General features: G+C 44.9%; 2 pseudogenes; both read left to right on the top strand.

The window, feature by feature from the left end:
• The first annotated feature begins 11,176 nt into the window (after positions 1-11,176).
• LOC124551623 lies at positions 11,177-11,294 on the top strand (annotated as a pseudogene).
• Positions 11,295-191,375: 180,081 nt separating this feature from the next.
• Positions 191,376-191,493, top strand: LOC124551552 (annotated as a pseudogene).
• Positions 191,494-288,358: the final 96,865 nt, after the last annotated feature.

Here is a 288,358-nt window from a genome sequence, read left to right as displayed (position 1 = left end):
CCGGCCGTTGTGGCCGAGCGGTTCTAGGCGCTTCAGTCTGGAACCGCGCGACCGCTAGGGTCGCAGGTTCGAATCCTGCCTCGGGCATGGATGTGTGTGACGTCCTTAGGTAAGTTAGGTTTGAATAGTTGTTGGTCTAGGGGATGATGACCTCAGATGTTAAGTCCCATAGTGCTCAGAGCCATTTGAACCATTTGAACCTACATTTCTCCTCTCCATTGCGGCACTTGCTTGATGTGCACACTGTAACCCTATTTAAAACTAAGAAGTTTAGATGTGTGAAATATACTTACTGTTTGTAAATCACTTCTTTGTTGCAATCCTTACTTCTGGCGTTAATGGGCTGTGGCAGCAGACGAACGATGCGAGCGCGTTTTCTAACAGCACGACATTGATTGCAGCGTCTCCAGTCAGAAGAGCCCCGATTTGAATTGGTAAGACCTACCGAGCAGACCCCACGAAGCAGTGGACCCAATTTGTCAACAAGGCACTGCGCAAGCTGGCGGCGGCTCCATTACGGTTGGGCTGTGTTTAGATGGAATGGGCTGGGTCCTCTGATCCAAGTGAACAGATCATTGACTGGAAATGGCTGATGTTCAGCTACTTGGAGATCATTTGCAGACATTCACGAACTTCGTGTTCCCAAATGATGATGGAATTTTTATGGATGCCACTGAACCATGTCTCTGGGCTACAGCTGTTGGCTATGGGTTTTAAGAACATTGCGGACAATTCGGGCAAGTTATTTGGCCACACAGATCGTCCGACGTGAATCCCATCGAACATTTATGGGACTTAATCGAGAGGTTATTTCATGCACAAAATCCAGCACTGGCTACAGTTTCGCAGTTGTGGACGGCTATAAAGGAAGCATGGCTCAATATTTCTCCAGGGGACTTCCAAAGACTTTGTACGTCGACTGTTTAGGTTTTTATATTGGTAACGCCACGTAGCGCTCTGTATGAAAATCACTGGCTGTGCTGTGTGCAGTCTGTGGCTGGTTGGCATTGTTGTAATATTGCCTATTGTAGTGTTGGGCAGTTAGATGTGAACCGCGCGTAGCGTTGCGCAGTTCGAGGTGAGCCTCCAGCAGTGGTGGATGTGGGGAGAGAGATGGCGGAGTTTTGAGAGCGGATGATCTGGACGTGTGTCCATCAGAGACAGTAAATTTGTAAGACTGGATGTCATGAACTGATATATACATTATTACTTTTGAACACTATTAAGGTAAATACATTGTTTGTTCTCCATCAAAATCTTTCATTTGCTAACTATGCCTACCAGTAGTTAGTGCCTTCAGTAGTTGGAATCTTTTATTTAGTTGGCAGTATTGGCGCTCGCTGTATTGCAGTAGTTCGAGTAACGAAGATTTTTGTTAGGTAAGTGATTCATGAAAGGTATAGGTTATTGTTAGTCAGGGCCATTCTTTTGTAGGGATTATTGAAAGTCAGATGGCGTTGTGCTAAAAATATTGTGTGTCAGTTTATTGATGATCTGAATAAGTAAAGAGAGAAATGTCTGTTTACGTTCAGTTTTGGTCAGCTGTTTGAAAATCAAATAACGTAAGGGGTTTATCAGCGCAATGAGTCATAAATTTTTCTAAGGGGAGGTTTCAACTTGTTGAGTCCATGCCACGTCGACTTGCTGCACTACGCCGAGTAAAACGAGGTGTCTCATGAGATTAATCACCTTATTGTGTCTGAACTCCAAAACGTGTTTCTTTAATCTCGAAATGAAAACTGTTGCTTATCGAGATGTATTTGTTCTCACTTGATTTCAGACCTTGTTTTGACTCTCGCCGACACACTGTGGTCTGAGACAACTGCAGACTATCGACGTCTGACTCTGTGAGTCGAATATTTGATACTGATATTGTGATGAATTGTTTGTAATCTCAAGACCTTTTTCAGGTCACCACGCTCACAGTTGCAGATTTGCACGTTTAGTTTAGCGCTCTGTCGCGTCAGATTCAGATTCTCCATGCTCATACGTAATTTGCTCGTCAGAGCCGAGAATGTGCTACTTGTCGACTGTCTAGGACAAACTATTTTGCTTAAGGGCCAATGTTGACACTGTTGGGCGATACTTTCAGCCAAAAATGGTTCAAATGGCTCTGAGCACTATGGGCCTTAACATCTGAGGTCATCAGTCCCCTAGAACTTAGAACTACTTAAACCTAACTAACCTAAGGACATCACACACATCCATGCCCAAGGCAGGATCCGAACTTGCGACCGTAGCGGTCGCGCGGTTCCAGACTGAAGCGCCTTGAACCGCTCGGCCACTCCAGCCGGCTACTTTGAGTCACCAAAGAAGGCGGGTGCGAATGGAGGGCCGGGGGCGAGTAGCCACTAAGAAAAGAGAAGTTCAATTTTCACCAAACCATGGTTATTGGCAGAAGATTTATCACTTACACTTTTTAATCTGCTTATTGTAAGATATCACACCAAATAGACATATCAAAAAAAGTTTTTCGTCATCACAGTTCCCAGAACTCCTGAAGATAGACGTTGACTGGATATTGTATCACAAACACAGTCCCATCGACTGTTCAGATATCTAAGTAAACCCGCCCAAATATGTAAACAACCATGCATGAGCAGCGCCTATTAGACAGGGTCCGACAGCCGATCAGTTCCAGTCATTCCATCAGTAAGGAAGTACACGGCCGGTGTTTTATGTAGTTCAACTATGCCTGGGCGGTCAATACCGCGCTTCGATCGTGTCCGCATTGTTACTTTGTGCCAGGAAGGGCCCTCAACAAGGGATGTGTCCAGGCGTCTCGGAGTGAACCAAAGCGATGTTGTTCGGACATGGAGGAGATACAGAGAGACAGGATCTGTCGATGACATGCCTCGCTCAGGTCGCCCAAGGGCTACGACTGTAGTGGATGACCGCTACCTACGGATTATGGCTCGGAGGAACCCTGACAGCAACGCCACCATGTTGAATAATGCTTTTCGTCCAGCCACAGGACGCCGTGTTACGACTCAAACTGTGGACGATGGGCTGCATGATGTGCAACTTCACTCCCGACGTCCATGGCGAGGTCATTCTGTACAACTATGACACCATGCAGCGCGGTACAGATGGGCCCAACAACATGCCCAAAGGACCTCTCAGGATTGGCATCACGTTCTCTTCGCCGATGAGTGTCGCATATGCCTTCAACCAAACAATCGTCGGAGACTTGTCTGGAGGTAAGCCGGTCACGTTGAACTCCTTAGACACTGTCCAGCGAGTGCAGCAAGGTGGAGGGTCCCTGATGTTTTGCGGTGGCATTATCAGGGGCCGACGTACGACTAGAGAGGCCACCATGTTCTCCAGACATGAAGCCTATCGAACATGCCTGGGATGGATTCAAAAGGGCTGTTTATGGACGACGTGACCCACCAACGACTCTGGGGGACCTACGTCGAATCGCCGTTGAGGAGTGGGACAATCTGGACCAGCAGTGCCTTGATGGACTTGTGGATAGTATGCCACGACGAATACAGGCATGCGTGAATGCAAGAGGACGTGCTACTGGGTATTAGACTTACCGGTGTGGACAGCAACCCGGACCACCACCTCGTTGTATGGTGGGCGTAAATAATGTTTATGTTGATCTTATTCCAGTTTTCTGTGCAGGTTCCGGAACCTTCGGAACCGATGGGATGCAAATCTTTTTTTGACGTGTGTATTTTTAAGTGAAAAAGAAAGTAATATATTGGCGCTACAAGCATTTTTATGAAGACTTACACAGTGACGAAGTTGCAATACTTAACCAGGTAATGTGGCCAGCGCAATCGCATCAGAATCCCATGTTTGTCTTCCTGATTTCTGATCGCATCTTTTAGGCATCATAACGCCGTTGTATCTGAAAGAATACCAAGCGGCTGCAGCAGACCGTTCTCAATCGGACTTTTGTACTATGAGAAATATGACAGGAGGAAACGGTTTAAAAAAACTTAACTTAATTAAAAAGTGTCACCTTGAAATGACACATGTCAGCTTTTAGGGCTTATGAATCAGTTTTATATGTTGTGTTATGTGTATTTTTTTCTTTAAAGTATCTAATTCTTGTTGAGTGTACACATGCGCCGCCAATTTACTGTACGGACACTATGGCGGCATTAGTGATCCACAGAAGAAACTATCAAACTGAAATAAATAACAAGGAACTACACTCCTGGAAATTGAAATAAGAACACCGTGAATTCATTGTCCCAGGAAGGGGAAACTTTATTGACACATTCCTGGGGTCAGATACATCACATGATTACACTGACAGAACCACAGGCACATAGACACAGGCAACAGAGCATGCACAATGTCGGCACTAGTACAGTGTATATCCACCTTTCGCAGCAATGCAGGCTGCTATTCTCCCATGGAGACGATCGTAGAGATGCTGGATGTAGTCCTGTGGAACGGCTTGCCATGCCATTTCCACCTGGCACCTCAGTTGGACCAGCGTTCGCGCTGGACGTGCAGACCGCGTGAGACGACGCTTCATCCAGTCCCAAACATGCTCAATGGGGGACAGATCCGGAGATCTTGCTGGCCAGGGTAGTTGACTTACACCTTCTAGAGCACGTTGGGTGGCACGGGATACATGCGGACGTGCATTGTCCTGTTGGAACAGCAAGTTCCCTTGCCGGTCTAGGAATGGTAGAACGATGCGTTCGATGACGGTTTGGATGTACCGTGCACTATTCAGTGTCCCCTCGACGATCACCAGTGGTGTACGGCCAGTTTAGGAGATCGCTCCCCACACCATGATGCCGGGTGTTGGCCCTGTGTGCCTCGGTCGTATGCAGTCCTGATTGTGGCGCTCACCTGCACGGCGCCAAACACGCATACGACCATCATTGGCACCAAGGCAGAAGCGACTCTCATCGCTGAAGACGACACGTCTCCATTCGTCCCTCCATTCACGCCTGTCGCGACACCACTGGAGGCGGGCTGCTCGATGTTGGGGCGTGAGCGGAAGACGGCCTAACGGTGTGCGGGACCGTAGCCCAGCTTCATGGAGACGGTTGCGAATGGTCCTCGCCGATACCCCAGGAGCAACAGTGTCCCTAATTTGCTGGGAAGTGGCGGTGCGGTCCCCTACGGCACTGCGTAGGATCCTACGGTCTTGGCGTGCATCCGTGCGTCGCTGCGGTCCGGTCCCAGGTCGACGGGCACGTGCACCTTCCGCCGACCACTGGCGACAACATCGATGTACTGTGGAGGCCTCACGCCCCACGTGTTGAGCAATTCGGCGGTACGTCCACCCGGCCTCCCGCATGCCCACTATACGCCCTCGCTCAAAGTCCGTCAACTGCACATACGGTTCACGTCCTCGGGGTCGCGGCATGCTACCAGTGTTAAAGACTGCGATGGAGCTCCGTATGCCACGGCAAACTGGCTGACACTGACGGCGGCGGTGCACAAATGCTGCGCAGCTAGCGCCATTCGACGGCCAACACCGCGGTTCCTGGTGTGTCCGCTGTGCCGTGCGTGTGATCATTGCTTGTACAGCCCTCTCTCAGTGTCCGGAGCAAGTATGGTGGGTCTGACACACCGGTGTCAATGTGTTCTTTTTTCCATTTCCAGGAGTGTACTTTCAGAAACGAGTTCCTGACACTTAAATCTATACCTGATGTTAACAAAAGACGATGTTAAAACATTTATATTGTTAAAAATCGTTACTTTTCGTATATGTGAGGGGACAAGAATACTATAAGTGACGTACATTACATCAAAGGACTGGAATACAAAAGACATATTATTAAAAATGACAGAACTACATTCCTGTCAATCTCATTGACAACAACGGCTATGTATATTAGAACTAGTTTGACCACTTCTCAGCAGGCAGCAGCACTGTTCAAAACAAAAAGTATGCAATGGTCACTTTTCTCATCCTGGCCAAATTACCACAATTCCCTTTCGATCTCACTATAAATTTCTAACTCACATAACTTAGTACAGTAGGTGCAGTATGAGACACTATCACAAATGTTTGCTACATGATTTGAATGCCATTTTTCTTTTACTGATCGCGTTCTATTATCCCAGTCTATACTGTTTTCTTAGTAATTGCTACAAACATGTACCATATTAGAAGATGACCGTCCCTATACTACACATTCACGAATCCATGTTGCTTCCGCTTGACGTGTATACCACACCAGCTGGTCGGTCCAAGTTGCGCACGCTCGTGGGTTGTCAGCATTGGAAGACAAACCATAAAATATTCCACCTCTCATTTCTGTATTTCTGTTAATCTTGCAGTGGCCGCGCTACGTACCATTGTGTCCACTGACGTAAACGGCAGACTTTACTTAGCTCAGAGTCGAAGTCAGCAAGCTCAGTTAAAACAAAGCACATCTTAAAACAATGGTAAATTTGTATTTTTCTATGTTACTGAGCAAGAAGAATACAGTCTCGAGAAGCTCGTACTGCCAGCTGACGGCTTTTGGATTTTTCTGTTAGTTGCTAGAAGCATATTATGAAAAAATACGACCGCAGGAGAAGTTGACAGTACTTGCGTGCTATAGAAATGTCTACTAATACTGAGAAAAATGTATGCAGTAATAAACTCAAGCACTCACACTTTGCATTGCAAGTTGATGAACCAGCAGATATTACCAACCAATCGCAACTCTTAGCATTTGCCAGTCTCATTAATCAAGATCAAGCAGTAAATCAGTTTCTTTTTTGCAAACAGTTAAGTGTGTCTGCTATAGGTGAGGACGTTTTCATCATTTTAAATGGTTATCTTAATGAGTGGCAGTTAACATGGAAGTCGCGTGTAGGCATTTTTACAGATGGCGCCCCTGCAGTGGTAGGCTGTGTTAAGGATCTTATTTCTTTTGCAGAAAAACAAAATTAAGATATTATCGTAACTCTCTGCTTTCTTCATAGGGAAACCCTAACAGCAAAGAAATTGGGAGAAAAATTGAAAAAAGTCTTAGAGAAAGTTGTTCAGATGGTAAATTTTATTGAAACAAGACATGTCAAAACCCGTTTATTCGAAAAACTTTGTATCGATACGGAGTCAGAGCACAGATGGTTCCTTTTACACACAGAAGTCAGGTGGTTGTCGAGGGGCAAATTACTTACCGGTGTGGCCGTGCGGTTCTAGGCACTTCAGTTTGGAACCGCGAGACCGCTACGGTCGCAGGTTCGAATCCTGCCTCGGGCATGGATGTGTGTGATGTCCTTAGGTTAGTTAGGTTTAAGTAGTTCTGAGTTCTAGGTGACTGATGACCTCAGATGTTGTCCCATAGTGCTCAGAGCCATTTGAACCAGTTGAGAGTTTCTCTTTCAATCATATATCCCAACATAGAAGAAATCACGAGAACACATCAGACCCATGTTTCTCTTAAACACTAGAAAGAGTAGACGTAAGGTATGCTTCATTTGTATTGCATTATTACTTTTCTCTACAATTTGAATTAATCGTTAGTTTTATTGCATTATTTCATTTCAATACGTTCCACTTCATAGTTCCTCTTGGCAGGGTAGGAGGTTGTATAAAAACTAATTGTTCATGTTGTGATAATGTATTTTTTTATTATTATAAGTTGTATTTTCTGTAGTCGGGACGCCAAATTCAAAATAAAATGACTTAATTGCTATTTTATCACAGTGTTTATTTCCTGTATTGACTGTTGTAAAATATTCCTCAGAAATGTGTATACAGTGCGCCCACAATTACTTGCGGCCTTTTAAATGCGGCCTAAGTTCAAAAAATTTGAGAACCATTGGTCTAGGAAAATGAGTCTGACCAGAAATCCATTAACGCTTGACAAAACTGTGGATTAACTCAATGTTTATTTACTAACTTTAAGAGCGACGCATATGTCGTACCGTTTGGTCATGCAAAGAAGGCACGAGACGAGGTGTGCGAAAATAATTTGCACGGCGCCTGCAGGGCGAGGGCTGGTGAGATAGGGTATGGTTAGGAACATTCCACGACCGTGCTAGTCATCCACGGATGCTTGTGCGCCTGTACCGACCAGCGACTATGATAGTTATATTTTAAAAACAAAAGCAAAAAGGTTTCGCTAAAAGCGCATCATTTCTACCAAAAAATTGTGAAATTAAGGTAAGGCTGTTGTAATGCAGTTCTAGGGAAATGAGTTGAAGAAAATAGCAATTGAGGCACTTATTAATAATGAATCACCGTGAAGCATTATGTTGTAAAAACTTGCAATCCATAGTTGCAGTCTTTGACTGCAAGTTTTTTACAGCAGAGATCAAATAAGTTACTGTGTTGGCCATTAATCACTCCCACCAATATATACTGTTATGATTATAGCTGAGCCTTGCACGGCTCGTGTTTGTAGTGTTGGCAGAAGCGCCAACACTGTGTTGCTAGAGGAGGCCGAAATGCACGCGTTTAATTACACGCAGACTGGCGTGAGGTCTGGAACAGGACAATATCTTGAGAATTGCAAATAAAGTACGTAGTTGACATAATACGTAACTTTAATCCACAATTGTAGAACATCGCTCTTGAAGATACATGCTTCATATAATAAATATCAATTTAATACGGCGCCTTGCTAGGTCGTAGCAAATGTAGCTGAAGGCTATGCTAACTATCGTCTCGGCAAATGAGAGCGTAGTTGTCAGTGAACCATTGCTAAAAACGTCAGCTGTACAACTGGGGTGAGTGCTAGTACGTCTCTCTAGACATGCCGTGTGGTGGCGCTCGGTCTGCTATCACTGACAGTGGCGACACGCGGGTCCGCCGTATACTAACGGACCGCGGCCGATTTAAAGGCTACCACCTAGCAAGTGTGGTGTCTGGCGGTGACACCACAGTGTTCATGCCATTTATTGCTTGTCATCTTCTATTTCGGTACTGCCCCCTCGTTTTCTTATTCCATTTACTGGCGTCACTAACTTCCTGCCTTACTTGCCCGTGAGCAGTAGCAGCAGCGCATATCGATAAGCACACTGTCGTACCATCTCTGGAACGACCAATAGTATTTCCTGGTCGTCGTGTGTCTGGCAGTCAGTAGGAGACGGACCAGCAGTGCAGTCGGGAAGCAGCGGCAGTGAAGTTGGGGACGGAGCGCCGGTGAGGCGCCGACAGCCAGTGCTCGCCGATCACTGGCGACACGCATGAACCGTCCAGCGGAGGAAGATTGGAGTGGGACGACCATTGGTTGGTTGTTCGGTTGGTCGTCTCATCGGCCGACGTATATTTGGTCCTCTCACCGTTTCCGATCCTGGGCAGTTGGTCGGTTGGCATGAAGCAGCGAGGAAATCTATGCGGCGCGTGGTTTGGCCGGGCCTGCTGGCGGCCTCCATGTGGTGTCCGTGTGACTGGTGCTGTTCCCATTGCTACGAGGTTCGTGGCTCACCGATCCTGGACATGAAAGTTGAGTTCTGACTCAATCTACCAGCAAGTCAGGACTCTTCACATTGTGTCGTCTGAAGTTCGTTGTCGGCTGTTGGGACATTCCTGCGAGGAATATATGTTTCTGAAGTTGGCAAATTTTAGCCACCCTCCAGTGGAGTTTAACTATACTTGGTTATTTCAATTGAAGTGCACCAGCAGAGTCTTCTGCATTGTGGCCGTTAACGTTCCGGTTACCTGCCCTGGCCATTGACATAAATTCAGGCAGTGTGTTTTCCTCATCGTGTTGTCGCTGTCCAGAATGCTGTGTAGTTTGACAGCTCAATGTGTAATTGGTTGTGGGCACCAATACCATCTACATTGTTCCATTGAACTCCCTGTTGTCTGCTGGTCAGATGAAGCGGAGGTTATATTGTTAGTGGGTCTGTCAGTTGGGTTGTCGTCGGATCGAGAATGGTTGGGCCGACTGCCTGTCTCACATAAGCGAGCATTATAGTGTTTGAATTCCAGGCCGACCCTCGGAACTTCTGAGTGCCCTTGGGTGTACTGCCTTTTCTTGTTTGTTCTTGCTGTTTGTACTTGTATGGCTTCTAGCCGATTTTTAGATTAAGGTTGTTTTGCCCTTAAGGCATCAGATGGTTTGGGCCTTCAGCCTAATTTAAGAACTGTTTTATGTAAAGCCTTTGGCATTTTTAAAATTAATGTTATTGAGTCTCAAGTATTGGGCCTTCAGCCGATTGTGAATTACAGTTGTTCTGCTCTTAAGCTGTCAGATTCTTTGAGCCTTCTGATTAATTAAGGAACTGTTTTAAGATACGGCTTTGTCTTTTAAATTTCCGATTTTGGTTGAGCTTTACGTTATTGGCTTTCAGCCATTTTAAATTAAGGTGGTCTTGCCCTTAAGGCATGAGATTTTACAGTGCATTCAGCCGCGAATTGATTTCCAAAACTAAAGCTGTGTTTTTTTAAAAAATATTTTCTTGGTCCTTGTAATGTTTGATCAAATAAAAGGTTGTATGTTCGAGTGTAGCTGTCAGCCGCTTATTTTGGCCGCTTTCCACAACTTAAACTACCTATCCTGCCCGGAGGGTTTTGCAGGGCGTCTCAGTAGCAATATGACAATTTTCTGACCATTCTGTTTCTTCAGACCGCAGCATTCTGCCATACGAATAATTATTTTTTTCGCTCCACCGCGGTTACACTTCCCCTTGAATTCCTTACACTTGTCGGTGGCGTAAGGGATGACCCCGATGGGCCAGCAATGGCTTTATCGTCATTAATTATTTTGAAATACCTTTGCCCAGCTCGCAAACAGCCGCTACTGTTAGATTAGCAGCAATGGAAGAGAGAAGACAGTCGGCATGAAACGTTCCGAATACTGTCGACACTCAAGGAGAATAAGCCACCTTACTTCCTTAACCAAACTATTCGGCTCCTTCCGTATTATACCTGTCGTGAAATGGATAGCATTGATTAGCTGTATGTTGTTTCATATTTGGCCATATGTTTTCCTTAAATATTACAGGGCGCATCCGCAAATGTTCTAGGGCGCACCAGAGTGCCGTGGCGCATACTTTGAGAACCACTGCTCTAGGAGCTACAACGCTACGCCGGAACGCCGCTTAAGAGCAGACAGGAAATGTTCGATAGCGCAGGCGGCAGCGCGCGACACGATACGTTGTGACGTGATTGGAGGCACGGGCGTGACCCGCTTCCGTAGCGGGCGCCCGTGTGGCCGTGTTGTGACGTGGGGTGATATCGGGCCTGGCTGCGATGCGGAGGGTGTTTCAGGGCGAACAGCAGCTATTTTAGGAGCAGCTAGTAAAGGCTGGCAACGACCTTGCCGCAGTGGATACACCGGTTCCCGTCAGATCACCGAAGTTAAGCGCTATCGGGCGTGGCCGGCACTTGGATGGGTGACCGTCCAGACCGCCATGCGCTGTTGCCATTTTTCGGGGTGCACTCAGCCTCGTGATGCCAATTGAGTAGCTACTCGACCGAATAGTAGCGGCTCCGGTCAAGGAAAACGATCATAACGACCGGGAGAGTGGTGTGCTGACCACACGCCCCTCCTATCCGCATCCTCAGTGAGGATGACACGGCGGTCGGATGGTCCCGATGGGCCACTTCTGGCCTGAAGACGGAGGCTGATTCCAACAAAGCGTTCTGCGTAATGCGTGTTCGATTTTTATTGATTATGAGATAGAGCTGCTTCCAGAGAGAATTGTTCGTTTCCTGTGTGGTACTCAACTTGCTGTTGGTTTATTTATCGATTGTCATTTTTAAGTCCAAGTTGCGAGGTTGAGCTTGAGCTTACATAATGAATTTTTAGATTATGATTGAGATTTGTTGGCCAGTTCCAATCGTTTAAGCCTTTCGCACGTGTTTACAAACGCTGGGTATGCAGGTATGGTATTTATGTTTAGGTTTCGTAGTGGAGACACAGTGATGTGTATAGAGGTTACGGTAGACAATTTCCTAACCACAGACGGCCAGATTCTAGACTGCTTTACTCGTGTTTTCACAAAAGTGCGTGAGGCTCGTTCAGCGCACACCGTTCATGTCTCATCTGGAGGAGCAGGGGAACACAGTGTGCACTAACGAGCAGTGGTGTTCAATCCGACAGTCCAAATGAACAGAACGTGGGTGAAGTAAAAGTCTTGAGTTGGTAGTTCTTCGACAAGCACACACAGAATTTCTGCCCGTATTGGTGTTGCACATGCAAGAAAATGGTGGACATTACGTGCTCTTGTCATTTGTAGTGCGCTCAACTCCTTCGAGAAGGAAATGAAGGTAGACTTTTGCGATTTTGTCACTGTCTAATTTCAAATCGTCCACTAATCGTAGTAATGAGGTTAGTTGTCCTATTCCGTCCTTGCTCCTAATTTCGTATCCCCATGAAGTTCCGTTTCCACAGTTGATAACTAATATTCAGCTCCAAGCGCGTGCGCCATCTAGTTCGATCATCTTGTTGAGACACTGTCATATGTATGTATAGCACTTTTACAGGGTGTTTCAAAAATGACCGGTATATTTGAAACGGCAATAAAAACTAAACGAGCAGCGATAGAAATACACCGTTTGTTGCAATATGCTTGGGACAACAGTACATTTTCAGGCGGACAAACTTTCGAAATTACAGTAGTTACAATTGTCAACAACAGATGGCGCTGCGGTCTGGGAAACTCTATAGTACGATATTTTCCACATATCCACCATGCGTAGCAATAATATGGCGTAGTCTCTGAATGAAATTACCCGAAACCTTTGACAACGTGTCTGGCGGAATGGCTTCACATACAGATGAGATGTACTGCTTCAGCTGTTCAATTGTTTCTGGATTCTGGCGGTACACCTGGTCTTTCAAGTGTCCCCACAGAAAGAAGTCACAGGGGTTCATGTCTGGCGAATAGGGAGGCCAATCCACGCCGCCTCCTGTATGTTTCGGATAGCCCAAAGCAATCACACGATCATCGAAATATTCATTCAGGAAATTAAAGACGTCGGCCGTGCGATATGGCCGGGCACCATCTAGCATAAACCACGAGGTGTTCGCAGTGTCGTCTAAGGCAGTTTGTACCGCCACAAATTCACGAAGAATGTCCAGATAGCGTGATGCAGTAATCGTTTCGGATCTGAAAAATGGGCCAATGATTCCTTTGGAAGAAATGGCGGCCCAGACCAGTACTTTTTGAGGATGCAGGGACGACGGGACTGCAACATGGGGCTTTTCGGTTCCCCATATGCGCCAGTTCTGTTTATTGACGAAGCCGTCCAGGTAAAAATAAGCTTCGTCAGTAAACCAAATGCTGCCCACATGCATATCGCCGTCATCAATCCTGTGCACTATATCGTTAGCGAATGTCTCTCGTGCAGCAATGGTAGCGGCGCTGAGGGGTTGCCGCGTTTGAATTTTGTATGGATAGAGGTGTAAACTCTGGCGCATGAGACGATACGTGGACGTTGGCGTCATTTGGACCGCAGCTGCAACACGGCGAACGGAAACCCGAGGCCTCTGTTGGATCACCTGCTGCACTAGCTACGCGTTGCCCTCTGTGGTTGCCGTACGCGGTCGCCCTACCTTTCCAGCACGTTCCCAGTCCGTTGAAAATTTTCAAACAGATCCTTTATTGTATCGCTTTTCGGTCCTTTGGTTACATTAAACCTCCGTTGAAAACTTCGTCTTGTTGCAACAACAATGTGTTCTAGGCGGTGGAATTCCAACACCAGAAAAATCCTCTGTTCTAAGGAATAAACCATGTTGTCTACAGCACACTTGCACGTTGTGAACAGCACACGCTTACAGCAGAAAGACGACGTACAGAATGGCGCACTCACAGACTGCGTTGTCTTCTATATCTTTCACATCACTTGCAGCGCCATCTGTTGTTGAAAATTGTAACTACTGTAATTTCGAAAGTGTGTCCGCCTGAAAATGTACTGTTGTCCCAAGCATATTGCAACAAACGGTGTATTTCTATCGCTGCTCGTTTAGTTTTTATTGCCGTTTCAAATATACCGGTCATTTTTGAAACACCCTGTAGCTTCAGTGTAAGAAGGAGGTAATTTTTTATGCTGAGGTGAGTAGTGCAGTTATCAAATTAGCGTCTATCTTTTCCTGAGATGAGGACTGATTTGTGTTCAAATATTGGGCTTATAGCAATCGTGTGTCGTGCCGTTTGTAGCGTGTAATAGTTATACTCAAGTGTTTGGCGTGTGTTACTAAGGCGGCCATTGTAATAAACTTGAGAATCTCTGTAATTTCGTGCCCCCTTGCTGTTCCTGTCTTCGTCTTGGAGAAGTAGTTCGGAACTGTCACCGAATTTTGATTTCATTTGCTATTTCTAGAGATTATTTTATTTTTGTCAGAATAGAAAAGCGCAAGTAGAGAGAAATGGATTCGTTGCATGAAATACTTGGTTTGATGTCACTAAGCATGCCCGTCATCTACACAAACATACAAAGTCGTACGTACCACATCTTTAGGAGACTGAGAGACCTTGAAGACATCGTTCATTCATGGAGTTCAAGCGATTCATAATGGTGAAAGTGCCTGGCAGTGTTAGAATGGAAAAATGCATTTAAATTAATGTCCGCCCCAATATGTACCACCCCCTGACCATCCTAAAAAAAAAAAAAAAAAAAATAGATAGCTGAGTGGTCAGCGTGACGGATTGCTTCCTACGGGCCCGGGTTCGATTCCCGCCAGGGTCGGGGATTTTCTCCACTCAGGGACTGGGCGTTGTGTTGTCTTCATCCCCATCCGGCGCGCAGGTCGCCCAATGTGGCGTCGAATGCAAGAAGACCTGCACCAAGGCGGCCGGACCTGCCCCATAAGGGGCCTCCCGGGCCAATGACGCCAAACGCTCATTTCCATTTACATTAATTGCACTTGTGAAAATTTTTATGGGAGACAAAATTTTGTATTTCCGTGTTTTTTACATTTCTGTTTTTGATGTGTTAATGTTTATGTCGAATACTGACTATAGCATGTTAGAACAATTTAATTGTAACATTCCTGCAGGTGGACAATAAATTCAGGGATATATAAACACCAATTTTGAGCCTTTTTCATCACCGCCACACCTTCACCTGCCCATGTTAGGCAAAATTTTTCTGCCTGACTCATGTAGTACTATCACCGTCAGAGGGTGGTACGGGACCACAAGTCCCACCGCCACACCTCCAAAGTGAATTGCAGTGACGCAGTCACTGCCCTGTGGAAATTTACTGCCTCACCAACACAGTTAGGCCGCAATAGACCGGTGATGCTGTATTGTAACATATCACCCCGGACTACAAGTCCATTAAAAAATTTCATAACCTTTCAGGGCTTTTACAGGCCCTAACGTACTAAGAGGACGTAATCTGAGCACCCTGCCTTGCAGTTCACTGATAAATCCACATCCACTCGTGATCCGCATCGCTCCTCCATGTTTTGTCCATCCCCTGTAGAAGTTTTTCATGTATGGCGCTACAGAAGAATGCTCAAGATCAGATGGTTAAGTCGAATAACTAGAGAGGTACTGAATACAACTGGGGAGAAAGAAATTTGTGGGGCAAGTGGACTAAAAGACGTGATCGCTTGATGGGACACATCCTCAGACACGAAGGCATTGTCAGTATGGTAACGGGCGAAAGAGGGGGTGGTATGTGGGAGACCATGGCATGAATACAGTAAGCAGGTTCAGACGGAAAGTCGCCGTACACCTACATCTACATACACTGCTCGCCACCGTAAATGCAACACCCTGAACGAAGCATCCGAATCAAGTGAAATTTACACCATGGGTTTGCAGCGATGAGATATGCAACTGATTAGAATTTCAGCGCAGACGCACACCACGCGCGCCTGTGGCGCCACCTCATAGCGCCATTTAAGGCTTGGCAATTTCGACGAGTGTACGTTCGGCAAGTGTGTTTACCTTGTGGTTGTTTCACAAGACGATCAGTTATGCCTCGTAGACAACAGCGAACAACTTTTGATCAAGTATCCGAGTTTGACAGAGGAAGGATAGTGGCTTACCGAGATTGTGGATTATCATACAGAGAAATCGCTAGTCGTGTTGGACGAAACCAAACAACTGTAATGCGGATATGTGACCGTTGGATGCAGGAGGGTACGACGGACCGACGTGGTCGATCGCATTCACCTCGGTGCACAACTGCACGTGCTGATAGGCAAATTGTGCGCATGGCAGTGACGGATCGCTCAGTGACATCCCGAACCATAGCACAGCACATTGCGTCTGTAACGCATCATCCGGTGTCTGCGCGTACCATTCGACCCCGTTTACAGCAGAGTGGTCTCTCCGCAAGACGTCCATTGCTTCGTCTACCATTGACACAGAACCACAGACGTCTCCGTCGCCAATGGTGTGATGACAGACGGATGTGGATGGCAGAATGGAATGACGTTGTCTTTACTGACGAGGCACGCTTCTGTCTGCAGCACCACGATGGTCGGATTCGAGTGTGGAGACACCGTGGAGAGAGGATGCTGGACAGCTGCATTATGCACCGCCACACTGGTTTTGCACCGGGTATTATGGTATGGGGCGGTATTGGATATTACTCTCGCACGCCTCTAGTACGCATTGCCGGTACTTTAAATAGCCGGCGCTACATATCCGAGGTGCTGGAGCCAGTTGTCCTTCCTTACCTTCAGGGCTCGGCCACAGCCATATTTCAACAGGATAATGCGCGACCACACGTGGCACGCATTGTCCAAAGGTTCTTAGTCAATAACCAGATTGAATTGCTTCCCTGGCCGGCTCACTCTGCGGATCTTTCGCCGATAGAAAACATGTGGTCCACGGTTGCTCAACCAGTGACCCAGATTACATCCCCAGCTGCCACACCAGATGATCTTTGGCAAGTGTGGAAGCTGCTTGGGCTGCTGTACCCCAGGAACACATCCAACGTCTCTTTGACTCAATGCCGAGACGTGTGGCAGCGGTGATCTCCAACAATGGCGGCTACTCTGGCTACTGATTCTGGCAGGAACCACATGTCACAGACGTCTGTAAACGTAATCATTTGATACTTGGTCAACATGTTATCTACAAAATAAATTTTGTTGTGCTACCTCTTGTCTTTCTTGGTGTTGCATTTACGGTGGCCAGCAGTGTAGAAGCTCTGCAAGGCACCGTACGGTGAGTGGCGGAGGGTACCCTGTACCACTACTAGTAATTTCCTTTAATGTTCCACTCGCAAGCAGAGTGACGGAAAAACGACTGTACGTATGCCTCCGTATGAGCCCCGATTTCCCGAATCTTATCTTCGTGGTCCTTACGCGTAATGTGTGTTGACGGCAGTAGAATCGTCCAGTGGTCAGCTTCAGATGCCAGTTCTCTAAATTTTCAAAAACGTTTCTCGAAAAGAACATCGCTTCCCCTCCAGGAAATCCCATTCGATTTCTCGAAGCATCTCCGTAACACTTGCATGCTGTTCGGACCTACCGGTAACAAATACAGCAGTCCGCCTCTGAAATGCTTCGATGTCTTCATTCAATCCGACCCGGTACTGATCCCAAACACACGAGCAGTACTCAAGAATAGGTCGCATCGGCGCCTTATATGTTGTCTCCCTCACGAGGGAACCACGCTTTCCTAAAATTCTCCCAGTAAACCGAAGTCGACCATTCGCCTTCCCTACCACAGTTCTCAAAGGCTCGTTCCTTTCATATCGCTTTGCAACGCTACGCCCAGATGTTTAACGACTTGACTCTGTCAAGCAGGGTACTAGTAATACTGCATCCGAACATCACACGTTTGTTCTTCCTACTTACCCGCATTAACTTACATTTTCCCACATTTAGAGCTCGCTGCCATTCAGCACACTAACTAGATACACCACTGGCCATTAAAATTGCTATACCAAGAAGAAATGCAGATGATAAACGGGTATTCATTGGACAAATATATTATACTATAACTGACATGTGATTACATTTTCACGCAGTTTTTGTGCATAGATCGTGAGAAAGTAGTGCCCAGATCAACCACCTCTGGCCGTAATAACGGCCTTGATACGCCTGGGCATTGAATCAAACAGAGCTTGGATGGCGTGTACAAGTACAGCTGCCCATGTAGCTTCAACACGATACCACAGTTCATCAAGAGTAGTGACTGGCGTATTCTGACGAGCTAGTTGCTCGGCCACCATTGACCAGACGTTTTCAGGTGGTGAGAGATCTGGAGAATGTGCTGGGCAGGGCAGCAGTCGAACATTTTCTGTATCCAGAAAGGCCCGTACAGGACCTGCAACATGCGGTCGTGCATTATCCTGCTGAAATATAGGGTTTCGAAGGCATCGTATGAAAGGTAGAGCCACGGGTCGTAACACATCTGAAATGTAAAGTTCACTGTTCAAAGTGCAGTCAATGCGAACAAAAGGTGACCGAGGCGTGTAACCAATGGCACCCCATACCATCACGCCAGGTGATACGCCAGTATGGCGATAACGAATACACGCTTCCAATGTGTGTTCACCGCGATGTCGCCAAACACGGATGCGACCATCATGATGCTGTAAACAGAACCTGGATTCATCCGGAAGAATGACGTTTTGCCATTCGTGCACCCAGGTTCGTCGTTGAGTACACCATCGCAGGCGCTCCTGTCTGTCAAGCAGCGTCAAGGGTAATCGCAGCCATGGTCTCCGACCTTATAGTCCATGCTGCTGCAAACGTCGTCGAACTGTTCGTGCAGATGGTTGTTGTCTTGCAAACGTCCCCATCTGTTGACTCAGGGATCGAGACGTGGCTGGACCATCCATTACAGCCATGCGGATATGATGCCTGTCATCTCGACTGCTAGTGATACGAGGCCGTTGGGATGCAGCACAGCGTTCCGAACCTGAACCTACCGATTCCGTATTCTGCTAATAGTCACTGGATCTCGACCAACGCGAGCAGCAATGTCGCGATACGATAAACCGTAATCGCGATAGCCTACAATCCGACCTTTATCAAAGTCGGAAACGTGATCGTACGCATTTCTCCTCCTTAGGCGAGGCATCACAACATCGTTTCACCAGACAACGCCGGTCAACTGCTGTTTGTGTGTGAGAAATCGGTTGGGAACTTTCCTCATGGCATCACGTTGTAGATGTTGCCACCGGCGCCAACCTTGTGTGAATGCTCTGAAAAAGCTAATCATTTGCATATCACAGCATCTTCTTCCTGTCGGTAAAATTTCGCGTCTGTAGCTCGTCATCTTCGTGGTGTAGCAATTTTAATAGCCAGAAGTGTATTTTGTGTCAGTCGTCTTTTATCATCCTACAGTCACTCAAACTTCGACACCTTACTATACAACACAGCATCATGAGCAAACAATCGCAGATTGATGCCCACCCTGTCCGCCAAATCGTTTATGTATACAGGGAATAACTGCGGCCTTGTCACACTTCCCTGAGGCATTCCTGACGACATCCCTGTCTCCGATGAACATTCGCATTCGTGGACAACATACTGGGTTCTATTATTTAGAAGTCTTCGCGGCATTCACACATCTGTGAACCCATTGTATATGCTCGTACCTTCGTTAATAGCCTGCAATGGGACACCGTGTCAAAAGCTTCCCGGAAATCTAGAAATGTGGGATCTGCTCGTTGCACTTCATCCGTAATTCGCAGTTTATCAAGTGAGAAAAGGGCAAGCTGAGTTTCGCACGAGCGATGCTTTCTAAAAGCATACTAATTCGTGGACATAAGCTTCTCAGTCTCAAGAAAGTTTACTGTATTCAGACTGAGAATATGTTCAAGTATTCTGCAGCAAACCGGTTTTAGGGATACCTATCTGTAATTTTGCGCGGTGCCGGGGTGAAGAAGAGTTGGGACCTCTTTAATTCACACCAATTTTGCATCAGAACGAGACATGCACTCAACCCCCTCCTTATCTACCAGCTAATTACTTATGAGCACAACGGTAACGGAAGGAAATGATGATGGACCCTGCTAGTTGGTAAAATAAGGAGTGCAAACTCACAATAATTTAATAAAAATTGTAATCTACTCAAAAAAAGAGAACTTTATCATAATAAACAATAGGAAATGGGATTCTGCCTGTATCTACGAAATGATATGCGGGTTAAATATTACAATGAGATTTATTATACATCAGGTCATAAATGCACATCATTGTCGACACACACGGTAAGTTAAAGGATAGTTTCAAAAATGGTTCAAATGCCTCTGAGCACTATGGGACTAAACGTCTAAGGTCATCAGTCCCCTAGAACCTAGAACTACCTAAACCTAACTAACCTAAGGACATCACACACATCCATGCCCGAGGCAGGATTCGAACGTGCGACCGTAGCGGTCGCGCGGTTCCAGACTGTAGCGCCTAGAACCGCTCGGCCACCCCGGCCGGCTAAAGGATAGGGTATACTGAAATATTATGAGAATAAGAGTTGGCTCGAGAACAAGGGGCTCCTACTCTCTGTGATGCAAACGATTGACGATAATGACTGGACGTCCTAATGAATCAAATATCGATCTCGCAACTACACTCCTGGAAATTGAAATAAGAACACCGTGAATTCATTGTCCCAGGAAGGGGAAACTTTATTGACACATTCCTGGGGTCAGATACATCACATGATCACACTGACAGAACCACAGGCACATAGACACAGGCAACAGAGCATGCACAATGTCGGCACTAGTACAGTGTATATCCACCTTTCGCAGCAATGCAGGCTGCTATTCTCCCACGGAGACGATCGTAGAGATGCTGGATGTAGTCCTGTGGAACGGCTTGCCATGCCATTTCCACCTGGCGCCTCAGTTGGACCAGCGTTCGTGCTGGACGTGCAGACCGCGTGAGACGACGCTTCATCCAGTCCCAAACATGCTCAATGGGGGACAGATCCGGAGATCTTGCTGGCCAGGGTAGTTGACTTACACTTTCTAGAGCACGTTGGGTGGCACGGGATACATGCGGACGTGCATTGTCCTGTTGGAACAGCAAGTTCCCTTGCCGGTCTAGGAATGGTAGAACGATGGGTTCGATGACGGTTTTGATGTACCGTGCACTATTCAGTGTCCCCTCGACGATCACCAGTGGTGTACGGCCAGTGTAGGAGATCGCTCCCCACACCATGATGCCGGGTGTTGGCCCTGTGTGCCTCGGTCGTATGCAGTCCTGATTGTGGCGCTCACCTGCACGGCGCCAAACACGCATACGACCATCATTGGCACCAAGGCAGAAGCGACTCTCATCGCTGAAGACGACACGTCTCCATTCGTCCCTCCATTCACGCCTGTCGCGACACCACTGGAGGCGGGCTGCACGATGTTGGGGCGTCAGCGGAAGACGGCCTAACGGTGTGCGGGACCGTAGCCCAGCTTCATGGAGACGGTTGCGAATGGTCCTCGCCGATACCCCAGGAGCAACAGTGTCCCTAATTTGCTGGGAAGTGGCGGTGCGGTCCCCTACGGCACTGCGTAGGATCCTACGGTCTTGGCGTGCATCCGTGCGTCGCTGCGGTCCGGTCCCAGGTCGACGGGCACGTGCACCTTCCGCCGACCACTGGCGACAACATCGATGTACCGTGGAGACCTCACGCCCCACGTGTTGAGCAATTCGGCGGTACGTCCACCCGGCCTCCCGCATGCCCACTATACGCCCTCGCTCAAAGTCCGTCCACTGCACATACGGTTCACGTCCACGCTGTCGCGGCATGCTACCAGTGTTAAAGACTGCGATGGAGCTCCGTATGCCACGGCAAACTGGCTGACACTGACGGCGGCGGTGCACAAATGCTGCGCAGCTAGCGCCATTCGACGGCCAACACCGCGGTTCCTGGTGTGTCCGCTGTGCCGTGCGTGTGATCATTGCTTGTACAGCCCTCTCGCAGTGTCCGGAGCAAGTATGGTGGGTCTGACACACCGGTGTCAATGTGTTCTTTTTTCCATTTCCAGGAGTGTATATAGCAGTATCGCAATTAGTAGCGAGAGCTCAAATGGGACCACACGGAGAAACAAGCTAGGTGGACTTGTAGTTAAGCGAGCGCGCGTGCTGCTGAGGGATTCAGTATAAAATTGGTAAGGTCCTCCAATGTCGGAGCCGCAAAATACTGTACCAGTACTGAAATCTGGAGCACGTCGTCGGTAGACAGCGTCCTGATGATGTAGGCGCCGACTTCTGCCTTGCAGCAACTCTGTGTCAACCCCTGGCCGTGAAGGCTGTCCGAGAATTCTAAGTTCTTCCGAAAACGAGCGACCAAGTCGCAAGACCGACTCCGAGGAAGATCAGATCCCGAATCCCTTCTGTGATGCGATGCAAGAGCGAAGCCAGCATTGCTCAACTCCCTACTCTCCTCGAAAACTGTGGACCAGCATTCAGTTCTGATTCCAAAATTCCCCCACACTGTCTCAGAACATCAGTCGCGCCAATAGCGACCGTTCCCCCCCAATTTCGAGCAGGGCTTTATGACGTCAACTAGCCTCAGTTTAAGTTGACCAGTCATGTCTCTGCTATTCAGCTGAGGGCACTGAACTTTCCGTTTGACCGGCTACGAAAACAACCTGCCTAGACCACTGACCATCCGGCGCTAGACAGTCGCATCCAGCAGGGCACGGTCCGCAAGTATTCTCAGGATCGAGAGGACAGTGCAGTCAGTCGGTGCCAGGAACCTTCGTTCCGGACTCGCCGGAACAGTAGACACACAAACTGCGGCGACACTCATACGTCTCGCAGGTCGTTTCGCTCTGCATACAATACGCGAAACTCGACCGACGTCAGTCGTTCCGCCAAGCGCTTAAGCCTATCGTACGAACCCCTCTGAATTCAGGGAAGTGCAGCCACCAACCGGAAATGCCGTGTGCCGCGTCCTCCGATGCTTTCCTCGCATGGGCCACCCAGGGAACTAACCCAACATGGTTAGGAATCAAGTGAAAAGTACTTTTTGAGCTCTCAGTAGAAATACTCTCATAAGAATAACCTTATTCGGTCTGGTACTACCGTGCAATGACATGGACGAAAATATAAAATTGACGAAAATGAGAGGAGATGTAAAAGAGGGCATGGAACCACTCAATTTTGCTGCTCCGATCTTTTACCCTTCTTGTACACAGGAGCCACCTATGCTTTTTTCCAGTCGCTTGGGACTTCGTTCTGGGCGAAAGAATATTCGGAGATGGGCTCGCACAGGACGGGAGAGCGGCATCGAACCAGTCTCCGGACTGAGCGCTACAGCAAGACTATAGCGTCCTTTGGTGCTGTCTCGAGACGAGGTCGCTCCAGCCGTGTGTTTCACACCGTTGCCCCGCGTTCAGCGCGCCAGAGACGCCGGTACGTTTGTTCCCTGCTTGCCGTGACGTCAGACTGGGTCGCCACGTACGGGCCTGTGATCAATTCTAATCTCGCTTCAGGGCATTCCGAGCGGAACGGAACACTGGCGAATGCGGGCTTCCTTGTCCGGAACTTTCCATCTACCCAGCGACCCCTGTTCACTTTCCAAGTGACGCTGCAGGCGTCCGTTTCTCGACTCTTATACACAGCCGTCTAAACACGCTGAACTTCTTACGTTAACCCTGGCGGGGGCTGTGGGGAGCGAATGAGGGGGAGTAAAACGAAATTTCGTGAGTGGTATGGAAAAGGGTTGTAACAACGTTGTAACTACGATCGAGCCTCAATAATTCAGAATTCGAAGTGAAACGTCCTCTTTTTGAAGAATTATACAAGACTGTGCTTTAACTGACACACAATATTTTTTTAGCGCAACGCAATCTGACTTTCAATAATCCCTACAAAAGAATGGCCCTGTCTAATATTAACCTATACGTTTCACAACTCACTTACCTCACAAAAATCTTCGTTACTCGAACTACTGCAATACAGCGAGCGCCACTACTGCCAGCTAAATAAAAGATTCAAATTAAGGAAGGCACTAACTACTGATAGGCATAGTTAGCAAATGAAAGATTTTAATAGAGAACAGACAATGTATTTACCTTAATAGTGTTGAAAAATCATAATATACATAGGAGTTCATGACAGCCAGTCTTAAAAATTTCCAAACTCCGCCATTTCTCTCCCTACGTACATCCACCACTGCTGGCGGCTCGCCTCCAACTGCGCAACGCTATGCGCTGTTAACATCCAGCTGCCCAACACTACAATGGCAGACAACAATGCAAACTATCCACAGACTGCACACAGCACAGCCAGTGATTTTCATACAGAGCGCTACGTGGCTTTACCAATAAGAAAACATAAACAGCCTACTTACAGAAGGACCAATAAGAAATTCGAATAACTAATTCAGAGGTCGATTTAACACGAGTTTTATGGATCAAAGTGAAATCAGGGAAAAGTCGAAATAAGCATAAGGAGAAAGGTGGTACGGTAGTTTTAATACCATACGTACTTCTCTACAAATGAAAGGACACACTAACAACTTTAAATAAAAAATATATAGTTTTTACCATTCTTATTTTAATATTTCAAACTAAAGGCACGTACAAATTTCCGAGAATACATAACAAAACACTGATTTTTCTGTGCTCAACAAATTTTGTCAACGCTTTTTCTTCATAGATGGAATGTAACTCATATCAAGAAACACAACGTAAAAGGTTTTTTGATTGATACTACATGAAACAAAAAACGAAAATATGCAGTTAAATACCTTCAAAAGTTTTGTTAGAAAATGTCTTCACTGTGAATTGAAATCTCCTGCCAAATTACGAGGGTTGGAACTTAAATAGTGGCAACGCTGCTCTGGAGACACTATGCAATGGAATCTGCCCCGTTCGATCGATGGGACTGGGAGTACTGTACCATCCACCATACTCCCCAGACTTTAGTCCTTGTCACTTTCATTTGATTCCGAAGATGAAGGAACCACTTCGTGGCATCCGCTTCAGAACTGTTCCAGAGATTCGTCAGGCAATAGACCGCTCGATTCGCACCATCAACAGAACAGGCTCCGCTAACGGTATACTACGCCTTCCATATCGCTGGCAACGGGTTCTACACAACGTTGATGACTACTTTGAAGGACAGTAACAGGTGCAAACATGTAACACTTTTGTATTGGTTGTGACTAAATAGTTGGCACTATTTAAGTTTCAACCCTCGTATGTTAGTGGATAAAATGTAGAATTTGCACAAAAGTTTGTCAGGAATATAACATTCACAACCAAACAGCACTTTGTGTACATGGCCATGTTCGTATATGTAGCCCTCACACATGATTGTTACGACCAAAAAATCACAGTATACAATAAAATGCACAGTAGCATATCTTTTAGCTTGACATATTTCATTGGAATGTACTGTTGGAATGGAATGAAATGGAATAAGTCAAGCTAACAGGTGTGTTACTGTGCATTTCATTATATATTGTGATTTTTATGATGTGACAATCATCTGTGAGCGTTACATACACGGGCATGGACATGTACACAACTTCAGTCTGGAACGGCGCGACCGCTACGGTCGCAGGTTCGAATCCTGCCTCGGGCATGGATGTGTGTGATGTCCGTAGGTTAGTTAGGTTTAAGTAGTTCTAAGTTCTAGTGGACTGATGACCTCAGATGTTAAGTCCTATAGTGCTCAGAGCCCTTTGAACCATGTACACAAGGTGCTGTTAGTTGTGAATATTATATTCCTGACAAACGTCTGTACAAGTTGCTACATTATTTCTCTAACATGAGAACTTGGTGAGAGGTTTGAACTCACTATGAACAAGTTTTATAGCAAGACGTTTGGAAGTATGTCGATGCACAGTTTTCTTCTTCTTTCAATGTAATGGCAAATAAAGAATTTTCTGAATTATTACTTTATAATTCATGATATGAGGTATATTCTGTCTATGTTCACTATGTTGCAGACCTGAAGCGAGGTTGACAGCAAAGTGTCGAAATGAGTTGTTGAAAGTAAAGAAAATTTTGTACGATCTTGGCTGTAGAAACCTTTTTTTACCGAATGAATTAGGGTTGGTTTACGGACACAATCTCCGATCGGTGGGTTTCGTCCTGTATACTGAGTTAGCCATTTCTCAAGAAGCACGACTCACTTGGTCGGGACCTCTTCATCCACTATTACTACTGAGTTTCAGCAATCTTATCTCCCTGCTTCAGGCTTGTCGACAGCGTCGAGTATGGAGTAAGTTTTTGCTACATACTGTTCTTCACTGCACATTTCACTGCCTTAATAAGCGTACTGGATAACTGCTAAATCTCAGACAGTATGTAGAAGATGGCTTTGAAGCTCGGGAGATGACAGGAGTGGCATTTGCCGACTTATCAGCGGCGTATGATACGGCCAATCACCATCTAATACTATTCAAGGTCTACAATCTGAGCAAAGCTGTAGGTCTAACCAGACGCATCGCCTCCCATCTGCAGAATTGCAGGTTCTTGGTCGACTTTCAAGAACAGCGTAGTCGATGGAGACTACAGAGTAATGACCTTCCGCAAGGAAGTTTTTTGGCTCCAATTCGGTTTAATTTGTACACGAACTACCAACCTATAGCCCCAAACACCAGGAGCTTCTTATATGCTGACGACCTCGCTCTAGCCACCCAGAGCACAGATTTTGAATCAGTAGAGAACAACCTCACGAATGCCCTTGTAGGTCTATCCAGAAATTACAACAAAAACTAGCTTAACTAGAAACAAGGAAGCCTCTCGCTAGTTGAAAATAGTATGGTCGGGGGTCGAACTGGACTACTACGAGATTCCAAAATACCTAGGAGTGACATTTGACAGATCACTCAGTTTCAAAAAGCACCGCATTAAATGCATGTCGAAAGTTTCCACCAGGAACAATCTCCTACGGAAACTGACCGGATCATAGTGGGGCAGTCAACATGAAACAATCCGAACGTCTGCAGTGGCTCTATGCTATTCTGCTGCAGAGTAAGCCTGTCCTGTTTGGTATAATTCAACTCATGCCAAACAGGTGGATGTAGCTCTCAACGAAACCTGCAGAATTATAACAGATTGCTTGAAAACCACTCCAGTCGAATGGCTTTACTACGTCGCAGGAATAGCAGCACCACGTGTTCCAAGAGAGGTAGCTGCGAACAAGGAAATAAAGGCAGCGGAACAGGAAATTACGCATCCTCCGCATGGGCATGAACCGCATCCGCAACAACTTAAGTCAAGGAAGAGTTTCCTTAGGACATCAAAGGAACTTAGAACCACTGCTGAAAAAGCTGGGTTACAACTGTGGAGGCCTACGACCTATCTTCCCCCTGGCTGGAAAATACACTCCTGGAAATGGAAAAAAGAACACATTGACACCGGTGTGTCAGACCCACCATACTTGCTCCGGACACTGCGAGAGGGCTGTACAAGCAATGATCACACGCACGGCACAGCGGACACACCAGGAACCGCGGTGTTGGCCGTCGAATGGCGCTAGCTGCGCAGCATTTGTGCACCGCCGCCGTCAGTGTCAGCCGGTTTGCCGTGGCATACGGAGCTCCATCGCAGTCTTTAACACTGGTAGCATGCCGCGACAGCGTGGACGTGAACCGTATGTGCAGTTGACGGACTTTGAGCGAGGGCGTATAGTGGGCATGCGGGAGGCCGGGTGGACGTACCGCCGAATTGCTCAACACGTGGGGCGTGAGGTCTCCACAGTACATCGATGTTGTCGCCAGTGGTCGGCGGAAGGTGCACGTGCCCGTCGACCTGGGACCGGACCGCAGCGACGCACGGATGCACGCCAAGACCGTAGGATCCTACGCAGTGCCGTAGGGGACCGCACCGCCACTTCCCAGCAAATTAGGGACACTGTTGCTCCTGGGGTATCGGCGAGGACCATTCGCAACCGTCTCCATGAAGCTGGGCTACGGTCCCGCACACCGTTAGGCCGCCTTCCGCTCACGCCCCAACATCGTGCAGCCCGCCTCCAGTGGTGTCGTGACAGGCTTGAATGGAGGGACGAATGGAGACGTGTCGTCTTCAGCGATGAGAGTCGCTTCTGCCTTGGTGCCAATGATGGTCGTATGCGTGTTTGGCGCCGTGCAGGTGAGCGCCACAATCAGGACTGCATACGACCGAGGCACACAGGGCCAACACCCGGCATCATGGTGTGGGGAGCGATCTCCTACACTGGCCGTACACCACTGGTGATCGTCGAGGGGACACTGAATAGTGCACGGTACATCCAAACCGTCATCGAACCCATCGTTCTACCATTCCTAGACCGGCAAGGGAACTTGCTGTTCCAACAGGACAATGCACGTCCGCATGTATCCCGTGTCACCCAACGTGCTCTAGAAGGTGTAAGTCAACTACCCTGGCCAGCAAGATCTCCGGATCTGTCCCCCATTGAGCATGTTTGGGACTGGATGAAGCGTCGTCTCACGCGGTCTGCACGTCCAGCACGAACGCTGGTCCAACTGAGGCGCCAGGTGGAAATGGCATGGCAAGCCGTTCCACAGGACTACATCCAGCATCTCTACGATCGTCTCCATGGGAGAATAGCAGCCCGCATTGCTGCGAAAGGTGGATATACACTGTACTAGTGCCGACATTGTGCATGCTCTGTTGCCTGTGTCTATGTGCCTGTGGTTCTGTCAGTGTGATCATGTGATGTATCTGACCCCAGGAATGTGTCAATAAAGTTTCCCCTTCCTGGGACAATGAATTCACGGTGTTCTTATTTCAATTTCCAGGAGTGTAGTTGTTGAAGCTTTACCTCCAGGCCATGGCGGGGAATGGACAACTTGAAAGTACCTTAATAGACTGAGATCCTGAGTTGGAAGACCAGAAGTTAACTTAGCACGATGGGGGTACACTGATGTAAATGATATCCGCTGTGACTGTGGAGAACAACAGACGGTTCGGCACATGCTTCGGTGTCGATTGTGCCTAGTCTCCTCTACAGAAGACAATCTTCAATATGCAACAGAAAATGCATAGGAAGTGGCCAAGCTTTGGTCAAAAGTAATTTAATCATAACTGTGTAAAAGGCATGTACGTGTGTCTGTGTGTTTCTGACACGAGAATAATAATAATAATAACTAGTTTCTGTTCTGCGGAATTCCACAGCGAAGGCGGCCGCGCCTGCTGCCAACATCAAACCTGATACGGTTCTTGGGTCCACAGACATAAGTGGCAAACCATAGGACGAGCAATCTGCCACTAGCATTGTTTTTATTATTGTCATTATTAGTATCATCATTATTACTATTACCATTATTATTAGAGACAGCAGCCGTAGAAGAAGTATTGCCAGTATTAACTTTACAAGTTCATAGCAGTATTTGAGCGCATTCTCTCTATAGCCATTCAAATCATATTAATATTTTTTGTCATATTAGAATTGTTATTTCTTAGGTAACTACGATGTAAAAAGAAGTAATGTACGTGTGAAACCTTGCTCCGATGTAAGGGAGGACCTGATGGCCCCTAATCACATCAGGGTCAATACGAGGGTCACTCCAAAAGAAATGCACACTATTTTTATAGAAATACAGTTTTCATTCTGCAAGTGTGAAGGTTTTACAGTGTGTAGATACATCCTTCCCGCTTGTTTTCAAACTTAGTTCAACCTGTTCCCGTGAGTGGCGCCGTCACAGCATGTTTTCAAGATGGCTGCTACACTTGACGTTCGTCAAAAGCAACGTGCTGTGAAAACGAGACAGTGGGAAACATCCACAAGAGGTTGAACAAGGTGTATGGAGATGCTGCTGTCGATCGCAGTACAGTTAGTAGGTGGGCAAGCAGGTTACGTGATGAAAGCGGGCACGGCAATATTGAGGATTGTCCTCACAGGGGCAGGCCTCTTACTGCACACACTCCAGACAATGTGCAGAGAGTTAACGAACTGATGATTGCTGAGAGACGCATCACAGTGAACGAATTGTCACGCTACGTTGGGATAGAGGAAGGAAGTGTTTGCAGAATACTGAAAGTATTGGCGTTGACAACAAAGGATGGGGCCCCTCCACGCCCGCACCAACGTGGTGACCAACGCAAAAGTTCTACTGTCACCTCCGTATGCATGTTAGTTTTGAATCAGGCGTCACAGGATGCAGGCTGTGATGTTATCCATGCGTCTGGGTAAGACTACTCATTAACATGGTCCATCAGGAGATAGAAGTGGTCGAAAACGATCGAAGGGTAGCGGTTGTAAGAGCAGAGGAAAAAAAGTGCCAAGGCCAGCGCCAAGGGAAAAAAACCTCTGCGACAGTAGGACGGGTAGTAAGGGCATGCAAGGTGTGGTTGTGTTAGTTCGAGGTATCGTGCATCAGTACCTTTGTCGTTGTTGGAGCTTGTTGCGGCGCTTGCTGCAGTTGCTGCGTCCCTGCAACAGTTCAAGGTCGTTGTGGATTAGTGGGCGATCGGTCATAGATCGGCTCACGGACTGTGTAGGGGGGTGTGTGTGGCTGGTTTGCGTGCTGTGTACAGTACGGTTTCCCTGCGGTTGCCTGTTTTTCGGCTAGTCGCACATCTGGGTTTCCAGTAATAACTGTGTTGCAGGGGCTCGCCAGTACTGTCGTGTTAGCGTTCTATAGACCATAGATGTTCAGTTCCTAGCCAGTAATGTCTTTGGTCTGTTATGCTTCCATCTATGGTTGTGGTCGTAGTTACCCAGAGAAAGGATAAACGGGTTGCGCGAGTGTCTCGTGTTATTGTACAGTCGTGTGGAGAGTTTTTGGAATGCCTGCAAGATAGTATCTAGCCGGTATTCCCGGTGAAGGTCCGCGATGCGTGTGTAGCGCGGAGCGTTGCTTATGATTTTGAGTACTTTGTTCTGTATGAGCTGCAGACGGCGCAGGCGAGTTGGCGCAGCGTATCCCCAGACAGGGGCTGCGTACGTCATCAGGTGTCTGATAAGTGTCATGTACATGGACCTAGACACCCTCCTGTTCAGTGTGCTACGCCTGTTAAGCATAGGGTAGAGTTGTTTGAGCCTCGCGTTAGCTTTGTTGGTCACGTGTTGAATGTGGTCCCCCCAGAGTAGTTTCCTGTCCAGCCAGACACCGAGGTATTTGACCTTCTCGCGGAAACGTATTGGGCGTGTGTGTAGTGTTATTGGATTGCAGTGCTGATGTTTGCGCAGTTGCTTCGGTCTTCTAGTGAACAGAACGGCCTCGCACTTGTCGACGTTTACTCTAACACGCCGTTTCACCAGCCAAGGCTCCGCCGTTCTGAGTGCGGTCTGTAGTCGTGAGTTAATGTTAGACGGCTTCCAATCTTGCGCAAGGATGGCAGTGTCATCTGCGTAGATTGCTACCGTCGTGTTATGTGTAGCTGGGAGGTCGTTGATGTAGAGGTTAAACAGTAAGGGCCCTAGGATACTTCCTTGGGGTACTCCTGCCTGGATACCATGTCGTGTCGATTGTTTGCCCTGCACGTCGGTGTTGAAACTCCTGTCCGTGAGATACGAGTGTATGAGACGTACGAGCCCGTCGGGGAACCCTGCGTCGCTGAGTTTGCGTATGAGGCCGTTGTGCCGTAGACGATCGAAAGCCTTTTCGATGTCCAGGAACACCGCCCCAGTTGCCTTGCTTGTGTTGTATCCGTGTGTTATGTATTCAACGACGCGGAGGAGTTGTTGTGTTGTTGCGTGGTGATTCCTGAAACCGAATTGCTCCGGTCTCAGGGTGTCGTTTGTGATGCAGTGCCTGGTGAGTCGTTTTAATATTACCTTCTCAACGATCTTGCTGAGCGCGCTCAGCAGACTGATGGGTCGGTAATTTTGTGGGAGGGAGTGGTCTTTCCCCGGCTTCCTGAACATCAGGACCTTGGCCGTCTTCCAAAAGGCGGGGAAGTGTTGGTGTTTGAGTATGGCATTCGTAATGTGTGCTAGGTAGTCTACAGCTTTGTCCGTGAACTCCTGGAGGACACGGTTTTGAATGCCATCGTGACCAGGGGCCTTCCTAGCGGTGGTATGCATGATGGCCCATTTGATTTCTGCTGTACTGGCTTGTCGGATGTTGTTGCGCGCTGGTTGGGCCAAGATGCGTGTGACCTCCTGGTCCGTATCAAGTGTGAACACTGGATCTGAGGGATCCAGGTTCGGTGTGAATGACGCTGCGAGTGTGAGGGCCATCAGTTCCGCTTTTTCTTCCGCAGAATATGCTGGTCCGTCTGGCCCTTGTAACGTGGGGGTGTACAGTTTCCCCCTGGTGAAGTGTCGGGCCATCTGCCACACACGCCAGGCCGCGTGGTGTCTAGCCCTTCGAGTTTCTGGTCCCACTGTTGTGTCTTGAATGTTTGTATTTTTTCCCGGATTATACCCTGGAGCCTGTTAATGTGCCGTTTGAAGTGCTGGCGCCTGGTACGCTGCCAGTGTCTCCTGAGGCGGTTCCTCATTGAGATTAGGCCCAGGATTTCCTGGGGCAGGGCAGCACTGTGTTGTTGTGGCGTGCGGATTGGTATGGTGTTGGCTATTGCGTCCTGGACGGCGCCGATGAGGGTTTCGACTGCCTCGTCAATTTGGGCTGTCTCGTTAATCGCGTGGGTTGGTGGGATGCGACTGTCAAGCGTTTCCTTGAACTGGGTCCAATTCGCGCGCCTGTAGTCTAACATCCTGCTTTGTTCCATGTTCTGCAGTGTTTCTTCAATGTACAGTATAACGGGTTGGTGATTTGAGGGCAGATCGTTTTCAACGGCAACGTTGAGTGTCGTTGTTATGCCCTTGATGAGGGCCATGTCTAACACGTCTGGCCTGTGTCCCCTCCGGTAGGGAATGTGCGTCGGTTCGGTCGGCGCTAGTGTGATGTAGTTTCGTCCTAGTGCGTGTTCGTATAGTTTCTTGCCGTTGGAGTTTTGTATTCGTGAGTTCCAGTCCGGGTGTTTTGCGTTAAGATCTCCAGCGGCTATTACGCGCGGTGATATGTTGAGTATTGTGCTGATGTCGCGTGTTTTGATGTTTTTAGGGCTGTTGTATACTGACGCCAGTGTAGTGTAGGCTCCGTTGAACACGACCCTGACGGCGGTTGCCTCTAGTTTTTCGAGTTCAGGGAGCACTATGTTTGTGTGTTCTATGTCTTTGTGTATGATGATGGCTGTTCCGCCGTGACGGGAGCCGTCCGGTCGGACGGTACGATAGACGCAGTAGCCGGTGAAGTTTAGTTGGTTGCGTGGTTTGAGCTTAGTTTCGCTCAGCAGTGCGATAAGGATACCCTTACGCTCCATGAACGCGGCGAATTCCGCCCTTTTGTTATTGATCCCGTCTGCATTCCAGAACAGGATCTGTGTCAGTGTCTGGTTGTTTGCGATGGGGGCGGGGTGTGGTGTGTTATCCATGTATGTGTGTAAACAGTGTGGTGAACGCTGTTTGTATGGCAGCCCAGTACTGCCCGGGTTGGGCAGTCGTGAGCTGTGTGAAGAGTGTGGCGACGGCCGCCCAGATCTTGAGAAGGATCTGGGTGGTCGTGTGACGGGGGAATAGTGTTTCCAATAAACCCCCAGATGTTGTGTTGGCGTTGTGTGTGTCGGCCTGTGGCTCAGTTGTGGTGTTGGCGGCCGCTGGTGCGGGTGTTGGCGTTATGGATGGGCTGGCGCTTGTGTTGTTGTTATGTGGAACATTTTGAGGTGCCTGTGTATTAGATGTGGTGGGGGGAGGAGTAGTGTGTGTGCTGGTGTCGCTGGCTTGCTGACTGTGTGTCTGTGTGGCATTGTTTTGTTGTCGCTGGGTATTTTGTTGTGGTGCGCGTGCGTTCCCGCTCCTGTTTCCACGTGTTCGCCTACGCCTTCTCTGGGTTTTTGGTTCTGGGGTTCCCTGTGTTAGTGTGTTTTCTTGTGTGTCATGTGTAGGTTCGCAGGCAGTGGCTGCAGGGGGTGGGGTCGTGTTGTTTCTGGGGGCTGGTGTTGGTACCGGTGTGGGTGCAGTGTCGTGTGTTGGCTGAGACGATTGTGTTGCTGTCGCAGCGGTTGTGATAGGTGTGTGTGCTGGGCGCAGAGGTTCCGCGGCCTGCACTGCTCCTCCAGGGCGTGTAGCCATGGCGAACGAGACTCCGTTCCTGACAGGGTTTGGTGCGGGCCTTGGTCGTGTTATGACGTTGGGTGGCTTCGACTGTTGGTTTTTGCGCCTCTGCGCCTCTCTGTATACGTTGCAGCCCCTGTAGTTGGCCGCATGGGCTTGGCCACAGTTGGCGCAACGGCGTATGTTTTCGTGTATTAGTGTGCATGCGTTGGAAGCGTGTTTGCCAGCGCATCCGCGGCAACGGGGTGCCAGGCCGCAGCGGAGGCCCGAATGACCGAACCGCTGGCAGTTGTTACATTGTTGGGGGACCTGTGGCGGTTCTTAGGTTTCTACCCTTACGTCCATCCGCAGAAGGCTTTTTATCTGCAGAAGGCCGCGGGAGGCGGCCGTGTCGGCCATCTCGACCAGGTAGTGTGGTAGACGGTGGTGGGAGCGGAAGCCTGTCATCCTGGAAGCACTTTTGCAGTCGAATCCAAGGAAGTTAAGCGCCGCTTGTACTGTGTTGTTTGGGGTGTTGGGGTCCACTCCCTTTACCACGTACTGCTGTGTCCGTTCTTCGGCGGTCCTGTACGTATAGTGTTCGATTTCCTTTTCTTTGAGGAAGATAAGGAGATCTTTATATTCACTGTTAGTTGAGACGTACAGTGAGGCCCTATCCCCAGAGTACTTCGTGTGTAGCGTGAAAGGTGAGTGCCTTTCCGCGAATGTTGTGTTGAGGACGCTGAGGTCCCCGTAGTTCTGGATTACGACTGGGGGAAAACCAGTCTTCTGTTGTGCGGGCGTAGCTGCGGTTGGTACTTGTGTGGTGTTGCCGACCGCAGGTCGGGTCGTGTTTGTTATTGTATTGGTGTTCCTAACCGGAAGCGCGGGTTTTGGTGTAGGTAGCAGCGCCTTTCGGCTACCTTGCGAGTGTGGTTGCTCGCTTGTTTGCGTGGTGTTTCTCTGTTTGCGTCGTGGGCCCTCCACCTGCCAGGGCCCAGTGCAGTGTTGTTCTGTGTCCGCATCTGCGGCTGCCGGTTCCGCCGTTGGAGTCGGCTGCCGCAGTGGGACAGTGGTGCATGAGTCATCAGATGCAGGTGAATGTAGTGTTATGTGCAGTGTACTTGTCCGCGTGGGGGACTCACTTGGTCCACAGAGGTCGGTTATCAATCGACGCTGGCTCAGCAGTTCCTGCGCTTGCGCAGCGATCTGCCGGTCCTTGTCGGCCAACACCTCCTCAACGGCGGCAAGCGGGACGCTGACGTCGACGGGAACAGCCGACTCTCGCGCCTCTTTAGCTGCAGCTTTGCTGCGGGTTAGGGCGGGGGAAACACCGGCGGAATCTGCCATCGTGTGTTTGCAGGAGCTTTATTTGGTATGGGTGGGCACGACAATTATGCTTTTTCTGACAAGAAAAGGCTAATAGTAGGTCCTACAGAAGAGGGGGAATGCCCTACGGCCTAGCGTGCGCCGTTGGTGCAGTGGCGCGGCACCTAAAGGAGGTGCGGAGGAAGAGAAGTGGCCTACAGCACGCGGGGTGGTCCGACGTGAACGGAGCCCCTGGCATGCGCCAGGTGGGTTCCCAGGATGTTGACAGTGGCTCACAAAGAAACAAGAAAAACGGTATGCAGCGAACTTTTGGAACAGTACGAGAATGGTGGAGATGAATTTCTTGGAAGAGTTGTGACAGATGATCAAACATGCCTCCATCATTTTTCACCAGGGACGAAGAGGCAATCAATGGAGTGGCATCATGCAAATTCACCCAAGAAAAAAAATTCAAAACCACACCTTCTGCTGGAAAAGTTGTGGCTACGGTGTTATTTGATTCCGAAGCAGTTTTGTTTGTGGACATCGTGCCAAGTGGAACCACCATAAATTCTGATGCATATGTGACGACACTGAAGAAACTTCAAGCTCGACTGAGTCGTGTTCGACCACATCGACAAAAGCAGGATGTTTTGCTGTTGCACGACAATGCACGGCCACATGTCAGTCAAAAAACCATGGAAGCGATCACAAAACTGTAACACCCGCCTTACAGTCCTGATCTGGCTCGACGTGACTATCATCTCTCTGGGAAGCTGAAAGACTCTCTTCGTGGAACAAGGTTTGAAGATGATGACTCCCTTGTGCACGCTGCCAAACAGTGGCTCCGACAGGTTGGTCCAGAATTTTACCGTGTGGGTATACAGGCGCTGGTTCCAAGATGGCGTAATGCAGTTGAGAGGGATGGAAATTATGTGGAGAAATGAAAATATTGTTCCTAAAGGATGTATCTACACACTGTAAAACTTTCAAACATGTATAATAAAAGATGGAATTTTTAAAAAATAGTGTGCATTTCTTTTGGAGTGACCCTCGTAAACAAATAAATAAATAAAATAAGGGAAAACAAGAATGGGAAAGCCAGCCCCCCTCTCCCTTCTAAGGAAAAAAACAACAGAAAGGACCAGTTTCCTCTTCATTCCAGCTGTTCAAATAAAGCATATGTGGTGTGCTGTGTTAAAATGTTTTTTGTAAGATTAATATACTTTCTTGACATAACCTGTGTGCAAATCAACTTTGCCATACATTCTCGTACAGCGAATGTAAGTAGTTAAAGTTTGCTCTTTAAAATTTAACAATTATTTCAAAGTAAGGGCCACATTTGTTTTTAAATACTGATATTTTACTTACGATATTCCGAAAGCATCACAATCACTCAGGTGATTTACCGATAAGTCGATGTATCGATATTTCACAGAATATGGCCACCTCCAGCTGGGCTGATGCCAGTATGTGGGCCTCACTTTCTGCAACTAGTCCGATATTCCTGCGCTGCAAAACACAATAATCTCACTATCTGTGTAACAGCATATTCTTCTCATAATAACATCCAAACAGTACTCGACCATTATGGAGCTTATGCACTGCTTTTCACTGTTTTCGGATCACGTACCTGTTTGAAAACCTTCCTGTACAAACAGCACAGCTCCTCTTGACAGGGAGTTATTTTTCAACACACTCGTCCTAGTGACGAACATATTTCTTCCAACGAGAGACCAGTTTGTTGATACAGTTAGTGTAGAATGTTTGACTTTGTCGACGAAGGCGCAACCTCACCTCTCCTTGCACCGCTTCGTCGCTATCAACGTGAAGTCCTCGAAGGTGTTCCTTAAAGTTCTGGAAACAGGTGAGATTCCAATGGGGCCAAGCCGGGACCGTGTGGAGCATGATGGATGACAGAGAACCCAAAGCTTCGGGTTGTTGCCGTTGTCGCTCGTGTGTGGTCTGGCATTGTGATGCTGAAGGAGAGGATGCTCTGTGTCGACGAACTCTTTGAATTCGAAACTCTATTACAGCACGCTGTTTCCCACGCAGCGACACTGTTATTTACGCACCACCATGTTACACGCTACAGTTCGGATCCCTTTAGCGACACAACCTTGCATCATCGAAGCGGGACAGTCGACCGAGCAATATGCATGACATGTAATGCCTAAGTCGGTAATGAGAAAAGAATAACAAATTCTGAGGTATTACTTTTCAGTGCGCCCTCGTAACCTGTAGGATATGTCGCGTTAGACGTAACACTTATTTTGTGAACATACTGAAACGACGTTTTCGGCAAACGATAGAAGGCATAAGGGCACGTAACTTTGTTGTGTGGTTAATGTTGTTAACACTTCCGTCAGGTGGTAGGTTCAAGCAAGAATATTTTTTTGCTTGCTTTTTTTTCTTTTCTTTTTTTCCAAATGGACCTAGATACTGCATTCTGAAGCACTTGAAACGAGGAGTACAGTGACGTAACGCTTGTTACTTAATATTCACGATATACGTTTTTCTAAAATATCCGAGATATGTGCTATAATTCAAAGCCAAGGCTGCCGGAATCGGCTATTGAGGTGTTCGTCAGTTTACTTATTTTCACAAAAGCTCTTCCCTCAAACATAGTTTCCTAAGCGCCTTCTATGAAGATAGACGTTAACATATAGCTTCCTTTACAACTATCGTATCTCACGTTGTATAGATTATGTGTAGGTTGTTTAGGTTTTTATGTTGGTAACGTCACGTAGCGCTCCGTATGAAAATCACTGACTGTGCTGTGTGCAGTCTGTGGCTCGTTTGCATTGTTGGAACTTGCTATTGTAGTGTTGAGCAGTTGGCTGTTAACAGCGCGTAGCGTTGCGCAGTTGGAGGTGAGCCGTCAGCAGTGCTGGATGTGGGGAGAGAATGGCGGAGTTCTGAGAGCGGATGATCTGGACGTGTGTCCATCAGAGAGAGTAAATTTGTAAGACTGGATGTCATGAACTAATATATGATGACTTTTGAACACTATTAAGGTAAATACATTGTTTCTTCTCTATCAAAACCTTTCTTTTGCTAACTGTGCCTATCAGTAGTTACTGCCTTCAGTAGTTCTAATCTTTTATTTAGCTGGCAGTAGTGGCGCTCGCTGTATTGCAGTAGTTCGAGTAACGAAGATTTTTGTGCGGTAAGTGATTCATGAAAGGTATAGGTTATTGTTAGTCAGGGCCATTCTTTTGTAGGGATTATTGAAAGTCAGATTGCGTCGCGCTAAAAATATTGTGTGTCAGTTTAGTGATGATCAGAATAAGTAAAGAGAGAAATGTCTGAGTACGTTCAGTTTTGCTCAGCTGTTTGAAAACCAAATAACGTAAGGGGTTTACCAGCACAATAATAAACTAATTTTTCCAAGGGGATGTTTCAAGATATCGCAGATAGTATATATGTTTGACAACAGTCAATACGTTTAACTTTACTATATGAATGCGTAGCGAACAGGGACTGTGGATCGGTGGCGCTCTGTGGGAATGTAGATCTGCAGTTGCGGTAACGCAGTGTCCTTCATGGCGCAGTGGTTAACGCACCTGCTTAGTAAGCAGGCGATCACGGGTTCGAATCCCGGTGCGGTACACATTTTAACTCGCCGCCGCTCATTCCGCGTGATGTCCCGATGCAAGCTGACAGCAGTGATCCCTCCCCTCTCCGGCATCGATTTAGATATAACGTTTAATGTTACTGCTCTTGCACTGTACATGTGCGTGGCCTGGCACGACAGGGCGACGGTTCGAAGCCCTGTACCACCACCCCGAGTTAGGATCTCCGTCATTTCTGTAAATTGCACCAGGAAAACTCCAGGATGAGTCCTTTGCAAAAGACGTGTGCAATTTCCTTCGCCATCCTTTGGCAATCACAGCGTGTGCTCTTCCTCTAATGACCTCGCTGCTGACAGGGCGTAACCTTCTAATCTGTCTTCTTCCTGACAGGAGAACTGTATTTGGCATGTTTGCACCGATATAGCTGATTCCAGCGTCCGCGCAATCGAATTTTACCAATTTCCTCGGATACATATGCGAGAATTTTCCAAACCGATATTAACTAACAAGCGCTTTATCACTGTACTCGTCTTTTCCATTGCTTTTCAATGCCTCTAAAAATTAAGTGTCCATTATAAAAACATACTTGCTTCAGCATTTCATTTGATACAAGACTTTAAGAGTATCAGCCGAAGTGTCCTCATACCTGAAGAGTGACTAAAGGCACTTTTAAAAAAATAAAATCTTAAACATGGCTGCGATTCAGCAACATGTTCCCACGGTTGGTATTCCTAAACAAAATGTATTTTGTGATACGGTTTACATTTTATCTGCATAAGTCTCCGTATGTTAAGCAGAAGGTTCTCTCTTTTTTGGGGGGGGGGGGGGGGGTGTTATGATGTAACTTTATCCACTTTCTTTCCTCAACCGTTTTGTAATATAAGTAGTTTTTGCAATAGAGTTCGTATCTCCTGCACGCTATTTACCTCTTTTATCACACTACTACATAAATCTATTACAAATAATTATTACTGTTCTGTTATAAGAGATTGCCATTTTGATTTAACGTAAAATTACGTTGCTTAACACCGGGAAGGCCCAGTGTCTACGCATATGTGTATAGCACCCACTGCACATCAATTTTTACTTATCGCTTAAGCTTCCGCAGTGTTAAGCGGAAGTTACTTTTTTAGTGACATTGTTTTAGCTGGTGTTTGCTCTCGTTTCCCCCCATATTTGTAACAGTTGTCCTTTCTAAATGGAGCTCTTAACTTCTGCACTCTGAATTATACGTACAGTATTACTCTGTCAGCAAATTTATTACAGATTTTATACGTAATGTATACATGTAAATTTATTGCATTATTAGTAATAATAATGTGTAATAATTGAGACTTCGTACGGGCGCTGATGACCGTCAAGTTGAGCCCCTCACAAACCAAACATCATCATCATGTGAAGAAGATATTTTTATGAATATCGAAACCTAAAAAAAAAAAAAAAAGGTTCAAATGGCTCTGAGTACTATGGGACTTAACATCTGAGGTCATCAGTCCCCTAGAACTTAGAACTACTTAAACCTAACTAACCTAAGGACATCACACACATCCATGCCCGAGGCAGGATTCGAACGTGCGACCGTAGCGGTCGCGCGGTTCCAGACTGTAGCGCCTAGAACCGCTCGGCCACCCCGGCCGGCTAAAGGATAGGGTATACTGAAATATTATGAGAATAAGAGTTGGCTCGAGAACAATGAGATTTATTATACATCAGGACATAAATGCACATCATTGTCGACACACAGGGTAAGTTAAAGGATAGGTTCAAAAATGGTTCAAATGGCTCTGAGCACTATGGGACTAAACTTCTAAGGTCATCAGTCCCCTAGAACTTAGAGCTACTTAAACCTAACTAACCTAAAGACATCACACACATCCATGCCCGAGGCAGGATTCGAACCTGCGATCGTAGCAGCCGCGCGGTTCCGGTATGAAGCGCCAGAACCACTTGGCCACCGCGGCCAGCTATCGAAACCTAGGTCAAGGGCTGAATAAACCTTTGGTTTGCAACTGGTTGGCTGATTTTTTTTCAACCTCTTTAAAAATAAATAACTGTTTAGTAGCAAAGCCAAAACTCCGTCATAGTGTCCTCGGATGAATACCCACACAACTACATCCGACAGAACTGTCTCTGCTATGACGTTGTCTGTGATGTGCCTGCGCGACGTGATAGGCGACGGCCTGAAGGCCTGGCAAGTTACTAGGTCCGTGCTGCCGGTGTGTGGCGGCTGACGTGCTGGTGGCGAAGACCAGGACGAAATGGGTCGGACCTGCTGGCGTGGAACGATGAGACGAAACTGCTGGTACTGCCGACTGGTAGCGTCGGTATGAGCTGCTGATGCGGCCGCTCGTCAGTGCTGGTACTGCCGACCTGAGGCGGAGGGTGGAACTGATTTATAAGCACGGTCCAACGATGGCCTAAGTAGTCGGGAGCGGATGGATATCCGCTTGGCGCTGCTGGGTCACATGACTTGGTATAGCAAAATAGTGCCTGGAGGGCAGCGCTCCCTGCTGCGACAGGTATGCTGCCTGTCGGCGAGATTGGCGCGCGCAGATGCTATGGAAGTGGTGTGGTAAACAGCCCAGGCCTTACGAGGAAAATACGAAGGGCGTTTGAAAAGTCCGTGCAAAGTCCGATAGATGGCACCAACGGCGCGTATCGAGGTCATGTTTAGTTAGTAGCATCTTTGGAAAGAACGCACAGCAAGTTTCAGCCACATTGGTCTATTTCTTTGTATTTGGCATTATTGTGAATCAAGGAAGTCGAGTGATTGTCAAAAAGTGGACGAAAAAGAATATCGTGTAGTGATTAAACATTACGTAAGGCAAAACGCCTCCAGGAGACGAAAGAGAAGCTTGATAGACATTATGGTGACTCTGCACCTTCGATTCGGAGTGGCCATATGATGCTGAACGTTCTGGACGCACTGTGGAGGTTGTTGTTGTTGTTGTCGTTGTCGTCTTCAGTCCTGAGACTGGTTTGATGCAGCTCTCCATGCTACTCTATCCTGTGCAAGCTTCTTCATCTCCCAGTACCTACTGCAACCTACATCCTTCTGAATCTGCTTAGTGTATTCATCTCTTGGTCTCCCTCTACGATTTTTACCCTCCACGGTGCCCTCCAATACTAAACTGGTGATTCCTCGATGTCTCAGAACATGTCCTACCAACCGATCCCTTCTTCTAGTCAAGTGGTGCCACAAACTTCTCTTCTCCCCAATCCTCCTCATTACTTACTTGATCTACCCACCTTATCTTCAGCATTCTTCTGTAGCACCACATTTCGAAAGCTTCTATTCTCTTCTTGTCCAAACTACTTATCGTCCATGTTTCACTTCCATACATGGCTACACTCCATACAAATACTTTCAGAAACGACTTCCTCACACTTAAATCTATACCCGATGTTAACAAATTTCTCTTCTTCAGAAACGATTTCCTAGCCATTGCCAGTCTACGTTTTACATCCTCTCTACTTCGACCATCATCAGTTATTTTACTCCCTAAATAGCAAAACTCCTTTACTACTTTAAGTGTCTCATTTCCTAATCTAATTCGCTCGACTCCATAAATCATTGATAAAATCCGTGATACGGTGATGGATGACAGAAGAGTTAAGGTGCTAGTGCTGTGGGCATCTCGAATGACCGGGTACATGATATTTTGTACAAACATTTGGACATGAGAATGCTATCCGCAAGATGGGTTCCGCGATTGCTCACGCTTGACCGAAAACGGAATCGTGTGAAGTGTTGCGAGGATGGTTTGCAGCTGTTCAGGAAGAATCCGTCGGACTTTAAGAGTCATTTCGTCAGTTGTGATGAAACATGGATACATTACTATACTCATGAGACCAAAGAACAATCTAAACAATGGGTTACCAAGGAGAATCTGCACTAAAAAAGGCAAAGACCATTCCTTCGGGCGGAAAGGTTATGGCGACTGTCTATTGGGATTCACAGGCGATAATCCTCATCGACTATCTGGAAAAGGGTAAAACTATTACAGGTGCACATTATTCATCGTTATTAGACCGTTTGAAAACCGAGCTGCAAGAAAAACGCCGGCGATTGGACCGCAAAAAAGTCCTTTTCCATCACGAAAATGCCCCAGCACACACCTCAGCAATTGTGGTCGCAAAATTCATGGAAATACGATTCCAACTCGTTTCACATCCCCTTCCCCTCCCTTATTCTCCAGACGTGGCTCCATCGGACTACTATTTGTTCCCCAATTTGAAGACATGGCTGGCGGGACAAAGATTTTATTCAAACGAGGAGGTGATTGCAGCAACTAATAGCTAATTTGCATCCTTGGACAATTCCTATTATTGGGAAGGGATCAACATATTAGAACAGCATTGGGCGGAGTGTACAAGTCTAAAAGGAGACTATGTCGAAAAATAAAAAAGGTTTACCCCAAACACGAAAGTAGTTTTTATTTTTGCGCGAACTTTTAAAACGCCCCTCGTATTTCTGTTTTGGTGCGCGCCGTTGACGCACGTCGTCCTGGCGGGCCAGCTACCCGCACGGCATGCCTGCTATGCTGAGGAATCGAGTACAAGCGGATACATCAGGCGTGCAACCAACATTTCGTGCTGCTCTGCCCTACTATAACTCACCACATGTCACGCACTTCTCGAGCAGCTGTGCGCCTGTATGACGGCGTATCCAGACATGGCCTTGGGTGTAACGAGTAATGTGATTCATTCCACAGGGTTACACGTTCCCATTGATCCACACTCCAGTCTCACTTGTCCCATTTTTACTTCAAACTATTTGGAAATTTTATGAAATGTATTTTAACCATCAGTCATTCATTTGTACCGTTAGTCATGTACTGGTTTCGGTTATTGGGGTACAGCGGATTACTTCAAAGCATCCCATATTCCTTTGAAGCTGACCGATAGCAAAATTATCCAACAAAATTGTACAAAAACCTGAGATAATTTGTCTTAGAATGTTGTTGTGGTCTTCAGTCCTCAGACTGGTTTGATGCAGTTCTCCATGCTACTCTATCCTGTGCAAGCTTCATCTCCCAGTACCTACTGCAACCTACATCCTTCTGAATCTGCTTAGTGTATTCATCTCTTGGTCTCCCTCTACGATTTTACCCTCCAAGCTGCCCTCCAATAGTAAATTGGTGATCCCTTGATGCCTCAGAACATGTCCTACCAACCGATCCCTTCTTCTAGTCAAGTTGTGCCACAAACTCCTCTTCTCCCAAATTCTATTCAATACCTACTCATTAGTTACGACACTCGTATCAGATGACTGTCTTTATTCTAAAACAAATTAGGTGCTTTTACAATTTCACTGGATAATTCCGACGCTGTTCAGCTTCAAGGGAATATGGGATACTTTGAAGCAATCTGTTGCACCCTACGTCCTGGATGATGGTTAATAACCGAAACGGTAGACGACCAAGGGGACAAACAAACAGTTGATGATTAAAAAGCATTTTATAAAATACTTTACAGCTGTTGCGCAGGGTCAGCCATCGTTAGTTGGATTTGGCATGTTAATGCGTAAAGGGTGGCCAGATGCTATTCCTGCCGCCATCCCGTACCCCCCGGAAGGAAATAGTGTAGCCCCAACTGTCTGCATGGAGTGGAGTCTATGGAACAGTGCGAATGTCTTCAGACATCTGCGAGCCGTCTAACTGAGGCGGAACATGGGGACCAGCCCGGTATTCACCTAGCGGGATGTGGAAAACCGCCTAAAAACCACATCCAGGCTGGCCGGCACATCGGCCCTCGTCGTTAATCCGCCGGCGCGCCTACCCGAGTCCAGGAAGCAGCGCGTTAGCGCTCTCGGCTACCTTGGCGGGTCTTACAGCTGTTGCACCTCACCTTATGGAAACATTACAAATCGTGATGTAATTGACGATGTCGTTAGATCAACATGGGACCAGTGCAACGTGGCGGTTACTATAAGCTCGTCCTACAGAAATCACGTGCAGGCGGGCTGTGACGTCACCATGAACCCTCTCACGCCGCTCTGCGATGGAGCTTACTGGCACACGTGTTTAACACAAACGCAGATATGAATGTATTCGAGATTTCCCAGGTTTTAGTGTATTTGCTGTTACTATTATTAAACTTTAAGTCACTTGGACAACTTTTTGTTAAGACGGTGAAATGCTAGTGTAAGGGCTCCAAAGGATGTCAATCTCTCCCACCACCTCGAAAAGCACTACTTTCTTTCTGGGAGAAGAGACTCACACAGTTTTAGGCCTCACAGACCAGTAGTACGGAGAAACCCCTTATAATGTCATTTTAAACTCTTTAACTCCATTAACTGGTTTTCTTTTCCTATTCTGATAAGTTATACTACAATTTTTTTCTCTTTCTTTGTTCACACTCAGTTCGCTTACTACCTTTGGCTGCTTTTGCCTTGTCGATAGCTCTCAAACTGGTGAAAGTGAGTGACCTTACCAAATACACTACACCAAAGTCCTGACAAAAGATAACGTTTTATAGGCTAGGCAAAGTGCTGTTTGTCCACGATAAGTTGACGCTCCGCGCGGTGGCCGTAGGGAGCGGCCGTTCTCCCGCATCATGGCTGCCGAGGGGAGAGGAGAGGAGAGGAGAGGTGAGAGAAAGGCAGCGTCGACTCTTGCAGCAATGCTGACGCAGCTACCCGCGCTTTGTGCTTAACACGGAATCGGAGGCGGCGCTCGTGGAAATACAGGTATTACCCGCCTAAGGGACACTTCCGTCGGATCGGAAATCACCTAATTTGTTGATATACAGGGTGGCACATTGATAGTGACTGGGCCAAATATCTCACGAAATAAGCGTCAAACGTAAAAACTACAAAGAGCGAAACTCGTCTAGCTTGAGGAAGGAAACCAAATGGCGCTATGGTTGGCCCGCTAGAGGGCGCTGCCATAGGTTAAACGGATATCAACTGCGTTTTGTTTTTTTTTAAAATAGGAACCCCCCATTTTTATTGCATATTCGTGTAGTACATAAAGAAATACGAATGTTTTAGTTGGACCACTTTTTTCGCTTTGTGATAGAAGGCGCTGTAATACTCACAAACGTATAAGTAGGTGGTATCACATAACATTCCTCCAGTGCGGACGGTATTTGCTTCGTGATACATTACCCGTGTTAAAATGGATCGTTTACCAATTGCGGAAAAGGTCGATATCGTGTTGATGTATGGCTATTGTGATCAAAATGCCCAACGGGCGTGTGCTATGTATGCTGCTCGGTATCATAGACGACATCATCCAAGTGTCCGGACCGTTCGCCGGATAGTTACGTTATTTAAGGAAATAGGAAGTGTTCAGCCACGTGTGAAACGTCAACCACGACCTGCAACAAATGATGCTCAAGTAGGTGTTTTAGCTGCTATCGCGGCTAACCCGCACATCAGTAGAAAGACAAATTGTGTGAGAATCGGGAATCTCAAAAACGTCGGTGTTCAGAATGCTACATCAGCATCGATTGCACCCGTACCATATTTCTATGCACCAGTAATTGTATGGCGACGACTTTGAACGTCGTGTACAGTTCTACCACTGGGCGCAAGAGAAATTACGAGACGATGACAGATTTTTTACACAGGTTCTATTTAGCGACAAAGCGTCATTCACCAACAGCTGTAACGTAAACCGGCATAATATGCACTATTGGGCAACTGAAAATCCACAATGGCTGCGACAAGTGGAACATCAGCGACCTTGGTGGGTTAATGTATGGTGTGGCATTAGGGGAGGAAGGATAATTGCTCCCCATTTTATCGTGGCAATCCAAATGGTGCAATGTATATTTATTTCCTACGAAATGTTCTACCGATGTTACTACAAGATGTTTCACTTCACGACAGAATGGCGATATACTTCCAGCATGATGTATGTCTGGCAAATAGCTAGCATGCGGTTGAAGCGGTATTGAATAGCATATTTCATGACAAATGGATTGGTCGTCGAAGCACCATACCATGGCCCGCACGTTCACCGGATCTGACGTCCCCGGATTTCTTTCTGTGGGGAAAGTTGAAGGACATGAGCTATCGTGATCCACCGACAGCGCCTGACAACATGCGTCAGCGCATTGACAATGCATGTGTGAATATTACGGAAGGCGAACTACTCGCTGTTAAGAGGGATGTCGTTACACGTATTGCCAAATGCATTGAAGTTGACTGACATCATTTTGAGCATTTATTGCATTAATGTGGTATTTACTGGTAATCACGCTGTAACAGCATGCGTCCTCAGAAATGATAAGTTCACAAAGGTAAAAGTATCACATTGGAACAACCAAAATAAAATGTTCAAACGTACCTACGTCCTTTACTTTAATTTAGAAAACCGACCTGTTACCAACTGTTAGTCTAAAATTGTGAGCCATATGTTTATAACTATTACTGCGCCATCTATTTCAATGCGAAAAACGTGGTCCAAATAAAACATTATTTCTTTACGCACTACACGAATATGTAATAAAAAATGGGCGTTCCTATTTAAAAAAAAAAAAAACGCAGTTGATATCCGCATGACCTATGTCAGCGCCATCTAGCGGGCCAACCCTAGCGCCATCCGGTTTCTCCAATCAAGCTAGACAAGTTTCGTTCTTTGTAGTTTTTTCGATCAATGGACCACCCTGTATACTCATTCTGTAGTGTTTTACCTACAGCTTATTTATTTACCGACAGTAATGAAAAATTGAAGTAGTTGTTGTTGTTGTGGTCTTCAGTCCTGAGACTGGTTTGATGCGGCTCTCCATGCTACTCTATCCAGTGCAAGCTTCTTCAGCTCCCAGTACCTACTGCAACCTACATCCATCTGAATCTGCTTAGTGTATTCATCTCTTGGTCTCCCTCTACGATTTTTACCCTACACGCTGCCTTCCAATGCTAAATTTGTGATCCCTTGATGCCTCAAAACATGTCCTACCAACCGATCCCTTCTTCTGCTCAAAGTGTGCCACAAACTTCTCTTCTCCCCAATCTTATTCAATCTACCCATCTAATCTTCAGCATTCTTCTGTAGCACCACATTTCGAAAGCTTCTATTCTCTTCTTGTCCAAACTATTTATCGTCCACGTTTCACTGCCATACATGGCTATACAAATACTTTCAGAATCGACTTCCTGACACTTAAATCTATACTCGATGTTAACAAATTTCTCTTCTTCAGAAACGCTTTCCTTGCCATTGCCAGTCTACATTTTATATCCTCTCTACTTCGACCATCATCAGTTACTTTGCTCCCCAAATAGCAAAACTCCTTTACTACTTTAAGTGTCTCATTTCCTAATCTAATTCCCTCAGCATCACCCGATTTAATTCGACTACATTCCATTACCCTCGTTTTGCTTTTGTTGATGTTCATCTTATATCCTCCTTTCAAGACACTGTCCATTCGGTTCAACTGCTCTTCCAATTACAATGTCATCGGCGAACCTCAAAGTTTTTATTTCCTCTCCATGGACTTTAATACCTACTCCGAATTTTTCTTTTGTTTTCTTTACTGCTTGCTCAGTATACAGATTGAATAACATCGGGGAGAGGCTACAACCCTGTCTTACTCCCTTCCCAACAACTGCTTCCCTTTCGTGTCCCTCGACTCTCATAACTGCCATCTGGTTTCTGTACAAATTGTAAATAGCCTTTCGCTCCCTGCATTTTACCCCTGCCACCTTTAGAATTTGAAAGAGAGTATTCCACTCAACATTGTCAAAAGCTTTCTCTAAGTCTACAAATGCTAGAAACGTAGGTTTGCCTTTCCTTAATCTATTTTCTAAGATAAGTCGTAAGGTCAGTATTGCCTCACGTGTTCCAGTATTTCTACGGAATCCAAACTGATCTTCCCCGAGGTCGGCTTCTACTGGTTTTTCCATTCGTCTGTAAAGAATTCGTGTTAGTATTTTGCAGCTGTGGCTTATTAAACTGACTGTTCGGTAATTTTCACATCTGTCATCACCTTCTTTCTTTGGGATTGGAATTACTATATTCTTCTTGAAGTCTGAGGGTATTTCGCCTGTCTTACATATCTTGCTCACCAGATGGTGGAGTTTTGTCAGGACTGGCTCTCCCAAGGCCGTCAGTAGTTCCAATGGAATGTTGTCTACTCCGGGGGCCTTGTTTCGACTCAGGTCTTTCAATGCTCTGTCAAACTCTTCACGCAGTTTCGTATATCCCATTTCATCTTCATCTACATCCTCTTCCATTTTCATAGTATTGTCCTCAAGTACATCGCCCTTGTATAGGCCCTCTATATACTCCTTCCACCTTTCTGCTTTCCCTTCTTTGCTTAGAACTGGGTTTCCATCTGAGCTCTTGATGTTCATACAAGTGGTTCTCTTATCTCCAAAGGTCTCTTTAATTTTCCTGTAGGCAGTATCTATCTTACCCTAGTGAGATAAGCGTCTACATCCTTACATTTGTCCTCTAGCCATCCCTGCTTAGCCATTTTGGACTTCATGTCGATCTCATTTTTGAGACGTTTGTATTCCTTTTCGCCTGCTTCATTTACAGCATTTTTATATTTTCTCCTTTCATCAGTTAAATTCAATATTTCTTCTGTTACCCAAGGATTTCTACTAGCCCTCGTCTTTTTACCTACTTGATCCTCTGCTGCCTTCACTACTTCATCCCTCAAAGCTACCCGTTCTTCTTCTACTGTATTTCTTTCCCGCATTCCTCATCAATTGTTCCCTTATGCTCTCCCTGGAACTCTGTACAACCTCTGGTTCTTCCAGTTTATCCAAGTCCCATCTCCTTAAATTCCCACCTTTTTGCAGTTTCTTCAGTTTTAATCTACAGGTCATAACCAGTAGATTGTGGTCAGAGTCCACATCTGCCCCTGGAAATGTCTTACAATTTAAAACCTGGTTCCTAAATCTCTATCTTACCATTATATAATCTATCTGATACCTTTCAGTATCTGCAGGGTTCTTCCATGTATACAACCTTCTTTCATGATTCTTAAACCAAGTGTTAGCTATGATTAAGTTGTGCTCTGTGCAAAATTCTACCAGGCGGCTTCCTCTTTCATTTCTTTGCCCAAATCCATATTCACCTACCACGTTTCCTTCTCTCACTTTTCCTACTACTGAATTCCAGACACCCATGACTATTAAATTTTCGTCACCCTTCACGATCTGAATAATTTATTTTATCTCATCATACATTTCATCAATTTCTTCGTCATTTGCAGAGCTAGTTGGCATATAAACTTGTACTACTGTAGTAGGTGTGGGCTTCGTATCTATCTTGGCCACAATAACGCGTTCACTATGCTGTTTGTAGTAGCTTACCGGCATTCCTATTTTCCTATTCATTATTAAACCTACTCCTGCATTACCCCTATTTGACTTTGTGTTTATAACCCTGTAGTCACCTGACCAGAAGTCTTGTTCCTCCTGCCACCGAACTTCACTAATTCCCGCTATATCTAACTTTAACCTATCCATTTGCCTTTTTAAATTTTCTAACCTACCTGCCCGATTCAGTGATCTGACATTCCACGCTCCGATCCGTAGAACGCCAGTTTTCTTTCTCCTGATAACGACGTCCTCTTGAGTAGTCCCCGCCCGGAGATCCGAATGGGGGACTATTTTACCTCCGGAATATTTTACCCAAGAGGACGCCATCATCATTTAATCATACAGTAAAGCTGTATGCCCTCGGGAAAAATAACGGCCGTAGTTTCCCCTTGCTTTCAGCCGTTCGCAGTACCAGCACAGCAAGGCCGTTTTAGTTATTGTTGCAAGTCCAGATCAGTCAATCATTCAGACTGTTGCCCTTGCAACTACTGAAAAGGCTGCTGCCCCTCTTCAGGAACCACACGTTTGTCTGGCCTCTCAACAGATACCCCTCCGTTGTGGTTCCACCTACGGTACGGCTATCTGTATCGCTGAGGCACGCAAGCCTCCCCACCAACGGCAAGGTCCATGGTTCATGGGGGGAGGATGGAAGTAGATGAATGTAAAATTTACGATACTGTGCACCGAAAGTCAAAAACTGATTATTCGAATTTATTTTCATATTGTGTTTATTAAACGTAGCACAGCAGTTAACTCTACAATGTGTACTTCACTGCGCCTGAAAGAAATGTCAAAACGATGTTCACTTATGATCACTGTCATTTGTGTTTGATTGAAGATCATTGTTTTGATCGCCCGAGGCCGTGATTTGATAACAACTTCATCGATGACCCCTGAGGCCGTGATTTGATAACAACTTCATTGATGACCGTCTAAATTGGTCCAGCTCGTGTCCAATATTCTTGCTCCAGCTGCTCCACTCCACTGCAGCAGCGTTGCCAGTCCTGTGGGGTAACTGAAAGAATGGCAGCATTAACAAGACTATAATCTTTCTGCTACCTGTCACCAGTGACATTGTTGTTCCCGATTTTGTTTTATTTTGGCCATGCCGATTCTGTCGGATTTAGATCGCAGTTGTAGGGCGATAAATAAACTACTTTGTGGAATCTACTCTTAGTGATTTTATCCGCTACGTACACTTTCAAGGCTGCTTTGTTTTTGATGTGTCGACAGAAGTGCCGACACAGTGTGATGTGAGGGGACCGCAATGCACGCTATAAACACACGAAGGATGGCGTGAGGTCTGAAACAGGATACGTAATGAATGCTATAAAGAAAAGTACGTAGCTGCTGGAATACTTAACTTTAATCCATCCTTGTTGTACATCGCTATTGACGATACAAGCGAGACTCTGTAGATTCAGGCAATAAACTACTAATGGCGCCTTGCTAGGTCGTAGCCATTTACTTAGCTGAAGGCTATTCTAACTACCTGCTCTGCAAATGAGCGAGGCTTCGTCAGTGTGCATCGCTAGCTACGTCGTCCGTACAACTGGGGCGAGTGCTAGTCCGTCTCTCGAGCCCTGCCGTGTGGTGGCGCTCGGTCTGCGATCACTGACAGTGGCGACACGCGGGTCCGACATGTACTAATGGACCGCGGCCGATTTAAAGCTACCACCTAGCAAGTGTGGTGTCTGGTGGTGACACCACAGTTTTTCTATATTTTAGATAACAGTTCAGCCTTTCTATTTGAGTCGTTGCAGTTTATTTGCCTCTCTCGCAACCACTCTAACATCGTAATCTTGAAATCATATTTATCAGGCATTCTGTCGAACTTCCTGCTCTGGTATGGCGCATTACCCACACAATCCCAGAGTTGGGTGGAATACTGGGAACCACCATACCTGCATCCCCTCTCTGCCCCCCTCCCCCCCCCCCCTCCCCCCCGCCCCATCGTACACTTCCTGAAGTTCGTAAGTTAGTGGAATCAGTATCTTGCAGGCCGGGCTTTAAAGTTCGAGTCGCGGTGAGGCACACAGTTTTAATTCTGTGAGGAAGTTTCAAGTTCAAATGGTTCTGATCACTAGGGGACTTTTACATCTGAGGTCATCAGTCCCCTAGAACTTACAACTACTTAAACGTAACTAACATAAGGACATCACACACATCCATGCCTGAGGCAGGATGTGAACCTGCGACCGTAGCGGTCGCGCGGTTCCAGACTGAGGCGCCTAGAACCGCTCGGCCACTGAGGCCGGCTAGTCTCAAGTCGACGCACACTCCGCCGCAGCGTGAAAATTCGTCCTAGTGTCTTGCATCTTCCTGCAAGAACTTGCCGAATTTGTCATTTGGTGGGAGGTTTTCTCGAAGTTATAAAAGTCGTGTGTGTTCAGTAACACTGCGAAAATATCAGTGTCGAAAAGGAGAATTCTACAAAGACAGATGAGCCAAAGCTAATGTACCATTGGAACCCATAAATACCTAATTGTCGCCATCAGTCAAGGAAATGAAAAATGAGTTTACCAACCAATCTGTTTGACTAGAAGAGAAATTAGACTGGCAGCACAAACGCCTTTAAATTTTACCTGAATTTTTAGTGTTACCATAAACATACACTTGTGATAAAGGTGGTAAATACTGCTTGCAAAAATCGAAGAATAATTAAGCAATCTCTTGATGACACACCGTGCATCATTTTCGTTTCCTCCTATTGAATATCTCATTATATGTAAGACAAGAGATGTTCGAAATTTGTATACAACATCCAAAAAATATTTAATCAAAGTGAAGTCCTCTGATTTTAGTTAAACGAATAGTGTTTCATGGTAAGATCAATATGTGATCTCTAAAAAGTTTTCTATCTTTTTATTTTTTTATTTAGTCACGATTTTTGTTCATAATTCAGCAAAAACAATGGCGATTGCTCTGGCTTTTAAGAAATAATCTTGCCCCAGTGACTTGAAGTCAACTTCATCAAGTTCCCTTCCATAGGAATGCGGATGCACTCAACGACTGTGATATGACTTTCAGATGACAGAGCACAGCAATCAGTTGTCGTTTTCTTTCTGTTTCCATTAAGAAAATCCAGATTTCATCTGGTGCCTAGGCATTATCAATGTACTATTTCATAATATCACTGTATATCTGTGTCAGTCCCCTGTAGTTAAAGCTTCTGTCACTGTCTTGAACGAACTGCGACCGAAGGCCGAACAACAGCGGACTGATGTACTAGGATATGCAATGATACTATGAAATATTGCATTAACAATGGCTAGACACTAGCCGAAGTCTAGATTTGCCTAATAAAACCTGAAAGAAAAGTACAACTGATTGCTGTGTTGTATCATTTGGAAGTCAACTTCAGTAAGTTTTTGTTCTAATGTAAACACCTCAGTGAGTGAGTGCTTACAGAACTTACTTGCTAGAGGGCACAGGCCTTCGTAATACTTCGTGTCTAGGGACAGCTTGACGTTCACAGCGCTCGGAAACAAATGAACATCTTTCAAGTAGTACTGATTTTCTCCACTTCTGGCAGCACTAGCGAAATCGTAGAATTATCGTGGCCAAACAGTAAGGTCCCAGCCTTTGCACTATTGTGAGATGATCACTTAGTACACAGTCCTTTCATAACCTCAGGCCATTGACAGAAAAATAGTTGTGAATCAAAATTTGAATCCGTCTTAATTTCCGCAAATCAGCGCTGCATCGAGAGAGACAATCCTCTAAATCTGGGTTCTTTAGCCTAGTCCTATATTTCTGTTTTCATAATTTCTAATTGTTGGCGTAAGAACGCTTTGTCTCATTCGCAGCTTTATTTGTTCTCACGGTTAATGTTTGTCGAATAGTAATTTCTTTAATTGTTTGTTATACAGGGTGTTACAAAAAGGTAGTGCCAAACTTTCAGGAAACTTTCCTCACACACAAAGAAAGAAAATATGTTATGTGGACATGTGTCCGGAAACGCTTACTTTCAATGTTAGAGCTCATTTTATTACTTCTCTTCAAATCACATTAAACATGCAATGGAAACACACAGCAACAGAACGTACCAGCGTGACTTCAAACACTTTGTTACAGGAAATGTTCAAAATGTCCTCCGTTAGCGAGGATACATGCATCCACCCTCCGTCGCATGGAATCCCTGATGCGCTGATGCAGCCCTGGAGAATGGCGTATTGTATCACAGCCGTCCACAATACGAGCACGAAGAGTCTCTACATTTGGTACCGGGGTTGCATAGACAAGAGCTTTCAAATGCCCGCATAAATGAAAGTCAAGAGGGTTGAGGTCAGGAGAGCGTGGAGGCCATGGAATTGGTCCGCCTCTACCAATCCATCGGTCACCGAATCTGTTGTTGAGAAGCGTACGAACACTTCGACTGAAATGTGCAGGAGCTCCATCGTGCCTGAACCACATGTTGTGTCGTACTTGTAAAGGCACATGCTCTAGCAGCACAGGTAGAGTATCCCGTATGAAATCATGATAACGTGCTCCATTGAGCGTAGGTGGAAGAACATGGGGCCCAATCAAGACATCACCAACAATGCCTGGCCAAACGTTCACAGAAAATCTGTGTTGATGACGAGATTGCACAATTGCGTGCGGATTCTCGTCAGCCCACACATGTTGATTGTGAAAATTTACAATTTGATCATCAGAATCGCGAAAGTACAGTACATACTAACGAAACTCTAATGTGCTCTAACATGGAAAATAAGCGCTTCCGGACACATGTCCACATAACATCATCTCTTTATTTGTGTGTGAGGAATGTTTCCTGAAAGTTTGGCCGTACCTTTTTGTAACACCCTGTATATTTAGGTGTAAAATATGTTCTGCTTCTTTGCCGTAGCTTCGTTTATGTGCCCGAATATTTCTCTCGTTATCAGGCTAGTTACACTACTGGCCATTGAAATTGCAACACCACGAAGATGTGACACAGACGCGAAATGTAACCGACAGGAAGAAGATGCTGTGATTTGCAAGTGATTAACTCTTGAGAGCATTCATACAAGGTTGACGCCGATGGCGACACCTACAACGCGCCGACATTAGGAAAGTTTCCAACCGATTTCTCATAAACAAACAGCAGTTGACCTGCATTGCCTAGTGAAACGTTGTTGTGATGCCTCGTGTAAGGAGAAGAAATGCGTGCCATCACGTTTCCGACTTTGATAATGGTCGGATTGTAGCCTATCCGATTGAGGTTTATCGTATCGCGACATTGTTGCTCGCGTTGGTCTACATCCCATGACTGTTAGCAGAATATGGAATCAGTGGGTTCAGGAGGGTAATACGAAACGCCGTGCTGGAACAACCCAACGGCCTCGTATCACTAGCAGTCGTGATGAAAGACATCTTATCCGCATGGCTGAGTCAACAGATTGGAACGTTTGCAAGACAACAACCATCTGCACTTACATGTCGACGACGTTTGCAGCAGCATGGACTATCAGCTCGGAGACCACTGCTGTGGTTACCTTGACGCTGCATTACAGACAGGAGCGCCTGGGTGCACCAATGGCAAAACATCATTTTTTTCGGATGAATCGAGGTTCTGTTTACAGCATCATGATGGTCGCATCGTTGTTTGGCGACATCGCGGTGAACGCACATTGGAAGCGTGTATTCGTCATCGCCATACCGGCATATCACCCGGCGTGATGGTATGGGGTGCCATTGGTTACACGTCTCCGTCACCTCTTGTTCGCATTGACGGCACTTTGAACAGTGGACGTTACATTTCAGATGTGTTACGACCCGTGGCTCTACCCTTCATTCGATCCCTGCGAAACCCTACATTTCAGCAGGATGATGCACGACCGCATGTTGCAGGTCCTGTACAGGGCTTTCTGGATACAGAAAATGTTCGACTGCTGCCCTGGCCAGCACATTCTCCAGATCTCTCACCAACTGAAACCGTCTGCTGAATGTTGGCCGAGCAACTGGCTCGTCACAATACTCCAGTCACTACTCTTGATGAACTGTGATATCGTGTTGATGCTGAATGGGTAGCAGTACCTGTACACGCTATCCAAGCTGTGTTTGACTCAATGCCCAGGCGTATCAAGGCCGTTATTACGGCCAGAGGTGGTTGTTCTGGGTACTGATTTCTCAGGATCTATGCACCAAAATTGCGTGAAAATGTAATCACATGTCAGTTCTAGTATAATATATTTGTCCAGTGAATACCCCTTTATCATCTACATTTCTTCTTGCTGTAACAATTTTAATGGCCAGTAATGTATTTTCTAGCTCATCAGAGAGAAATGCGTGCGCTCGCACACACACACACACACACACACACACACACACACACACACACACACACAGAGAGAGAGAGAGAGAGAGAGAGAGAGAGAGAGAGAGAGAGAGAGAGAGAGAGAGAGAGAGAGAGAGAGAGAGGGAGGGAGAGCGATGGGGGGGGGGGGAGGGGGGAGGGAAAGAAAATACAGTGAGTGCTTTTCACAACTGTCGGTTATCAGACGCAGATCAGAAAAACGACTGCTGTTCAGACTGGTGAGAAGGGCCAGGGTTCGATTCTGTGTCAGGCCGAATATCTGAGTGTGACGCAAGGCAGCCGTGATGTCAGCCAGCACGGCCCGGAGTAGGTTAACGCCATTACCCGCCAAAATCGAGTTCCGGGGTCCCAGGGCGGTGGTGCACCGCAGCCAGCCAGCTAGCCAACGCGCTCGGCCCGGGGCTGGGTTAGGCTGCGGGTTGCAACAGCCAGCCACAGCCACCGGCGAAGCCGAAGCCGCGTGTGTCGAAAGCGCCGGGCAGGTATTAATCCGAGTCCGCCGTGACGTCACACAGCCGCCGTCTGGCCGGCAAACCCACTTACACTCTTACTGCCTCCAGCAGCCGCCGGCTCTGGTTGGCACGCCTGCAGGGTTAGCGGCAGACCTTTGAGCATACTACCCGAATTTTTATTATGGGGATTCCAGTTTAGGTTGAAACGTCCCCTTAGAGAAATTATTGAATTACTGTGCAGATAAATCTCTTACATTATTTGATTTTCAAACAGCTGAGCAGAACTTAACGTACTCAGACATTTCGCTCTTTACCTATTCTGATCAACACTAAACTGACACACAATATTTTTAGATCAACGCAATCTAACTTTCAAAAATCCCTACAAAAGAATGGCCCTGACTAACATTAACCTATACCTTTCACAATTCACTTACCTCACAAAAATCTTCGTTACTCGAACTACTGCAATACAACGAGCGCCACTACTGCCAGCTAAATAAAAGATTCTAACTACTGAAGGCACTAACTGCTGATAGGCATAGTTAGCAAATGAAAGTCCGCAGCTCGTGGTCGTGCGGTAGCGTTCTCGCTTCCCACGCCCGGATTCCCGGATTCGATTCCCGGCGGGGTGAGGGATTTTCTCTGCCTTGTGATGACTGGCTGTTGTGTGATGTCCTTAGGTTAGTTAGGTTGAAGTAGTTCTAAGTTCTAGAAGACTGATGACCATAGATGTTAAGTCCCATAGTGCTCAGAGCCATTTGAACCATTTGATTAGCAAATGAAGGATTTTGATAGAGAACAAACAATGTATTTACCTTAATAGTGTTCAAAAGTCATAATATATATATAGCAGTTCATGACATCCATTCTTACAAATGTACTGTTTCTGATGGACACACGTCCAGATCATCCGCTCTCAAAAATCTGCCATCTCACTTCCCCACATCCACCACTGCTGGCGGCTCACCTCCAACTGCAGAACGCTACGCGCTGTTAACAGCCAACAGCCCAATACTACAATAGCGAATATTACAACAATGCCACCCAGCCACAGACTGCACACTGCACAGCCAGTGATTTTCATACAGAGCGCTACATGGCGTTACCAATAAGAAAACCTATACAGCCTACTTACAAGGTTTTAATTACAACCGAACCAATAGGCCTATCGCAAATTGAGTTACACCAATATTTCTCTTGTTTTATTCTGCCCTCAACTACACAAAAAAGCACTCCGTGTTCAGGCCACGAGTGGCCTACTGGGACCATCCGACCGCCGTGTTATCCTCAGTGGAGGATGCGGTTAGGAGGGGCGTGGGGTCAGCACACTGCTCTCCCGGTCGTTGTGGTGGTTTTCTTGAGCGAAGCCGCTACTATTCGGTCGAGTAGCTCGTCAATTTGCATCACGAGGCTGAGTGCACCCCGAAAAATGGCAACAGCGCGTGGCGGCCTGAATGGTCACCCATCCAACTGCCGGCCACTTCCGACAGCGCTTAACTTCGGTGATCTGATGGGAAATGGTGTTTCCACTGCGGCAAGGCCGTTGCTAGACTTTATGAAGCAATTTTTTATTTCACATTGTAGTAAGGATTGTCCAGTTTTTGGCGTCTTCACTACGAACTGCTCAGCTCAAAACTGTATAGCTTGAAATGAAGTTTTCCTATGCTAACGAAATTTTATTAGGCACATATATTGGTAATAGGAATCTCAAGTTACAGAATCTTTCAATCACGCGATAAAAAGTTCTTACGATTTTTTCTTAAGTAACTTTCTCTCAGCTCAGGGGAAACATGTAACAGAAAGTGAGGGTTTGTTTTGAAGGTCTGTTTTGTGGTTGTAAGGTGCTTCAACCACTGTGATACGGACTTTATGATATTTAGCCAAATATGGGGTTGAAAGGATCTTTAGACTCACTTAGAAGATAAATGAATTTTTAAGAACGGCAAAAGATGCATGGCACTCCCTAGCAACATTTTGGGTATGTAAAATTTCGTGCAGTTGCTGTCCAACTGTATAATGTGTAATGGTTCTTTATTTGCGAAACCATTACCACCCGCCAACCCTATTTTTCGATACTGTAGATTAATGAATATTTTTCTACGTAATGTCTCATATTTTTCACTCTATTAAAATATGGTTTAATTTTTATATGCATGTACGTCGATATTTTGAGATGTTGAAATCGATATAATACCTAGTGTGAATATCTTTGTACTTATTCTTATCTTTGATGCTGGCTTGTGACTTTTTGCGCGGAAGCGTACAGGGTAGTCAAATTTTTGTGTTGATATGAACAGTGTTGACTTTGTGTTGGAAATGAAAAGATGAGTCTGAGTTGTGGACAATGAAAAATGTTGTGAGTTTTATTAAGAGCAGTAACGGCTGCGAAAATGTATGATGAAGCAATGTTTTGAACATACGAAAGTATAAAAAGTTTAATCAATGTGAATTTTTGTGAAAAGTGAGTGTCAAGAATTATTTTCAAGTGGCCATTGTTTAAAAAAGTATGAAGCACATTGCAGTGAAACACACAAATCATCAAATTAATCCTGAAATATTGTCTTCGTAAGTTCTTAAAGTCATCACAATTAACATCCAAGTGCCCTTCGCACTAACAGCGATAGTCATGCTACATAGACAACATTTTTAATTACGAGCCAAAGCCAGAGCGAGAGAGAGATCGTCGTTGGATTGTAAATACAAGATAAGTGATATTATTGTTAATTTTCTTCAGTGACTGTGATCAATTGATGTAGCAATACCTGCCACATTAAAGACCTTTTAGTTGAGCAACAAAAAGATCATACTTTGAGTGCGCGACATGATAATTTTTGAACTATGAGGTGCATTCAAGTTCTAAGGCCTCCGATTTTTTTTTCTCCGGTCTGGAAAGAGATAGAAACATGCGCATTGTTTTAAAATGAGGCTGCATTCATTGTCAATACATCCCAGAGATGGCAGCACCGTACGGCAGATGGAATTTTACCACCAGCGGCGAGAATGAGAACTGTTTTAAATACTTAAACTGGCGACGTTTTCCTTACTTGAACAGCGTGCAATCATTCGTTTTCTGAATTTGCGTGGTGTGAAATCAATTGAAATTCATTGACAGTTGGAGGAGACACGTGGTGATGGAGTTATGGATATGTTGAAAGTGCGTTCATGGGCGCGACAGTTTAATGAAGGCAGAACATCGTGTGACAACAAACCGAAACAACCTCGGGCTCGCACAAGCTGGTCTGACGACGTGATCGAGAAAGTGGAGAGAATTCTTTTGGGGGATCGCCGAATGACTGTTGAACAGATCGCCTCCAGAGTTGGCATTTCTGTGGGTTCTGTGCACACAATCCTGTATGACGACCTGAAAATGCGAAAAGTGTCATCCAGGTGGGTTCCATGAATGCTAACGGACGACCACATGGCTGCCCGTGTGGCATGTTGCCAAGAAATGTTGACGCACAACGACAGCACGAATGGGACTTGCTTTTCGTCGGTTGTGACAATGGATGAGACATGGATGCCATTTTTCAATCCAGAAACAAAGCGCCAGTCAGTTCAATGGAAGCACACAGATTCACTGCCACCAAAAAAATTTCGGGTAACCGCCAGTGCTGAAAAAATGGTGGTGTCCATGTTCTGGGACAGCGAGGGCGTAATCCTTACCCATTGCGTTCCAAAGGGCGCTACGGTAACAGGTGCATCCTACGAAAATGTTTTGAAGAACAAATTCCTTCCTGCACTGCAACAAAAACGTCCGGGAAGGGCTGCGCGTGTGCTGTTTCACCAAGACAACGCACCTGCACATCGAGCTAACGTTATGCAACAGTTTCTTCGTGATAACAACTTTGAAGTGATTCCTCATGCTCCCTACTCACCAAACCTGGCTCCTAGTGACTTTTGGCTTTTTCCAACAATGAAAGACACTCTCCGTGGCCGCACATTCACCAGCCGTGCTGCTATTGCCTCAGCGATTTTCCAGTGGTCAAAACAGACTCCTAAAGAAGCCTTCGCCGCTGCCATGGAATCATGGCGTCAGCGTTGTGAAAAATGTGTACGTCTGCAGGGCGATTACGTCGAGAAGTAACGCCAGTTTCATCGATTTCGGGTGAGTAGTTAATTAGAAAAAAAATCGGAGGCCTTAGAACTTTAATGGACGTCGTAATTAACTGTTAGTGGAGGTATTGTTATAAATGGAGCCATGAAAAGAAGGATCAACACCCGCATGGACGAAGAAAAAGGACCTGTCGTCTGGGACATACGGATAAATCGGCAGTAGCAGAACATGTTTTTCGAGATGGGAACCACGAATTTAAAAGTCAGTGAAACGAGCGTTTAACAAGGACATCGCATTATGAAGCACGCATGTGTAGAGAAGCAATAGAGATTCATAAACACTATAATGATTTTAACAGAAAAGAAGGGACGAGCGGTCTGAGACGCGTTGCCACGGTTTGCGCGTCTACCCCGTCGGGGGTTCGAGTCCTCCCTCGGGCATGGGTGTGTGTTTAGTCCTTAGCGTAAGTCAGTTTCGGTTAGATTAAGTACTGTGTAAGCCCATGGACCGATGACATTAGCAGTTTGATCCCATAGGAGCTTACCACAAATTTCCAAAAAGAAAAGGAGGAGGTCGATAGTTAGATGAAATAGGGATGTCGACTTTGCGCTAACAGAATGACAACCGATTGTTTTTAATCGAGAATGATGACCCATCCAGGGATAATCACATAGTCGGCATCAAGTGACATATGGTGGTCTCTTCTGTGCGCTCTACAAATGAGACAGCCCCTCAAGCCTCAGGGGCAGGAGCAGTTTTTCCTCAGAAGATGTCTCCCGTAGTTGGAGACGAAACGACAGGGAGCAGTTTTATACATCGATCGCGGCCTCTCAGCTTGGAAGTTTTAATTGAAGAAGACGCCGGCCGTGAAAGCCTACTAAATACAAGACGCCGGGCGTGAAAGCCTACCTGCACGATGAAATACATTAATGTACACAAAATGCGTCACAGTTCGAGAACATATCTAAAACTATGTGCACCAATCTTTCGATATATGTGCGCGCATTCATACTCTGAGCACACGGCAGGCACGATTACGAAAAGAAATTCAACAACTGTATGGCTTACAAAACGGTAAATAAACTTGTCTCGCTTTCAAAACAAACACAGACGACTTCAGAAAACATGGCAGCTAAGGTGTGACACCGGAGAAAACGTTGAACTAGCCATGGTCTCCGCCTGTGTTTTCTCCACCTCTCGGCCGTACACTGTGGTCGACACAGACCGCGCGTGACGTTATTTTTATTGAAACCAACGTCTCGCTCAACTGACTGTTCGCGACATCCAATTGGAATACTGACCAGTTTATATTTATCGTCACTGTAATACGTTCAGTAAAGGTTCATTTCTTGCAGTGGTGAAATGTTATTAAACGTCTTGATGGGCCGAAAGTTTTGTGAGACTAAATATCGTTCCATTGGTAAAGTTGTTTTATCAGACAAAAAAATTGTAAACACATTTTTCCAGATTGTCACTGTATTTACAAGCTGAATTAAGGAGTAATATAGTTACCAAGCAGATGTGAATGCTCTTATGTTTGGCAGTGTTATTTATTTGTTTTTAAATATTACGAATTAGGCGTCGTAATACATCTGTCTCGTAAAAATTCGTTGTTCTTCAGATTTTAAACTCGACGACTGATGATTTTGAGACTATAGATTGTTAATACGTATATCAGCGCCTTCTAATATACTACATTTCTAGCCGGCCGCTGTGGCCGAGCGCTTCTAGGCGCGTCAGTCTGGAACCGCGTGACCGCTACGGTCGCAGGTTCGAATCCTGCCCCGGGCGTGGATGTGTGTGTTGTCCTTAGGTTAGTTAGATTTAAGTAGTTCTAGGGGACTGATGACCTTAGATGTTAAGTCCCATAGTGCTCAGAGCTATTTGAACCATTTGAACTACATTTCTTACGTTCATATTGTTTCGGTATCTGTACTGGATACCAAACGTCATGAAACTTGAACGCTTATTTGGTTTTAAAGGTAGACGTTATCGACAGGAATGGATCTTGCTTCGTATATACGTGCAGTAGAACATTTAACAGTTGAAACTTCCTGGCAGATTTAACAGTTGTCGTTGAAGAATCGTCAGCAAACTAAATGCTTCCTGCCAAACTGATCTTGCCTCTTCTACTCCTTTAGAAGCGGTGAACGAAATGCCCTACAGTGCAGCAAAAATAGGAATTTACTGATGAACTGTAAATCTGTCGAAAGAAGTGCCATTACACTGTTTCAAATTTTTTGTTGCTCTTTCAACTGCCAAAAGTAAAAACTTATCGTCGCATTAATATTCGGAATTTCGGAGAAATTACGTAACTGTACTACTACATTTGTAATACTAAAGCAACAAGTTGTTGTTGGTTAAAAGCAGTGCTTGATTTCAGCTATAAATGAGAGAAACTGCAGTCGACAGCATTTGGCAGAGCGCGTAGTAACAGAAGCTGGGACTTTCTGCACTCCGTCTCGTGACTTAGATGTTGTTTCGAAACTCATCGTGGTCTATACACATCTACGATGTAAGATGCGTCCAGATCCAATGAAATGAATTTTTTTTAAGGGTATAAACCAACAGGATCTCCCTGTGGCAAACTCACGAACTATTTTTAAAAGATCATTATTATCATACATGTGAGAACCTAATTATGATTGCAATGACCAATAATTAATTTTTTTAAAATATTTTCATTAATGCGTGACATTACGCAGTCGAGGGTACAACTAGTGAATCGAATGTGTGAATAACATCTTCTCTACATATCTACTCCCTACATATATTGTAAGCAGGCTGTTTAGGTTTACTGTTGGTGACGCCACGTAGCGCGTTTACGTCAAGTTTTTGGCGGAAGATTTTGTTTATACCAGAACTGAGATGTCTAAACTGCTTTTCTGCTGCTAAAATATTACACTTAAAACTTATGAGTTATATTCTTTCGCAGCTTATGCCTCACACATCGGTAAAATATCAGATCACAATCACACTGACACACACTTGCAATTAGAAACCTCGGCTCAAATAAATCAGAAACTATTCATTTAATCGCATGGAAATGAATTTACTTAAGAGCTCGAAGCTGCACACACTTGTTTGTAAGAACAGCATTCCTTCTTTCTAAAGCCGCTATAGTGTTCATCAAAGTAACTTTATCTGTGTCTGAAAAAAAACTGTCATCTGTACATGTGCTCTTATTATGATGTTTCTTATTTGGTGACAGCTTTTCCAGAGTTTCCAGAGATCTCTTATGTAGTTCTTGTTTCTTATACCGTTTGATTCTGTCTTCTGTTGCGGGTGACACATTGACAGTCGCACTACTGCACGGTAAATTGCACGAAGGAACTGCATCTGGCTTGAGCATTCTTTTTCGGGGCAAATTAAGCAATTCAGACTGTAAATCCCTTAAGTAATCTGTTACTGCGAAATGGTGAGAACATATTCCTGCATGCGCAACATTTACACTGTCTTTCCTACAACATTTAGACAACCATAGTTTTTGTAAAGTTTCATTACGCGGGAAACTGTCATACATTACGTCAGTTTTCTTTGTGTTCCGGTTGTAGGAAAAACAGCCCGTAACAGCACAGCCTGGCATTGTAAAAATTAATTTTCTCACTCACTAGTAGATTCTCCAATTAGAATTTCATACGACGAACTATAGAGCTGGCGAACACAATGTTGATCCCGCTGTCCACTATCGCTAACTATTTCATTTCCGAATCAAATATCAATTACAGCAAAAACCGTTAACACCCCCGAATTCCGAATGTTTCCGCTGTTGACTGAGTACCACAGAAGAAAGAACTCAATCAAAATACTCCTTCAAACACAAAACAACACAAGAAAAATAATCACACACAATTCGAACTGTGTACTGTTTGTCACAGCTGCTTCCACCGTGACGTCATGCGCACAACTCAGAAAACACGTTGCTTTATGCGCATCGCTTTCTGCGCCCCCCTGGCGCAGTTGGATGTGCGCCGCCAGCAGTGGTGAATGTGGGGAGAGAGATGCCAGAGTTTTGAGATGTTAATATGAACGGACGATCTGGACGTGTCTGCGTCAGAAAAAAGAAATTTGTCAAAATAGATGGCTCAAATGGTTCAAATTGCTCCGAGCGCTATGGGACTTGACTTCTGAGGTCATCAGTCCCTTAGAACTTCAAACTACAAAAACCTAACTAACCTAAGGCCATCACACACATCCATGCCCGAGGCTGGATGCGAACCTGTCACCGTAGCGGTCGCGCGATTCCAGACTGTAGCGCCTAGAACCGCTCGGCCACCTCGGCCGGCGTCAAAATAGATATATATGACTCTTGAACACAATTAGGTAAATACATTGTTTGTTCTCTATCAAAATCTTTCATTTGATAACTACATGCCTATCAGTAGCTAGTGCCTTCAGTAGTTAGAATCTTTTATTTAGCTAGCAGTATTGGGGCTTGCTGTATTGCAGTAGTTCGAGTAACGAAGATTTTTTGTGAGGTAAGTGATTCACGAGGGGTATAGGTTATTGTTACTTAGGGCTATTCTTTTGTAGGGATTATTAAAAGTCAGCCTGCGTTGCGCCAAAATATTGTGTGTCAGTTTAGAGATCATCAGAATAAGTAAAGAGAGAATTGTCTGAGTACGTTCAGTTTTACTCAGCTGTTTCAGTATCAGATAACCTAAAGTTTACCAGCACAGTCATTCTTTACATTCAAAGGGGAAGTTTCAATATATTAGATCTACAACTTTGCTTCTACCTTTTTTTTTCTAGAAGTCCGAGGCTTTATTGTAAAGAACTATAAAAAAATTATGATTCGAAGTGTTGGCTACAGTCGGCCAGTACTTTCTCCCATCTTTGGAGCAGCATATGAACACCGCAGCGGAAGAACTCAGCGTCTTCTGAGGAGACCCACGAATCGGCCCATTTCCGTACTTATTAATACGACTAGAAGCGCTAGTTAGCCATTGATCGAAAAGGTGGTAGTCAGGGGGAGCAATGTCTGCAGAATACGGCGGGTGGCGTAGCACTACCCATTTCCATGCTTCCAAGTATGTTTTGACGGGTTTTGCGATTATGGGTCGAGCACTGCCATGCTGCAACGTCACCTTTTCATATCTGTCGCTTACTGTGGCCGTTTGTCTTTCGGTGCTTGGCTCAAAGGCATCAACTGCGTTCGGTAACGATCTGCTGCCATTGTTTCCGTCGGTTTCAGTACCTTCAAAAAAACTTCCTCTGTTCCTCCGCTATGTCGGTCTTCGACTTCAAAATCACCGTTCTTGAAGCATTGAGAAGATTCTCTGAGCATTCTTTCACTAACAGGTGCTTCACCATAGATCTTACCCAGCATTGTATGAGCCTCAGCCGAAGATTTCTTCCTGTGAAAGCAGGAAATTAAAAGTTTCCGCAAATGACGAGAAATGGGCTCGTAAGTTGACTTATTCAACCGAGAATAGCTTTATGATGCAACAGCAAGTCGACTAATTTTTCCATGGCGTTATATTAACAAATGCAATCTTTGAGTATGACACATAGGAAATAAGGCCTGCACCACTGCCATCTACAGCAAAACGCTGGAGGCAAAGTTGTAAACTTGAGTGAGACACGTTAAATATCACGAGAAAATTTCTTTTCTACTTTGAACGTAGTTCCTGGAATGGACCAGAAATTGCTTCCTTATTAACTTCGAAATAGATAAACGACTTAATTGACAACACGGCACAACACAGCAGTGAGTACATAATGGCCGGCCCGGGTGGCCGAGCGGTTCTAGGCGCTTCAGTCTGGAACCGCGCGACCGCTACGGTCGCAGGTTCGAATACTGCCTCGGACATGGATGTGTCATGTTCTTATGTTAGTTAGGTTTAAGTATTTCTAAGTTCTAGGGGACTGATGACTTCAGATGTTAAGTCCCATAGTGCTCAGAGCCATTTTCACTACACAATGACGACTATAGTACAGTACAGTACACAGCATGATCATTATTAGCAGCTGTGACGAGACACAAAGCATAAGCAACTTGATGTCTTCCAATTTCTGCCAGTTGAGAAGTAATTAGTGCAGCAGTCAAGTGACTTACGAACAGTAAATATAGTGCACACATTTTAACGCGGTTGATTTTAAAAAAGGACTGCAGGATTCGGATCAAGCAATGCCGCTAGGGAAACGATTGGTGGAGAGAAGTCAAATTCTGTTAACAAGTGTCTACCCTCGCTGCGGACGGTTACCTGTCTGTTCTGGAAAGCAGTTGTATGTAGCGCTCACAATGTACCGGGAAACGCTTCATCATTCATTCTGACGGACACGCGCACGCACGCACGCGCACACACACACACACGCGCACACGCGCGCGCACACACACACACACACACACACACACACACACGCGCGCGCGCGGTTAACCTACAGAGTACTGGAACGCAGCAGCTGATAAAGAATCGTGAGATTGAAGATCTATAGATGTGGAAGTAGAATTTTGACTATGATGACATACACGATGAAAAAAAAAAGTGTTAGAAGTAAGCAGTAACTATTAGTCGGTACAGCTAAATTCGAAACTCGGCAATACGATTACAGTTTTTCTTTCCTTTATTTTTGGCTTTGGGTTTGTAGGACCATACAGTCAACAATGGTTATAAAAGACCATAGAAACAAATTCGCAAAAAAAGCAAAATAGGATAAAATTATGAAGTTGGAATACAAACACATTCTTACAGTAAAATAAAAACGCGATTAGACATACACCAGGCAGCCGGCATGGCATTGGAACAGAATTACAAACATCACTATACAACAACTTTATGACAAACATGCGTGTGCTCTTAAAGTAAAAGACTAAACATGTAAGGGCAAACGCTGTGCATCATACGATAAGTACAATAATAGATGAAGAACAAAACTGTAAATAACATCATACAACAATGTGAGAAGGGTAGCATACAGACAGACTTGCTTGAAGTACAAGAAAATGCCAAAATGGCGCACACAATGCAATCAACGGTACGTAGGACAGTGCCAGTAGAACTGTGACGTAAAACACACAAGAGAGCGATAGTGAAAATTCAATGTACAAATAGAGGTCTGTACGCAAAAAACACAAAATTAGTCACCTGATTACGAACTAGGCTGATTCCATCTGAAAATGAAGACCCCGCAAACCCATAAATTAAATTATGATGCGTGTGACTTTGAAACAGTCTGTTAGCAAGTTGTATTTATTAAAACGGTGGAGTAAAACAGGAACACTCGTGGGGAGGGGGTAACCTATCGCAACGAATTTCTTATACAAGTTGACTGTGGAGTCGTGTACTTGGAACAAGCCAGTACAATGTGGTTAACATCTGCTACTGCCGTTGTGTCCTTATTGCAGTCGCCGGATGCGATAGTCTTCAACCGGGATAGCTGCGAGGGGTAGCACTCGCGTTCTGGACGAATGCGAATAATAGAAGTCGCATGACGTCTACGAAACTGCACGGAGGCGAACCATGGTCTAGAACCGACATTCGCTTGTATGGCCGCCCTTAGAGTGCTGAGAGACGTGCCAACACGATCACAAAAGACACGCGTACAGCGACTGTTGGACTATTGCGCTACAAAAAAAAAAAAAAAAAAAGGTTCAAATGGCTCTGAGCACTATGGGACTTAACATCTGAGGTCATCAGTCCCCTAGAACTTAGAACTACTTAAACCTAACTAACCTAAGGACATCACACACATCCATCCCCGAGGCAGGATTCGAACCTGCGACCGTAGCGGTCGCGCGGTTCCAGACAGAAGCGCCTAGAACCGCCCGGCCATATCGGCGGGCCGCGCAGAGTGGATCAGTAGGTAGTTGACCGTTGATAGGTGCGGTATTTCGATCAGTTTTAGTATAATGTAGCTTCTTTTTAACTCCATCAATAGATATTATCGCGCACGCATTTGTTTTATAAATTAGTGACAGTGTTCTTCTTTCATATTAAAATCTATAAAAGTAAAATATGGCGTGAACTAAGCGTAAGCGTGCGACACTGTCTTCATCGGAGAAACTGAACGTGGTCGAAAGGTTAGGTAAACGTGAGTCCCTTCGAAACTTTGCAAGTGAGATAGGGGTTGACATAACAACTCCTAAAGACTGGAGTAAAAATTTTAAAACTCTCGAAAGTCACACGATGACGACTGATGATGAGAAAGGGTTGAAAATACGCAAGACTCTCAAAAAATCTAAAACTCAAATTCTGGATAACGCTTTGTGGTTTGAGCATGACAGAGGAAAAGGAACCCGTGCTCTGGATGTCATGAAAGAAAGGGCACTGATTGGATGTTTGATTCGTGGGAGGGGACCAAACAGCAAGTTCACTGGTCCCATCGGATTAGCGAAGGATGGGGAAGGATTTCGCAGTGCCCTTTCAAGGGAACCAGCCCGGCATTTGCCTCAGGCGATTTAGAGAAATCACAAAAAACCTAAATCAAGATGGCTGGACGCTGGTTTGAACCATCGTCCTCCCGAATGCGGCACCGGTGTGCTATCCACTGCGCCAGCTCGCTCGGTGAAAAGGCACTGATTTTGTATGAAAAATTAGATGGAAGCAATGACAATGAAAAGTATACAGCGAGTGAAGGCTGAGTACATCAGAGGAAAAAAAAAAACGACATGGCGATCGTAATGTATTTATTTTCGGCGTGAAGTTGTGTGCTGGCGAAACAGCTGCCAATGAATATGTTCCAAAATTCGGGAACTTGGTTAAGGAGCTCTGAACGCTGGTCAAATGTGTAACATTGACGAGTCTGGGTTTAACTACAAAATGCACCCTACAAGAAGTGTTGCTGCGCAAAATGAGTCTGTAACAGGTACAAAATTAAGCAAATATTGAATAACTAGTGCTCTCTGTAGTAACGCCAGTGGCAATTACAGTATAGTTTATTAGTGTCATTTGAGTATTATTCGATTGTACAATAATTTCATATCTTTGCTCTCGAGGTGTTACATGCGAGCGAGTAGCGATGTTGGAAGCTGTGTCGCAGGGTATTTGTTATCATCTTTCGTGTGCGCGTAGGCGCAGTAGCAGATAGTGGTTAGCTGTGTGAAAGAGAAGAAGCAGTTGAAATGTTATGTTTCAAAAGTAAAGTCTCAATTTATCGATGTGTTTAATAAAGACGATTATGTAATGGTAACTGATCTAAGAACGAGGAAGTGTTGGGTTGGGTTGTTTTGGGGAAGGAGACCAGACAGCGAGGTCATCGGTCTCATCAGATTAGGGAAGGACGGGGAAGGAAGCCGGCCGTGCCCTTTGAAAGGAACCATCCCGGCATTTGCCTGGAGCGATTTAGGGAAATCACGGAAAACCTAAATCAGGATGGCCGGACGCGGGATTGAACCGTCGTCCTCCCGAATGCGAGTCCAGTGTTTAACCACTGCGCCACCTCGCTCGGTCGAGGAAGTGTAATGGAATCTTTTATTTACGTGAAGAAGAATTATAATGTAATTTTTTTGAAGTCACTCTTTTATTATTGCAGCGCCATTTTTCATTTACTTTTCTCTTATAGTTTTTAATTGATGATGGTTTTTTCAAAAGTGTGTTCCGAAAATACTTCCATTTGCAACTAACAGAGAACTCATTGCCCCCTGCGAGTGCGTAGATACAGAAGTTTGCAGCTTTAGCATAGCGGCGCGCAAGACACATCAGTACTGCAACGCATTATCCAGATTTGCGCAGAATAAAGGTAAGGACTAAATATTTTGATGCTTTTTTATTCAATCAGGGTCAACTTAAGTCATTCAGAAAGAAATAGATTTTTCTGTGTTGCGTATCGGTTATAGTTCTGGGTTCTAGGATCAGTTTTGCAAAACTAATTATCGTAGGTTTTATGTCAAAGATCTTTATTAAGGCGGTTTATACCGTTCAGAAGTCTTGTAGTCAGATTATTCACTTTCGCCGTGTTAAAGGCTTACCTTCTCATTACGACAGTTCAATTTTCTGTTATGATTCATTATTACTTCTGCACAGCTCTTATTATTCAAAACAGAGTACATCAGTCATATTATTATTATTTAATGAGAACTTCCGTTAGTTTATGGTTACTGATCAATAAAAGCGTTCCTCTCGTAGTCCGACTTCCCTGCGTTCCGACCATGCTCCCGGCACCGTAGGAAAGGGATTAGTGAGGTTCTACTGTAGTTGGAACCGTTTTGTGCTTAACCCTTTGTGGGTCACATTTAGAAAAAAATTGGGGAAAATCTTTTTTTTATTAATATTTACTGTATATGTTGCAAATATGCCATATCCATTGCAAAAGTTCTTTTGAAGCTATTGGTTAATAAATAAAATGATGATTCCAAATGGCATCATTTGAAATTCCATAATTATTGCTCAAAACATGCATACATAACTGTATTGTTAACTTACCGTATTTCTTTCCCTTGACCTTGAGGAACTACGTAAAGTTGGTTCCATAACGAAGAATTTCAGTATGCTGTTGTTGTTGTTGTTGTTGTTGTTGTTGTGGTTGTGGTTGTGGTTGTGGTCTTTAGTCCTGAGACTAGTTTGATGCAGCTCTCCATGCTACTCTATTCTGTGCAAGCTTCTTCATTTCCCAGTACTTACTGCAACCTATATCCTTTTGAATCTGCTTAGTGTATTCATCTCTTGGTCTCCCTCTACGATTTTTACCCTCCACGCTGCCCTCCAATGCTAAAATTGTGATTCCTTGATGCCTCAGAACATATCCTACCAACCGGTCCCTCCCTCCTTGTCGAGTTGTGCCACGAACTCCTCTTCTCCCCAATTCTATTCAGTACCTCCTCATTAGTTACGTGATCTACCCATCTAATCTTCAGCATTCTTCTGTAGCACCACATTTCGAAAGCTTCTATTCTCTTCTTGTCTAAACTATTTATCGTCCATGTTCCACTTCCGTACATGGCTACACTGATACAAATACTTTCAGAAACGACTTCCTGACACTTAAATCTAGATGTTATCAAATTCCTCTTTTTCAGAAACGCTTTCCTTGCCATTGCCAGTCTACATTTTATATCCTCTCTACTTCGACCATCATCAGTTATTTTGCTCCCCAAATAGCAAAACTCCTTTACTACTTTGAGTGTCTCATTTCCTAATCTAATTCCCTCAGCATCACCCGACTCAATTCGACTACATTCCATTATCCTCGTTTTGCTTTTGTTGATGTTCATCTTATATCCTCCTTTCAAGACACTGTCCATTCCGTTCAACTGCTCTTCGAAATCCTTTGCCGTGTCTGACAGAATTACTATGTCATCGGCGAACTTCAAAGTTTTTATTTCTTTTCCATGGATTTTAAAACCTACTCACAATTTTTCTTTTGTTTCCTTTACTGCTTGCTCAATATACAGATTGAATAACATCGGGGAGAGGCTACAACTCCCTTCCCAAACACTGATTCCCTTTCATGTCACTCGACTCTTATAACTGCCATCTGGTTTCTGTACAAATTGTAAATAGCCTTTCGCTGCCTGTATACACAGAATAAAACCAAACATGACAGTTACAGTTCACTCACAAGTGCAGTAGCACAACTCAAGACTCTTCTCTGTTCAGCCGGCCGCGGTGGTCTAGCGGTTCTAGGCGCGCAGTCTGGAACCGCGCGACTGCTACGGTCGCAGGTTCGAATCCTGCCTCGGGCATGGATGTGTGTGATGTCGTTAGGTTAGTTAGGTTTAAGTAGTTCTAAGTTCTAGGGGACTGATGACCACAGATGTTAAGTCCCATAGTGCTCAGAGCCATTTGAACCATCTTCTCTGTTCTGCACTTCAAACAAACGGCGAGTCGTGAAAGCAAACGCCACTGTGATCTGTTGGCCAAACTTGGAACTACGTGCAGCGATGCCAAATGGTACCATTGAAGCATTGGGAAGCTCAAAAAAGCCAGGAATACTTAATGATGCCGTTTGGAATCGCAGACGCAGAAAGGGTTAACAGCGCTCTGATATCTTCCATTATTCAAAGACGGTTTTTTACAGTTTTTTTCGAGTTTCAAATGCTACAAGTATGGAGAAAAACAAAGGTCCCCTGGTGAGTCACGCTAGTTTTCAACTGGCGCTTTGTGCGCTTGATCTCGGTAGCGAACGGCATTGCTTCGGTTTTGGCAGAATTTATTTGTGTCGACAAGGTACAGGTGATGTAAGATATGCTCGTCAGCGGTTTCCGCGAACGGCCGAGAGCCCCGGGCTGCTCGCAGTGCACAGGACGTTGTTTGGCCGCTTCAGCTATTCTACCGGGTTCCGCTACGTTGCGGAAACCCGTCCCCAGCGAGTAGACAGCCGGGTCGTCGAACTGGGAACGCACGCGGCTGGCGCCGGCGTAGACCTCGGGAAGGTCATCTCTGGCTGCAGCACCGGTCGATGGGTCAACATCGCAACAGTATGAACTCCGAACAACACGTGGCGGACACTTCAGAATCTGCAAACAATGTGGTGCGACTGAACGCCCTGACGTGACTGTTGTAAATGGACGCCACCTCTGCGACCTGCGACAACTAACCTACACCAGTAATCCAAACGGGCAAGACGGAGCCACTGTTTAGCGTGGAATCCCAGCCAAGGGTCGTTTCTGGCAATAGGTGAAGGCTAGGTTAGATGGTTACTAACATCTACATGGATACTCTGCAAATCACATTTAAGTGCCTGGCAGAGGGTTCATCGAACCACCTTCACAATTCTCTATTATTCCAATCTCGTATAGCGCGCGGAAAGAATGAACACCTATATCTTTCCGTACGAGCTCTGATTTCCCTTATTTTATCTTGGTGATCGTTCCTCCCTATGTAGGTCGGTGTCAACAAAATATTTTCGTATTCGGAGGAGAAAGTTGGTGATTGGAATTTCGTGAGAAAATTCCGTCGCAACGAAAAACGCCTTTCTTTTAATGATGTCCATCCCAAATTAACGGGTGAATGGTTATTTGGAAAGTGATCTGGAAACAGAAACTTGTGGAAGTTATTCAGTGTGAAACTCTGCTGTCTACTGTAAGTTTGGTGTACCAAAAAATTTTGCTGGATCGCCACCCGGTTTAATTAAAACAGGGAAAGTTTAATATAAGAACTGAATTTATTGCTGAATTGCTGAGCATAACTAATATTAATAAAAAGGGCCAAGTGAATGTATGGAATGAGCTTATGGGAACAACTTAAGTATAAACTTTAAATCAAATAGTACAGAGCAAGCTGGAGCTTAAGCCGCAACAAAAAGAATAAGATAATCAGGCAAAAGTCTATAAATACAAGGCCTGCCTTTAGCGCTTTATAAACACCAGGTAGAATGTTTAAAAAATGTTACAAAATGGGAGGGGGTCTCTGAGAAACAGTCATCACAGTTTAACATAATTTTTAGTCTTATTAACCAGGTTCAACACTCCTAAGAGTGCCTCCATCAGAATTTAAACGTTTAAACTGGTCTGTAACATAATTGCAAATTTATGGGGAAAAGAAATATTTTATATAAAAGTGTAAGTACTAACTAACAATACAAGACAGAGACAGTACTTACATGTCACGTACCAAATAAAGAACAGGCCAGAAGGGCTTTAGTCACAATTCTTTTTTAAAAGAATGCATGAAGGCGAGCCACTATGGACTGCTCATACCTGTACAGCCACAGGTTGCAATGGACCGAGGCGCCTGTCTACACTTGAATGTTAAGCAGCCAAGTTGTACTTGCGGCTACTAGATGGCACTCTCGATCCAATGTAATTATTCACCTGCCCGCACTTGTTAAAGAGGGCGCTTCAGTCCATTGCAACCTATGGCTGTACAGGTATGAGCAGCCCATAGTAGCTCACCTTCATGCAACCTTTTTTAATAAAGACTAAAGCCCTTCCGGCCTGTTATTATTTTACACGTGACACGTAAGTAATGTCTCTGTCTTGTATTATTAGTCACTACTTACACTTTTACACTACTGGCCATTAAAATTGCTACACCAAGAAAATTGCATATAATACACGGGTATTCATTGGACAAATATATTATACTAGAACTGACATGTGATTACATTTTCACGTAATATGGGTGCATAGATCCTGAGGAATCAGTACCCAGAACAACTACCTCTGGCCGTAATAACGGCCTTGATACGCCGTCAAACAGAGCTTGCATGGCGTGTACAGGTACAGCTGCCCATCCAGCTTCAACATGATACCACAGTTCATCAAGAGTAGTGACTGGCGTATTGTGACGAGCCAGTTGCTCGGCCACCATTGGCCAGGCGTTTTCAATTGCTGAGAGACGTGGAGAATGTGCTGGCCAGGGCAGCAGTGGAACATTTTCTGTATCCAGAAAGGCCCGTACAGCACCTGCAACATGTGGTCATGCATTATCCCGCTGAAATGTAGGGTTTCGCAGGGATCAAATGAAGGATAGACCCACGGGTCGTAACACATCTGAGATGTAACGTCCACTGTTCAAAGTTCCGTCAATGCGGTGACCGAGACGAGTAACCAATGGCACACCATACCATCACGTCGGGTGATACGCCAGTATGGCGACGACGAATACACGCTTCCAATGTGTGTTCACCGCGATGTCGCCAAACACGGATGCGACCATCATGATGCTGTACACACAACCTGGATTCATCCGAAAAAAAATGACGTTTTGCCATTCGTGCACCCAGGTTCGTCGTTGAGTACACCATCACATGGGCTCCTGTCTGTGATGCAGCGTCAAGCGTAACCGCAGCCATGGCCTCCGAGCTGATGGTCCATGCTGCTGCAAACGTCGTCGAACTGTCCGTGCAGATGGTTGTTGTCTTGCAAACGTCCCCATTTGTTGACTCAGGGATCGAGACGTGGCTGCACGATCCGTTGCAGCCATGCGGATAATATGCCTGTCATCTCGACTGCAAGTGATACGAGGCTGTTGGGATCCAGCACGGCGTTCCGTATTACCCTCCTGAACCCACCGATTCCATATTCTGCTAACAGTCATTGGATCACGACCACGCGAGCAGCAATGTCGCGATACGATAAACCGCAATCGCGATAGGCTACCATCCGACCTTTATCAGAGTCGGAAACGTGATGGTACGCATTTCTCCTCCTTAGACGAGGCATCACAACAACGTTTCACCAGGCAACGCCGGTCAACTGCTGTTTGTGTATGAGAAATCGGTTGGAAACGTTCCTCATGTCAGCACGTTGCAGGTGTCGCCACCGGCGCCAACCTTGTGTGAATGCTCTGAAAAGATAATCATTTGCATATCACAGCATCTTCTTCCTGTCGGTTAAATTTCGCGTCTGTAGCAGGTCATCTTTGTGGCGTAGCAATTTCAATGGCCAGTAGTGTATGTTACAGGCCACTGTAGACGTTTAAATTGTGATGAAGGCACCCTTAGAAGTGTTGAAACCTGGTTAATAAGACTAAAAAATTGTGACCGAGGGCCCCTTTGTCGCACAATCTGTAGGTAACCTGGCATCGGTCTCTGGAATGGAAAGATGTTTTAAGCAATAATTACTGAAACGGCAATTAAGCCTAGAAGGATGCTGCTTATCCTTCAGACGGCGAATACGTGCGGCCAGTTGCTCATATCACACAGTTTCAGGGTGGAGCTGGAGACCCGCCTCTGATACAACCGCTGAACCTGTGACGGTCAGCGCGTCACTGGCCATGCCTGAGTTCCATTCATGAGCGCAGCCAGTAATAGGGCGCGCCTGCGGCCGGCTGAAGTGCCTTGATTGGTCAAGTGGCCGATGGCGAGCGTCTGAGCTCACGGCCGGCCCCTAACTGTTAGCTGCAAGTTACCGCTCCCTTCATCTCTGCCAGCCCACCGTACCTCTGATCTTGTTTATAATATAGTGCACACTAGCAGTAACGCATTATTCGTCTTATTATGTGTAGGCGGAAGTACACTACTGGCCATTAAAATTGCTACACCACGAAGATGACGTGCTACAGACGCGAAATTTACCCGACAGGAAGAAGATGCTGTGATATGCAAATGATTATCTTTTCAGAGCATTCACACAAGGTTGGCGCCGGTGGCGACACCTGCAACGTGCTGACATGAGGAACGTTTCCAACCGATTTCTCATACACAAACAGCAGTTGACCGGCGTTGCCTGGTGAAACGTTGTTGTGATGCCTCGTCTAAGGAGGAGAAATGCGTACCATCACGTTTCCGACTTTGATAAAGGTCGGATTGTAGGCAATCGCGATTGCGGTTTGTCGTATCGCGACATTGCTGCTCGCGTTGGTCGTGATCCAATGACTGTTAGCAGAATATGGAATCGGTGGGTTCAGGAGGGTAATACGGAACGCCGTGCTGGATCCCAACAGCCTCGTATCAGTAGCAGTCGAGATGACAGGCATATTATCCGCATGGCTGTAACGGATCGTGCAGCCACGTCTCGATCCCTGAATCAACAAATGGGGACGTTTGCAAGACAATAACCATCTGCACGAACAGTTCGGCGACGTTTGCAGCAGCATGGACTATCAGCCTTGAGACCGTGGCTGCGGTTACCCTTGACGCCAGATAACAGATAGGAGTGCCTGCGATGGTGTACTCAACGACGAACGTTGGTGCACTAATGGCAAAACGTATTTTTACGGATGAATCCAGGTTCTGTTTACAGCATCGTGATGGTCGCATCCGTGTTTGGCGACATCGCGGTGAACGCACATGGGAGGCGTGTATTCGTCATCGCCATAATGGCGTATCACCCGGCGTGATGGTATGGGGTGCCATTGGTTATACGTCTCAGTCACCTCAGGATTGACGGCACTTTGAACAGTGGACGTTACATTTCAGATGTGTTACGACCCGTGGCTCTACCCTTCATTCGATCCCTGCAAAACCCTACATTTCCGAAGGATAATGCACGACCGCATGTTGCAAGTCCTGTTCAAATGGTTCAAATGGCTCTGAGCACTATGCGACTTAACATCTGAGGTCATCAGTCCCCTAGAACTTAGGACTACTTAAACCTAACTAACCTAAGGGCATCACACACATCCATGCCCGAGGCAGGATTCGAACCTGCAACCGTAGCGGTCGGTCGGACAGCTGCACAGAGCGTTCGCAATTTGCACGGCTCTAATGTTACTACACTCATGCTCATAAATTAAGGATAATTGCAGAATGTGGTGCCACACAACGTGGCACTACACAAAACTGGCGCTAATTACATAGGCACTTAGGGAACACACACACACACGACACTGATCTGTAAGTCCACAGTATTTTTAATAAGTTCAGAAAATCGTCCCGAAACACATGTTCTACAAAACGCCACCGTTTCCTACGCATGTAACCCGACATCAATATGGGATATGATCAGCATGCACACGTACAAAGGCCGCACAATGGGTTGGTATACTCTGGGTCGGCTGGTCCAGCAGCTGCTGGGGTATAGCCTCTCATTTTTGCACCAGTGCCTGTCGGAGCTCCTGGAGTGTCGTAGGGGTTTGAAGACGTGCAGCGATACGTCGACCGAGAGCATCCCACACGTGCTCGATGGGGTTTAGGTCTCGAGAACAGGCAGGCCACTCCATTCGCATCTTCTGTTTCAAGATACTCCTCAACGATGGCAGGTCGGTGGGGCCGTTCGTTACCATCCATCAGGAGGAAGGTGGGACCCACTGCACCCCTGAAAAGGCGGACATACTGGTGCAAAATGACGTCCCGATACTCCTGACCTGTTACAGTTCCTCTGTCAAAGACATGGAGAGGTGTACGTGCACCAATCATAATCGCACCCCACACCATCAAACCACGACCTCCATACAGGTCCCTTTCAAGGACATTAAGGGGTTGGTATCTGGTTCCTGGTTCACGCCAGATGAAAACCCGGCGAGAATCACTGTTCAGACTATACCTGGACTCGTCCGTGAACATAACCTGGGACCACTCTTCCAATGACCATGTACTGTGTTCTTGACACCAGGCTTTACGGGCTCTCCTGTGACCAGGGGTCAGTGGAATGCACCTGGCAGGTCTACAGGCGAATAAACCATGTCTTTTCAGTCGTCTGTACACTGTGTGTCTGGAGACAACTTTTCCAGTGGCTGCGGTAAGGTCCCGAGCAAGGCTACCTGCAGTACTACGTGGCCGTCTGCGGGCGCTGATGGTGAGATATCGGCCTTCTTGTGGTGTTGTACACTGTGGACATCCCGTACTGTAGTGCCTGAACACGTTTCCTGTCTGCTGGAATCGTTGCCATAATCTTGAGATCACAGTTCGTGGCACACGGAGGGCCTGTGCTACGCCGTCCTGTGTTTGACCAGCCTCCAGTCGCCCTAGTATTCTACCCCTCATAACGTCAATATGTGTTCTATGAGCAATTTTCAACACACAGTAGTCACCATTAGCACGCCTGAAAACATCTGCACACTTACTCGCTGCCCCGTACTCTGACATGCACCAACACACCTCGGCGTATGTGGACTGCTGCCATCGCCACCGTGCGACGACCGCAGGTCAAATGCACCGCATGATCATACTCCGAGATGATTTAAACCCGCAAACCACCCACCAGACCGTTGCTTCACTATGTATCAGCTTTATCCTTAATTTCTGAGCATCAGTGTATTTATCTCCGGTAACCCAAACGACTTACCCATGAACCATGGACCTTGCCGTTAGTGGGGAGGCTTGCGTGCCTCAGCGATACAGATGGCCGTACCGTAGGTGCAACCACAACGGAGGGGTATATGTTGAGAGGCCAGACAAACGTGTGATTCCTGAAGAGGGGCAGCAGCCTTTTCAGTAGTTGCAGGGGCAACAGTCTGTATGATTGACTGATCTGGCTTTGCAACACTAACCAAAACGGCCTTGCTGTGCTGGTACTGCGAACCGCTGAAAGCAAGGGGAAACTACAGCCGTAATTTTTCCCGAGGGCATGCAGCTTTACTGTATGGTTAAATTATGATGGCGTCCTCTTGGGTAAAATATTCCGGAGGTAAAATAGCCCCCCATTCGGATCTCCGGGCGGGGACTACTCAAGAGGACGTCGTTATCAGGAGAAAGGAAACTGGCGTTCTACGGATCGGAGCGTGGAATGTCAAATCCCTTAATCGGGCCGGTATGTTAGAAAATTTAAAAAGGGAAATGGATAGGTTTGAAGTTAGATATAGTGGGAATTAGTGAAGTTCGGTGGCAGGAGGAACAAGACTTTCGGTCAGGTGACTACAGGGTTATAAACACAAAATCAAATAGGGGTAATGCAGGAGTAGGTTTAATAATGAATAGGAAAATAGGAATGCGGGTAAGCTACTACAAACAGCATAGTGAACGCATAATTGTGGCCAAGATAGATACGAAGCCCACACCTACTACAGTAGTACAAGTTTATATGCCAACTAGCTCTGCAGATGATGAAGAAATTGATGAAATGTATGATGAGATAAAAGAAATTATTCAGATCGTGAAGGGGGACGAAAATTTAATAGTCACGGGTGACTCGAATTCAAGAGTACGAAAAGGGAGAGAAGGAAACATAGTAGGTGAATATGGATTGGGGCTAAGAAATGAAAGAGGAAGCCGCCTGCTAGGATTTTGGGCAGAGCATAACTTAATCATAGCTAACACTTGGTTCAAGAATGAAAGAAGGTTGTATACATGGAAGAACCCTGGAGATACTAAAAGGTAACAGATAGATTATATAATGGTAAGACAGAGATTTAGGAACCACGTTTTAAAGTCTAAGACATTTCTAGGGGCAGATGTGGACTCTGACCACAATCTATTGATTATGAACTGTAGATTAAAACTGAAGAAATTGCAAAAAGGTGGGCATTTAAGGAGATGGGACCTGGATAAACTGAAAGAACCAGAGGTTGTACAGAGTTTCAGGGAGAGCATAAGGGAACAATTGACAGGAATGAGGGAAAGAAATACTGTAGAAGAAGAATGGGTAGCTCTGAGGGATGAAGTAGTGAAGGCAGCAGAGGATCAAGTAGGTAAAAGACGAGGGCTAGTAGAAATCCTTGTGTAACAGAAGAAATATTGAATTTAATTGATGAAAGGAGAAAATATAAAAATGCAGTAAATGAAGCAGGCAAAAGGGAATACAAACAACTCACAAATGAGATCGACAGGAAGTGCAAAATGGCTAAGCAGGCATGGCTAGAGGACAAATGTAAGGATTTAGAGGCTTATCTCACTAGGGGTAAGATAGGTATTGCCTACAGAAAAATTAAGAGACCTTTGGAGAAAAGGGAACCACTTGTAAGAATATCAAGAGCTCAAATGGAAACAGAATTCTAAGCAAAGAAGGGAAAGCAGAAAGGTGGAAGGAGTATATAGAGCGTCTATACAAGGGCGATGTACTCGAGGACAATATTATGGAAATGGAAGAGGATGCAGATGAAGATGAAATGGGAGATACGATATTGCGTGAAGAGTTTGACAGAGCACTGAAAGACCTGAGTCGAAACAAGGCCCCCGGAGTAGACAACATTCCATTGGAACTACTGACGGCCTTGGGAGAGCCAGTCCTGACAAAACTCTACCATCTAGTGATCTAGATATGTGAGACAGGCGAAATACTCTGACTTCAAGAAGAATATAATAATTCCAATCCCAAAGAAAGCCGTTGTTGACAGATGTGAAAATTACCGAACTATCAGTTTAATAAGTCACAGCTGCAAAATACTAACGCCAATTCTTTACAGACGAATGGAAAAACTGGTAGAAGCTGACCTCGGGGCAGATCAGTTTGGATTACGCAGAAATGTTGGAACACATGAGGCAATACTGACCCTACGACTTACCTTAGAAAATAGATTAAGGAAAGGCAAACCTACATTTCTGACATTTGTGGACTTAGAAAAAGCTTTTGACAATGTTGACTGGAATACTCTCTTTCAAATTCTAAAGGTCGCAGGGGTAAAATACAGGGAGCGAAAGGCTATTTACAATTTGTACAGAAACCAGATAGCCGTTATAAGAGTAGAGTGACATGAAAGAGAAGCAGTGGTTGGGAAGGGAGTGAGACAGGGTTGTAGGCTATTCCCGATGTTATTCAATCTGTATATTGAGCAAGCAATAAAGGAAACAAAAGAAAAGTTCGGAGTAGGAATTGAAATCCATGGTGAAGAAATAAAAACTTTGAGGTTCGCCAATGACATTGTAGTTCTGTCAGAGACAGCAAAGGACTTGGAAGAGCAGTTGAACGGAATGGACAGTGTCTTGAAAGGAGGATATAAGATGAACATCAACAAAAGCAAAACGATGATGATGGAATGCAGTCGAATTAAGTCGGGTGATGCTGACGGAATTAGATTAGGAAATGAGACACTTAAAGTAGTAAATGAATTTTGCTATTTGGGGAGCAAAATAACTGATGATGGTCTAAGTAGAGAGGATATAAAATGTATAAAATGTAGACAGGCAATGGCAAGGAAAGCGTATCTGAAGAAGATAAATTTGTTAACAGCGAGTATAGATTTAAGTGTCAGGAAGTCGTTTCTGAAAGTATTTGTGTGGAGTGTAGCCATGTATGGAAGTGAAACATGGACGATAAATAGTTTGGACAAGAAGAGAATAGAAGCTTTCGAAATGTGGTGCTACATGAGAATGCTGAAGAGTAGATGGGTAGATCACATATCTGTTGAGGAGGTGTTGAATAGAATTGGAGAGAAGAGGAGTTTGTGGCACAACTTGACAAGAAGAAGGGACTGGTTGGTAGGACATGTTCTGAGGCATCAGGGGGTCACAAATGTAGCATTGGATCGCAGCGTGGGGGTAAAAATCGTAGAGGGAGACCAAGAGATGAATACACTAAGCAGATTCAGAAGGATGTAGGTTGCAGTAAGTACTGGGAGATGAAGAAGCTTGCACAGGATAGAGCAACATGGAGAGCTGCATCAAACCAGTCTCAGGACTGAAGACAAAAACAACAACCCAAACGATACCACTTTTGCCTGCTATCGGCATTGTGTCTCTGATTTCCTACCGCGGAGTGCCCTTGATGCCTCCAGATAGACTCAAGCGTAACAACGTACAAGTCATTATGTCGCCAATACAGGCGCCAGCTGTTCACTTGTCTGTCACGCACGCGTGGTCAGTACTGTACTCTGCTGGCAGCCGCCCGCCACAGCTCCTGCCAACATGCATCGGATCCGTTCCCGTAACGCTTGTTTAGTTTGCTTTGCATCTCTCTCTAGTTCTTTTATTCAGCTCGTTTTTGTGGTGCTTTTCACTACGTTCTGTCTTTTGATCGCGACGACTAATTGAAGAGCCAAAGAAACTGGTACACCTGCCTAATACCGTGATGGGCCCCCGCGAGATGTACTGCACCACGGCGTGACACGGACTCAGACTAATGTCTGAAGTAGTGGTGCAGGGAACTGTCTCCATGAGTCCTGCAGGGCTGCCCATAAATCCGTAAGAGTAAGAAGGGGTGGAGATCTCTTATGAATAGCACGTTGTAAGGTATCCCAGATATGCCCAATAATGTTAATGTCTAGGGAGTTTGGTGGCCAGCGAAAGTGTTTAAACTAGACGAATGTTCCTGAAGGCACTATGTAGCAATTCTCGACGTGTGGGATGTCGCATTGTCCCGCTGGAATTGCCCAAGTCCGTCGGAATGCACAGTGGAAATGAATGGAGGCAGGTGATCAGACAGGATGCTTACGTACGTTTCCCCTGTCAGACTCGTATCTAGACGAATCAGGAGCTTCATATCACTCAAACTGTATACGCCCCACACCAATACAGATCCTTCCCCACTTAGAACAGTTTCCTGCAAGGTTCATGGATTAATGAAGTTGTCTCTCTACCCCTACACGTCCATCCGCTCGATACAATTTTAAACGAGACTCGTCCATGAGACATGTTCCCAGTCATCAACAGTCCAATGTCGATGTTAATGGGCCCAGGTGAGGCGTAAAGCTTTGTGACGTGCAGTCATCAAGGGTACACGAGTGGGCCTTCCGCTCCGAAAGCCCATATCGACTATGTTTCGTTGAATGGTTCGCAAGCTAACATTTTTTGATGGCCCATTACTGAAATCTGCAGCAGTCTGCGGAAGAGTCGCACTTCCGTCACGTTGAAAGATTCTCTTCAGTCATCGTTGGTCCCATTCTTGTAGGATCTTTTTCCGGCCGCAGCGATGTCGGAGATTTGATGTACCTGATATTCACGGTACACCCGTGAAATGGTCGTACGGGAAAATCTCTACTTGATGGTTACCTCAGAGATGCTGTGTCCCATCGCTCGTGCGCCGACTATAGTACTAGGCTCAAATTCACTTAAATCGCTCCGCGTTCTGAGGCGCCTTGTTACAGTCCTCACGGCTCCCTCCGTCGGAGGTTCGAGTCCTCACACGGGCATGGGTGTGTGTTGTCCTTAGCGTAAGTTAGTTTTGAAGTTAGATAAAGTAGTGTAAGCTTAGGGACCGATGATATCAGCAGTTTGCCGCATAAGAACTTACGACAAACTTCCAATTTCCAAACTTAATTCATAATAACCTGCCATTTTTGCAGCAGTAATCGATCTGACAACTACGCCAGACACCTGTTGCCTTATATAGTCGTTGCTGACCGCAGCGCCGTATTCTGGCTCTTTACATATCTCTGTATTTGAATACACATGCCTATACCAGTTTCTTTGGAGCCTCAGTGAACATATACATTTCTGCGTGAACATATGTCACTAACAAGGTGTGCAGCACTTTAGAGCAGTGGTGTGGACTTGGACGTCGAAGTAATGACAGAACTCAAATCCCGTGAACAGCAGGTAAAATTCCCTTCGGTTCACCGAAATAGCCGAAGAATTCGTGGCGACTACGCATTTAGCGGAAGCATTCGTGGCGTCTACGCATTTGCTCGTTCTGTTTCTGTACACAACTTGTCGGTTTCGTTTTGCATGGCTGCTCAGTTAATGCGAGCATTAGTCACGTTTTTGGCGGAGTAAACACTTCACTCGTGGATAGCACGAAAATACACCGGGTGTCCGCGTGCGGGGAGAGAGAGATGGTGTCCTGTTATTTGATCGCCAGAACCCAGGGCATGGGCAAACGCAGAGCTGGCAGACGGGAGATTCCGAAAGATACGAGCCGAGCAAAGAGGAGCTTTCGTGCTGCTTTTGTATTGCCATTTGTCAAACAAAAAAAGTACAAGGATCGCGCTTTCAGCTTACTATATGGCGCTATCGAGGGCACACTGCTCCTATTTTAAACTTCATTTGTTGTTTGTTAAAAAGACAGTAGATCTGGAATTGGCCGACTTGAGTTCTTTATAGTGACCATCTAAAATGATTCAGTGACGTGACAAAGTGAAAGTCTCACGTGAAGATTTTAGTTAGATGATTTTTACAGTTCTCCTAAAGGCGTGGAATCAAGTTATCGAACTCCTAGTAATCAGTCACTCACAGAAAACACTACTGGAGTTCAGAAATTCGTCTGCTTGTGCTTCATCAATGGCTTTTGAAAGGCCCAACCAGTCTCGGTTGTTGTATCAAAAAAATATGTAGGATGTGGAAGACGTGGTTGAAGAGGATTGACATCCGACTTAAAGTGAGACGGCATACACTGTTGATCAACAGTATGCGGACAACCATATACATTGCGGAATTGACCACTGGATGTCAGTAGAGGCGGACGCGCCAGTATAAAAGGAGGTTCAAATGCCTCTAGGCACTATGGGACTTTACATTGGAGGTCATCAGTCCTTAGAACTACTTATACCTAAGGACATCACACACATGCCCGAGGCAGGATTCGAACCTGCAACCGTAGCAGCAGCGCGGTTTCGGACTGAAGCACCTAGAACCGCTCGGCCGCAGCGGCCGGCTATAAAAGGAGGCGGGGATTGTCGTACCGTCAGTGAAGGAGCAGCAACAGCAGTATTGGTCGCCCTGGAGAGCTCAGTGAACGTGAACTATTTATTGGATGTCAACTAAGTAACAAATCCATTTCAAGCCTTCCCAAGTTCCAAAGTTGACTGTTAGTGATGTGATTGTGGAAGGAAACACGGAGGATCAACCGTAGCTAAACCAAGAGCAGGTAGACCTCACGTACTGTTGGACAGGAACCATCGAGCACTGCAGAGAGTGGTTGTAAAAAAAAATCATAATAACTCTGCGGGATGAATCACTGTGGGCAGTATGCCAGATACCACACTGACTCTGTAGCGAGTTAAAAAGAATGCGGTAAGACTGTCGAACAGCCCTTCACAAGCTACACCTCTGTAATCAGTGCCGATTGATGCTTGAAGTGCATTAAAGGGCGACCCCGCTGGACAGTGAATGGCTGGAAAGGAGTGATCTGGAGTGATGGCTTACGCTATACCCCTTGGCAGTCCGATCGAACGGTTTGGGTTTGGAAAATGTCTGGAGAATGTTACTTGTCATCAAGTGTTTGTGTAGTAACGGTGAAATACACAGGAGTTGGTGATACAGTTTGGGGATGTTCTTCGTAGTTATGGCCTGGACACCTTATTGCGCTAAAAAACGAAAAGACGGGAGGTCCAAAAATGGTTCAAATCGCTCTGAGCGCTATGGGACTTAACAGCTGAGGTCATCAGTCCCCTAGAACTTAGAACTACTTAAACCTAACTAACCTAACTACATCACACACATCCATGCTCGAGGCAGGATTCGAACCTGCGACCGGAGCGGTCGCGCGATTCCAGACTGAAGCACCTAGAACCGCTCGGCCACAACGGTCGGCAAAGACGGGAGGAGGTGCACATATTTCACATCATTGTGTACTGAGTGTGGTAGAGGAACAGTTTCGAGACGATGACTGTATTAGCGTAACAACATACCCTATCATAACTGGCAACTGTAAGGGAATGAATTGTGAACAGTAACATGCATTGTGAAATGGACTAGCCTTCTCCCGACATGAGATCAACGGAACACGTTTGAGACGAGTTATAACTTCGATTACCGTCCAGACCTCAGCGTCCCTTCTCTGTTTTTGGGTTTTGGGGAAGCATGGGCTGAAGAAGAGAAATTTGTTAACATAGAGTATAGATTTAAGTGTCAGGAAGTCGTTTCTGAAAGTATTTGTATGGAGTGTAGCCATGTATGGAAGTGAAACATGGACGATAAATAGTTTGGACAAGAAGAGAATAGAAGCTTTCGAAATGTGGTGCTACAGAAGAATGCTGAAGATTAGATGGGTAGATCACATAACTAATGAGGAAGTATTGAATAGAATTGGGGAGAAGAGGAGTTTGTGGCACAACTTGGCTAGAAGAAGAAATCGGTTGGTAGGACATGTTCTGAGACATCAAGGGATCACAAATTTAGCATTGGAGGGCAGCGTGGAGGGTAAAAATCGTAGAGGGAGACCAAGAGATGAATACGCTGAGCAGATTCAGAAGGATGTAGGTTGCAGTAAGTACTGGGAGATGAAGAAGCTTGCACAGGACAGAGTAGCATGGAGAGCTGCATCAAACCAGTCTCAGGACTGAAGACAAAAACAACAACAACATGGGCTGTCATTCCACCAGGTATTCAGTCACCTTAATGAGAGAGTCCCCAGCTGAGACCAGGCCGTCATAACGGCGAATGGTGGGCACAATGCATATTAATTTCCACCACCAGATGTCTGGACCCTTTTGATTAGGTAGTGTATGTCAAACACTACAGTGCACTCGATTTTGCTTCAACAATTATACTGTGTTCATCTTAAGAATTAACCTGACGAAAACATTACTCCATGTATTCTTCCGCGTTTGCCTGAATCTCATTGGATTTCTTTCATGTGGAGCGGAAGCCAAGCTGTGTCCAGTACAGTCGGGTAGGGTCATAATGATACGCTTTATGCTGTGTTAAGCACAAAGCGTTAATGCGGGACAACAGCTTTACTGGCGGATTTAACTTGGACAGCATTGGCCAGCCAACTGGGCGAACTAACCTGCAATGATTAGGCAGTTGTAGTTTTGAAACGTTCCCTTTGAAAAATTATGAATGACAGTGCTGGTAAACTTCTACTTTATTTGATTTTCAAACAGTTGAGCAAAACCTAATGTACTCAGACATTTCTCTCTTTACTTATTCTGATCAACACTAAACTGACACAATATTTTTAGCGCAACGCAATCTGACTTTCAATAATCCCTATAAAAGAATGGCCATGACTAACAATATACCTATACCTTTCAAGAGTCACTTACGTCACAAAAATTTTCGTTACTCGAACTACTGCAATACAGCGAGCGTCAATACTGCCAGCTAAATAAAAGGTTCTCACTATTGAAGGCACTAACTACTCATAGATATAGTTAGTAAATGAAAGATTTAGATAGAGAACAAACAATGTATTTACCTTAATAGCGTTCAAAAGTCGTAATATATATATATATATATATATATATATATATATATATATATATATATATATATTTGTGACATCCAATTAAACAAATTTCCTTTTTCTGACGGACACACGTCCCGATAGTCCGCTCAAAACAACTGCCCAACGTTACGCGCTGTTCACATCCAACATCCCAACACTACACAAGCGAATATTCCAACAACGAGTCCAACCAGCCACAGACTGCACACAGCGCAGTCAACGATTTTCGTACGGAGCACTACGTGGCGTTACCAACATAAAAACCTAAACAGGCTACTTACTGTTTAGACTCAAAAAAGAGACGATTAGAGAAACAATATAGCTTGGAACGTCATTTAATTTTTAAATAGAATGAAATAATATTCGGCAAAACTCCAACACTTTAGCACGCTGCTTAGCTGACGAGCCGGAAAGCGTAAAATGCCCTACTTCTCACCTAACATAGTGTTGTGTAGTATTTTATAGTATTCAGATTGCAAACAAGAGTGGTGAAAATTCCTAACTTGAACACAGGGTAATTTTTCTGAGCGAGCTGTGTGTGTAATGCAAAAACATATTGCAGGGGTTTTACCATATTGTCGAATACTGAAGGCATTGAACGTATTAATTACAGTCACTCGTCTGGTAATCTGTTAGCTCCTTCCTTATCCGAATCCGAGAAATACATTTCAATTCTGGAACTGTCATCTGCTTATGTACGTTTGATAACGAGTGGATCAACAACAGAATCCACGAAATAACCCAGCACCTGCAATTTCTCCTCTTCTTCTATGACGCGCCGTTCTGTATCTCGCCAGCGTTCGTCAGTGAAGTGTGAAAAGTTACGTGAGTTAGCTACAGTCTCCCGACAAATCCCTTCACTTGGCTCCAGATCAGTTCTGTTGGGTTCATATTATAATGGTACTGTGGCAAATGTAGCATGTGTATGGTGTGCTCGATGCTGTGAAAATGATTGTTTTCCGTGTGTCTTCTTCACTTATCACTATGGTTCGTGTGAGACTACATCTGTGGTATAAAACAATGGACATAGTGCAGATAGACTATCTGGTTTTTCATTTTTGTCTAAAAAATTAAATTATGTTTTCTCAATTTAAGCAGCTTTTATAAATGACCTTTCAGAAAATATCGATAGTTGTTGTTTGTTGTGGTCTTCAGTCCAGAGACTGGTTTGATGCAGCTCTCCATGCTACTCTATCCTGTGCAAGCTTCATCTCCCAGTACCTACGGCAACCCACATCTTTCTGCATCTGTTTAATGCATTTATCTCATAGTCTCCCTCTACAATTTTTATCCTCCACACTGCCCTCCAATACTAAATTTGTGATCCCTTGATGCCTCAGAACATGTCCTACCAACCGATCCCTTCTTCTTGTCAAGTTGTGCCACAAACTCCTCTTCTCCCCAATTCTATTCAATACCTCCTCAAAAGTTACGTGATCTACCCATCTAATCTTCAGCATTCTCCTGTAGCACCACATTTCGAAAGCTTCTATTCTCTTCTTGTCCAAACTATTTATCGTCCATGTTTCACTTCTATACATGGTTACAGTCCATACAAATACTTTCAGAAACAACTTCCACACACTTAAATCTATACTCGATGTTAACAAATTTCTCTTCTTCAGAAACTCTTTCCTTGCCATTGCCAGTCTACATTTTATAGCCTCTCTACTTCGACCATCATCAGTTATTTTGCCCACCAAGTAGGAAAATTCCTTTACTACTTTAAATGTCTCATTTCCTAACCTAATTCCCTCAGCATCAGCCGACTTAATTCGACTACATTCCATTATCCTCGTTTTGCTTTTGTTGATGTTCATCTTATATCCTCCTTTCAAGACACTGTCCATTCCGTTCAACTGCTCTTCCAAGTCCTTTGCTGTCTCTGACAGAATTACAATGTCATCGGCGAACCTCAAAGTTTTTATTTCTACTCCATGGATTTTAATTCCTACTCCGAATTTTTATTTTGTTTCCTTTACTGCTTGCTCAATATACAGATTGAATAGCATCGGGGAGTGGCTACAACCCTGTCTTACTCCCTTCCCGACCACTGCTTCCCTTTCATGTCCCTCGACTCTCATAACTGCCATTTGGTTTCTGTACAAATTGTAAATAGCCTTTCGCTCCCTGTATTTTACCCCTGCCACCTTCAAATTTGTAAGAGTATCCCAGTCAACATTCTCAAAAGCTTCTCCAATCCACAAATGCTAGGAACGTAGCTTTGCTTTTCCTTAATCTAGCTTCTAAGATAAGTCGTAGGGTCAGTATTGCCTCACGTGTTCCAATATTTCTATGGAATCCAAACTAATCTTCCTCGAGGGCAGCTTCTACCAGTTTTTCCATTTGTCTGTAAAGAATACGTGTTAGTATTTTGCAGCCGTGTCTTATTAAACTGATTGTTCGGTAATTTTCGTATCTGTCAGCACCTGCTTTCTTTGGGATTGGAATTATTATATTCTTCTTGAAGTCTGAGGGTATTTCGCCTGTCTCACATATCTTGCTCACCAGATGGTGGAGTTTAGTCAGGACTGGCTCTCCCAAGGCCGTCAGTAGTTCCAATGGAATGGGGGCCTTGTTTCGACTCAGGTCTTTCAATGCTCTGTCAAACTCTTCACGCAGTATCGTATCTCCCATTTCATCTTCATCTACATCCTCTTCCATTTCCATAATATTGTCCTCAAGTACATCGCCCTTGTATACACCCTCTATATACTCTTTCCACCTTTCTGCTTTCCCTTCTTTGCTTAGAACTGGGTTTCCCTCTGAGCTCTTGATATTCATAGAAGTGGTTCTCTTTTCTCCAAAGGTCATCGATAGTAAGGAATTTATATTTGATATGAAAACGAGAATTTCGCGTGCAATATATAATTAGAAAGAAGATGATGTGCATTATTCATAAAAAATGATGATGAATTTCACAATTACAAGATGTAGGTATTTCAAATTGAACGAATAAAAGAAACAATACCAAGGTGCGACTTGAACCATGCACTGCACCAGATTATTAACCCACTACGCTAACGATCCCACTATACGTCTAATCTGTACTTGTATCTCAACAGTATGAATTACAGTCCCTCGGAAAACTTCAAAGCCGATTTTTTTCTGTAAATCTGTGAAAAACATTAATAACAGCCTATTTTGCGACAATTTTTAACCGTGTTTCATACGCGTGTTTCACTACTGAGCAGCAATCAACGTCAACCATTTTGATACTGCGAATTAACAGCGCGACAATCAGAGCACAACAGTACAGAGACTGTGACTGTACATGATTTTAGGAATAAAATCTTCACCTAGGTTTCAACAAATTTAAATTTGTCTTCTTCAGAAGGTGGCAATTTTACATTAGTATGGACTGATGTATCATCGCCGTTTTTACAAATGTCTGCATAGATCCATTTGTCCAAATTAAAATATAGCCCTAAAAATAGGGTTTGTCATGTATATGTAAATTAGCACATGCCACCTTCTGAAGAAGACAAATTTAAATTTGTTGAAACCTAGGTAAAGATTTCTTTATCCATTGCAACTGGTCGGCTGTTTATAATTTTATTACGTGGAACCGTTGCTGTTGTGCAGCTATGTTTAAAATAAAAAAATCTTCATAGCTAAGAGTGATTGAGAAAAACGTTGATAGCCATTAATACAATACAATGTCTCTAAGTTTCATTTAACGTAACTTAGTAACAAGATATACATAAGTAGAAGCTACTTCCTAGAGCTTAACAGTGTACGTGTGCTACGGCTTGTGACCAATCATCGCGTTTGTGTTTTTTCTTTTTTTTTACATCAGGTTTATTTTTATGATGAACAGAGTATGGCTGTGTTCGCGATGGATTCCAACAATGTGACAGAACCTCGAAAGCAGGCTTGTTTCAATTGGTGTACGGAAATGTTCAGAAAATTCGACAGGGAAAGGAAAAAGCCACATATAACACCTTAATATAAGACGAATCTTGGTTACATCCGTACGAGGCGGTGCAGCAATCAACTGTCCGAATTTTCCAAGAGTAATCGGTACCAGAAGAAGTAGCAGTTCGTTGCGGAGCACTCCCGAACAACTGATGGCTTGCTTCTTTGGCTCCACTAATATATCGCGATCACTGCTTTACAGGGTGAAGCAACAGATATTGCCGAATGATATACAACAGACTGCTTCGACAAATCATCGATGAAATTACGGAAAACAACTGAAATTACACATCAGTCTTCATCACGGTAATGCAGTTTGTCACATAGAAATCCAAAGAGTTGCTCACTTCACGGAGAAAAATGTCATATCCTCTATTCACCTAATGCATCGCCTAAGGGCTTGTTTTTGCTCCCTGATGGAAACAAAATCAAAAGTGTCTTCGGGCAACTTTGTAGTTCAGAATTCAACCTCACGGGCGCCTTTATGAATTTCCACATTTCCGTTGATGGTTTTTTACACACAACCAGAGCGTGATTTAATATTCTCACAGGGGCAAATAGGCTCAAATGCCACAGACGCTGGAATCAAATGTTTCTTATGGCATCCGTGATTAAATTTTTTATGGTGTTTATGGTGGGAATCGGGATCTGTAGGCTTACATATGATAATTTGAAGTCCAACGCCACGTTTTCTATGTGAATGCTAATCTCAGGAAATACTGTAGAGATTCTGATACGGCTTGTAGAATTCTCAGGTGTTCGGCCGAGTCATGCCGTAATTACTCCACGATATTTCGCCAAAAAGACTTATTGCCATCTTCAGGTGGTCGCTGATGCTCTTTCTTTTTTTTTAAATTGAAGGAGATGGTTCGCTGCTTATGTTATTTTGTAGGTTTTTTAATTGTCTATGGATGGATAATTGAGAGGAAGATGTTATCCATTAAGCTTCATTCGTTCCAGATCCCGACATTTGACTTATAGTTGAAGAAAAAACATCTCGTTTGAAAAAACCCCAGCTGGGATTGTTTGCCCATTGTTCGCCTTATACATCCTCAAATTGACTCAGTGGTTTTAATAACTTTATATTGCGATATTGTAAATTTGTTGATGTAGAAAATTTACGTCTAATTATGTGGAAGACAAAAAACTAGCAAATTTGGTCGATGTATGATGAAAATATTGTCTTTTATGTACAGTATATTTGGCTCAAGTAATTTTGCCTAATAAGTTTTTCTTTCTTTATCAGGCTGCTGCATCACCCCAAATCGTTGTAGGTATTCTTGGTCTATTGACAGTTTCATTGATGTCTTCGTTTTCCAGAGGTTTCTGTTGGACTGAATTCGATAGTGCTCTGTGAATAATGTAGGGAGGAAATGCGTATCTGAATTTCGGAAAATTAAACACTGTACGATCGTGCTGCGTGAATGATTTTGTAAGTCGATTGTTACGTAGTCTGTTGAGACCGAATCTGGTGATTTGTTCTTTTATTCTAGTACGTTCTTGGTTTTGCTGAGAAGTCACTGCGTAGATCTCCAGCTATTCGATGCATCCTCCGGTGAGCAGATACAATTTCTTTTTTTTTTCGTTTGGTTAGATGACATAATCCGTGCCTGAGATAAATGTTCAAGAATGGCTCGGACAAATATTTTGTGTGTTGTTGTTGTTGTGGTCTTCAGTCCTGAGACTGGTTTGATGCAGCTCTCCATGCTACTCTATCCTGTGCGAGCTTCTTCATCTCCCAGTACCTACTGCAACCTACATCCTTCTGAATCTGCTTAGTGTATTCATCTCTTGGTCTCCTTCTACGATTTTTACCCTCCACGCTGCCTTCCAATGCTAAATTTGTGATCCCTTGATGCCTCAAAACATGTCCTACCAACCGATCCCTTCTTCGAGTCAAGTTGTGCCACAAACTTCTCTTCTCCCCAATCCTATTCAATACCTCCTCATTAGTTACGTGATCTACCCACCTTATCTTCAGCATTCTTCTGTAGCGCCACATTTCGAAAGCTTCTATTCTCTTCTTGTCCAAACTGGTTATCGTCCATGTTTCACTTCCATACATGGCTACACTCCATACAAATACTTTTAGAAACGACTTCCTGACACTTACATCTATACTCGATGTTAACAAATTTCTCTTCTTCAGAAACGATTTCCTTGCCATTGCCAGTCTACATTTTATATCCTCTCTACTTCGACCATCATCAGTTACTTTGCTCCCCAAATAGCAAAACTCCTTTACTACTTTGAGTGTCTCATTTCCTAATCTAATCCCCTCAGCATCACCCGATTTAATTTGACTACGTTCCATTATCCTCGTTTTGCTTTTGTTGATGTTCATCTTATATCCTCCTTTCAAGACACTGTCCATTCCTTTCAACTGCTCTTCCAAGTCCTTTGCTGTCTCTGTCAGAATTACAATGTCATCGGCGAACCTCAAAGTTTTTACTTCTTCTCCATGAATTTTAATACCTACTCCGAATTTTTCTTTCGTTTCCTTTACTGCTTGCTCAATATACAGATTGAATAACATCGGGGAGAGGCTACAACCCTGTCTCACTCCTTTCCCAACCACTGCTTCCCTTTCATGCCCCTCGACTCTTATAACTGCCATCTGGTTTCTGTACAAATTGTAAATAGCCTCTCGCTCCCTGTATTTTACCCCTGCGACCTTCAGAATTTGAAAGAGAGTATTCCAATCAACATTGTCAAAAGCTTTTTCTAAGTTACAAATGCTAGAAACGTAGGTTTGCCTTTCCTTAATCTTTCTTCTAAGATAAGTCGTAGGGTCAGTATTGCCTCGCGTGTTCCAACATTTCTACGGAATCCAAACTGATCTTCCCCGAGATCCGCTTCTACCAGTTTTTCCATTCGTCTGTAACGAATTCGCGTTAGTATTTTGCAGCTGTGACTTATTAAACTGATAGTTCGGTAATTTTCACATCTGTCAACACCTGCTTTCTTTGGGATTGGAATTTTGTGTGTAAGAAGGGGAAATGGTTGCTCGACGCCACGTGCTCGGTATTTCATGAGACGTACTAAATAAAGTCGGCTTTCAGCTTGTTTAATCTTTCCAGTCGTGTTTTTCTGCCAAGTTAAGAGTTCATCTGGATAGATTCCAAGATATTTGACGTTTGGTTGTGGAGTAATTTCTTGTCACCAAAATCGAGTGTTGAGTTTGTTGGGGTCCTGTTGCTGGCGAATACTAGGATTCCTATGACTGAATAGGACAGTTTGACTTTTGGTTGGATTAGGTCGGATTCTCCATTTACCGAGCCATGTTTCAAGTTTTCTGATGTAGCTGTAAGCTTGTTCATTGATTGCATTGCAGGTAGGTGTACGATATCAGTAAGCGACAGCATCTGCGTACGGAGCTGTGCCTTCGTTCCACCACCTGAGTCTTGGGATGTCAGCTGTATATATCCTATATACAGGGTGTTTCAAAAATGACCGGTATATTTGAAACGGCAATAAAAACTAAACGAGCAGCGATAGAAATACACCGTTTGTTGCAATATGCTTGGGACAACAGTACATTTTCAGGCAGACAAGCTTTCGAAATTACAGTAGTTACAATTTTCAACAACAGATGGCACTGCGGTCTGGGAAACTCTATAGTACGATATTTTCCACATATCCACCATGCGTAGCAATAATATAGCGTAGTCTCTGAATGAAATTACCCGAAACCTTTGACAACTTGTCTGGCGGAATGGCTTCACATGCAGATGAGATGTACTGCTTCAGCTGTTCAATTGTTTCTGGATTCTGGCGGTACACCTGGTCTTTCAAGTGTCCCCACAGAAAGAAGTCACAGGGGTTCATGTCTGGCGAATAGAGAGGCCAATCCACGCCGCCTCCTGTATGTCTCGGATAGCCCAAAGCAATCACACGATCATCGAAATATTCATTCAGGAAATTAAAGACGTCGGCCGTGCGATGTGGCCGGGCACCATCTTGCATAAACCACGAGGTGTTCGCAGTGTCGTCTAAGGCAGTTTTTACCGCCACAAATTCACGAAGAATGTCCAGATAGCGTGATGCAGTAATCGTTTCGGATCTGAAAAATGGGCCAATGATTCCTTTGGAAGAAATGGCGGCCTAGACCAGTACTTTTTGAGGATGCAGGGACGATGGGACTGCAACATGGGGCTTTTCGGTTCCCCATATGCGCCAGTTCTGTTTATTGACGAAGCCGTCCAGGTAAAAATAAGCTTCGTCAGTAAACCAAATGCTGCCCACATGCATATCGCCGTAATCAATCCTGTGCACTATATCGTTAGCGAATGTCTCTCGTGCAGCAATGGTAGCGGCGCTGAGGGGTTGCCGCGTTTGAATTTTGTATGGATAGAGGTGTAAACTCTGGCGCATGAGACGATACGTGGACGTTGGCGTCATTTGGACCGCAGCTGCAACACGGCGAACGGAAACCCGAGGCCGCTGTCGGATCACCTGCTGCACTAGCTGCGCGTTGCCCTCTGTGGTTGCCGTACGCGGTCACCCTACCTTTCCAGCACGTTCATCCGTCACGTTCCCAGTCCGTTGAAATTTTTCAAACAGATAATTTATTGTATCGCTTTTCGGTCTTTTGGTTACATTAAACCTCCGTTGAAAACTTCGTCTTGTTGCAACAACACTGTGTTCTAGGCGGTGGAATTCCAACACCAGAAAAATCCTCTGTTCTAAGGAATAAACCATGTTGTCTACAGCACACTTGCACGTTGTGAACAGCACACGCTTACAGCAGAAAGACGACGTACAGAATGGCGCACCCACAGACTGTGTTGTCTTCTATATCTTTCACATCACTTGCAGCGCCATCTGTTGTTGAAAATTGTAACTACTGTAATTTCGAAAGTGTGTCCGCCTGAAAATGTACTGTTGTCCCAAGCATATTGCAACAAACGGTGTATTTCTATCGCTGCTCGTTTAGTTTTTATTGCCGTTTCAAATATACTGGTCATTTTTGAAACACCCTGTAAGAATGGGGAGACGACGGTATCGTGAGGGACTCTGACTTCGGGTGTGAAGTAGGGCAGTTTTTGATGCCTAATTCATACTCTTCTGTTTCTAATAAGGTTAGCTATTATTGTACTATTTCTGGTGGAATGTTGTATTTTAACATTTTGTGAAGAAGTCCCGCATGCTATACCTTATGAAACTCGCGTTCTATGTCCAGAAAGAGGGCAGCATTCGCTTCGTTTCAGGTTGCTGCTGCTTTGCTAGAAAGGCTTAACAATGGATCAGCAGTACTGTAAATGGAAATGAGCGCGTGGCATCGTTGGCCGGGCGGCCCCTATTCGGGGAAGTTCGGCCGCCAAATGCGAGTCTTACTTCATTCGACGCTACATTGGGCGACTTGCGCGCCGGTGGTGACTGTTTCTGAAACCATCTTGTTCATGTGGTATCATGCTGTAGCCTTGTGCAAACTGTTGTAGGCTGTTGTTAATTATTGCTTCAAAGATTTTGTCAGTTATTGGAAGTAATGTATGAGTTAGGGTTGTTTTTGAGTTTTTCCAGGTTTCGGAATCATTCTAATATACGCATTTTTCCACTGAGATGGCATAGTTTTTTGAGTTAAGGTTGCATTAAATAAATGTTTTAGCGCCTGAGCAAGTCCCTGCGGTAGAAGTAGTTGAGATGAAGTCGTCCAGTGCCGTCAGTTCCAGGAGTTGCGTTCTTGCGGCTTGATATGGCAAAGGTTATGCCTTATATTCTGGTATTTCTTTTAAAAGTGGATGATGGTGTGGTATTTTTGTATAGAAGTGAAAAAATGTTAAAATGTGTGTGAATTTCTAAGGGGCCACTCTGCTGAGGTCATCACTCCCTAGATTTACTCACTACTCAAACTAACTAACTTATGCTAAGAACAACAAACACACCCATGGAAATGCCGTGTGGCTAGGGGCTCCCGTCGGATAGACCGTTCACCGGGTGCAAGTCTTTCCAGTTGACGCCACTCCAGCGACTTGCTTGTCGATGGGGATGAAATGATGATGATACGGACAACACAACACCCAGTCCCTGAGCGGAGAAAATCTCCGACCCAGCCGGGAATCGATCCCAGACCGTTAGGTATGACATTCTGTCGCGCTGACCACTCAACTACCAGGGGCGGACACACACACACACACACACACACACACACACACACACACACACACACACACACACCCATGCCCGAGGTAGACTCGAATCTCCGGCGGGAGGCAGAATCCGTGACATAGCGCCTCAAACCACGTGGACACTCCGCGCGACGTATAGACGTGATAGAGTTCCCTAATAATAATTTCCTCGTGATTGTCGTCAAATTTGGGGTCTTGTGGATAATAGTGTATTTTTCCGAGTAAATCGCGGAGTATTTCAGACTTCTCCTTTTCGTCTCCCGTGATGTGCTCATCGATTCTTAAAGCCGGTTTTTCGGTGATGGTTTTGGCCGTGATTCTCTCGGATTTATTCCAAAAGAGAGAGGGGTGACGTGGGTCAACTCCTTACGACCAACTTTCTCATCTATTTGCTCTAAATTGGCGAATCTCTGATCTAGTTTGATTATTAAGACAGTTCCATTCCGTTTTTGCTCTTTCATTAGGTTGTCGTTTGATTTGTCTATATAGTTTTCCTTTTTCTTTGCTTAGGTTAACAATAGGTATAGGACGCCTGCCCTTATGTTCTATGATGTTTTTATTTGGAGCACTGTTAGTGCCAGCAGATTGTATCGTTTGTACGATTAATTGGTTATAGTTGCCAAGGTCTTCTGTAGTATTATAGTGCGTTTAAAATTAGTTAAAACTTTTGAAGTTTGCCTGACTGGAGGGGGACGTGACGCCATTGCCCAGGTAACATTAATGGCGAGCGGGTTTCCCTACCACGCCGTCAGCGGTTCGGCTGGTAAAGCTCCCCTGTTGCCAAACCATGAGTAAACAGTACCACGTGACATCTCGCTGTAGATGCATCAACGTTAGTCAGCCCTCGTAGTAAAGTCGTATTTTCTGGGGTTAAAGTGTTCTGCAGTCGTCAGATATTGTGAACAAGTGTTTTGTGTTGGCGTTGCATTAACGACAGCAGTACAGCATGTCTCAGCACGAGATTCGGAATACAAGAGTCGTCCGAGAGCACGTTCACCGGCGGGAAAAATAGCGTTCTGCTGCCAAACATTCCTCCCAATTCGACAATAGTAATGGACAAAACGCGTTACCACTCTGTTGTGATGCATAAAGTTCCAACACTGCAGTGGACGAAAGCTGATATTTTGCTGTGGGTACAAAGAGACGTTCCATGACATAAAGTTTAACCTACCATGTAAAAGGCGAATTAATGGAACTTTTAGTGTTGTACAAGCCAATACTTCACGCTACAATGTCGACGAATTGGCTAACGGTACAGGACATATTTTAATCAGGCTTAATCCGTATCATGCTGATTTAAATCCGACTTCGTACACGGGCCTAGGTGAAAAGTAATGGGGCAGGAAACAGCAAGAAGTATACGCTCACTGAGATTGAAATGCTGATAAAAAAAAAAAAAAAAAAAAAAAAAAAAAAGCCACTGAAAATGTAGCACGACAGGGCTCGTCTGGAGTTTTCAGCCATAGTACCGAGAAGGTTGTTGAGGAGACATTGATTCATGAAGGACTGTGACGAGTTTTGAGGAATACGTAACTTCTCCTGCTGCCACGTAAAAATGGAAATGTCGTGTGACGAAGACCTCCCGTCGGGTAGACCGTTCGCCTGGTGCAAGTCTTTCGATTTGACGCCACTTCGGCGACTTGCGCGTCGATGGGGATGAAATGATGATGATTAAGACAACACAACACCCAGTCCCTGAGCGGAGAAAATCTCCGACCCAGCCGGGAATCGAACCCGGGCCCTTTGGATTGACAGTCTGTCGCGCTGACCACTCCGCTACCGGAGGCGAACAGAAGCTGCCACGTTAAAATATGCTTCTCTTGTTAGAACACAGCAGAGTTTAGAAATATTGTTTCTCAGTAACACTGTAACGCACTTGAAATTGCGACGGAATCCTGAAATAGTGTATTATTAAACTAATAACTGAGTGCAAGTCACGTCAATAGTTTATGAAACAGCAAATTCTCAGTATAAAAGTAAATGTGTAACTCCTTCACTTATATTGCTACAAAACCCACAGCAGTTCGCGTTTCACCATGGCCCTCAATAATTACGTTATTTATTTGAAAAAATCTGTGGTCCCTTGAGTATTGCTGCAGATATAGAAATTCCGCATATTAATCATATGTCAAAACAGTCTCGTAATCATTATCATTTGCCAAAATCTTGTCTCGACATCTAAAAAAATTTATAGGACACGAGGAATTTATGAATATTTCATTCTAGTTTTTTCAGTGACGCACGAGTTCGTGTCGAAGCTCTCAATGTACATTCCATTTTCTCAATATTGGAAACACAGAGATATCCTGGCAAATTTAAAGAGTAATTTAATATATTATTTACATTTAATACACAGCAACATGTTAGGTTTAACACGCATCAAACACACAATCATAGCGACGCCTATTTTTCACTGCAAACTAAAAATTTCTTGGAGTAATTTACCTACTACCGAAATATCACAGTTACTATGAGCATTAACGAAACGGTGGGTGGTTCGTCATGAAGCTGACGTCTTAAACGATAAGATGTGTGACAATGAGAGTTTATTACCGAATAGTGTCCTCAAAATCGTTTGAGAAAGACCACAGATCGACCAGCTTGCTGTTCACGCAGCTAAGCGACCTGCCAGATTCCGCACCGAGAAGGACTGGCGTTATATTGCGGTCATCTGCTGACGCGCCCAGCACACACTGGCAACTACGCTTCAACCCACTCGCTCCGCGCTGAACCGACAAAAGTTGCAACGTATTTTAAACGGAATATAATGGCTGTCGTGTGGGGCGTTTCGCTTAAAAATTCTGTTCTTTCTGTGTTAAGGAGACAATATAAGCTTCCTTATTGTGGCTGTCATTTTTGACGTAATAGCCGTTTTACAATGCTGGGGAGGTGGTCGCTAGGAATGCTATCACCTGTTACCACTTTACTGCAGTGACTGGCAATCTGCGTTGTTCAAATTGTGTGTCCGCCTATGGAGGTTCCAGTGTGGCTCATGAAAGTAGACGAATTATTTTCTAGGTGGATCAGAGTGCTGTTTAGAGCTGCACCGAGGAGATCGTCTTTTTGTTGTTGGTTCTGTCGCCAAGAACAGCGAATCTGGCATTAAGATCTCCTGTGGTGATTGCTAGGCCAAGTTCTGAGATGTAATTGGTAGATCCTCCGTGGAACATCCATATACAGTTGCGAAGAATATCGGTTTCATGTATGTACCTACTATGTTTAGAACAATTACTTGATTGAAGTTCAGTTATTCTGGTAAATCAAGTCTTATAGTGGCCAGTTGCTTTGTATGAAAAATGGCGACTCCGCCTTGTGAACACCTTCCTCTGTTTTGGGTTTGTCTAACCTGTGTCAGACACAATCGAGACGGCTTATGTCTTTGCCGAAGCATTTGGTTTGGGCAGTTCCAATAATTGTAATGCTTTGTTCTCGAACAAATTTTTCTAGAAGCTCTTTTTAGCACAGAAACCATTTGCGTTGACAAAGCATGTAGTTAGTTTTCTGGACATCAATGCGAAAATTCAGGCCATAACCTTTTTTTCTTATCCTCGGCAGACACGGGGTGATTGACCTTGGACAGAGTACACCATACACATCTGTCCCTAGGTCCAGAGAACTAACCGTAGCTCTAGTTTATACTGAGTATCGGGACACCTGGCTGAAAATGACTTTCAAGTTCGTGGCGCCCTCCATCAGTTAGGCTGGAATTCAATATTGTGTTGGCCCACCCTTAGCCGTGATGACAGCTTCCACTCATGCAGGCATACGTTCAGTATGATGCTGGAAGGTTTCTTGGGGAGTGGCAGCCCATTTTTCACGGAGTGCAGTACTGAGGAGAGGTATCGATGTTAGTCGATGAGGCTTTCCAAAACGTCCCAAACGTGTTCTGTTAGATTCAGATCAAGACTCTGTGCAGGCCAGTCCCTTACAGGGATGTTATTGTCGTGTAACCACTCCCCAACAGGCCGAGCATTAAGAGCAGGTGCACGATTCTGTTGAAAGACGCAATCGCCATCCACAAATTGCTCTTCAACAGTGGGGAGCAGAAAGGTGCTTAAAACATCAATGCAGGCCTGTGCTGTGATAGTGCCACGCAAAACAAGAAGGGGTGCAGCCCTCCTCCATGAAAAACACGACCAGACCATCGCACCACCGGCTCGGAATTTTACTGTTGGCATTACACACGCTGACAGATGACGTTCACCGAGCATTTGCACACGCTGCCATCGGATCGATACATTGTGTACCGTGATTCGTCACTCCACACAACTTTTTTCCACTGTTCAATCGTCCAATGTTTACGCTCCTTACACCAAGCTAGGCGTCGTTTGGTATGCACCGATGTGATGTGTGGCTTATGACCAGCCGCTCGACCATGAAATCGAAGTTTCCTCACCTCCCGCGTGACCTGCAGTGGATCCTGATGCAGTTTGGAATTCCTGTGTGATGGTCTGGATAGATGTCTGCCTATTACACATTACGACCCTCTTCAACTGTCGGCGGTCTCTGTCGGTCAACAGACGAGGCCGGCTATACGCTTTTGTGCTGTACATGTCCCTTCACGGTTTCACTTCACTATCACATCGTAAACAGTGGACCTAGGGATGTTTAGGAGTGTGGCAATCTCGCGTGCAGACACAAGTGACATCCAATCACCTGAGCAAGTTCGAAGTCTATGAATTCCGCAGAGCGCCCCATTCTGCTCTCTCACGATGTCTAATGACTACTGAGGTCGCTGATATGGAGTACTTGGCAGTAGGTGGCAGCACAATGCACCTAATACGAAAGCTGTATGTTTTTGGGGATTTCCAGGTACTTTTGATCACATATTTTGCTCCTATCGCTATCCGTGCTGCCGCCGCGGTGGTGGGGGCACTGTACAGGTATGCTTTTGTTTTTCTAGACTCAGTGCAGGGTTCCACGCCTGACTCAGTTGCAGGCCGCATCATTATGAATTAGACCGTCTTGGACACCGATTTGAATCGCCTCCTTAATCAGTAATCACATAATCCCAGAAGCAGAAAACCGGCTAAGTATGGCTCTGAGCCCTATGGGACTTAACATCTGAAGTCATCAGTCCCCTAGAACTTAGAATTACTTAAACCTAACTAACCTAAGGACATCACACACATCCATGCCCGAGGCAGGATTCGAACCTGCGACCGTAGCAGTCGCGCGGTTCCGGCCTGAAGAGCCTAGAACTGCTCGGCCACCGTGGCCGGCTAAGTGTTTTGGTGTTGTAGTCTGTACTATGACCATCTGTTATACTGTCGTCCACGTCTGATTTGGTGGCGTCTGTGTTCACGGCACTCTGCCGCTCTGGCAATGGATTTGGTAGACTCCTGGTTTGCGAAGACCATCATTCTCTGGGCCTAGTAGTGTCGATGTTTTCAGTGGGTGGACGTACTACACATTTAACATTATGTCACTCCAAAGATCCTTCCGATTTTTCTGGATGTATTGCCGACAAACGACCCGTGCACTAGTGATTTGTGCTCTTCTTTTCCTTCCTGATGTTTTCTAGGTACAGCTCGTCTAACGCAAGTCTCATCTACTTGCTGCTGTACCCACTTTTCCGGAATGTCGTCTCGAGGTGCTTCAGGTCACTTGGAAAGCTGTCTTGGTCGCAGATGGATCATGCTCTGTGCACAAGTGTGAGTGAGAAGCCTTCGTACTGGGAGTTGTGGTGCTTACTGGAGGCATGCAGATAACGATCAGTGTGTGTTGGTTTCCTGTGCACAGTGTAACAAGTTGCCATGTGGTTTCGGTTTCAATAGGGCGTCAAAATGGGAGGGCGCCACCCTGTTACGCCTCCGTGGTACACTTTACGTTGTGGCAGCGAATTCAGGTGACTGAGAAATTCACTTAAGTTGTCCCGTGCATGTGGCTGGATGACAAACGTGTCAGCCACTTGACGACAGAAATAAGTTGTTATAATTAAATGTTTCCCTGAGACACTCTTTATTATCTAATGATCGAAGCAGACGAAATGAATTAAAGTTTGTGCTGCGTCCGGGACTCGAACCCGGGTCTTGTTGCTTGCTAGGCAGAAATGCTAACCATTGCACCGCCGCAGGACGATCGTCAACATTGCAGCACGAACTAGCTAAGATGAGTGCCCTCCCCAACACAAACTTCAATTCATTTTTCCCTTACATATTGTCACTGAATGTCAGGGCTCTCCGATGTTAGCAAGCACCCTAGCTTGTCTCAGGTAAACATTTCATTATATGATCTATAAGCTCACCAATGGCACAAGGACGTCCCATTACGTCCAATGCTAGCTAGGGGCTATGGTGCTTGCCAATATCGGAGAGCATTGGCAGTAGTGACAATATGTAAGGGAAACATGAATTTAAGTTTGTGCTGGGGAGGGCACGCAGCTAGTTCGTGCAGCAATGTTGACCAACATCCTGCAGTGGTGTCCGCCGGCACGGTAACTCAGACTGTTCGGCCAGAGGGTTAGCTACCCTCTGTAATAAAAAAAAAACCTGAGAAAACGGGTCAACGAAGAACGGGTGTGATGAGACGTCCCCCCACCCCACCCCCCACCATACCCCCCCCCCCACCCCCGAACATATACAGCGAACAAAAAAAAAAAAAAAGAAAAATGCCGTCACGGTAGCTCAGCATATTCGGTCACAGAGCTGGTTAGCCTCTGTAATAAAAAACTGAGTGGAAGGATCAACAAACGAACTTGACCGGATGTCATGTCGCGTCCGCAACGACCAAACACAACGATCAACAACGAACAAAATGTAAAAAAAAAAGACAAAAAAGGAAAAAAAGTGTAATGGTTAGCATTTCTGCCTAGCAAGCAAGAAGACCCGGGTTCGAGCTCCGGCCGCAGCACAAATTTTAATTCATTTCTTCTACTTTGATCAGTAGTGTAGAAATAAGTTGGCTTTTCAGTTAGTGTTGGTTTTCTGTCTCGAGCTTACTGCAATTTAATTAAGGGCTCCGGAAAGGCTCAAAATCATGAAAAGTTCAATTTTTACTTTTTTGCGTTTTCTGAATCTGCAGACTATTACCTTTTAATAGATATATAATTTATTCAATTCCAAAGACTACAACTATTTTTAAATTTTTTTTGAAATGTGTTCTACATGGGCGTGACCCACTGTGGCGCTGTTAAACTGCTGTCAAATGGTGTTATTATTAACGTCCGTGTTCATCAGGTACATTTTAGTGATGTGAGATAAAGTATGTGTTGTGGCTAACCTGTGATGGTTCAATATATATCGCTGGTGTGATTGTCGATTGTTTCATGTTTATTTACTCTGTCGTTATCTCGAAAATTTTCGTAATTAATTCTGTTTCTTGAGTCTCTGTTTTGTTGAAGTATAATAATGAGTAAAAGTAAAGTTATTAGAAATCCTCTGAAGGCTTTTAAGAAAAGGAGAAATGTTGGAAAGCCAAAGGTATGTGTTATTACTGTAAACAATAAAGACGATAACCAAGTGAGTGAACCTAACCTCTCAAGTACACCTGCCCATAGCAGTCAAAGTGGGAAAGAAAATACTTCACAGAAGAAGCTTGGTTCAATGAGTGAAAACTATGAATGTTTTATGAGCGAATCGGATGTGAATGAAATATTTGATATGTCGGTTCTCAAAGGAATTTTTTCAAACTGTGTAAGATGTATTCATTGTAGTGAAGTTGGTCTGGAACTCACCATAATAAAGCACGTAGGCCTTGCTAGTGAAATACAACTGAAATGTGATAAGTGTTCATACATGACCACCTTTTGGAACAGTGTTGCAGTAACTGCAACTGAAGAAAATGGTAGCAAAATCTACGAACACAACAACGAGCGATGCTTGCTTTAGACAAGGAACGCCTTCGGGCTGCAGACAGGGCTGTAAAGAGTCTAGAAATACAAGCAAGAGTAAACAGGAGGAGGAACAAGAGGAAGCTGGAGGAGGAGTTTGCAGAGGATGAAGATAATCCATCCTATGGACCTGGAATGCACTAAAAAGTTAATCCAATCTTTGTCGCTCGATTCCCAAAACTTTTTATTTTCTCATACTAATTAGATGTTTTCTAAGGATCTTCCAAACATATTTGTTTCAAACTTTCAGTAAATGTTACACAGTACCTTCTGCATAATTTAACACAGCCTTTTTCCAAAAACTGTATATTTTTGAATATATAAATAAAAAATTGCAAAAAAATGTTGTGAATTTTCATTACAATTGAAAAAAAATCATCTTTAATAACTCAACTAAAATTTTGTAAAATCCCTGTGTTAAGTTGTAGCCCATATTCCAATAAATAATCTGTAAAAAGTTCAACTTCCTACCTCAAATACTTTGTGAGGAAAGATGTAATTTATAAGCGTTATTTTAACATTGCAAGTATAGGGCGTTCCGGAGCCCCTTAAAGAGAATTACACCAGATGCATTTCGCTTTTGTTTATAAAGCATCTTCCGAAGTTATGCTGCAAATTGGATACATACGTTTGTACATTTTTGATTGTAGTAGGTTAAAAGCACCGTTTTGTTTATAAAGGTGGTCGCCAAGTTACTTACGGCGTTTCTTTACATATTCTGCTTCTTCCCAGCAGCAGTTCACATCGAACGACTTCGCTTCCCAAATGCTCTTGGCAGTTTCTGCCATTCTGCAGTATTTCTTGGGCTGATTATACACACTTCACTTTTGTAAACTCAACTGAAGTTGTGTGTGTTTCTCACTCTGCACGTAACAGCGTTTATGTCTGTTCGTTTGTTTTCGTTCACGTTGTCAGTGTTGCCAACCTTTGAAGCTGCTTTTTTTTTTAGTTAGTGTAAATCAGTGAAAATGTCTTGTATGTTACGTAGAGATGTGAGAGGAGTGGGGGCTTGATTGCAAGATTTTTTCTGTGGTGGGGGAGGGGGGGGGGCACGAGTGTGGGCCTGGATGGTGATTATATGACAGAACTTGGGAGGAGATGGTAGTGGTAAATGGACCCTGTGGTTATATATTACATTAAGTGGTTGATGGGTTGAAAGAGTGTGTTGTTTGCCAAGTTGGTCTGATCATTTATGAGTTGTTTCTTTTGTGTTACGGTTTCTTGAATGTGGTTGTTTTCTTGTAAGGTGAGGATGTGTTTTTTATTGTTGTTTATCCTTATCATTTCCACTTTCGGGTCTCTGGTGGTAATTTCATATTGGTGTTGATGTAAGTGTTCTGCAAAAGTTGAATGGCTCTGAACACTATGGGACTTAACTTCTGAGGTCATCAGTCCTCTAGAACTTAGGACTACTTAAACCTAACTAACCTAAGGACATCACAAACATCAATGCCCGAGGCAGGATTCGAACCTGCGACCGTTGCGGTCGCGCGGTTCCAGACTGTAGCGCCTAGAACCGCTCAGCCACTCCGGCCGGCCGCAAAAGTTGAATGATTTGTCCTATACTTCCATGCTCTTACGTTGTCTTTGTATCTGGTGTTAAATGTGCTCTTCGATCGACCTACGTATCTTCCAACACATGTGTTGCATTTTACTTGGTATATTCTTGATTTCCGATATAGATCAGTTTGTCCTGTTGTTTTTGGGAAGTATTTCTGAACTGAACAGTTTGTTTAGTCGGCTATTTTTATGCCTCGTTTTTTTAAAATATTGGATATTCTGTATGTGTATTTGCGGTTGTATGTCATTGCGTACCATCTTTTGTTTTCCATTTGTGTGTGATTTTGTCCGGCCGGCCGAAGTGGCCGTGCGGTTAAAGGCGCTGCAGTCCGGAACCGCAAGACCGCTACGGTCGCAGGTTCGAATCCTGCCTCGGGCATGGATGTTTGTGATGTCCTTAGGTTAGTTAGGTTTAACTAGTTCTAAGTTCTAGGGGACTAATGACCTCAGCAGTTGAGTCCCATAGTGCTCAGAGCCATTTAACCCATTTTGATTTTGTCCTTGTGTGCAGCTGCAGAAGATGGTCGTGCAAATAAACGTATTAAGTTGGCTTTTGTTGTACTCGTTTCAGGCCCTTATCCTCGATATCCCCCATCATTAAATACGCCACACCCGGCGACAGGGGCACCCCACGGCGACGCCGTCCGTCTGTTCAAACTAATTTCCATCGAACAGGAAGTACGTTGAAGCGAGCACATACTCGAATAGTTTCGTCCGGATGGTGTCGAATTTCGTTCTTATCAGTTCCGTGGAGTCCTTCAACAGCGGCCTGGTGAAGCGGAACATTACATCGAAACTCACCAATAGACAGGTATACCGATTCGAAGTTCTTGTAGATGTACAAACTGGATGAGTTACGGCACAGAAGAGTAAGGGGTAGAAATTAGAAAAAAATTATTAAAATTTACATTGCCTCAGGGAAATTTAAGTCATGCCAGAGACAGGGGCAGAAGCAAGTGGGTCGCAAGTGAGTCAGGTGGACGACACAGTCTGCCGAGTAAGGAATAAGAATTCAGTAGAAAAGATGACGGGAAACCAGAGGAAGCGAGACAAGCATATTCGTCAGCTCGTAAGGGATGTTGCAAGAAACTGTGTCTATTTCATAAGAGCACTCACTTAACAGCCTGTTAAGCGAATGTAGCATAATGAGGAGGACTCATTTGATCATTACAAACTGAGCTTTCCACTAGAGTCCTGCATGACCGAGAACGCGAGCACAAAATACGAAATGGGGCGAGCACACCCTAACTGGATAGGCTGCCCGCACTAGTTCTAGTGACCGAGCATAGAGGCCGTGACCGAATACGTAGCACGTAACTTCAAACACATTGTGGTGTCACCGCCAGACACCAAACTTGCTAGGTGGTAGCCTTTAAATCGGCCGCGGTCCATTAGTATACGTCGGACCCGCGTGTCGCCACTGTCAGTGATAGCAGACCGAGCGCCACCACACGGCAGGTCTAGAGAGACGTCCTGGCACTCGCCCCAGTTGTACAGCCGACTTTGCTAGCGATGGTTCACTAACTACTACGCTCTCATTTGCCGAGACGATAGTTAGCATAGCCTTCAGCTACATTTGCTACGACCTAGCAAGGCGCCGTATTCAATTGATAATTAATATTGTGAAGCATGTATCATCAAGAGCGATGTTCTACAAATGTGGATTAAAGTTAAATATTCCAGAAGCTACGTACTTTTCTTTATAGCATTCATTACGTATCCTGTTTCAGACCTCACGCCAGCCTGCGTGAGTTTAAGCGCGTGCCTTTCGGCTTCCTCTCATTGTGTCTAGGCTGTCTTGTCTAGACACAACACACATTACACGTGTCATTATCCGTGTGAGACTGCAGCCTGTACGGGCTTCTCATTTGTGGTGTGTCTCTCTCTGTAATCATGCAGCGCGAGGAAGCCACTGAAGTAAGACCTAAGATTGAAACCAATGTTTACACATTGAAGGAACGGGAAGGTCTAAAAAGCCAAGTATGGAGTATATTTCTGTTGGTTGTAGACGAAAACAGTGGGTATGTATCATGCATAAACTGCTCAACATTATTGTGCTTCCAGTCGGGAACCCCTCATTTAAAGGACAGTTGCAGCAAACCTCACAAAGATACAGCTCCTTCAGGGATACCGGCAGTAATAAAAAATAGTATTACAGGAAAATGTGTTGCAATGTCTGCTAAAGATATGAGACCTTTTAATGCTGTTTCCGGTAGAGGTTTCAGAGAACTAGGCCAAGAATTAATACATCTAGGTGCGCATTATGGAGAAGTTAACGTGGCAGATGTCATGCCACATCCCTCTGCTATAAGCTGACATGTCAAAGAACAAGCTAACGCAATGCGAAGCAGCATAATGTCTTCTGTTATTGCGGAAGTTATTAATAAAACAAGTGCTGCGACAGTTGATATGTGGACTGATTCGCATAATCAGGTGCACTATTTGACGCTTACAACACATTACATTAACACGGACTGGTCCCTTGTGAACAATGTCTTATTTACAACAAAATTCCCTGCCGTTAAGAAGACGGGAGTAAATATTATGAAAGAAATTGAAGAGAGGATGGCTGATTGGGACATTTCGCCGCACATGTTGCACAGTTTTGTTTATGTCTCCGACCAGGTTGCCAGTGTAATAAAGGCTTTGGAAAATCACGAAAGGATTCCTTGTGCTGCTCATTGTATAAACACAGCACTTAGCCATACTTTCGATGAAGATAGCTAATTGTTAAATCATGCCCCGAACATCGCACAACAATAAATACTGCAAAAATGCATTGTAAGGTACATTAAGAAAGGTGGCTTCTGCTCGTCTTTGAAATCTTCGTTGAAACAAGAGTCTGCACACGCTGGAACAGCTTGTACGCTATGCTGGAATCACACTCAGGATAACGAAGTTGCTGCTTTGCTGACGGGAAAGGACTCCGCTTACAGACTGCAAGGATATGATAAAGAGCTTGCAGGAAAAATTGCGCATTTCCTGAGACCATTTAAAGAGGCCACAGATGAATTAGAAGGCGAAAAAGAACCGACAATCCAGTTAGTTCTTCTTTGGTTTCACAAACTGCAACAAATTTGCATTGTCAATGACACTGACTGTCAGGTGAGTAATGGTTCAAATGGCTCTGAGCACTATGGGACTTACCAGATGTGGTCATCAGTCCCCTATAACTTAGAACTACTTAAACCTAACTAACCTAAGGACATCACACACATCCATGCCCGAGGCAGGATTCGAACCTGCGACCGTAGCAGTCCCACGGTTCCGGACTGCGCGTCTAGAACCGCGAGACCACCGCGGCCGGCCCGAATTCGATCTCACAATGAACTAAACAATCGTTTTACCTATGTTTAGCAATGAGCAAGACTACTGTGTAAAACTGATCAACAACACATAAAATAATATTGCACACGTTACATTCTAAATACTAAATCTCTTTGTGTTGTCTACTGCCTTTCTACTATTGTTTTGCTACCACAAAATAAATATGGAATTAGAAAAAGGTTAGTTGATTAGTTATGTAACTTGGCACTAAGAGAAATGTCAACAAAATGAAAATCACGTTTCTTGTAGTGGCCATTTTCGCGGCACCTGTATATAAATTGCAGTTGTTTCAAAGAAAATGCCTTTTGCGTGCTGCACATCGAAATTTTTATTTTTATTTATGCACCCAGACGCTTTTCGCCTTTTTTACAAGGCATCTTCAGTGGGTGTCCTGAAATATTACATTATTTGTCCTTTTTACACATAGGTTATGGTTTCACATCTAGGTTATAGATTTAAAAACAATTCCTTTACGTTTTTTTTTTTTTACGAAATGGAGAGGTACTTACAGGTAACTTCTAATTCACTGCATCCAAGCAAACGGCTTATTCTCATCTGGCAACCAGGTGGACATCTTACAGTTCACTTTCAGTCCATTGTTTTCGTTACACATCACTGTAACTGCTATCTTTTTAATACAGAGATTGATTTGTTTTTCTAAGTGTTAGCAACTGTTTTGTGAATGTGTGTGTGTGTGTGTGTGTGTGTGTGTGTGTGTGTGTGTGTGTGTGTATTAGAGAGGAGAGAGATTTTTTTATGTGAGCATGCGAAAGACATTTTCTTCCAAACAACTGCAATTTAAAATGAAAATCAAATAAATCCCTGTTAGGCTAAGGCACCAACAGAGCCAAGAGCTCTCCAGCGACCTGCCCGCCACCCATCAGGAAAGGGGAAAAAAAATAGGAAAAGAAAAGCGTAGGAGCAGTCATGAGCGACCATCTAAAGATAGCAACAAATCTGTTCGGCGAAGTATCGCGGCCAAAGGACGTGACCCGGCCGGATACCCGTAATTCTAAAGGCTATAATACGCAGGGAAAACACCAGATCGACTTTGATCGGATTTTCACTAATAGACTGATTCATCTACACCTACGTGATTACTCTGCTATTCACAATAAAGTGCCTGGCAGAGGGTTCAATGAACCACCTTCAAGCTATTGCTCGACCGTTCCACTGAACGGCACGTGGGAAAAACGAGCACTTAAATTTTTCTGGGCGAGCCCTGATTTCTCTTATTTTATCGTGATGATCGTTTCTCCCTACGTAGGTGGGTGCCAACAGAATGTTTTCGCAATCGGAGGAGAAAACTGGTGATCGAAATTTGATGAGAAGATCCCGTCGCAACGAAAAACGCCTTTGTTTTAATGATTGCCACTCCAGTTCACGTATCATGTCTGCGACACTATCTCCCCTATTTCGCGGTAATACAAAACGAGCTGCCCTTCTTTGTACTTTCTCGATATCATCCGTCTGTCCCACCTGATGCGGATCCCACACCGCACAGCAATAGTCCAGAATAGGGCGGACAAGCGTGGTGAAATAGTATCTATAGTACACCTGTTGCGCCTTCCAAGTGTTGTGCCAATGAATCGCAATCTTTGGTTTCCTCTAACCACAATATTATCTATGTGATCGTTCCAATTTAGGTTATTTGCAATTGTAATCCCTAAGTATTTAGATGAGTTTATAGCCTTCAGATTTGTGTGACCTTTCGCGTAATCGAAATTTAGCTGATTTCTTTTAGTACTCATGTGAATAACTTCACGCTTTTCTTTATTCGGCGTCAATTGCCACTTTTCGCACGATACAGATATCTTATCTAAATTATTTTGCAATTCTTTTTGGTCATCTGATTACAAGACGGTAAATGACAGCATCATCTGCAAAAAATCTAAGACAGCTACTCAGATTGTCTCCTATGTCGTTAAAATAGACCAGGAGCAATAGAGGGCCTATAACGCTTGTTTGGGGAACGCCGGATATTACTTCTGCTTTACTCGATGACTTTCCGTCTATTATCTTTCTGACAAGAAATCACGAATCCAGTCGCTCAACTGAGGCGATACTCCGTAGGCACGCAGTTTGATTAGAAGACGCTTGTGAGGAACGGTGTCGAAAGCCTTCTGGAAATATAAAAATATGGAAGCAGTTTGACATCCCCTGTCGGTAGCACTTACTACTTCATGAGTATAAAGAGCTAGTTGTGTTTCACAAGAACGATATTTTCTGAAACCGTGCTGACTATGTGTCAATAAATCGTTTTCTTCGAGATAGTTCATAATGTTCGAATGCAGTATATGCTCCAAAACGCTACTGCAAATCGACGTTAGTGATATAGGCCTGTAAATTCAGCGGATTACTCCTACTTCCCTTTTTGGGTATTGGTGTGACTTGAGTAACTTTCCAGTCTTTAGCTACGGATCTTTCTGCGAGCGAGTGGTTCTACATAATTGCTAAATATGGAGCTATTTTATCAGTATACTCTGAGAGGAACCTAACTGGTATACAATCTTTACCAGAAGCCTTGCCTTTATTGAGTCATTTCAGCTGCTTCGTTACACCGAGGACATCTACTTCTATGTTTCCCACCTTGGCAGTTGTTCTTGATAGCAATTCAGGAATATTTACTTCGTCTTCTTTGGTGAAGGAGTTTCAGAAAACCGTGTTTAATAACTCTGCTTTAGTGGCACCGTCATCAGTGACTCCACCGTTGTTATGGCGTAGTGAAGATTCATGTGATGCAAATTGATGGAGGGGGCAGGAGGAGAGGGAAGGGAAGGGACTATTGATATCATTTTCATCAAGAATTCCTGCGGCATTGGAGGCAAGGAGTGAAAATGTGTGCCAGACTGAGATTCGAATCTGCAATCTCCTGCTTACTTGGCAGCCATATTAACCTCTGCGCCACCGAGACACAGTATTTATAGTAACTGCGTGGACCACCTTGCCACGCACCTCACCCGACCCAATATCTCACCTACCGTCACCTATCTGCAGCCCCTGTCCATGTATTCCACGCTCAAAACTTGGAGATTCCCGTAGGAGGTCGGACTTAATTGCGCATCCGCATTGAATGTGGTGGATACTGTTGTGTTGGCTACTGTGGGAGTCAGCACCAACACAAACGAGGAAGGAGAGGTTGCGATCGCTGGTGGCAGGTATGCAAAATACATAACTCTTGCAGATCAACAGAACACTTTATTTCTAGAAAGAAAGAAAGGTACCTTGTTGTTTCGAGGTGGCTTGATGTGCTCCATTTGCCTCCTACATGCAATTACCTTCACACTATTACTACTCGCAGAACGTAGGTTAAGTATAGTCTTCCTACTTCTCTGTACTAAAGCTCCCGAAGTTCAAGGCAATCGTAAAATGCGTTTTAGACAGGTACGTGCCGACTAAAACTGTAAGGGACGGGAAAAACCCACCGTGGTTCAACAACAAAGTTAGGAAACTACTGCGAAAGCAAAGCGAGCCTCACTGCAAATTTAAACGCAGCCAAAACCTCTCAGACAAACAGAAGCTAAACGATGTCAAAGTTAGCGTAGGGACGGCTATGCGTGAAGTGTTCAGTGAATTCTGAAGTAAAATTCTATGTACCGACTTGACAGAAAATCCTAGGAAGTTCTGGTCTTACGTTAAATCAGTAAGTGGATCGAAACAGCATATCCATATGATAATGGCATTGAAACGGAGGATGACACGCGTAAAGCTGAAATACTAAACACCTTTTTCCAAAGCTGTTTCACAGAGGAAGACCGCACTGCAGTTCCTTTTCTAAATCCTCGCACGAACAAAAAATGGCTGACATCGAAATAAGTATTTACTATTAAAAATAGTCTTGACCACGATTTATTTACCAAGGTGACCGGTTTCGACCACTACTGTGGTCATCTTCAGACCTTTGAGTAGGAACCTCTTTCTGTTGGAGAATCACTAGTGATTCTCCAACAGAAAGAGGTTCCTACTCAGTGGTCTGAAGATGACCACAGTAGTGGTCGAAACCGGTCACCTTGGTAAATAAATCGTGGTCAAGACTGTTTTTAATAGTAAATATTTGTAAGACATTGATCACTGCATTTCCCATAATGTATTCAAAAGTAACCGAAATAAGTGTCGAAGGAATAGAAAAGCAACTGAAATCACTCAACAGAAGAAAGTCCACTGGACTTGACGGGATACCAATTCGATTCTGCACACAGTACGCGAAGGAACTTGCCCCCCTTCTAACAGCCGTGTACCGCAAGTCTCTAGAGGAACGGAAGGTTCCAAATGATTGGAAAACAGCACAGGTAGTCCCAGTCTTCAAGAAGGGTCGTCGAGCAGATGCGCAAAACTATAGGCCTATATCTCTGACATCGATCTGTTGTAGAATTTTAGAAAATTTTTTTTGCTTGCGTATCTCTTTCATTTCGGGAAACTCAGAATCTACTCTGTAGGAATCAACATGGATTCCGGAAACAGCGATCGTGTGAGACCCAACTCGTTTTATTTGTTCATGAGACCCAGAAAATATTAGATACAGGCTCCCAGGTAGATGCCATTTTCCTTGACTTCCGGAAGGCGTTCGATACAGTTACGCACTGTCGCCTGATAAAAAAAGTAAGAGCCTACGGAATATCAGACCAGCTGTGTGGCTGGATTGAAGAGTTTTTAGCAAACAGAACACTGCATGTTGTTGTAAATGGAGATACGTCTGCAGACGTTAAAGTAACCTCTGGCGTGTCACAGGGGAGTGTTATGCGACCATTGCTTTTCACAATTTATATAAATGACCTAGTAGATAGTGTCGGAAGTTCCCTGCGGCTTTTCGCGGATGATGCTGTAGTATACAGAGAAGTTGCCGGATTAGAAAATTGGAACGAAATGCAAGATGATCTGCAGCTGATAGGCACTTAGGTGCAGCGAGTGGCAACTGACCCTTAACATAGACAAATGTAATGTATTGCGAATACATAGAAAGAAGGATCCTTTATTGTATGATAGCGGAACAAACACTGGTAGCAGTTACTTCTGTAAAATATCTGGGAGTATGCGTGCGGAACGATTTGAAGTTGAATGATCATATAAAATTAATTGTTAGTAAGGCGGGTGCCAGGTTGAGATTCATTGGGAGAGTTCTTAGAAAATGTAGTCCATCAACAAAGGAGGTGGCTTACAAAACACTCGTTCGACCTATACTTGAGTATTGCTCATCAGTGTGGGATCCGTACCAGATCGGGTTGACGGAGGAGATAGAGAAGATCCAAAGAAGAGCAGCGCGTTTCGTCACAGGATTATTTGGTAACCGTGATAGCGTTGCGGAGATGTTTAGCAAACTCAAGTGGCAGACTCTGCAAGAGAGGAGCTGAGCATCGCGGTGTAGCTTGCTCGCCAGGTTTAGAGAGCGTGCGTTTCGGGATGAGCTATCGAATATATTGCTTCCCCCTACTTATACCTCCCGAGGAGATCACGAATGTAAAATTAGAGAGATTCGAGCGCGCACGGAGGCTTCCCGGCAGTCGTTCTTCCCTCGAACCATAGGCGACTGGAACAGGAAAGAGAGGTAATGACAGTGGCACATAAGATGCCCTCCTCCACACATCGTTGGACTATGGTTGTCAAGTTTATGGTTCAGCTGCTCCTTCCACGCTGCACGTGCTGGATCCAGTCCACCATCGTGGTATCCGTTTGGTCACCGGTGCCTTCCCTACTAGCCCTGTTGATAGTCTCCTGGTTGAAGCTGGGATCCCCCCCCTTTCTGTTCGGCGGTCCCAGCTTCTGGTGTCTTATGCCCTTACTATCCGTTCTTCTCCCGCTCATCCTTCCTATTCTATCCTATTCCCAGACCATGGACGTCGCCCGCCTGACTCCCGCCCTCGGGCGGGTTTACCGGTTGGGCTGCGCCTTGCGTCTCTTACCCGTGATTTTCGGCTTCCTTCTTTGTCCTGTCTTCCTCGCTCCCTCCCCTCCACCCCTCCTTGGTTAGTTCCTCGGCCTCGAATTCGGATGGATCTCCGCCGCGGTCCGAAAGATTCCATCCCCCCGGTGGTGTTCCGTTCCTTTTTCCGCCAAATTTTATGGGAGTTTCGGGATGCTGTTGTTTTTTACACTGATGGCTCTAAATCTGCTGATCATGTTGGGTATGCCTTCACGTCCTTTGTTGGAACGGAAAATCATCTACTGCCACCCTCATGTGGGGTGTTTACTGCGGAATTGATGGCAATTTCCCGGGCCCTTACCTTTATTAAACAATCCCAACACAACCGCGTTTTGTTATGTACGGACTCGATGAGTGGCCTTCTTGCTATTGACCGGTGTTTTTCGCGCCATCTCTTGGTCTCTGCCATCCATGACCATCTCGCTGATCTTCACCGTGCTGCTTGTTCCATTGACTTCCTATGGGTCCCGGGCCATGTGGGTATCCCGGGTAATGAGCTCGCTGATCGTTTGGCTGGGGGAGCAGTTACTTACCCCCCGTTTTCTGTAACCCCTCCTGCAGCGGATTTACGGCTTCACATCAAATCCCACTTTGCACAGTCATGGGCCAATTCTTGGGAGGCTACTCCACTGTCTAATAAACTTCGTGCCATTAAGGTGAATACAGGCCCATGGCGTTCTTCCTTTAGCCTCTCCCGCAAGGACTCGACCACACTGTGTCGTCTCCGCATTGGCCATACCAGGCTGACCCATGGTTTCCTTTTGCGTGATGAGCCACCCCCGCTATGTGGTTGTGGAGCCTTCCAGTCAGTGGCCCACATTTTGGTTGAATGCCCCCTTCTTTTGGCTCTGCGTGCTAAGTACAGACTCCCCCACACTTTACCTTTGATGTTGGCTGACGATTCCCGGATGGTCTCTCTGGTTCTCGGTTTCCTCCGGGAGAGTGGTTTTTATTCTCAGTTTTAAAGTTTTTAATCTCCCTCTGGTGTTGGGGCAGGGCGGTGAGTGTTTGGGTGTCTCCCACTGTAGGCAGTGTTCAGAGATTCCCGATTCACCTCCCTGACCGGAATCCTCTTTTCTTTCCCTTTTACTCTGTTTTTACCCCTTCTTTTTAAGGCTTGGTTAGTTTTTCTATTCCCATACGTACTTTCTGCATTATAGCAGTTGTACCTTTTAAGTCACAGGTGGTCTTGCCTATGCTGTTTCAGCATAGTGTTGGGTTCGTTCTCTTGCCAACTTCCCTCATTTGTTTTTACTAATGACAACGTGACTGCCCTTTTACGTTTCCCCTTTATCCGTTTTATTTTTCTGACTATACTGAGATGTCCCGTTAGCAGAATGGAGTCTATTTGAAACAAGGGACTGATGACCTTGCTGTTTGGTCCCTTTAACCTCAAACAACCAACCATCCACACATCGTTGGGTGGCTTGCTGAGTATAAATGTAGATGTAGAAGTCTGCAACTGAACTGGGGTCCGATCAGCGATAGGCTGCTGGTTAAGTCAGCGTTGGCAGGGAGTGCTGAACTGGAGGCGTGGAGCTGCCGACTCTCCCCACTGGGGTGCAGGTCAGCGCCTTCTTGATGCCATTTCTTGACGCGCTCGATGCCTTAGGACTGCGCAGATTCATTACCCATCGAGTAGAATCAGCATCACTCATTCGTATAAAAGACTGGTTCATGGGGAAGATTTATATATATAATTTACTAACGAGTCTAGCAATGCTTTTCAATCGCTAGATATGTATGAAAATTTGCTGTACTAATCTCCTTCCCCACCCCCCCAAAATCACCCTGCCAGTCTCCTGCTCGTCACCCTCTGTCTGTGCATCACCTCCTCCACTCTCTCTACCCATCTCCCACCTCCTACCCTCGCTCTTCTGTCCATTTCATCTTTCCCCCCCCCCCCCCCCCCCCTCTCTCTCTGACCCTTAGCCTCCTTCCCTGTTCAGTGTTACTTATAATCCATCTTGATTGCAAAAATGTTTATTCATATGCCAGGTTTCAGTTCCTCTAGAACCATAAGGGACGGTTTTTTAACATTTTGGACTCGCATTCTAGAGGACAACGGTTCATTCCCACGTCTGGCCATCCTGATTTAGTTTTTCCGTGATTTCCCTAAATCTCTCCAGGCAAATGCAGGGATGGTTCCTTTGAAATGGCACGACCGACTTCCTGCCTCTTCGTTCCTTAATCCGATAAGACCGATGACCTCGCTGTCTTGTCCCCTCCCCCAAAACAACAACCCAGCATTTTGGAATGAGCTGAAATGTACACCCACAAAATGAAAGATCCGGATTTAATCCTCAACGAGCATAACGAGTTCAATCACAACGCCTATTTTAGTATTTATGACGACTTACTGAAATGATCGTTGTTGCGTATAGAAGTCCAAGCCAAAGAATGAGATACGGTGTTCGGTGAATAAGCTGGAAGATGCGTGCAGCGCCTAACGTCGTTGACGGGGCCCTCCTGCACGGCCCACTTACCCACGGCAATGGACATCAGACAACTGAACGGCTTGCGGCACAACAGAGAAATAGCGGGAACCACGGAAGCAGACCATGGTGGAAAACAAGTCTACACCACCGCCATGCATATAGAAATCGCCCTTTGTTTTCGATCGTACAAAAACGATAATTTTACTGTGTATTTTAATTTTGACAAGTACAGATTTTATCCTTGATTACTACAGATGTTAACTAAGTATTTTTAGAGATAAAAGTAAATTAGAAAAATCTGCTTAACATAGCGTGTGCATACATAATGTAACAAACGTACCAGACGCCACCTCTCGGTAATAGTTTTATAATTAATATAAACGACGTGCATTTTTGCCAACCAATTAAATGTGACACAGCGTGTGAAGGTTGCTGTGTGTTGACGGGTTACTCCTGCAACCGAAATTGCAGGTACGTTCTGGTACATTTGATGTTGATCGGATAGGATGAAATAGGTTTGCGTTTGTGAAATAGTAAATTAGTACCATTGTCGTTTCAGATCTGAAGATGGTTCTAGGGGAACCGAAACCGGTCATATGAATAAACATTTTTGCAATCAAATGGTTCAAATGGCTCAGAGAACTATGGGACTTAACTTCTGAGGTCATCAGTAACCTAGAACTTAGAACCTAACTAACCTAAGGACATCACACACATCCAAGCCCGAGGCAGGATCAGGATTCGAACCTGTGACCGTAGCAGTCGCGCGGTTCCAGACTGTAGCCCCTAGTACCTCTCGGCCACCCCGGCCGGCATTTTTGCAATCAAGACGGATTGTAAGTAACACTGTATAACCAGTGATTGCGGTATCCCATCAGACATTGTCTGTTTTTGCAAAATCCTTTCCTGTTATTGCAAACGAAACCTCGATTTGGAAACGAAAAAAGTCACTTAAAATGAAAGAGTAAACCAGTTGGGATCATTGGTATGTGGGCAATGACAATGACCTTTCCAGCTGCTAGATCTGAGAGCATAGTAACTTCAATTTGCTGAATTTCACGCAACTTCAGCACGTGGACGAGTAGAATTACGAAGTTGCGGATGATTCAGATTCTGTAGTAGTATTCTAACCAAAAACCGATAAGCCATTAATACAACTTTCCTTTTTTCTGTTTGCCTTCGAGGAAGAAAATAAAGCAGCATCTTGGTGAGCATACTGCTTTTGATAAAAATTGTGTACAACGAGAAACACGAGGGCTATTCAGAAAGTAGAGAACGTTTCCGTCTGACGCCGCTAGGCGCGCGCCAATCGCGTATATTTCGTTATGTGCGTGCTCTGCAGCTCAGTCGGCATCCATCCGTGACAGCGGGAACGTCTCCGCGCGTCTGGTTTTTTCGATATTCGAATTTGAAATGTGCGCTGCAATCGAAAAATCCGCCAGTTGTGAGGTGTGGTTTGTGATACAGCTTTTGTGGGTAAAAAACCTAAAAGCTTCAGAAATTTATCGTGAACTGTGCGAAGCGTACGGAAACAACGCAATGAGTGAATTTTCCGTCCGGAAACGGCGCATTCGCTTTAAAAATGGCCGGACCAACGTTCATGATGAAGAGCATTATGGCCGACGATCTTGTCGCTGAAGTTGATGAAATGATTCGTGAAAACCGTCGCTTCACAATAACGGAGCTCTCGCTTTTTTTTCCAAAAGTTTCACGGACTTTGTTGTTTGAAATAGTCACTCAAAAGCTAGGCTACCACAAATTTTTGTGCACTATGGGTGCCCCAAATGCTTACAGAGCACCATAAGGAAGAGCGAATGGGGGCAACGTTGACATTTCTGGAGGCCTACCACAAATATGGTGATTCATTACTGGATCGAATCGTAACCGGTGACGAGACTTGGGTGAAACACGTCAATTGCGAGACAAAATTACAGTCCATGGAGTGGGGGCACACAAGATCCCCCCAAAAACCAAGAAAATGGCGCAAATCTTGTCAGCAAGGAAGTTGGTGGAGGCAGTGTTTTGGGATAGGCAAGGTGTGCTTCGTATTGATTTTTTCGAACGCTACTGTCAAACTTTGCATAGCCTTAGAAGAGCAGTTCAAACCAAACGCCGAGGAAAGCTGACGTCCAAAATTTTGTTTTTTCACGACAATGCCCGACCTCACATGGCAAACCGCCCTAAAGAACTCCTTAATTCACTGAAATGGGAAATTTTCCCTCATCCGCCCTACAGCGGCGATCTTGCACCAAACGACTTCCACTTGTTTCCCAAGATGAAAAACTGGCTTACAACGCAGCGCTTTGATGACGACGTGGAGCTCCAGGCGGTCGTGACTCACTGGCTGAAGTCTCAGGCGGCAGAATTTTACGACGAAGGTCTTTCATAGCTTGCACACCGCTGTGATAAGTGCCTCAATGTGTTTGGTGACTATGCGGGAAAGTAGTATGTCAGTCGCCCTTTCAGATGTATATAATAAAATGTATTTCTTGTACTTAGTTTTTTTTTTTTTTTTTTTTTAATGCCGAAACGTTCCCTACTTTCTGAATAGCCCTTGTAATATGTAACTCGGAGAAACAATTTGCCTAATAGTTTAGATGACCAGCTATCGTAGCTAAAACTGACTGCGAGAAAGAAAACTAAACCGCACGTTTTCACGGTACAGTATCTTCTCTTTTGCAATAGTTTTTAACAGAAAACCTCTAAACTGTCGTTCAAAAAATCTATGGCCTATGTCTGTCTGTATGGTAAGTAGAGTATCATGTAAACACATGAAGTAAATCGGTCACGAAATCTTCGAGATTTTTGATAACAACGCTTTCCTATTGTACACTCTAAGAGAAAACAATGCCCCACGAAGGAATTATCCGAATGGGACGAAAATCAGTAGTGCGCTGTACATGTACAGACAAGCAAATGATTACAGTTTTAGAGAAGTTCGTTAATTTATTCAATAGAAAGAGCTTCACAAATTGAGTAAGTCAGTAACGCGTTGATCCACCACTGGATCGTATGCAAGCAGTATTTGGATTGGCATAGACTGAAAGAGTTTTTGGACGTTCTCCTGATAGATATCGTGCCAAATTCTGTCCAATAGGCGCTTCAGATCGTCAAAATCCCGAGATAGTTGGAGGGCCCTGTCCATGATGCCCTAAACGTCCTCGATTGTGGATAGATCCGGCGACCTTGTTGGCCAAGGCAAGCACGAGGACAACCAGAATAAATCCTCACCGTGTGCGGGCGGGCATTATCTTGCTGAAGCCCAGAATGGCTTGCCATGAAGAGCAACATAACGGGGTATACAAACTCGTCGACGTACCGTTGAAGTGTAAGAGTACTGCGGATGGCAACTAAAGGGATTTTGCTGTGAAAAGAAAGAGCAGGGCAGACCATCACTCCTGATTGTCTGGCCGAAAGGCGGATGACAAGTCAGGTTGTTATGCCACAGATGTTCGGAGTGTTTCTAGACACCTCTTCGGCCTGGAATCTCATTGACTGGAGTAGAACTGTCTTCCGTGATGAGTCCCGGTTCGAATCGAGCTCCGATGACCAGTGTATTGCTTTATTCCTTATCCTGTTCCTTCTCGTCTTAACGGGGATCCCTTTTAGAAAAGCGCATCCAGTTTCTAATTATGCTCGATACACAACAATAAAATTCTGAACAGTTTGCTATTCTCTACCAAATTTTATCCTTTGCGTTTCCTTTCCTGGTTAACTTACTTTCTTGATACTTCAAAGCATCTACACCACTCATGTTTTTCATTTCTGCTGCTCAATTTCATTGCTTCACTTTTTGTCAAGCGTATTTCCATGGCCGCTTCTTCAATTACTCTCTATCAAGCATTTAGTTGTTCTTCCAATTCCTGCTCATTTTGTCCCCAAATCGTCTGCATATCCTATGATTTTCCTATCGTCTCCTATTGACCCTTGGACAACTTTCTTTATGATGTTGTCGATGTCTACATTAAAGATCAATGTTGAGAGCAAAGTTTTTTTTTCTTTTTACCGAACCCCTCTGTCATTTCTAAGATATTTTGATTTCTTGACATCTATTACAACACAATTCAGGCATCTGTTGTGTATTTTATGATTCTCAGATGCATTCCTTCTGACAGTTCCAGTCTTTTCAGAACTTGCCATATCTGTTCCCTTGCAACATTGTCGTAAGTCATTTTTTCATCTGTGGACGCAACTGCGATGTGTTTCCCTAATTCCCATTTCTTTTCTACAATCTGTGTGGCTGTAAATCCACCACGTTGATGACCTTGTTCTTCTCTTAATTGTAATTCTATCTTATTCCTGATGTAATGTAAAATTATCTCTTCATAAATCTTAGTGTAGTGCGCTAGAACTGTTAATATTTTAAAGAATGTCGGGAATCCGATATATCGCTATTTAAAAAGTTTCATTATCGGCTCTCGATATATCTAAAGAAGTATCGATATATGAAACATCGACGTACCAGCCTATAAAAAAGGCTGCACATTGTAAATATACTGCCAGGATTAGAGTTGTATATTTAAGTCTTGATTTATTATTAGATACTGTCTACGTCAACAGCCGGCCGCGGTGGCCGAGCTGTTCTAAGCGCCTCAGTCCGGAACCGCGCGACTGCTATGGTCGCAGGTTCGATACTGCCTCGGGCATGGATGTGTGTGATGTCCTTAGGTTAGTTAGGTTTAAGTAGTTCCGAGTTCTAGTGGACTGATGACGTCAGATGTTAAGTCACATAGTGCTCAGAGCCATTTGAACCATTTTATCTACGTCAAGAAGCTACAAGCCTGCTTACTCCCTTTAGGGCAAGAATTGAAAAGAAAACGATGGACTTTCATGCTTGGCGATGACCACTTCGCTAACTGCATGTAGGTGGCACACTAAAAGCTGTCCGTCGTTCGGTCTCGTCACATATTGGATTTGGATTTGTCCGGAACACTTCGAGTTCCCGGGATTTTTTTTTAATTCCATTTCTGTCAACGCCAGTGACGTAGAAACTGTACTGTCAAAACATGCTTGGCGAAGCTAAACGTAGCAGTTTCTGTCAGTCAGCATTTCTTCTCATACGACTCCGCGTGCCGTAAAGACCAATTTAGATTTTTGTTCATCATTTTCAGCAACTCATAGTGCCGAGGTGAAAAATAGTACACTGCTCTTTCTTCACAGAGGAAATCTTGTTATTCCACTCACCATTCACACTGCCACTCCCCAATGCAATCGGACTTCTTTTGTGCTGCATATACACTTGCTAAACACAGTCTAAGAGAACGATAGGACCCGATGAAAGCTCAAAAGGTAGTAACACTTTTCACACAGTGAAATTACACTACTGGCCATTAAAATTGCTTCACCACGAAGATGACGTGCTACAGACGCGAAATTTAACCGACAGAGAGAAGATGCTGTGATATGCAAATCATTAGCTTTTCAGAGCATTCACACAAGGTTGGCGCCGGTGGCGTCACCTACAACGTGCTGACATGAGGAAAGTTTCCAAGCGATTTCTCATACACAAACAGCAGTTGACCGGCGTTGCTTGGTGCAACTTAAAGGTCGAATTGTAGCCTATCGCGATTGCGGTTTATCGTATCGCGACATCGCTGCTCGCGTTGGTCGAGATCCAATGACTGTTAGCAGAATATGCAATCGGTGGGTTCAGGGGAGTAATACGGAACGCCGAGCTGGATCCCAACGGCCTCGTATTACTAGCAGTCGAGATGACAGGCATCTTATCCGCACGGCTGTAACGGATCGTGCAGCCACGTCTCGATCCCTGAGTCAACAGATGAGGACGTTTGCAAGACGACAACCATCTGCACGAACAGTTCGACAACGTTTACAGCAGCGTGGACTATCAGCTCGGAGACCGTGGGTGCGGTTACCCTTGACGCTGAATCACAGACAGGAGCGCCTGCGATGGTGTACTCAACGACGAACCTGGGTGCAAGAATGGCAAAACGTCATTTTTTCGGATGAATCCAGGTTCTGTTTACAGCATCATGATGGTCGCAGCCGTGTTTGGCGACATCACGGTGAACGCATATTGGAAGAGTGTATTCGTTATCACCATACTGGAGTATCACCCGGCTTGATGGTATGGGGGGCCATGGGTTACACGTCTCGGTCACCTCTTGATCGTATGGACGGCACTTTGAACAGTAGATGTTACATTTCAGATGTGTTACGCCCCGTAGCTCTACCCTTCATTCGATCCCTGCGAACCTCTACGTTTCAGCAGGATAATGCATGACCGCATGTTGCAGGTCCTGTACGGGCCTTTCTGGATACATAAAATGTTCGACTGCTGTCCTGCCCATCACATTCTCCAGATCTCTCACAAATTGAAAACGTTTGGTCAATGATGGCCGAGCAACTTTCTCGTCACAATACGCCAGTCACTACTCATGATGAACTGTGGTATCGTGTTGAAGCTGCATGGGCAGGTGTACCTGTACACGCCATCCAAGCTCTGTTCGACTCAATGCCCGGGCGTATCAAGGTCGTTATTACAGCGAGAGGTGGTTGTTCTGGGTACTGATTTCTCAGGATCTATGCACCCAAATTGCGTGAATATGTTATCACATGTCAGTTCTAGTATAATATATTTGTCCGATGAATACCCGTTCATCATCTGCATTTCTTCTTGGTGTAGCAATTTTAAGTGCCAGTAGTGTAAAATTATGTTCCACTACAATTTCAAAAGAGCTCTTTGAAATATTTACTGAAAATTGAGAAAAAAATATAATATAAAATAAAGATATTGGCACTCACATGTTCACATTCGGTTATCGACATATCGATATACCGGGGGAAAAATGTCGCTTGTATGCATCACTATTTCTTGGGAAAAATATCGATATTTTACCTACAGCCGTACAGTGCGGAGCAGTTCTGCCCGTCGGTAATTCTCATAGAACGCCTTGTTACCATTCTTAAAGATAGATGCAATAATTGCATTTGTCCTGTGATCGGGAGTCACGTGAAACTGTTAACTCCAGAGAACAAACGCCTTCTTCACAAGAACTTGTTGACGCAGCAGTGTGGATACCTGAAGAGTGTGTGTGTGTGTGTGTGTGTGTGTGTGTGTGTGTGTGCGTGTGTGTGCGTGTGCGGAAGGGGAGCCGGAGGTGGTCAGATCCAAAAAATTACGATTTTTTTTTTTTTTGCTACCGAAAATTAATTGGAACATTCCTCTTTAATGTAAACTTTGAATTATTGTTCTACACGCCCTAGAAGTGGAGTTATTACCATTTTCCCCCACGCCTGCAGAGGAAATAGGCGGGCGCTGAATGCATCTAAGACCCTCTCGTGACTTCCTGGCGAACTGCTTGGGATTTTCTCGGCCTGTTACACATACAGCGCCTTGTGTTACGCATACAGCGAGTGTGCAAGGGTTGGCTACATTGTTTTCTGTGACAAATGAAGCGCTAAGAGCGCGGAACATCGTCTCTTTGCTGTTTACCGTTTCGAATTAGTTCAGTGTTGCGCCTGTTGTTGGTGGTATTATACTTCTTGTGTAAAGCGTTGTTCTGGTTATGATGCAACGTTTTAGTAACCGTGTATATAAGAAGAGGAAGAACGTAGGGAAAAGAAAATTAACACTAATATCAAGTTGCGATACTACAATTACTGAAACAGTGCGTTCTTCTGCTAAGCAACACATGGCCGGCCATAGCCCTGTGACATCTTCTAGCAAGAAGCTGACTGGTGGAAGTGACAGATTTCGTGAATATGTTAGTGACAGTGATGATATTTTTCATGACTTAGCACAGCCAGAATTGTTACACAAATGTCTACGCGGAAAGACGCAGAATGCTAATGAGAGCGTAAACAATTTGATTTGGAAAGTGACTCCTAAAACGGTGTTTGCAAGCATAAAAACACTGCACTTTGGCATTTATGATGCAACAGCAACCTACAACCAAGGGAACAGTGTGAAGTGTGAAGTTCTGAAGGCATTAGGATTTACAGCTGGGGTGAACACTGTACGAGCACTAAGAAATATTGACAGAGAAAGGATAAGAGGAGCAGAAAGAAGAGAAAGGCCTATGAAGTATGATGGAACAACAGGCCAGAAAAGAAGACAGAAGAGGAAGCTTTTGGAGGATGAAGAAGAAGACCCTGATAATCCATCCTACAGTGCAGGAATGTATTGAGAAACTTTGATAGCCATTTCCCGTAAATTAGAATTTTTCGAATATAAGGAACATTTTCTCAAAATCCACTCAAGCTAGAGAGATGAAATTTTTATACAGCACTCCTAGTGGTCAAACTTACATTGTAACACAGCCATTTAGCAGTATGTTCAGTAGTTTCATTTCAGTTTAATTATAAAGCAATTATTTGTAAAAAAAATTGGGTCATTAATAAAAAAAATAATTGGAAGGAAACTAGAAAAGATACTCCAAAATCCCTCTGTCATAACTGCAATACTAAACCACTCTATATGTAAAAAAAAAATTCAAATTTTTCTTTTTAGTAGTTTATTCATAAATGTTCCTCAAACTAAGTGATTTTAACATGGGCAGCATAGGCACCTCCGGCTCCCCTTAAGTACCAAACTTTTTTCCTCCCTCGACGTGCAGAAGAGGCGTGTGGTGGGCGAGACGGCGGCGCGGCCCCCCGCCTTTGAACTGAGGAGCCGCTTTAGAGCCTGGGCCAACACTGCACTAGAGGCGGTCTTATCTCGCCGGCTAACCTCCAGCTTATCGCTGTTTGTTGCGCCGCCTTAAGTGTCAGCGGTACACTTTCGTTGTTCCGTTCCAGATGGCTCGCTTCCTGACAGCTGTTCACAACGTTTCCGGTTCCTCTCAGTTTTAACGGAGACTCTCCACTGGGTCAGAGTGCTTAAGCGGCTGTCACGCCCTCTACACATATTACGCAATAATATGGACCGTCTGAGAGCCGTATTAACGATTTGTGCAGTACAGGGTGCCCGCAATGAGCCTCCAACATTTGAACTCATAAAATCTGAGAGGAAACACAATTTATTGAGGAACAAATACAGGGAAATCATACAGCAGCTCATCAAGTTTTCGTACACAGGTGGACGGTTCGGTACACTTGAACATGGGCTGAGATATTTGATCCTGTTTCAAGCATTCTGACTCTTCTGTATCTCCGACATGGGTCTATGATGTTTCTCCATATGTTATTGAAAATGTTTCTTAAAATGCCACGAAATAAAGGTTTAATTAAAAAAAAAACAGACTAGCTTCATCATCTGTTTTGCAGGAGCGTCTTACCCATCTCTAGCATTTGCCTTCCGGATCTTTGCAGAATGCCTCAGCAGCACTGTGAAAGAAATACTGTCAGCATAAATTTATCTACGAAATTTTTTTTTCGCGGTTCTTTGAACAGAAAAACTTTCAGAATATGAAAAGCAATGGTCGACCAAATGGCACTCTTCCAACTGTGATGGTGCTGGAACAAAGCACGCTTCTATTTACTATGCTTTAAAGACGCTGATGCTGAGAGACTAACTCAGAATATTACTTTCTGTACGTGCCTTATTGCAGTTTTCTCTGGGTGTGGACAATAAGACGCACTTTTTTCTTCGAAAAATTGCCTCCAAAGTTCAGGTGCGTCTTATACTCGAAATTAATACAAAAATGTCCAGTGCTTGATTTAATATTCCCACCAGTCTTAAAAATGACCATACATTCGATGCCGCAGAAACAGATCTCTCTATCTGACAACATTGGATTCAACGGGCAACAGCAGTGCACCGATACGACAAACGTGAGCTGCGAGCATTGAACAAGCTTGCTAAAACTGTCTCCCTCCCACCCCGCCATCACAAACCCAGGACACTGTCTAGCCTATGATGCCCCATTGCAGTTTACCATGCAAGTGAACTTGAATTGGAAGTGGTCGGTGTTATTGGTAACAGTACAATATGGTCGTTAGTAGCTAGTTTCGTAATGGAAAAAAATTAAAGGTATTCATAACACAGAAGCACAATGGAAACAAACCGGCATTTCAGCCCTCTACCAACAGAAGAAAAACCATTCGCGATTGGCAGGCTAGTAAAGAAGAACTGAAAAAAAAAAACAAGGACGACTAAATCTGCCAATAGAGGTCAGAATGGAAAATGGCCAAAGCTAGAAGATGATGTATCTGAATGGATTCAAGGACACCATCACAATGGCATTGGAATTAATACAAAAATGGATGAAATACACGCTCGTCAGATAGCGCTACAATAGACTTTAACAGACTTTAAGGGTGGAGTTGGTTGGCGTTACGGCCGGAGTGGCCGTGCGGTTCTAGGCGCTACAGTCTGGAACCGAGCGACCGCTACGGTCGCAGGTTCGAATCCTGCCTCGGGCATGGATGTGTCTGATGTCCTTAGGTTAGTTCGGTTTAAGTTCTAGGCGACTGATGACCTCAGTTGTTAAGTCCCATGGTGGTGATGGTGGTGGTGGTTAGTGTTTAACGTCCCATCGACAACGAGGTCATTAGAGACGGAGCGCAAGCTCGGGTTAGGGAAGGATTGGGAAGGAAATCGGCCGTGCCCTTTCAAAGGAACCATCCCGGCATTTGCCTGAAACGATTTAGGGAAATCACGGAAAACGTAAATCAGGATGGCTGGAGACGGGATTGAACCGTCGTCCTCCCGAATGCAAGTCCCATGGTGCTCAGAGCCAAATGAACCATTTTTTACAATAGATATCATGTGACAAAATTATAATCCGTTCATCATAAGAATAAACCTGATGTAAACATTGCACTGTGAATCCTTCCGCGTTTCCTGGGACCTCATTGGGTTTTCGTTTCACGTGCGACTGCAGCCAAGCTGTCTCGAGTACTGTCAAGTACAATAATAATTGTAAGTTCCGTGCTGTGCGTTACGCGCACATCGACTTAGCGATAATACGGGACAACAGCTTTACGGCGCATTTAACTTGGACAGCACTGGCCAGTCAGCTGGTACAGCTAGCCTGCAGTGACATGGCCAGCTGCAGTTCAAACGTAAAAAGAGAAGAGCAGAGGAGCAATACAGCTTCGAATGTCATTTAATTTTTAACAAGAATGAAATAATACACTGCATATCTCCTACAATACGCTCCTTAGACGACTAGACGAGAACCGCAACACGTTATCGTTCTTAGCTAACGTGTTATTGTAATTAAAAACAAGAATGATGAAAATTCCTGACTTAAACACAGCGTAATTTTTCTGTATAAGCCGAGTGTAACGTAAGAGAGTATTGAAGTATTTCACCGTATAGTTAAACATTGAAGCCACTGATGGTATTACTTACGGTCAGTCGTCTGGTAAATGTTAGCTCATTCGTTATCCGAATCCGAGAAATACACTCCTGGAAATGGAAAAAAGAACACATTGACACCGGTGTGTCAGACCCACCATACTTGCTCCGGACACTGCGAGAGGGCTGTACAAGCAATGATCACACGCACGGCACAGCGGACACACCAGGAACCGCGGTCTTGGCCGTCGAATGGCGCTAGCTGCGCAGCATTTGTGCACCGCCGCCGTCAGTGTCAGCCAGTTTGCCGTGGCATACGGAGCTCCATCGCAGTCTTTAACACTGGTAGCATGCCGCGACAGCGTGGACGTGAACCGTATGTGCAGTTGACGGACTTTGGGCGAGGGCGTATAGTGGGCATGCGGGAGGCCGGGTGGACGTACCGCCGAATTGCTCAACACGTGGGGCGTGAGGTCTCCACAGTACATCGATGTTGTCGCCAGTGGTCGGCGGAAGGTGCACGTGCCCGCCGACCTGGGACCGGACCGCAGCGACGCACGGATGCACGCCAAGACCGTAGGATCCTACGCAGTGCCGTAGGGGACCGCACCGCCACTTCCCAGCAAATTAGGGACACTGTTGCTCCTGGGGTATCGGCGAGGACCATTCGCAACCGTCTCCATGAAGCTGGGCTACGGTCCCGCACACCGTTAGGCCGTCTTCCGCTCACGCCCCAACATCGTGCAGCCCGCCTCCAGTGGTGTCGCGACAGGCGTGAATGGAGGGACGAATGGAGACGTGTCGTCTTCAGCGATGAGAGTCGCTTCTGCCTTGGTGCCAATGATGGTCGTATGCGTGTTTGGCGCCGTGCAGGTGAGCGCCACAATCAGGACTGCATACGACCGAGGCACACAGGGCCAACACCCGGCATCATGGTGTGGGGAGCGATCTCCTACACTGGCCGTACACCACTGGTGATCGTCGAGGGGACACTGAATAGTGCACGGTACATCCAAACCGTCATCGAACCCATCGTTCTACCATTCCTAGACCGGCAAGGGAACTTGCTGTTCCAACAGGACAATGCACGTCCGCATGTATCCCGTGCCACCCAACGTGCTCTAGAAGGTGTAAGTCAACTACCCTGGCCAGCAAGATCTCCGGATCTGTCCCCCATTGAGCATGTTTGGGACTGGATGAAGCGTCGTCTCACGCGGTCTGCACGTCCAGCACGAACGCTGGTCCAACTGAGGCGCCAGGTGGAAATGGCATGGCAAGCCGTTCCACAGGACTACATCCAGCATCTCTACGATCGTCTCCATGGGAGAATAGCAGCCTGCATTGCTGCGAAAGGTGGATATACGCTGTACTAGTGCCGACATTGTGCATGCTCTGTTGCCTGTGTCTATGTGCCTGTGGTTCTGTCAGTGTGATCATGTGATGTATCTGACCGCAGGAATGTGTCAATAAAGTTTCCCCTTCATGGGACAATGAATTCACGGTGTTCTTATTTCAATTTCCAGGAGTGTACATTTCAGTTTGGGAAATGTCACCTGCTAGGTTGATAACGAGCCTATCAACAATAAAATCCACGAAGCCAACCAGGCGCACCATTCTCGCTTCTTTTATGACAAGCCGTTCTACACCCCGCCAGCGTTCGGCAGTGACGTGTGAAAAAGCTGCGTGCGTTAGTTCCAGTACTTCTGGCAGCTTAACAAGTCTTGTTACTTCTCGGGTCAAATCCCGCAGCTTAGCTCCAGATCGGTTACGGTGGGTTCATATTGTAACGGTACAGTAGCAAATGTAAAAATGCAGCATTTGTATGACGTGCTCGATGCTGTGAAAAGATGGTTTTTCATCTTTCTACGATACTTATCTACCTCTGTGGCATAAAACTAAGGACACTGTTCAAATAAAGGGGATCTGGATTTTCATTTTTGACTCAAAAATTAAATTTGTATATTTTCTTAATTTGAACAACTTTGATGAACAATTTTTCATAAAACATCGATAATTATGTAAGAATTTGTATTTGAAGTGGAAACAGGAATTTCGCTTCCAGTATGTAATTAGAAACAAGAAGACGTGCATTACTAATAAAAATGATGATGGTACGAGATGTGGGTATTTCAAATTGAACGAGGAAAAAAATTGATGCAAGCAAGATTTGATACGAGCGAACGAAAAACGGCAGATGATTCACATCCCACTACGCTACCAACTGCGCAACACGTTTCGTCTGGGTTTGAATATCAACTGCATTACAACAACGCTGGGAAAACTACAAAGCCGCTATCTCCGTAAATTTATGAAAAACATTAAGAACAGGCTATTTCTTGGCACTTTTTAACCGTGTTCCACGTGCGTGTTTCACTACAGATCAGATAGTAGCCTCCGCCATTTTAATACTGCGCATCAATAGCACGACAATCAGAGCACAACAGTGCAGAGGCTCTGACTGTACATGATTTTTTAAATAAAAACTACGTAGCTAAAGCGTGATTAAGAAAAACTTTGATGGGTATTAACACATTTGAATATCTTAAAGTTTCGTTTAACGTAACCCACACTACTGACCATTAAAATTGCTACACCACGAAGATGACGTGCTAAAGACGCGAAATTTAACCGACAGCAAGAAGATGCTGTGATATGCAAATGATTAGCTTTCAGAGTATTCACACAACGTTGGCATGGGTGGCGACACCTACAACGTGCTGACATGAGGAAAGTTTCCAACCGATTTCTCATACACAAACAGCAGTTGTCCGGCGTTGCCTGGTGAAACGTTGTTGTGATGCCTCGTGTAAGGAGGAGAAATGCGTACCATCACGTTTCCGACTTTGATAAAGGTCAGATTGTAGGCTATCGCGGTTGCGGTTTATCGTATCGCGACATTGCTGCTCGCGTTGGTCCGAGATCCGATGGCTGTTAGCAGAATATGGAATCGGTGGGTTCAGGAGGGTAACACGGAACTCCGAGCTGGATCCCAACGGCCTCGTATCACTAGCAGTCGAGATGACAAGCATCTATCTTATTCGCATGCCTGTAACGGATCGTACAGCCACGTGTCGATCCCTGAGTCCACAGATGCGTACGTTTGCAAGACAACAACCATCTGCACGAACAGTTCGACGACGTTTGCAGCAACATGGACTGTCAGCTCGGAGACCATGGCTGCGGTTACCCCTGACGCTGGATCACAGACAGGAGCGCCTGCGATGGTGTACTCAACGACGAACCTGGGTGCACGAATGGCAAAACGTCATTTTTTCGGATTAATCCAGGTTCTGTTTACATCATCATGGTGGTCGCATCCGTGTTTGGCGACATCGTGGTGAACGCACTTTGGAAGTGTGTATTCGTCATCGCCATACTGGTGTGTCACCCGGCGTGATGGTACGGGGTGCCATTGGTTACACGTCTCGGTCACCTCTTGTTCGCATTGATGGCACTTTGAACAGTGGACGCGACATTTCAGATGTGTTACGGGCCGTAGCTCTACCCTTCATTCGATCCCTGCGAAACCCTACGTTTCAGCAGGAAATGCACGACCGCATGTTGCAGGTCCTGTACGAGCCTTTCTGGATACAGAAAATGCTCGACTGCTGCCCTGGCCAGCACATTCTCCCGATCCCTCACCAATTGAAAACGTCTGGTAAATGGTGGCCGAGCAACTGGCTCGTCACAATACGCCAGTCACTACTCTTGATGAACTGTGGTATCCTGTTGAAGCTGCATGGGCAGCTGTACCTGTACACGCCATTCAAGCTCTGTTTGATTCAATGCCCAGGCGTATCAAGGCCATTATTACGGGCAGAGGTGGTTGTTCTGGGTACTGATTTCTCAGGATCTATGCACCCAGATTGCGTGAAAATGTAATCACGTGTCATTTCTAGTATAATATATTTGTCCACTGAATACCCGTTTATTTTCTGCATTTTTTCTTGGTGTAGCAATTTTAATGGCCAGTAGAGTACTTACAAGATACCTAATACATAAGTAGGAGCTACTTCCAAGAGCGTAACAACACCAGCGTACGTGTGCTTCGGCCCCTGACCTATCATCGCGTTTGTGTTTGTTTACATCAGGTTTATTCTTATGATGAACGGGTTACAACATTACAGGTAGAATACCGCAATTGCTCGGCTTCCCAGTGCGTCAGCATTAGCTCCGCGTCGCATTCCAAATTCAAACTGTATGTGTGGGAGGGATTCCTGTCACTGCCACAAGCCGGTGTCACTACCTTGGACAATGCACCTTTATAGCGCCAACGTGCGTGCTGTTCTCCACGAAGGCAGTGTCCCCGACTGACGCGATCCCGGGCGTAAACTTTGCGCAATAATGCTGCGGCGTTTTTAGCCTCGCACTTTCGCACAGTATACTGACACAATGCCATTGCGCAACAAATACTCAGCGCAAGAGCGTCCCTTTCGTAATTGGAGAAGCAGCCGCAGAGACCAACAGTGTGAAATCTGAGCTTCTGCAGGAGCATCTGACATTCATAGAACCTGGGCGAAAGCCGTCGGGTAATGGCTTCTACAAGCGCTCGAATGAAACGAGAGAATGCCATGCGTGGCCGTTCAAGATGGCGGATGTGGAATGACTACACTCTCCGTAAGCAGGTAGCACCAGCACACAAGCAAAGACCTTACACGTACTGGAACAGTGATCAGCAACTGGCGAGGAGGCACATGGAAAGCCCCTCAGTTGTTTGACGAGGAAGAGTGCCGGATCCCAGGCAGAAATTAAGCAAAAAAACTTCATCTCCATTTACAAGGTCACTCGCTACGTTAATGTCACCTGTTTCCTTGAAAATAGTATCACAATACGTGATACGTGCAAGCGCTCGCCAGAACCGTTCTGCTGACACATTCTGCGGAATGATCAGTACCTACGCTGTGTTCTCCAATAGCGGATTTGCGGAGTTTCTCAGAGTGGGGTCCGCGGGACATAGCAACGTTGAAAACTGAAATGTATTGTAATAAAATGGAACTCACAGGTGTTATGTAAGAAGTATTCTTTCAGTTACTAAAAGGAAAGCAATTAGAAATTATACACTCCTGGAAATTGAAATAAGAACACCGTGAATTCATTGTCCCAGGAAGGGGAAACTTTATTGACACATTCCTGGGGTCAGATACATCACATGATCACACTGACAGAACCACAGGCACATAGACACAGGCAACAGAGCATGCACAATGTCGGCACTAGTACAGTGTATATCCACCTTTCGCAGCAATGCAGGCTGCTATTCTCCCATGGAGACGATCGTAGAGATGCTGGATGTAGTCCTGTGGAACGGCTTGCCATGCCATTTCCACCTGGCGCCTCAGTTGGACCAGCGTTCGTGCTGGACGTGCAGACCGCGTGAGACGACGCTTCATCCAGTCCCAAACATGCTCAATGGGGGACAGATCCGGAGATCTTGCTGGCCAGGGTAGTTGACTTACACCTTCTAGAGCACGTTGGGTGGCACGGGATACATGCAGACGTGCATTGTCCTGTTGGAACAGCAAGTTCCCTTGTCGGTCTAGGAATGGTAGAACGATGGGTTCGATGACGGTTTGGATGTACCGTGCACTATTCAGTGTCCCCTCGACGATCACCAGTGGTGTACGGCCAGTGTAGGAGATCGCTCCCCACACCATGATGCCGGGTGTTGGCCCTGTGTGCCTCGGTCGTATGCAGTCCTGATTGTGGCGCTCACCTGCACGACGCCAAACACGCATACGACCATCATTGGCACCAAGGCAGAAGCGACTCTCATCGCTGAAGACGACACGTCTCCATTCGTCCCTCCATTCACGCCTGTCGCGACACCACTGGAGGCGGGCTGCACGATGTTGGGGCGTGAGCGGAAGACGGCCTAACGGTGTGCGGGACCGTAGCCCAGCTTCATGGAGACGGTTGCGAATGGTCCTCGCCGATACCCCAGGAGCAACAGTGTCCCTAATTTGCTGGGAAGTGGCGGTGCGGTCCCCTACGGCACTGCGTAGGATCCTACGGTCTTGGCGTGCATCCGTGCGTCGCGGCGGTCCGGTCCCAGGTCGACGGGCACGTGCACCTTCCGCCGACCACTGGCGACAACATCGATGTACTGTGGAGACCTCACGCCCCACGTGTTGAGCAATTCGGCGGTACGTCCACCCGGCCTCCCGCATGCCCACTATACGCCCTCGCTCAAAGTCCGTCAACTGCACATACGGTTCACGTCCACGCTGTCGCGGCATGCTACCAGTGTTAAAGACTGCGATGGAGCTCCGTATGCCACGGCAAACTGACTGACACTGACGGTGGCGGTGCACAAATGCTGCGCAGCTAGCGCCATTCGACGGCCAACACCGCGGTTCCTGGTGTGTCCGCTGTGCCGTGCGTGTGATCATTGCTTGTACAGCCCTCTCGCAGTGTCCGGAGCAAGTATGGTGGGTCTGACACACCGGTGTCAATGTGTTCTTTTTTCCATTTCCAGGAGTGTACATACGTTTTTAAATTTAAATGTTTTCCTACTATACTAAATTTCTTACCTGAAGCCGGCCAACCGGTATTGAGGACTACTTCAAGTGCAAGAAATTCCTTCTTTGTTGGGTACGTTTTTCAAAAGAGCAACGCCTCGGAATTTCATAGATTTCGTCTTCAAGTGGAGGAATGCACCTTCCAATCCTAGTTTTTTCCTCTTTAGAAACAGGAGAAAATGTTAGTCCTACCTTTGCTTGTAAACATCAAGCCTCCGCCCCCCCCCCCCCTCCCCCGGTTGTGTGATTTCTAAAAAAACTGTAGAAACCCCCTCCCGAAATATATGTTCCTAGATCTGCCACTGCGAGTAACTCTTGACTTAAATTCGGTGCAGTTAATATAAAATTGGCTTGGAAGATAGATTGGAATAGAGAAATAAGAGTGTTGTTTTGATGCAATCAGTTTGTGAAAATATTAAAAATATCTAAATATCACACACAACATTGGTTTTTAACCACTTCCTTTCCAGTAAAGGTAAGAACAACTTTGAAACAGTAGTGTTCCACTGCGGTCTTATTGTTGTTGAAGCAAAATTTTCCGTTCCATTCATTTTCCGTGAGTGGTCAGTTAAAACCAAAAAAAGAAACAATAAAACTTGGGACTTGCTGTATTGTTAAAGCCGGCCGTTGTGGCCCAGCGGTTATAGGCGCTTCAGTCCAGAACCGCGCTGCTGCTACGGTCGCAGGTTCGAATCCTGCCTCGGGCATGGATGTGTGTGATGTCCTTAGGTTAGCTGGGTTTAAGTAGTTCTAAGTCTAGGGGACTCATGACCTCAGAAGTTAAGTCCCATAGTGTTTAGAGCCATATATATATATATATATATATATATATATATATATATATATATATATATGTATATATATATGTATTGTTAAGCAATAAATAGTAACTACAATTCGATCTTGTTCTTTTTCCTCAGTAGCAATATCGCAAGAGAAGAAAACCGCCGTTTAACAGGCCCTCAGCTTCACGTTTTTATCGCCTCCTGGCAGTTTTAACCCCTGGTGTTTTCGAATAATAAGCTTCGCACGCACATTTTCATTGTCAGTTTAATACGAGTGGGATTTAAGTATGACCTTGTAACCTCCCCCTCACTTATCGACCTTGTGCTTGTCTGCCAATCGTGTCCGGCTATCACTAAAATTTTCGCAATCTTTCTCCTTAATACTCTCGCAATGTTTAAACTGGAGGTTTGCGTCGGATGGGTCGGCTACTTCTACCACTATAACTTTCGGTAAAGTCTGCCGGTTATGGCCAGAACTTTCCGTTACTACTTCAACATCCAACTCCTGCGGGACGAAACACGACCAATCTTGCTCGTGCTCCCCATTAACATCAACTATTCCTAGTAAAGTCTCCCGGTTAGGGCCAGAACTTTCCATCACTTCACAAATACTATATTCGACGAGACGCGGCAAATCCTGCCCGCGATCCCCATAAACACTTCTCCGGTACAGGCCCCTATAATCTCTTAGTTCGTCGTATAAGCGACCGAACTGCCTTAACCAGACCTCATCCCTCTCTGCATCCCCTCGCTCAATGACGAACGTGTTATCCGACATCTGATCTTCTCTCAACAATTGCGAGTCATACTTAAACTCAATCTCGATTTCCACTGTGGGTGTTACAGCTGCCACTTTATAATCGATTTCCGGAACACTACTTAAATTGTTCTCACTGACAGTGAATGTATTTTCTACTGCCGTGTCTACAGCTGATCTACTACTTGTGGGCGCACTCCTTTCTCCTAACACTGGCACACTCTCCCGCCGTTGATTATTCCACACGGAATTTTCATAACGACGACACCTGGGTTTTCTCCTGTTATTGCCGGCCGCGGTGGTCTAGCGGTTCTAGGCGCTCAGTCCGGAACCGCGCGATTGCTACGGTCGCAGGTTCGAATCCTGCCTCGGGCATGGATGTGTGTGATGTCCTTATGTTAGTTAGGTTTAAGTAGTTCTAAGTTCTAGGGGACTGATGACCACAGCTGTTAAGTCCCATAGTGCTCAGAGCCATTTTTCTCCTGTTATTGGGCCGCCAAAATTTCTCCACGCCCGGTCGGCCCCTCACCGGCGCGGCTAATGGTTTCCCTGTCTCGTCCCAGCAGATACGCTCCCCGGATGCTGCTGAGGCGGTTGATCACACCCTCTGGCGTTATTACTATCCTGCGAAGCCCGTATCACGCTAGTATGATTCTGGTTTCCGTCATTCCTGTTATTATTTGCATTGTACCGATTGTCATTACGGCCCGAACCACTATTGTTATTGCTGCCAAGATTGCGGTATGTATTATTCCCGTAGTTATCATTGTTGTGGTTGCTGTGGTACCTGTTGTTGTTACCACGGCCTCTACCACTGTCGCGATTATTGCGCCAATCGTCCTCGTCCTCAACTCTTTCCAGGAAATCATTGATTGTCCTGTAATTGCTTCCTACGTAGCGTTTTGTATCACCTGGAACTTCTTGTAGAGTTCCCAGACTATTTCGCATTCCGTGCGGCGATCACGCAAATATTCCAACTTGCGGATCCAGCCCTCACAAAACTCCTTCATCGAGCCGCGCGAATTCGCATCGAAAGGCCTCGATACGACAAATTCGCGCCAGACACTTTGCTGTTTTTGCTCTGACCAGTATTCAGCCAGAAACACTTTTTTAAACTCGTCAAAAGTCAGGTTCGTAATGCTGAGGTTTAAGCCCCAACGCTTGGCATCACCAGCCAACACATCAATAACCGCATTAATTTTTCTGTCATTAGTCCATGATCTGGGTAAAACTCTTTCACAATTTTTAATGAAATCCGTCGGGTGTATACCGCCTTTTTTCAAGGGGTCGAACCGCTCCTGTTTCGTCAACAATTCCGAACTATGTGCACAGATTGGCACGTAGCTCTGTTTTTCGTCAAGTTTCTTTTCTAATTCCGACACTCTCGTAATTACTTGGCAAGTGATTGTCGCAAGCGTTTCTACTTCCCTTTTTTTCTCTTCGCAGGTATTAGCCTGCTTCGTCACTTTAGTATCTACTTCGGATACTAAAGCCTTTAAAGTTTCCACCTTCTGTTCATCCTCTTTTTTCACTAATTGAATTTGTTCCGTCACCTTATTCTCGATGATCGGAGCAACTGCTTCTCCTACGCTTTTCTCGATTCTGCTAATTTCGGAATTAAAAAGAGTATTTATGCTCGCAATTTCCGCCTGAACGCTTACTATTGCCTGTTTAAGATTACCGATTTCGGTATTAATTACAACGATATCTTCTTTCATTTTATCAACTTTTGTGTTAACAACTCCAACATTGTTGTTAACAACATTAATAGCTTTGTTCTGATTGTCTAGCTTCCGTTCAATTTTGTCAGCCTGAGCTTCTTGCTTGGCAGCCTGAGCTTTTATTTCTGCCGATTGACTCTTGATTTCATTAATCAAAACATTCAATAAATCTGTTAAATTCCCGGAAACTACCGGTTCTACTTCCGTAGCGGCTTCCTCTTTAATTGTCCCCCGTATTCGTCATCAAGGGGTTCAGATTTGATTTTCACTTCCGATTCCGAGACATTTTCTAAAGTTTGGAATTCCATTTCTGCTCTTTGTTGCGTTTCGGCGGTCGCGTCTTTCATGCTAGCCGCCTGCCCCTGAACAATGGGTACCGCGGTGCGCGTTTCCCACTGTTCGACCGATTGTTCCGTATCCAAGTCTACCAAATTTTGGTAATTGTTGCCTTCACTCATTTTAATAATTTTCAATATAAATGCCAAATCTCAAATCTAATTAGGATTCCTCACACTAATATTCTCGCTGACGTATCGACCATTTCGTAACCAGTACTTTGTTACGAGATTTGCACAATGCAGAATTCGTGTAGAGAACAGCCTCAAATCCGAAGATTGTCCTGCCACCAGGTCGCCACGCGTAACCTCCCCCTCACTTATCGACCTTAATGACAGTGAAAAATTAAACCGCGTGTACCTAATGGAAATTTGGGAAAAGCATTCGTCACCGAAGCCAATTTGTCGGAAAAGAGGAAGGAAAGGGTTACATCTAAATGAAAGGAAAAATGCCAATGAAACTGGTGGAAATTGATTTTGAAAAGGGGTAAGGTTAATAAAGAAAGTAAATGTGCGGCCGTTACGTTAACAATTAACTAGCGGTAATTAGACATTTGAGATTTGGGGGAAATTACAGTCGCCAGTCCTAAGGACAATTACTATAGTAACTGAAAAAAAGAAAGGTTATTACACATATAATTAGCACTAGAAGCGTGGCAACTGAAGGTTGACACGTGTAGTTTGAAAACTGAAAGTTTGTCGGAAGTAATAAATTTCGCTACACTCTGACTTAATTTAGCAAAAGAATTAATAAAACCGGAAAATCGAAAGTTAATTTAGTGACTGAAGTTAATAGTCAGCTTTCTTTCTGAAGCACATCGAAATTCAGTAAAATACAGTTAGTCTTGGACTACCTCAACAATCATTTCAAAAGCTACTTGAATCTACGCAATTTAGAAATGAGATTTAACTCTGAACTTCAATTAAATGATTCTGAACAATTAACAATAGTAAAATTTAGTACGTACCAAGCTGAGCTGCAGTCACAGGTAACTAAAATACGGTAACAAAACTCGCACTCTTAATTTGTGCTTGTGCAACCTAAATATTGTAGCCAGCTATGAATACCTTAACTGAACTTTGAAATTAAAGCAGTGAAATCGAATGATGCTGGCGTTTGAATTTCAACGACACTCGGGCTCATTTCGGAAAAGGAAGGGACCCTGCTTGGTAATGCACTTGGGACAATGAGCAACAAAGGTTCATGCTAAGTTGCTGTAATTTTGTGATGCAACAATTTCAAAAGTTTGAAAAACTGAGGTCTGCCATACAGTTCTAAAACTTTACGTGCTTCCAGTCTTCCTTGTTGGTTGATGGAAGGTTTGAAGCCGTCGATCGAGGAGGTGGCGACAGTCACTCATTGTCGGCCGTCGCTGTTGCAGAAGCTGGGTTGGCGCGCCTTCTTCTCGACACGGTCACCAGGCGAAACGGGCTCTTGATGTGCGCCAGCTAATGCTTCCCGTCCGCGACACCGTGTCAGAAACTATCATAGCAAGTCGAGCGCGATTACATGCTGCCCAACCCCGAAAGCGCGGCAACTCGCGGGAGCGTCACACAACACACCTGCTCCACTGCACCACCCCAGCCAGACTCCCCCTCTGCCCGCGTTCCACGCGACAGAGTTGACACTACCAAAGATTCTAAACACTTTGGTTCTCCACACGACCTATCGATGTATTCGTTCGATAGCATAGTTTTCCCTAAGCCAGACCCAGCGTATAAATACAAGTAATACTCACAAAACAAACCAACATTAATGCATAAATAAATTATATATATATATATACAAACAGTAAAACGAAATGTCACATCTTCAGGTAACAAAATAAGGAAAAAAATTTATAGTGCAGCAGATGGAAATAGGAGGATATGCATTTCCGGCGTTACAACCTCACCATATACACCTCAAGCTTCTACGAAAGGCGTTAGTCACGTTTTCCCCCTCATGCAAAAATGTTTGCAAAGAAAATTATCTTTGTATCTTTTGCTGGCGTATGTACTGTGAATATGAAGAGTTGTCTAAAAAGGTGTTTAACGTTTGATGCCCTTCCCTACCACTTCATTATGTGAACAAACCTTCTGCTCTTTGCAGTATTAAAGCCTGAAGAAAGTCTCATGGTGAACGGATTCTGGATTCCCATGCTGCAGCGAAGGAAAGTTGCAGCTAGCGAGAACCGCACCGGAAATGACCAAAGAAAAGGCCTAGGACGTTGGCGCTCCAGCTACATATAATCTGTGGTCGCGAGCTCGACTCCAATCCACCACCAGCAAAGGAGGATGCAGCTTTGACAGTGCCAGCAACGCGTGCTGGCGAAACGCAAGAAAAATCATCAAACAAACGTCTGCCGAAGAACCCGACACAGAAGCCAAATTGGCGGGTAATGTCAAAGTAGTCTCGTGGTGGGCAAGCTCTCAAGATCTGGCCTGAAATGAACGTATGTGGGACCAACTGGGTTGTCAACGTCATCCCAGAGCTAGCATTCATGATACAAGGGACCAACTGAAACTGTTGTGGGCCAACTTGATTCAAGACCAGATGCACCTGCTTCGCGACACCCTTGCCAACCGAATGAGTGCATGTAGCCAAGCAAAAAGGTTGTAACGTGTTATTCATGCCCTGACATTACGAAATTCTTTGTGAATTTGACTCGAGTTTATAAACACTGAAATAACATCACATGTCCTCTGAATCCGTGAAGTTTCATTTCGTTTTCTCCTCTCCTTATGAGGTTTTCACAGACTGTCAGGCGCATATACACCACGTGATACAAAATATCCGGACACCCCCAAAAACATAGTCTCTCATTGTAGGTGCATTGTGCTGCCACCTACTGCCAGGTACTCCATATCAGCGACCTCTGTAGTCATTAGACATCGTGAGAGAGGAGAATGGGGCGCTCTGCGGAACTCACGGAATCAGGTGATTGGATGTCACTTGTGTCATACGTCTGTACGCAAGATTTCCACACTCCTAAATATCCCTATGTCCACTGTTTCCCATGTGATAAGTGGAAACTTGCAGGAACACGTACAGCACAAAAGCACACAGCCCGACCTCGTCTGTTGACAGACAAGAGCCTGCCGACAATTGAAGTGGGTCGTAATGTGTAATAGGCAGACATCTGTTCATACTAACACACAGAAACACCAGGCTGCGTCAGGATCCACTGCAAGTACTGTGACAGGCGGGAGGTGAGGAAACGTTGATTTCATGGTCGAGCGGCTGCTCGTGAGCCCCGGTAAATGCCAAACGACGCCTCGGTTGGTGTAAGGAGCGTAAACATTGGACGATTGAACAGTGGAAAAACGTTGTGTGGAGTGACGATTCACAGTACACAATGTGGCGATCCGACGGCAGGGTGTGGGTATGGCAAATGCCCGGAGAACCTCATCTGCCAGCGTATGTAGAGCCAACAGTAAAGTTCGGAGGCGGTGGTGTTATGGTGCGGTCGTGTTTTCCATGGAGGGTGCTTGCACCTCTTGTTTTGCGTGGCACTATCACAGCACTGGCCTACATTGATGTTTTAATCACCTTCTTACTTCCCACTGTTGAAGAGCAATTCGAGGATGGCGATTGCATCTTTCAACACGATCGAGCACATGTTCATAATGCCCGGCCTGTGTTGGAGTGGTTACACGACAATAACATCCCTATAACGGACTGGCCTGCACAGAGTCCTGACCTGAATCCTATAGAACACCTTTGGGATGTTTTGGAACGCCGACTTCGTGGCAGGCCTCACCGACCGACAACTATACCTCTCCTCAGTGTAGCACTCCGTGAAGAATGGGCTGCCATTCCCCAAGAAACCTTCCAGCACCTGACTGAACGTATGCCTGCGAGAGTGGAAGCTGTCATCAAGGCTAAGGGTGGGCCAACACAATACTGAGTTCCAGCATTACCGACGGAGGGTGCCACCAACTTTTAAGTTTTTTTCAGCCAGGTATCCGGATACTTCTGATCACATAATGTACATGCTGTCGAGCTACTGTGCGAGCTATCCAAATAACTACCACAGCCTACATCTTTCTGAATCTGCTTACTGTATTCATCTCTTGGTCTCCCTCCACGCCGGCCGCGGTGGCCGTGCGATTCTGGGCGCTCCAGTCCGGAGCCGCGCTGCTGCTACGGTTGCAGGTTCCAATCCTGCCTCGGGCATGGGTGTGTGTGATGTCCTTAGGTTAGTTAGGTTTAAGTAGTTCTAAGTTCTAGGGGACTGATGACCACAGCAGTTGAGTCCCATAGTGCTCAGAGCCATTTGAACCATTTCTCCCTCTACGATGTTTACCCCACACACTCGAATGTTAAATTGATGTGTCCTATCAACCGATCCCTTCTTTTGGCCAAGTTATACCACAAATTCCTTATCTCCCCAAATCTATTCAGTACCTCCTCATTAGTTGCGTATAATCTTTGGCATTCTTCTGTTGCACCGCATTTCGAATGCTACAAATCCCTTTTTATCCAAACTGTTTATCGTCCATGTCTCACTTCCGTACCTGCCTACAGTCCAGACATATATCTTCATAAAACGCTTTCCAACAGTTAAATCTATATTCGATGTTAAAAAATTTCTCTTCTTCAGAAATGCGTTTCTTGCCATTGCCTGTCTACATTTTATATCCTCTCTGTTTCGTCCGTCATCAGTTGTTTTGCTTACGAAACAGCGTAACTCAACTGCTACTTTAAGTTTCTCGTTTCCTAAGGTAATTCCCTTTCGCATCACCTGGAAAAAAAATGAATTTTAGGCTCCCGTACAGTAAACACTTGATAAAACCAGGAAATTGCAGTACACCCATAGTATTTACAATACGCTGTTTGTGGAGAGGGAATTAAGAGAAATATTTTTATGTTTTGCTCTACCTAAAGCAATAAAATGTCATCAAAATGTAAAAAACCTGTAATAAGTGAAGGAAGACGTAGTAACATTGTAAATGTATGAGATCAAATGTTGAGCATGTGTAAAGTATCTTGTAAGTGTTATGAATGACACAACTTGATTCCAGTTATTTTATTACAAAAATTAATCAACAGTATAAAATGAAAGGACAATTATCTGTACATAATCCGAAGGCCTACACTTTCTCCTATATTTCTCTTTAAATGTTGTACAAAAGTGATATAGGCCCACTGCACCTAACACATTGAAAATACCTAACGCACGTAAACACAAAACATCAGTAACGAGTACACTATTATTCCACTTCTGCACTCTGAAAAAATATCACGCATTGGAATTTAATTTTCTGGTTTTCTGCACTCACAATAAAGACAGTGTTGTTTAGTTTTTTAACCAAATGCTTTAAATTTAAAATGCAATATAATAACGCATACTTCAGTATACCGTCCTGCTGAAGATAATCAGATACCTGTTGCTTTTTTTCATTTTAGATTTGCGTTAGCATTTTGGATTTGGCGTTTTATCCGTTCTAACGTCTGATTTAGAACCAACAATCTGCAATAAATAACCATTTGAAAATAAGCATTTCATTGTTGTTAGTAATTTCCAAATACGTTACAAACATACATTTATCCGAAAATGTAATAACAGATACGTTGTTTTATACGATAAGTCGCAATTAGCTATGTCGTACTAGGCGATTTTTTTAAATATAACGATTATTTAGGATTTAGGCAAGACCGTTATAGCCAATGCGTCGTTGAAAGCGACGTTGGTCAATAAGTTTCCATGCGACACATTTTCCTGAAGCGGATTTGCTAGCCCAGTTAAATATGGCGGCTGTAAAACAGCTGATCCAGTTTCTGGCACATTCAACACTATCGTTATTTCCCTCGCTTAATTATTACAGGTAAACAGCTTCGTGCTCTGTCTGATACTTCTGCCTCTCCTTCACGGTACAATGAAATGAAATGATCGTGTGACATTTTTGGACGGGAGGCCCCAGCCGGGGAAATTCGGCCGCCGAGAGCGATTCTTACGTCAGTCGACCTCACACTGGGCGACTTGCGTCCCGGTGATGAGGATGAAATGATGATGAGGACAACACAACACCCCGTCCACGAGCGGAGAAAATCTCCAACGCGGCCAGGAATCGAACCCGGGCCCGGTGCATGGTAGGCAAGCATGTTATCAGCTAAGCAGTTGGACACTGTACAATAAGTTTATATTAACCGAAAGTTCTGAAACCTACACGTAACTTGACAACGCAAGCACGTTTCAAAGCCGTTTGCATTTACATGGTAGAGAAAATCGATTGCGGCAACTAGAATCAGATTTCCAGAATCGATTTTGAAATGTTTACATGACCACTCAGAAACGGTATTGGAAAATCTGTTTACGAAATCTGGTTTTCGGTGCCCCATGTAAACAGGACTCGAATACGACGGTTATGACGAACAAAGTCCTTTCTTGACGAGCAGTTGTTTTAGAGTATATATCGAGAGCACAAGGTCGATGTTTGATTCACGAAAAGAGCGGAGAATTCAATGGAAATTTTGTAACAACAGCACCTGGTTTTCGTTTCACAAAGACAGGTGACTCTTCAACAGCACTAGAAGTACTGCCTACTTTTAAATTTTCTCCCACTCTTCCCCCCCCCTTCCCCCAACCCATCTCCCCATTTCTCTCTCTCTCTCTCTCTCTCTCTCTTCCTGTCTTTGTGTGTGTGTGTGTGTGTGTGTGTGTGTGTGTGTGTATGTATGTGTGGATGCGGTGAATGAATGTCATTAAAGGCATCCAAGGCTACTAAAGAAAGAGCTCTTCCATTCGTAGTCGAAATGAACGTGGAGCATTCTACACAGAGAGAGAGAGGTGCGTTGCGACGTAAGAGACTGCCGCATTGGCGTCAGAGGAAAACTACAAACTACAAGAGAACGATGTCAAACGCAGGCTAAGTGGAGCTTTACTCACAGGCCTCGCACCGCGTAGCAACTGAGTCCTCCACCACAAAGTGGCCGGTATTTTTATATCCTTAGCGTCAGTGGTCTTATGGAAATTAGGCGCTGATCTATGGTCAGTTGTTATGCCTAATGTATCGAGATATCTTCTGATGATGTAAATCCGTAGTTAATTGTTGCTGCTATTTTGTCAAATAGTGACATTACTGGCGAACCGTTGCTGTTGTGGTACATATTACAATCAGGGAGTCCGATATAATCTCTATCAGATTCTATAACGAATTTGCGGCTGAGTTTGCCCCTCTTTCAACTGTAATATGCAGTAAATTCGTCGAACAAAAAGCCATGCTCTGTGGTTGGAAGAAAGTCCCGGTCACCCTTGTCTATGAGACGGTTAGTTGAAGCGATTTTCGGAAGCACAGTCCAACGTCGTTAACACCCATTTTTCCTTAAGTCTTAGAAATTATTCTGAGCTCAAATGTAAGTAGGTATACGGAATGACCTCCTCCATGCCAGCCAGCATGGATTCCGGAAACAGCGGTCATGTGAAAACCAACCAGCACATTTCTCAGATGACATACTGAAAGCTTTGGATCGAGGCAGTCGGACAGATGCTGTGTTTCTCGACTGCCGAAAAGCGTTTGATCAATATCACACCCACTCTTACTATCAAAAGGACGTTTGAGAACTTTGTGATTGGACTGGGAGTTTTTTCGCAGTGAGGACGAAGCGTGTTATATTGGATGGAGAGTTATCGACAGGTGTAGAGTAACACACGGTGGGCCGCAGGAAATTGTATTGTGGCCCTTTCTATTCACATTATATGTTAATGACCTTGCGGACATTATTAATAGTAGCGTCAAACTTTTTGGAGACGGTGCAGTTATCTGCAGTGAAGTACTGTCTGAAAGAAGCTGCATAAATATTCAGTCACATGTTGATTTCATTTCAAAGTTGTTCACAAAATGAAAAAAAATGTAATATCCTATGGCTATAATATCAGTGAGGCACAGTAGGAATCCGTCGACTTATACAAATACCTGGGTATAACACTTTGGGGGGATATGAGATGGAACGGTCACATAACTGCCATCGTTAAAGCAGGTGGTAGAAAAAGTTCAAATGTGTGTGAAATCTTATGGGACTTAACTGATAAGGTCATCAGTCCCTAAGCTTACACACTACTTAACCTAAATTATCCTAAGGACAAAAGTCACACCCATGCCCGAGGGATGACTCGAACCTCCGCCGGGACCAACCGCATAGTCCATGACTGCACCGCCTTAGTCCGGTCGGCTAGTCCCGCATTGGTAGTCATTCCAACTATAGTCTGATTAAAATTATTTGACAGTTGATACTTCATGCGGTGGAGCTGGTTTTTCCAATCAGAGCGGTCAATGTCACACCTGAACCCTTCACCGTTGCCATACTTCCACAAGAATTGGTCAGTTGGATTTCAGTTCCTTGTCCGCCATTCTTTCTTCATGTTTTTATCCCAAGTCATGGATCAGGAACTTTTATTTCGTGTCTTATTATACATGATAACCACACACAGAGGTGGCCGAGCGGTTCTAGGGGCTACAGTCTGGAACCGCTACCGCTATGGTCGCAGGTTCGAATCCTGCCTCGGGCGTGGATGTGTGTGATGTCCTTCGGTTAGTTAGGTCTACGTAGTTGTAGGTTCCAGTGAGACTGATGACCTCAGATGTTAAGTCCCATAGTGCTCAGAGCCATTTTCGAACCACACACATAACGATGCTAATGAAATACATACGTTTCATCCACAGCACTAATTAAACACTTCTGGATACTTCCGCAGGAGATGCGATTCAGCGTCAAATATACGATTATCATAATCACATAGATCGGCTTACCTTAGATAGTTTCGCATGACATTGCATGAAACTGAGTTTTCGAAAACTGCAATTGATCATTGCCACTGGGTAAGCAGAGTCAAATGTACGAGGGCCATTCAGCAAGTAAGGTCCGATCGTTGCGAAATGGAAACGACTGTGAAAATCCGATGAAACTTAGCACAGGTGTGTTGGGCAGTGTCTCTAGTATGTCCGTCAATCGAAAACGGTTGAGATTTGCGCCTTCCTGTATACATATGTTGAAGCGCTAGTCGTGCCCTACACACCTAGTGTCAGTGGCATGGGTGAGGTGGAGTAAGGAATTGTAAGTATCCTCCACCATTTCACTGTGCTCTAAAGCTCCCTCTGGCGAGTCGCGACAAGCTCGATCTGTTTTAGAAAATACACACAACTGGCCATTAAAATTGCTACACCACGAAGATGACGTGCTACAGAAGCGAAATTTAACCGACAGGAAGAAGACGCTGTGATATGCAAATGATTAGCTTTTCAGAGCATTCACACAAAGTTGGCGCCGGTGGCGACACCTACAACGTGCTGACATGAGGAAAGTTTCCAACCGATTTCTCATACACAAACAGCAGTAGACCGGCGTTGCCTGGTGAAACGTTGTTGTGATGCCTCGTGTAAGGAGGAGAAATGCGCACCATCACGTTTCCGACTTTGATAAAGGTCGGATTGTCCCCTATCGCGATTCCGGTTTATCATATAGCGACATTGCTGCTCGCGTTGGTCGAGATCCAATGACTGTTAGCAGAATATGGAATCGGTGGGTTCAGGAGGGTAATACGGAACGCCGTACTGGATCCCAACGGCCTCGTATCACTAGCAGTCGAGATGACAGGCATATTATCCGCATGGCTTTAACGGATGGTGCAGCCACGTCTTGATCCCTGTGTCAACAGATGGGGACGTTTGCAAGACAACAACCATCTGCACGAACAGTTCGACGACGTTTGCAGCAGCATGGACTATCAGCTCGGAGACCGTGGCTGCCGTTACCCTTGACGCTGCATCACAGACAGTAGCGCCTGCGATGGTGTACTGAACGACGAACCTGGGTGCACGAATGGCAAAACGTCATTTATTAGTATGAATCCAGGTTCTGTTTGCAGCATCATGATGGTCGCATCCGTAATTGGCGTCATCGCTGTGAACGCACATTGGAAGCGTGTATTCGTCATCGCCATACTGGCGTATCACCCGGCGTGATTGTATGGGGTGCCATTGGTTATACGTCTGTTACCTTTTGTTCGCTTTGACGGCACTTTGAACAATGGACGTTACATTTCAGATGTGTTACGACCCGTGGCTCCACCTTTCATTCGATCCCTGCGAAACCCTACATTTCAGCAGGGTAATGTACGACCGCATTTTGCAGGTCCTGTGCGGGTCTTTCTGGATACAGAAAATATTCGACTGCTGCCCTGGCCAGCACATTCTCCAGATCTCTCACCAATTGAAAACGTCTGGTCAATGGTGGCCGAGCAACTGGCTCTTCAAAATACACCAGACATTATTATTGATTAACTATGGTATCATGTCGGAGCTGTATGGGCAGCTGTACCTGTACACGCCATCCTGTTTGATTCAATGCCCAGGCGTATCAAGGTCGTTATTACGGTTGTTTTGGGTACTGATTTCTCAGGAGCTATGCACCCAAATTGCTTGAAGATGTAATCGCATGTCAGTTCTAGTATAATATATTTGTCCAATGAATACCCGTTTGTAATCTCCATTTCTTCTTGGTGTAGCAATTTCAATGGGAAGTAGTGTAGTTCCGTTAGCCCAGAACGAAGACGCATCGAGCCCGTCAATATATATTTCGTATTTAAGAGCGGGAGAGATCATACCCTGTGAAATAATGGAACCGGCAGGTCTACCGAAAATTTCGCCTCCTGTCAACTGATGAGATTGGCACTTGAAACTTTGTCGTCGTAGGTTGCGGAAATTAGCGAAATTCTTGCTTATTACGTTGTGGACAAGATCCAGGATAGCGGATAGGTGGTTCTTAGCCGAGGCCTGTGGGAAAGTGGAGAGATAGCGCCGCTAAATAAAGCCAGCGGACACTTATCGCAGCGCCGAACGCTCTTGCGTTACGCAACACTGCCGGTAGACGCACCACGATGGACGCCTGTGACGTCACAAGGTCTCAAGGTCGCGGTTTCCCCGCTACTTGGCGGTCAGTCAACAGGACGTTAACTGTAGCAGCAACTCGCGGAGGGGGAGTGGAGGGGGAGGAAGCACTTGCCCCCACCCCTCCTCCCGTAATACCTGGGTACGAGATTTTAAGGATTTCACGGCTAACGTCTAGCAACTATTGTCTCCGACTCTACTCAATTGCGTGTTCGTTCCATTAGCGCCTGAAATATTATTTGGTAATTTTTCTTAAGGCCCCTGTAAGCGTATTTGACAAAATGGCTCTTATCTAACTACGGATGTGTCAACCAAGGCCGTATACGTTCAAGCAATGTTTGGCCTTTTAACCTCACTTCGAAGCAGACGCCATTCGTTTTCCTTCGTACACTACTGGCCATTAAAATTGCTACACCAAAAAGAAAGCAGATGATAAACGGGTATTCATTGGACAATTATATTGTACTGGAACTGACATGTGATTATGTTTTCACGAATTTGGGTGCATAGATCCTGAGAAAAGAGTACACAGAACAACCATCTCTGGCCGTAATAACGGCCTTGATACACCTGAGCATTGAGTCAAACAGAGCTTGGGTGGCGTTTACAGGTACAGCTGTCCATGCAGCTTCAACACGATACCACAGTTCATCAAGAGTAGCGACTGGCGTATTGTGACGAGCCAGTTGCTCGGCCACCCTTGACCAGACGTTTTCAATTGGTGAGAGATGTGGAGAATGTGCTGGCCAGGGCAGCAGTCGAACATTTTCTGTATCCAGAAAGGCCCGTACAGGACCTGCAACATGCGGTCGTGTATTATTCTGCTGAAATGTAGAGCCACGGGTCGTAACACATCTGAAATGTAACGTCCACTTTTTAAAGTGCCGTCAGTGCGAACAAGAGGTGACCGAGACGTGTAACCAATGGCACCCCATACCATCACGCCGGATGAAACGCCAGTATGGCGATGACGAATACACGCTTCCAATGTGCGTTCACCGCAATGACGCCAAACACGGATGCGACAGTCATGGTGCTGTAAACAGAACCTGGATTCATCCGACAAAAATGACGTTTTGCCGTTCGTGCACCCAGGTTCGTCGTTGAGTACGTCATCGCAGGCGCTTCTGTCAGTGATGCAGCGTCAAGGATAACCGCAGCCATCGTCTCAAAGATGATAGTCCATGCTGCTGCAAACGTCGTCGAACTGTTCGTGCAGATGGTTGTCGTCTTGCAAACGTCCCCATCTGTTGACTCAGTGGTCGAGACGTGACTGCACGATCCGTTACAGCCATGCGGATAAGATGCCTGTCATCTCGACTGCTACTGATACGAGGCCGTTGGGATCCAGCACGGCGTTCCGTATTACCCTCCTGAACCCACCGATTCCATATTCTGCCAACAGTCATTAGATCTCGACCAACGCGAGCAGTAATGTCTCGATACGATTAACCGCAATCGCGATAGGCTACAATCCGACCTTTATCAAAGTCGGAAACGTGATGGTACGCATTTCTACTCTTTACACGAGGCATCACAATAACGTTTCACCAGGCAACGCCGGTCAACTACTGTTTGTGTATGAGAAATCGGTTGGAAACTTTCCTCATGTCAGCACGTTGTAGGTGTCGCCACCGGCGCCAACCTTGTGTTAATGCTCTGGAAAGCTGATCATTTGCTTATCACAGCATCTTCTTCCTGTCTGTGAAATTTCGCGTTTGTAGCACGTCATCTTCGTGGTGTAGCAATTTTAATGGCCAGCAGTGTATTTTGAGTGCAATTAGAACGGCCACAAATGTAGAAAAAGCAGTCCTGGCATTGACTTTGGCACTGTGTTTAAGGAGGAAGAAGAAGAAGCCAAGACTCTGGTCCTGGAGATGGCTTAAAACAAGAGATTTACCCATGAAAATATGCTAAAGGACATACTACTCTCAGAACCTGATGGTTACATCAGTATTCTGCGAATGGACAGTGACATGTTTTGAAACTTATTAAGTCTCTCCTAAAAAAGCAGACTTGCCTGTCAAGTTCGCTCTTACCTAACCACGGATGTATCAAACAAGCTCGTGCGCGTACTAAGAAAACTTGTCAATTTAACCTTACTTTGGAAGCAGACACTTTTCCTGTATGCTGTATTTCGGCACTAGTGGGGAATGGCTACAAATGCAGATAAATCATTTCTAACATTGGCTCTGGCACTGTGTTAAAAGAAGAAGAAAACAAGACACCTGTCCAGGGAACGGTTTAAAATGAGAAATACGCAACTGGAAACATGCTAATGGAATTGTTTCACTCAGAACCTGATGATTACATCGTCTTTCTGTGGATGGACATTGAAACATTTAATAACTTGTATAGCGTTACTACACTCTCACGTTAAAAAGGAAGACACGCAAGTATGCGAATATGTATTCTCTTTTATTTGGTCCTCTAACGACAGGTCATTAAAATACTGCAACATGAGAACATATAACCTACATCGTCCATGGAAGCACCGGAGGAATTCCGTTCTTTTATGTCATTCCACTCCTCTTCCATGTCACTGTATGCGAAAATATTGATTTTGTTCGTAACCTCTTCATTCGTAACATATGGCTGGGAAAGATGTAGTGCCTCTACCATTTCTGTAACTCAGTGGTATTTTGTTGTTATACTTATCGTAGTTTTCACAGTAGTAGAAACGCACGATACAGTGAAATAAATCGTAATAAAACAATTTGTCACTAAACATATACGGCGAAATGTCGACACAAACATCATTCACCATCTTGTCAAACTTTCTGTCAATCAAAATTTGTCGTAAACACGTCTAACAAGTTCTATGCTTGGGAAATAAGTCGAACTGCAACGTACACAGTTAAATATTTGGCAAGCATGTTAACTTTGACAAAATGTTTGATTGTTTACGGAGGCCTTTGCATCTATTACCTTTACCATTTTTCTTACATTGGAAAAAAAACATTTAAAGTGAAAAAAAAACATTTTCACATTTCTAGTTTCAATAAACAGGAGTACACTCCCGGTTATTTTAAGCAGGCATGGGCAACCTCTGGTTACCCTCGGACCTGGTTCACGTAGTCAAAACAATAGCGTCTGCGTCGTTAAGGGTCTGTTCTCCTCAGTTAGCCTATATAATAAGAGATTCTTAGGATATTTTTTCGAAAAACATACGAAGCACTCAACGTAAATCTTTTCGCTCATCATTTATTGATTGTTTGAGAACATATTCGGATTTTTCTAAGACATTCAGTCATTATTAAGTCCGCCATTCGAGCAATTAAATTGCAGATTGAGGTATATCGGTAACAGAAGTCCTCCAGTCTGCAAAAAAAATGTATATATATATTCATAATCTCTAGAGTAATAGCACAGTTTTTTGAAATTGGAAAAAATAATAAAATGGCGGATGTTTGAAGCAAAAATGTTGTTTCGTAGTATTTGTTTGGTTTGTCGCGTTTTTTGCGATGACTGAAGAGTGAATTACAACACGAAACAAAATATGCCTGTTGTTCCTTGTGACCATGCCCGAGGAGTAATTCAGCGAAATTTCAGGAAAGTATCGTTATTAAATTTTCTATTTATGGGAGTAATGGAGAGCGATCTGTTTTAATTGTTAAAAACCATTGAAAAGCCAAATTCGCACAAAAAATTTTTATTCCAGACAGCCGGTTCTAAGAGTTTCAGCTGTCACCTTCAAGTCTTAAATATTGTTTTAGTGGTATGTGTCCAGCATATGGAAAGAGATGTGCTCTTGTGTACCGTGTTTGTATCACGTAACAAGCATCCGTGAGCAATATGTACTCGTGTATGGACATGACCTTTTGGACAAGCTGCTGTGTGTTTTTAAATATTTCAGCGATATCAAACTTTTAAAATGTGATGAGTTTGTAATCTCCCCATTACATTTTTGTTTCTGTATGAAATTTAGCCCAAATTTATCTCCCACTCTACAAACGTCTACTATTACCAAAACTGTCTACCCACCAACTGTTATCCAACTTCAAATTCGTAAGCTAACCTTTGCCTAAAGAGAACCTAATTTGAACTGACTTGTAACTGATCTGAATGCAACTTGCCTTTATACTGAATGAGCAACAAAAGTGAAACAATTACTTCGTATATATATACGACCATGCACCTCGTTGGAATGAAATTACAATGAAATGAACACCCTTAGCTGCTTACAGGCGTTGACATACGTCAACGGGGACAGATCAAAATGATCTGAATGCAACTTGCCTTTATACTGAATGAGCAACAAAAGTGAAACAATTACTTCGTGTGTGTATATATATATACGACCATGCACCTCGTGAGAATGAAATTACAATGAAATGAACACCCTTAGCTGCTTACAGGCGTTGACATACGTCAACAGGGACAGATCAAAATGTGTGCCCCGACCGGGACTCGAACCCGAGATCTCCTACTTGCATGATAGACGCTATATCCATCTGAGCCACCGAGGACACAAAGGATAGCGCGACTGCAGGGATTTATCTCCGGCACGCCTTCCGCGAAACCCACATTCTCCACGTATTGTCCCGCACTACATTCGTAGTGCCCCCGCCCATTATACTCATTACTAGCGGCGCGTTGCCGATTCCCGTAAGAGTTCGGGCACTGTTTGTGCATGTCCGAAAGAACAGATACCACCTTAGTAGTCACCGGCCACGTGACCATCTTCTTCTTCTGTGCGAGTGCTCAAACAGTGCCCGAACTCTTACGGGAATCGGCAACGCGCCTCGAGTAATGAGTATAATGGGCGGGGGCACTACGAATGCAGTGCGGGACAATACGTTGAGAATGTGGCTTTCGCGGGAGGCGTGCCAGAGATAAATCCCTGCAGACGCAATATCCTCTGTGCCCGCGGCTTCTCAGATGGATAGAGCGTCTGCCACGTAAGCAGGAGATCCCGGGTTCGAATCCCGGTCGGGGCACACATTTTCATCTGTCCCCGTTGACGTATGTCAACGCCTGTAAGCAGCTAAGGGTGTTCATTTCATTGTAACTTACAATTACTTGGTCCTAATCAAAATTTCCAGTTTCCTCACGTCTTGACAACATTGATGGTGATTTCTCGAAACCACAACAGCAAACAGCAAGCAGGCAGCGGCTAAGCTACATTTCTATTTCCAAACAGAATTTCCAAAATATAATCGGACTGTTTCATATCACATGGTGCAATGTCGTAATGATAAACAGTGCGATGGGAAGAGTACTATTCCAAGACACCGACTTTAGAATAAAGTATGTATTCACAACGACAAAACTTCGCGTGATCTTCACACGTAACACAGGTCTGAACAATACCACGCTTGAAAAAGTGAAAATTTCATTTGAAGAGGATAGAATGTTAGTAGAGAATTTCTATAACTCATAAACAGCTTAACTCTGAGCAATTGAACCAAGTTAACTAGCTGACAATAATAATTCTGACAAACTAGCTGCGCAGTGCAGCAGTTTTACCTCAAGCTTCTTCTCTTCAAAAAATAATAACATTATTCAAAATTTATTTTCTCTTCGCTTTCTAACATACACATGTTATTCATCCTTGCTGTCGGCCCATATCATTGGCTAGAAATGACACGGACAGAGGGTGAGAAGGGGAATGTTTATTCTAAATATTGGTGTCCCCAGAGATGGCTTCAGGGCGTTGCTTGTATTGCTCGCACACAGCGGCCGCTTATTCACTTCCTTGATGGCAGGGAGCCACGATACCGGAAGCCTGTATCCGTCCTCTCTATTTATGTCACATGCGCTCTTAGAACTTTAGTCACTTCTCGGACTGTTCTTGTATAAATGTTGGTTTCCTTAGCCAGCGCACGTACGTTATTGAAAACGACGCAAGGGCCACAGTTCTCGTGATGTTTCGCTGCCACCGTTTATTTCAGCCGCGTGTGGCGTTCGTATTCCTTAATACTTTGTTCAACAGACCTTCCCGTTTCGCCTACATACACTCTGAGGCAGCCACACATCATTTAATAGATTTCCACATTGTGGAGGCAATCAAGTGCGTCCGTTTTCCGTCGATCAAAGTCTCTTAATTTGTTTTTACTGAGGAAAGTGGTCTGAATACCATATTCCCTTAGAATTCCGCGTGTGCGGTCAGTGACTCCAAAGAGGAAAGGTAACTCAACAAAGTGAGAGAAGGCTGTTCGTCTTGCATATCCTGAAGAGCTAAAGAAACTGGTACACCTGCTCAAAAAATGGTTCATATGGCTCTGAGCACTATGGGACTTAACATCTGAGGTCATCAGTCGCCTAGAACTTAGAACTACTTAAACCTAACTAACCTAAGGACATCACACACATCCATGCCCGAGGCAGGATTCGAACCTGCGAACGTAGCGGCCGCGCGGCTGCAGACTGAAGCGCCTAGAACCGCTCGCCCACACCGGCCGGCTGTACACCTGCCTAATATCGTGTAGGGGCTCCGCAAGCACGCAGAAGTGCCGCAGTACGACGTGGCATGGACTCGACTAATGTCTGAAGTAGTGCTGGTGGGAACTGACACGTGAATGCTGCTGGCCTGTCCGTAAATCTGTAAAAGTGCGAGCGGGTGGAGATCTCTTCCTAACAGCACGCTGCAAGGCATCCCACATATATCCCCGATAATGTTCATGTCTGCGGTGTTTGGTGGCCAGCGGAAGTGTTTCAACTAAGAAGAGTGTTCCTGGAACCACTCTGTAGCAATTGTTGACTGTACGTTGTCGCATTGTCCTGCTGGAATTGCCCAAGTCCGTCGGAATGCACAATGGGCATGAATGGATGCAGGTGATGAGACAGGATCCTTACGTACATGTCACCTGTCAGTCGTATCTAGACGTACCAGGAGTTGCGTATCACTCCAATTGCACACCTCTCACACCATTACAGAGCCCCCACCATCTTGAACAGTCCCCTACTGACATGTAGAGGCCACCGATTCATGCCTGTACACGTCCATCCTCTCGATACGATTTGAAGCGACACTCGTCCGACCAGGCAACATGTTTCCAGTCAGCAACATTCCAATGTCGGTGTTGACGGGCCAAAGTGAGGCGTAAAACTTCATGTCGGGCAGTCATTAAGCGTACACGAGTGGGTCTTCGGCTCCGAAAGCCCATATGGATGATGTTTGTTGGTTTGCACGCTGACACGTGCTGATGACCCAGCACTGAAATCTGCTGCAATTTGCGAAAGGGTTGCGCTTCTGTCACGTAGAACGATTCACTTCAGTTGGATCCGTTCTTGCAGGATCTTTTTTCTGCCGCTGAGATGTCTGAGATTTGCTGTTTTACCGGATTCCTGATATTCACAGAACACTCGTGAAATAGTCGTGCGGGAATATCCCGACTTCATCGCTTCCTCAAAGACGCAGTGTGACATAGCACGTCCGCCGACCATAACACCACATTTAAACTCACATAAATTTTGATAACCTACCATTATGGCAGCAGTAACCGATCTAACAACTCCGCCAGACACTTGTTGTCTTACGTAGGCGTTGCCGACCGCAGCGCCGTGTTCTGCCTGTTTACGTATCTCTGTATTTGAATACACATGCCTGGCGCTTCATTCGGGAGGACGACGGTTCAATCCCGCGTCCGGCCATCCTGATTTAGGTTTTCCGTGATTTCCCTAAATCGCTCCAGGCAAATGCCGGGATGGTTCCTTTCAAAGGGCACGGCCGACTTCCTTCCCCGTCCTTCCCTAATCCGATTAGACCGATGACCTCGCTGTCTGGTCTCCTTCCCCAAAACAACCAACCAACCAACCATCTGGCGCTTCACTGTATTAGCATAATTAATATTTCGCTTAAAAGCTGTTTCTATGGATAAACTGTCGTAGTCATTGGCCTACATTGTCGTCTCCGATTCCAAGCTCTTGTCCTCGCAAGCACTGCTTGATTCTGTGCTAGGTGGTGGTGCGAAGTGGCATCTAGATAATGCTTATTACACACTCTGTCTCCTAGCATGTTGTCAGATCTTCTTTATAGCTACACATATAGGACTGGGCCACCGACCTCACACTTTATCTGAACGGTAAAGCTGATTCCGAATACCTTTTAAAAAAAATTACCCGCCAGGTTATCCGAGATAGCCAATGCGCTCCTTCCTGGACTGGGGTAGGTGCGCTGGCTCTGGATCGAATCGACCCGGCAAATTACAGACGAAGGCCGTTGTGCCGGCCAACCTAGATGTGGTTTTTAGGTGGTTTTTCACATCCCACTACGTGAATACTGAGGTACTCCTCACATCCCAACTCAGTTACACGACTCGCAGGCATCTGAACACGTTCGCACTGTTCCATGGATTACACTAGACTCTGTGTCTAGCTTTATCTGTATTTCATTCGCTATTATAGTCAGTCAGTTGTGCAACGGTGGAGGATTCTTGTTTGAGGCGTAGTAGCGAGCAGCTGATTTGTTCAAAGAATGAGATCTCGTATTTGTAAATACGGGACAAACATTTTCTAGGGAGATGAAAATTTGTTTATAAGGCTATTTTATTCTTTATGTTAATACAGGAGACATCTGGAGAAATTCTTAAAGGAAACCAGGTATGCGCAAGAATAAGATGTTTGTTTGTCTGAATTATTAACTAAAGCAAATCTTTGACCCTCAGATACAATATTTATAATTAGTGTTGCTTAAAAACAGTCTCGGTTGAAATTTTAGTTTTTTTACTTTTCAACGACACGTTTCGCTTTATTTAGGCATCTTCAGGTTATCTACATAGAAAACAGAAAACAAATACATCTATTTAAGAATCGCGATCGCGTTGTGCAGACTTGGATAACCTATAGGCATGTATAAACAGATCAACTATTGAAAGACCAAAAGGGGGGAAAAGTTTACCCGCATAACGTCCGTCTTCCACGTTGGTGTGTATTTTTAAACCTAATAACTTAACTTGTATTTTATAAAAAAAAGTTTTCTTGCTAGAAGTTCTAGCTCCGAATGACGCAGTATTGAGTATTATATGGGCGGCCTCTTTATCAGAAATTACGGTCCCGTGTTTTTAATGTTCTAGTTCTAGTGGTATGTGATACGAAAAATCTGTTTATGTACTGAATCTGTGTGCTGTATTGTACACCTTCTTTCCTCATTTTAAATTTACCGCCTTCATTCATATTTTACTTCGTCAAAATTTTAGAATATGTTATTGCACAGGTGTTGCCCCTAGTAATTCCATCTTTTCAATGTTTTATGTGCAGTACATTTATAAAGTTTTAGAGGGTATGTGTATCCAGTTTACGATTTCTCATTCTTATCACTGCTGCGTTGCAGCGCCACCTCTTGAGGTGATTCTGTATTAGGCTTCAGTACTGGCACAATACACTGTGGTGCATTATGCTTACCACCTGAGCCCCCATATTACTCTGTTACTCCCTCATGTGAACGGGAACGCGTTATGCAGATCTTGGTGCCTCTCGCGTCCATCTAGAAAAGGTAATGATTTTACTCTTTTATATTTCTAGTTTTTACTGAGTTTAACGAAGGCGATGTTAGCCTGATGTATTCAACGATGCGCTTTGGCTATACTGACTAACGGATTCTTGTAAGAAATACCAAATTAACGTATTTGTTCTTTCAATAGTTGATCTATTTATACATGCTTCTAGGTTATCCAAGTCTGCACAACGCGATCGCGATTCTTAAATAGATGTATTTGTTCTCTGTTGTCTATGTAGATAACCTGAAGATGCCTAAATAATGCGAAACGCGTTGTTGAAAAGTAAAAAACTAAAATTGCAACCAAGACTGTTTTTAACCAATACTGTTAAGCACTGGTTTGCTGTATGCCACATACGAATTGGAAGAATTTCTATAATTAGTGTTAATTTGTTCTCTATTTTCATTCCGCAGTTGTTTGAGATATACACTCCTGGAAATCGAAAAAAGAACACATTGACACCGGTGTGTCAGACCCACCATACTTGCTCCGGACACTGCGAGAGGGCTGTACAAGCAATGATCACACGCACGGCACAGCGGACACACCAGGAACCTCGGTGTTGGCCGTCGAATGGCGCTAGCTGCGCAGCATTTGTGCACCGCCGCCATCAGTGTCAGCCAGTTTGCCGTGGCATACGGAGCTCCATCGCAGTCTTTAACACTGGTAGCATGCCGCGACAGCGTGGACGTGAACCGTATGTGCAGTTGACGGACTTTGAGCGAGGGCGTATAGTGGGCATGCGGGAGGCCGGGTGGACGTACCGCCGAATTGCTCAACACGTGGGGCGTGAGGTCTCCACAGTACATCGATGTTGTCGCCAGTGGTCGGCGGAAGGTGCACGTGCCCGTCGACCTGGGACCGGACCGCAGCGACGCACGGATGCACGCCAAGACCGTAGGATCCTACGCAGTGCCGTAGGGCACCGCACCGCCACTTCCCAGCAAATTAGGGACACTGTTGCTCCTGGGGTATCGGCGAGGACCATTCGCAACCGTCTCCATGAAGCTGGGCTACGGTCCCGCACACCGTTAGGCCGTCTTCCGCTCACGCCCCAACATCGTGCAGCCCGCCTCCAGTGGTGTCGCGACAGGCGTGAATGGAGGGACGAATGGAGACGTGTCGTCTTCAGCGATGAGAGTCGCTTCTGCCTTGGTGCCAATGATGGTCGTATGCGTGTCTGGCGCCGTGCAGGTGAGCGCCACAATCAGGACTGCATACGACCGAGGCACACAGGGCCAACACCCGGCATCATGGTGTGGGGAGCGATCTCCTACACTGGCCGTACACCACTGGTGATCGTCGAGGGGACACTGAATAGTGCACGGTACATCCAAACCGTCACCGAACCCATCGTTCTACCATTCCTAGACCGGCAAGGGAACTTGCTGTTCCAACAGGACAATGCACGTCTGCATGTATCCCGTGCCACCCAACGTTCTCTAGAAGGTGTAAGTCAACTACCCTGGCCAGCAAGATCTCCGGATCTGTCCCCCATTGAGCATGTTTGGGACTGGATGAAGCGTCGTCTCACGCGGTCTGCACGTCCAGCACGAACGCTGGTCCAACTGAGGCGCCAGGTGGAAATGGCATGGCAAGCCGTTCCACAGGACTACATCCAGCATCTCTACGATCGTCTCCATGGGAGAATAGCAGCCTGCATTGCTGCGAAAGGTGGATATACACTGTACTAGTGCCGACATTGTGCATGCTCTGTTGCCTGTGTCTACGTGCCTGTGGTTCTGTCAGTGTGATCATGTGATGTATCTGACCCCAGGAATGTGTCAATAAAGTTTCCCCTTCCTGGGACAATGAATTCACGGTGTTCTTATTTCAATTTCCAGGAGTGTATTTAATTTTTGTAGCGGGAGAATTTCGCAATTGTTTGCTATTTCTTATGTTGTACAGACCTTTTTTTAATAAACAGAGCTTATCTATAAAGTAAAACCACCTTCATCATTCTAAGTAAAGTTTTGAATATTTTGTCCTGTGTGCACTTAGTCACACGCAGCAACAGATGGCCGCGTAGAGTGCTCGGTGCGGTTTGAGGCGCAATGCCACGGATTGGCCCCTCTCTCCCCTCCACCCCCCCCCCCCACCCCCCGCCAGAGGTTCGAGTCCTCCCTCGAGTGTGTGTGTGTGTGTGTGTGTGTGTGTGTGTGTGTGTGTGTGTGTTGTTGTTAGCACAAATTAGTTTAAGAAGTGTGCAAGTCTAGGGACCGATGACCTCAGCAGTTTGGTCCGTTAGGAACTCACACACATTTGAACATTTGAGAAACAGACTGTTTCTGATAAGCAAAGCTGCTGCATCTGCTGATTCATATTTGCTCTTTAGAATGTCGGTATATCAGACGCAAAATAGGATGTTGAGCAAGAAGGTAAGTCACTTTTATTTCACGGCAGATGTCAGCGTGCATTATTACGAGGAAACAATATCTAGTCAGATCTATCAGGTGTTTTGTTAAGCAAGCTGATTAATTTTCAGTGAAGTGTGTCGGTAATTTCATAGAGTTATTTTGTGTCTGAGTAGAGCAGTAACTTGTTTTTGTGGCTATTCGAAGTCAAACATTGCACTTCAGATCACACAACTTTTAATAATGTACTTCAGTCTAGAGATTCAGTTATATCGTTTTCAATGAGCACACTATTAATTTCTTTTGGCATTTAATTATATTCATTTTCATTATTTCAAAATTCTGCATTTTATTAATTTTAAAGTTTTGTTTGACGACACTTTGTCGTGTCCTGACATAGGTGGGAGAGGCAGAAAAGTGTGTACTGGTCAGTCTGCGCTCCAGAGCGGTCCAGAGCAGATGGCAGAAGGACAATTCACAGTGAAGGCATTTGATTGTTTTCTTCTGTCTGAGCCAACACTGGTACAGGCATTTACTAGAAATGCAGGTGGTGAGGCTCGGTAGGGAACTCGTTGTGGAGACTCTTGGACAAAGAGGGTTTTGAAATAGTTGTTTATTCCAGACAGAACTAATCAATACACTGGAGGCTAGTTTTAGGGTTAGAAAAAGCATGAATAACAGTTACAACAGAAGCCAATGCAGAAGTCCCAGGAGTAGATGCTAATCAGAGCAGTAAACACTAGCAGCATCTTAAGGCAACAACTTAGTTGCAAAACAAAACATACTGAATGTGACACTGTTCACTGAGGCACTCGAAGAGAGAGAGAGAGAGAGAGAGAGAGAGAGAGAGAGAGAGAGAGAGCAGACTTACGCGGGGCTGGACCGGGGCTGCAGTCGACGGACGTGGATTCGGCGCCCAGATCGTCTGACTGAGAACTCCGCCAAAATGCGGAATCCAGGAGTTTTAAAGAGTCGCGTGGGGGCACTGTTTTTCCACCCAGTCTATCCCATAGGTCTCTTGCAGGTGCCTGTCAATCACGGTTTAGTTAGGTCCCCTCTACTGCTCGTAAGGCGGGAATTTTAATGCAGTCCGTATTTGGTATCAACATTGTCCAGCTGAAAGCTAAACGTAACTGCTCTGCCAAATAAGGCTTGCAACATTATTGTTATACGTCATTTAGCCCCGCCCCTCGGGTTCCCCGGAGTAGGGACTGCTAGGTCGTTTTCGCTCTCTTTCTGACCCTTGTGAGTCTACTGACGTTGCTGGTCTCAGGGGTTGTATCAAGCTGGCTTTTTACGCTACTACGTGCCTTTGGTTAAAAAGTTCTACGGTGGCAACCAACCACAGGGTCTAGACGACATATGAAGCTACATTTTAATTCCTTGCAGAGTAACTAAAGCCCTGGGCGTCTGCACATGCGCAAGGCTCTCTCCTTACGGCTTACTTCATGTAACAATATCTCTCCTACTTTCGTCTGCCCTCAGCATCGTCTCTGCTTCCGTGCCTTGGAACGGCTGTCCTCCTTTCTCACAGCTTCAAGATAACACTACAGTAGCAAGAAGTAATCACTATATTACAACTTTTGACATGCGCAACACAGCGGCAACCGACATTCACTATTGCTCAGCGTTGAAAACGGTCTTAAATACACATTACACGGGCCCAAAGCTTTAGAATACATTACAGTCTGTATTCACACAGACAGGCAATTTTTTTTATAGAAAGCTTACATATATCTTGAACGGTTCCGGATATATCTTAGTTGAACGGATTAGCTGAACCAACGTTTGTATGAAACATCAGAATTACGGTGTTTCTGCCGACAGAAACCACTGTTACGTACGTATTCCATCAATTTGTATTACTGGCGGAGAGGTGTAACGTAAGAAAAATAAGTGAACCAGATAGCAATCCTTTGGCTCGGTACTCGCCGTGTGGCGCTGAGCCGACGTATGCGTCACACGCGCGGCTCGCCGCTGTTTGATCGCGCCATTGTCCCAGACACGACTACTGTCGCTCGTCCTCGCTCGAGCACGTGAGTCCCCACCGCGTCCGCATTCCAACATCTCCCTCCTTGTGCTGTTTCTTCGCTACAGGGAGTAACGCTACAGCCTGTTCCGTCTTCACTGGAGCCATGCGCTTCTCGGCCATCGTACATTTCCCTTCCCTACCGGTCTATAATTGACTGCTTGTTTAAATTATCTGTCACACAACGAGAGGTCCCCAGCCGTAGGACCAACTTTTTGAAACCATCTATACGGTGGTGTAGGTCAAGGTCATAGGTATCACACGCTGCAGCTATTCACTCTGGTGGGCCCTCTTTTGAGAGTAACTGACAAAATAATAATAATAATATAACAGATAAAACAACACCAAATAACAAACCTGACATCATATTCACAAATAAAAACAAGAAATTAACACAACTAATCGAAATATCCATACCCAATACAACAAATATACAGAAGAAAACAGGAGAAAAAATTGAAAAATACATCCAACTAGCTGAGGAAGTCGAGGACATGTGGCATCAGGATAAAGTTGACATTATACCGATTACACTATCAACTACAGGAGTCATACCACACAATATCCACCAGTACATCAATGCAATACAGCTACATCCAAACGTATATATACAACTACATAAATCCTTAATTATTGATACGTGTTCAATAACCCGAAAGTTCCTAAATACAATGTAACATCTACCATACAGTTAAAAGGAAGTCACGCTTGATGAAGGTCCGCGTCACTTTCCATTTTTAACCAGACCTAAGGTCTGAGAAAAATAGAAATAATAATAATTAGAAGCGTTGAAAAAGTAGTGTTGCAAATACTGTTTGAGTGGTGTAAGGGACAGGGTAAGGCTTTCACATGTAGAAACTTGTGGGTTCAAATCTTGTTAGGTGCAATAAATATTTTATCTTCACATCTGTATCGAAATGATCTTGGTCATTATTTTTATTCAATTAGAAGAGGTTGAAAAATCGCGTAAGAACTACTTGTTGGTTGTTTGAACAACAGAATTTTACATTAAAGCGCGAAATTTCGTCTACAAGGCCATTAAAAATATAATAAATTTACAGGTATACATTACGTATGAAATTACTAGTACATTCACTGACAGAGTAATATTCACATAAATTTAGGGTGCAGAAGGTAGAGTTCTGTTTACAGAAGATCACAGTTACAAATGCATGGGGAAACAAGAGCGAATAAAAGCCAAAACAACGTCACTAAAAAGAAAAAGCTTCCGCTTAACAGTACGGATGCTTTTTTTTATATCACACTTTTTTCACTCGGAATTTTTGTGAGTGTGAATTTAATTACATGCAGTGATTTAAAAATTCCGATGTATCAGTTAAAAAAAGAAAGACGAAATGATCTATTAATATTGACTGCGCAATGGTGTAAAAAGTATATTTTTCGTTACAAGCTGTGCTTTAAAACACAGCCTAAATTCCTATTGCAGTACAGACAAAATAACGCAGGTGAAGATTTAAATGAAACAGGGGATTGTATGTAAAAACGAAATTCAAGGAAAATGAGCAATAGAAATAATCAATGCAATAACATGGATGAATAGGGTGATAAAATGAAACAAATTAGATCGAAATCAATCCATAAAATTAATTAAAATCACATGAACAAAGATTTCAAGTGCAAAAAGAATCACAGGAATAAAATGAGAGCAAATGGAAAAATTCATCTGATGAGTGTAACTGTGATAAAAAATAGAAATAAAAAAGTACGTTTAAATCAGTGAATTGAATAAAAATGAGGATCCAAGCCATTTCAATAAAGATTTAAAATCAAACAAATTTCGAAACACCTGCTGGGTTTCGAACCTGTGACCTGCATGCAAAAGCCTTACTTTGCCCGTTACACAAATCAACCAGCCAGCTTTGAAACACATTTTCATGCTACTTAGCGCCACGCAAAATTCCGATTTTTTTTTTTTTTTTCGTCAATTACTCGCAAACGAGGTAGCACCAGGGTGAATGTGGCTCTGTGGCTCTGAGCACTATGGGACTTAACATCTGTGGTCATCAGTCCCCTAGAACTGAGAACTACTTAAACCTAACTAACCTAAGGACATCACGCACACCCATGCCCGAGGCAGGATTCGAACCTGCGACCGTAGCAGTCGCGCGGTTCCGACCTGAGCGCCTAGAACCGCTAGACCACCGCGGCTGGCCCAGGGTGAATGGCTGGAGTCTGTGTTACCTGGGGCCATGACTTAAATCAGCGTATAGATCATTCCAAGAAGTCAATCCCACCGCGGGCGCCCTCTCCTTACCAGTAGCGACGAGCGGCGGTGGGGGTGGGGGGTGGGGGCAGAGGAGACCATAGACCGCTGGCTTGTGTAATCCTGTTCGCAGCATCAGCCCTTCCGCATTAGGTCATATAACTGTACTGTGAAAGCGATTGCACGGGTAGTTAAGCATCATTTCAAGGCAATTCAGCAAGTGGTAGTGGTTCGAAACTGAGCTGTAAGATTCCACCTAAACATACATACCGTAACCTAGAGCTACTTAAGCCCGTCAGCCAAAAAATGGAACTATTAGTACTGTGGTTTTCCGAAGGTACCAGATTTGCATGCCACCAGAGGCTCTGTTCTGACACGTTTGTCATACTGAGAAATTGTTTCGTTTACTACCCAAATTTATGTCTGTACGCGCACCTTCAAAGGATACAGATGGTTGGTAAGTGATTTTTTTTTTTCAAATTTCGTATCTTTTACGACTTTGTCAATAGTCTAATTCTTTTTATAAAGTAAACGATGTAAATAGGTTGATTTAAAAATTAGTCAACGTAATTCGCCTAAGTGTCCTAAAGAGCCCATTGTTTTTCTAGTGTGATTTCACCTCAAGTAACTCTGATCCACATTTACAACCTTCAAGTGCGATACTAATGCGGGCTCAAGTAGCCCATAAAATACATTCAACCTCAAAACTACATTCCCGTTTGGAAAACTCGGTTTATTAAAGGATTTTCTGGTTATTACCAAATACGAGGGCGTGCTGAAATGTAATACCTCCGATTCTTTTGTGTAAACTCTTACAAAAAAAAAAAGCACCCCGTCTTCAGGCCACGAGTGGCCTACCGGGACCATCCGACCGCCGTGTCATCCTCAGTGGAGGATGGTCAGCACACCGCTCTCCCGGTCGTTATGATGGTATTCTTGATCGAAGCCGCTACTATTCGGTCGAGTAGCTCTACAATTGGCTGAGTGCACCCCGAAAAATGGCAACAGCGCGTGGCGGCCTGGATGGTCACCCATCCAAGTGCCGACCTCGCCCGATAGCACTTAACTTCGGTGATCTCACGGGAACCGGTGTATCCACTGCGGCAAGGTCGTTGCCGTAAACTCTGCAAGCCTTCAAAATAAAATAAACTTTATTAACTGCCTACATTTTCATATCTACGCATTTATTTTTCAACATAGTCAACCTGCGACGAAAACATGTCCCCCAACGGTAGACCACTTTGTTGATAGCGTCACTGGACATATGTCGTCTTTAGGGCCGGCAGCATAATATATGTCTGATAACGACATGATTATTGGAGTAGATGCATCAAATATCTGCTTGTAATAATTGATATTTATTCACTACAGACTGCCTCGGCCTTTATCGCCATTGTCAAGTACGTCTAGATTGATGTGTCGTCCATATTAGGTCGTTAGTGAACTGTCTTATAACGGTCACTATTTTAATAAGACAGTAAATCACGTAAATATGTTGAAACTAAAATGTTAATTACGGTGTGACAGTAATTTGACAGAGTGGGACTATTGTCACACCGTAATTAACGATCTAGACGTAGCTGACAACGGCGATAAAGCCTGAAACAGTCTGTTGAAACTAAAATGTTCATTACGGTGTGACAGTAATTTGACAGAGTGGGACTATTGTCACACCGTAATTAACGATCTAGACGTAGCTGACAACGGCGATAAAGCCTGAAACAGTCTGTCGTGAGTAAAGATATTACAAGCAGCTATTTGGTGCATCTATTCTAATAATCATTGTAGATTGTTTGATTTGTTAACGTAGCGGCAACATCATACCTGCTTGCACCGCTTCGGTCCCGGCGGAGGTTCGAGTCCTCCCTCGGGCATTGGTGTGTGTGTTTATCCTTAGGATAATTTAGGTTAAGTAGTGTGTAAGCTTAGGGACTGATGACCTCAGTAGTTAAGTTCCATAGGATTTCACACACAAACAGACGAAAATAGGATGGGGCCAAATTGGGGGTGTATGAAGGGCCGAGCGAGGTCGAGCAGAGGTTAGCACACTGGTCTCGCATTCGGGAGAACGACAGTCCATACACGCGTCCGGCGATCCTGATTTAGGTTTTCCGTGATTTCCTTAAATCGCTTCAGGCTAATGCCGGGATGGTTCCTTTGAAATGGCACGGTCGACTTCCTTCCCCATCCTGCCCTAATCCTATGGGACCGATGACCTCGCTTTTTGGTCCTTCCCGCAGATCAACCAACCAACCAACTGTATGGAGGGTGATCGATGACAATGAACCCGACGGATCTGGCTGTTGCAGGTGCCACAGGGCCTGTGTGTGGTCTCGCATTGTCGTGCCATCAGCTTTCACTCTCGAATGGATTTCAACTGTAAGGACTGTTTCTGCTGTAGAACTCGATTGCAGGACGCTCTTTCTCACGCACCTTCATAGTTAGTTACATCTACATCTACATTTGTACTCCGCAAGCCACCCAACTGTGTGTGGCGGAGGGCACTTTACGTGCCACTGTCATTACCTCCCTTTTCTGTTCCAGTCGCGTGTGGTTCGCAGGAAGAACGACTGTCTGAAAGTCTCTGTGCGCGCTCGAATCTCTCTAATTTTACATTCGTGATCTCCTCGGGAGGTATAAGTAGGGGGAAGCAATATATTCGATACCTCATCCAGAAACGCACCGTCTCGAAACCTGCCGAGCAAGCTACACCGCGATGCAGAGCACCTCTCTTGCAGAGTCTGCCACTTGAATTTGCTAAACATCTCCGTAACGCTATCACGGTTACCAAATAACCCTGTGACGAAACGCGCTGCTCTTCTTTGGATCTTCTCTATCTCCTCCGTCAACCCGACCTGGCACGGATTCCACACTGATGAGCAATACTCATGTACAGGTCGAACGAGTGTTTTGTAAGCCACCTCCTTTGTTGATGGACTACATTTTCTAAGGTCTCTCCCAATGAATCTCAACCTGGTACCCGCCTTACCAACAATTAATTTTATATGATCATTCCACTTCAAATCGTACCGCACGCATACTCCCAGATATTTTACAGAAGTAACTGCTAGCAGTGTTTGTTCCGCTGTCATACAATCATACAATAAAGGATCGTTCTTTCTATGTATTCGCAATACATTACATTTGTCTATGCTAAGGGTCAGTTGCCACTCCCTGCACCAAGTGCCTATCCGCTGCAGATCTTCCTGCATTTCGCTACAATTTTCTAATGCTGCAACTTCTCTGTATACTACAGCATCATCCGCGAAAAGCTGCATGGAACTTCCGACACTATCTACTAGGTCATTTGTATATATTGCGAAAAGCAATGGTCCCATAACACTCCCCTGTGGCACGCCAGAGGTTACTTTAACGTCTGTAGACGTCTCTCCATTGAGAACAACATGCTGTGTTCTGTTTGCTAAAAACTCTTCAATCCAGCCACACAACTGGTCTGATATTCCGTAGGCTCTTACTTTGAATATCAGGCGACAGTGCGGAACTGTATCGAACGCCTTCCGGAAGTCAAGGAAAATAGCATCTACCTGGGAGCCTGTATCTAATATTTTCTGGGTCTCATGAACAAATAAGGCGAGTTGGGTCTCACACGATCGCTGTTTCCGGAATCCATGTTGATTCCTACATAGTAGATTCTGGGTTTCCAGAAATGACATGATACCGCGAGCAAAAAACATGTTCTAAAATTCTACAACAGATCGACGTCAGAGACATAGGTCTATAGTTTTGCGCATCTGCTCGACGACCCTTCTTGAAGACTGTGACTACCTGTGCTCTTTTGCAATCATTTGGAACCTTCCGTTCCTCTAGAGACTTGCGGTACACGGCTGTTAGAAGGGGGGCAAGTTATTTCGCGTACTCGCCATCATGTTGCGCGCTGCAATTCGGATCCCTCTAGCGGCAGAGCATTGCAGCTTGCGTCAGCGGAGCGTAGAAATATGGAAATTTGTGTTAAGGTCTAATGGGACCAAACTGCTGAGGTCATCGGTACGCAAGCTTACTCACTACTTAAACTAACTTACCCTACGGACGACACACCCACCCATACTTGAACCTCCGACGGGGGGGGGGGGGGGAGGGGGGGGGGGGAGCCGCGCGGAGCGTAGAAGTCGACATGCGCCGACAAGAATACCGCAGCCATGCCCACCCGGTTAGCCGAGCGGTCTGATGCACGGCTTTCGAAGGAGCGCCTGGTCCCCGGCACGAATCCGCGCGGTCGAGGTCCGGTGAGCCGGCCAGTCTGTGGATGGTTTTTGGGCGGTTTTCCATCCGCCTCGGCGAATGCGGGCTGGTTCCCCTTATTCCGCCTCAGCTACACTATGTCGGCGATTGCTGCGCAAAGAACTTCTCCACGTACGCGTACACCACCATTACTCTACCACGCAAACATAGGCGTTACAGTCGTTTGGTGTGATACGTTCCCTGGGGGGGGGGGGGGGGGGCACAGGGAACAGAACCGCACAATAATCCTGGGTTCTGTGTGGGGCGGCGGAGGGGTGAAGTGGACTGCGGTAGTCGTCGTGGGGTTGTGGACCACTGCGGCTGCGGCGGGGACGGAGCCTCTCCGTCCTTTATAGGTCCCGGTTTACATACGAAATACATAGAATACCGCAACCGATATTGAGAACAAATCATTCGAGGGGGAATTACTTACGCGGGCGCTCTACTCGCACGCATGGACCCCAACAACGAAGCCGGGAAATAACGAAGAGGTAATTTTGCTCAAGAAATGGGAAGAAATTGTTGGAAAAATAAAATCTCCAGAACTTTTGAGGAAAGATCGTTTCACAGCTACTTTGAACCACAGTATACAGGGTGTTACAAAAAGGTACGGCCAAACTTTCAGGAAACATTCCTCACCCACAAAGAAAGAAAATATGTTATGTGGGCATGTGTCCGGAAACGCTTACTTTCCATGTACTTCTCTTCAAATCACATTAATCATGGAATGGATATACACAGCAACAGAACGTACCAGCGTGACTTCAAACACTTTGTTACAGGAAATGTTCAAAATGTCCTCCGTTAGCGAGGATACATGCATCCACCCTCCGTCGCATGGAATCCCTGATGCGCTGATGCAGCCCTGGAGAATGGCGTATTGTATCACAGCCGTCCACAATACGAGCACGAAGAGTCTCTACATTTGGCACCGGGGTTGCGTAGACAAGAGCTTTCAAATGCCCCCATAAATGAAAGTCAAGAGGGTTGAGGTCAGGAAAGCGTGGAGGCCATGGAATTGGTCCGCCTCTGCCAATCCATCGGTCACCGAATCTGTCGTTGACAGCGTACGAACACTTCGACTGAAATGTCCTGGAGCTCCATTGTGCTTGAACCACATGTTGTGGCGTACTTGTAAAGGCACATGTTCTAGCAGCACAGGTAGAGTATCCCGTATGAAATCATGGCGGTGAATCGAGGAAGTACAGTCCATACTGACGAAACTAAAATGAGCTCTAACATGGAAATTAAGCGTTTCCGGACACATGTCCACATAATATCTTTTCTTTATTTGTGTGTGAGGAATGTTTCCTCAAAGTTTGGCCGTACCTTTTTGTAACACCCTGTATAAATGCTTAAAATTATCGCCAATTCTTTAAAATTTGTTCAATATTTCTTAAGTCTGGTGCTCTAACGTTATAGTACGAAAACATGTGATAACAATGATTTGTAAAATATTTCCCCAGTCATTTCCCACAAATACATGCGTTAGTCGCTTGTTTCTTTTTATCCTACTTAGTAATTTGTTGAAAGCAAACCACTGTTGTATTTTTTTTATTTTGTTACTCTAAGACATTTGTCTAATACGAAGTTTCAGTCGTAGTTGTTCACAACAGTACAATTGGTTACTGAATGACTGGGAAAAAGGATTGGGCTCAAGTCAACTGTAAGCGGAACGTAGACCCAAAATAAATTAACTCCGCAACAAATTAGAGACAGAAAAATAAATACTAAGAGTTGTTAGCTCGCAAATGTTCTGTAGTTTAGAGAAACTTGCCAAATGTTTTACAGAAGGTGGGAAAAATAAAACAGTGGGATATGTAGCTCTAGTTTACGTCGCTTGTATTTATGCAAAATAAAATAAAGGATTGTTAAATATTTTATTTAAAATACGAGAATAAATTTCACAGTGATCCGTTGTTGTCACGCAACAAATGCAAATACTGCGTTCACTTTGATTACTAAACTGTTGTGTTATCGTCCTTGAACAAGTCGTAGACCTGACGGCGAGCAGGCGACATTTAATTGCTTCAATTTTTCTGTTCTGTAGAAGATCGTTGCAGCGTGGATACTGTTTATTTTATTTATATCTTCGTCGATAGACCATCCAGTCCAACAGTATCGACCATGTCAGAAATTTTATAATAGAAGTAATATATACATAAAAAAAATTAACAAAATAGGACAGAATAAGGTGAGGATAGGGCAGGGAATTGGCAATGGGCTAATCAAAGGAACAATCCCAGCATTCACCTTAGCGACAATGGGAAATCACGGAAAATCTAAATGAGGATGGCCAGATGGACTCCAGTCCTCCCGAATGCGAATCCAGTTCATTAAGACTGGAGTAGCCACCTCGCTCGGTACGTGACTGGAAGGGGAAGCATAAAATATATTGTCTACATTGTGAGTGCAACATGCACAATTAATAAATCAGTGAAAAAGAAATTTTGAACATGAAAGCACTATTGAAAAAATGAAAACACATGAACACTACATAACACTGCCGAATAATAGAAGATTCACAATAAGTAAATCAATTATCTAGGTAAAACAAGAAAATTTGATTTAAAACAGACCTAGAATAATAGAGTACACGAGCACATTATGTAGCAATGCTAAAATGTGTAACGCAGGAACACACGAAAACCTACCGACAGTATAAACGTCTCAATTAGGCTAACTCCGGATTCCTTCTCAGTGGGCCGGCCGCTGTGGCCGAGCGGTTCTAGGCGCTTCAATCTGGAACCGCGCGACCGCTACGGTCGCAGGTTCGAATCCTGCCTCGGGCGTGGATGCGTGTGATGTCCTTATGTTCGTTAGCTTTAAGTAGTTTTAAGTTCTAGGGGACTGATGACCTCAGAATTTAAGTCCCATAGTGCTCAGAGCCATTTGAACAGTCCTTCTCAGTGGACGAGTATCGCACTGCATCTGAAATAGTGTTAACAGAAAACCAACAGCAGAAACATTCTTCGCAAGAGAAGCAAGGAACCCAACAATGAATGAGGGCCTCTTAACCCTACACGCTAGTATATTGACTTATATTGTAGAAACAGTTCTCAACAAGAAATGATTTTAACTCAGATCTAAAAGCCGTTTCCTTCTCCAACCTCTATATGTATGTAGGTAGCGCATTGATGTATGGCACCAATGTGGCTGACATCTCTTTGAGTGCGGCCTATCGCAGTGATAACACCAGTTCCCTTCAGATTACCGAAGTTAAGCGCTGTCGGGCTGGGCTAGCACTTGGATGGGTGACCGTCCGGGTTTGGCGCGTGCTGTTGGCTAGTGGGGTGCCCTCACCCCTAGCGAGGTCAATTCAGGAGCTACTTGACTCAGAAGTAGCGGCTCTGGTCACGGAAACTGACAACAGGCGGGAGAGCGGTGTGCTAACCACAATCCCCTTTGTATCCGCATCCGGTGACGCCTATGGGCTGAGGATGACACGGCGGTCGGTCGGTGCCATTCAGCCTTCAAGGCCTGTTCGGACAGTGTTTGTTTGTTTGTTCTTCTTCCATGTGGGCGGATCCACGGTGCGAGTATTATAACTGTGGTAGCTGGAGTTGATTAACAGGTCACCAAGTCTAACTCTTGTCAGCAACACACATTTGTGTATATACAAGGAGGGTGCAACAAGCAGACACGACAGAGGCTTGCAATGAGCTCTGGTAGATGTCTGTGACAACATTCAAACGAACATTTTGTGCAATGTAGAAACTTTATTTAATCGACTATCAATTTTACGCCAGAAAACAATTCCATATGCTACAAGGGCTGGAGGTAACCAAAATAAGCCTTTCTACGACCATCTGAGGATCAAACTTTAGAAATAATTCTCAGAGCAAAACTGAGTTTTTGGTAGAGGTAAGTGGCATGGTTTAAGTCACTGTCAATATAACTTCCTAGAAGTATTGTGCATCGTACCCTTTCTACCTCATTTCTACCCAGTACCAGATGGAGATCTTGCTTTTGATTCGTCTTCCCAAATTGCATATAGTTAGTTTTCTTCACATTTATGGCCAGCCTGTTAGTATCGAACCGTGAATGCGAGGACTAGAGGATTTTATCAGTTGTAGTGGACAGAGATTCATAATATCACTCACTATTACACTAGTGTCATCTGCAAGCAATGTGATATTGCCTGCTGTTTGCGAGGTGTATGTGTCATTTACAGACGGCCTTTGTGGCCGAGCGGTTCTAGGCGCTTCAGTCTGGAACCGCGCGACAGCTACGGTCGCAGGTTAGAATGCTGCCTGGGGTATGGATGTGTGTGATGCCTTTAGGTTAGTTAGGTTTAAGTAGTTCTAAGGTCTAGGGGACTGATGACCTCAGATATAAAGTCCCATAGTGCTCAGAGCCATTTGAACCATTTATCATTTACATAAATAAGGAACAGAAGGGAGCCTCACACGATGCCGGGGGGGTACAACTGTTTCTCTAGTCATTGCATCAGACACCTATTTTACACGAAAGCGCTAAAGAAACTGGTACAGGCATGCGGTTTTAATACAGAGATACATTAACAGAGTGCGGCGCTGCGGTCTGCAACGTCTATATAAGACAAGTATCTGGCGCACTTGTTAGATAGGTTATTGCCGCTACAGTGGCATGTTATCAAGATTTAAGTGAGTTGAACGTAGTGGTGTAGTCGGCGCACGAGCGATGGGACACAGCATCTCCGAGGTAGCGATGAAGAGGGATTTTTCCGTACGACCATTTCACGAGTGTACTGAGGATATCAGGAATCTGGTAAAATATCAGATCTCCGACATCGCTGCTGCTGGAAAAAGATCCTGACAGGACGAGACCAACGACGATTGAGGAAAATCGTTCAGCGTGGCAGAAGTGCAACACTTTTGCAAATTGCTGCAGATTTCAATGCTGGGCCATCAACATGTGTCAGCGTGCTACACCATTCAACGAAACGTCATGGATATGGGCTTTCGGAGCCGAAAGCGCACTCGGGTACCGTTTATGACTGCACGACACAAAGTTTTTCGCTTCACTTGGGCCCGTCATCTCCGAGATTTGACTGTTGACGACTGGGAACATCTTGCCTGGCCGGACGAGTCTCGTTTCAAATAGTATCGAGCGGATGGACGTGTACGGGTATGGAGACAACCTCACCAATCCACGGACCCCGCATGTCAATAGGAAAGAGTTCAAGCTGGTGGAGGCTGTGTAATGGTGTGGGGCGTGTGCAGTTGGAGTGATATGGGACCCATGATACGTCTAGATACGACTCTGACAGGTGACACGTACGTAAACGTCCTGTCTGATCACCTGCATCCATTCATGTCCATTGTGTATTCTGACGGACTTGCGCCATTCCAGCAGGACAATGCGACACACCACACGTCCAGAATTGCTACAGAGTGGCTCCAGGAACACTCTTCTGAGTTTAAACACTTTTACTGGCCACCAAACTCCCTTGACATGAACATGAGATGTCCACGCCCTGGTACTCTTCCAGATTTATGGACAGCACTACTTCAGACATTAGCCGAGTCCGTGCCACGTCGTGTTGCGGCACTTCTGTCTGGTCGCGGGGGCCGTACACGCGTGCCAGTTATGTGGCTCTTCAGTGTATGATTAGCATGAGCTGATATGTACCCCACAACCTGTAATTTGTTCCGCAAGTATGACTGAACCACTTGTTTTCTATTCCTTCTATCCCCAAAGCATTCAATTTGCCTAAAAGAATTTCTTGACTACCGTATCGAAAGTTTTAGAAGGCTCTAAATTATTAACTCCTACTAAACTATTGTTGTTATCCAAATTACAATTTCGCTGTTGTAGTCATTTATAGCTGCTTCTGAACTTTTACATCTGCGTCTACACAGATACAGAGTGGGAAACGACGACTAGCTATATGCCCCCGTATGCGCCCTAATTTCTCCTACCTTATCTTCGTGGTCCTGGCGCACAATGTATGTTGGCGGCAGTAGACTTGTGTGGCAGTAGCTTCAAGTGGCTGTTCTCTAAATTTTCTCAATAGTGTTTCTCGAAAAGAACGTCACCTTGCACCCAAGCATTTCCATTTGAGTTCCCGAAGCCTCTTGATGAGACTTACCGGTATCAAATGTAGGTGCCCGCCTGTGAATTGCTTCGAAGTCTTCCTTCAGTCCGACATGGTACGGATCCCAAATACTCGAGCAGGACTCAAGAATAGGTCGCACCCACATCCTATATGTGGTCTCCTTCACAGGTGAACCACTCTTTCCTAAAATTCTCCCAGTAAACCGAAGCGGACCATTCGGCTTCCCTACCATAGTCCCCACACGCTCGTTCTATTTCATATCGCTCTGCAACGCTACGCTCAGATATTTAAACGACTTGATTGTGTCAAGCACGACACTGCTAATGGTGTATCCGAACGTTTCTGATTTGTTTTTCCTACTCATCCTCATTAATTTACATTTTTCCACAGTTACAGTTAGCTACTACTGATGACACTGCCTAGAAATTTTGTGTAAGTGATCTTGTATCTTCCTACAGTCGCTAAACTTGGACACCTTACCGTACAGAACAGCATCATTAGCAAACAACCGCAGATTGCTGCCCACCCAGTCCCTCCGATGATTTATATATATGTAGAGAGTAACAGCGGTCCTATCACACTTCCCTGGGGGACTCCTGACTGTACCCCTGTCTCTGAAGAACGCTCGCCGTCAGGACAACGTACTGGGTTCTATTATTTAAGAATTCTTCGAGCCTCTCACATACCTGTTCACTTATTCCATATGCTCGTTGCTTCGTTAACAACATAGAAGACCGCGCTGATTATTATTCGGTAGACGGTAGTCGCCTAAATACTTGCCGATTCGTTGTTTCATTAATCTCTCAGATACTTTAGAGAACGTCGAGAGGAGTGAAATGGGTCGGTAATTTTAATACTTCGATACAGTTTCATGTGTACCTGAATTTGTTAGTTATTGCAAAGTCAAGTTTATTTGTTTAATACGATTCGTCAAATACGTAGGAGTGTTAACGTAAATGTTCGTTTTGTTCATATTTAAACTTTTCAATGGATTGGCGGTTTTTCCTACGCTGTATCTTAATTGAGCCATGCTGCCGCTCGCGTTGGTGTTGTTTGTAGGTTTCCGACCTCTGTTGGAGGCCAGACCACATCGTTTAGTTGACATGGTTCCGGTTGTTTGTCTTCTTCTCGTGTTGGCTGACGCCACTTCTACATCTACATTTATACTCCGCAAGCCACCCAACGGTGTGTGGCGGAGGGCACTTTACGTACCACTGTCATTACCTCCCTTTCCTGTTCCAGTCGCGTATGGTTCGCGGGAAGAACGACTGTCTGAAAGCCTCCGTGCGCGCTCGAATCTCTCTAATTTTGCATTCGTGATCTCCTCGGGAGGTATAAGTAGGGGGAAGCAATATATTCGATACCTCATCCAGAAATGCACCCTCTCGAAACCTGGCGAGCAAGCTACACCGCGATGCAGAGCGCCTCTCTTGCAGAGTCTGCCACTTGAGTTTGCTTAACATCTGCGTAACGCTATCACGGTTACCAAATAACCCTGTGACGAAACGCGCCGCTCTTCTTTGGATCTTCTCTATCTCCTCCGTCAACCCGATCTGGTACGGATCCCACACTGATGAGCAATACTCAAGTATAGGTCGAACGAGTGTTTTGTAAGCCACCTCCTTTGTTGATGGACTACATTTTCTAAGGACTCTCCCAATGAATCTCAACCTGGCACCCGCCTTACCAACAATTAATTTTATATGATCATTCCACTTCATATCGTTCCGTACGCATACACCCAGATATTTTACAGAAGTAACTGCTACCAGTGTTTGTTCCGGTATCATATAATCATGCAATAAAGGATCGTTCTTTCTATGTATTCGCAATACATTACATTTGTCTATGTTAAGGGTCAGTTGCCACTCCCTGCACCAAGTGCCTATCCGCTGCAGATCTTCCTGCATTTCGCTACAATTTTCTAATGCTGCAACTTCTCTGTATACTACAGCATCATCCGCGAAAAGCCGCATGGAACTTCCGACACTATATACTTGGTTTCGCAAGCATTGCCTGTCTGCTAGTGGCAGCAGCGGCGGTTGTCGATATTTAGTGGCCCTATCTTTGGGGCGACGTCGTTGTTCTTTCGTGTCGTGTGAGTGGGCCAGTTCAGTTGGGGACTCAGGAGGAGCGAGGTCCGTGCAGTGCGAGAACACATCGGGACCGCTGGCAGTGCGGATGGACTGCCGGATCGAAGGTCTGTGGTCATGAGGGTGCACGACCTGGTCGTAAACCGGATCCTGCAAGTTTTAAGTAGAGTGCATTTGGATTCATGTAGAGAAATCCCCACCATTGTGAGATCTTGCAATTCTCCATTGACCTGGGTTCGTGTTGCTGCTCGTAGTGTCGCCGAGGCGAAGAGCAGCGAGTGGAGTGCTTGGGGAAGGCGGATCTGATTAGCCGTCCTCAGCTTCTAATTACTGTTCATTGCGTTCAGTTGGTTACTATTTGTTTAGTTCAACCAGCGGTATTTTTCCAGCCTCGTGGCCACTAACACCCCAGTTACCTGCCCTGGGGGTTAGTGTATGTAACGGCAGTGTACGTTTCCTCGCCTTGCCGCTGTTGTCCGGTGAGGCGTGTAGTTTTGACAGCTTTCTTGATTGTAGGTTGCTTGGCTATTCTTCTATTCTGGTGGTAGTGATTCCTTTCTCGTTCCGGGCCCTCTAAGCACAGTATTCTGCTGGCGGGGTCCAGACCGCCGGTTCCGGCTTTGGCGTATTTCTACATGTTTGAATTTGGTTTATTGGACGTCATTCGTTAGACTGCCACTGGTCTGAGTTGTGAAGTGAATGCAACTCTTGGCTGACTATCTCATCGCTCGCGAAAGTGTTTTTTGCCCGACCTATTCAGAGGTCGATTCCTGGTGCACCGTCTGTGACTGGCCCTTGTGTTTTATTATTGTACTTGCTGCTTTATTGTATGTTTCTAAATTTTTTATATAATTGCCATTCTTGGCGTTACAGCAGCTTTAAATGATTGTGCTACCAAGCTTACCATTGTTTTGTCTCACCCGTTTGGTGATCAGTTGCCTGTCTTTTGAAATTAATCTTCGCTGTTGTATTTGCTGTTTCACAGTATGTTTGTTACATTTTTTTAATAATTACCATTCTTGGCGTCAAAAGCCTTCAGCCGTGACTGTCATTAATTGCCTTAAAATTGTAGTTGGGATCACATTGGCTTGTTTGTAAAACATTATTTGCTGTGTCTGTATTTTATGCTCATTTGGTAAATTGTAACGCACGGAAAGCATTATTAGTTGCACAGTTGTTTATTCCTTCATTAATAACTTGTGACATCTTTATTTATTACTGAGTCTGGAGTTACCGTTTCAAAATAAATATGTGTAATTGCAAAAGGGAACTAACAGTAACTGTTTACGGCCCCGTCCACAATTGTAACCGAATCCTGCCCTCGTTGATTACCAGGTTTCATTTTTTATTAGTTTTAACGTATTAAGCTATAAGTAACTTAATTTTACGTATGGGCAAGGCATTCCTTATATTACTATTTTCTATTTCTTTCATGATATTGTGTTGTTAAGGCCCACTTAGCCATCGAAATAAGAAGAAAGTAGACAGCAAAGTATCAGAACAAACAAGAGGCTATGATAGCGTCTGTGAAAGTTCCCTTGGAGGCGCCAGAATATACGCCAGGGCCATCGGGTGTGAGTTCTTGAGAGATCGATTACGATCCGTTCTTCCTCTGTGTTACACGGGTGCGCCGTTCCTTGTAGACACGCTGGACAGTCCGCACTGACACAGCAACAAATCGAGCTACTTCATCCACAGAGTGGCTACGGGCGCGCCCACATACGATGTATCGTTTATGTCGTTCTGCCAGTTCTGCGCGTTGAGACGCCGCCCTACTGTGCTGGCTCCGCAGAAGCGACTGGCATGTACACTCTGCACTGCTACTTTGGTTGCCGACCCGAGTGATGGGGGTAAGAGGGGAGGGGTGGGGGGGGAGGAGGCGGGTTTATCTGTGTCGCCTTGCCGCCCCAGGCCGTACGGAGCCGCCTCTGCTCGGCGCGCGTTGCTTCAGAGGTGCACTCTGCAGCTCGTGGGCTAGTGGCTGACACGGTAGCTCAGTGTGTTCGGTCAGAGGGTTAGCTGCCCTTTGTAGTAATAATAATAATAATAATAATAATAATAAAAGCTGAGTGGATCAACAATGAACTTGAACGGGTGTCAGGGGACTTCCTTCCCGAATAAACGCAACGAACGAAAAGAGATTAAGGGGAGCCGGAGGTGGTCAAATCCAAAAAATTACGATTTTTTTTTTTGCTACCGAAAATTAATTGGAACATTCCTCTTTAATATAAACTTAGAATTATTGTTCTACTCGCCCCGGAAGTGGAGTTATTACCATTTTTCTCCACGCCTGCAGAGGAAATGGGCGGGCGCTGAATGCATCTAACACCCTCTCGTGACTTCCTGGCGAACTACTTGGGATTTTCTCGGCCTGTTAACGCATACAGCGCCTTATGTTAACGCATACAGCGAGTGTGCAAGAGTTGGCTACATTGTTTTCTGTGACAAATGAAGCGCTAAGAGCGCGGAACATCGTCTCTTTGCTGTTTACCGTTTCGAATTAGTTCAGTGTTGCGCCTGTTGTTGGTAGTATTATACTTCTTGTGTAAAGCGTTGTTCTGGTTACGATGCCACGTTTTAGTAACCGTGTATATAAGAAGAGGAAGAACGTAGGTAAAAGAAAGGTAACACTAATACCAAGTTGCGATACTACAATTACTGAAACAGTGCATTCTTCTGCTAAGCAACACATGGCCGGCCATAGCCCTGTGACATCTTCTAGCAAGAAGCTGACTGGTGGAAGTGACAGATTTCGTTAATGTGTTAGTGACAGTGATGATATGTTTCATGACTTAGCACAGTCAGTATTGTTACACAAATGTCTACACGGAAAGACGCAGAATCCTAATGAGAGCGTAAACAATTTGATTTGGAAAGTGATTCCTAAAAGGGTGTTTGTAAGCATAAAGACACTGCACTTGGCATTTATGATGCAATAGCAACCTACAACCAAGGGAACAGTGTGAAGTGTGAAGTTCTGAAGGCATTAGGATTTACAGCTGGGGTGAACACTGTACGAGCACTAAGAAATATTGACAGAGAAAGGATAAGAGGAGCAGAAAGAAGAGAAAGGCCTATGAAGTATGATGGAACAACAGGCCAGAAAAGAAGACAGAAGAGGAAGCTTTTGGACAATGAAGAAGAGGACCCTGATAATCCATCCTACAGTGCAGGAATGTATTGAGAAACTTTGATAGCCATTTCCCGTAAATTAGAATTTTTAGAATATAAGGAACATTTTCTCAAAATCCACTCAAGCTAGAGAGATGAAATTTTTATACAGCGCTCCTAGTGGTCAAGCTTACATTGTAACACAGCCATTTGGCAATATGTTCAATAGTTTCATTTCAGTTTAATTATAAAGCAATTATGTGTAAAAAAATATTTGGGTCATTAATAAAAAAATAATTGGAAGGAAACTAGAAAAGATTCTCCAAAATCCCTGTCATAACTGCAACACTAAACCACTCTATATGTAAAAAAAAATTCAAATTTTTCTATTTTGTAGTTTATTCATAAATGTTCCTCAAACTTAGTGATTTTAACATGGGCAGCATAGGCACCTCCGGCTCCCCTTAAAAAAAAAAAGGTTAACGTTGCTGCCCCTGGATCACGGGGTCCTGGGTTCGATTCCCGGCCGAGTCGTGGATTTTCTCCGACCAGGGACTGAGTCTTTCGTCCTCATCATTTCATACCATTCAGGAAAATGGTGAGACTGGAGCGTGTAAAGATTGGGAGTTTGTACGGGGAGCTGACAACCACGCCGTTGGTCGCCCCACAAACCAAAATTATCATTATCATCAGAGCCATAGACTGGCAGTCCACCACTGTCGCCGCTGTACAGATGTGGGTCCCAAGTCAGCTGCAGAGTTTTTCCCATATTGTACCGTTTCCGAAGTTCTGACACACTTATAACATTCGTACGTCTTGTACAATGCGACGTATACCGATGTCAGCGTGAACTACATCGGGTGGAAAAAAATATCTGAACACACAAAACACGCCGGCCGAAGTGGCCGAGCGGTTCTAGGCGCTTCAGTCTGGAACCGCGCGACCGCTACGGTCGCAGGTTCGAATTCTACCTCAGGCATGGATGTGTGTGATGTCCTTAGGTTAGTTAGGTTTAAGTAGTTGAATGTTCAAGGGATTGATGACCTCAGATGTTAAGTCTCATAGCGCTCAGAGTCATTTGAACCATTTTAACAAAAAACACGACATACTATCATGCCTGATAAGCCGCAGGAAATCCGATGGCTTTTAAAACAGCTTCCAGTTGCCTTGGAATGGGTACATACCCGTGCTGTACGACTTTCAAAGGAATCTTATACCTCTCTTCCTGCAAAAGAGTAACAAGTTGAGGGTGATGGAGGTGGTTACCGATCACGCACCCTCATCTCCAAAGTAGATCACAATAATACTGAGATCTAGTGATTGTGGCGACCAGGGAAAATGCTTAGCTGATCCTCGACTTCACAAAACAAGTCGTGGACGATATGACCTGTCTGAACAGGGGTCCTGTAGTCTTCAAATGGTTCAAATGGCTCTGAGCACTATGGAACTTAACATCTGAGGTCATCAGCCCCCTAGAACTTAGAACTACTTAAACCTAACTAACCTAAGGACATCACACACATCCATGCCTGAGGTAGGATTCGAACCTGCGACCGTAGCGGTCGCGCGGTTCCAGACTGAAGCACCCAGAACCGCTCGGCCACCCCGGTCGACGCTGTAGTCTTCGAACACAGTTTCACCATTGAGCACAAACATTGTTCCATGGGGTGGACCTGATTAACGAAAATGGCCACATGTAACCTTGAACAAAAACTATTCAGCCCTACAAACAAGATTATTAATAAAATCACACACTACTTTCGTTATGTAGATGACACACTGCTTCTAATTGAAGGAACTGACAAAGGCGTACAGGGCATTGAACAATCACACCCAGATATGACACTGAGCATAACACTAGAAAATTACAAAGTAATTAATTCCCTAGATGTAACGATAAAAAAACATACACAGCAGGCATGATTCCAAATATACACCAGACAACATCATAGACGCATATTCTTGCAGTCCCAGATAGCACAAATACGCATGTTTCCTCACCATGATAAACAGATTAGTAAACCTCTCACTACAAAATCCCGTAACACAGACAGACTTAGCAACTCTAAAGTACAAAGCTCACAAAAAAAAAGAATAACCCCACTACAGTAGACCGACTGTATGAAAAACACAAAAGCCGCTACACAACATAATACATAATGACATAACAATGAGAAGAGAAACAAGCACAACGAGAAAATTCTCTTATATACCACAGACATATATGGGAGTAATATCTGACAAGTTAAACGAAATATTAAAGAAAATGACAGTACGATTTGCATTTCGTACTGCACACAACATCAAAACACAAATTCGATTTGGAAAAACAAAGCCACCAGTGCACACCTGAAAAACAAAACCACTAATTCACACACAGGTAGGTATATATAAAATCAACTGCAGTGACTGTGACAAATTCTATACCGGCCAAACAGGCAGAAATTTCAAAATACGATATCAAGAACACATAAGGCATAGCAACACGAACCAATCCACGTTCTATCATATCATAACAGAAAATAAACACGTAAACCAGTTAGAATACGCTATAGAAATCTTGCACATAACACCTAAGGGCCCGAAACTAAATCTTCTGGAATAAACAGGAATTGACACTCATATGCGCAAATAGCTGAATAAAATCTTAAATAAACAAACTATATTGAAACAAAAAAACCTTAATTGAAATCATCGAAGTCTAAAAAGAATTCCTCCGAAAATGCAGAGATTTATTTTCGTCTGGCTTGTTAACCATTTGTAACTTTCGGAGCAGTGTTGTAAGTGGTAAATTTCGAGTAAAGCCTACACATTTCTCTGGTTATGATGTCAAAATTTGCTTCTTCAGCCAATAGACAGCGGAGTTTACACTGTCTCACCTGACTAACATGTTGTCCAGACACAATTGAGACAGAATTCTGAAACGGTGATTTATCAAGTTTGCTAAGTGAGGACCTGTGGAAAAGTAAAGTCAGTAGCTCCTGAAAAAAAAAGTGTAACATCTTCACATACGATGTTGGAAAACCCATAGCATTTCTCGTTTCACTAGATATTGATGGCACTTAAAAATTTCAATCTTTCACCAAAAAAGTCTTTAGGTATTGGAATAATGGAGTTTCACATAAAAGATATGGTAAAATACTCTCCTCTTTCTGTGCCAAATTGTTATTTCTACATCGGAAACCGTTTATGAAGTATGAGGAATATTACGGATATTTCACTCCGGCTTTATCGTTGGCGGGGCGCGATCACAAATAAGTGTGCTGCATCAGATCAGTTTTCTCGAGATTGTTACAGATACATACCTCTACACAGGGCTAAAGAAAAATTCAATATGTTAGATAAATTTCATACACAGTAACGTATTATGTATTATGCACCAAACGCAAAATCATAGTGACTTGTCTTTCTCATTGGACACTTTAGTCTTGGGTATCTTTCACCAATCTCGCGAAAATTGATCTGATGTAGCACACTCATTTGCGATCATGCCGCGCCAGCGATAAAACCAGAGTGAAATATCTACAACATTCCTCATATTTTATGAATGGTTTCAGATACCCAAATGATATTTTAGCAAATGATAGCACACAAAGAGGAGAGTATTTTACCGTAACGTTATTATGTAAAACTTCATTATCTACCGTGTTTTTCGAATAACTACAGACTTTCATTATATACCCTGTTATTCGAATAACTAGAGACTTTTTCGGCGAAAGAATGTGATTTTTAAGGACCATCGATAGCTGGTGAAAAGAGAAATGCTATGGGTTCTGGAACAACATATGTGAAGATATTACACTTTTCTTGTACCGAGGGTTTGCTTTTTCGTAAGCTACTGACTTCAGTTTTCCTCAGCTCCTCACTTAAGAGGAGGTTTACTATCTTTTGGTTACAAAAATCGATTTTTTAAAATTGAATTTTTGGATCCATTAGTGTTTCGATCCACTCCTGAAACGGTTTCCCCGAATACGGAACGGAAATGTTTGTTATTGGCGGTTGAACAAAAAAATGCACCTGCCAGAAATCGGCCTTTTTCACGCACCAGTTTTTTTCTTTCGGAGGACGAGTTATTTATTGTACCGGTGCTTGGGAGGAAATACACAAAATTCAAATGAAAGTTAGAACTCGTGTGCTTGGAAGTTAGCCCCCAAGCGTTTGCATTCTGGTGCGAAGACTGTGGAGATTGCGACTTTCCTGGCAGTGAGCACCTTCAACGAAGGGTATTCAGCAATTCTGAAGACCATGACAACGATGGACGTCACCCTGGGACGCAGTTCGCCAAGCATTTGGACGACCACCGGATTCAAGCGGCCGAAAACCGTCTGTCACCGACCGTACGAGCGGCTCTGGAGAAGCGCTGGATGGCTCAGATGGAGCAGAACGCCCTCTATGAGGAAGAGGAAGGACTAGTTTATGGACCCGGAATAGCAGATTGAATGTAAGTTGCATGATATTGCATTTATATGTAGTAAAAACTTCAAACGAGTTTTTCTCCAAATTACTTTTTTTATCGCGCGGTATGGTAATTTCAAATCTACTGAACCGATTGGCGTGATTCTGTGTCTGCAACGAAGCTAACTGAATTTTCTATGATTTGTACCAGTTTTATTCCGATCCATCAACTATAAATATTTTTACTTGGCCGACGAAGTCGAAAAATCGATGAAAAAACCCTATTTTTTCAAATGGCCGCCATTTTGTTTCCTATGGTCCAAATAACTTGAGCGAGGTACAGCTCCTAAATAATCTTATATACTTCGCTAACGTTGTCTCAATTTTGATTTGAGACGAGCCGACTGACCTGTGACATATCGCGCGTGGAAGTCTACATCGAAATTTTGTTTCGTTGCGACGGCACTTCCGGCTTTGCTCTTGAAACATTTCCGGTCGAAGAAAAAAATCCGGTTTGTAGAGTAAATATAAATAAACATTTTGACCAAATTTGACATTGATAATCCCGAGAAATAAATTCTCAAAGAACATGTTTTCTTCCGGGCAAAGACAGTAAACCTCCCCCTAACAAATTTAAGAAACCAGTGTTTCAGAAGTCTCTCGCAACTGTGTTTGCACAACATGTTAGCGAGGTGAGACTGTGGAAACTCCGCTGTGTTTCGGCTCAAATGGCTCTGAGCACTATTCGACTTAACTTCTGAGGTCATCAGTCGCGTAGAACTTAGAACTAATTAAACCTAACTAACCTAAGGACACCACACACATCCATGCCCGAGGCAGGATTCGAACCTGCGACCGTAGCGGTCGCTCGGCTCCAGACTGTAGCGCCTAGAACCGCACGGCCACTCCGGCCGGCGCCGTGTTTTGGCAAATTAGGCAAATTTTGGGCTGGTAACTAGAGGAATTTGTAGGTTTTGCTCAAAATTCGGCACTGATGACGCTTCTGTGAAAGTTGCAAATGGTTAACAAGCCAGACGAAAATAAATCGCTGCATTTTTGGCGGTATTGTTTTTAGATACTGGCGAAAGTAGAGGTGACAGTAGATCTTTTTGAATGGTCAACATGCAAATGTGGGCGTGGAGGGGCCCCACTTAATATTTACATAAAATGTGAGTGTAGGCTTCAGTTTAGAACGGCAGTTCCCCTACCCAAACTCGACATTTCCCCTACAGCGCTCTGAGCGACCGCCCACCGCTGCCGCTATTCGCACTCTTCTCCAGCCGACTGCGCATCTAGCGGCCGTGGCATTTTGCGCCCACAGTATCGTGTAGCGTTGCTTATGATATGTAGCACTTCGATCTGCGTGATTTGCAGGCGGCGCAGATGTGTAGGACCCGCATATTCTAGGACTGGAGCTGCATACGCCATCAGTGGTCTAATTACAGTTTGTGTACATTCCCTGTGCGTGCAGAGCTCTAAGCACTGCAGCTGGCCCCTAGGTCCACACTGTGCCTGCACTGCACCGTTCGGAGTCCCCAGCGGTCGCTTTTGAAGACTAGCCGGGACTGTGATAACCGCACAAGGGGGGGGGGGATGATGATGATGATGATGATGATGATGATGATGATGGTGATGATGTCTGCTTTATGGGCCACTCAACTGCGCGGTCATCTGCGTCCATACAAGGTCCCAAACGTTTACACTGTCCAGCATTTTTCACAGTCCAATCTAGCCACTGTCACGAATGATGATGACGATGAAATGATGAGGACAAAAACACCCAGTTCCTGGGCAGAGAAAATCCAAAACCCGGCGACGAATCGAACCCGGGACCACGCGAGCTAAAGGTAGCTAGGCTAGGCACTAGACCACGAGCTGCGGACCCGTACAAGGGAGTAACATGTGCTACCTGGTGAGGCGGCAGGTAGAAGCTGTCGATAGTGGGAACGTGAAACGAGCCGCCACGGCCCGGCACTGAATTTCAGTAGCCAATAACTCCTCGAAAAAAGTAATTGCTTTCTCGTTGCAGTGTGCTGCTTCGTGAAATTCTGTTAGTAGGATGATTTTGTAGGTTCTAGCTCAGTAACTCACTCACTTGTTAAATACTGAATTTCTAAATACAGCATTCCACCGATTTCTGAGCTGTAGCTCAATACCTCAATTTCTTGAATAACTCTACCGATTTTAGCTATTTACCTCATTTTTTCGTTCACCAACCGATTTCTGAGTTCTTTATTTCATATAAAAGGTGAACGTAAGAAAAAAATTGCACATCAAATTCACCCATTTTTACTTCATTCTGTAAAAGGTGAACGTAAGAAAATAAATAAAATGAATTGGTTAACGAAGGTAAATTTTTCACTTTCATATAGGTACGAAAAGCACATCGTAACGCTACGTTTAACAACGAACGTTCGTTTAATGTTTGTTTAACGTTTGTTTGGATGCTTTATTGTCGTTTCGAATTTAATTGATATTCGTTCCAAGTTTAACTAATTTATCTTCGTTTTCCTCCAAATTGGAGAGGTATAAATTTGCTACTCTATTTTTATCTAGAATCTCTTTTCCCAACAAATAATTCGAACAAAAATAAAGAAATTAGTAGTCCCATTTCAGGACTACCTAAAATATTGTAAAATATATAAAATTCTGGTAGTAGTAAAACGCCGCTACCTAAAAATATTGTAAAAAATATAAAATTGTGGTAGCAGTAAAACATCACTACCTAAAAATATTGTAAAATATATAAAAATTTAAAACGGTGTTCTGTGAATTCGACCTCCACTGTGGTCTTTTACAACGTCTTCGTGTATAAATGGTTCTTTTTAATATTTATCGGTATCTGTTTCGCTTTCTTCGCTAGAATCCGAATCGTTTTCTTCCATATAACATTTATTAATTGCCTTAAACTTTTTTATATATTTGCTTCTAGTTCGTTTATTTAAATCTTTTAATACTACAAAATCATCCTTTTCTTTGTCATAAACTGTAATTTTTGCACAATCATTTTTAAGCAAAACTAAATCCAAACATTCTATTTGGTATTCTTCGTCTAACAAACTATTTAATTTTTCTCGCATATCTTGGTAATGCATTTTATTCTTAAAAAATAGATCTATAATTTTAGCGTTTCTGTCTCCTTCCATTTATTACTACAGATTTTTAGTAAGTAATAAATAAATTTGTTTTCGAAAAGTAGATGAAACTGCATAGTGATGTGATTTTCGTACCTAAATGAAAGCGAATAATTTATCTTCTTTAACCAATTAATTTAATCTATTTTCTTAGTTTCGCCTTTTATAGAATGAAGTAAAAATGGGTGAATTTGATGTGCACTTTTCCCCCTTACGTTTGCCTTTTTTATGAAATAAAGAATTCAGAAATCGGTTGGTGAACGAAAAAATGAGGTAAATAGCTAAAATCGGTAGAGTTATTCAAGAAAATGAGGTATTGAACTAAAGCACAGAATCGGTGGGAATGATTTAAGTAGACTGAATTTAAAAAATCAGTTGAGTTAATTAGAAAATGCAATATTGAGGTAGTGAGTGAGTTAGTGAGCTAGAACCTACAAAATCATTCTACTTCTGTTTCACAACGTGTATTTCGAATCTGTAATTATACTCGCTCACCCTCAACTGATTGCCAAAGGAACATTCCTTCTCTGAAATAATAAATTTTCGAACACACCACGTGCTGCCAACCTGCTCATATATTTTATTCGTCTATGACGAGTGCTTTCTGCTTTCCATGTTGTGGCCGTCGCGGCACATGACGCAGCGTCTGCAGAGGTACAGAGTAAGCTGTCATTACTGGTTTCCTTTCAGCACTTGACTCCGTGATAGCCGCAGTACTGACATTCGGTTGGTGGCGTGTCTGACCGCACGGTACGTCTTCCTTTCGTTTGAGCGTGCGACTTGTTGCGCGCTATAAAAAACTTTTCAATAGGGGCTTTAAAAGAACCACAGAAGAGATGACAGCACACCGCCGCCCTAGCCTGCAGCTCTTACGCCGCAGCCCAGCTGCCGGGTGTGCGGTGCTGTTTCCTGGCACGCATATCGGTGTCACTTCTGGGGAGCAGAAGGCGCTGTTTCTTGCTTTGTATCGAGGTTCAGAGCTAATGAATGCTGAAAAGTTCGCATAATCGCTTCATAATTTAACATTTCAGTAGTACTAGTCTGTACTGGTGCCAACGGCCTTGCCGCAGTGGTAACACCGGTTTCCGTCAGATCACCAAAGTTAGGCGCTGTCGGGCTGGGCTAGCACTTGGATGGGTGACCATCCGGTCTGCCGAGCGCTGTTGGCAAGCGGGGTGCACTCAGCCCTTGAGAGGCAAACTGAGGAGCTACTTGATTGAGAAGTAGCGGCTCCGGTTTCGTAAAGTGACCTACGGCCGGGAGAGCGGTGTGCTGACCACATGCCCCTCCATATCCGCATCCAGTGACGCCTGTAGGCTAAGCATGACACGACGTTTCCACGGCTGCGGTTACCCTTGACGCTGCATCACAGACAGGAGCGCCTGCGATGGTGTACTCAACGACGAACCTGGGTGCACGAATGGCAAAACGTCATTTTTTCGGATGAATCCAGGTTTTGTTTACAGCATCATGATGGTCGCATCCGTGTTTGACGGCATCGCGTTGAGCGCAATTTGGAAGCGTGTATTCGTGGACGCTACATTTCAGATGTGTTACGGCCAGTGGCTCTACCCTTCATTCGATCCTTGCGAAACCCTACATTTCAGCAAGATAATGCAGGACCGTATGTTGCAGGTCCTGTACGGGCTTTTCTGGGAACAGAAAATATTCGACTGCTACCCTGGGCAGCACATTCTTCACATCTCTCACCAATTGAAAACGTCTGGCCAATGGTAGCCGAGCAACTGGCTCGTGACAATGATGAACTGTGGTATCGTATTGAAGATGCATGGGCAGCTGTACCTGTACACGCCATCCAAGCTCTGTTTGACTCAATGCCCAGGCGTATCGAAATGGTTCAAATGGCTCTGAGCACTATGGGACTTAACTGCTGTGGTCATCAGTCCCCTAGAACTTAGAACTACTTAAACCTAACTAACCTAAGGACACCACACACATCCATGCCCGAGGCAGGATTCGAACCCAGGCGTATCAAGGCCGTTATTACGACAAGAGGTGATTGTTCTGTGTACTGATTTCTCAGGATCTATGCTCCCAATTTGCGTGAAAATGTAACCACATGTCAGTTCTAGTATAATATATTTGTCCAATGAATACCCGTTTATCATCTGTATTTCTTCTTGGTGTAGCAATTTTAATGACCAGTGGTCTATATTGCACTGCGGGCCCCAAAGAACAAAAGTTATAGCTTCATGGTGTCTGCACCACACTCAAGCCCTACCATCAGCTCTTACCAGCTAAATTCTGGACTCATGTGACCAGGCCACAGTTTTCCAGTCGTCTAGGGTCCAGCCGATATGGTATCGAGCCCAGGAGATGAGCTGTAGACGATGCCGTGCTGTTAGCAAAGCTACTCGCGTCGGTCGTGTGCTGCCTTAGTCCATTAACTCCAACTTCGCCACACTGTGCTAACGGATACTTTCGTGGCCTGTCCCACACTGATTTTTGCAGTTATTTTACACAGTGTCGTTTCTCTGTTAGCACTGACAACTGTACGCAAACGCCGCTCTGACAACTGTACTCAAACGCCGCTGCTCTCGGTCGTTAAGTGAACTGCGTTGTCTGTGACAAGAGGTAACACCTGAAATGTGGCACACTGTTGATACTGAGGATCTCCGAATATTGAATTCCCTAACGATTCCCGCACTGGAATGTCCCATGGGTCTAGCTCCATCTATCACTCCATGTTCAAGGTGTGTTAATACCCATCGGGCTGCCACAATAACGTCGGAAACTATTTCACATGAATCACCTGAGTACAAATGATAGCTCTGTCAGTGTACTGCCCTTTTGTACCTTGTGTACGATACATGTGTATATCGTAATCCCATGACGTTTGTCGCCTCGATCTACACTTTATTATTCACACACCTAATAGTAAAATGAAAAAAAGCTCAGGAATTGAGGTGCGGCTGCTATTTGACTGCGGAGTTTTGAAACATTTTCTTAATGTATCAGTCAGAAGACTGGTAACTAAAAAAAAAAAAAAAAAAAAGCAACATATAAATTCCTCCCACATAAGTCTCACAAAAATATCACAATGGAAAAATTAGAGAAATGTCATATTGAAGTTTAGAAAATTAACAATTTTTTTCAGCCTTCAGTTGCAACGTAATTTTTACTCGTTTACCTAGGTTTCGATTCCAGTAATGGAATCTTCTTCAGAACAAAAAATTAAATTATTTTGAGAGCCAAACACTGGCCATGTCACAGATATGCGTCTTTATCGTTTTAATTTTTAATCTGTGACATGGCCAGTGTTTGGCTCTCAAAATAATTTAATTTTTTGTTCTGAAGAAGATTCCATTACTGGAGTCGAAACCTAGGTAAACGAGTAAAAATTACGTTGCAACTGAAGGCTGAAAAAAATTGTTTATTTTCTATACATATACGGTTGCTGACGCGCTGCATGGTGTTAAAGATTTGTATACTGAAGTTTACCGACATACCTCCTTCACAGACAGCATTCCCGAATGGAACAAGTCGGGAGGCGTGGGGGCTCGGGTGGAGGGGGTATAAGGTAATGGTTGTTGTTGTGGACTTAAGTCCAGATACTAGTTTGATGCAGCTCTCCATGCTACTCTATCCTGTGCAAGCTTCTTCATCTCCCAGTACCTACTGCAACGAACATCCTTCTGAATCTGTTTAGTGTATTCCTCTCTTGGTCTCCCTCTACGATTTTTACCCTCCACGCTGCCCTCCAATACCAAATTGGTGATCCCTTGATGCCTCAGAATTTGCCCTACCAACCGATCCCTTCTTCCAGTTAAGTTGTGCCACAAATTTCTCTTCTCTCCAATTCTATTCAATACCTTCTCATTAGGTAATGGTAGCAGAAGTAATCTCCACCACACGATGTATGGCGACTGGTGGTGTATAGATGCAGATGTAGATGACGTTGGCGAGTCAGGAAGGAGCTGGCCCACTATGTGTGACGTCACAGAGGCAGCAGCGGCGCATGCGCACTCGCAGCCTAGGAGCTGTCAGCCTGCCGGCTTGTAAGTGGGTCGCCGCTTGGGAAACGCTATTCCAGCTGGCCGCCCCTCTCAAGGCCGCCCGCGCCATTCCACCTCCAGGAACGCCCCCTGCCGGCTGATCGACGGGTACCTCTCCAGTGCGCCAGGCGACGCCGCGCCGGTGCGCCTGCCGCCGCGAGATTCGCTCTCCAGCCGGATCGTTTTTGCTTCGAAACTTTGGAGTCTATCACCGCCGTAGTGTGGAAAGATTCTAGAATCGTACGCACGTTCAGAAAATGAGATGCACGCTACACTCACTTCAAGACAGTACATACTTTCTCAGTTGGAGGCGGATGTTGGTGACTGAAATGTCACGAAAAGATCTCGCCACAACGAAAACACATTGGTTATAATTTATTGCCACCTCAACTGGCGTACCATATCTGTGATACTCTCCCCCTTGTCTTAAGATAATACGAAATGAGCTGCCTTTCTCTAAACTTTTTCGATACCCTCCTATGATCTGTAACACCACCCTGCTTTCCAGGATTTGCGAAATTACAACTTAACAATGACCGTGAATTATGAATTTTGACCCGTGTCGGGATAAGGCATCCGAAACCGAAGTAAATAATGATTATTCCGCGGGAAACAGGAGACGTTATAACTTGATCGTTGTTGAATGAGTAATTTCATTCAACAACGATCAGTAAATGAAATAATGGAAATAATTTGGAAATAAATTTTGCCAGTGGAAATTTTGCCGAAAGAAATGATTAAGTTGTAAAAGCAATTAAAAAATCGGTCGCCAGCTCAACTGATGAGCGACACTACTGTTAAGTACGTGAATAATTGTGTCAAAAATAAAGTTTACCTGTTTGTAGCGCAGCAGGTGGAACTTCTACGTAGGTGCTGTGTCAGGCTCAGTAGTCATATAAAATAATGTCATAACAATCTAACTACACTTAAACATTAATCGTTAACTTTCAATAAATATTTTGATAATTATTTTGTTCATAATTTGTCAGCTACGTACAATGCTGACAACACAGATAATTACCTATTGAGATTTTGAATAATGGACTGTCATTCTGTCTTTAAAATTACGTACTTTGCACAGTTTAAACTACTGATAATGAAATATCATGCCAATAATTGATTACCTATGTTTTGAATGATAATAATACATTAATTGGGCAATTGTCAGGTGGAATAAGCTTTATAGTTTCATGAAATATCCTTGAACTAACTTCAGCTGAATATGCATTGGAATAAATCTTAATAATCAAATTTATTACTTCAGTCTATTATTAAGCTACTACGGTTGGAGTAAGCTTATTTAGTGCAACAATTAACTACGATAACCAATCGTTCAAAACAGTCTGAAATTTACTCTTCACCATCTATGCAAATAATTTGATGATTAACATATTTTCTCTTGATAATCGCGTGACACACTCGGTTCAATAATGTAAGGATCGGAAGGAACCTACTTGTTGTTATTGTCGGGTGGAATGTAACTGCAACACTTCGATTATAAAGTGCTTGTTATTAATTGTTGAACGTCAGAGAAAAGCACAGTCACTGGCAAGCCTTCTACAATTTTATCCTACGAAAATTACGTAGATCTTACTTCCCTCGTTGTCGGTGGATCGACGGAAGTCCACGGCGGCGACACAAAGTGGCAGCGGGCTTTTACTGTTGCGACTCGGGCCCACAGTGCGCTTCACATTTAAGTCCTCGTTTCTTCAGCACTATGCCCATTAATCCGTAATAACCTACCCGGCCATGCTTTCAGATATGCCGACCATTACTCTTCCGTCGTACTTAGATCCACACACTAGCCGTTAGATGTAACACAGCCAGGACTAAAGTGCGCGTCATTTACGACGGCGGCCGAGTTTAGGTTCGTCCTGCGCATCTGACGTCACAAAACACTGTCAGCCAATGAACAGAGAACGACGTTGCCAGAGCTCGACTGCAGTGCAGAGCACGGACGAGTGTCTTCAGTTTAAGAAATGTTCAGTCATAAATAAAGTAATGGAACAAACGCAATGTCTTGATAGCAGACTTTCTATACAAGAAAGTCTGGAAAACGTATTCTTTACACCAGTTGCTTCATATTCTATTAATTAATTAAACGACACAAGCAAAAAGCCTCCTAATTGAACAAAAGCAATGTCTTGATAGCAGACTTTCTATACAAGAAAGTTTGGAAAACGTATTCTTTACACCAGTTGCTTCATATTCTATTAATTAATTAAACGACACAAGCAAAAAGCCTCCTAATTCAGGCGATAGCAAGGAAATTCATTCCCACTAACCGCATTTTCGCAATAAAGAACAGCGGTAATTGTTTATTTCCTATTGTACTTCGACGAAAAGTGAGTAATTCATAGTCACACCAACAGTGTTTGTCGGTATTTTGCGTGACTCTTTAAAGTCCTCCAAGAATTCCATTGAATGGTGAGCTGCGTTAGCGTAATGGTTAAGGTGTTTGGCTGCTAAGCAAAAGGTTCTGAGTTTAAATCTTGTTTGATGCTTAATACTTTCTGTACTTAAAAACAATATCGAAGTGTCTTACTTCGTGTATTTTATTCGTTTGAATGTAATTTTTTGAAATTTCTAGTGGCAACCAAAATCGACCATACGGGAAGTATATGCTGTGGACTTTTACCTCTGAAAACTCTTCAAAATTTCGTGCAATGGTTTGCTACATTTAATGCTGCACTGCGTTGAACATTGAAACAAAATTAAGTCATTTATGGGGGGAAGGTATCAGTCAAGAAGATGTGTAAAAAATCAAATTTTTGGGCCAAATACTTTTTGTTAAATCGAATGATAAGTGTGTCAAAGCAGTCGGAACACCATGTGTCTGCACAGGCGAGCAGTGCAGTGATGAGAAAATCGCGCACAGCGCGGAATGCGGGGAGCACGTCTCTGAAGCAACGAAAGGGTTAATGCGGCCGTGGTGGCTTCACTTCATAAACTGCGCGCTTGCCCCTAAACGTAAGTTTGCGAATTACACTATAGTATGGCGTTGCTTCTCTTGGCGTGTGCAACTGGCAACGCAGCCATCTCCCGCGTCTGGGCGGGCATGCGCGAACCGCCAAGATAAAAGAACTGAACTGTAGCAGCAGTCGACTGTACGTCTTACTCCGAACACGGCGTCACTGCCACTACTGCCCGCTGGTAACAGTTTCATGTGTTAAGTAAGCGAAAAAATTCATAGCAAGGACTTTGGTGTAGCGTCACAAGTCCCACATTGCGCATCAATACTCCAGAAGAGGATGGATAGGCATAGTGTAGGTAGTCTCTTTAGTAGATTTTTAGCATCTTCCAAGTTTTCCGGCAATTAAACGCAGTCTTTGGTTCATCTTACTCGTCTTACCTGCCGGCCGGTGTGGCCGTGCGGTTAAAGGCGCTTCAGTCTGGAACCGCGTGACCGCTACGGTCGCTGGTTCGAATCCTGCCTCGGGCATGGATGTGTGTGATGTCCTTAGGTTAGTCAGGTTTAATTACTTCTAAGTTCTAGGCGACTGATGACCTCAGAAGTTGAATCGCATAGTGCTCAGAGCCATTTGAACCATTCGTCTTACCTATTAACATTTTCTGTGTGATGATCGACGTCGTCTTCTTTTCTGTAATTAGACTATTACCTATTCCGAACACAAACAAAATCCTTCCCATCTTCTCCGAGGCCTTCTAATATCTCTCTTCCCACTCGGCTTTAGTGCAGGACCACCTGGAGAATTCTGTGACCTGGCGTTCTCACGTGGTATGTCTCTAATCTTCATGATACTTTAGAGTTGTTCATTAATTTGAAAATATTTAATTCTATTACACTATCTTCATTTCCAATCATGTCTCTTTTGCTGCCCTTCGTCGTCCTCAGAAATTTTATCTCTGCTGTTAGAATTCTCTATTCTTTCTTGTTACAACAACGTTGCTTCCGCAGGTTCCAGATGAAACTGTTCGTGATGGTAATCCACAGTCATTTAGGTGAATCAATAACTTCTAAATTAGCGTTATTTAGGTTTTTTTTAATTGTCTAACCAAAACTTTACAGAATTTCTTTAGTATTCGTGTGGACGATCGCACACTTTTTATTGTTCAGGTTCAATTGCCACTTTTTTCACAATACAGATTATCTTGTCTAAATCAGTTTTCCGTTTATTTTTATCTTATGACGGTTTTACTAGACAGTAAACGAAGGAGTTATCTGCAATCGATCTAGGAGGGGTTGCTCAAATTGTCTCCTAAATCGGTTATACACGGACGGAAAAAAATCGCAAAACCAAAAAATAATTGATGCAGCGTAATGTAAAACCGGGAATACATTTGTCTAGGTGACACACGTAAGTGAATAATATTGCAAGATTACAAGTTAATGTGGGCGCGAAAGAAGCCATTGCAGATGTGAAACGGTGGTACGCTAATAGCTGGTTACTAGATGTGAAACTTCCTTATTTAAATGTGCGTATCTGCACTTAAATTGCTGAATGACTGAGACTCACAATGTCCTAGCGCAACGCAATCTGACTGATAAAAAAAAGAGAACCTGAACTCAAATAATTAATTCAAAAGAATGACACTGACTAAAAAGAAATCCTAGCAATAACCTATGCATTTCATTAAGCACTTACCTCACAAAAATCTTCATTACGCGAAGCACTGCAATACAGTGAGCTTAAATACTGCCAGCAAAATAAAAGATTCTAACTACTAAAGCCACTACTACTAATAGGCATGTGGTTAGCAAAGGAAAGGTTCTGTTGCAAACCAAATAGTGTAATTTTTTTACCTTAATAATGTGACATCCAGTTCAGACACGAATATAAATCGTCATTGACATCTAGTACAAAGGTGTACAATCATGAATAATATTCAATCTCCAAGGCTTACAGATCGTTTGCCTACGCTAACACTTCACACCTCTAGCCTCCATCAATGCTAACTTCTCACATTTAACATCCATCACTGCTGGCTGTTCACCTCCAACTGCCCAACTGTACTTCCATCGCAGCTGGCGACTAACTTCCAGCTGCCCAACAGTACTGGCGATTGAAGTCAAGATCATCTGGGTTATTAGACAGCCTCATGTTTCTTCTAAAATGATCGACGTTTCGACGCTTCAACTGGCATCTTCCTCAGGATCTTCTGGGGTGCACTAATGCTAGAACACTAGCAGTAGTGGACACCAGAAGATCCTGAGGAAGATCCCAGTGGAGGGGTCGAAACGTCGATCATTTTAGAAGAAACGTGACACTGCCTAATAAGCCAGAAGATCTTAACTTCAGTGACAACGGCCACGAAAGCCTGCAGACTTACATAGTACTGGCGATTAACGTCCAACAACGAGTCCGACCAGCCACAGAGTCTCTTACAAAGAAAGCGCAGTCAGATATCCAATGCAAAGCGCTACACAGCGCCAACACAGAAGCAGCCCACTTGCAGATGTTGTACCCGCCACAATACTGAATGCAGGCATGCAAACATGCGTGCGTTGTGTCGCACAGTTGCCGAATGTCAGTGTGTGAGATGGAGTTCCATACCTGTTGAACCTACTCGCCGCGCGGGATTAGCCGGGCGGTCTGAGGCGCTGCACTCATGGACTGTGCGGCTGGTCCCGGCGGAGGTTCGAGTCCTCCCTCTGGCATGCGTTGTGTGTGTTTGTCCTTAGAATAATTTAGGTTAAGTAGTGTGTAAGCTTAGGGACTGATGACCTTAGCAGTTAAGTCCCATAAGATTTCATACACATTTGAACATTTTTTTTTAACCTGCTCGGCTAATATGGGGACTGTTAATGCTGGTTGCGGATGACGCTGGGATTTCTCGATGATGTCCCAAATGTGCTCGATTGGAGAGAGATCTGGTAATCGAGCAGGCATAGGCGACATTTCGACGGTCTTTAGAGCGTGTTGGGTTACGACAGAGGTGTGTGGGCGAGCTTTATCCTGTTGCAAAACAACCCCGGGAATGCTGTTCACGAATGGCATCACAACAGGTCGGATCACAAAACTGAATTTTGCAGTCAGGGTGCGTGATATAACCATAAGAGTGCTCCTGCTGTCATAAGAAATCATACTCCAGACCGTAACTCCAGGTGTAGGTACAGTGTATCTAACACTGAGAATGATTGGATGTAGGCCCACAACTGCTTTCCTCCCAAGCAACACACACCCACCGCTGGCACCAAGGCAGAACGAACTTTCATCAGACCTCTACCCTGCCCTCCCGTGACCTCTCGCTCGACACCACTGAAGTCGCAAATGGTGGTGGTTTGGAGTCAGTGGAACGCACGCTACAGGGCATCTGACTCGCAGCTGTCCTAGAAGTAGCCGATTTGTAACAGTCCGTTGCGTCACAGTGGTGCCAACTGCTACTCAGATTGCTGCTGCAGATGCTGTACGATGCGCCAGAGCCATACGCTGAACACGACCGTCTTCCCTGTTGGTAGTGCCAACTGGCCATCCGGAGCAGGGTGTTCTTACAACCGTCCATTCTCGAGACCACCGCTGCCAGTAGTCATGTACAGGAGCTACATGCCTGCCAAATCCTTCTGCACTATCGCAGAAGAAACATCCACCTTCTGGTAGCCCTATTACACGACCTCGTTGAAACTTAAAGGGGGGTTTACTACACTGCTGGCCACCGTAAATGCAACACCCTGAAGGAAGCATCCGAATCAAGTGAAATTTACACCATGGGTTTGCAGCGATGAGATATGCAACTGATTAGTATTACAGCGCAGACGCACATCACGCGCGCCTGTGGCGCCACCTCATAGCGCCATTTAAGGCTTGGCAATTTCGACGAGTGTACGTTCGGCAAGTGTGTTTACCTTGTGGTTGTTTCACAAGACGATCAGTTATGCCTCGTAGACAACAGCGAACAACTTTTGATCAAGTATCCGAGTTCGACAGAGGAAGGATAGTGGCTTACCGAGATTGTGGATTATCATACAGAGAAATCGCTAGTCGTGTTGCACGAAACCAAACAACTGTAATGCGGATATGTGACCGTTGGATGCAGGAGGGTACGACGGACCGACGTGGTCGATCGCATTCACCTCGGTGCACCACTGCACGTGCTGATAGGCAAATTGTGCGCATGGCAGTGACGGATCGCTCAATGACATCCCGAACCATAGCACAGCACATTGCGTCTGTAACGCATCATCCAGTGTCTGCGCGTACCATTCGACGCCGTTTACAGCAGCGTGGTCTGTTCGCAAGACGTCCATTGCTTCGTCTACCATTGACGCAGAACCACAGACGTCTCCGTCGCCAATAGTGTGATGACAGACGGATGTGGACGGCAGAATGGAATGACGTTGTCTTTACTGACGAGGCACGCTTCCGTCTACAGCACCACGATGGTCGGATTCGAGTGTGGAGACACCGTGGAAAGAGGATGCTGGACGGCTGCATTATGCACCGCCACACTGGTTTTGCACCGGGTATTATGGTATGGGGCGGTATTGGATATTACTCTCGCACGCCTCTAGTACGCATTGCCGGTACTTTAAATAGCCGGCGCTACATATCCGAGCTGGAGCCAGTTGTCCTTCCTTACCTTCAGGGCTCGGCCACAGCCATATTTCAACAGGATAATGCGCGAGCACACGTGGCACGCATTGTCCAAAGGTTCTTCGTCAATAACCAGATTGAAGTGCTTCCCTGGCCGGCTCGCTCTCCGGATCTTTCGCCGATAGAAAACATGTGGTCCATGGTTGCTCAACGAGTGACCCAGATTACATCCCCAGCTGCCACACCAGGTGATCTTTGGCAACGTGTGGAAGCTGCTTGGGCTGCTGTACCGCAGGAACACATCCAACGTCTCTTTGACTCAATGCCGAGACGTGTGGCAGCGGTCATCTCCAACAATGGCGACTACTCTGGCTACTGATTCTGGCAGGAACCACATGTCACAGACGTCTGTAAACGTAATCATTTGATACTTGGTCAACATGTTATCTACAAAATAAATCTTATTGTGCTACCTGTTGTCTTTCTTGGTGTTGCATTTACGGTGGCCAGCAGTGTATATTTTGGTTAAAAAATCGATATTTTTTAAATTGCATTTTTGGATCCATAAAAGTGTTCAGAATCCACCTCTGAAACGGTTTTTCCGAATACGGAACGGAAATGTTTCTTATTCGCGGTTGAACAAAAAAATGCAGTTGCCTGAAATCGGCCTTTTTCACGTACCAGTTATTTTCGGGACATTCGACTTTGTAGCCGCGAAAAATTATTCTGTCTGCTTGCCCATGACTAAAACTGATAAAGTGATCAAGAAGCTTACGACGTACTACGGCTTGGCAATCCGCTCATTTGACAAAAAGCGGGTTGTGTTACACAATAACAATATATTCTGAATTCGTGATTGTTACGTGTCAGTAGACTGTCATCTTCAAGGTATTTCTTAGAGTTGTAGTGCCGTATTTTTTTCCAAAATCATTCCACAGATCGGTGTCAATGATATTGACCCGTAATTCAGTGGATTACATCTATTCCATTTCTTGTTTATTGCTGTGATCTGTCAGACTTCACATTCTGTTCCGTTCTGATATCTATTCCGAATGGCATCCGGTGGATGCGAATGTTGAGGTGGTTCCTTCCTCCCGTTCACAATCCGCGCTTGTGCTCCGACCCTAACGAGACAGTCATCGATTGAATTTTAGTCCCCGGTCTTCCTTTCAGCCCATCTACTTAGTCATTCAGATGTTCCGTTAATCGTTTTCATTATTGGTATCGCAACAACGTGGAACGAATCGGTTTACAAGCTATGGGTGGATGACTTGTTTGTGCAGGTCTTACATAGCATCTGTTCACTAACGCTCACTAACTTAAATGTAATAAGATAAACGCATTAGTCTTTAATACTACTCGAGTATTTAGTGATTGACTTAAGTTTAGTGTTTTTTCTTTGTTATTTAAAATTCGTTTGTGTAAAAGAAGGAGTTGTCCAGAAAAAATAATTTAGGCTCGCTATAGAACATTCTTTTTCGCCTGTAAGACGTTTTACGTTATTGGGAAAATGGCCAAACATTTTTGGGGCTGCACGTTATATGCCTTTTTGAGCTACTTTTGTATGCAGCAAACAACATTTACTGAAATGTAAAACCTATACTAGAAATATTTGTATTATAATACACTCCTGGGAATTGAAATAAGAACACCGTGAATTCATTGTCCCAGGAAGGGGAAACTTTATTGACACATTCCTGGGGTCAGATACATCACATGATCACACTGACAGAACCACAGGCACATAGACACAGGCAACAGAGCATGCACAATGTCGGCACTAGTACAGTGTATATCCACCTTTCGCAGCAATGCAGGCTGCTATTCTCCCATGGAGACGATCGTAGAGATGCTGGATGTAGTCCTGTGGAACGGCTTGCCATGCCATTTCCACCTGGCGCCTCAGTTGGACCAGCGTTCGTGCTGGACGTGCTGACCGCGTGAGACGACGCTTCATCCAGTCCCAAACATGCTCAATGGGGGACAGATCCGGAGATCTTGCTGGCCAGGGTAGTTGACTTACACCTTCTAGAGCACGTTGGGTGGCACGGGATACATGCGGACGTGCATTGTCCTGTTGGAACAGCAAGTTCCCTTGCCGGTCTACGAATGGTAGAACGATGGGTTCGATGACGGTTTGGATGTACCGTGCACTATTCAGTGTCCCCTCGACGATCACCAGTGGTGTACGGCCAGTGTAGGAGATCGCTCCCCACACCATGATGCCGGGTGTTGGCCCTGTGTGCCTCGGTCGTATGCAGTCCTGATTGTGGCGCTCACCTGCACGGCGCCAAACACGCATACGACCATCATTGGCACCAAGGCAGAAGCGACTCTCATCGCTGAAGACGACACGTCTCCATTCGTCCCTCCATTCACGCCTGTCGCGACACCACTGGAGGCGGGCTGCACGATGTTGGGGCGTGAGCGGAAGACGGCCTAACGGTGTGCGGGACCGTAGCCCAGCTTCATGGAGACGGTTGCGAATGGTCCTCGCCGATACCCCAGGAGCAACAGTGTCCCTAATTTGCTGGGAAGTGGCGGTGCGGTCCCCTACGGCACAGCGTAGGATCCTACGGTCTTGGCGTGCATCCGTGCGTCGCTGCGGTCCGGTCCCAGGTCGACGGGCACGTGCACCTTCCGCCGACCACTGGCGACAACATCGATGTACTGTGGAGACCTCACGCCCCAAGTGTTGAGCAATTCGGCGGTACGTCCACCCGGCCTCCCGCATGCCCACTATACGCCCTCGCTCAAAGTCCGTCAACTGCACATACGGTGCACGTCCACGCTGTCGCGGCATGCTACCAGTGTTAAAGACTGCGATGGAGCTCCGTATGCCACGGCAAACTGGCTGACACTGACGGCGGCGGTGCACAAATGCTGCGCAGCTAGCGCCATTCGACGGCCAACACCGCGGTTCCTGGTGTGTCCGCTGTGCCGTGCGTGTGATCATTGCTTGTACAGCCCTCTCGCAGTGTCCGGAGCAAGTATGGTGGGTCTGACACACCGGTGTCAATGTGTTCTTTTTTCCATTTCCAGGAGTGTACATTGCATGTCTTGCCAAAGACTATTATGTAGTAAAACTGCAGTATCTGTCATATCCGTATTCTTCGTAAAGAACATCGAATGCTTACATCCTGTGAGCCAGTGTAAAACGAACTGTAGCTACATACTGTGTTTATTTGTGTACATAGCGTAATAATGCACGTTATAAAGATGGAGTTGTCAGGTTCTGTAGATGCTGCTATGGAATACCTCAGACCAGACATTTCAAGTAGCTTCCATAATATGATTTTGACCCTCACTATCACAGCAGAAATAATGTCCATCATAAAATCTTTAATATCAAAACATCTAGTGGGTATGATGAAATATCAACAAAGCTAATTAAAGAATGTGATTCTGAGTTAAGTAACATATTAAACCATCTGTGTAACCATTCGTATATCAGTGGAATATTTCCTGAATGGTTAAAATGTGCTGAAGTTAAGCCACTGTTTAAGAAGGGAGATAAAGAAATAGCATCAAATTTCCGTCCAATTTCACCTTTGCCAGCATTCTCAAAAATTTTAGAAAAAGTCATGTACAATCGGCTTTATAACCATCTTATCTCAAATAACATACTTTCAAAGTCACAGTTCGGATTTCTAAAGTGTTCTGATATTGAGAAGGCTATCTACACTTACAGTGAAAATGTGCTTAATTCATTAGATAACAGGCAACTGGTATATTTTGTGATCTGTCAAAGACATTTGACTGTGTAAATCACAATATCCTTTTAAGCAAATTGGAATATTATAGTGTAACAGGAAATGCTGCAAAATGGTTCAGATCTTATATCTCTGGCAGGAAACAAAGGGTGTTATTAGGAAAGAGATGTATCAAGCTATCAGGCATCATCCAACTGGGAACCAATTACATGTGGGGTCCCACAAGGTTCCATTTTAGGACCCTTACTTTGTCTTGTGTATATCAATGACCTTTCATCAGTAACATTACCAGATGCCAAGTTCGTTTCGTTTGCCGATGATACAAGCATTGCAATAAATAGCAAATCAAGTGTAGTCTTAGAAAGATCAGCTAATAAAATATCTGTGGACATTAATCACTGGTTCCTAGCCAATTCTTTGTCACTAAACTTTGAAAAAACACATTACATGCAGTTCAGAACTTGTAAGAGGTGTCCCACGAGTATATGCCTAACATACGATGACGTGGACAGTGTTAAATTCTTGGAATTACAGCTGCATAATAAATTCAACAGGGAAAAGGACACCACAGAACTTCTGAAGCGTCTTAACAAATCTCTATTTGCAAGGCGAATTGTGTCAGACATAGGGGATATAAAAACGAAAAAGCTGGCATACTGTGCTTACTTTCATTCCATAATATCATATGAGATTATTTTTTGGAGTAATTCATCAAGCCAAGCTAAAGTTTTCCGGGCACAAAAACGTGCAGTAAGAGCTATATGTGGTGTGGACTCAAGAACATACTGCAGAAGCCGGTTTAGGGAACTAGGGATACTAACTACTGCTTCCCAATATATTTATTCACTTAATGGAATTTGTCATTAAAAATCTATCACTTTTTCAAACCAACAGCTCAATTCATTGAATCAATACTAGAAATAAGAATATTCTTCACATGGATTTACAGTCACTTAGGCTTGTACAAAAAGGAGTGCATTATTCAGGAACACACATTTTCAATAACTTGCCAGCATCCATAAAAAGCTTAACAACCAATGAAATTCAGTTTAAGAGAAGCCTAAAGGATTTATTGGTGGCCAACTCCTTCTACTCCATTGATGAATTTCTCAGTAGAACCAACATTATATATATATATATATATATATATATATATATATATATATATATACACACACACATACTTACTTACTTATCGCGAATGGACCCAGAAGGATCACGCAAAGCTTTCTGACGTCGTTTCTTCCATACTTCTTTCATTCGTTCTCCATGTTTTCTTTTTCTTTCTTCTGTCCATTTTGTTCCTGGTCTCTTTAGTGCTTCCTTCCCCGACAATACAATCCACTTTTCCACCTTATTTCTAAAAGTTTTTCTATCTTTGACATCTTTAAGTTCAATATTTGCTTTTTGTAAATCTAATTTTACTTGGCTAATCCATGGTGTTGTTGATTTGACTTTTTCTATGTAAGTGAGAATTCTGTTGGTGAGTCGTGTGGGGGGAAGTCTAGTGACATGTCCATAAAATTTTAATCTTCGCCTTCTTATGTCTGCTGCCAGGTTTGATATAGTTTCTGTGGTTCTTCTTGATTGTATCCGATATCCTTCTTCTGTTAATTTTGGACCTAAAATCTTTCTCATAATTTTGCGTTCTTCTTTTATTATTTTTTCTAAATCACATTTTGTGTGGAGTGTGAGCGTTTCACTAGCATATAGTGCTGCTGGCTTAATTACTGCGCAGTAGTGTCTGATTTTTGTGTTCGAGGAGATGCATTTTTTATTGTATATTTCATGTGTCATACCATATGCTCTCTTCATTTTCTGTTGTCTGATCTGCTGTGCAACTTTCTCTCCTCCGGTTGGCTCCAAAATTTCACCTAGGTATTTAAAATGTTTTACTCTATTTATTTTTCCATATTTTGTGTTCAAACTGTGTATATGGAATTTCGTACAGAAAAATTCTGTCTTTTGAAACGAAATTTGTAAACCTACTTTATCCGCGCATTCCTTAAGGATCTCGATTTGTTTGGTGGCGATTTCTTCATCATCTGCAAGTATGGCCAAGTCGTCCGCGAATGCTAAACAAGATATCTCCACGTTGTCTTTGGTTCTACCAAGATGGATTGGTTTCCAGTAGGATTGATTTTTTAATTCTTTTTCCCATTCCTTAATGACTTTATCCAGGACTATATTAAACAGAAGTGGAGATGGCCCGTCACCTTGACGTACTCCAGTTTTTATGAGAAAAGGTTCAGAGATTTCTCCCCTGAATTTAACTTTAGATACAGTGTCTGTCAGTGATTCTTTGATAAGCCTTAGTGTTTTGGAGTCAAGTCCAAGTTCCTCTAAAATGTTAAACAAAGATTGCCGGTCAATTAAGTCATAGGCTTTCTTAAAATCTACAAATGTACAAATTATGGGGGCATTTCTAATTGCTTTGTGTTTTAATATTGTCTTTAAATTAAATATTTGTTCTATGCATGAGCGACCGGGGCGGAAGCCTGCTTGATAATCACCAATTTGGCGTTCCAGCTGCTCTTGTGTTCGTTTCAGCAGGCATGTTGAGAGAATTTTGTAGGTGACTTGTAAAAGTGAGATTCCCCTGTAGTTATTGACATTTGTTCTGTCTCCTTTTTTATGTAACGGGTGAATAAGGGCACATTTCCAATCCTCTGGTAATTTTTCTGTTTCCCATATTTTTGTTATTATTTTTGTGAGCTCTTGCAGCGTCTTTGGTCCTAGGTTTTTTAATAGCTCTGCAACAATGCCATCTTCGCCAGATGTTCTATTATTTTTTAAGTTTTTAATGTGACATTTGATTTCTTCCTGTGTTGGTGGTAATGAATCCGGTTGAGCGTTGGCACTGATTTCTTTGGGAAACCTTAAACTAGGTTCTGGGCAATTTAGTAGGTTAGAAAAATATTGAGCCAATATATATATATATATATATATATAACTTCTGCACCATTTCAGTGCAGTAATGTGTTCACTGCAAATAAGTATTATAGTAGTTGTATTACACGTTTATTACCTTATAAATAAATAAATAAACTTTATTTTAAATTCAGTACATTAGTATTTGTAAAATGATCCTTTCATATAGCGTTCATTACAAAATGACGAACATTCCACTTGGGACCCGTGGAATGGTGCATTAGCTTATTTGTTTGAGTTGTAAATATTTGTCATGTACTGTTGTTTTTCTGACATGTTCTACATCCTGCAGGACCTTCTCACTACGGATCAACTGGAATGAAAGTAAATCTAATCTAATCTATAACAAGCAATCTGATGTGAATACCACAATGCAGTGCACTGTAAGTAGCTAAAACATAAAAACTTCCGGATTCGTAAATGTTTCGTCACCGATTGCTAAATTTCCGTAATTTCCGCCAGTAACACCAGCACTATATCTACGAGTAGCTACACTTGGTTCACAACATAACGTTCCTGTAACAGTATCTGAAGGTGAGCGTGCAGTGGCTCGAAAACATGTTCATGGTTGAATAAATCGTAAGAAAGCGACTGGTTGCACATTTATTACCAAACAAACGCCAGCTTAAATCACAGTCGCAGTTCGTCATCAACAATGGATATACTGAAACAGACTCAAAGTTCTATACGTCGTCAACAATGTGTCCACAGTCTGCACTCGTACATCTATTATGTATAGTCACATGCGGCGCAGACATTTTGTTTTAAAGTCAGTTGCCCGGTTTCGGCGGATAAATACGATAGTGCAGTGGCTGTGCTGTCCAGAAGTACGATGAAGTGTTCCCTCGGACATGAATAAATCTCCGAAGCGACGGGCATTGCGATGACTATACACTACAGCCGCTATGAAATATACATGAAATGTATTCGCACTCGCGAGTATGGCCAACTAAGTTTGCTTCTGCACTGCACTATAGGGAGATTTCATCCTTTTTCCTGACTTGACAGGATTGCTAGCTAAACGTGAACGTGCTGATTTCACGTTTCCAATTTTCTCACCCCGGGTCGATTAATGGTGTACTTCAGAGCGCTCAGTAGACAGGGTTGTTGATTCCATTTCATGCATGAGACCTTATCCATAAACTGGAAGAAATAGTCTTGCTTAGCATCCGAAACCACACTATCGACCAGTTGTCGTTGTGGTCTTCAGTCCGAATACTGGTTTGATGCAGCTGTCCATGCTACTCTATCCTGTGCAAGCCTCTTCATCTCCGAATAACTACTGCAGTGTACATCCTTTTGAACCTGCTTACTGGTTTCCTCTACGATTGTCAACCCACCACGCTTCCTCCAGTAATAAATAGGCGATCCCTAGGTGACTCAAAATGTGTCCTGTCAACCAGATCGTTTCTTATAGTCAAGTTGCGTCACAAAATTTCTTGTTTCTCCAGCTCTCTTCAGTATTAGTTACATGATTCACCCATCTAATCTTCGGCATTTTTCTGTAGCACCACATTTCAAAAGCTTCTATTCTCTTGTCGTCTGAAAAGTTTGTCGTCCACGTTTTACTTCCGCAGTATACTAGAATCCACATAAATACCTTCAGAAGAGACCTCGTAACCCTTATATTTATTTTAGGTGTTAACATATTTCTCTGTATCGTAAACGCTTTTCTTACTGCTGCAAGAGTGAATTTTACTAGGATTGGAACTTTAATAGTAGCAACTATTTATTTACAGCTCGTACATAACAGATACGTGTCTCAAAGTTTTACTGACATTCAAAGTAGTCAGCAGCAGCGTGTATAACCCGTTGCCAGCGATGTGCCAGTTGTGTTGACAGTTCGAGCGGCGCGGTCTATTGCCCGACGAATTTGAAGCAGTTCTGAAGCGAATGCCGTGAAGTGTTTCCTTCAGTTTAGAAATCGAGTTGATCTCACGAGGGCTTAAGTTAGGGGAGTGCAGCAGGTGGTATAGCACTTAGCAGCCCCATCAGTCAAAAAAATCAGTAAAACTTGCACTGTACTTGCTTTAGCATTGTCCTGCAAAATGATGGTCAGGTCCTGCAGAAAGTGTCATCACTTCCGTCTCGATGCTGTTCATTTTTGGAACACAACCTACGACCAGCTTAGAGACAGAAGTGAAGACACTTTCTGCAGGACCTGACCATCATTTTGCAGGACAATCCTCAAGCATGTACAGTGCAAGCTGTCACTGATTTGTTTGACTAATGGGGCTGCTAAGTGCTGTACCACCTACTGCTCTCTCCTAACTTAAGCCCTCGTCAGATCAGCTCGATTTCTAAAATGAAGGAAACACTTCACGGCATTCGCTTCAGAACTGCTTCAAATTCGTCGGGCAATAGACCGCGCCGCTCGAACTGTCAACACAACTGGCACATCGCTGGCAACGGGTTATACACGCTGCTGCTGACTACTTTGAAGGTCAGTAAAACTCATAAACACCTATCTATTTTGAACGAGCTGTAAATAAGTAGTTGGTACTATTAAAGCACCAATCTTCGTACATACAGTAACCTCTGCGTGTCGGCCATCGTCTGTTTTGTTTTTTTAAAAAAAAACACAACTACTACTTTTAGTTTCTCGTTTCCTAATCTGATTCTCTCAACACGGCCTGATTACATTCCATTACTTTTAACTGTGTTGCTATTGTTCTTCAAACCTATTTTCGAGACACCACTCATTCCGTTCGACTGCTGTTCCAAGTCTTCTCTGACAGAATTTCCGTGTGGTTGGCAAAGATCAAAGCTTTTATTCCTTTGCAGTCGTTGACTGTGTGGCAGACCCCGGCGGAGGTTCGAGTCCTCCCTCGGGCATGGGTGTGTGTGTTTGTCCTTAGGATAATTTAGGTTAAGTAGTGTGTAAGCTTAGGGACTGATGACCTTAGCAGTTAAGTCCCATAAGATTTCACACACATTTGAACATTTTTCTTATTCCTTCTCCCTGAACTGTTATTTCTTCTGCAAACGATTAATAAGTCCACAACGCATTGCGAGAGGCTACTAAAAGTCATCGGAAGAATAACGGACGCGTGTCTAGGAAACAACAGGTTAAAAACACTTTGCATTACATGAGCGTCGGTGCTGATAGCGCCCTGTGCTAAAAATAAGAAGAGGAAAGTCCCTTCCGTTCCGCTTCGATATGACGGGTTGTGCTGCGGGCCAACGCAAGTGGGCCGGTGTGTGTAAGCGGATAGCGCTATCAGCCGCCGCCGCTGGTTATGCCACCCGGCTGGTCTCTGGTGTCGCTCGAGGTATCACTGCGCGTTACACGCGTCAACTGTGCGCCCTGCGACGTGAACACGGCGGGGTTCTACTCCCATACCGACCGACCGACCGACCGACCGACAAACTGAACGCGTGTAGGCATGAGACAACTGACCGGCCAACTTTCCTTGTCAGACTGCGACGTGAACACGGCAGGGTTCTACTCACGTACTGACCGATCGATCGACAAACTGAACGTGTGCAGGCATGAGACAACTGACCGGCCAACTTTCCTTGTCAGACTGCGACGTGAACACGGCAAGGTTCTACTCACGTACTGACCGATCGATCGACAAACTGAACGTGTGCAGGCATGAGACAACCGACCTACTTCCTTGTCAGACTGCGACGTGAACACGGCAGGGTTCTACTCACATACCGACCGACCGACGGACAAAATGAACGTGTGCAGGCATGAGACAACTGACCGGCCTACTTCCTTGTCAGACTGCGACGTGAACACGGCAGGGCTCTACTCACATACCGACCGACCGACAAACTGAACGCGTGTAGGCATGAGACAACTGACCAGCCAACTTTCCTTGTCAGACTGTCGGTTGGGTACGAACACGACCACCCAACAGCCCCAAAACACATCCCCCTCCCCCTCCGCCCTCGCCATCCCAGGATCGCTGGACAAATTGTGCCATGTGTAGCCTTGTTGGACCCAAACGCCGGTCAAATGTTCGTCTTGTGTCACTGTGCACGGCAATGCATAACAGAATGCAACTATCGAGGAACCCGGTAACTATTCCAGGTGGCCTATACCTCCATAGATTGTTTGAACAAAAGTTTCGAATACTTTGAAAGGTGGTAGTACCCATCGAAACAAGAAAATAAGTCCAGTAAACATGCATCCAGAAATAAGCACTCTCTGAGATAAGTCCAATAAATTTGGGACCGCCACTCTGGCCGAGCGGTTCTAGGCGCTACAGTCTGGAACCGCGCCGCTGCTACGGCCGCAGGTTCGAATCCTGCCTTGGGCATGGATGTGTGTGATGTCCTTAGGTTAGTTAGGTTTAACTAGTTCTAAGTTCTAGGGGACTAATGACCTCAGCAGTTGAGTCCCATAGTGCTCAGAGCCATTTGATGTCCTTAGGTTAGTCAGGTTTAAGTAGTTCTAAGTCTAGGGGACTGATGACCTCAGATGTTAAGCCCCATAGTGCTCAGAGCCATTTGAACCATTTTTTTGAAACAAGAATTAGCTTTGAAATCGCCCATGCCTTCGTGTCACAGTGCAATGAATTCTTGGTCACATGCATCCATGCCCGAGGCAGGATTCGAACTTGCGACCGTAGCTGTCGCTCGGTTCCAGACAGTAGCGCTCAGAACCGCTCGGCCACCTCGGCCGGCTCAAATGGTTAAAATGGCTCTAAGCACTATGGGACTTAACATCTGAGGTCATCAGTCCCTTAGACTTAGAACTACTTAAGCCTAACTAACCTAAGGACATCACACACATCCATACCTGAGGGAGGATTGGAACCTGCGACTGTAGCACCTGCGCTGTTCCGGTCTGAAGCGCCTAGAACCGCTCGGCCACAGTGGCCGGCACTTGGGTCTTGAAATGCATACTCTCTGCGATAAACACGTGTTTCAACGTGACGCCCACTCGTGACAGTGCACCCCTCTGCCGTCCGGCGTAAGGGATGACGCACTGTTTGAAGTATACCCGGTTGTTGTATCTCCTGGGACGCACTCTAGTGTATGCACATTGTTGATTGGTGGCTGAGACCAATTTCTTAAAGTGTCCCCGTAACCAAAAGTCTAGAGGACTGAGGTCTGGAGAACGAGCAAGACAAAGTGTGCCCCCACCCCAGCCCCCTTACCAATCCAGCGGTTCTGAAATGTCTGCATCAGATGTTCACACACATTGTGACGAACGTGTGCTGGAACGCATCATGCATGAACCACAGTTGTATTCGTTGCTGCAATGGCCCGGCCTTCAACAAGGTAAGCAATACATTAAGAGAGGGTCCAGATAATCTGCCCCAGTTACCTTTTGTGATAGGCCATATCAATCTATCGCCAAGTCCACCTGCGCATTTTTTGATTGAGAATCGGTGTTGGTGCCGTCTCTCTTGCATTGCTTTGGGATTTACATCTGCCCATACACGCTGGCTATGGACATTCACAACGCCATCTGTTGTGAACCCTGCCGCGTCGATGAATAAAATTTTCGATGTAAACAGTGGACCGGTGATGATTTCTTGTGATGGGGAGTTCCATTCCTCCACCCAGCTGCAGTTCGCCTCCCCAACGCATCGCTCACGGACGCGTCTTTCCGGCTCCATCTGGGGCGTAAGTCACATGTTCTTACGAAAATGGGCGTGAGTCGAACAGCTGCGTTAACTCTGTTGGCGATTGTCGAAGAAAACCGGACAAAATGGCGAAAAAGATTTTAGACTTGCCAATGACTTGAACGGCGAAATACTGGTACTGGATCACTACGAAAAGATGTACAACGATCCGAGATAGAGACTAGTTATTCATTAACTGAGCTGAGTCTTCATCTCATTTTTTGTTTTGAATTGAATATACACACATCAAAAAAAGTTTTGCACCACCTCGGTTCCCAGAGTTCCTGAACCTGCACAGAAAATTGGAATAGAGATCAACATAAACATCAACTCTGCCATTTATATTGCTCGTGAAAACCACACATTGCATGTTATACCACCATACAGCGGGTGGTTCAGACTGCTGTACACACCAGTACCTCTAATATCCAGTAGCACGCCCTCTTTCATTGATGCATGCCCGTATTCGTCGTGACATACTCTCTTGCTCAGATGGCAACCCAGTTCTAAGCAAAGAAGGGAAGGCAGAAAGGTGGAAGGAGTATATAGAGGGTTTATACAAGGGCTATGTACTTGAGGACAATATTATGGAAATGGAAGAGGATGTAGATGAAGATGAAATGGGAGATAAGATACTGCGTGAAGAGTTTGACAGAGCACTGAAAGACCTGAGCCGAAACAAGGCCCCGGGAATAGACAACATTCCATTGGAACTACTGACGGCCTTGGGAGAGCCAGTCCTGACAAAACTCTACCATCTGGTGAGCAAGATGTATGAGACAGGCGAAATACCCACAGACTTCAAGAAGAATATAATAATTCCAATCCCAAAGAAAGCAGGCGTTGACAGACGTAAAATTACCGAACTATCAGTTTAATAAGCCACAGCTGCAAAATACTAACACGAATTCTTTACAGACGAATGGAAAATCTAGTAGAAGCCAACCTCGGGGAAGATCAGTTTGGATTCCGTAGAAATACTGGAACACGTGAGGCAATACTGACCTTACGACTTATCTTAGAAGAAAGATTAAGAAAAGGCAAACCTACGTTTCTAGCATTTGTAGACTTAGAGAAAGCTTTTGACAACGTTAACTGGAATACTCTCTTTAAAATTCTGAAGGTGGCAGGGGTAAAATACAGGGAGCGAAAGGCTATTTACAATTTGTACAAAAACCAGATGGCAGTTATAAGAGTCGAGGGACATGAAAGGGAAGCAGTGGTTGGGAAAGGAGTGAGACAGGGTTGTAGCCTCTTCCCGATGTTATTCAATCTGTATATTGAGCAAGCAGTAAAGGAAACTAAAGAAAAATTCGGAGTAGGTATTAAAATTCATGGAGAAGAAGTACAAACTTTGAGGTTCGCCGATGACATTGTAATTCTGTCAGAGACAGCAAAGGACTTGGAAGAGCAGTTGAACGGAATGGACAGTGTCTTGAAAGGAGGGTATAACATGAACATCAACAAAAGCAAAACGAGGATAATGGAATGTAGTCAAATTAAATCGGGTGATGCTGAGGGGGTTAGATTAGGAAATGAGACAGTTAAAGTAGTAAAGGAGTTTTGCTATTTAGGGAGTAAAATAACTGATGATGGTCGAAGTAGAGAGGATATAAAATGTAGACTGGCAATGGCAAGGAAATCGTTTCTGAAGAAGAGAAATTTGTTAACATCGAGTATAGAGTTAAGTGTCAGGAAGTCGTTTCTGAACGTATTTGTATGGAGTGTAGCCATGTATGGAAGTGAAACATGGACGATAACCAGTTTGGACAGGAAGAGAATAGAAGCTTTCGAAATGTGGTGCTACAGAAGAATGCTGAAGATAAGGTGGGTAGATCACGTAACTAATGAGGAGGTATTGAGTAGGATTGGGGAGAAGAGAAGTTTGTGGCACAACTTGACTAGAAGAAGGGATCGGTTGGTAGGACATGTTTTGAGGCATCAAGGGATCACAAATTTAGCATTGGAGGGCAGCTTGGAGGGTAAAAATCGTAGAGGGAGACCAAGATATCAATACACTAAGCAGATTCAGAAGGATGTAGGTTGCAGTAGGTACTGGGAGATGAAGAAGCTTGCACAGGATAGAGTAGCATGGAGAGCTGCATCAAACCAGTCTCAGGACTGAAGACCACAACAACAACAACAACAATACTCTCCACAAGTTCATCAAGGCACTGTTGGTCCAGATTGTCCCACTCCTCAACGGCGATTCGGCGTAGATCCCTCAGAGTGGTTGGTGGGTCACATCGTCCATAAACAGCTCTTTTCATCCTATCCCAGGCATGTTCGATATGGTTGATGTCTGGAGAACATGCTGGCCTCTCTAGTCGAGCGATGTCGTTATCCTGAAGGAAGTCATTCACAAGATGTGCACGATGGGGACGCGAATTGTCGTCCAATATGCTGCCGACATGGTTGCACTCTAGGTCAGAGGATGGCATTCACGTATCGTACAGCCGTTACGGCGCCTTCCATGACCACCAGTGGCGTACGTCGGCCCCACATAGTGCCACCCAAAAACAGCAGGGAACCTCCACCTTGCTGCACAACCGCTGGAAAGTGTGTCTAAGGAGTTTAGCCTGACCGGGTGACTCCAAAAAAGTCTCCGATGATTGTTTGGTTGAAGGCATATGGTGAAGATCTAACACAGCATGGTTCACCTTTCAGACGCTACCCTGGCTGTACCAAATGCTGGATCTGGTCCCAAACTATATTCATAGACGTATCGCTAGTGACACTGGCCCAGTGTGTGCGCCTGAACAGGTGCGTATCAGGGGTCAATTATGGTAGGCGGATGGGGATGTCACAGTTTAACTAGGATATATAGGATTTTAATAATAATTATTATAATAAAACATATACAGTGTAGTGGGCTTAGCACATCGCTTTAGATTAACCACTCGACTGTTGGAGGCTTTAATATATGCTGCTTTGAAATTTCCCGCTTAATTAGAATGGAGAGCATCAACTGTAATATGCGGTAGGTTTTTAAAGGCTGGACCTGCACTTCCTGACCTTCCATTCTAGTCTAAAAATTCAGACACCTACGTTTTTCTTTGTTACGAACTTCTGCTTGTTTCGTGCAAAACAGTATGCTCACATTGCAAAAAATACAGGGTGTTTCAAAAATGACCGGTATATTTGAAACGGCAATAAAAACTAAACGAGCAGCGATAGAAATACATCGTTTGTTGCAATATGCTTGGGACAACACTACATTTTCAGGCAGACAAACTTTCGAAATTGCAGTAGTTACAATTTTCAACAACAGATGGCGCTGCGGTCTGGGAAACTCTATAGTACGATATTTTCCACATATCCACCATGCGTAGCAATAATATCGCGTAGTCTCTGAATGAAATTACCCGAAACCTTTGACAAAGTGTCTGGCGGAATGGCTTCACATGCAGATGAGATGTACTGCTTCAGCTGTTCAATTGTTTCTGGATTCTGGCGGTACACCTGGTCTTTCAAGTGTCCCCACAGAAAGAAGTCACAGGGGTTCATGTCTGGCTAATAGGGAGGCCAATCCACGCCGCCTCCTGTATGTTTCGGATAGCCCAAGGCAGTCACACGATCATCGAAATATTCATTCAGGAAATTAAAGACGTCGGCCGTGCGATGTGGCCGGGCACCATCTTGCATAAACCACGAGGTGTTCGCAGTGTCGTCTAAGGCAGTTTGTACCGCCACAAATTCACGAAGAATGTCCAGATAGCGTGATGCAGTAATCGTTTCGGATCTGAAAAATGGGCCAATGATTCCTTTGGAAGAAATGGCGGCCCAGACCAGTACTTTTTGAGGATGCAGGGACGATGGGACTGCAACATGGGGCTTTTCGGTTCCCCATATGCGCCAGTTCTGTTTATTGACGAAGCCGTCCAGGTAAAAATAAGCTTCGTCAGTAAACCAAATGCTGCCCACATGCATATCGCTGTCATCAATCCTGTGCACTATATCGTTAGCGAATGTCTCTCTTGCAGCAATGGTAGCGGCGCTGAGGGGTTGCCGCGTTTGAATTTTGTATGGATAGAGGTGTAAACTCTGGCGCATGAGACGATACGTGGACGTTGGCGTCATTTGGACCGCAGCTGCAACACGGCGAACGGAAACCCGAGGCCGCTGTTGGATCACCTGCTGCACTAGCTGCGCATTGCCCTCTGTGGTTGCCGTACGCGGTCGCCCTACCTTTCCAGCACGTTCATCCGTCACGTTCCCAGTCCGTTGAAATTTTTCAAACAGATCCTTTATTGTATCGCTTTTCTGTCCTTTGGTTACATTAAACCTCCGTTGAAAACTTCGTCTTGTTGCAACAACATTGTGTTCTAGGCGGTGGAATTCCAACACCAGAAAAATCCTCTGTTCTAAGGAATAAACCATGTTGTCTACAGCACACTTGCACGTTGTGAACAGCACACGCTTACAGCAGAAAGACGACGTACAGAATGGCGCACCCACAGACTGCGTTGTCTTCTATATCTTTCACATCACTTGCAGCGCCATCTGTTGTTGAAAATTGTAACTACTGTAATTTCGAAAGTTTGTCCGCCTGAAAATGTACTGTTGTCCCAAGCATATTGCAACAAACGGTGTATTTCTATCGCTGCTCGTTTAGTTTTTATTGCCGTTTCAAATATACCGGTCATTTTAGAAACACCCTGTATGAGCTGAAAGTTAAACTTTTGGGTAGGGGATATAACTGAAGACGTTGGTGGAAAAAAGAAGTACTCACCTAGAAGCGCATATGTTCTGCTATTGAGTGTACCACATAAAAACAGTACGCCTCACGACCGAGATTCAAGTAATAATAAACTAACCAAAAAAGAATAGATTACAGTAACTTAATAAAAATGTAGTTATCTGTTTATAAGAGATGCTGGAAGTGGTTGCTATGGGCATCCAGGTGTCGCCGACTTCATGCAGTGATGTTACCAGCAACACACTGTATTTCTGCAGGCATGATGTTAATTTCTCTTGTAATATTCCATTTAAGATCGTCTGTCTTGCGAGGACTGTCAGCATACAATTTGCTTTTTAGTGTGCCCCATAAAAAAATCACACGATGTTAAGTCCAGGGACCTTGGTGGTGAGAGGCGTCTACTGGCAAGTCTGTCTTCAGGGAACATATTGGTGATGTGGGCCTCACTTTGGCTGGATGTGTGAGTGGTTATTCCAGCTTGTTAGAATACTGCATACAGCTTCTCTGCATTTCTTAATCGTGCCTAGAAAGAGTCAAAGATCTCCAGATATCTGGCTGCTTTTAAGGTGTAATTGAAAAATAAGGGCCCAATAATGCACATGCTGGACAATGCAAACCAAACACCTGTCTTCTCTGAGTGGAGAGGTTCTCCATGCAGAATAGATGGGTTGTCCCGTGACCAGCACCTGTAATTCCGAGAGTTCACATAATCTGATAAATGAAACCAGACCTCATCTGACATGAAGTAAAGCCACAGTCAGTTTCATTAATGAACTCTTTTTTTTTTCCCAATCCTCAAATTTCAACTGTTGCACCATGCTCACACGACAGACTTTTAATTTCATACCTTTTAGCACACGATGACACACTGTACGAGATACACCAGCTTGCTGTGATAACCTCCTACCGACTTGCAGGGACTTGTCGTAATGTCTGTCCGACTTACGTCTGTAGCTCCAAGGGTCCTCACTGTCGGTCGCATATTTCTCCACACATTCTCAACGGATCCTACAGCCCTCCATTCCTTGTAATAGGATCTCTCTATTCCTAATAATTCCTTGCACAGGTGCTGCTTCTGGGGAGTTCCCTACCAGGATACTTCGCTTGAAACGTTTCTTTACGTTCCTTCATGAGCCTGTCTTTGTGTAACACTCGACAGTATCAATTCGCTGATATAATGAAAACTGCTCCATTCCCGTAACAGCTCAACAATGCCAGGTTCTCACAACAATTGAAGCATGAGCATACAGCTGCACTCAACTTTCCGACAGCATGCAGTGTAGTCAACTTTCGAGACAGTTTTACCATTTCACAAGCAATTCGACTAGAGATGATTAACCAGTACGCGAGACGTACAGGTTTTGTGGGAAACCCTGTATGTTTGGTTAAAGTCAAACACATAACTGTAAATACACGTATGTGCAGAAAAAAACAGCACCTGGAATGACTAGAGATAGGATGCTCATATTCACAGGGCATGTACATTAGTATGTTCTACTAAAATGGTTAGCATTACAGTCACCTTGGTTCAGCGTGTGTCGTGTTGGCTAGTAGGCACAGGATCCGCCATGGAACCTGATAACTTGTTCTGTGCGTGATGGCATCGACGCATATAAGGCGCAAATGGCATCCTGTGGTATAGCCATCCATGCTGCATTCACCTGGTTCCAGAGTTCGTATGTAGAAGTTGTCACTGGTTCAAAGTGCTGTAACCATCTGTTCGCAAATGCCACACAGTTTCGATTGTCGACAAGTCTGCTGATACAGCAAGCCAGGGCGAAAGGGTGGCATCGTGCGACACCAAGAAGGCACCTCTTCATGCAGCAATATGTGTCGTTGCATTGTCTCGCTGAAAAATGGCATCTGGGGTGTTGTGCAGAATGGATATGACTACGGGTCGCAGGACGTCACTCACGTGGGCCATACTGGTCGCAGTGCCTTCGACACGTAGCAACTGTGATTTGTGGTTGTGCCCAATAGCACCCCACACCTTCAGTTTGCGCTGTATGTCTTTGCGAATTATGCCATTTCCCGTCGCCAGTCACGTCGTTGCAGGCACCATTGCCGTCTGGCACGTTTCTGTACAAACGTCGTAGGTAGGCAGAGAAGTGTACGACGTGCAGTAACCATTGCCTGATTAAACGGAGACGGACTGTCAGTCCCGATAGCGTGCGATGTGTTCCACTGTTGGGTCAGGGCTAAGGAGGATGCAGATCAGTCCTGCAATGCCATTCGGATGAGGTGTCGATCTGATCGGGGATGGTCTGGGTGGTGTGACCTGACCCATCTCGCGGTGTTCTAGACCTTCCGTGAACCATTCTGCACCCACCCGTTGCAATGCCGAAACGCTTCGTCTCACACGAGCAGCAATTTCCCCGATGAATACATCACATTCTCTCGTGCTAAATACGCGCCCTCTTTCAAACTCACTGGTTTGATAGTATGGTTCGCGCATATGTCTGTGAGTCATCCTGCACGTCTGTTCAAGTCACGCTGGTCCGTTACCTTCGGTTCATAGCGACAATGAAAGCCGCAGGCACATTTTACCTGTAGGTGGTATTGGGCCGAGACATCGATGATGACCTGGAACGCGCGGGCCGACGTGGTTCAAATGCTAATCATTTCTGTAGAATGTACTAATGTACATGTCCTGTGAATATGAACGCCCTATCGGTAGTCGTTCAAGGTGTTCTGTTTTTTTCTGAACATGAGTGTACAATAATACAGAATAGTTTATATTCTACACAATCTTCTCAAGCGTTATATGGAACTATAATCCGTTCATCATAATAATAAACCTGATGTAAACAAACACAAACGCGATGATTGGTCAGAAGCCGTAGCACACGTACACTGGTGTTGTTACGCTCTCGGAAGTAGGTCCTTATGACTAACTCACATTAACTGAAACTTTAAGATATTCAAATGTATTAACAGCCATCAAAGTTTTTCTTAATCACGCTTTAGCTTCGTAGTTTTCATTTCAAAAATCGTGTACAGTCACAGACTCACAGAGTTGCGCTCTGATTGGAGCGCTGTTAATGGGCAGTACGAAAAATGGGTGAGACTGCTTTCTGTCCCGTACTGAAACGCACGTGCAACACGGCTAAAGACTGCCGAGAAACAGGCTGTTCTTAATATTTTTCATAAATTTACGGAGACGATCGGCTTTGAAGTTTTCCCAGCGTTGTATATAGTACTTGTTTGTTTGTTGGTGGTGGTGGTGGTGGTGGTTGTTAGTGTTTAACGTCCCGTCGACAACGAGGTCATTAGAGACGGAGCACAAGCTCGGGTTAGGGAAGGATTGGGAAGGAAATCGGCCGTGCCCTTTCAGAGGAACCATTCCGGCATTTGCCTGAAACGATTTAGGGAAATCACGGAAAACCTAAATCAGGATGGCCGGAGACGGGATTGAACCGTCGTCCTCCCGAATGCGAGTCCAGTGTACTTGTTTGTTGCTGAAGCAAAGGCACATTGAACATGTAGCGGAGGTGGTAGCGTAATGCAATCAGAACGCAAAGCCGTTATCTGTGCGTTGGTTCGACTCTCCCGATTGTCATTTTTTGTCGTACAATTTGAAATACCTACATCCCATATTTATAAAACTCATTACAATTTTTTATGAATAATAGACGTCTTCCTGTTTCTAATTACATATTGGACGCAAAATTCTTGTTTCCATTTCAACTATAAATTCTTATTTATCGATGTTTTATGAAATGCTGTTCATTAAAGTTGTTTAAAGTAAGAACACCTAACAATTTAATTTTTAAGGCAAAAATGAAAAAGCAAATCCTCTTTATTTGGACTATGTCTATCGTTTTATACAACAGACATAGGTAAGTATCGTTGTTGTTGTTGTGGTCTTCAGTACTGAGACTGGTTTGATGCAGCTTTCCATGCTACTCTATCCTGTGCAAGCTTCTTCATCTCCCAGTACCTACTGCAACCTACATCCCTCTGAATCTGCTTATTGTATTCATCTCTTGGTCTCCGTCTACGATTTTTACCCTCCACGCTGCGCTCCAATACTAAATTGGTGATTCCCTGATACCTCAGAACATGTCCCACATTCGCGCGGGATTAGCCGAGCGGTCTCAGGCGCTGCAGTCATGGACCGTGCGGCTGGTCCTGGCGGAGGTTCGAGTCCTCTCTCGGGCATGGGTGTGTGTGTTTGGCCTTAGGATAATTTAGGTTAAGTTGTGTGTAAGCTTAGGGACTGATGACCTAAGCAGTTAAGTCCCATAACATTTCACACACATTTGAACATTTGAGCATGTCCCACGAACCGATCCCTTGTTCTAGTCAAGGTGTCCACAAATTTCTCTTCTCCATAATTCTATTCAGTACCTCCTCATTATTATGTGATCTACCCATCCAATCTTCAGCATTCTTCTGTAGCACCACATGTCGAAAGCTTCTATTCTCTACTTGTCCAAACTATGTATCGTCCACGTTACATGGCCACACTCCATACGAATATTCTTAGGAATGGCTTCCTGACAAGTCTATACTCCATGTTAACAAAGTTCTCTTCTTCAGAAACGCTTTCCTTGCCATTGCCAGTCTACATTTTATATCCTCTCTACTTCGACCATCATCAGTTATTTTGCTCCCCAAATAGCAAAACTCATTTACTACTTCAAGCGTCTCATTTCCTAATCTAATAGCATCACCCGATTTAATTTGTCTACATTCCATTATCCTCGTTCTGCTGTAAGTATCGTAGAAACATAAAAACAATCATTTTCGCAGCATCGGGCATATCATACAAATGCTGCATTTTTACGTTTGGTACTTACTGTACCATTACAATATGAATGCAGCAGAACCTATCTGGAGCCAAGCTGCGGGATTTGGCCCAATAAGTAGCAAGACTGTTAAGCTGCCAGCCGTACTGGAACTACCGCACGCAGCTTTTTCACACGTCACTGCGGAACGCTGGCGGGATATAGAACGGCGTGTCTCAACGATACAGATAGCCGTACCCTAGGTGCAACCACAACGGAGGGGTATCTGTTGAGAGGCCAGACAAACGCGTGGTTCCTGAAGAGGGGCAGCAGCCTTTTCAGTAGTTGCAAGGGCAACAGTCTGGATGATTGACTGATCTGGCCTTGTAACATTAACCAAAACGGCCTTGCTGTTGTGGCACTGCGAACGGCTGAAAGCAAGGGGAAACTACAGCGGTAATTTTTCCCGATGGCATGCAGCTTTACTGTATGGTTAAATGATGATGGCGTCCTCTTGGGTAAAATATTCCGGAGCTAAAATAGTCCCCCATTCGAATCTCCGGGTGGGGACTACTCAAGAGGACGTCGTTATCAGGAGAAAGAAAACTGGGATTCTACGCATCGGAGCGTGGAATGTCAGATCCCTTAATCGGGTAGATAGGTTAGAAAATTTAAAAAGGGAAATGGATAGGTTAATGTTAGATATAGTGGGAATTAGTGACGTTCGGTGGCAGGAGGAACAAGACTTCTGGTCAGGTGAATAAAGGGTTATAAATACAAAATCAAATAGGGGTAATGCAGGAGTAGGTTTAATAATGAATAAAAATAGGAGTGCGGGTAAGCTACTACAAACAGCATAGTGAACGTATTATAGTGGTCAAGATAGACACGAAGCCCATGCCTACTACAGTAGTACAAGTTTATATGCCAACTAGCTCTGCAGATGACGAAGAAATTGAACAAATGTATGACGAGATAAAAGAAATTATTCAGGTAGTGAAGGGAGACGAGAATTTAATAGACATGAGTGACTGGAATTCGACAGTAGGAAAAGGGAGAGAAGGAAACATAGTAGGTGAATATGGATTGCGGCTAAGAAACGAAAGAGGAAGCCGTCTGTTACAATTTTGCACAGAGCATAACTTAATCATAGCTAACACTTGGTTCAAGAATCATAAAAGAAGTTTGTATACATGGAAAAATCCTGGAGATACTAAAAGGTATCAGCTAGATTATATAATGGTAAGACAGAGAATTAGGAACCAGGTTTTAAATTGTAAGACATTTCCAGGGGCAGATGTGGACTCTGACCACAATCTATTGGTTATGACCTGTAGATTAAAACTGAAGAAACTGCAAAAAGGTGGGAATTTAAGGAGATGGGACCTGGATAAACTGACTAAACCAGAGGTTGTAGAGAGTTTCAGGGAGAGCATAAGGGAACAATTGACGGGAATGGGGGAAAGAAATACAGTAGAAGAAGAATGGGTAGCTTTGAGAAATGAAATAGTGAAGGCAGCAGAGGATGAAGTAGGTAAAAAGACGAGGGCTAGTAGAAATCCCTGGGTACAGAAGAGATACTGAATTTAATTGATGAAAGGAGAAAATATAAAACTCAGTAAATGAAGCAGGCAAAAAGGAATACAAACGTCTCAAAAATGAGATTAACAGTAAGTGCAAAACGGCTTAGCAGTGATGGCTAGAGGAAAATGTAAGGATGTAGAAGCTTATCTCACTATGGGTAAGATAGATACTGCCTACAGGAAAATTAAAGAGACCTTCCGAGAAAAGAGAACCACTTGTATGAATATCAAGAGCTCAGATGGAAACCCAGTTCTAAGCAAAGAAGGGAAAGCAGAAAGGTGGAAGGAATATATAGAGGGTATATACAAGGGCGATGTTCATGACGACAATATTATGCAAATAGAAGATGAGGTAGATGAAGATGAAATGGGAGATATGATACTGCGTGAAGAGCACTGAAAGACCTGAGTCGAAACAAGGCCCCGGGAGTAGACAACATTCCATTAGAACTACTGACAGCCTTGGGAGAGCCAGTCCTGACAAAACTCTACCATCTGGTGAGCAAGATGTATGAGACAGGCGAAATACCCTCAGACTTCAAGAAGAATATACTAATTCCAATCCCAAAGAAAGCAGGTGTTGACAGATGTGAAAATTACCGAACTATCAGTTTAAAAAGTCACAGCTGCAAAATACTAACCCGAATTCTTTACAGACGAATGGAAAAACTGGTAGAAGCCGATCTCGGGGAAGATCGGTTCGGATTCCGTAGAAATGTTGGAACACGTGAGGCAATACTGACCCTACGACTTATCTTAGAAAAAAGATTAAGGAAAGGCAAACCTACGTTTCTAGCATTTGTAGACTTAGAGAAAGCTTTTGACAATGTTGACTGGAATACTCTCTTTCAAATTCTGAAGGTGGCAGGGGTAAAATACAGGGAGCGAAAATTTATTTACAATTTGTACAGAAAGCAGATGGCAGTTATAAGAGTCGAGGGACATGATAGGGAAGCAGTGGTTGGAAAGGGAGTGAGACAGGGTTGTAGCCTCTCCCCGATGCTATTCAATCCGTATATTGAGCAACCAGTAAAGGAAAGAAAGAATATTTCGTAGTAGATATTAAAATCCATGGAGAAGAAATAAAAACTTTGAGGTTCGCCGATGACATTGTAATTCTGTCAGAGACAGCAAAGGACTTGGAAGAGCAGTTGAATGGAATGGACAGTGTCTTTAAAGGAGGGTATAACATGAACATCAACATAAGCAAAACTAGGATAATGGAATTTAGTCGAATTAAGTCGGGTGATGCTGAGGGAATTAGATTAGGAAATGAGGCACTTAAAGTAGTAAAGGAGTTTTGCTATTTAGGGAGCAAAATAACTGATAATGGTCGAAGTAGAGAGGAAATAAAATGTAGACTGGCAATGGCAAGGAAAGCGTTTCTGAAGAAGAGAACTTTGTTAACATCGAGTATAGATTTAAGTGTCAAGAAGTTGTTTCTGAAAGTATTTGTATGGAGTGTAGCCATGTATGGAAGTGAAACATGGATGATAAATAGTTTAGACAAGAAGAGAATAGAAGCTTTCGAAATGGGATGCTGCAGATTAGATGGGTAGATCACATAACTAATGAGGAGATATTGAATAGAATTGGGGAGAAGAGGATGTCAGGTGTCAGGTTGCCATATTTAAAGGCTTACATAAATTTTGTAACAATCGTATTTCATGTATGTGGTCATTTTGGATCTCAGTTTGCTGTGATGATTCATTATTGTGACATTAATTTCGTTTGGACCTTAGGCCGGTATTAAACTATCAGATTTCTTTGTCCAGTATCTTCGACAAATAAATTTGATGGTGCAGTAGGGAACTTTGTCAAATGTCGTCAACTATTTGATCAAATCTAGGGCCTCGCTGTAGATTTGCTCAAAGAAGTCGCTTGTCTTCTGTTCACTGCAATGTGACATGTTACCACGTGGAGCGCTAGCATCGCTGCAGCGTTCTGTCGTCTGTAGTGTTTTTATAAACATTGCTGGTAAATACAATTGGTGTGTGCCGACAACTACAAAATTAATAGAGACGTGTGAAGCCGATGAGGCGCTTTACAACGCGAAGCACCTGAATACAAAAATAGATTATGAAGATTGGAGACCTGACCTGACCTGACCTAACCTAACCTAACCTAACTCTCTCCTGTAGCAAGGAATCTTGAGTGTTACAGTGAGCCTGTCTTCTGCGTATGTTATAGCAGTTCTTAAGTGAGTATTGTGCTTCGTGATGTGAGGATACACTTCACTGAGCACATACAGAAATGTATGCTCATCCATTCTTAAGTAATTGATGTACGACTTGACGTCCGCCACTATAAATTTTGTTGAATGCTTTCATCGTGCCGTCGTGAAACCCACGGCTTCACCCAGGTATGTTTCCTTTTTTTCCGCCGCTTCTGTTCCGCATGTGCACACAGTGCAATTCTGGTACATGCAACTGCTGCGGTTAATAACAAGTTGTTGTTGTTAGCCATCTTGAACTTTGACGAATGATATGATGACAGTGTAATACCCCTTTTTAGCGCCATGTCAAAGACCTTCGTCAAATATATTTGACGGAATATTTGGTCACATCTTTGATCAAATCTTTGACAAAGAAATTTGATAGTGTAATACCGGCGTTAGCAAGCATACAAATATCTATGTGCTGGTTTGACTTTAATAATCGATATTTGAACATAAAACATAAACAGTTCTCGTCTTCTAATCCAGAATAACTTTTAGAAGAAATGTAACAATCTTTTCGTTAGTATTTATGGAATAAACCCAAGCAATGTTAGAATCATTTTCCGACAAATAATCTTCAAGATACAAGTAACTTACTAAGAAGCATTGTTATTGAACATACTCAAAAATGGCTCTGAGCACTATGGGACTTAACATCTGAAGTCATGAGTCCCCTGGAACTTAGAACTACTTAAACCTATCTAACCTAAGGACATCACACACATTCATGCCCGAGGCAGGATTCGAACCTGCGACCGTAGCGATGGCGCGGTTCCGGACTGAAGCGCCCAGAACCGCTGGGCCACACCGGCCGGCTAAACGCTTCACACGTTACAAACTTGCACTCATTGTTCGTATTACGTTTAGAAAGTATCTATCGTCTTAACAGATCGCTATTCAAACGGGAACTGCCCCATTCTTCCGCGTGGCGTTACTTAAGTAATTCCAGCCACGCACTTCTGGAGAAGCCTGGTATTTTTTCGAATGATGGCACTAGATCTAGAAGGTCGCGTCGTCGATACAGGATAAGCAACATGCAATGCCACCTCTGAGACGATCTTTTCAACATAAACTTGTTGACATAAATAAAACTAACTGACGCTGCATTTACAAGTTGTGCTAACAGATGGCGTTACTTCAGTATTTGAGCCAAGCTCGTAACAGTATTTTGCAAAATGGGGTCTTGTCAGTGCCATCTACCGTGGTAACGATGCATACGACATTTTTCCCTCTATTTCGAGTCCTTGCAGTTTTTCGGATTCATTAATGTTGTACCTGTATATTTCTAACAATCACTACTTATGCATTATCAAAAACAGAAAATTTGTGGATACAGTCAAAAACTGGCAAGTGTATACTGAATGGCCTCATCCACTTGGGCATTAGTTTGTTTTCTCACATTGCAATATAAAGTTTTACACGGCTGTTAGCTTTTAGTATTGAAATTCATAGAATAGATTGGATAACAATGCTTTTTATTAAGTTGATTATATCTTGAAGATTATTTGTTGCAAAATGATTCTCACATTAGCATGAGTTAATTCCATAAATACTAACGAAAAGCTATTTTCACTTCTTCTTAAAAGTATTCTGCAATTACAAAATGACAGTTGTTATTGTTTTATGTTCAAGTATCGATTAGTCCAACCAGTGCAGAGAAATGTGTATGCGTGATAAGGTCGAAACGAAATTAATGTCAGAGTATGTATCAGTATATATCTACATCCATAGTCCGAAAGCCACCTGAGGGTGTGTGGCGGAGGGTACCTTGAGTACCTCTATCGGTTCTCCCTTCTATTCCAGTCTCGTATTGTCCGTGGAAAGAAAGAGTGTCGGTATGCCTCTGTGTGGGCTCTAATCACTCTGATTTTATCCTCATGGTCTCTTCGCGAGATATACGTAGGAGGAAGCAATATACTGATTGACTCCTCGGTGAAGGTATGTTCTCGAAACTTTAACAAAAGCCCGTACCAAGCTACTGAGCGTCTCTTGCAGAGTCTTCCGTTGGAGTTTATCTATCATCTCCGTAATGCTTTCGCGATTACTAAATGATCCTGTAACGAAGCGCGCTGCTCTCCGTTGGATCTTCTCTATCTCTTCTACCAACCCTATCTGGTACGGATCCCACACTGCTGAGCAGTATTCAAGCAGTGGGCCAACAAGCGTACTGTAACCTACTTCCTTTGTTTTCGGATTGCATTTCCTTAGGATTCTTCCAATGAATCTCAGTCTGGCATCTGCTTTACCGACGATTAATTTTATATGGTCATTCCATTTTAAATCACTCCTAATGCCTACTCCCGGGTAATTTATGGAAGTAACTGCTTCCAGTTGCTCACCTGCTATGTTGTAGCTAAATGATAAAGGATCTTTCTTTCAATGTATTCGCAGCACATTACACTTGTCTACATTCGATTCAATTGCCATTCCCTGCACCATGCGTCAATTCGTTGCAGATCCTCCTGCATTTCAGTACAATTTTCCATTGTCACAACCTGTCGATATACTACAGCATCATCCGCAAAAAGCCTCAGTGAACTTCCGATGTTACCCACAAGGTCATTTATATACATTGTGAATAGCAACGGCCCTACGACACTCCCCTGCGGCACACCTGAAATCACTCTTACTTCGGAAGACTTCTCTCCATTGAGAATGACATTCTGTGTTCTGTTATATAGGAACTCTTCAATCCAATCACACAATTGGTTTGATAGTCCATATGGTCTTTGTTCATTAAACGGCTGTGGGGAATTGTATCAAACGGTTTGCGGTAGTCAAGAAACACGGTATCTACCTGGGAACCCCTGTCTATGTCCCTCTGAGTCTCGTGGACGAATAGCGCGAGCTGGGTTTCACACGATCGTCTTTTTCGAAACCCATGCTGATTCCTACAGAGTAGATTTCTAGTCTCCAGAAGAGTCATTATACTCGAACATTATACGTGTTCCAAAATTCTACAACTGATCGACGTTAGAGATATAGGTCTATAGTTCTGCACATCTGTTCGACGTCCCTTCTTGAAAACGGGGATGACCTGTGCCCTTTTCCAATCCTTTGGAACGCTACGCTCTTCTAGAGACCTACGGTACACCGCTGCAAGAAGGGGGGCAATTTCCTTCGCGTACTCTGTGTAAAATCGAACTGGTATCCCATCAGGTCCAGCGGCCTTTCCTTTCTTGAGCGATTTTAATTGTTTTTCTATCTCTCTGCCATCTATTTTGATATCTACCATTTTGCCATGTTTTCGACAATCTAGAGAGGGAACTACAGTGCAGTCTTCCTATGTGAAACAGCTTTGGAAAAAGTATAACAAATTCAGTTGTAAAATGACCAGGTAAATGAAATAAGATTGTTACAAAATTTATACAGGGTGTTCAAAAAAGGTGTCGAATATTTTGAGAAATATATGTCCAATAAATATGGGTCCGGAAATACATGCTTTCTGCAATAAACCCGTTTATACAGGAAGCCTTCAGCGTGGCGTCCATTCATGACAATGCATCCTTCTGCGCTCCGGGGAAAGGAATGACGCACCCTTTGAACAATACCCGGTTGTTGTACCTGCTGGCACCCGTTGAAGACGTGACCATAGTGTGTATGCACATCCTTGATTCGCGTGGTGTACACCAATTCCTTCATGTTCCCCCACAACCAAAAGTGTAGGGGATTGAGGCCTGGAGAACGACCAGGCCAAGGTGTGGGGTCCCCCCGATCAATCCAGCGGTCCTGAAATGTCTGCATCAGATGTTCGCGCACAATGTGACGAAAGTGTGCTGGTGCGCCACATTTGTATTCGTTGCTGCAATGCCACAGCCTCCAGGCAATACATTAATGAGAAAGTCGAGCTAATGCGCCCCAGTTAACCTTTGTGGTAGCACGTATGGCCCTATTAATCTATCACCAAGCACACCTGGCCGTTCATTGAGCATCGGCGTTGATTGCCTCATTCCTGAATCGCTTGGGCATTGACATCTGCAAATACGCGCTGGTTATGGAAATTCAACGCCAACACCAACCTTGCCTCGCCCGCAACTAAAATCTTGGATATGAACAGTGGATCCGTGACACACATCCCCAACAGCAATAGACAGAACCGCCGTCTGCCATGATGATCTTGTGGCCTTAGGGCCTGAACGCGCTGTAGATGATACGGGTACCGTAATTATTCATGTACCCGCTGGATAACCTTCAGCAGCAGTTAATCGACGCACACTGTTCCCAGGGTTTTCTTCCACCGAATGTAGCACATACTTGTCTACGTCAGGTGTGTGGAGTGTGTGGGGCCTTCCACGGTCAGTGTTCCAAGGTGCAAGGATACCTGTGTCTCGCAGACGCTGGAAAGTTCTGCCGAACAGCTTATAAGCGGGATCTTTGCGCTGTGGATATTTTTCAGCGTAGAGGGCACGTGCTCGCAGGCTACATCCATTTGCTAAACCATAGCAGAATATCATTTCCGCCATTCCACTTGTCGATTAGTAGGCTTCCTTCGCTAGCAGGTGGTGGAGGAGGGAAAATGTAAATGTGCTACAGCATTTGTAAGTACAAACAGCGCTATAACTGCAAACGCATAAGAGAATCCGTGTTTGGAAGAAGGTAAAACACCATGGTACGTACTCAGGTTTGATAGTACAGTACAATGAAGTACACAAACACGACAGTAACTGACGTAACATACATTACGACACGAACCACACAACTGACTTCAGACCACCCAATGAAAGGCAGAGTACTGAATTATGCCGATACTAAATCAATTGCTAAATCCAAGATCACTTGATAATTAAATCAAATTACTGCAAAAAGAACATTTAGTTTAACAAAACTTACATATAATACAAAGAAAAAGTGAATAAACAAGCAAGAATAAAACTTTTAGGAACAAAAATAAATTTAAAAATTAACCAAAACAGGAAAAAATAAGACACAAATATTTGAAGAAAATAAAAGGAAAAAAGAACAAATAATACCTTGCCGACACTTTTAACGGAGCGCCAATGCTACGACTGTGCTAATATCCGCAACCAAGCGTCGCGCAGCCCTTTCTGTAAACACGTCTTTATCTCGGAAAGTAGGAGTTTCGGGACCCATGTTTATTGGACCTCTCACAGGATTCGACACGTCTTTTTGAACACCCTGTAAAAGCCTGTAAACGTGGCAACCTGCAGCCTGAGGTCAACACTTCTTGTTGTATTATTGTAACGATCGTAATTTGGTTCGTTTCAAGTGTACGGGAGAGTGTACTTCCCACTGTAGGTGCTATTAGGGTTTGTTCCCGTTCCGTTTCGCGTGTGGAGCGCGGGAAAAACTCCGCTGGCAAAACCCGACATTAAGATGATGTCGATCGCCTTTTTCGAAAGTGAGGGCCCGAGCCATCAGCAGCAGCTTCTAACCGAGTGAGTCGACGAACATCACGCTATTGACTGTTACTGTCTCCGGATCGCAGTGGTAGCACCAGGTCTCTTGTAATGCTGCGAATGCCCGATAACGCGTGCGTACAGTTGTGAGTAGGCTGTTTAGGTTTTTATGTTGGTAACGCCACGTAGCGCTCTGTATGAAAATCACTGTATGTGCTGTGTGCAGTTTGTGGCTGGTTGGCATTGTTGGAATATTCGCTATTGTAGTGTTGGGCAGTTGGGTGTGAACAGTGCGTAGCGTTGGGTAGTTGGAGGTGAGCCGCCAGCAGTGGTGAATGTGGGGAGAGAGATGCCAGAGTTTTGAGAGGTTACTATAAGCGGACGATCTGGACGTGTGTCCGCCCCCGCCAGAAAAGGAAATTTGGAGAGAGACGATGACTTTTGAACATTATTAAGGAAAATACATTGTTCTCTATCAAAATTTTTCATTTGCTAACTATGCCTATCAGGAGTTAGTGCCTTCAGTAGTTAGAATCTTTTATTTAGCTGGCAGTATTGACGCTCGCTGTATTGCAGTAGTTCGAGAAACGAAGATTTTTGTGAGGTAAGTGCGGTGTCACCGCCAGACACCACACTTGCTAGGTGGTAGCCTTTAAATCGGACCCGCGTGTCGCCACTATCAGTGATTGCAGACCGAGCGCCGCCACACGGCAGGTCTAGTCTAGAGAGACTCACTAGCACTCGCCCCAGTTCTACAGCCGACTTTGCTAGCGATGGTTCACTGTCTACTTACGTTCTCATTTGCCGAGACGATAGTTTACCATAGCCTTCAGCTACGTCATTTGCTACGACCTAGCAAGGCGCCATATTCAGTTGCTATAATTACTTCAAGAATGTATTCTGAACAGATAATATTGTGGATCATGTACCGTCAAGAGCGACGTTCATCATTAATGGATTAAAGTTAAGTATCAAACTAATTACGTCCACTTTCTGAATTCTCATTCCTTGTCATGTTCCAGACCTCACGTCAGTATAGTTCTTCCCTCCTCACGCTAGCCTGCTTGAGCTAAAAAGCGTGCATTTCGGCCTCCACACGCTGTTGGCTCTTCTGCCAACACAAAAGTAAGTGGTTCATGAAAGGTATAGGTTATTGTTAGTCAGGGCCATTCTTTTGTAGGGATTATTGAAAGTCAGATTGCGTTGCGCTAAGAAAATATTGTGTGTCAGTTTAGTGATGTTCAGAATAAGTAAAGAGAGAACTGTCTGAGTACGTTCAGTTTTACTCAGCTGTCTCTGTATGAAATAAGGTAGAAGTTTACCAGCACAGTCATTCATACTTTTTTTAAGGGGACGTTTCACAGTGCTTGGAGCGATTCCACAAGAAGCGTTTGCTGAAAACTTTACAGCCGCTGTCGGGAGTGTGTTCTAGCTGATTGTGATTACTTTGAAGGCCATTAACCCATTACTGGCCAAAACTCTATCGGATCATTTTTTGCAAACTTTTATACATAAATACGTTACATTGAGTGATTAATTGAATAAAAAGTTGTTCTGAAATCTTTAGTTTATTAGAACAAAAACTACAGATCGTCCCATTTTCGGGACATTGGCCAAATGCGCTATCCAAATTCACAAACTTATTCTCCATGCATAATATTGTAAGAAACAACACAAACAATAAATAAAGAATGTTTTAATATTATTGAATGTGTATTCCGTATGAAACGAAACAAACACTTGTTGTGAACACCAACATTGCACGTATCACAAATTTTTGTTGTTTTTTCTTGCAGTAAGCACATCTCTGCTGTGTTTTACTTGACACAATGAAATGATTTCGAAGATCTAGTCGTACATCTGTGCTCACCCGTCCTCCCATAAATTTGCTTCCTTGTGGTCCTCTGCGTTTTGGTACTGATCCTGTTTTCTTTGATAGGTAAAACATCACTATTCTCCGTTGGACATCCAAAAGTGAGAGCTTCTCATTAGAGTTAGCAATTTGGTATGCACGCCATGTGTTTACTACGCAGATATCTATCATCTGTGTGAATAATGGTCGCCACCATTTCTTCGATCTTATCCTCGTCCTATAAAGTGATATCTGCTTGTCCCGTAGATCTACGCCACCCATATGGGCATTGTAGTCTTCAATGAGATGTGGCATTGTAACAGATATTTCCTTTTTCTTTGCCCGTCAGTATCTTTTAGTAGAACTCAGAGGAGTAATAGTACTGTTATTTGTCACTTCATCACGGCTGGTTATGAGCTCTAAAGTACCGGCTACATCTTGTACAACAGACTCATTGTTCAGTACATTTTCGTCAATGTCTTCCTCATCTGCTATTACATCTGCATCGGGTGGAATAATCGCCAATTGTACGTCATCATCTTCATCGTCACTCTCTTGATGGTTCTTTAGTTCTGCTAGAATTTCGTCAAGTGTAAGTCCACGCGGCATGTTTTTATCCTGTTGGAATCGTAAAATTCCAATAGGATATGTAAAAAAGCAGATATAAAGAACGTAAAATGCCATTCTTCTCTGTATAATACGTGTATACAAGAATAGGGCACATCAACAATAAATGATAGTGTAACATGCCATTGTCACATTATTGGGACACATAAAACATATCGATATTGCACTTACTTGAAAAAATCTGAAGTGTAATTAATTTTACACGAACATCCATAGGTTCATAACAAACACGCCCAGACAACTAAATCACAGCTCATTGTCGTCCAGGAACTACCGGCAGACATACAGTGCTGCCAAGTGCGAGAACAAAAAATCGGCAAGTTTATAATTTTCCTGACGTGAAGTACTTAGAAAAAAGGTATTTATTTTACATTTACAGTCATTATAGCAGTTAGTTGAACCTACAGGTGCAACAATAAAGGCTAAAAGCTCCATGGCTTACATAGAAATAAGTAAAACATACGCGTCCCAAAAATGGGACAATGGCCAGTAATGCGTTAAGGATATAGGGTGTTTCCCTTAATTTATGAGACCGTTCAGCGAACTTTCGAGATGCAGCTCGTGCGCGACCGCACATGTGCCGGCGCCGTATTTCTCCCGCGGGTTGCCGATCAGAGCAAACCGGTCCGGACGCTGTGGCCTCGTTCCAGCTGTTCTTTTCGCACGGAGCCGCCGCTGCGATGTGATGAAATACAGGTTCGCGGCTCATGGAGCCCGCACTGGCGTGTGTGTGGCTGACTGTGCGCCCGCACGTGGAGTCGTCCGACAGGGGGTCAGGGGTCGCAAGGGACAGGCAGAGCGGAAGAAGACAGGCGCTGCTGGACGGTGGGGGTCCCTCGTCGCACAGCAGGTGCGGCGTCTGCCCGCGTGGGGTGGGGACGGAGAAACCGAGTCGCCCAGGTCGGGACACTGCCGCGGGTACAATCGCAGCCGCTTTCTCCTCGATCTGTCAGCGTGTGAATAAGATTCACCACCGTCATTATCATTAGTCGCCCTAGGCACTGCTAAATGTCGTGATCTCACTTCCTCTACATTAGCCCGCATCTCGTGGTCGTGCGGTAGCGTTCTCGCTTCCCACGCCCGGGTTCCCGGGTTCGATTCCCGGCGGGGTCAGGGATTTTCTCTGCCTCGTGATGGCTGGGTGTTGTCTGATGTCCTTAGGTTAGTTAGGTTTAACTAGTTCTAAGTTCTAGGGGACTGATGACCATAGATGTTAAGTCCCATAGTGCTCAGAGCCATTTTTTTTCCTCTACATTTACACGAAGCCCATGCCTACTACAGTAGTTCAAGTTTATGTGCCAACTAGCTCTGCACATGACGAAGAAATTGAAGAAATATATGATGAAATAACAGAAATTATTGACATAGTGAAGGGAGATGAAAATTTAATAGTCATGGGTGACTGGAATTCCAGAGTAGGAAAAGGGAGAGAAGGAAACATAGTACGTGAATATGGACTGCGGGTAAGAAATGAAAGAGGAAGTCGTCTCGTAGAATTTCGCACAGAGCACAACTTAATCATAGCTAACACTTGGCTCAAGAATCATAAAAGAAGGTTGTATACATGGAAAAATTCTGGAGATACTAAAAGCTATCACATAGATTATATAATGGTAAGACAGAGATTTAGGAACCAGGTTTTAAATTGTAAGACATTTCCAGGGGCAGATGTGGACTCCGACCACAATCTATTGGTTATGAACTGTAGATTAAAACTGAAGAAACTGCAAAAAGGTGGTAATTTAAGGAGATGGGACCTGGATAAACTGATTAAACCAGAGGTTGTACAGACTTTCAGGGAGAGCATAAGGGAACAATTGACAGGAATGGCGGAAAGAAATACAGTAGAACAAGAATGGGTAGCTATGAGGGATGAAGTAGTGAAGGCATCAGAGGATCAAGTAGGTAAAAAGACAAGGGCTAGTAGAAATCCTTTGGTAACAGAAGAAATATTGAATTTAATTGATGAAAGGTGATAATATAAAAATGCAGTAAATGAAGCAGGCAAAAAGGAATACAAACGTCTCAAATATGAGATCGACAGGAAGTCTAAAATGTCTGAGCAGGAATGGCTAGAGCACAAATGTGACGATGTAGACGCTTCTCTCACTAGGGGCAAGATAGATACTGCCTACAGGAAAATTAAAGAGACCTTTGAAGAAAAGAGAGCGACTTGTATGAATATCAAGAGCTCAGATGAAAACCCAGTTCTCAGCAAAGGAGGAAAAGCAGAAAGGTGGAAGGAGTCTATACAAGGGCGATGTACTTGAGGACAATATTATGGAAACGGAAGAGGATGTAGATGAAGATGAAATGGGAGATATGATACTGCGTGAAGAGTTTGACAGAGCACTGAAAGACCTGCGTCGAAACAAGGCCCCGGGAGTAGACAACATTCCATTAGAACTGCTGACGGCCTTGGGAGAGCCAGTCCTGACAAAACTCTACCATCTGGTTAGCAATATGTATGAGACAGGCGAAATACCCTCAGACTTTAAGAAGAATATAATAATTCCAATCCCAAAGAGAGAAGGTGTTGACAGATGTGAAAATTACCGAACTATCAGTTTAATAAGTCAAGACTGCAAAATACTAACCCGAATTCTTTACAGACGAATGGAAAAACTGGTAGAAGCCGACCTCGGGGAAGATCAGTTTGGATTCCGTAGAAATGTTGGAACACGTGAGCCAATACTGACCTTACGACCTATCTTAGAAGAAACATTAAGGAAAGGTAAACCTACGTTTCTAGCATTTGTAGACTTAGAGAAAGCTTTTGACAATGTTGACTGGAATACTCTCTTTCAGATTCTAAAGGTGGCAGGGGTAAAATACAGGGAGCGAAAGGCTATTTACAATTTGTACAGAAACCAGATGGCAGTTATAAGAGTCGAGGGGTATGAAAGGGAAGCAGTGGTTGGGAAGGGAGTGAGACAGGGCTGTAGCCTATCCCCAGTGTAGTCGAATTAAGTCTGGTGATGCTGAGGGAATTAGATTAGGAAATGAGACACTCAAAGTAGTAAAGGGGTTTTGCTATTTTGGGAGCAAAATAACTGATGATGGTCGAAGTAGAGAGGATATAAAATGTAGACTGGCAATGGCAAGGAAAGCGTTTCTGAAGATCAGAAATTTGTTAACATCGGGTATAGATTTAAGTGTCAGGAAGTCGTTTCTGAAAGTATTTGTATGGAGTGTAGCCATGTATGGAAGTGAAACATGGACGATAAATAGTTTGGACAAGAAGAGAATAGAAGCTTTCGAAATGTGGTGCTACCGAAGATTGCTGAAGATTAGATGGGTAGATCACATAACTAATGAGGAGGTATTGAATAGAATCTGGGAGAAGAGGAGTTTGTGACACAACTTGACGAGAAGAAGGGACCGGTTGGTAGGACATGTTATGAGGCAGTTCCGAGAAAATCGCAAGACAACTTTTGCGCTTCTATTATGTACCTGATGTATCTGTGCGTTGGTGCCGGCCGTTAGAGCTCATGGTGGTCGATGCCGGCAATGTAGCTCAACGTGTTCGCTCAGAAGGTTAGCTGCCGGTACCTTACCAGACAGCACGTATAAGGGGTTTCGCAAATCACGACAGGCGTACATTTTCAGGAAAACTATATGCAATTCTTCATTTACTTGTCGATGGTTATAAAGACGTTTCTTCTAATAATTAAAGTTAAATAACATGAAGTTCACTAAAGCGTCATGCAAATACATGTGGTCTTTTAATTATATTAACCCTCAAATGTCGTATAAATTAAATAACATGACCAGTGGTGATAAAACATACATTAAAGATTAAGTTTGAGCGGGAGTCGAACCGTCGCCTCACACACGTTCGTCTTACGTAGCTCGAACGCCAACCACTCTTTTTTTCTGTTTCCCTCGGATTACTGAAATTACCTACAACCACGGAAAAAAGGGAAGCTAATGTCACCACCACTTTCACCATAAACCGTTTGACCACCATGAACTTTAAAGTCCAGCACCAACGCACAGATACATCACGTACATAATAGAAGCGTAAAAGTTGTTTGCGATTTTCTCGGAATTACCGGGGTAGTGCAACTTACTACTTGCACATTATCTAATTTTTATGGCCTACTAAAGGTGCAGCAAGTTTGAAGTACATCTGTGATCCCAGCGTCGTGGCATCGCCTTGTCAATACGTAGCGATCGTCAGCTCTTCTTCGTACAGTCGTGTGCGAGTGACTTCCGCGTGATGTGTCACTGCTAATTAACATATCTCGAAGAAACTAGGAGCACAGACAAAAAGAACGCGACGCAGAGAAATGCGATATCCACCTGTCCACATGTACCATCGATGTATTACAATATGAAATGAACCTTGAAGCTTTAAATATGTGCTTGAAAATTACCCACAATTGAAATCGGCCAATTGCACGGATAATAAACAGCTTACAGCTTACTTGGGTCGGCTTTTTGTTCTCAAAACACGTTGAAGCGCGAATCCCTCCTCCCCCTCAAAAAAAAAAAAAAAAAAAAAAGATAAATAGAAAGAATTGTGACAGTATACTATAGAAGGTAACTGACAGAAATACGCAATGAGACGAACCGAAATGGTCCTCTTATTCGAAGACAAAATAATTACACTTAAGTCAACGCACATTTAAGTGTCAGGAAGTCTTTTCCTAAAGTATTTGTATGTAGTGTACCGATGTATGGATGTGAAACATGGACGTTAAATAGTCTAGACAAGAAGAGAACAGAAATGTGGTGCTACAGAAGAATGCTGAAGACTAGATCGGTAGATCACGTAACTAATGAGGAAGTACTGCATGGAATTGGGGAGAAGAAGAATTTGTGGCACAACTTGGCTAGAAGGGATCGGTTGGTAGGGCATGTTCAGAGGCATCAGGGATCACCAATTTAGTATTGGTGGGTAGCGTGCAGGGTAAAAACCGTAGAGGGAGACCAAGAGATAAATACACTAAGTAGATTCAGGACATAGAGTGGAGCAGTTACTTGGAGATGTAAAAGCTTCCACGGGATAGGGTAGCATGGAGAGCTGCATCAAACTAGTGTCTGGGCTGAAGACCATAACAACAACAACAACAACAACAATAACAACAAGTCACTGCAATCCATGATGATCCGCTGGACATTACAGAAGAGGGATGGGACAGGGTTCTTAATGTGGTGTGTGACCACCACTGCATGCACTGAAAAGTGCTCCCATGCTGGCCGAAACAATAATAAGGAGTTTTTGTGGTAAGGCGCTCCTTCCCTCCACCTAAGTGCTTGACAATTGCTGAATGGTTATTGGTGCATGCGGACGTGCTCCAATACGTCTCCCCAACGTACCCTACAGTGCTTGATGGGATTTCATCAGGTGAACCGGTACGCTGAAAGTAGCACATTAATTTTTGTTGTAAAGAACTGTTATAATTACTAGCACTTTGTCTGTGTGGTAATGTGGACTTAAACTCGTCATTAGAGCAACAGTTAAGCTCCTATTTAAGTTCGTAAATAATTTCGCAGTTCTTCAAAGTGATCACCAATGTAAAAATTAATCAGAAATGCAACATTAAACTGTGTACGACAACGCTCGTGGTGAGAGTACAGTCTGTTCTGTTAAATTGAAGAAAACTATCCTGTTAGCAATAATACATGCATTCTGACACTGACAAAAATTTGATGTATAAATAGCTACCAAAAAGTCCTGTCTGAAAGGTATGCCACTGTTGAAATGTCAATTGTCTCATACGAATATTATAAATGATCTACCTGTTTGCGCAACGAATAAATGCTCCAAACTACTGTGGCTGGCCGCTGTGACCAAGCGGTTCTAGGCGCTTCAGTCCGGAACAGCGCTGCTGCTACGGTCGCAGGTTCGAATCCTGCCTCGGGCATGGATGAGTGTGATGTCCTTAGGTTAGCTAGGTTTAAGTAGTTCTTAGTTCTAGGGCACTGATGACCTCAGAAGTCAAGTCCCATAGTGCTCAGAGCCACATGAACCATTAAGCACAAACAGCGCAATAACAGGAAACACATAAGCTGATTCACGTTTGGAAGAAAGTAAAACATCGTGATACGTACTCCAGGTTGACAGTATTGTACAATAAGGCACCCAAACACGTAGCCTACAATAGGACGAACCACACAACTGACTACAGACCATCTAATGGTAGGTGAAGTACTGTGAGTAAGACATCGTAATACCCTGCCGACACATTTGACGGAGCGCCAATGCAATGACTGTGCTAATATGCGCAACTAAGCATCGCCCTTCCTAAAATCACCTCTTTATCTCGGAAAGGTTCGATAGTACTATTACCTCTCGAAGTGTTCGACACTTGTTTTGAATAATCTGCATAAGACACACATTTTAATTAATGTACTTGTCAACAGTAATTCTGCAGGCTGTACGCCGAGTAAATGAGTGACTGGTGGGAGTGTGCGTGGGCGGAAGGCGCCCGCAGAAGGCATCGGCTGGCAGGACGGGGCAGACACACCTGCCACCTGCCACGCGCCACCTGCGCCCTGCCGTGACGTGCGACGCCTACGCCTACGCGCCTGCATCGTGTTCGCGGGCTCAGCCACTTTTCATCACCTCCGCCCACGGACGCGTGCGCGATGCCTTGCGGAACGGTCCCTATTCTCGGAGTATGCTGATTCGGCGGCAACCTTGGAACAGCCACTTGTCATCACATAACGCTGTTCTAACGATTGATGGCGGAGCAAACACTTCACGCCGCAAGACCCACGGCCGTACGTACAGGTCTGCGAGAATGTGGATATATTCGTAGTTGCGCGTGTTAAAGCCCCGATTCCGGGACGGGGACTTGAGCCGGCCGGATTAATGACTTTGTCGTTTGCAGGTCTAATTTTCACTATGTGCTAGAGCTGCTTATGCATAATCGATATATCGATGTAGCTATGGAAATATAGATGTAAAATAGCTACACTGTACCTCTGATATATCGATATCAAAATAACGATATCGAGTACCGATATTTTCATATTTCACTTTTTTCACAATTTTCGGTAAATATTTGAAGCTGTTATCTTGAAATTGTTTTAGTAGAACATCATTTGACTTTAATTCTGTGAAGGAGTGTTACTACACTACTGGCCAGTAAAGTTGCTACACCACGAAGAAATACAGATGATAATCTGGTATTCATTGGACAAATATATTATACTAGATCTGTCATTTTTACGCAGTTAGGTTGCATAGAACCTGAGAAATCAGTACCCAGAACAACCACCTCTGATCGTAGAAAAAAGTGTGTGTAATCTTATGGGACTTAACTGCTAAGGTCATCAGTCCCTAGGCTTACACACTACTTAACCTAAATTATCCTACGGACACACACACACACGCACGTGCCCAAGGGACTGGCCGTAATAACGGCCTTGATACAACTGGGCACTGAGTCAAACACAGCTTGGATGGCGTGTACAGTTACAGCTGCCCATGCAGCTTTAAAACGATACCACAGTTCATCGAGAGCAATGACTGGCGTATTGTGACGAGCCAGTTGCTCGGCAACCATTGACCAGACGTTTTAAGTTGGTGAGAGATCTGAAGAATGTGCTGGCCAGGGCAGCAGTCGAACATTTTCTGTATCCAGAAAGGCCTGTACAGGACCTGCTACATGCGGTCGTGCATTATCCCGCTGAAATATAGGGTTACGCAGGGGTCGAATGAAGGGTAGAGCCACGGATCGTAACACATCTGAAATGTGACGTCCACTGTTCAAAGTGCCGTCAGTGCGAACAATAGGTGACCGAGACGTGTAATCAATGGCACCCCATACCATCAAAAAAAATGGTTCAAATGGCTGTGAGCACTATGGGACTCAACTGCTGTGGTCATAAGTCCCCTAGAACTTAGAACTACTTAAACCTAACTAACCTAAGGACAGCACACAACACCCAGCCATCACGAGGCAGAGAAAATCCCTGACCCCGCCGGGAATCGAACCCGGGAACCCGGGCGTGGGAAGCGAGAACGCTACCGCACGACCACGAGATGCGGGCCCCATACCATCACGCCGGGTGATACGCCAGTATGGCGATTGCGAATAGACGCTTCCAATGTGCGTTCACCGCGATGTCGCCAAACACGGATGCGACCATCATGATGCTGCAAACAGAACCTGGATTCATCCGAAAAAATGACGTTCTGCCATTCGTGCGCCCAGGTTCGTCGTTGAGTACACCATGGCAGAAGTTCCTGTCTGTGAAACAGCGTCAAGGGTAACCGAGCTGATAGTCCATGCTGCTGCAAACGTCGTCGAACTGTTCGTGCAGATGGTTGTTGTCTTGCAAACGTGCCCATCTGTTGACTCAGGGATCGAGACGAGGCTGCACAATCCGTTACAGCCATGCGGATAAGATGCCTGTCATCTCGACTGCTAGTGTTACGAGGCCGTTGGGATCCAGCACGGTGTTCCGTATTACCCTCCTGAACTCATGGATTCCATACTCTGCTAACAGTCATTGGATCTCGACCAAGGCGAGCAGCAATGTCGCGATACGATAACCCGCAATCGCGATAGGCTACAATCTGACCTTTACCAAAGTCAGAAACTTGATGGTACGCATTTCTCCTCCTTCCACGAGGCATCACAACAACGTTTCACCAGGCAACGCCGGTCAACTGCTGTTTGTGTACGAGAAATCGGTTGGAAACTTTCCTCATGTCAGCACGCTGTAGGTGTCGCCACCGGCGCCAACCTTGTGTGAATGCTCTGAAAAGCTAATCATTTGCATATCACAGCATCTTCTTCCTGTCGGTTAAATTTCGAGTCTGTACCACGCTATCTTTGTGGTGTAGCAATTTTAATGGCCAGTAGTGTACTTTTTGAGCTTTCATCATGTCCAGTCTTTGTTTTTGACTCCGTGAAGCAAGTATTTGCGGCACAAAAGAGGAAGTCCGATTGTTCTGCGGGGGGTGGGGGGGGAGAGGATATGAATGGAATAACGAGATTTCGGAATGTAAAGAAACAGGACGCCAGTGGCGTTAAAAAACAATGTGCTAGTTCTTCACATCGGTACTCTTCAAAAACTGCTGCTGAAAATGATTAACAAAAATCTAAATGACAAGACTGGCTTTTGTGTTGGGCAGTGACGTGTGAGGAGAAATGCTGACGTCATCGGCGCTGGGCGCTACCAACAGAAACGGCAACGTTAAGCTTCACCAAGCAGTTTTCATTTGCACACTCTTATTATTAATTTACAAATTTTCAAATTAATTACGTAAAAATGGAAGACATTAGGGGCACCTTCCTCCGGGAACACAGCATAAAACAGAACAATATTGCATATCCTGTAATTCACATTACAGTAAATGACGTAAAATTTACGCCAGTACTTGACTCTTGCAGTCCCAATTCTGTAATTAGTGAAACAGTGAGAGGTGGCTGAAGCCCTCTCTCATATTTCTATCTTACTCTGAGTAATTCGATTTTCCTCTCTAATTACATGTGGTGAAAAGTTGCTATTCCTTCACACGTGGACTTCCCACACAGCGTCTCTCGTCACCCGGGTGGTCCGGTGACAGGCGGGCTCTGCTGATCTTGAAAGGGTTAAGCCAACGGGTGTGAGGGAGTCGAGGGAATGCTTTCCAGATGCCGACATTGTCATAATAGCGGCGGAGACACGCCCGCAGGGGCCTGAAGGAGCGGCTCGGCTAGAGGTTCCGTTACTTCGCAGAAACTTAGCGAAAACACTTTCTGGTGGGCTACCAGCGAGGCGTGGGAATGACTTGTGTTCCCAGGCAGTCTTGGCGGGCAAATTCCCGCGTTTTCTGCCAAATCGTAACTGTGATTGGCTTGCTCAGGGCACAGCTCCGTGACGTAGCAAAATCGGCGCAGAAATTGGCGCCAAGAATCTCCATTGGTGGAATGGTAGTGCTTCGGCAATGGAGTGGAATTTTCCGCCGGTTTTCGAGTTGCTGATTGGAACGTTTAACCACGGCCACTGTCGTGGGGGCGGGAATGTTCTGTGTTCGGCTTGTACGGGTGCTCTTGAGAGAGTCGGCTCTCGCCTTTCGGTCTGAGTAGGTTACAAGACTGAGCTCTCGCTGCTCTGGACAGCCTGCCTTCCGTTGGCTGTCTAATATACTTTTATTTGATTGTAACTGTTTAACGAAGTTGCTGAAGTTTCGACTTTCAACGTAACTTTCCGAGTACAGTTGGCAATTGAGCGTTCTGCGTACAAGCGGCCTATGTTGTCTGTCTTGGGCAGTTTTGGCTAAAGTTGACTGTATCGGAGTTACTGTGTGACTTCGCTTGTTAAAATCAATCACTGTACCGTCAGTGACTGTGTGGCGAGCCTTCTTCGTCTGCCTCAGAGGCGCATTTGTATTGATAGGAAGTCTTTAGTCTGGAACAACCAGACCAGGACAATTTGTTTCGGGCTATACTCGCGACATTATCATCACCATGACGGGACGTCAAAGCAACCAGCCATCGCTTCCGGTACGCCAGATTGTGTCCTTGCAGTTAAGCTTGGTAATGTATGTCCGCAGCACCGGCAGATTAGGGAATTTGCACTGTGATAATCAGAGCCCAGCAGAGCGCGCCTGTTCGTCTTCTCTAACTTTGTTCTGTCTTGGGTGTTCATTGTCTGAGTTATCACTACCGTAGCAACAATTAATGTTGAGTTGGCTGGGTGGTTCTCTTAAGATTTGAGTTGCAAGGAACTGGTTCCACATACCACTTGGTCATAAATGTCACAACCTAGTTTATGGACAACTTCACCTTCACAACATTTATTTGAGTATCCAATTTGATGTATTGTAAATGTTTCGTGTGTTTTGTTTATTATTTTGAGTTTAGTCATAATAAATCAAATTGTTATTTTGGACAGAACTTTCATTCTGTTAATCGGTAGAGCAACCCTTTCATTTCTCACTACGTTAATGAAACTTCCCTTAATTTCTATCCAATTAAATTATTGCAGGTGCCAAACTCTTTTCTACTCCACTTGCAGGGTCGATTACAGTCATTTCGCGTTTCTTCTTAATCCATGTGCAACAGCAAAAGTAGGAGTTAGAAAAGGGGGGGGGGCTTAAAGCATTATTTCCATATGAAGATTCGAGAAGAATTTAGTGTTAAATACACTGCTAGGCCCGGCACCTCGCAACAGCCTTTAGCAAATGCAACAAATCGAACAATTGCCCCCACAATTCCGTTACGTAAGATTAAATTACTAGGTGCAATCTTTGCAAAAAGTGTAGATGTACGCCAACTAACCAACTCAGAATTCTTTTGTCAAAGCCACAGTTTCGCTATGAACTTTCGTATCGTTCCGTTATTGTCAACAGAAATTACATTGGGAGTAGACTTTTTGCATGAATACGAAGCAATCTCAAACTTTCACGATGCTTAAATAGATTTAGCGAAAGAAGGTAAGTCAATAGCTTTGAAATTTGAAGATTGGCTCTCAAACCATGACGAGGAAATTAATCGTCTTTACCTCCTGTTAGACAACAGTTCGGAATTTTCGACGGTAGTTGACACTAACAATCAATCTGCAAGTATTGATGATATCAACGACGTATTTGATACTAATGAGTTAATTCAGAATAAAACTCCTTCATTTCTTGCTCTAAGGGTGGTAGGCATGCACATAGCTTGTTGATGTACAGAATAGCTAATAATAAAACAAAATACTTAAATATACGACTCTAATACCGGCATTATACCTACAAGATGCAGCCGATATTTTGATAGGCCGATATGTCCATATTCTTTTCCTCACTACTTCGATACTTTTTGTCGATATATGTAGATCCTATTACTATATGCTTTTAAATATCGCTATATCGGATTCCCGGTATTTTTAAAAATAGCAACAGTCCCAGTAGCGATGTTCTATCGTCGGGTGCGGAGCGAAGTACGTGTTGAGGCTCGTCCCAACGGCGTTCAAGTCTGGACTCCAGGCAGGCTGGTCCACTCCAGCAATGTTCACTAACCGTTGCTCAAAGACACTGCTTTATTCGAAAGTTAAATGACAAAGTCAGTATTGTTATGTGTTGCGTCCTTTGGGGAGTGAATTCAAAAAAAAAGTTCAAATGTGTGTGAAATCTTATGGGACTCAACTGCTAAGGTCATCAGTCTCTAAGCTTACACACTACTTATCCTAAATAATCCTAAGAACAAACACACACACCCATGCCCGAGGGAGGACTCTGACCTCCGCCGGGACCAGTCGCACAGTCCATGACTGCAGCGCCCAGACCGCTTGGCTAATCCCGCTCGGCGGTAGTGAATTCAGTACATCGTACACACTGAATAGAAAAAATGACATTAAAAATTAACAAACAATATTTTCAGCAGTTTAAAAATCAACAATCTCTGATGTAGGGATGTTTTGTGTAAGTATGTCAGATATTAATTATATGAAAGACAGTCAAAGAGATGTAGAAGCAAGCAGACATAAGAATCGATGCTATTCTAAATAGAGGATAAATAGCAACTGACAATTAGAATCTCTCTCTGTTCATCTATATTGCTCGTTTGGTCTTGCTCTTGTTGCTCGTATGTCATATCGAGCTAGTTTTGTTTCATTTGATAAAAGAGCGATTGTTATTAACTGGACTTATAGGTTGGTATTTTAAATGAATCATGATTATGTTCCTTAATATACTGTAAAGCAACATCGAGCGTACATGTACTCATTTATTAGGTAATAACCTCCATTACCCACTTATTTGAGATTTTCCAGTAATTTAGCGCAGCTACTGGGGAAGCGTAAAGGATTATCGCTTACCGCCGTTTGGTCCGCCATTACGCGACTCTTTAAATTTCAATATACTTAAAACCAAAAGCGTATTCTAAGAAGCTACAAATGCTTAAAATATGGAATAAATAATCATGTTGAACATTTAAACAAAGAACCTTTTTTCACATACCAGAACTTGACATGCGTAGAAAAGGGTAAAGCATACGATCCTGGTTTGACACTATGAAACTGCATTAATAATTGACATTTAATTTCGAACTGTACTGATAGTGAGGAGTGAGCCATTTTACGACATTTCTTGCAAATTATTTTATTGCCTCATAAGTAGGGGTGTTTCGTAATGGAGATATACAGGGTGTTACAAAAAGGTACGGCCAAACTTTCAGGAAACATTCCTCACACACAAATAAAGGAAAGATGTTATGTGGACATGCGTCCGGAAACGCTTAATTTCCATGTTAGAGCTCATTTTAGTTTCGTCAGTATGTACTGTACTTCCTCGATTAACCCCCAGTTGGCCCAATTGAAGGAAGGTAATGTTGACTTCGGTGCTTGTGTTGACATGCGACTCATTGCTCTACAGTACTAGCTAGCATCAAGCACATCAGTACGTAGCATCAACAGGTTAGTGTTCATCACGAACGTGGTTTTGCAGTCAGTGCAATGTTTACAAATGCGGAGTTGGCACATGCCCATTTGATGTATGGATTAGCACGGGGCAATAGCCGTGGCGCGGTAGGTTTGTATCGAGACAGATTTCCAGAACGAAGGTGTCCCGACAGGAAGACGTTCGAAGCAATTGATCGGCGTCTTAGGGAGCACGAAACATTCCAGCATATGACTCGCGACTGGGGAAGACCTAGAACGACGAGGACACCTGCAATGGACGAGGCAATTCTTCGTGCAGTTGACGATAACCCTAATGTCAGCGTCAGAGAAGTTGCTGCTGTACAAGGTAACGCTGACCACGTCACTGTATGGAGAGTGCTACGGGAGAACCAGTTGTTTCCGTACCATGTACAGCGTGTGCAGGCACTATCAGCAGCTGATTGGCCTCCACGGGTATACTTCTGCGAATGGTTCATCCAACAATGTGTCAATCCTCATTTCAGTGCAAATGTTCTCTTTACGGATGAGGCTTCATTCCAACGTGATGAAATTGTAAATTTTCACAATCAACTTGTGTGGGCTGACGAGAATCCGCACGCAATTGTGCAATCACGTCATCAACACAGATTTTGTGTCAACGTTTGGGCAGGCATTGTTGGTGATGTCTTGATTGGGCCCCATGTTCTTCCACCTACGCTCAATGGAGCACGTTATCCTGATTTCATACGGGATACTCTACCTATGCTGCTAGAACATGTGCCTTTACAAGTACGACATAACATGTGGTTCATGCACGATGGAGCTCCTGCACATTTCAGTCGAAGTGTTCCAACGCTTCTCAACAACAGATTCGGTGACCGATGGATTGGTAGAGGCGGACCAATCCCATGGCCTCCACGCTCTCTTGACCTCAACCCTCTTGACTTTCATTTATGGGGGCATTTGAAAGCTCTTGTCTACGCAACCCCGGTACCAAATGTAGAGACTCTTCGTGTTCGTATTGTGGACGGCTGTGATACAATACGCCATTCTCCAGGGCTGCATCAGCGCATCATGGATTCCATGCGATGGACGGTAGATGCATGTATCCTCGCTAACGGAGGACATTTTGAACATTTCCTGTAACAAAGTTTTTGAAGTCGCGCTGGTACGTTCTGTTGCTGTGTGTTTCCATTCCATGATTAATGTGGTTTGAAGAGAAGTAATAAAATGAGCTCTAACATGGAAAGTAAGCGTTTCCGGGCACATGTCCACGTAACATATTTTCTGTCTTTGTGTGTGAGGAATGTTTCCTGAAAGTTTGGCCGTACCTTTTTGCAACACTCTGTTTACACTACAGCGCCAAAGAAACTAGTATACGCATGCATATTCAAATGCAGAGATATATAAACAGGCAGAGTACGGCGCTGCGGTCGGCATGAACATACTGTATAAGACAAAAAGTGTCTGGTGTAGTTGTTAGATCAGTTACTGCTGCTACAATACCAAGTTATGAAGATTTAAGTGAGTTTGAACATAGTGTCATAGTCGGCGCACGACATATGGGACACAGCATCTCTGAGGTAGCGCCGAAGTTGGGATTTTTGCATACGACTGTTTCACAAGTGTTCCGTGAGTAACAGCAATTTGGTAAAACATCACCGCGGAGGAACACGGCGGCGGTGGCGGCGGCGGCCGGAGGTGACCGGACCGGCAGCGGCGACGACGGCAGGGGCGCCAGCGACGGAGGCGCCGTCGGTGGAGTCGTGGGCTGAGGCGGCGGAAGCCGCGAAGCCTCCAATTCTGCCGGAAAACAACCAGCGGCAGAAAACCGAGGACGGCACAAACGAATCTGGTTCGGGTGTCGCTTGACAGTGCCGGAGGGACCAGAAGTGAGAAATAAGGCACGACCAAGCAGGCGAAAAATGCGCCCCTGCTTCCAGCGCTGCCTGCCAGAGAAAACGCGATAGAACACCAAATCCTGCGGCGCCAAGCCAGAACGATGAGAAGCGCGGCGGCGGGTGCAATAGCTGCAGGGGCGACCGATGGGCGCGGCCGTGTAGCAATTCCGCTGGCGATCGGGTGCCGCGCTGCTGAGAGCGATATGAAGCAAAGTTCCAGAGCGCGCGCTCGCGAGAGTGCGTGGCGCGCAACTTGCTCATCTGCGACTTAAATGTACGCACAAAGTGTTCAGCCTCACCGTTCGACTGGGACTGGAACGGGGCTGAGGTAAGATGGCGAATGCCATTAGCAGCACAGAACGCTTCAAGCTCTGAGGATACAAATTGTGGGCCATTGTCGGAGACAATAATCTCGGAAAGGCCTTCAATGCAAGAAATAGATGTCAAAGCCCGAACAGTACTTGCTGATGCAGTAGAAGACATAGGTACAACAAAAGGAAAGTTGCTGTACGCATCAACAACTATCAACCAGCGGGTGTCCTAGAATGGACCCGCAGAATCAATATGAACCCGCCGCCAAGGGCGCAGAAGGAGTTGGCCACGCAAAGAAGCGCTGGCGGGGAGCAGATTGACGCTCCGCGCAAGAGCGACAGTTAGCAAGCAAATTCTCAATTTGTTTATCAATGCCGACTCAAGTCCAGTGACGACGAACTAATTGCTCCGTCCTCACTATACACCAATGACCAGCGTGCAGCAAGTCGAGGATTTCCGACTTCAACGAACGAGGTACAACCACACGAGACTGATCGTCAGTTCGTGACAAGATAACACCGTGGTGTACAGACAAGTTGTGACGTTGCGCAAAATAACGCCGAACAAATGGATCACGAATTTGCGTAGTAGATGGAGGCCATTAAGTACGAATATACTGCAAAAGAATCTGCAAAGACGCATCGGCGGCTATCGCGGAAGCAATGTGACGAAAATCCACCGGAAAACCATCAGCTAATTCCTGATCTTGCGAATCGATAAACATACATGACAGTTCGGAAGAATCAAACACTGCATCAGGACCGATAGGTAGCTGAGACAAAGCATCAGCATTGCCATGCTGGGCCGTAGGCCGAAACAAAATTTCGTAATTGTAGTTAGACAAAAACAAAGATCAGCGTTGCAACTTTCGTGCCGTACAGGCCGGAACTGGCTTTGACGGGTTTTTAAATCTGAGGATTTGTTCGCGGATGCGGTGATGCGCCACATTCTGCGAAATAGCGTCTCTAATCACTGTATCCACATATGAGCGTCCACATGAGCAATTACAGTCACAATCAGAAGTTAGTCCCTGAAGGTCCGCTAACCAAGATTTATTGGACTCAGTAAGGCCACGCCGGAGGCGAAAGAATTTGTAGCGTGCAGCTACCACATTGACACTGTCACGCAAGTGGGAGTTCAAAGCATCAATCACTTCGTCGTAAGTTTTAGTTTCTGGGCGAGTGGTGGGAAACAATTTCGCGAGCACACGGTACAACACAACACCTTCGTTGGCAATGGAAAAAAGCAAGCCGCTCTATACCTGGTATGTTGTATGCTGCGAAGTATGCCTCGAGCTGAGCGATGTATTGCGGTCAGCGTTCAACGTCAGGATTAAAGGCACGAAATGGTGACGGCGTCGGTACAGGCGGTGGCGTCGGAGGCGCCGAAGTAGCTGCAGTTTGTAGCGTGACCGATCCATTTACAGCAGCAAGCAGCTGCGTCATTTGCTGAGCTCTCCTGCGAACCTGTAAAGTTTGGAAGGTAGGAGACGAGGTACTGGCAGAAGTAAAGCTGTGAGGACGGGGCGTGAGTCGTGCTTGGGTAGCTCAGTTGGTAGAGCATTTGCACGCGAAAGGCAAAGGTCCCGAGTTCGAGTCTCTACATCTACATCTACATTGATACTCCGCAAGCCACCCAACGGTGTGTGGCGGAGGGCACTTTACGTGCCACTGTCATTACCTCCCTTTCCTGTTCCAGTCGCGTATGGTTCGCGGGAAGAACGACTGTCTGAAAGCCTCCGTGCGCGCTCTAATCTCTCTAATTTTACATTCGTGATCTCCTCGGGAGGTATAAGTAGGGGGAAGCAATATATTCGATACCTCATCCAGAAACGCACCCTCTCGAAACCTGGCGAGCAAGCTACACCGCGATGCAGAGCGCCTCTCTTGCAGAGTCTGCCACTTGAGTTTATTAAACATCTCCGTAACGCTATCACGGTTACCAAATAACCCTGTGACGAAACTCGCCGCTCTTCTTTGGATCTTCTCTACCTCCTCCGTCAGACCGATCTGGTACGGATCCCACACTGATGAGCAATACTCAAGTATAGGTCGAACGAGTGTTTTGTAAGCCACCTCCTTTGTTGATGGACTACATTTTCTAAGCACTCTCCCAATGAATGTCAACCTGGTACCCGCCTTACCAACAATTAATTTTATATGATCATTCCACTTCAAATCGTTCCGCACGCATACTCCCAGATATTTTACAGAAGTAACTGCTACCAGTGTTTGTTCCGCTATCATATAATCATACAATAAAGGATCCTTCTTTCTATGTATTCGCCATACATTACATTTGTCTATGTTAAGGGTCAGTTGCCACCCCCTGCACCAAGTGCCTATCCGCTGCAGATCTTCCTGCATTTAGCTACAATTTTCTAATGCTGCAACTTCTCTGTATACTACAGCATCATCCGCGAAAAGCCGCATGGAACTTCCGACACTATCCACTAAGTCATTTATATATATTGTGAAAAGCAATGGTCCCATAACACTCCCCTGTGGCACGCCAGAGGTTACTTTAACGTCTGTAGACGTCTCTCCATTGATGACAACATGCTGTGTTCTGTTTGCTAAAAACTCTTCAATCCAGCCACAAAGCTGGTCTGATATTCCGTAGGCTCTTACTTTGTTTATCAGGCGACAGTGCGGAACTGTATCGAACGCCTTCCGGAAGTCAAGGAAAATGGCATCTACCTGGGAGCCTGTATCTAATATTTTCAGGGTCTCATGAACAAATAAAGCGAGTTGGGTCTCACACGATCGCTGTTTCCGGAATCCATGTTGATTCCTACAAAGTAGATTCTGGGTTTCCAGAAATGACATGATACGCGAGCAGAAAACATGTTCTAAAATTCTACAAGAGATCGACGTAAGAGATATAGGTCTATAGTTTTGCGCATCTGCTCGACGACCCTTCTTGAAGACTGGGACTATCTGTGCTCTTTTCCAATCATTTGGAACACTCCGTTCCTCTAGAGACTTGCGGTACACGGCTGTTAGAAGGGGGGCAAGTTCTTTCGCGTACTCTGTGTAGAATCGAATTGGTATCCCGTCAGGTCCAGTGGTCGGGCACACAGTTTTAATCTGCCAGGAAGCTTCATATCAGCGCACACTCCGCTGCAGAGTGAAAATCTCATTATGGCAAGTAAGTCACTGTTTGCAAATATTTATAGAGGAACAAAGTACTTTAAAAATCGAAAATTCTATCCAAAATGTTATTCTTAAAAGCACGTGAATGGGTACTTAATGCTGTTTACACTGACTTACACTATGTGATCAAAAGTATCCGGATACCCACAAAAACAGACGTTATCACATTACGTGCACTGTGCTGCCACCTACTGCCAGGTACTCCATATCAGCGACCTCAGTAGTCATTAGACGTCGTGAGAGAGCAGAATGATGGGGCGCTTCGCGTAACTCGTGGACTTCGAACGTGATCAGGTGATTGGGTGTCACTTGTGTCATATGTGCGTACGCGAGATTTCCACACTCCTAAACATCTCTAGGTCCACTGTTTCCGATGTGATAGTGCAATGGAAACGTGGAGGGACACGTGCAGCACAAAAGCGTACAGCCCGACCTCGTCTGTTGACCGACAGAGACCGCCGACACTTGAAGAGGATCGTACTGTGTAATTGGTAGATGTCTATCCAGACTATCACGCAGGAATTCAGAACTGCATCAGGATCCACTGAAAGTACTATGACAGTTAGGCGGGAGGTGAGAAAACTTGGATTTCATGGTCGAGCGGCTGCTCATAAGCCACACATCACGCCGATAAATGCCAAACGACGCCTCGATTGGTGTAAGGAGCGTAAACATTGGGCGATTGAACATTGGAAAAATGTTGTCTCCCGTGAAGAATCACGGTACACAATGTGGCGATCCGATGGCAGGGTGTGGGTATGGCGAATGCCCGTTGAATGTTATCTGCGAACGTGTGTAGTGCCAACAGTAAAATTAGGAGCCGATGGTGTTATGGTGTTGTCGTGTTTTTGATGCAGTGGGATTGCACCCCTTGTTGTTTTGCGTGGCACTATCACAGCGCAGACCTACATCGATGTTTTAAGCTCCTTCTTGCATCCCACTGTTGAAGAGCAATTCGGGGATGGCGATTACCTCTTTCAACGCGGCCGACCGAGGTGGCCGAGCGGTTCTAGGCGCTACAGTTTGGAACCGCGCGACCGATACGGTCGCAGGTTCGAATCCTGCCTCGGGCACGGATGTGTGTGATGTCCTTAGGTTAGTTAGGTTTAAGTAGTTCTAAGTTCTAGGGGACTGATGACCTTAGAAGTTACGTCCCATAGTGCTCAGAGCCATTTTTTTCTTTCAGCGCGATCGAGCACCTGTACATAATGGACGACCTGTGGCGGAGTAGTTGCACGACAATAACGTCTCTGTAATGGACTGGCCTGCACAGAGGCCTGACCTGCACAGAGGCCTGACCTGAATCCTATAGAACACCTTTGCGATATTTTGGAACGCCGACTTCTAGCCAGGCCTCACCGACCGACATCGATACCTCTCCTCAGTGCAGCACTCCGTGAAGAATGCGCTGCCGTTCCCAAAGAAATCTTCCAGCACCTCATTGTACGCACGCCTGCGAGAATGGAAGCTGTGATCAAGGCTAAGGGTCGGTGAACACCATATCGAATTCGAGCATTACCGATGGAGGGCGCCACGAAGTTGTATAAGTCATTTTCAGCCAGGTATCCGGATAATTTTGATCACATAGTGTAGTATATGTCATGGGAAAGCGGGGCACAGACGCCGCAAATGTGTTCTACGTCCACCACACGCCCCCTAAGCGAGCAGCACTTACATAGAAGACTTCCTGAGAAATAGTTGTGAAAGTGATTTGCGTAACGTGCAAAGTCGTTGTGACCCGCCATTCGAACGGGATACGGTGGTCGGTGCCAGATGGATGGGGATTGTGATTTCGACTGTGGTGCAGGAATTCGGCTTCACACGCACAACCGTGTCCGGAATGTATCGTGAAGGGGTGAATGAGGATGTCACAGTCCGCAACGGACCATCTGTCGGCCGTCCAGCCACACTCAATGACAGTGACCGGTGACATCTCAGACGGACCGTCAACAATGACAGAAGGGCAGCAGTGCAACAAGTGACAGTTCAGTTCAACACAGGAGTTGGTTGAGTGATTTGGGGGAAGGGACCAAACAGTGAGATCATTGGTCCCAGTGGAGTACAGAAGGTTGGGGAAGGAAGTCGGCCGTGCCCTTTCAAAGGAACCGTCCCGGCATTTACCTGAAGCGATTTAAGGAAATCACGGAAAACCTAAATCAGGATGGCGGGACGCGGGATTGAACCACCGTCCTCCCGAATGCGAGTCCAGTGTGCTAACCACTGCTCCACCTCGCTCGGTAAACACAGGACTGCTAGACACTTCTTCCAGTGGACAGTCCACAGCAACGCGCACATGGAGGCCACTGCTAACCCGACGTCATTGGGCACAGGGGCTTTCATTTGTCGTCAGTTACCAGGCATGGATACTGGAACAATGGCGTAATGTGACACGGTAGGACGAATCACGATTTCAACTGCACCACGCCGATGCGAGGCATGATGAGTGGCGCAGAGCACACGAATCGACGGATCCCACCTGCCGAGAAGGTGTGGTTCAAGACGGCGGTGTCTCTGTTAGGTCTGAGGTGTATTTTCCTGGTCTGGAATGGTACCCTTAGTTGTCCTAGGAGGGAATTTGAATGGTCTATGGTATGTGGTGCTGCTCGGGGACCATCTCCACTCATTCTAGTCCTTCCAACACCCTGGCAGATCTGAGGTGCTTCAACGCGCTGCCGCATCGCTCCCAGGTCGCCCGGGAGCGGTCCAGGAATATGCAGGGGAGGTCCTAAGACGGCTTCCCCAGAGCCCAGATTTGAACCCCATCGAGAATATCTGCGATGTCAAGGAACGCAGGCTCCGTGGCATGGATCCTTCACCCACAAACAGGCCATAATTGGCTGCTGCTATGCAAACTATTTCGTGTCAGCTGCTTGCATAAGAGTACCAGATACTTGCAGACTCACTTCCATGGCGTTTCACTGCAGTCCGCAGCACTCCATGGCACGAACACTGTACGCGTTAGTGTTACTGGCAGCACATGTTTTTGGCACTTAGCACTGTTTACAAGCACACGTCCTGAGAAAGTTGCCTTTGCCAAGAATCTCAAATTAGAGGGAGAGCTTCCATTGCTGAGTTTAAATGGCTCTGAACACTAAGGGACTTACCTGCTGAGGTCATCAGTCCCCTAGAACTTAGAACTACTTAAACCTAACTAACCTAAGGACATCACACACATCGATGCACGAGGCAGGATTCGAACCTGCGACCACCGCGGTCACGCGGTTCCAGACTGTAGCGCCTAGAACCGCTCGGCCACTCCGACCGGCTTGTTGAGTTTACCCTGGAACCGTCAACTAATAGGAATAAAGCACATGACGCACCGTGTTTTACACGCTCTTTTTCTCAGGGACTGCCGCTTACTGTTTGTTCACTGCAGGTGTCCTCAAGTTGTTGCTTCGGCGTGCCACGTCTCCGCAACGACACCTGGAAGCACTCAGTGCCACAGCGGATAGTTGTCACAACGCTTCGGCTCTGCCGTGTATATTATAGTAGTACGAGGGCAGTTCAATAAGTAATGCAACACATTTTTTTTCTCGGCCAATTTTGGTTGAAAAAACCGGAAATTTCTTGTGGAATATTTTCAAACATTCCCGCTTCGTCTCGTATAGTTTCATTGACTTCCGACAGGTGGCAGCGCTGTACAGAGCTGTTAAAATGGCGTCTGTAACGGATGTGCGTTGCAAACAACAGGCAGTGATCGAGTTTCTTTTGGCGGAAAACCAGGGCATCTCAGATATTCATAGGCGCTTGCAGAATGTCTACGGTGATCTGGCAGTGGACAAAAGCACGGTGAGTCGTTGGGCAAAGCGTGTGTCATCATCGCCGCAAGGTCAAGCAAGACTGTCTGATCTCCCGCGTGTGGGCCGGCCGTGCACAGCTGTGACTCCTGCAATGGCGGAGCGTGCGAACACACTCGTTCGAGATGATCGATGGATCACCATCAAACAACTCAGTGCTCAACTTGACATCTCTGTTGGCAGTGCTGTCACAATTGTTCACCAGTTGGGATATTCAAATGTTTGTTCCCGCTGGGTCCCTCGTTGTCTAACCGAACACCATAAAGAGCAAAGGAGAACCATCTGTGCGGAATTGCTTGCTCGTCATGTGGCTGAGGGTGCCAATTTCTTGTCAAAGATTGTTACAGGCGATGAAACATGGGTTCATCACTTCGAACCTGAAACAAAACGGCAATCAATGGAGTGGCGCCACACCCACTCCCCTACCAAGAAAAAGGTTAAAGCCATACCCTCAGCCAGTAAAGTCATGGTTACAGCCTTCTGGGACGCTGAAGGGGTTATTCTGTTCGATGTCCTTCCCCATGGTCAAACGATCAACTCTGAAGTGTATTGTGTTACTCTTCAGAAATTAAAGAAACGACTTCAGCGTGTTCGTAGGCACAAAAATCTGAACGAACTTCTCCTTCTTCATGACAACGCAAGACCTCACACAAGTCTTCGCACCCGAGAGGAGTTCACAAAACTTCAGTGGACTGTTCTTCCTCATGCACCCTACAGCCCCGATCTCGCACCGTCGGATTTCCATATGTTTGGCCCAATGAAGGACGCAATCCATGGCAGGCACTACGCGGATGATGAAGAAGTTATTGATGCAGTACGACGTTGGCTCCGACATCGATCAGTGGAATGGTACCATGCAGGCATACAGGCCCTCATTTCAAGGTGGCGTAAGGCCGTAGCATTGAATGGAGATTACGTTGAAAAATAGTGTTGTGTAGCTAAAAGATTGGGGAATAACCTGGTGTATTTCAATGCTGAATAAAACAACCCCAGTTTCAGAAAAAAAATGTGTTGCATTACTTATTGAACTGCCCTCGTATATGAAAGTATTCGTTTGAGGTCTAGCTACGGATGGGAAAAACCCACCGGTTGAAACCAATACTGGCATTTCAGTTCCACATACACTCCCTGGTCATACCGGACACGAGAGTCCATTACCACAGCAACGTATTTTCGCCACCTGTCCCTGTCTTGGGCTGTTTCCTTCCATTCACCTTCAATACTTAGGCTCCTCAAATCAGCCTTCACATTGTCCTCCCATCTACGCCTCGGTCTCCCCACAGGACGTTTTCCTTCTAGGTGCCCTACCAGTATTCTGCACGCTGCCCTGCCCTCCCCTCATCCATTCGAGCTACGTGACCCGCCCATCACAGCCTACGTGATTTAATAGTACTGATTATGTCAGGGCTTGAACAGAGTTCGTGAACCTCTTCGTTGTGCAGTTTTCGCCACTCTCCGCTAATGTCATCTCTTTTTGCTCCGAAAATTTTCCTCAAAATTTTGTTTTCGAATACTCGAAACGGCTTTTCATTTTGCACAGTGAGAGCCAAGTCTCACACCCATGCACCATAACTGGTAGAATAATAGTTTTGTATATTCTAATTTTTAAATTCCTAGACAATATGTGTGATGAAAGTAATCTATTCAGTGAGAAGTAGCACGTATTTTCCGCCCGTAATCTCTTCTTCAGTTCGGATTCAATCTCATTTCTCGAAGTGATGTCCACGCCTAGATACTTAAATGTGTTCACTTTTTCAAACTGCATGTCTCCAACTCTTAACATTTCCTGATCTACTGCTGTTGGCAATCTAGTAGTAACCAGGTGTTTACTTTTGTCTTCACCTATTCTTAGACCTACATCTTCACTAGCCTTGATTAACGCATTCGCATTTGCTGTTACAGATTCTTTCCTATCGCTAATGATGTTCAGATCATCTGCGTACCCTAATATCTTAATATTTCCTTTTAACTCCACACCCTCTGCATTATCTGCTGCCATTCGTGCAAGATATTCTAGGACTGAATTAAAAAGTAGCGGAGACAGGGCATCTCTCTTCGTAAGTCCGTTCTTTATTATAAATTCTTCTGACTCCAATTTCCCCACGCGTACTCAACCTTTTGTGTTTTTCAAACTCGCTCCTATAAGTCTAACATACTTCTTTGGTATTCCAAGTTCCAAAAGAATTCTGTACAATTTTGATTGCAATACTGAATCATATGCTTTTGTAAAATCTATGAAAAAATTATGAACTGGTTTATTGTATTTCCATTTCTTTTCCATAATTTGACGCAGGGTGAATATTTGGTCTATAGTTGATCTATTACTTCGAAAACCAGCTTGGTAATCCCCCACAATTTCATCTGCATATGGTAACCCTGCTTAGCAGAATATTCGAGAAAATTTTGGAACATAGGCTACTCGTAGTAGCGATATCGCTCTATAATTACCAGAACCCATTTTGTCGCCCTTCTTAAAATTTGGGATCAGTTCCGAATAATCTATTTTTTTTGTGTTTGTTTGGTCTCGGATATAGCAGGCATTTTTAGTTTATACAAAGAACCAGAAAGAAGACAGAAATATCAATCAGCCATAGCAGGAGTGATTTTTGTTCGGGAAATTTGCATTGGTTTGACGTATTGCGTTATGCTAGAAAATTGGAAAAGTGACCAACGCCCTTTTGATAACAATGGCGACAGAAACGAACGAAAAACTCATGACGTAAGAATTGTTACAGTATCGCTGGTACAATGTCGTCCGTGTTGACGTGTGTCGTGGGTTGTGGTTGCGTGTATCGTGCCTTACGGCACGCGTGATCATGCCGTGCGCAAGACTTGCCACACCTGGCCTAATACGGTAGTTTCTCGCCGTCGTCGACAGACATCCGTTATATTGTGGAATGGCACCGACGCTCGTCTGGAAATACACTCCTGGAAATGGAAAAAAGAACACATTGACACCGGTGTGTCAGACCCACCATACTTGCTCCGGACACTGCGAGAGGGCTGTACAAGCAATGATCACACGCACGGCACAGCGGACACACCAGGAACCGCGGTGTTGGCCGTCGAATGGCGCTAGCTGCGCAGCATTTGTGCACCGCCGCCGTCAGTGTCAGCCAGTTTGCCGTGGCATATGGAGCTCCATCACAGTCTTTAACGCTGGTAGCATGCCGCGACAGCGTGGACGTGAACCGTATGTGCAGTTGACGGACTTTGAGCGAGGGCGTATAGTGGGCATGCGGGAGGCCGGGTGGACGTACCGCCGAATTGCTCAACACATGGGGCGTGAGGTCTCCACAGTACATCGATGTTGTCGCCAGTGGTCGGCGGAAGGTGCACGTGCCCGTCGACCTGGGACCGGACCGCAGCGACGCACGGATGCACGCCAAGACCGTAGGATCCTACGCAGTGCCGTAGGGGACCGCACCGCCACTTCCCAGCAAATTAGGGACACTGTTGCTCCTGGGGTATCGGCGAGGACCATTCGCAACCGTCTCCATGAAGCTGGGCTACGGTCCCGCACACCGTTAGGCCGTCTTCCGCTCACGCCCCAACATCGTGCAGCCCGCCTCCAGTGGTGTCGCGACAGGCGTGAATGGAGGGACGAATGGAGACGTGTCGTCTTCAGCGCTGAGAGTCGCTTCTGCCTTGGTGCCAATGATGGTCGTATGCGTGTTTGGCGCCGTGCAGGTGAGCGCCACAATCAGGACTGCATACGACCGAGGCACACAGGGCCAACACCCGGCATCATGGTGTGGGGAGCGATCTCCTACACTGGCCGTACACCACTGGTGATCGTCGAGGGGACACTGAATAGTGCACGGTACATCCAAACCGTCATCGAACCCATCGTTGTACCATTCCTAGACCGGCAAGGGAACTTGCTGTTCCAACAGGACAATGCACGTCCGCATGTATCCCGTGCCACCCAACGTGCTCTAGAAGGTGTAAGTCAACTACCCTGGCCAGCAAGATCTCCGGATCTGTCCCCCATTGAGCATGTTTGGGGCTGGATGAAGCGTCGTCTCACGCGGTCTGCACGTCCAGCACGAACGCTGGTCCAACTGAGGCGCCAGGTGGAAATGGCATGGCAAGCCGTTCCACAGGACTACATCCAGCATCTCTACGATCGTCTCCATGGGAGAGTAGCAGCCTGCATTGCTACGAAAGGTGGATATACACTGTACTAGTGCCGACATTGTGCATGCTCTGTTGCCTGTGTCTATGTGCCTGTGGTTCTGTCAGTGTGATCACGTGATGTATCTGACCCCAGGAATGTGTCAATAATGTTTCCCCTTCCTGGGACAATGAATTCACGGTGTTCTTATTTCAATTTCCAGGAGTGTAGTTTTACGAAGTGACGTAGGAATGAAGTACGATGCTTGATTTACTTAAATTAAAGGGTTAAAATTTGTCTGCTGTTTCTGTGAAATAAAAGTGAGGAAGGAATTATGGTAACAGTATTAAGTTAAAAACTTAGTAACAATTCATACACAGCACACATCAAAAATAGCTAGTAGCTGATCTACTGCATGTGTCTATACAATATGCTTTTATCCGCTCGTAGCCCTTGAAAAGCGACAAATTAGCACGAAAAATAGAGTTATTCAACCTTAGTTTCCACCGTTTAGCACTCACTATTCGTAATGTGCAAAAGTGGCGTAATTCCCGATTACAACATGATTTTTGTGCAGCATTTCAAAAAATTAGAATCAATAGGAGAATACTGATGATTTGTTTGTAGCATAAAACCACCTAGCCCCTTACGAGAAGAGAAGCGAACAGTGGGTGGACTACGTTAACTTGTATTTGCGTTTTTAATTTAATATTTTGATTGGCGCACATAAAACCGGCACCTGCGCTGAATGGAATGTGAATGAAGAAAATGAACGTACATCATCGCTTTCTTACATTTTTATTGTACAGTTTCATTGTTAACTATGTAATTAACAGTTTAAGTAACAGATTTACTTTTATTAGTTTAATAAGCATATTTTAGAAAGGAATTTAAAGCCTGTGTTCAAAATATTCTCCGCCAACATCCAAGCAAAGTTGTGCAACGTCGAAGCATTTTAAGGAAAACACTTTTCAGTACTCTTTGATGAGTGCTCGAAATTTCTTCCCGTATGTTGTTTTTTTAATGTGTCGAGTGTTCAGGGATTGTTGCGGTAGACTCTAACCTTTAGAAATCCCCATAGGTACGAGTCACATGGTGACAAGTCGGGAGAGCGGGGTGGCCACAAGCCCTTACTAATGGTCCTCTCTTCTGTAAAATCAGTAAGTATACGAGCTAAGGACAAATCTGACGTATGGAAAGTTGCCTTATCTTGCTGGAAATATGCACAACATTTTTAGTTTGGAGTTAACAGAGCCGAAAATTCATTGTAGAGTTGCAAATAAAATGTGTGTTGACAGTTTCGTTGAAGAACAGTGACCCGATAATTCTGTTACCAGCTCACCATACACCAATTTATAAATCGTGTAACGGCTTTTGCAGTATGTCATGAGGATTCTCTGCAGCCCAGTGTCTTGTGTTTTGTGAATTAACGTAACCCGACAGATGAAACAAATGGTTCAAATGGCTCTGAGCACTGTGCGACTTAACTTCTGAGGTCATCAGCCCCTAGAACTTAGAACTACTTAAACCTAACTAGCCTAAGGACATCACACACATCCATGCCCGAGGCAGGATGAAACCAAGCTTCATCCGTCGAAAAAAGTAGGGACGAATCAAGATGTCCCCCAGCGACATTTTCCAGCAGCCAATTACAGTAAAGTGTACGATTATCCTTGTCCGCTTCTTTTATTTGCTGAACGCACGGTAAGGTTTCATTTTTAAGCCATGAAGGATGCGTTGACATGACCTGCGGGGTATTCCACACTGCTGTGATAATCGTCATGTTGACTTGTAGGGATTTCTTTCAATGAGTGCCGTCACGTTTGCCATAACTTCAGGTGTACGTACACTCGGTGCCTTTTTCCTCTTACAATTAACAACACTGCCTGTCGAACGCCACTTTCTCACTAGATCCTGAACCGTTGATATTGCAGGAATATTACTTTCAGGAAACTTTTCATGAAAAGTGTCACGAACAACTTTAGTAGATTCAGACCGCACATATTCTTCAATGGAGTCAGGCATGACAATGAAGTACACGATTTATAACGACTACTTTCCGTAGTCTGCTGTTGGAAGGTGGCAAAGAAACTGACAAGCAAGTAATGCTACTCAAGCACGTTCGCAGTCCGGTTCGGGCCGGTTTTATGTGCAGCACTCTGTATATACACTACTGGCCTTTAAGATTGCTACACCAAGAAGAAATGCAGATGATAAACGGGTATTCATTGGACAAATATATTATACTAGAACTGACATGTGATTACATTTTCACGCAATTTGGGAGCATAGATCCCAATAAATCAGTACCCAGAACAATTACCTCTGGCCTTAATAACGGCCTTGATACGCCCGGGCATTGAGTCAAACAGAGCTTGGATGGCGTGTACAGGTACAGCTTCAACACGATACCATAGCTCATCAAGAGTAGTGACTGGCGTATTGTGACGAACCAGTTGCTCGGCCACCATTGACCAGACGTTTTCAATTGGTGAGAGATCTGGAGAATGTGCTGGCCAGCGCAGCAGTCGAACATTTTCTGTATCCAGAAAGGGCCGTACAGGACCTGCAGCATGCGGTCGTGCATTATCCTGCTGAAATGTAGGGTTTCGCAGGGATCGAGTGAAGGGTAGAGCCACGGGTCGTAACACACCTGAAATGTAACGTCCACAGTTTAAAGTGACGTCAATGCGAACAAGAGGTGACCGAGACGTGTAACCAATGGCACCCCATACCATCACGCCGATTGATACGCCAGTATGGCGATGACGAATACACCCTTCCAATGTGCGTTCACCGCGATGTCGCCAAACACGGATGCGACCATCATGATAATGTAAACAGAACCTGGATTTATCCGAAAAAAATGATGTTTTGCGATTCGTGCATACATGTGCTTCGTTGAGTACACCATCGCAGGCGGTCCTGTCTGTGATGCAGCGTCAAGGGTAACCGCAGCCATGGTCTCCGAGCTGATAGTCCATGCTGCTGCAAACGTCGTCGAACTGTTCGTGCAGATGGCTGTTGTCTTGCAAACGTCCCCATCTGTTGACTCTGCTATCGAGACGTGGGTGCACGATCCGTTACAGCCATGCGGATAAGATGCCTGTCATCTCGACTGCTAGTGATATGAGGCCGTTGGGAGCCAGCATGCCGTCCCGTATTAACCTCCTGAACCCATCGATTCCATATTCTGCTAATAGTCACTGGATGTCGACCAACGCGAGCAGCAATGTCGCGATACGATAAACCGCAATTTCGATAGGCTACAATCCTTTATCAAAGTCGGAAACGTGATGGTATGCATTTCTCCTCCTTACACGAGGGATCACAACAACGTTTCACCAGGCAACGCCGGTCAACTGCTGTTTGCGTATGAGAATTCGGTTGGAAACTTTCGTCATGTCAGCACGTTGTATGTGTCGCCACCGGCGCCAACCTTGTGTGAGTGCTCTGAAAACCTAATCATTTGCATATCACAGCCTCGTCTTCCTGTCGATTAAATTCGCGTCTGTGGCACGTCATATTCGTGGTGTAGCAGTTTTATTGGCCAGTAGTGTATCTCGAAACTGGGAGAGTCAAAGCTTTTCAGCCTTTGTCTGATTAAATATATAAAGAAACTAAACTTGGTTATTTTAGAAACCGGTTATTTTGAGCTGTTTTAATACTGGGGTTAAACTGGCATAAAAGAGAGATGTAACGGAAGAGGTGAAAAGTAGATTATAAACCCTACAGACAAGAAGAGAATCGAAGCTGGTTCGACGTGATGTGACTAGAGAATGCTTAACAATAAATGAGAAGATCGGGTGATTGTTGAGAAGCTACTGAATCAGGTCGGGGTAATGGAGCTTTGCGACAGAACTTGGCTAAGAGACGGCGTAGGTTTTGCGGACGTTTCAGTGCGAGGTACGCGTCGGCAGCGACGAGCAGAGCGGATGGCCGTGCGACACAGCAGGGCAGGGCAGCGGTTGGCGCAGCTGCGACTGGTGACGTGCGAGGAGGCAGGCAGTCGCTTGTTTACTCGTGGCTGGCTACCCGCCGGAGAGGTGTTCGTTCACTTCCGCGAACACAAAGCGTGCGCGCGTTGCTGTCCTGGCACCCAGACTTCCACGTGTCAGGCACACAGCTCGGCATCAGACGTTGTCCGGCGATAACAGTTGTTGTTCTTGTTGTGGTCTTCAGTTCCCAGGCTGGTTTGATGCAGCTCTCCATGCTACTCTATCCTGTGCAAGCTTCATCATCTCCCAATTACTTACTGCAGCCTACATCCTTCTGAATCTGCTTAGTGTATTTATCTCTTGGTCTCCCTCTACGATTTTTACCCTCCACGCTACCCTGCAGTACCAAATTGGTGATTCCTTGATGCCTCAGAACATGTCCTGCCAACCGATCCCTTCTTCTAGTCAAGTTGTGCCACAAATTCCTCTTCTCCCCAATTCTATTCAATACCTCCTCATTAGTTATGTGATCTACCCATCTAATCTTCAGCATTCTTCTGTAGCACCACATTTCGATAGCTTCTGTTCTCTTCTTGTCCAAACTATTTATCGTCCATGTTTCACTTCCATACATGGCTACACTCCATACAAATACGTTCAGAAACGACTTCCTGACACTTAAATCTATACTCGATGTTAACAAATTTGTGTTCTTCAGAAACGCTTTCTTTGCCATGCCGGTCTACATTTTATATCCTCCCTACTTCGACCATCATCAGTTATTTTGCTCCCCAAATAGCAAAACTCCTTTACTACTTTGTCTCGTTTCCTAATCCAATTCCCTCGGCATCACCCGACTTAATTCGACTACATTCTATTATCCTCGTGTTGCTTTTGTTGATGTTCATCTTATATCCTCCTTTCAAGACACTGTCCATTCCGTTCAACTGCTCTTCCAAGTCCTTTGCTGTCTCTGACAGAATTCCAATCTCATCGGCGAACCTCAAAGTTTTTATTTCTTCTCCATCGATTGTAATACCTACTCCAAATTTTTCTTTTGTTTCCTTTACTGCTTGCTCTACATACAGATTGAATAGCATCGGGGAGAGGCTACAACCCTGTATAACAGCATCAACTAAAATTCCGGTTTAACGGAAACGTCCGATTCCACCCGTCTGCTTTGACCAATGACCTTTGGGAAGGTTGTTGTCGTTTTATTTTATCGTTTTTGTCGTTCGGTTTAGTGGCGTGTGTTTATTTTTAGTTTATCCCCACCCAAAAACCCCCAATTTCCCCAGCTTGTCCCGTTTGTTTCATTATATTTTTGTAGGAATAGGTGTTTGGTGGTTTTTCGATCTATTTTTGTGTTTGTTGTCATGTTTACGTAATGACGTCGTAGTCGCGATGTGGGACTTGTTGTGAATGGTCGTTTCCGCTATATTGGCAACGTTATTGGTCAAAGTAGACGGGTGGAATCGGACGTTTCCGTTAATCCAAAATTCCGATTTAGTTCGTGCTGTGTGTTGTCGTCCAGCAGAACGTTAATTCAAAATAACACCAAAACGACGGAGGCCATCTAAAGCTTAACAGTGTTTGGTTGAGCCGGCTGAAGTGGCCGAGCGGTTCTAGGCGCTTCAGTCTGGAACCGCGTGACCGCTACAGTCGCAGGTTCGAAACCTGCCTCGGGCATGGATGTGTGTGATGTCCTTAGGTTGGTTAGGTTTAAGCAGTTGTAAGTTCTAGGGGACTGATGACCTCAGAAGTTAAGTCCCATAGTGCTCAGAGCCATTTTTGAGTGTCTGGCTGATTCGTGTTGACCCCATGGGGAAGTTGGTAAGGCGTTGATACGCACCAAGGGTCCCGGGTTCAAACCCTAATGACGATAAATATTTTTACTTTGTTATGCGATAAAGTGTTACATGGGACAACGTGTTTATGACATGTAAAAGGGCTATTTGCAGTTTAGAGCTATGTTCACTTGGCAGTCTGCTTTCGGTTCGTTGAAAGTACAAGGATGGTTTGAAAAGTTCTCGGAATCACCACGAGAGGTCAGCGCTAGCGCAACGAGATGGTCACGTGATATTCATTGGACTGTTGCCTGTACACACGTGCCACGTCAGTGCTCTTGGAAGAGAGCTGTAGTGGTGATGTGGCTCTGTTGTTGTTCCCGCGTAGTGATTTGCGAAGATGAAAAAAATAGAGATTCGAGCAGTGTTAAGTTCATCGTAAAGAAAGGTATGAAAGCAAAGGACATTCATGCCGGTTTCCAGAATACACTGGGGGACTCTGCTCCTTCATATCCAACTGTTGCCGAGTGGACAAAAGAATTTAAATTTGGTCGGGGGAGCCTAGATGGTGACCTGCGCAGTGGTCGACCAAGATGTCTCACTACTCCAGAAATCAACGGAAAAGTGCACGAAATGGTCATGGAGGATCGCCGATTGAAGGTGCGTGAAACTGCTCAAGCTTGCCAGATGTCATCTGAAAGGGTATATCACATTTTAACTCAAGAATTAGAAATGAAAAAAAGCATCTGCAAGGTGCGTGCCGCGACAAGACAATACGCCCCCGCACACATGTGCCGTCGCCATGTCAAAATTACAAGATCTAAGGTATGAATTGTTACCACACCCGCCTTATTCACCTGATATGGTTCCCTCAGACTTCCATCTCTTCCCAAAAACTGAATTTTTTTTCTTTGTGGACGTAGATTCACTTCAAACGAAAAATTGATAGTCAGAGTTGACAACTATTTTGCAGCCCTAGAGGAAACTCATTTTCGAGATGGGATCAAGGCACTGGAACATCTTTGGAAATTTTGGAAATTGGTGGTAAGGTCGTATGGAACCAAACTCATCTTTGGACCGAGTGCAGTAATCTATAACGAGACTACATTGAAAAATGAAAAAAATCTTTCAGTGATGTATGTACTTGTCAAACCATCCTCGTAGTAAACCTATAGAGTACATTTGAAATTTCACGGAATATACACTCAGAACAGAAAAATAAAGAAACAATTACATCACCTGTGCAGAAGTAGTAGTAGTAATAATTAATAAAAAACACAATAATTAGATCAATAGTAATTACGTAACGTCCAAGTAACAAAGCGAAAGCAGGCTACTAAAAGTACATTGCTACAAACTCCAAAAAGTCGTATAACATGCCAGAAAAATGTTCACCAAATGGCTCTGAGCACTATGGGACTTAACATCTTAGGTCATCAGTCCCCTAGAACTTAGAACTACTTAAACCTAACTAACCTAAGAACATCACACACATCCATGCCCGAGGCAGGATTCGAACCTGCGACCGTAGCAGTCCCGCGGTTCCGGACTGAAGCGCCTAGAACCGCACGGCCACCGCGGCCGGCAAAATGTTCTCCCATATAACAGTTTCACGGGAAACAGTTATAAAAAAATATCATCAGTCGTGTGTGAACGCTCTCCTCCTTACCCGCGGGAAATCTACAATACAATCACTCACAGACAGGCTTTTCCTGTGCTCCGATTCTTCTGCTGGTCGACGCACACAGCGTGAACTAAATCAGAGTTTTGGTTCATACTGTTTCGACACACACTATTTTATACCGATCTGAGTGTCTAACATCTGGAGGTTTGGGTGTGAGCTGAGGCAGAGGGGATCAGTGTACTACTGGATCCGAACTAGGGCTGTTACTAGACATCGATATTTCTTCCATAATACATCGGTATGTATCAGCGATATTCCTTTCTCCGATATTTTCCCAAAATACACTCCTGGAAATTGAAATAAGAACACCGTGAATTCATTGTCCCAGGAAGGGGAAACTTTATTGACACATTCCTGGGGTCAGATACATCACATGATCACACTGACAGAACCACAGGCACATAGACACAGGCAACAGAGCATGCACAATGTCGGCACTAGTACAGTGTATATCCACCTTTCGCAGCAATGCAGGCTGCTATTCTCCCATGGAGACGATTGTAGAGATGCTGGATGTAGTCCTGTGGAACGGCTTGCCATGCCATTTCCACCTGGCGCCTCAGTTGGACCAGCGTTCGTGCTGGACGTGCAGACCGCGTGAGACGACGCTTCATCCAGTCCCAAACATGCTCAATGGGGGACAGATCCGGAGATCTTGCTGGCCAGGGTAGTTGACTTATGCCTTCTAGAGCACGTTGGGTGGCACGGGATACATGCGGACGTGCATTGTCCTGTTGGAACAGCAAGTTCCCTTGCCGGTCTAGGAATGGTAGAACGATGGGTTCGATGACGGTTTGGATGTACCGTGCACTATTCAGTGTCCCCTCGACGATCACCAGTGGTGTACGGCCAGTTTAGGAGATCGCTCCCCACATCATGATGCCGGGTGTTGGCCCTGTGTGCCTCGGTCGTATGCAGTCCTGATTGTGGCGCTCACCTGCACGGCGCCAAACACGCATACGACCATCGTTGGCACCAAGGCAGAAGCGACTCTCATCGCTGAAGACGACACGTCTCCATTCGTCCCTCCATTCACGCCTGTCGCGACACCACTGGAGGCGGGCTGCACGATGTTGGGGCGTGAGCGGAAGACGGCCTAACGGTGTGCGGGACCGTAGCCCAGCTTCATGGAGACGGTTGCGAATGGTCCTCGCCGATACCCCAGGAGCAACAGTGTCCCTAATTTGCTGGGAAGTGGCGGTGCGGTCCCCTACGGCACTGCGTAGGATCCTACGGTCTTGGCGTGTATCCGTGCGTCGCTGCGGTCCGGTCCCAGGTCGACGGGCACGTGCACCTTCCGCCGACCACTGGCGACAACATCGATGTACTGTGGAGACCTCACGCCCCACGTGTTGAGCAATTCGGCGGTACGTCCACCCGGCCTCCCGCATGCCCACTATACGCCCTCGCTCAAAGTCCGTCAACTGCACATACGGTTCACGTCCACGCTGTCGCGGCATGCTACCAGTGTTAAAGACTGTGATGGAGCTCCGTATGCCACGGCAAACTGGCTGACACTGACGGCGGCGGTGCACAAATGCTGCGCAGCTAGCGCCATTCGACGGCCAACACCGCGGTTCCTGGTGTGTCCGCTGTGCCGTACGTGTGATCATTGCTTGTACAGCCCTCTCGCAGTGTCCGGAGCAAGTATGGTGGGTCTGACACACCGGTGTCAATGTGTTCTTTTTTCCATTTCCAGGAGTGTATCTATATATATCGTCGATACTCTCTCTCTCCCAATTCATCGATATCAAAACAACATTATCGAGTGCTGATGTTTTTATTTTATGTTATATTTTTCACAATTTTCGGAAACTATTTGAAGTTGTTCTTTTGAAAGTGTACTAGGACATACACTCCTGGAAATGGAAAAAAAGAACACATTGACACCGGTGTGTCAGACCCATCATACTTGCTCCGGACACTGCGAGAGGGCTGTACAAGCAATGATCACACGCACGGCACAGCGGACACACCAGGAACCGCGGTGTTGGCCGTCGAATGACGCTAGCTGCGCAGCATTTGTGCACCGCCGCCGTCAGTGTCAGCCAGTTTGCCGTGGCATACGGAGCTCCATCGCAGTCTTTAACACTGGTAGCATGCCGCGACAGCGTGGACGTGAACCGTATGTGCAGTTGACGGACTTTGAGCGAGGGCGTATAGTGGGCATGCGGGAGGCCGGGTGGACGTACCGCCGAATTGCTCAACACGTGGGGCGTGAGGTCTCCACAGTACATCGATGTTGTCGCCAGTGGTCGGCGGAAGGTGCACGTGCCCGTCGACCTGGGACCGGACCGCTGCGACGCACGGGTGGACGCCAAGACCGTAGGATCCTACGCAGTGCCGTAGGGGACCGCACCGCCACTTCCCAGCAAATTAGGGACACTGTTGCTCCTGGGGTATCGGCGAGGACCATTCGCAACCGTCTCCATGAGGCTGGGCTACGGTCCCGCACACCGTTAGGCCGTCTTCCGCTCACGCCCCAACATCGTGCAGCCCGCCTCCAGTGGTGTCGCGACAGGCGTGAATGGAGGGACGAATGGAGACGTGTCGTCTTCAGCGATGAGAGTCGCTTCTGCCTTGGTGCCAACGATGGTCGTATGCGTGTTTGGCGCCGTGCAGGTGAGCGCCACAATCAGGACTGCATACGACCGAGGCACACAGGGCCAACACCCGGCATCATGGTGTGGGGAGCGATCTCCTACACTGGCCGTACACCACTGGTGATCGTCGAGGGGACACTGAATAGTGCACGGTACATCCAAACCGTCATCGAACCCATTGTTCTACCATTCCTAGACCGGCAAGGGAACTTGCTGTTCCAACACGACAATGCACGTCCGCATGTATCCCGTGCCACCCAACGTGCTCTAGAAGGTGTAAGTCAACTACCCTGGCCAGCAAGATCTCCGGATCTGTCCCCCATTGAGCATGTTTGGGACTGGATGAAGCGTCGTCTCACGCGGTCTGCACGTCCAGCACGAACGCTGGTCCAACTGAGGCGCCAGGTGGAAATGGCATGGCAAGCCGTTCCACAGGACTACATCCAGCATCTCTACGATCGTCTCCATGGGAGAATAGCAGCCTGCATTGCTGCGAAAGGTGGATATACACTGTACTAGTGCCGACATTGTGCATGCTCTGTTGCCTGTGTCTATGTGCCTGTGGTTCTGTCAGTGTGATCATGTGATGTATCTGACCCCAGGAATGTGTCAATAAAGTTTCCCCTTCCTGGGACAATGAATTCACGGTGTTCTTATTTCAATTTCCAGGAGTGTATTTTTACTTTCACCGTGTGAAGGAGTCTTACTCCTTTTTTTCACTTTCATCACGTCACATCTTTCAATTTGACTTTGTGAAGCAATTATGTGTGGCGCAGAAGAAGAACTCTGACTGCAATGAGTGGGTTGGGAGGATTGGAGGGGGGGGGGGGTGTCTGCGTGAATGGAATAACAAGATTTCTAATGTGAAGAAACAGCACACCAGCTGCGTTAAGAAACAATCAAGACACGTTCGTAAGATTTCTCAACCTGGAAAACGACATTGTGAAGTTGTGCAAGATGTTCGAAACTGAGAAAAATAGGGGTAAGCTATAGGGAGAGATGGGCAGTCTACAGTATGTACAAGAGCCAAGAGGGAATAACAAGGGTGAACGACCAAGAATGAAGTGCTTGGATTAAATAGGGTGTAAAGTCAATGTGAAAGCATATCAATGATACGATTCGCTGATGACATTGCTATCCTGAGTGAAATTGAAGAAGAATTACATGATCTGCTGAACGGAATGAAGAATGTAACGAGGGCAGAATACGGATTGAGAGTAAATCGAAGAAAGACGAAAGTAATGAGGAGTAGCAGAAATGAGAACAGCGAGAAACTGAACATCAGGATTGATGGTCACGAAGTAGATGAAGATAAGGTATTTAGCTACATAGGTAGTAAAATAACCAATGACGGACGGAGCAAGGAGGATATCAAAATCAGACTGGCAATGGCAAAAAGGGCATTCCTGGCCAAGGGAAGTCTACTAGTACCGTAAAATGGGGTTACTTTCTGACTGTACGGGCTACTTTGTGACTAACGTTAATTTTGGCTTACTTCGAATCTCCCGGTGCGCCCAAGATGCCTAGAAACCAAAGATTAGCGCCAGCGACTTGCCTGTAGTGCTGCACCATCTTGCAGCAGCCTGCTAAATCTCCCGCGCTTCTTTTGTTCGTCGGAAGTGCGTTCGTATTGACACCTGCTTTGGATCCATTATTTGAATTGTTGTAAACATTGTGTGCTGGAGCCGTTCATATGAAAGAACTTCGGAAAGCAGGTATGTACGCCTGATTGTTAATATTTTGGCCACATTATGGCGCGATTAGACATTCATTGTATTGTCTATGTAAGCAGTATAATTATACAACCATAAAAGCAGCGTGTTAAGGGGTTTCATAGTGACAGTTTCGCGGTGTCACAAAGTAACTCCACTGTGTTTTAATGTGTAAATATTTGCCCTTTCTGTCACTGATAAGGTCGAGTCCTCAGATGAGAGCGAAAGCATGAAGTGGACCCATGAAGATCCGAGTGACTCGGAAGCTCTCTGTTAAAGTTCATCATATGAGCCATCAGACAGAGACTCACCTTCGACTACTGGTAAGTTACATCGAGACACGAGAAACGTCCACCACTTGAAAAGGGCCACTAAGAAGACCCCTGAATGTACATTCAAACTTGATGACTTTGTGGTAGTGAACTTCGAAGGGGAAATGTTCCCCGGAAGAGTGACTGATATCAAGCCAGGGGGCTACAAAGTAAGCGTCATGGAGAGGTCAAAAATTTACTGGAACTGGCCAGAACAAGATTATTGCATTTATTATTCAATGGAGGAAGTTCTGTATAAAATAGCACCTCCACCACCAGTAGGAAAGCGAGGTCTTTTTGATGTTAAAGATTCATTTTTAGATTAAGTAGGTACCTTTGTAAATTCTTTATGTTGTCAAACAATAAACCAATGTTTTGTATGTTGCTTTAAATAAACATTTGATGGGGTAACTTTGTGTCAATGTTTATTTTCCATGGATTTCGATGCAAAAACAAAGCTAGAACATATTTATTTTTTATAACATATCGCCACATAGTGGAAGCTTTCAGTAACTTTGTAAGATGGCAAGAACTATGCCCCTTACATGAAGTCATTAAAGATCACCTAACTCACGTTGAGCGAACAGTAGGGCTGAACAAAAATGTCTGACAAGGCACAATGCATCTTGTAGAGGGTATAGTATGGACGTATTGGAATAATTGATGTCGGGTGATGGTTTTAAAGTAATTCACACGACATGAAATCTTTGTGGAAACTCATCGATTTACTGGAGGCTAGTTTACCCCAGGGAATTACTCAGAATTGACCGTGACCGCTGGGGGAGCGGCTAAGGGAAGCGACAATAGGCAGCTTAGGGCGGCTCAAGCTCTGAGAAAGTGGTAACGGTGTGCGGCCTCCAGCCGCCTTAAGACGAGTGACAGTGAGTGGGTGGTTGACTCCGACTCCATGCTGGTGTACCAGGAAACAGACGGAGAACTTGTACGCCTGTTGATAAATGTCCATCGTCTCGTTTTCTGTGAAACTTGCGAGAAAGCCGCGAAAAGCTACAGTGGAGCGGTCAACAGAGGTCAAAATATGCGTGTTCGTGACTATACCAACTTCACGCTGAATTCACGGTCTGCAGAGTCTGAAGCAAATCAGGTGAAGAGCGACAGAATGATATACGCTGGCCTCCAATGGGAACGTAGGACCAAGGGATTAGAAATACTCTCCTGGGAGTCAGAATTCCGGAAAACTTGGTGTTGTGCAGATGCTAACCTTGATGGGTGGCCTGGGAGCAGCTAAATAACAGAAGTTGAGAGGGAGGGAAATTTTGTGGGAATTTGTTCACTTCCCAGAGCAGGCAATGGTCGGCGCTGGGAAGCAACGCATAATGAACGCGACTTGCGCTGCAATTGGTGTAAGTGATTTTGCTGGAGGGGAAACCGAGGCGAAGAGCGGACTGTGAGAAGTCTCCGTAGAGGTCTTCCGTTCCCAGCTTGCCTAGAGTGCGGACGTGGCGTTCTTTACTCAGCTTGCCTGAGAAAGAGTGAGCATCTCTGCAGTTTAGGACTTAGCAAATGGAACGACTGAGCTTGGAAATAGAAAGTTTTGGTTCAGCTATGTACTGAGCAAGATAGCTAGGAGTGAATAGATGAGCGCAGCCTTGCAGCACCATGAGGTCGGCCGATTAATTTGCTGGATCACGTCGGCAAAGTTTCCACGAGGGTTTCATGGGCTGTATACTGTAGAATTCTTCTCGCACTTCGCATTACGCCTAGGTCAGTCGATAGGAATTACTTTTGAGTTATCAAGCTTTACTCCACGCAAACGCAATTTATTACCACTGCCTGGTAGGAGAGTCATGTAATGTGATGATTGAAGGTTGTGAGTTAAAATAAATTTGTGATAATCGACTGCATCTGTTTTCAATCAAGTAGTTGAAATCCCAAGTCACTTTCTTAATTAATTTTATGTTCAACATTTGCATCTGGTGTTCAATAGCTGCATATAACACCCCTTTTTAATTAAAAGTGGTCAATTCTGAATCAATTAATGTCAACACTACCACCGCAGTTCAATCAGGAGTCACAGGGACTTACTACTTTCTTTGCGTTATCCGATACTGCAGCAGTTTTGCACTCTCTGTTGATCTGTTAGTCAATTAGCTGGGGTGAACACACGCCAAAACCAGATAAGTGACGGGTGGGATGTTACAACTTCTTGGTATTACATACTAAGCTCCATAATTTACACTGTCCGGCCAATGCGAGCAAAACCTTAAAAACTGTCACAAAGTAACCCCATTTTACGGTATCAAACATAGGCCTTCATTTGAGGAAGAAATTTCTGACAACGTGTGTCTGGAGTACATGATTGTATGGTATTGAAACATGGACGGTTGGAAAACGGGAACAGATGAGAATCGAAGCATTTGAGATGAGATGCTACAGACGAATGTTGAAAATTAGGTGGACTGATAACGTAAGGAATGAGAAGGTTATGTGCAGAATCGGAGAGGAAAGGAATGTATGGAGAATACTGACAAGGAGAAGAGACAGGATGATAGGACACCTGTTAAGACATGAGAAAATTTGTGATAAGGTCTTATGGGACCAAACTGCTGACGTTATCGGTCCCTAAGCCCACACACTACTTAATTTAACTGCAACTAACTTACGCTAAGGACGACACACACATCCATGCCCGAGGGAGCACTGGAACCTCCGACGGGGAGAGTCGCGCGGACCGTGACAAGGCGCCCGAGACCAGGCGGCTACGCCGCGCGGTTTAAGACGTGATGGAACGACTTCCGTGGTACCAGACGGAGCTGTAGAGGGCAAAAACTGTAGAGGAAGGCAGAGATTGGAATACGTCAAGCAAATAATTGAGGACCTAGCTTGCAAGTGCTACTCTGAGATGAAGAGGTTGGCACAGGAGAGGAATTCGTGGCTGGCCGCATCAACCCAGTCAGAAGACTGATGAACCAAAAAAAAAAAAGTGTGCTATTTCTTACATCGACAATCTCCAAAAGCAGTTGCTGAAAATGAGGAATATCAATCAAAATGTCGAGACTGTTCGTTGCGTAGGAGGAGATGTGTGAGGGGGAAATGCTGTCGTAATCGGCGCTCGGCGCTACCAACAGAAACTGCAAAGTTTAGCTTCAGCACGAAATTTTAGACACTCGAACTGCAATCTCGCTGGCGGCTGCAGAAATGAAAAAAAAAAAAAAAGAAACAGGGAAATTAACATGTTCTGGACAGGTCCGATATGTGACGAAACGGCGATGAACCCATTGGACACGTTTTGTTTTGCAACTTGCATGCAGTTGGCATTGTTAGCAAAGTGGTTTTCGCCAAGCTCGAGCTACATCGTTTTCATTTCAATTCTTGCTCTATGGGGGATAGGCAGGCTGCTAGTTTGTTGATGTACAGAATATCTAATAATAAATCAGTACTTATATACACAGCTCTAAAACCGGCAGTACATTTATAAAGTGCAGCCGATATTTTTTAGAGACGTACGTCTGTATTTCTCCCGCCGATATATCGATAGCCGGCCGCGGTGGTCTAGCGGTTCTAGGCGCTCAGTCCGGAACCGCGCGACTGCTACGGTCGCAGGTTCGAATCCTGCCTCGGGCATGGATGTGAGTGATGTCCTTAGGTTAGTTAGGTTTAAGTAGTTCTAAGTTCTAGGGGACTGATGACCACAGATGTTAAGTCCCATAGTGCTCAGAGCCATTTGAACCGTTTTTGATATATCGATATGTCAATATCTATTTTCAGTATATCAAGAGCAGGCGGTATACTCCTTTAAATATCGATGTATCGGATTACCGATTTTTTCGAAAATATCAAGAGTGCTACTGTGAAGTTTGACCTGCAGCTGGCTGAATGGGAGCCGGGTAGCGGGCGTCTGCTGTACATCGGATTTTTTTTTTAATTTTTTTTATAGAGACTTGAGTTTAAGCTTTAATTACAAGCCTAACGCAAATTGTGTTATACCAATATTTTTCTTGCATCCAAGGTTCTCGGGTGTCCAGCCGGATCCGTTCGTCGAAGTTCCACGATATTTCGGCAGATAACCGTTCCGCCATCATCAGGTGGTGATGGAATGATCTGTCTACTTTTTTTTTTTTTAAAGTGAGGATGGGGCCCCTCCACGCCCACACGAACGTGGTGACCAAACCAAAAGTTCTACTGTCACCTCCGTAAACATGTTAGTTTCTGAATCAGGCGTCACAGGATGCGGGCTGTGATATTGTCCATGCGTCTGGGTAAGATTACTCATTAACATGGTCCATCAGGAGATAGAAGTGGTCGAAAACGATTGAAGGGTAGCGGTTGTAAGGGCAGGGGAAAAAAGTACCAAGGCAAGAGCCAAGGGGTAAAAACCTCAGCGACAGTAGGGCGGGTAGATCTGTCTGCGCTGTGTCCGTGGTGTTTATGTCCGCGGGGTCCCGAGTCGTACCCCGGTGCGGGCGGCCGGCGGGGCGCCGCGTGGTGGGAGGGGTGGGGGAAGCTGCAGCCACGCCCGGTGGTAGGCGCAGTCCACCTCCGTCCGCCGTGGCGGAAGGATCTCGCGTCCGCTCGTGCCGTTGCTCTTTGATGGTGTTTAATAACGGTTTCCAGGCCTTGCTAAGTTGAAACCCGGTGTCCCTGTTGATGAGGTTATCTGTTACTCGAATTTCTATGGCCTCCTTGTACACTCCTGGAAATGGAAAAGAGAACACATTGACACCGGTGTGTCAGACCCACCATACTTGCTCCGGACACTGCGAGAGGGCTGTACAAGCAATGATCACACGCACGGCACAGCGGACACACCAGGAACCGCGGTGTTGGCCGTCGAATGGCGCTAGCTGCGCAGCATTTGTGCACCGCCGCCGTCAGTGTCAGCCAGTTTGCCGTGGCATACGGAGCTCCATCGCAGTCTTTAACACTGGTAGCATGCCGCGACAGCGTGGACGTGAACCGTATGTGCAGTTGACGGACTTTGAGCGAGGGCGTATAGTGGGCATGCGGGAGGCCGGGTGGACGTACCGCCGAATTGCTCAACACATGGGGCGTGAGGTCTCCACAGTACATCGATGTTGTCGCCAGTGGTCGGCGGAAGGTGCACGTGCCCGTCGACCTGGGACCGGACCGCAGCGACGCATGGATGCACGCCAAGACCGTAGGATCCTACGCAGTGCCGTAGGGGACCGCACCGCCACTTCCCAGCAAATTAGGGACACTGTTGCTCCTGGGGTATTGGCGAGGACCATTCGCAACCGTCTCCATGAAGCTGGGCTACGGTCCCGCACACCGTTAGGCCGTCTTCCGCTCACGCCCCAACATCGTGCAGCCCGCCTCCAGTGGTGTCGCGACAGGCGTGAATGGAGGGACGAATGGAGACGTGTCGTCTTCAGCGATGAGAGTCGCTTCTGCCTTGGTGCCAATGATGGTCGTATGCGTGTTTGGCGCCGTGCAGGTGAGCGCCACAATCAGGACTGCATACGACCGAGGCACACAGGGCCAACACCCGGCATCATGGTGTGGGGAGCGATCTCCTACACTGGCCGTACACCACTGGTGATCGTCGAGGGGACACTGAATAGTGCACGGTACATCCAAACCGTCATCGAACCCATCGTTCTACCATTCCTAGACCGGCAAGGGAACTTGCTGTTCCAACAGGACAATGCACGTCCGCATGTATCCCGTGCCACCCAACGTGCTCTAGAAGGTGTAAGTCAACTACCCTGGCCAGCAAGATCTCCGGATCTGTCCCCCATTGAGCATGTTTGGGACTGGATGAAGCGTCGTCTCACGCGGTCTGCACGTCCAGCACGAACGCTGGTCCAACTGAGGCGCCAGGTGGAAATGGCATGGCAAGCCGTTCCGCAGGACTACATCCAGCATCTCTACGATCGTCTCCATGGGAGAATAGCAGCCTGCATTGCTGCGAAAGGTGGATATATACTGTACTAGTGCCGACATTGTGCATGCTCTGTTGCATGTGTCTATGTGCCTGTGGTTCTGTCAGTGTGATCATGTGATGTATCTGACCCCAGGAATGTGTCAATAAAGTTTCCCCTTCCTGGGACAATGAATTCACGGTGTTCTTATTTCAATTTCCAGGAGTGTAGATACTGTCCCAGTAGGCACTTGTGGCAGTCAGGATTTTTGTCTCTTCGAATTTCGCTGTGTGTCCGTTTTCAATGCAGTGTTCTGCTAGGGCCGAATGGCTGGGTTGGCGTAAGCGGGTGTGACGCTCGTGTTCTTTGCATCGGTCCTCGACCGTGCGAACTGTTTGGCCGATATAGGATTTGCCACAGACGCACGGGATTTTGTATACGCCCGCTTTCTTCAGCCCTACGTCATCTTTTGCCGTTCCTAGTAGGTCACGAATCTTTGCTGGTGGCCGGAAGACTGTGTCAATCTTGTGTCGCTTTAACAGTCTCCCTATTTTTGACGACACGTTGCCAGCAAACGGCAGAAAGGCCAGGGCTTGCTTTTCTTCTTCGGGTTGTTCTTCATCTCGGTTCTTGCTGCACTTCTGTTGTCGGAAGGCCCTTTGGATTTGGCGGTTGCCATGCCCATTCTTGCGGAACGCGGTCTCCAGGTGTTTGAGCTCCGTTGTCAAGTTCTGTTCATCAGAGATCGAGTGTGCTCTATGTACCAAGGTGTTGAGCATTCGATTAAGCTGCGCCGGATGGTGGCAGCTGGACTCATGTAGGTACAGGTCAGTGTGTGTGGGCTTTCGGTACACACTGTGACCCAGTGAGCCATCAGACCTACGTTCCGCTAGGACATCAAGAAAGGGTAGTTTTCCATCTTTCTGTCTCCACCGTGAACTGAATGTTACTATGGACCGAATTTAGATGTTGCAGAAATATGTGTAGCTGTTCCTGTCCATGTGGCCAGATGACGAACGTGTCGTCCACGTAGCGAAAGAAGCATACAGGTTTCAGTTCGGCGGCTTCCAGTGCTTCCTCTTCGAAACTCTCCATGAAAAGGCCTGGGGCCGGGCGACGTGGCCGTGCGGTTAAAGGCGCTGCAGTCTGGAACCGCAAGACCGCTACGGTCGCAGGTTCGAATCCTGCCTCGGGCATGGATGTTTGTGATGTCCTTAGGTTAGTTAGGTTTAACTAGTTCTAAGTTCTAGGGGACTAATGACCTCAGCAGTTGAGTCCCATAGTGCTCAGAGCCATTTGAACCATTTGAACCCCCTCCTCGAGTCTCAGTAGTGTATGGTTCGCTGGGAAAACGATTGCCTTTAAGCCTGTGTGTACCTCGAATCTCCCTAATTTAATCATGGCGGTCGCGAGATACACGTAGGAGGAAGCAACACACTGGTTGATTCTTGTAGGAGTTGAAACGTCCCCTTAGAACAATTATCCATGACTGTGTTTAAGCTGACACACAATATTTTTAGCGCAACGCAATCTGACTTTCAAAAATCCCTACAAACGAATGGCCCTGACTAACATTAACTTATACCTTTCGCTAATCACTTACCTCACCAAAAATCTTCGTTACTCGAACTACTGCAATACAGCGAGGGCCACTACTGCCAGCAAAATAAAAGATTCAAACTACTGAAGGCACTAACTACTGATAGGCATAGTTAGCAAATGAAAGATTTTGATAGAGCACAAACAATGTATTTACCTTAATAGTGTTCAAAAGTCATAAATATATAGCAGTTCATGACATCCAGTCTTAGAAATTTTAAAACTCCGCCATCTCTCTCCCCACATCCACCACTGCTGGCGGCTCACCTCCAACTGCGCAACGCTGCGCGCTGTTAACATCCAGCTGCCCAACACTACAATGGCCGACAACAATGCAAACTAGCCACAGACTGCACACAGCACAGCTAGTGATTTTCATACAGAGCGCTACGTGGCATTACCAACATAAAAACCTAAACAGCCTACTTACAGAGTGTCCGCTCTCGGAACTTTTAACAGTGATGCAGAACGCCTCCCTTTCAGCGGCTGTCACTGCACTTGGCTGAGCATCTCCGTGAAGCTTTCGCCTCTCGCGCGTACTAAATGAACCTGTGACGAAGTGGCGTCCTCTTCTGCGGATTTTCTCTATCAGTTGTACCTTGTACAGATCCCATATTGAGTGAGCAGTATTCAAGTAATTGTCGAACGAGTATTTTGTAAGCTACTTCCTTTATTGATGGACTTCACTGCCTGAGGATTCTCCCAATGAATTTCAGTCTGGCATCCGTGTTACTTGCAATTAATTTTATGTGGTCGTTCCGCTTCCAATCCCTCTGCACCTATACTCTTAGATATTCTACAGAGGTAACTGCTTCCAGTGCTTGTTCTGCAAATTTGTAATCATGCGGTAAAGGATCTTTCTGCCTACATTTATCGCAGTACGTTTAATTTTTTTATGTAGGGCGTCAATTGCGACTCCCTGCACTGAGCTTTGATCCTCTGTACATCTTCCTACATTTCGCTACAGATGTCTGTTGTCGCGACTTCTCTGTGTGTAACAGCATCATCCACGAAATGCTTTATTGAACTTACGAATTTATCTAATAGGTCACTTACACACAGTGTGATCGAGCTGCCTGTACCGACGGGTTTTATGCGATCCATAATGGCGTCAGATACCATGGGCGAGATTTTCATATTGTCTTGCACGGTACATGCTGAAAGGGTACAGTACCGCTCGACATTGAAAATAGGTACAACATACTTCATTATTTTTGTCAGAACAACACTTTTGTTTTGTAAAATAACTCAATTTCAATTAATACAGCGAAGCCGGATACCAGTGTGGGAAAGAATGACAATTTATTTATTTAATTGATCACATGTGCACTCCCACAAAGTAAATCCCTACATCCAGTTTGGTGAGATCTGTGAAATGAATGAATGTATGGTCGTCTGCTAACCGCAGATGGTGACTGTGAGTATATGATCATCTTTGAGACGATCCTTTGGCCACCTTTGGTGGGACCAAAGAGATGAAATTTACCTGAGCTTTGAGCGCCTGAAATGTGGCTGACCAATAGGGTAGCAAGGTGCCTCCCCACTTCGACAGAGGTGTGAGAGGACCTCGAGAACGGCCATGTTTCAGCACTCTGCCGCTGGATCTTGTGCTGTTAAGACCTGTTTTAGTTGTCCTCCGTAAACACAAAAGAGTGGAGACATGATATGCATGTGGAATATTTAAGAGTAGTTTGAAATAATAATTTCTCTATTTCAGGAACTTTTTTGTGGGGAGAATTAAATGTCAGGCAGGTAATATTAATGGGACTGTAGTAATCTTCGAAAGTGACCAATGGTCACAATGAAACCACGTGTAGCAATAAGTTGAAATATTTCCGTGTGCTTAAGTTAAGCTGAATTACTAATGTGTGTACAATAAGTAGAAATATTTAAGAAATAGCGTGTGTACCATAAATTGAAATATTTAAGAAATGGCGCGTGCAGGACTTGAAATTAGAGACGATTACTTCTACGTGGTGAGTACTGTGTGAGTCTCAATCTGTGTATGAGACAAAGGATAAAGAGAAGTACTCGTCCATGGTGTCAGTTGAGGACTCGCGTGTGTGATGAATATGTTCTTAATGTTAAATTGTGTGATATGATTCCGTGTGACGCTAGATTTAAACTCTGAGAGAGAATCAAGGTGAGTCGGCCGTCTATCCAGCAACGCCACTTGGCTTGCATTGCACAGGAAGACGTGCATATATCTCCAGAGTTCACAGTAGGAAAGTAGAATTACAAAGTGGGGCAGTGTCGTGTGAAACTGGGATAAATATTAATTGAAGTGGGAAAGCTGAAAGTGATAATGTTGTGACTATTCTCTGTGTAGTATTTCATGTTGTAGTGTGGTGTATGTCATGCAATTTGGGTATGTGTGGTTTGCATGGGAGAGTAGCGAGGTAGTTTCCAAAGACTTGTGGGTTATGCTTGTTCCTTCGGTACCGCTCGGTCTGGAGGAAAGTTTAGTGATGATGATTGTGAGAGTCGAAGTGTGAGGTATAATAAAAGACCCACCATCCTATCCAGAAAGTGCTCTGTAGCGTTAAAATAATTACGAGACCATAATATAGAGATTCACCATTGTAAAGCCATGCCCACTGGGCGGAATTTTTCATGTGTTATTGTTGTAGGTTATAGAATTTGTGTGTTTAGGTTAGAGAATCTTTCGGAATAAATAAGATAGTGAAAAGAAAAAGATTGGTGGACTTTTCCTTCGAATTGTATGTTGTCATAATGTCCAGAATTTATAATGTGTGCGCCATTCATATTCAGTGCGGTGGCCACGTGTTGACAAAAGCCGTTAAATAAAAGACAAAAAGAAAATGTGGTATTGCCAGTGCGTAGTGTACAGTCAGAGTTCTGTAAATTACTGATAGTCAGATGCGTGTTTCCGTTGCGTATTAACCATATAGGAGGATAACTTGTAACTTAAGTGTGAGTACTAGAGTTCATGTTACTCGATAAATAAGAATGAATCCATTCGCTTGGCAGACCACTCATCTTGCAGGCCTGACTGCTTGATGCCACAGTATGAGCAAGGCATGTGGGTGCCTCTCAATGCAAACTCTTTGTCCTGCAGATAAAATTAAAAGGAGCTTTTTGTAGGAAATTTAATACGTTGAGTTTTGTACTGGGACTCGCTGGAGGTGGTAGTTTTCCAATAATGCAAGACAAACGTACAAAATTGATCTTTAAACATGTTTTCCTTGATTAAATCGAAACCCAGTGAAAAGATGTCTTAGTTCCAAAATAAACTACATTAAATTTCGTACAAAGAGTCCTACTCATCTGTAGAACTAACAGTTTACATGAAGTGGGCGACAGGATATGGAAATCTCCCATGTGGTTTTTGAAGGCATTGCAGCTAGCATAAAACCCGTCAGTAGGGGCAACTGAATGACCCTGCACATTGTGAAAAGTAAAGACCCTACAACACTCCCCTGGGGCACGCCTGAAGCAACTTGTACGTCTTGAGACTCCTCTCTGGTCAGAATGACACACTGTGTTTTGTTTGCTAGGAACTCTTCAGTCCAGCAGTTCAGTCACACGGGTGATCTGATATTCCATACGCCAGTATTTTGTTCGTTTGGTGGTTGAGAGGAACTATATCGAATGACTTTCGGAAGTGAAGGATCTACCTGGACACTTCTATCTACTGCTTCCTGGGCCTCGTGGACAGAGTGATTAGGATTTCACACGATCGTTGTTTTCGGAAACCATATTGGTTCCTAGAGAGGACACTCTACGCGTGCAGAAATGTTTTTTTTTTTTAGTCTTCTGGCTGGTTTGATGCGGCCCCCCACGAATTCCTCTCTTTAGCCAACCTCTTCATCTCCGAGTAGCAGTTGTAACCTACGTCGTCAATTATTTGCTAGATGTATTCCAATCTTCCTCTTCAGTTATTGCCCTCTATAGCTCCCTCTAGTTTCATGGAAGTTATTCCCTCATTCCTTAATTGATGTCCTATCATCCTTCTCCTTGCCAGCATTTTCCACATGTTCCTTTCTTCTCAGATTGTGTGCAGAACCTCCTCATTCCTTACCTTATCAAATGGTTCAAATGGCTCTGAGCACTATGGGACCTAACATCGGAGGTCATCAGTCCCCTAGAACTTAGAAATATTCAAACCTAACTAACCTAAGGACATCACACACATCTATGCCCGAGGCAGGATTCGAATTTGCAACGCGCGGTTCCGGACTGAAGCTCCTAGAACCGCTCGGCCACCGCCGCCGGCCCTTACCTTATCAGTCCACCTAATTTTCAACATTCGTCTGTAGCACCACATCTCAAATGCTTCAGTTCTCTTCTGTTACGATTTTCCCACAGTCCACGTTTCACTAACATACAATGATGTGCTCCAAACGTACATTTTCAGAAATTTGTTCCTCAAATTAAGGCCTATGTTTGATACTAGTAGACTTGTCTTGCCCAGGAATGCCCTTTCTGCCAGTGCTAGTCTGCTTTTGATGTCCTCCTTGCTCCGTCCGCCATTGGTTATTTTGTTGCCCAGGTAGCAGAATCCCTTAACTTTATGTACTTCGTGTCCATCAGTCTGAGCGCTCTTCTCATTTCTACTACTTCTCATTACCTTCTTCTTCGATTTACTCTCAGTCCATACTCTGTACTCAATAGACTGTTCATTTCGTTCAGCAGATCATGTAATTCTTCTTCACTTTCCCTCAGGATAGCAATGTCATCAGCGAATCGTATAATTGATATCTTTCGCGTAGAATTTTAATCCCCCTCGTGCAATATGCAAGTATAAAACTCGTTCGAAAATTCTACAAGAGACCGGAGTCAGTGATGTAGGCCTAGAGTTTTGTGCGTCTGTTCGATGGACCTCCATGAAACCGGGAGCTACGTGTGCTTTTTTCCAAATATTAGAAACACTTTGCTCCTCAAGAGACGTGGACGCACAAAAGCAGACGCGGCCTTGTGTCGCTCGCCGAGGCGAATGCGACTGCAGTTAGTCTCCCGCGCGGGGTTTTTATGGCATCCTGCCGCCTTTGTGGACCGGGCTAGGCGCTTTAAGGGGAGCCGGAGGTGCCTATGCTGCCCATGTTAAAATCACTAAGTTTGAGGAACATTTATGAATAAACTACCAAATAAAAATTTTGAATTTTTTTTTACATATAGAGTGGTTTAGTGTTGCAGTTATGACAAAGGGATTTCGGAGTATCTTTTCTAGTTTCCTTCCAATTATTTTTTTTATTAATGACCCAAATTTTTTTACAAATAATTGCTTTATAATTAAACTGAAATGAAACTACTGAACATATTGCCAAATGGCTGTGTTACAATGTAAGTTTGACCACTAGGAGTGCTGTATAAGAATTTCATCTCTCTAGCTTGAGTGGATTTTGAGAAAATGTTCCTTATATTAGAAAAATTCTAATTTACGGGCTATCAAAGTTTCTCAATACATTCCTGCACTATAGGATGGATTATCACGGTCTTCTTCTTAATCCTCCAAAAGCTTCCTCTTCTGTCTTCTTTTCTGGCCTGTTGTTCCATCATACTTCATATGCCTTTCTCTTCTTTCTGCTCCTCTTATCCTTTCTCTGTCAATATTTCTTAGTGCTCGTACAGTGTTCACCCCAGCTGTAAATCCTAATGCCTTCGGAACTTCACACTTCATACTGTTCCCTTGGTTGTAGGTTGCTGTTGCATCATAAATGCCAAAGTGCAGTGTTTTTATGCTTACAAACACCCATTTTGGGAATCACTTTCCAAATCAAATTGTTTACGCTCTCATTAGGATTCTGCGTCTTTCCGTGTAGACATTTGTGTAACAATTCTGGCTGTGCTAAGTCATGAAAAATTGGTTTTATTGCATTTATCACAGCTGCTGGCAAACCATGTTTGTGATCATAGTCCTTTTTTGCATTATATTTGCACCAGGAATCTTTTGGGCACAGGCTGTGTTGATGGTATTCATTGGAAGAGGCAGTATGAAGGAACAATGCCCACACTGCTTTCCGCATGTCACTAACATTACTAGTATTTTGCCTTATAGCATACCCATAGTATCTCTGTAGACGTTCAATCACCTCATCAGTAAGCCTGCCTCGCCCTCCTATTGTCTTTCCATCACTGAGCTTACTTGAACCCAAAGTTTGTTTGAGCCTTCGAAGCCGAAACGGTAAACAGCAAAGAGACGATGTTCCGCGCTCTTAGCGCTTCATTTGTGACAGAAAACAATGTAGCCAACCCTTGCACACTCACTGTAAGCGTAACATAAGGCGCTGTATGCGTAACAGGTCGAGAAAATCCCAAGCAGTTCGCCAGGAAGTCACGAGACAGTGTTAGATGCATTCAGCGGCCGCCCATTTCCTCTGCAGGCGTGGGGAAAATGGTAATAACTCCACTTCTAGGGCGAGTAAAACAATAACTCAAAGTTTACTTTGAAGGGTAATGTTCCAATTAATTTTCGGTAGCAAAAAAAAAAAAAAAAATCGTAATTTTTTTTGGATTTGACCACCTCCGGCTCCCCTTAACTCACACAGCTTCAGGCCTCGGCGAGTGCCGACACCCTGGGCACTGTTGCTAGAAGATGGGCGAGTTCTTTCGCTTACTCTGATTGTGGTCGAAGTGGTGTGTCGTCAGGCCCAGTGGCCTTTCCTCTGCTAGCGATTTCGGTTGTTTTTTCCGCTCCTGGCCACGCAGAAAGCTTGCAGCACTGCTTTCCAGAGGTGGGCTGTTGTACCGTTGAGAACGTGGTCGTAATGTTTCGCGCGTCGGCACTCGCCGAGGCCTGAAGCTGTGTGAGTTAAAGAGCCTAGCCCGGTCCACAAAGGCGGCAGGATGCCATAAAAACCCCGCGCGGGAGACTAACTGCAGTCGCCTCGGCGAGCGACGCAAGGCCGCGCGTGCTTTTGAGCGTCCGCGTACACTCTTACTTGTGCCAGGCGTCATGTGCTGTTTTAAGCTTGTTCGTGCTGTTCGTAGCGCTATTGGCGCTAACCTGTCCCCAAACTTTTCCACTGTTGCTCTTGTCATACCTGGAAAATATGCAGGTTTTGTATTGAAACTTCCCCGCAGATTAAAACTGTGTGCCGGACCGAGAATCGAACTCGGGACCTTTGCCTTTCGCGTGCAAGTGCTCTACCAACTGAGCTACCCAATCACGACTCACGCCCCGTCCTCACAGCTTTACTTCCGCC

The sequence above is a fragment of the Schistocerca americana genome, chromosome 9, assembly GCF_021461395.2.
Source record: "Schistocerca americana isolate TAMUIC-IGC-003095 chromosome 9, iqSchAmer2.1, whole genome shotgun sequence".
Classification (NCBI taxonomy): Eukaryota; Metazoa; Arthropoda; class Insecta; order Orthoptera; family Acrididae; genus Schistocerca; species Schistocerca americana.
Note: the sequence above shows the minus strand (reverse complement) of the source record. Positions and strands in the feature narration are given on the sequence as shown.